The sequence below is a fragment of the Pituophis catenifer genome, unplaced genomic scaffold, assembly GCF_029215685.1.
Source record: "Pituophis catenifer annectens isolate HBS135680 unplaced genomic scaffold, rPitCat1.0.hap2 SCAF_16, whole genome shotgun sequence".
NCBI lineage: Eukaryota > Metazoa > Chordata > Lepidosauria > Squamata > Colubridae > Pituophis > Pituophis catenifer.
The window spans coordinates 9,488,618-9,732,879 of NW_027256896.1; the positions used below are offsets into that span (position 1 = coordinate 9,488,618).

General features: G+C 46.2%; 7 protein-coding genes across 8 annotated transcripts; 2 read left to right on the top strand and 5 right to left on the bottom strand.

Annotated features, from left to right (window-relative positions):
* Positions 1 to 21,717: 21,717 nt before the first annotated feature.
* RHBDL1 (rhomboid like 1) lies at positions 21,718 to 39,911 on the top strand (the record flags this gene model as incomplete). Its single annotated transcript, XM_070955326.1, has 8 exons — positions 21,718 to 21,759; positions 22,123 to 22,281; positions 24,645 to 24,869; positions 26,362 to 26,510; positions 32,855 to 32,967; positions 37,372 to 37,472; positions 37,899 to 37,959; positions 39,640 to 39,911. Coding segments are annotated over 8 exons (1,122 nt in total), but the record flags the coding sequence as incomplete, so codon positions are not given.
* A 23,850-nt stretch (positions 39,912 to 63,761) lies between these two features.
* On the bottom strand, positions 63,762 to 71,944 carry LOC139325309 (uncharacterized). Of its 2 annotated transcripts, none has more exons than XM_070955119.1 (6): positions 71,825 to 71,944; positions 68,857 to 68,997; positions 67,721 to 67,814; positions 66,324 to 66,483; positions 65,671 to 65,823; positions 63,762 to 64,812 (listed from the first exon to the last, which is right to left on the bottom strand). In XM_070955119.1, the coding sequence occupies exons 2-6, from the start codon at positions 68,982 to 68,984 to the stop codon at positions 64,643 to 64,645; spliced, it is 705 nt and encodes a 234-aa protein (XP_070811220.1). In that variant the 5' UTR covers positions 68,985 to 68,997; positions 71,825 to 71,944; the 3' UTR covers positions 63,762 to 64,642. The 2 variants fall into 2 exon arrangements, with proteins under 2 accessions (XP_070811220.1, XP_070811221.1); XM_070955120.1 differs by having other exon boundaries at positions 71,817 to 71,944.
* Positions 71,945 to 72,174: 230 nt separating this feature from the next.
* On the top strand, positions 72,175 to 99,728 carry STUB1 (STIP1 homology and U-box containing protein 1). Its single transcript, XM_070955199.1, has 7 exons — positions 72,175 to 72,487; positions 86,436 to 86,634; positions 91,223 to 91,388; positions 92,853 to 92,943; positions 95,914 to 95,970; positions 97,260 to 97,376; positions 98,562 to 99,728. Exons 1-7 carry the CDS (start codon positions 72,260 to 72,262, stop codon positions 98,685 to 98,687), a joined length of 984 nt encoding a protein of 327 aa, XP_070811300.1. The 5' UTR covers positions 72,175 to 72,259; the 3' UTR covers positions 98,688 to 99,728.
* Positions 99,729 to 114,101: 14,373 nt separating this feature from the next.
* JMJD8 (jumonji domain containing 8) lies at positions 114,102 to 130,961 on the bottom strand. The gene is made up of 10 exons (XM_070955083.1): positions 130,910 to 130,961; positions 127,577 to 127,788; positions 126,631 to 126,723; positions 124,313 to 124,361; positions 123,361 to 123,457; positions 121,428 to 121,496; positions 119,794 to 119,913; positions 117,294 to 117,361; positions 116,600 to 116,734; positions 114,102 to 114,608 (listed from the first exon to the last, which is right to left on the bottom strand). Exons 2-10 carry the CDS (start codon positions 127,669 to 127,671, stop codon positions 114,528 to 114,530), a joined length of 807 nt encoding a protein of 268 aa, XP_070811184.1. The 5' UTR covers positions 127,672 to 127,788; positions 130,910 to 130,961; the 3' UTR covers positions 114,102 to 114,527.
* Positions 130,962 to 133,066: 2,105 nt separating this feature from the next.
* On the bottom strand, positions 133,067 to 141,282 carry KLHL10 (kelch like family member 10). The gene is made up of 4 exons (XM_070955135.1): positions 140,848 to 141,282; positions 138,588 to 139,205; positions 135,005 to 135,154; positions 133,067 to 133,448 (listed from the first exon to the last, which is right to left on the bottom strand). The coding sequence occupies exons 1-4, from the start codon at positions 141,265 to 141,267 to the stop codon at positions 133,074 to 133,076; spliced, it is 1,563 nt and encodes a 520-aa protein (XP_070811236.1). The 5' UTR covers positions 141,268 to 141,282; the 3' UTR covers positions 133,067 to 133,073.
* An 8,406-nt stretch (positions 141,283 to 149,688) lies between these two features.
* Positions 149,689 to 167,686, bottom strand: WDR24 (WD repeat domain 24). Its single transcript, XM_070955143.1, has 10 exons — positions 167,554 to 167,686; positions 165,643 to 166,165; positions 163,058 to 163,235; positions 160,135 to 160,816; positions 156,677 to 156,792; positions 156,025 to 156,146; positions 153,996 to 154,100; positions 152,952 to 153,289; positions 152,379 to 152,563; positions 149,689 to 150,270 (listed from the first exon to the last, which is right to left on the bottom strand). The coding sequence occupies exons 2-10, from the start codon at positions 166,121 to 166,123 to the stop codon at positions 150,102 to 150,104; spliced, it is 2,376 nt and encodes a 791-aa protein (XP_070811244.1). The 5' UTR covers positions 166,124 to 166,165; positions 167,554 to 167,686; the 3' UTR covers positions 149,689 to 150,101.
* An 18,739-nt stretch (positions 167,687 to 186,425) lies between these two features.
* On the bottom strand, positions 186,426 to 224,573 carry FBXL16 (F-box and leucine rich repeat protein 16). Its single transcript, XM_070955227.1, has 6 exons — positions 224,507 to 224,573; positions 197,270 to 197,982; positions 190,969 to 191,477; positions 190,201 to 190,285; positions 187,785 to 187,848; positions 186,426 to 186,574 (listed from the first exon to the last, which is right to left on the bottom strand). The coding sequence occupies exons 2-6, from the start codon at positions 197,966 to 197,968 to the stop codon at positions 186,426 to 186,428; spliced, it is 1,506 nt and encodes a 501-aa protein (XP_070811328.1). The 5' UTR covers positions 197,969 to 197,982; positions 224,507 to 224,573.
* Between the last annotated feature and the right edge of the window lie 19,689 nt (positions 224,574 to 244,262).

The following is a 244,262-nucleotide window of genomic DNA, read 5'->3' on the forward strand; positions in this document are numbered from 1 at the left end:
ATTCATTTAATAATTTTAAACTATTTTAATTGATGTTGTCTTGTGTTTTTAATAGGCTGTACACTGCCCTGAGTCCTTCGGGAGAAGGGTGGTATAGAAATTTATTTATTATTTATTTATTTATTTATTTATTTATTTATTTATTTATTTATTTATTTATTTATTTAACTGCTTCCTGTTGGGGCCCTCAGGAGCCCGGGTGGGGAGGCGAGGAGTGGCTGGGAGGGGAGGGGTGAGTAGATGCTGGCGAGTCATCCCTCGACATAAGTGACATTGAGTTGGCCACGCCCACCCAGTCACATGACCACCTAGCCACACCCACCCAGCCGATCATTAGGCAGATCATATTAGTGGTTCACGGGATTTAAAATTATGGATTTAGTGGTCCCTGAGGTCCAAAAGGTTGGTGGCCCCTGGACTGAACTACAAGGTCCCTTCCAACTCTGTTAATCAAGGAGAGAAGCAACCTAGAACTAAGGACAAATTTCCTGACAGTGAGAACAATTAACCAGTGGAAGAACTTGCCTCCAGAAGTTGTGAATTCTCCAACACTGGAAGTTTTTAAGACGATGTTGGATAACCATTTGTGCCTGACATGGTATAGAGCCGTGATGTCGAACCTCTGGTGTGCGTGTCACAGGCAACATTGAGAGCCCTCTCTACGGGCATGTGAGCTGTCACCCCTGCTCAGCTCTGCCGTGCATACGTACACGCCTCCCACCAGCCAGCTAATTTTCAGGTCTCTGCTGTACCTGCGCTGGGGGCAGGGCATATGCAGAAGATATGTGCGCATGCATGGGGTCACACGTGTGGGGGTCACATGCATATGTGTGGGGGCCATATACACACGCACGGGGGTGGGGGACATGCAGGGGTTGTGTGTGCATGTGCGAGGGGTGGGGCGCATGTGTGGGGGTTGCACACGCATGCCTGGGGGTGGGTCATGCACATGTGCATGTATGCATGGGGGGATGCACGCATTGCATTATGGGTGGGTGCATGCACTTTCGCGTACATTCGCACGCGCTTTCGGCACTCGGTGCCAAGAAGGTTAGCCATCACCGGTATAAGGTTTCCTGCCTAAGCAGGGGGTTGGACTAGAAGACCTCCAAGGTCCCTTCCAACTGTGTTATTCTATCCTATCCTATCCTAGGCTAAATGGAGTCAGGATAATAATACGACCTAGAAGAGAAAGAACTGGAGAAAACAGACAAAATGGAAACGCCTGCAAACAAAAGTAGAATGACTGCGGCAAAAAGAAAGCAAAGATAGTCCCAGTAGTAACAGGCGCCTTGGGAGCGATCCTAAAACATCTGGAGCAGCCCTTGAGCGCCATCGGAAATTGGCAAAAATCCCCATCAGTCACTTGCAAAAGGCGGCTTTACTTGCAACAGTTTACATCTTTACAACGATGCATTTAATACCTTCCGGCAACAACATCTGTCTAGCCCAGATCCTTGGGAAGAACTTGATAGGTGGACTGAAATGCCAGCTCCAGCCTAAACATCTGGCATGACTATGCAACAAACAACAACAGCAACAACAATAATAATAATAAAATTGGAACGGCGATAACATTCCAACCTGGGGGTTATATCTCAATGTACCCTTGTCAGCTGTGTAATAAAATAGTAAACCATAATTAATAAGCATAATTTAAAATCGAGCGAGCGATTGCATCTTTTGTAATGCCACCTGTTGTAAAGAAAGCAGCATCTCCATTTGTGTCGTTTCTAATATTGTGAGCTGCCTGGAGTCATGTATTTGAGGTGAATGGCCAGATAAATACCGTTTCCCCGAAAATAAGACCTCCCCAGATAATAAGGCCAATCGGGCTTTTGAGTGCATGCGCTAAAATAAGACACCCCCCCCAGTGGTGGGTTGCCTCCGGTTCGGACCGGTTTATTTATTTATTTATTTATTTATTTGTTCCTATTTCTATACCGCCCTTCTCCAATAGGACTCAGGGCAGTGAACAGCCAGAGTAAAAAACAGAACATACAAAATTTAAAAGCAATATAAAATAATTAAATATTTTGGCCATAAATTAAAACAACCCAATTTAAAATCAATTTAAAATTTAACTCAAGCCAGCCCTATAGTTCTATAGTTCTATATAGTTCTATAGCCAGTTCTATAGTAACCGGTAGTAAAACCGGTGGGAGGCTCCACCCACCAACCCCGATGTCATCAAGCACACACGGCCCCATTGCAAACTGGTAGTAAAGGTAAGTAGAACCCATCCCTACCCCCCCCCCCCGAGAATAAGCCCTCGGTGAAAATATTTAAACGCATGTGCAGCTGGTCCCTGCCATTCCCTCTGGTTAGGGTTAGGGTGACAGAGCTGGAAATCAGGTAAGATGGCAAGAGGAGCCCCGTCTTGCTCCATGCGCCCCAAAATAATAAGACCTCCCCGAAAATAAGGCCAAGCGTTTATTTCAGGGTTCAAAAAATATATATAAGACAGGGTCTTATTTTCGGGAAAACACGGGTATGATGTATAGAAGATTTAGCCAGTTAGATGACCCAAGCTATCATGTTCAGCCGTTCCATGGTTTCTTTCCTTAGGTTATCAGACATAATATCTGATTCCATAAATTGTGCTCACTAAAGTAGCCTTAAGATTGAGTGTGCTGTGTTTGATGCCAGAGATTGTATCATGCCTTCATCCTTTGGTCCCCCTGTGTAGTGGCTGCTTTTCTCATAGCTCGAGACCAAGAATATACTAATGGTATCAACCTCTGTGGCCAGACAGGTTCCTTCACCTGGGCCAGGGGTCTCCAACCTTAACCCACTTGAAGAGCCATTTGGACCCGTTTCCCACAGAAAAGAAAACACCGGGAGCCACAAAACTCTTCCTGTGCCTGACTATTTCTTGAGCGGCCACAAAACTAGCATATGTAGTTGAATTAAACGTTCTGTTTTCTTCTGAAACTTTTCTTTTCTTGGATTTATCCATGATTGGCCTACCGGGGGTTGAAAAACTCAATAAATTGTGTGCCGGTGGGTATCACACATTGGTGGTTGTGACACATATTTTGAGTGACAGGGAGCCGCAGCAGAGGGGTGAAAGAGCCACATGCGGCTCCAGAGCCGCAGGTTGCTGACCCCTGACCTGGGCCTTCACAGCCCCATCCCACCAAGTCCTAGGAAAGTGTGGTGAGATGCATCCAGTGATCCAGAAACTTTTGAAGGCTGTTTCCACCAGCATCTCTAAAGTTAGAGGCAAGACCAGAGGGAGAAGTACTCTTAAAAGAAATCTAACCCAACCCTGAACAGAAGAACCCTTTCTGAGCAAATTATGACAGCTTCCCAGCAGCTCCAGCTCAAGAAATGAAGTTGCTTCCCTTGGACCTAAATGCCTGCAGAAGTCTTGTGGTCTCTCTCCAAGGTCCTGAATCTGCCCTCAGTCGGTTCTTATCTCAGCCCTTACAGATTAACAGAGTTGGAAGGGACCTTGTAGGTCATCTAGTCCAACCCCCTATCCAAGCAGGAGACCCTACACCAGTGATGGCTAACCTTTTTGCCATCGCGTGCCAAAAGCGGAGGGAGCGTGGGTGGGTTGCGCACTCGTGTGCCCACAGCCATAATTCAATGCGCCCCACCCTCTCCGCATATGCATGCGCGACCTCCCCCCTGCGTTCCCCCCACTTTTGGCATGCGATGGCACGGTGGGACCGGAAGGCCCGTTTTTCACTCACTCCAGGCTCCAGAGCCTTTCTAGGAGCCTGGGGAGGGTGAAAATGCCCTCCCCCCCCGGAGGTCCTCTGGAGGCTGGAAACGGCCCATTTGCTGACTTCCGGTGGGACCGGAAGGGCCGTTTTTCGCTCTCCTCTGGCTCCAGAGCCTTTCTAGGAGCCTGGGGAGGGCTAAAACTGCCTTCCCCACCCAACCGGAGGCCCTCCGGAGACCAGAAATGACCCGTTTGCCGACTTCTGGAAGGCCCAAAAATCATCTGGCCGGCGCACACATGCTTACTGATATGGCTCCGTGTGCCACCTGTGGCACGCATGCCATAGATTTGCCATCATAGTCCTACACCACTATCCTTCCCCTGGAGTGGGGAGGGAATGGAGATTTTACAGTATCCTTCCCCTGGAGTGGGGTGGAAATGGAGATTTTACAGTATCCTTCCCTTCCCGTGGAGTGGGGTGGGAATGGAGATTTTGCAGTATCCTTCCCCTGGAGTGGGGTGGAAATGGAGATTTTACAGTATCCTTCCCTTCCCCTGGAGTGGGGTAGGAATGGCGATTTTGCAGTATCCTTCCCCTGCCACACCCACCAAGCCACACCACGCCCACCACTCCCACCAAGCCACTCCCACAGAACCGGTAGTAAAAAAAAATGAATCCCACTACTGCCCTGCACACAATGGTATGCAAAGGGACAGGGTCATTTGGGGGAGACAATGGAGTTTGGCTGCATCCCCAGCCAGCCATCAACCCACTACTGGCAATAATGAATTTTTTTCCCCCAAGAGTCAAGCAAAAGTCATTTTGTCCTGGACAGTTGGCAACCTTTTTTCAGCTAACTGCCAGTCTGAAATCCATTAAGTAGTTACAGAATAGAGTTGGAAGGGACCTTGGAGGTCTTCTAGTCCAACCTCCTTCAAGCAGGAAACTCCAGCCTATACCAAGCCAGACTAGTGGCTGTCCAGTCTCTTCTTGAAAACCTCCAGTGATGGAGCACCCACAACTTCTGGAGGCAAGCTGTTCCACTGGTTAATTATTCTGTTAGGAAGTTTCTCCTTAGTTCTAGGAAGATGACTCTCGCCTAGGAATTTATTATGCATATGCGTGCAGACTCCAAGCCCCTTTTATTGCCTCCTCCGTGTGTTCGCATTCTTCCAGAAGAAAAATGACAACGGGATTTCTCTTCTCCGTCAACACCCTACTTTCCAAATTGCTAATTTCCTGGAGCATGTCAACATGCACGGAGCAATATGAATATTCAGAGTCAGCTTTCCGAGCCTTTGAATCGGCTGCTGGAAGCCACCGTCTCTCCTATCTTCGTTTCACAGATGAGCGTTAACCAGCTAGGACCATCACTCACCCTCTGCTAAAAAAAATGAGCTGCTCGGCATCCCAGCAAACTCCTGCAAATTCTGCCTTTCACAGATATAAGCAGGTTAGACAGCGGTGATCCCACACCGCTGAAGGGACCAAATTGAGCTAAGTTTGAATTTGCTAAAGAAGTAGCAATAGAGTTAGCGCTACGTACTAAACCAGGGACTTTCAACCTGTGGTCTGTGGACCTTTGGGGTGCAGCAATGTCACTGGGGATATGAAGGCTTGAAGAAATGTTATGATCTAAATGTTGTGGCCCACCAGCCTCCAGCGGAGCTGGTGGCAGATTCGGATGATGAGGAGGTTGGGGAGGAACTTGGGACAGTTCTGGAGTCTGAGGAAGGCTCTGATGGATGCTCTGAGTCAGATGCAGAGATGGAGCCAGGGCCGTCCGACATTTCCCAGCCATCAGGGAGGCAGCTGCCTTTGGAGGCTGATATGAGTGAGGAGGAAGAACAGCTGGGGCCTGTTCCAGATGTATGTATGCGCAGAGCAGTTAGGAGAGGTGAGCAACGGAGGACAAGGAGTCAACTCAGGAAGCAAAGCACAGGTGGACGCTGAATGGTCCCTCTCCGGCTGGGGAATAAATAGAAGCAAAGGGGAGTGGTGGTTGTAGGAGACAACTGTTCGGATTTCTAAAGATTTTGCTCATTTGCCACAGAGACTGCTTGCCAGAACTTAATTGATAAGGTCTGTACTGTCGTTAACTCCTTGAAGGACTATTGCCTGGACTTTTCGGTGGACGAATGCAATTAATTCACAAGAAGTAAATAAAGAGGGATTTGTCGTTGACAAGAAATCTGTTTCTTGCTTCTGCTAAGGCTGGGTCAGAACACTAAATCTTGAGTGATGTCTTGGTAATCCGTGGCCATGGTCCATAGCCACAAAAGATATTTAAAGGGGGTCCATGGTGAAGAACTGGTTGACAACCAACAGCAGAAAAACCGTCATCGGTCAAAAAGCCAACACCGCATTGTGCGTAATGAAGAATGCAAGCTAGCCATGGTGGTTAGCAAGCCATTGTTTCTGGTTGGATGAGTGGCGTCAACTTCTTTAATGGTGGTTTATTTAGCAGTCCCTGGTTAAATCCACTGCAAGCTGTGATTAAGCATATGAGGTAGCCTGGGGAAGTGAGGAAGCACCAAGGGACTAGCAACTCCCAAAGAATTTTCTGAGCTTCTGGAGCAGTGTTTCTCAAGGTTGGCAATGTTGTGGCCCAGTGGATCTGGCAGCAGATTCAGACAGTGAGGAGGTTGGGGAGGAACGTGGGCCAGTCCTGGAGTCTGGGGAAGGCTCGGATGAAGGCTCTGCGTCGGAGGCAGAGAGGGAGCCAGGGCCGGATGCCAGTTGTCAGCTGCCTTCGGAGTCAGACATCAGTGAGGCAGATGAACAGCTGGAGCCTGTTCCCAGTATGTGCATGCACAGAGTTGCCAGACAAAAGGAACAGCTAAGGAACAAGGGTCGACTTGGGAGTAAGGCCACAGGTGGACGATGGGGGGCCCCTCCCAGAGGGAATAAAAGAGGAGCGAAAGGGGAGTGGAATTTGCAGGAGACAATTAGTTCATTCTTGCATTCTTGCCAAGTATTGCGGGAATCTGAAAGATATCGGCCTGGCCAATCTCCAAGCCTGATAAAGGTCGGTAATGGTGAACTATCTTGAAAGACAGTGGGAAAGGAATTTGCGGGAGAGGAATTCACTGTAAATTCAATAAAAGGGGTTTATCGGGACGAGGACTCAGCTTGGTACTGCTGGGGAAGCCTAGGTCAGAACAGGCAATTTGAAAAAGGGTGGACATTCGACTCCCAGAATTCCCCAGCCAGCATCCATCCTTCATCTTTGACTCCTGCCATCAGGAGCATGCTGGCTGGGGAATTCTGGGAGTTGAAGTCTACCCATCTTCAAGCTGCCAAGGTTCTGTTTGGGATGTTGCTGAAGATTGGCCATTAAAGGTCTCCTTTGGAAGATCTGGCTGGCAATGGAAGAAGATATTTCAGAGATAAATTATTTGGATTCCAACCTTGAAAAGCCCTTCCAAATTTAAGAGAGAGTCTTATTTTTTTTCTTCCTTCCAGATCTCAGCAGGCTTTATCCCAGGAAGTGAATAAAATGCCTCTTGCATGGAGACGAGAATTACAGCGCCCTAATAATCCCCTTGGGTTTATATACCCCGAGCAGAAGCATTGTACACTCCAGCTATGCCTGGAGATCCTGGGCTCTACCAGGCAGATTCCTGCCTGGGAAGCTTAGCAGAAAAGCTCTTTGGGTCTTGCAGGGGGTCTCAGGTGAGGGAGGCAGACCACTCCTCCGATCAGCCTGGGTGGAACAACCTGAACTTCTAGGGAGAAAGTCCATCTTAAGGAATAGCAGGTAAAGAATCTGGCTGACCGCAGCTCAGCTTGCAGGAAAAGCAGGGTAGGGCCCGGTTTATACTTGGATGGGAGACCATGAGGAAATCCCATCACACCGGAAAGCTGAACATCCTCAAGGACTGGCAGGTCATTTCAGACTCATAGTGCATGGAATCTTGCTCCATCCCAGAGCCGCCGCCTCCTCCTCCTCCTCTTCTCCTCCTCCCCCTCTTCTCTTCCTCCTCCTCATCTCCTCCTCCTCCCCCTCTTCTTCCTCTTCTTCTCCTCCTCTTCCTCCTCCTCTCCTCCTCCTCCTCTTCTCCTCCTCCTCCTCATCTCCTCCTCCTCTCCTCTTCTTCTCATCCTTCTCTTCTCCTCCTCCTCCTTTCCTCCTCCTCTTCTCCTCTTCTTCTCCTCCTCCTCTTCTTCTTCTCCTCCTCCTCTTCTTCTTCTCCTCCGTCTCTTCTCCTCCTCCTCTCCTCCTCCTCTTCTCCTCCTCCTCTTCTTCTCCTCCTCCTCATCTCCTCCTCCTCCTCCTCTCCTGTTCTTCTCATCCTTCTCTTCTCCTCCTCCTCCTTTCCTCCTCCTCTTCTCCTCTTCTCCTCTTCTTCTTCTCCTCCTCCTCTTCTTCTTCTCCTCCTCCTCTTCTTCTTCTCCTCCTTCTCTTCTCCTCCTCCTCTCCTCCTCCTCTTCTCCTCCTCCTCTTCTTCTCCTCCTCCTCATCTCCTCCTCCTCCTCCTCTCCTGTTCTTCTCATCCTTCTCTTCTCCTCCTCCTCCTTTCCTCCTCCTCTTCTCCTCTTCTCCTCCTCCTCTCCTCTTCTTCTTCTCCTCCCCCTCCTCTCCTCCTCCTCTTCTTCTTCTCCTCTTCCTCCTCCTCCTCCTCCTCCCGGCCCAGCGGATCCAGCAAAGCCGCAGCCTTGATCAAAGAAACCGGGCAAGCGATTTGTCTGCAATGGTGTAGGCTCTCCTGCTTGACCAGCGGGTTGGACTAGAAGACCTCCAAGGTCCCTTCCAGCTCTTTGTTTATTTTAATTATTCTCTTGAGATCTCCCTCCCCCCCCCCCCGCTCGCCGGCCCGCCCGGCTCGGGGGAGGAGCCAAGGGCTTCCCCCCCGCCCCCCACCCCTGCGCAACGCCCTCCCCGGCCCCGCCCGCTGGCTGCCGTAGCCTCCCCTCCCCTCCCCTTTTCCCTCCCTCCTTTCCCCTCCCGCTCGGCTGTCACTCACGTTGGAGCCCCGGCCGCCGCTGCTGCTGCTGATGCTGCCAGCTCTGGCTCTGGATCACCTGCCCGGCGGCAGCGGCGGCGGGGCAGGGGCAGGGGCTTCCTGGGCTCCCCGCCGGTGGTGCCAGCCCGGGCGCCTTCCTCTTCTTCCTCTTCCTCGGCCGCCAGCGCCGCCAGCCGCGAGTATATGGAGAGGAGCTCGCTGCGGCAGCTCATCCAGGAGCAGGTGAGCCCCGCGCAGCGGACGGGACCCGGGGGGGCAAGGAGGGAGGGCGGCCCGGCTTGCGTTGCAATCGGGGTGGGCTGAATGGGGCTGAGTCGGGGGCGCCCCCCCCCCCACTCTCCCACCCACCCCGCCGACGGGGGCTGCCAGCTGCGGGTCTCCATCACCCCATGGGAAAATGCGTGCCAACCTTCATCCGGAGGGGATGTATGTGTGTGTGTGGGGAGGGGGGGGGGGTTCTCCGACTTCTCTACCCTGCTGCGCGGATCCAGGAGGGATGCGCGCAGCCGGGCAGGGAAGACGGACTAACACCCCCCCCCAACACCACCACCACTACGCACCCCAATCCGGGTGAGAGGGTTGGCCACGGTACGGATTTTAACCCTCGGGTGGAGCGTCGCGCAAGTCGGGCGCGAGTAGGGCTGGAGGCGGCTGGATAGGGCGCAGGGGGTTCATCAAGAGTGGGGTGGGGGGCATGCATGCATATAGGCTTATCGTTGATCCCAGTGGTGGGGATGGAGGGTTTTATTTTGAGGGAGGGGTTGCCCTCCGAGCCTGGGGAGCCGGGTGCCAAAGGGTAGAAGCGCGGGGTTGCAACTCGCTGCCTTCCAGGATCGGGGCTTGCGCGGCAACGTGCGGCACGGCAGTAGCACGCCGTGCCCATCCACCCCGCATCCTTGGCATGCTCGGCCTGAATCCAAAATAACAGACGCAGGAGGTTGAGGTGGGGGGGGGACAGGGTCTGGGGGAAAGCTCCGGCTGGAGGTGAATGCTACAGGCTTCCAAGAATGAGCTTGGGGGGTCCCCAGTCATGCATTAACCAAGTGCCCCCCCCCCCAATCCCTGGCAGAATCTAGACCGCCAGGTTGGGCTGCCTTCACCATCACGCTCGGAGCATCTCTCTGCCGGTTGAGAAGCCGTTTCCTCTGGATTTGGCCCTGACCAAGAGGGAGGATTTGCCCCATCCTCGGATTGCCAGCCGGGGGGAAAGAAGGTTCTGGTGAACCTTGGCACCCTTTCCCCCTTGAAACTGGCATCTGATGGAAGAAACCTGGGCACAACTTGCTTTTTTCAGAATTTCAGGTGAGGAAGAGAATGCCATGCTCCGTGGTCCAATTTTATTGCCCTCTGGGCTCCTTTGAGGCAATCTTGGACCAACCTGTTCTTAACCGGGAATAATAATACCAGCCTGCTCTGCAGGGCTGTGGCACAGATTTCAGTTATTTATCTATTTATCATCTATTTTTAAATTGATCTAGCCTCCCGTCTCACGAATGTGACTCTGGGCGGCATACAATACAGGGTAAGTCCTCGATTGACAAAGATTCATTTAGTGATGGTTCAAAGTTACGACGGCATGGAAACAAGACTTAATGACCGTTTTTTCACACTTATGACCCGTGATCAAAATTCAGACGCTTGGCAACCGACTCATATTTATGACGATTGCAGTGGTCGTGTCATCCCCTTTTGCGACCTTCTGATCAGCCAAGTCAATGGGGGGAAACCAAATTCATTTAACCACCGTGTTACTGACTTAACCGTTGCAGTGATTCACTCAACAACAACTGTGTGGCAAGAAAGGTCGTAAAAGGGGGCAAAAACTCGCTGAACAAATGTTCTGCTTACCAACATAAATTTTGGGCTCGGTTGCGGTCGTAACTCGAGGATTACCTGTAACACAAAACGAGCAAAAACACGTCTTAAACAGCCGTTAGAAACAATGAAATTCTGAACAAAATCACGAGAGAGGGTTTTGAAGGGCTCACCCATCGTGAAACCATCTTGTGGGCTCCCCTTTTTTGAGGGCTGCTGGAAAAAAAACAGATTTTGAGAGATTTCCAAAAGGTCGGTAGGATTCCTGCCGAGCTATAAGGAATCCTTGAAGCTCTTACTTAGTTAGCAACCAAATTCTTGGACCGAAGCTCAGGTAAAGGAGCAGCTTTGAGTGAGGTGGTTGAATCAGGGGTGAAATCCAGCAGGTTCTGACAGGTTCTGGAGAACCAGCAGCAGAAATTTTGAGCAGTTCGGAGAACCAGCAACGGAAATTTGAGTAGTTCAGAGAACTGGAAAATACCACCTCTGGCTGGCCCCAGAGTGAGGTGGGAATGGAGATTTTGCAATATCCTTTCCCCAGGAGTGGGGAGGGAATGGGGATTTTGCAGTATCCTTCCCCTGGAGTGGAGTGGGAATGGAGATTTTGCAGTATCCTTCCCCTGCCATACCCACCAAGCCACACCATGCCCACCAAGCCATGCCCACAGAACCGGTAGTAAAAAAAAAGTGGATTTCACCACTGGGCTGAATCCTCACAACACAAAATTAATCCAATGTTTCTCAACTATGGGAACTTTTAAGATGTGCCTGGGAGCTGGTCCACTCATCTTAAAAAAACCCAAAGGTGCTTTTTTGGAAAGCAACTGGACTTTTTATTTTTCCTTAAAGACGTCTCACTTCTCATCCAAGAAGCTTCTTCAGATCTTCTTCAGAAGCACCTTGGAGACAACCCTGTTCCGACTTGAGAATCTCAATAGAGCAGAGGTGTCAAATTCAAGGCCTGCGGGCTAGGATCTGGCCCCTTAGGGTGCTTAAATGCAGCCCGTGGGGCTAGCCTGGAAATATCAAAGGACCGGCGTGCAGTGCCTCTGCTGGCCAAAACGGGCCACATGCGGGCCCTCCGCGGCCTGTTTTTGGCTGGCAGAGTGCTGCTGGAGGCCGGGGAGGCCGAAAACGGGCCATGTGGGGGGCTCGGGAGGCCTCTGCGCAGCCTGTTTTCGGCCGGCAGAGTGCCGGAAAGGCCAAAAATGGGGCAGAGGGGGCCGCGCGTGGCTCCTCGTGCTCCGTGCTGCAGGAGGCATCCGTCCCGTCTCCACCCCCCCTGCCCTGTGCCGGAGAACTACAATGCTGATCCGGACCTCGAAGAAATCCAGTTTGACATCCCTGCCATAGACACACATTTTAAAACTTGCCACGGTTAAGAAACACCGCATTAATCTAACCAACATTGGAGAGGGATGGGTGGTAGCTCAGCCCGTTCCTTTATCGTGGTAAATTGTATGAATCGGGATGTCTCGGATAATTTCTAACTTTGAACTGTGTGAATTTAGCACTTGTTTATTCTGTTTATCGGGATTTAGAGATTGTGTGAACCCAGCCATGAGGTGCTGATAGCCAGAGAGCATTCTTGATGGCTTCAGAGCATGGGATCTGTGAAAAGTAGACAAGTGCAACAGGCTTAGGTCCAAAACTTGGAAGAAGTTTGAATGGAGAGAAATCGCAATTCTTCGTTGGGTTTTTGCTGCGATCCTGTTTATATTTACTCAGCGGCGAACGTCTCCGCTGGATAGTTTCATAAAGAGAGTGAATCTGTTTGCCTTTACTCAGAAATTAATCCCTCCAGATTTAGTTGAGTTTACTTTCTTGTAAGCATAACTCAACTTCACAGACTAGACATGTGGCTTTTTAGGAAGTCCATAGGGGGTCGGTCTTTACATTCCCTTCTGTGAAATGGGTAGAGGAGTAACATTTTCTTGAGTCCAGACAGCCTCGTTGAGTTCAAAATTCAGCCTGCCTCTGGAAATACACATTTGCTTGTAAATTAGCTCAGCTAATCAGAACCCTCTCAATTGCTGGCAAATAGATGGGGAAGAAATGGAGGAAGTGACAGATTTTATTTTCCTGGGCTCCAAGAATGGAATGGAATGGAATGGAATGGAATGGAATGGAATAAGATAGAATAGAATAGAATAGAATAGAATAGAATAGAATAGAATAGAATAGAATAGAATAGAATAGAATAGAATAGAATAGAATAGAATAGAATTCTTTATTGGCCAAATGTGATTGGACACACAAGAAATTTGTCTTGGTGCATATGCTCTCAGTGTACATAAAAGAAAAGATACGTTCATCAAGATCACCACACATGGGGACTACAGCCAAGACATTAAAAGACGCTTGCTCCTGGGGAGGAAAGCTATGGCAAATCTGGATAGCATTCTAAAAAGCAGAGACATCACCCTGCCAACAAAAGTGTGTATAGTCAAGGCTGTGGTTTTCCCAGTTGCAATGTATGGCTGTGAAAGTTGGACCATAAGGAAGGCTGAGGGCCAAAGAATGGAGGCTGAAGAAGACTCTTGTGAGTCCCTTGGACTGCAAGGCGATCAAACTGGTCAGTCCTAGAGGAGATCAACCCTGACTGCTCCTTAGAAGGCCAGATCCTGAAGATGAAACTCAAATACTTTGGCCACCTAATGAGAAGGAAGGACTCCCTGGAGAAGAGCCGAATGCTGGGAACGATGGAGGGCAAAAGAAGAAGGGGACAGCAGAGAACGAGGTGGCTGGATGGAGTCACTGAAGCAGTCGGCGTGAGCTTAAATGGACTCCAGAGGATGGCAGAGGATAGGAAGGCCTGGAGGAACATTGTCCGTGGGGTCACGATGGGTCGGACACGACTTTGCAACTAACAGCAACAACAAATTAGAACCATAATGTACCTGGTGAGCCCATAATGCAGCTTGGCTCTCTTGCTAGAGACACCAGTGATGAATGGGATTCTTTGGTGTCGCCTCCTGCGTGCTACTTTGGTGACGAGAGACTTTGATTTCAACTGAAGGGAAAAAAAACGGCATGGGCATTCTTCTCCTTAAAATAACGCAACTCTATCTTGGCCGTTTTATTGCACGTATCAGAACAGAAGTGTGTACACGGCATCAGGTTTTTGCACATGTAAAGAGCAGAGTGTTCAACAAATGCCTGCTTCGTGTTGTTGCTAGGGCAGCAACAGATACTATATTTTCCTATCCTTATGTGTAGACGTAAACGTAAGAAAGGAGTTGGCAAGGAGGAGTTGGTGGTTCCTGGCGAGGAAGACCTGACAGTGTAGATGCTGCGCTCCCTGCAAAAATAGCCAAGGATCTGTTGGCACTGAGTTGTAGAACGAAACAGCCTCACATTTAAACTCTGGAGCGCAAACCTGAATGGACCACCAGATAAATATGAGCCAGCAGTGTGCGGTGGCAGCCAAAAAAGCCAATGCAATCCTAAAATGCATTAACAGAGGGATACAATCAGGGGTGGGCTTCAAAAACTTTAGCAAGGGGTTCTCTGCCTGGTTGTTTGGTGGGCATGGCCATGGTGGGCATCGCCTGGTCTGCCTCCTGCAGCACGGCGGGCAGGGGGGGTGTTTTTGTCCTCCCCGGGCTCTGGAGGCTTTCCTCAAGCTTCCAGGAGGGTGAAAACGGCCTCCCCAGGCTTCAGAGGCCCTCTGGAGGCCGGAAACTGGCCTGTTTCCGGCCTTCTCGAACTTTCGGTAGGCTGTTTTTCGCCCTCCCTGAGCCTCCACGCGTGCCCTGCACTTACCTGCATCCGAAACAGGCTGTGTGGGGACTCCTGGGAGGGGTGGGCCAGATTGGGCGGGGCCAGCCAGGAGTGGGATTTGGGGTTCCCCGAACTGCACAGAATCTTAGCTAGAGGTTCTCCCGAACCCCTGCGAACCCCCAGCAGCACACCCCTGGATACAATCAGGATCAAGTGAGGTACTAATACCACTCTATAATGCCTTAATAAGGCCACACCTAGAATACTGCATCCAGTTTTGGTCACCACACTATAAAAAAGATGTTGAGATTCTAGAAAGAGTGCAGAGAAGAGCAACCAGGATGATTAGGGAAGTGGAGACTAAAACATGAAGAACAGTTGCAGGAACTGGGCAGGGCTAGTCTAGTGAAGAGAAGGACCAGGAGAGACAGGATAGCAGCTTTCCAATATTTGAGGGGCTGCCACAGAGAGGAGGGGGCCAAGCTATTCTCCAAAGCCCCCGAAGGCCAGACAAGGAAACTAATAGATGGAAACTGATCAAGGAGAGATTCAACCTAGAAATAAGGAGAAATTTCCTGACAAGTGAGAACAATTAACCAGTGGAACAGAAGTTGCCTTCGGAAGTCGTGGGAGCTTCATCACTGGAGGCTTTCAAGAAGAGACTAGACTGCCATCTGTCAGAAATGGTGTAGGGTCTCCTGCTTGGGTTGGGAGTTGGACTAGATGACCTACAAGGTCCCTTCCAACTCTGTTAACGTGTGTTAGTAGATGAAGAGAAGTCAGGCTTCTGAAGCCAAGCCGTACCTCTGATGAATTGTTCTCACTGTCAGGAAATTTCTCTTTAGTTCTCGGTTGCATCTCTCGCAAGCAATGCAGCCCAAGGTAGGAAACCCAATTCTCTGTCGTTATTTCCTGTGTCATGTGCCGAGCATCTGTGCTGGTAAGTGGGTTGCCTTTTCCTATCGTTCCCCTGCCTGGTCCTTGACGCACATTTGAGGCTGCGCTGGTGTTGGGCAAGAACTCACAAAAGAATCTACTTCTGTAAATGTGCGACCTACATAATCCACGGGAAAAGCTTTGCTTCTCTCCCACCGACTTGCTAAGGGAGAGATAAAGAGCAGCTGCGCGGAGAAGTGAAGCTTTAATTGTAATCCTTCTGGTATTTACAAAGGGAGGGATGCACCCACGTCTGCCAACATCCAAGTTTTGGGGTTTTCACTTCTTTGCTAAATCAGGATCTATGAAGTCTGGAGCTCCCAAATGTTGCACGTTTTATACTTGTGATACAGGTGTAGTATATATGTAGTGTGATATAGGTGTAGTGGGACGCGGTGGCTCAGTGGCTAAGACACTGAGCTTGTCGATCGAAAAGGTTGGCAGTTCAGCGGTTCGAGTGCCTAGCGCCGCGTAACGGGGTGAGCTCCCGTGACTTGTCCCAGCTTCTGCCAACCTAGCAGTTTGAAAGCATGTAAAAGATGCAAGTAGAAAAATAGGGACCACCTTTGGTGGGAAGGGAACAGCGTTCCGTGCGCCTTTGGTGTTGAGTCATGCCGGCCACATGACCACGGAGACGTCTTCGGACAGCGCTGCCTCTTCGGCTTTGAAACGGAGATGAGCACCGCTCTCTAGAGTTGGGAACGACTAGCACATACATACGAGGGGAACCTTTACCTTTACCTTACGGGTGTAATCCTCAAAGTACGACCACAATTGAGCTCAGAATTTAAGCTCAGTTGCTAAGCAAGACAGTCATTGAGTTTTGCCCCATTTTGCATTCTTTCTTTCTCGCCACAGTTGTTCAGTGAATCCCATGCGGTTGTTAAATTAGTAGCTTAGTTGTTAAATGAATCTGGCCTCCCCATTGCTTTGTCAGAAGGTCGCAAAAGGGAATCGCAGGACCCCGGGATGTCACAACTGTCATAAATATGAGTCAGTTGCCAACTGTCTGAATTTTGACCGCATGACTCTGAGGAGGCTGCAATGGTCGCCAGTGTAAAAAAATGGTCAAAAGTCATTTTTTTCAGTGAAGTTGTAACTTGGAACGGTCACTAAATGAAGTTTTGTAAGTCAAGGAATACCTGTATATTCCCTCTGTTCCTGCCAACCCAGGGCGGAGCAACTGGCAACTTTACAACCTGTGGACTTCAATTCCCAGGATTCTGCTGGTTCAAGAATTCTGGGAGTTGAAGTCCCCAGCATGTAAAGTTGCCATAGTTCCCAACTCCTGCTCTAGCCTACTTATTCCCCTTAAGAACATGTTCCTCAACATTGGCCACTGGAAGATGGGTGAACTTCAACTCTCACAATTTTCCAGTGGCTAGGTGGCTCAGTGGCTAAGATGCTGAGCTTGCTGATGAGAAAGCTCGGCAATTCGGCGGTTCGAATCCATAGTCTCCTGCGTGAGCAGGGGGTTGGACTAAATGATCTCTAAGGTTCCTTCCCAACTCTGTTGCCGTTATTATTATAATTATAACTCAGAGTCCACAAGGATTGAGGAGACAGATAAACTGCATGTATAAATTAATACCAACCTTTCAACCTTGGCAACTTTGAAATACCTAAGACTTCAACTCCCAGAGTTTATGGTGGCTGGGGAATTCTGGCAGTTGAAATCTAGACACCGTAACGTGGCTTGGGTTGAGAAACAAGCTGGAAAACATGCATTTTGTTCCAGCCAATACCTTGTTTTATTGCCTTTCTCTTTATTATGTTTAGTTATTTTTACAAGACCCTCCACCAGCAAAACAATTACGACTCGTTGAAGGCTCCAGTGAGGCGTAACACTTTTTAGCAATAAAGTATTTTTTACTTAAGACAGGTCTGGTTTTTTTTTTTTTAAAAAAAAAAAAGCACAATGCTATTGCACGCTTTAATAGACGACAGTATAGCATACCCATCATTTTTATATGCACTTCGAAATCAAAACATTTGTCTGCCTCACTTTATTGCAATATTTGCTTTTATTGCATTGGTCCAGAACAAAACCAGCAAGATCTTTGACACAGGCCTGGAATTTTGTCCTTGTTGCAGTTGGAGGATTAATGCTAGCCTAAGATGAGCTGATCCCTCGGTCCAGCTCTTATGTTCTTAAATACGAGGGTAATACGGTTGAAGAAGGAATGCTGCCGATAAGATAATAAGAACACATGTGGAAGGGGGTGGGGTTTTTTTTTATTATTTGTAATTAAAAAATAATAGAGGGTTTGCAATGCTGCCTTTAGTCAGCTTGGCATAAAAAAAAAACGGAGTGGAGACTCTGGAACAGTGATGGCGAACATTTTTGTCGTTGCGTCTCCAATGTGATTCATTCATCCCCATTGGAACCCCGGGCCAAGTAGCAGACTCAGATCTTCAGGCCCTTATATGGAAAGTCAGAAATTTTGTTTTGTTTTGTTTTTTTAAATTTGATTTATATGCCGCCCTTCTCCGGAGACTCAGGGTGGCTTACAATGCGCTAAGCAATAGCCTTCATCCTTTTGTATATTTATACAAAGTCAGCTTATTGCCCCCACAAACTGGGTCCTCAATTTACCTACCTTAGAAAGGATGGAAGGCTGAGTCAACCTTGAGCCTGGCGAGATTCGAACCTGCAGTAATTGCAGGCAGCTGGTCTTAATAACAGGGTGCTTTCGACCACTGTACTACCAAGGTGCCAATCTCACCTTGGTTGGGGGGGTGGGGTTGTAAAATGTTCCAAAAGGGGGAAAGGCCCTTCTCCTGGATTCCACATCAGCTCAAATTTCTTTGACTGACGTGGTCCGCAGCATGTGTCCCTTCTGTTGGCACAGATGAGTTGGGCCAATTCCATTGGGGTGGGACGGTCCCTCAAATAATAACCTAGCCCCATGCCACGCAGGGCTTTAAAAGTGACAATCAACATCTTGAATTGGACCCAGAAGCAAAGCAGCATCCGAAGGGTTGTTTTCTATCAGGGCAACCAGGTATACCCAAATATGGGACAGAGCATACTGCTTCCGCTAGCTGATGAGAACTAAATAGCTTGAAATAGAACTATACTAGTCTCCCTTTTGGTGGGACACGGTGGCTCAGTGGCTAAGATGCTGAGCTTGTCAATTGAAAGGTTGGCAGTTCAGCGGTTCGAATCCCTAGTGCCGCATAATGGGGTGAGCTCCCGTGACTTGTCCCAGGTTCTGCCAACCTAGCAGTTCGAAAGTAGGTCAAAAATGCAAGTAAAAAAATAGGGACCACCTTTGGTGGGAAGGGAACACTGTTCCGTGCACCTTTGGTGTTGAGTCATGCCCGCCACATGACCACAGAGACGTCTTCGGACAGGGCTGGCTCTTTGGCTTTGAAACGGAGATGAGCACCGACCCCTAGAATCAGGAACGACTAGCACATATGTGCCAGGGGAACCTTTACCTTTAGTCTCCCTTTATTTCTTTGTCAGAACATATAAATTCAACGTAACAATTAGTTTGTCACAAAAGTGCCTGCCTGCGAAGGCTCCTGGATCGGGGCTGAAAGGCGAAAGCGGATGTACTGATGTTTCCCTGAAAATAAGACCCTGTCTTATATTTTTTTGAACCTCGAAATAAGCGCTTGGCCTTATTTTCGGGGAGGTCTTATTATTTTGGGGCATGTGGAGCAAGATGGGGCTCCTCTTGCTGTCTTACCTGATTTCCAGCTCTGCATTTAAATATTTTCGGGGAGGGCTTATTTTAGGGGGGAAGGCTTATTTTAGTGCATGTGCTCAAAAGCTCGATTGGGCTTATTATCAGGGGATGTCTTATTTTCGGGGAAACAGGGTAGTATGCTCTGTCCCATACTTGGGTAGACCAGGTTGCCTTGATGGAAAAAAAAACACTTAATCTCTCCCCTGGTATAGCCAACAAAGCGAGGAAAGCCCGTGGCTTAGAGGTTAATACATCTACCCTAATATGCAAGCAGCCCAGGTTCGAATCCCAGAAGGGTATGGCTAGCTGACGAGAGCTAAATAGCTTGAAATAGATCTATACTAAGTCTTCCTTTATTTCTTTGTCAGTAAATATAAATTCAACATAAAACCAGCAGCCAGTGCAGCTTGGTGTAACCTGGGCCACTCTATGGGGCCCCACCCAAAGCTGGACATCTCCTCAAGGTTTCCAACTTGCAGAAAGATTTCAGCATCCCCTAGCCCCTCCGATCTGCAGATTCAAACCCCTAGAAAAAAATATATATTATCCTCTGCATGAATGGATGGTTGTGGCCGTGCAGGCCCATCGCTGAACTCTTCCAACGCCCCTTAACCACTATCTGTGCGTCAAGATTTACTCAGGAGGAGCTGGTGGGTGAGACGAAGCGATAAGTTGCCTGCAGCTGGAGATGACTTTCGTGGTGCGTGGTTCTTTTTCTCAGCAGCCTTCCGAAGCCTCCTTTGGCCCTCCCTGTTCTAAACAGGATGATGTTTTCTTCCGTGGAGATAATAAGTATGTGTGTGTATGTACTAGTTCTGCTGCATCTACTGTATTTCCCTGAAAATAAGACCCTGTCTTATATTTTTTGAACCCCGAAATAAGCGCTTGGTCTTATTTTTGGGGAGGTCTTATTATTTTGGGGCGCATGGAGCAAGATGGGGCTCCTCTTGCCGTCTTACCTGATTTCCAGCTCTGTCTCCCTAACCCTAACCAGAGGAAATGGCGAGGATCGGCTGAGCATGTGTTTAAATATTTTCGGGGAGGGCTTATTTTTGGGGAAGGGCTTATTTTCGGAGGATGGCTTATTATCCGGGAAGGGCTTATTTTTGGGAAAACATGGTAGAAATCTTTGGTTATCAGGTGCCATCAGTTAGGTGTTGGCATTCCTTTTAGGGCATTGCAGCCTTGGCAACACACACACACACACAGAGGCTGCATGTTTATTAAGGCAAAAGTGCTGGTCTTCATCAAACATTCATCTAAGCCCCTCGCTTCCTATTTCACAGCCTCTGCGTGGCCCAGCTGCTCTCTGTCTTACCAAGAAGAGTGTGAAAAAATAAAAATAAAAACTGATGTCCTCAACCTTCAGCATGGCTTGCTTATCTCTGTTTAGAGGAGAGAGATTTGAGGGGGGGAGGGCTACTGTGTGTGCCCCATCGATGTGGGGAAACTCAAAGGGCTGAGACTGTTCAGCAAAAACGGAGGTTCCTGTAAGAGGTTAAGGAAAACATCTGTTTTGGGTTCCTACAGAGGAAAAAGGAAGCCTGATTGGGAACAAATATCAATATAAGGTCTTCTGGCTTGGGCAGGGGGTTGGACTAGAAGACCTCCAAGGTCCCTTCCAGCCCTGTGATTCTATTCTATTCTATTCTATTCTATTCTATTCTATTCTATTCTATTCTATTCTATTCTATTCCTTATTCTATGTTCTCTTCTCTTCTATATTCTCTTCTATGTTCTCTTCTCTTCTATATTCTCTTCTCTTCTATATTTTCTTCTCTTCTATATTCTCTTCTCTTCTCTTCTATATTCTCTTTTCTATATTCTCTTCTATGTTCTCTTCTCTTCTATATTCTCTTCTCTTCTATGTTCTCTTCTCTTCTATCTTCTCTTCTATATTCTCTCCTCTTCTATCTTCTCTTCTCTTCTCTTCTCTTCTCTTCTATATTCTCTTCTCTTCTATATTTTCTTCTCTTCTATATTCTCTTCTCTTCTCTTCTATATTCTCTTTTCTATATTCTCTTCTATGTTCTCTTCTCTTCTATATTCTCTTCTATATTCTCTTCTCTTCTATCTTCTCTTCTCTTCTCTTCTCTTCTATATTTTCTTCTCTTCTATATTCTCTTCTATATTTTCTTCTCTTCTATATTCTCTTCTCTTCTATATTCTCTTTTCTCTTTTCTATATTCTATGTTCTCTTCTCTTCTATATTCTCTTCTATGTTCTCTTCTCTTCTCTCTTCTCTTCTCTTCTATATTCTCTCCTCTTCTCTTCTATATTCTCTTCTCTTCTCCTCTCTCTTCTCTTCTCTTCTATATTCTCTCCTCTTCTCTTCTATATTCTCTTCTCTTCTATCTTCTCTTCTCTTCTCTGTGAGGTGGCGCAGTGGTTAGAGTGCAGTACTGCAGCTACTTCAACTGACTGCTAGTTCAGCAGATCGGCGGATCAAATCTCACCGGCTCAAGGTTGACTCAGCCTTCCATCCTTCCGAGGTGGGTAAAATGAGGACCCAGTTTGTTGGGGGCAATATGCTATTTAGTATACTGTCTTTGGTGTAAGCCGCCCAAAGTCCTCGGAGAGTGGGCGGCATAGAAATGTGAATAAAATAAAATAAATAAAAAATAAATAAAAAATAAAATCTTCTAATTATCTTGAGTTATACTCAATTCATAATAACTTCATGAACTCATCCATGTGGCTCCCTTACAGGTAGTCTTCAATTTGTAAACACAACTGGGGGCCAGAACTTCCATTGCTAAGCAAGGTTTGATTAATTACATGAACTGCATCCAATTTTACAACATTTTTTTGGTTACGGTTGTTAAGCAAATTGCTGCAGGTTGTTAAGCGAATCCTGTGGTTGTCAGAAGCCAGCTGGGAATGTCAGAAACAGGGATCACGTGACCCCGGGATGCTGCAACCATCCTAAAGATGTGCCAGTTGCAAGTCATCCAAATTTTCATCACATGATCATGGAAATGCTTGGATGGCCATAAGTGCGAGGATTGGTTGTAAGTCCCCCCCCCCTTTTCTCTTTTGCTGTTGTAACTTCAAATGGTCCCTAAATGAATGATTGTAAATCGAGGACTACCTGCGGTTGAAAATGTATCCTACCCCGATTTATAAAAACCCTGATCTGTCCTCAACTTTGCTTGAGATGCTGACTTTTCTGTTCGGTCCCAAACATCGCATTGGCGCAGAAGAAAACGCTTCCGAGATGGATCATAACTCGTGATTCAAATGAATTTTTGGTGGCAAACGGCCTGGTGGCTCCATTGCTGATTTTTTTTTCGCCCTCTCCTTTGACAGCTTGATCCCAAAAACACCGGTTTCGTTGGGGTGGAGACCTTTGCCAGCCTGGTCCACAGCCATGAACTCCCTCTGGATCCTGCGAAACTGGAGATGTTGGTGGCCTTGGCACAAAGCAACGATGAGGGTCAGATCTGCTATCAGGAGCTGGTAGATCTGGTCAGTGGCGTGAGTACCAGCAGCTGTACGGTGGCTGGATCAGAGTCTCTTGAGCATGGATGGCCTACGTTTTCCACTTCTGTAGACCGACATTTCTCAACCTCAGCAGCTGTACGATGTGTGGGCTTCAATTCTCAGAGTTGCCCACTGATCTTAAAGCTGCTAAGGTTGAGAAATGCTGTTTTAGGGGGTTTGCTTGCTTGCGGACGTGCCAGAACACTGCTAAACCCCTTTTCTAGCGCTGATGATGTTGCCTAGTTGGGTCATGAAATGTCTGAGATATCAATCAAGATTGGATAGGAGCTGCTACTTGTGAAGGCAATTCTGGAGAAGTCGTATCCACAATGGGTCAAGAACAGGTGTTTCAGGACCTGGGAGAGCTCCCACAAGCCATGAGACTGGTTCATACGCTCCACTCTAGAAAACAGGTCAGCTAGAAAGAAAACTGGGACAGGTTGACATCTGAAGAAGCAGACTTTTCCTTTCTTCTCTTCCTGACCATTTAAACAAAGATTGACCTTATTTATGGACAGTTGTAGAGGCAGCTTGTGTAGTGGTTAAGGTATTCATTTAAACTATGGATACCAGGCTTAATAGCAACTACCTGTGAGAGGGATCTTGGAGTCTTAGTGGACAACCAGTTAAATATGGTTGTATTTAGTAGTACAGTGGTCTAAAGCACCCTGTTATTAAGACCAGCTGCCTGCAATTACTGCAGGTTTGAATCTCGCCAAGCCTCAAGGTTGACTCAGCCTTCCATCCTTTCTAAGGTAGGTAAATTGAGGACCCAGTTGTGGGGGCAATAAGCTGACTTTGTATAAGTATACAAAAGAATGAAGGCTCTTGCTTAGCACATTGTAAGCCACCCTGAGTCTCCGGAGAAGGGCCGCATATAAATCAAATTTTTATATATATATATAAATATATTATTTTATATATATATATCCAAAAAAAGCCAATGCAATCCTAAATTGCATTAACGGAAGGATACAATCAAGATCAAGTGAGGTACTAATACCACTCTATAAAGCCCTAGTAAGACCACACCTAGAGTACTGCATCCAGTTTTGGTCACCACACTATAAAAAAAGATGTGGAGACTCTAGAAAAAGTGCAGAGAAGAGCAACCAGGGTGATGAGGGGACTGGAGGCTAAAACATACGATGAACGGTTGCAGGAACTGGGCCTGGCTAGTCTAGTGAAGAGAAGGACCAGGGGAGACACGATAGCAGTCTTCCAATATTTGAGGGGCTGCCACAGAGGGGAGGAAGGGGGTCAAGCTGTTTTCCAAAGCCCCTGAAGGCCAGACAAGGAATAATGGATGGAAACTGATCAAGGAGAGATTCAATCTAGAAATAAGGAGAAATTTTCTGACACTGAGAGCAATCAACCAATGGAATAGAAGTTGCCTTCAGAAGTTGTGGGAGCTTTATCCCTGGAAGCTTTCAAGAAGAGACTGGACTGCCATCTGTCAGAAATGGTGCAGGGTCTCCTGTTTGGGCAGTGGGTTGGACTAGATAACCTACAAGGCCCCTCCCAACTCTGTTAATCTGTCAGGTTTAGTTCACCTCTCAACTATAGAAATTCACAAAGGTTGACCCGTTGTTCTGTCAACCACCCATCCACATCACAGGGTGGCGATTTGTCAAAGAGACAATCTCCCCACTCCCCCCACCCCCCATGAGTGAGAAAAAGTGGCGTATAAATCTAACAAATAAGTTGAACCGTCATTTGCCGTTGCCCATTTGGCTTCTATATTTCAAAGTGCAAGTTCATCCTTCACTCATATGCAGAGGTGGGATTCAGCCAGTTTGGACAAATCGGATGCTAATTTCATATCTGGTTTGCTGAACCTGTAGTTGCAAGGACTGGCTGGCCCCACCCACCCCGCCCCTCCCCTCCCAGGAGTCTCCACACGGCCCGTTTTGGATGCAAGGTAAGTGCAGGGCCTGCGAGGAGGCTCTGGGAAGACGAAAAACGGGCCTACCAGAAGTCCAGAAACAGGCCTGCTTCCGGACTCTGGAGGGCCTTCGGAGCCCAGGGGAGGCTATTTTCACCCTCCCGGAGGTTCGAGGTTTAAACTAACAGTCAAAGCTAAAGTGGCGTTAGATAAAAATGGAATTCACGGGAGGCAGGGCTTGGTTTTTCTTGTGGCAATGCAATGACTCCAAACGGATGACATGTTTAACCCCACCTTCCAGTTCAGCCTGATGTTCTCCTATACATATCCTGCCAGGGAGATATTTTTGGCTCAAAGACAGGGTTGGGAAGGGGGGGGGGGAAGGGGGTCTCTAGGAGGCAGTTTATGATGAAAGACACAGTGGTGATTTTCCTGCTGTTGGGGTCACTGTTTCTCCTTGCAGATCAGCAGCAAACGTTCCAGCAGCTTCAAGCGGGCCATTGCCAACGGACAGAGGGCCCTGCCTCAGGATGGCCTCCTGGACGAGACCGGGCTGGGCTTCTACAAACGTTTTGTGCGCTATGTGGCGTACGAGATCCTCCCGTGTGAGATGCACCGACGGTGGTACTTCTACCAGCACCGTGCCTGTCCTCCGCCTGTCTTCATGGCTGTGGTCACACTCACCCAGGTGTGCAAAGGAGCCGCTTGCCAAGGGTCGGAGTGCACAGCACACTCGGGGGTGGGTGGTGGGGGGAAGGGAAAGGAGTTCCTTAAAAGCAGACGTGTCGGTTCTCCAGCTCTTTGACTCGTACATCTTGATTTCTAGGTCAGAAACATCTGCACAATCTGATGCTTTGGTCAAGGTGATGAAAATGTGTGTGTGTGTGTTAGAATTTTTAAATATAGATAGTCTTCAACGTACGATCACAATTGGGGCCAGAAATTGCATTGCTAAGCAAGGCAGGAGAAGGGCATGATGGTTCAGCTATTAAGACCTTGAGCTTGTCAACTGGAAAAGTGATAGCCCGGGGTTCGAGACCTGAACACCATGCGATGGGGTGAGCTCCCGTCCTTGCCCCAGCTCCTGCCCACTTAGCAGTTTGAAAGCATGCAAATGCGAGTAGACAAATAGGTACCACTTTGCTCAGAAGATAACAACGTTCCGTGCACCTCAACATGCCGGCCACATGAGCACAGATGCATCTTCGGACAACACTGGCTCCCTTAGCTAAGAAAGAGAGATGACCATCATCTTCTAGAGTCGGATACAACCGGACAGGGGATACAGGGCAAGGCAACTGTTAAATGAGCTGCACCTGATTCTGCAACCTTTTTTTGCCACCGTTAAGTGCAGTTGTTAAGTGAATCACATGGTCATTAGGCGGATCTGGCTTCTCCCACTGACTTTTGCTTGCTGGTCTCCTTCTAGAACTGCCTCTTGGCCATAATCCAGAGATTCTGCAGCAAACCAAGATCTTAGAGTACAGCAATGCTAACGAGGCCTTCGGTCCAATGTGTGTTATGCCCCAGCTATGGACCCCAAAGAACGCAGCACACACAAAGTCTGTACAAACCTTAGTTTTACTAAATTAAATAAGATTTTTTTTCCCCAAACAAAGGCTGTTAATTAACTTTCTTAACAGCCTACAAGAATCCAAAGAATAAATAATCTTAATCTTACTATGGTTGGCAGAAAGCCCAGAAGCAATTTGCAAAGAACTAAGATCGAGGCACGAAAGAGAGAGAACGAAGTTGTTCCTTGCAAATTGCTTCAGTCGGCGTTCCTCCTTAAATAGGCTAAGGGAGTGACCAATTAGCCCCAAGCCTTACTCTCGAGGAGACCTCCTCCTGAGGAGTCACTCCTGCCTTTTAACAGCTCTGTGCGCCCGTGCATCGAGAAAAGGCTCCTCCTCTTCGTCCTCTTCATTTAAAGGAGCTTCTGGAGGTTCTGAAGGCCCTGGCTGAATCCCTGCCTCTGGCACCACATCTTCTCCAGCCTCCTCACTGTCCGACTCGAGTGCCAGCTACACAGGCTGCTGGCGCAGCACCACACCAGCCTCCTTGCTGTCCGAATCAGCCACCAGCTGCACAGGCCGCGTATGGGCCACAACACTGTGCTTGAAGGACATCAACTTACAGAAGATCATCGCGGTAATTTTTTCCCCCCTCCTTTCTACTAGATCATCGTTTTCCTTTGCTATGGAGCACGGCTGAACAAGTGGGTGTTACAGACCTACCATCCAGAGTACATGAAAAGCCCTTTGGTCTACCATCCTGGACATCGCGCCCGGGCCTGGAGGTTTCTCACATACATGTTCATGCATGTAGGGTAAGTGTCTACAATATCTTCTTCCGGCTCCTTTCCCGTTTATTAGTAAAGCGGGATTGGAGAGGAAGCTGGTTTGCCGGCCACACCAGGTTCCATCGCGCTGGTCTCTCGGGGGCCTCGAGAAACATCCACCTTGCGTTTCACCTTGTGTTACGGTTTGTGTTACAACTTTTTTTTTTTTTTAAATTTGATTTATATGCCGCCCTTCTCCAAAGACTCAGGGCGGCTTACAATGTGCTCAGCAATAGCCTTCATCCTTTTGTATATTTATACAAAGTCAGCTTATTGCCCCCACAACTGGGTCCTCAATTTACCTACCTTAGAAAGGATGGAAGGCTGAGTCAACCTTGAGCCTGGCGAGATTCGAACCCTGCAGTAATTGCAGGCAGCTGGTCTTAATAACCAGCTTAATAACAGGGTGCCTTAAACCCCTGTACTACCAAGGCTCTTGTGTGACTGCATCCGTTTCTGGGTGGAATTGGGTCAAAGCATCTGCAATCTAAATAGCGACCTGCTTTAGTTTTGAAGCTCCACAGGTCTGCAAGTTCAGGTCACTGATGATGTTATCTAATCTGGGTCATGAAACGTCTGCAAGAAAACAAGCAAGCTCAGAGAGCACCAAGGATCCCATCATCCTCCTCCTCCCTCCCCTCCTCCTAGCTCCCTTCTAGCATTAATGATGTTACCTAGTTGAGTAATGAAATGTCTACAAGAAAACAAGCAAGCTCAGAAAGCACTGAGGACCCCACAGTCGTTGTCCTCCTCCTCTTCCTCCTTCTCCTCCTCCTCCTCTCTCTCTCTTCCGTTCCACAAAGCCCACTCCCTTCTAGCATTGATGATATTACCTAGTTAGGTAATGAAACGTCTACAAGAAAACAAGCAAGCTCAGAGAGCACCAAGGACCTCATATTCCTTCTCCTTCTCCTTCTCCTTCTCCTTCTCCTTCTCCTTCTCCTTCTCCTTCTCCTTCTCCTTCTCCTTCTCCTTCTCCTTCTCCTTCTCCTTCTCCTTCTCCTTCTCTTTCTCCTTCTCCTTCCCCTCCTCCTCCTCTTCCTCCTTCTCCTTCCCCTCCTCCTCCTCTTCCTCCTTCTCCTCCTCCTCCTCTCTCTCTCTTCCGCTCCACAAAGCCCACTCCCTTCTAGCATTGATGATATTACCTAGTTAGGTAATGAAACATCTACAAGAAAACAAGCAAGCTCAGAGAGCACCAAGGACCTCATATTCCTTCTCCTTCTCCTTCTCCTTCTCCTTCTCCTTCTCCTTCTCCTTCTCCTTCTCCTTCTCCTTCTCCTTCTCCTTCCCCTCCTCCTCCTCTTCCTCCTTCTCCTCCTCCTTCTCCTTCCCCTCCTCCTCTTCCTCCTTCTCCTTCTCCTTCTCCTTCCCCTCCTCCTCCTCTTCCTCCTTCTCCTCCTCCTCCTCTCTCTCTCTTCCGCTCCACAAAGCCCACTCCCTTCTAGCATTGATGATATTACCTAGTTAGGTAATGAAACGTCTACAAGAAAACAAGCAAGCTCAGAGAGCACCAAGGACCTCATATTCCTTCTCCTTCTCATCTTCCTCCTCCTCCTCCTCCTCCTCCTCCTCCTCCTCCTCCTCCTCCTCCTCCTCCTCCTCCTCCTCCTCCTCCTCCTCCTTTCTCTTCCACTCCACAAAGCCCACTGCCTTCTAGCACTGATGATGTTACCTAGCTTGGGTAACAAAACGTCTCCAAGAAGGTTAAGAGCCTTGGTGGCGCAGTGGACTAAAGTGCTGTTAATTAGCACTTAGCTGCCAGCTGCCTGCAATTACTGCGAGTTCAAATCTCACCAGGCTCAAGGTTGACTCAGCCTTCCATCTTTTCGAGGTAGGTAAAATGAGGAGCCGGATTGTGGGGGCAATAAGCTGACTTTGTATAAAAAAAGAACACCGCTTGGGGGGGGGGGCAAAAGCCCTACTAAGCAGGTATATACAAAAGTATGAAGGCTATTGCTTAACATATTGTAAGCCGCCCTGAGTCTCCGGAGAAGGGCAGCATATAAATCGAACCAAGAAAGAAAGAAAGAAAGAAAGAAAGAAAGAAAGAAAGAAAGAAAGAAAGAAAGAAAGAAAGAAAGAAAGAAAGAAAGAAAGAAAGAAAGAAAGAAAGAGAAAGAGAGAGAGAGAAAAGAAGAAAGAAAGAAAGAGAGAGAGAGAGAGAGAGAAAAGAAAGAAAGAAAGAAAGAAAGAGAGAAAGAAAGAAAGAGAGAGAAAAGAAGAAAGAAAGAAAGAAAGAGAGAGAGAGAGAGAGAGAGAGAAAAGAAGAAAGAAAGAAAGAAAGAAAGAAAGAAAGAAAGAAAGAAAGAAAGAAAGAAAGAAAGAAAGAAAGCCACCAAGCTCAGAGAGCACCAAGAACCCTTCATTTAACCCTGAGTTACTAATATCCTCCTTTATTAGTCCAGATCTTGCCATTCACCACCACGAGTGCAAAGCAAGTGTGTTTGGAACGGGTGCGTGTACAAACACTCAGATTATTTGCCCACCACTGATGTGGCTCCGTGTCCTGGAAACGGAGCTTTTGCTGGTAGTTGTATAGACTCACGTATAGTAACAGGAGGACGTGAATCTTCTCCGAGACCTGGTGGGCCAAATCCAGCACGATGGTGAAGTTTTAGCTGGCAGTTAACGATAGGATTGGCAGGAGGAAGGTTTTTTTTTGTGTTATGTTTCACAACTCTATTTTCTCTTGCTAGGGAATTAGAGGCAATCTTTTTATATGTCATAATGTTGGAGAAGCGGATGTGGATTTTTATGACTTGCTGACGAGTGACATCTGGCCATGTTGCAACCAGCTGTTGAGTTTGTTTCTTGTGTATCTGTGATACCCTGCAATGTTTCTCTCTCTCTCTCTCTCTTCACTGTACAAAGCTCTTTATGTACATTTTTTCCCCATCCCAAAATAAAACAGATCTGTGGCTGGAGCTCTTGAAAGCAGCTCACTGGAACAGAATTGAATCCCCAGATTTTATTGCATCCTAATTTCTGTGCATGCTAGACAGAATGCTAGTCCTCGATTTACGGCTATAATTGAGCCCAACATTTCCGTTGCTAAGTGAAAGACTTGCTAAATGAACCTGGTATTTGGGTTAGGGTTTGTGTAACTAAACACTGGGGTCATAATATCACATGTGGTGGAGGTGCTCCAAAGCAAAAAAAAAAATATTGCAAGAAAATTCACATATGGCTAGAAGCTATGATAAAACAACACATAGACTTTGAAACCTGAGATATTCCTGCTGGGCATGCTATCAGAAAAGTATAATAAGGGTAATATACATATTTAATTTTACATATTTTAACAGCAGCCAGGATTGTATATGCACAATAATGGAAAAATGAACAAACCCCCACAGATGAGAATATAATCAAAAAAATAATGGAACGTGCAGAAAATGGATAGGTTAATGCTAAAAATTAAAGAAAAAGAAGATTCGGAATATTTTATGACATGGGAACTTTTTTATAGATGGTTACTCGATAGATACAGAGATAAATGGATGGATTTCTATGAAATATGGATTATTTGAGAAGAAAAATTGACTAGTAAACATTTTGATGCATATAATTGATGTTAATATGGAAAATAGTATACCTGTACCTGTAATTCTCAATTGACAAACATTCATTTAGCAACCATTTGGAATTACGATGGAGCTGGGGGGAAAAAAACGTTACTTACAACTGGTCCTCGCACTTACGACCGTTGCAGCATCCCCAGGATCATGTGATCAAAATTTGAACCCTTGTCCACTGGTATGTAGTTATGACGGTGGCAGTATCCCGGGGGCAAGTGTTTCACCATTTGTGACCTTCCCAGCTGGCTTCGGACAAGCAAAGTAAAGGGGGGAAGCCAGATTCACTTAACAACCTCATGATTCGCTTAACAACCACAGCGATTCGCTTAACGACCGTAGCAAAAAAGGTCATAAAACCGGGGGCAACTCGCTTAAGAAATTCCTTGCTTTGCAAGCGCAATTCTCAATTCCCAATGGCAGCTCGTAAATGGAGAACTTGTCTAGAAAAAAACAATTTTGTAATTCTGGGAACAACTTTCTTCATTTAACTTGATTAGGCTGAGAATCCCACACTTATTTATTTATTTGTTTGTTTGTTTGTTTCCATTTCTATACCATCCTTCTCCAATAGGACTCAGGGAGGTGAACAGCCAAAGTAAAAAAACAGAACATACAAAATTTAAAAACAGTTTAAAATAATTAAATATTTTGGCCGTAAATTAAAACAACCCAATTTAAAATCAATTTAAAATTTAACTCAAGCCAGCCCAGCTAGTTGAAATAAAAAAGTTTTCAGGGCCCGATGAAAAATCCGGAGGTCTGTTATTGTACGTATCTCTGGGGGGAGGTTGTTCCAGAGGGTGGGGGCCGCCACAGAGAAGGCTCTCCCCCTGGGGGTCGCCAGCCAACATGGTCTGGCGGACGGCACCCTGAGGAGGCCCACTCTGTGCGAGCGTACTGGCCGGTGGGAGGCTATCGGTGGCAGTTCTATCTTCCTTTTAATAAGAATATTTTTTTAAAAAAAAAACCCGACTAGTTTTAAATGTTTTTCTTTCTTTCTTTCATTTTTTTTAAAGGCAGCTAGTAGGGAATGTTGAAAAGAACAGATGTAAAGTTTACAAATTAGGTGGGTGGCAGACCAGAAATATCGTGGGAAGAGGAAGTTTGGCAGACAACAAATCTAACAGCTGGGCAAATGGCCAAAGTTGATTATTTCATATAATTTAAAAAAAAGAATTGTGCCTTTCCACCCCCTTATTTTTCTGTAGCTATTTTTGCCCAGGATATGTAGTGTATGAGTGAGTGGTGGGGTGGCCTAGAGACAGAGCTCTCGCCTCGCAATCAGGACGCTGTGAGTTCGATCCTAGGTAGAGGCAGATATTTCTCTCTCTGGGCACAATGAGAATATAACTGCTGGAAAAATAACCTCCTCATTGGCGACAGGAAGGGCATCTGGCCAGTAAACACTCAGCTCCATTCAGTTGCCCACACTCCACCCTGCAAAGGATTATGGAGCCTTGGTAGTACAGGGGTTTAAGGCACCCTGTTATTAAGCTTATTAAGACCAGCTGCCTGCAATTACGGCAGGGTTCGAATCTCTCCAAGGCTCAAGGTTGACTCAGCCTTCCATCCTTTCTAAGGTAGGTAAATTGAGGACCCAGTTGTGGGGGCAATAAGCTGACTTTGTATAAATATACAAAAGGATGAAGGCTATTGCTGAGCACATTGTAAGCCGCCCTGAGTCTTCGGAGAAGGGCGGCATATAAATCAAATTAAAAAAAAAAATGGGGTTGCTAAAAGAGGAGTAGGATGATATGTAGTGTATGAGTATGTGGGGGGAAAGGATTGATAGATACCAAAAACAGCAGCATTTGATCCGAAGAGGCTGTTGGCAAAGGGATTCAAAGACAGATTTGGGCAGGTTCTTTGGCAGTGATGAGGACTAGGAACTTGGGTTTTTTAAAAAATGTTTAAAGATGTGGCCGATTTGGAATCTGCTTTTTATTTCTATGGAAGCAGGACAGGGGCTCTAGGGAAGCATGCACCAAACTACAATCAAATAATTGCAAATGTGAGATTTTCTTTTCCTGAAAGCTAGCAAGCAGTTTAACAGTCACAGAGTTGGAAGGGATCTCAGGGGTCATCTAGTCCAACCCTCTGCTCACACAGGAGACCTATACTAGGGATTCGAACCGCCAAACTGCTGACTTTTCTGATCGACAAGCTCAGTGTCATAGCCACTGAGCCACCTAGCCAGCCACAGACCTGGGGGCAATTATTTCATGGGATAGGCAGTTGGCATTTAAAGTAGAATTCAATAATTCAAGGGACTGGATGGAAGGTTTACCGGCAGTCAAATCAGAAGGACATCATGATATGATCCAAAGATGATATACAAAGAGGTTAATATTTTGAGTTTCACCCTGTGTTTAAATTTAAGGCGTCATTGACTTCCGTGGGGGTGGGATGGCTCAGCAATTTAAAGACCCTGAGCTTGTCAGCTGGGAAAGCTGAGACCCCGGGTTCGAGTCCCGAGCGCTGCACGATGGGGTGAGCTCCCATTCTCACCCCAACTCCTGCCCACCTAGCAGTTAGAAAGCATGCAAACGTGAGTAGATTAATAGGTACCACTCTAGGCAGCTGCAACTGACAAAGTTCAAAGCGTGTAGGAAAACCGAGATGAAGTTTGCGGCTCTGAGAATTTCAGATGCATCATCTCAAGGTTCTAGTCCTTATGACAGGTAGCCCTTTTTTCTCTAAAGCACAGACGAAGTAGACCTTATGGAGGGTTGAACCTGTTTCCTCCCTTTCCAGGTTAGAACAGCTGGGGTTCAACGCGCTCCTGCAGCTGATGATCGGGGTACCCCTGGAGATGGTCCATGGCGTTCTTCGCATCAGCTTTCTCTACCTCGCAGGAGTCCTGGCAGGTGAGTCGAGAACCCCAGGTATTTAGGCACGACACCCGTCTCTTTGTCTTCCAGCTCAGCTACCGAATTTGTTTCATCTAAATATATAAAAGCAAAAACCACTCACGCATTAATCATGAAATCTCCAGAACCATAAAGCCTACAAACTTGAAATCTGCCACGTATGTCCCTTTTGGCTTCTAAGAAAAGATTTTTCGAAATGACCATCAGGGCATTAATATTTCCTGTATTATTATTAACACGCTCTGATGCTAAGGAGTTCTACTCCCCCCTTCCCACCTCAAAAGAAATTGGTTCCAAATGCAAAACACAAGCAGAGGAGAGGAGTTTCACTTTCAGTTTTACTTTCACAGCAGGAAGCAGCTTTACTACAGAACAGTTGAGCTAAGCCACGCCCAGCCTCCTTCCTGTCTCCTTCTTGCTCACACAGCAAATACTGTTTGAGTTTCCAAACACCCCTCAACTCTCTCACACACTGATAGGATGCTAGCCAGATGAATACCGATGGATGCTGCAGGCTGGGACATTCTACTCCCTCTTCCCCTCTGTTCCAACTGCCAGTTGCCTTATATTAACACGCTCTTATGCTACTGAGTTATGCATTCTACATTAAGTTTCAGGCTGCAAGTGTCAATTTTTCAAGCTCGAGCATGTAGTTTCGTAGCAAAGCACGGGCATCCAGATAGTCTGTTATAAGAGGGGGTCAGCCACAGATGGCCAGCCTTTTGGGGTTCAGCCGTACATGCCGGGTTTGTTTTGAAAAACATGGATGCTTTTTAAAAAACATGTAGCACTCAGGAATCTGAGTGCTTTAAAGGATCACTAACTGATCCTTAAAAAAAAAAAAAACCTCTAAAAAAACTGCTAATGCAACTTTCCTAAACCTGATACCTACAAAGCAGGGGTGAAATCCAGCAGGTTCTGACAGGTTCTGGAGAACCGGTAGCGGAAATTTTGAGTAGTTCGGAGAACCGGCAAATACCACCTCTGGCTGGCCCCAGAGAGGGGTGGAAATGGGGATTTTGCAGTATCCTTCCTCTGGAGTGGGGAGGGAATGGAGATTTTGCAATATCCTTCCCCCAGGACTGGGGTGGAAATGGAGATTTTGCAATATCCTTCCCTCAGGTGTGGGGAGGGAATGGGGATTTTGCAGTATCCTTCCCCCAGGAGTGGGGAGGGAATGGGGATTTTGTAGTATCCTTCCCCCAGGAGTGGGGAGGGAATGGGGATTTGGCAGTATCCTTCCCCTGCCACGCCCACCAAACCACACTATGCCCACAGAACCATAGTAAAAAAAATTGAATTTCACCACTACTACAAAGGTGTTGGGATTACAGCACCCATAAACCACGACTAATCGAATCATTGAGAACTGGAAGGAGCCCAATCTCTGGAAAACTGAAACGGAGAGTGGGTGCATGATGGCCCTTTTTTTCCACTACAGTTTTTCCCCAATTTTTTGTTTCTCCAAGAATTCCAGGGAGCCTGGACGGAAAAAAAAAATCTGATTTTATTGCTGTTAATTCAAGAAAAAAAAGGGGGGGAATGGGATTTTCACCAGGTGATGGACAAGCAGAAGCCTTTCAAGTAGGAAAGGAAGGTTTGTAGCTCAGCAACAGAGGGTTATTTTTAATGCAGGAAGCTTTAGTTTAATCCTTGGCACCGATGGACTACAAGGCCATCTCCTCTGTTTCTAAGAAATGGAGGGCTTCATAAGGTAGACAAGGACGCGTGTAGAACGTCTGCAGATGGGGAGTAGAAGAACAACAGAGTTCGAAGGGACCTTGGAGGTCTTCTAGTCCAACCCTCTTCCCAAGCAGGAGACCCTGAAGCATTTTGGACAAGTGGCTGTCCAATCTCTTCCTAAAAATCTCCAGTGATGGAGCGCCCACAATAATGGCATTAAAAGGGTTGGAAGGGAGCAGGGGTGGGCTTCAAAAATTTTAGCAAGGGGTTCTCTGCCTGCTTGCTGGGTGGGTGTGGCCATGGTGGGCGTGGCCTAGTCGGCCTCCTGCAACACATTGGGAGGTGCATTTTTGCCCTCCCCGGGCTCTAGAGGCTTTTCTTGAGCCTCCGGGAGGGTGAAAACGACTTCCCTAGGCTCCAGAGGCCCTCTGGAGGCCGGAAACGGGCCTGTTTCTGGCCTCCCCGAACTTCCGGTAGGCCTGTTTTTCACCCTCCCTGAGCGTCCACACATGCCCTGCAGTTACCTGCATCCAAAATGGGCCGTGTGGGGACTCCTGGAAGGGGCGGGATGGGGCGGGCGGGGCCAGCCAGGAGTGTGATTTGTGGGTTCTCCGAACTGCACAGAATCTTAGCTAGAGGTTCTCCCGAACCCCTGCGAACCCCCAGCAGCCCACCCCTGTAAGAGAGGTCTTCTAATCTAACCCACTGACCAAGCAGGGGACCCTACAGCCGTGATGGCAAACCTATGGCACGGGCGCCACAGGTGGCACACGGAGCCATCTCTGTAGCAGTGGTGGGTTCCTCCCGGTTTGGCCCGGTTCGGCCGAGCCAATAGCGGTGACGATATGACGTCACTGAACCGGTTCTGCCCCCCCCCACACCACCCCCGCATTATTTTTACCTTTTATTTGGCCCCACCCCCAATCTATTGCTGCCTCCTGAGTCCCAGCTGATCAGCTAGAAGGAAAAAAACTATTTAAACTCTTGCCACGCTGATCAGTGATAAAAGGCAGTTTGGTGGTAGACCGATGCCTCCAAAAACAAATTTTGCAGACCGGTGCCTGCAAAAATAAATGAGTAGACCAGCACAGCTCTGCAAGCAGTTAAAAGCCTGGTAGACCAGTACCTCTGCTAAATCCTAAAGAATTGTCACATGACCATCAAGCCACGCCCACAAAATAAGCGACGCCCACAGAACTGGTAGTAAAAAAATTTAGAACCCACCACTGCTCTGCAGGCACGCAAGTTGTCATCCTAGGTCAGTTCCACCACGCATGTGCACGCGCCTCCCGCCGGCCAGCTGCTTTTTGGGTCTCTGCCACGTATGCAGGAGATGCGTGCACATGCGTGAGGGGGTGTGGGAGTCGTGCATGCATGCAGCACACACCCCACCCCACCCGTGCCCCATTTTTGGTCCCAGGAGGCTTCAGGGAAGCCTGCTAGACCCAAAACGGGGTGCGGGGGGTCATACCCACATGCACAGGGGAGCACGGGGTGGGTCGCATGTGCAGGGGCGCACGAGGGGATTGCATTATGGGTGTGGGCATGCGGTCATGCATGCGCACACGCTTTTGGCACCCGAGGAAAAAAAGGTTAGCCATCACTGCCCTACACCATTCTGGACAAATCCAGAATCTTCCTAAAATGGATCCAGTTTCTTCCTAAAATCTTCCAGTGACGGAGCACCCACAATAAAGGAATAACAGTGTGGGAAGGGACTTCAGAGGTCCTCTAATCCAACCCCCTGCTGAAGCAGAAACCCTGACCATTTCGGATAAAAAGTTGTCCAATCTCTTCTTAAAAACCTCCAATGATGGACCAGCGCCACAACATCTGGAGGCAAGTTGTTCCACTGTCAGGAAATTTCTCCTTAGTTCTAGGTTGGATCTCTCTCTAATGATCATCTACCCATGACTTCTTGTCCTGCCCTCAGATGGTTTTGTTGTGGCTCCGTTACCTGAGCCTGTGTCATCGGCAGGAGAGGACTCCGAGAGTGAAGGGGAGGAGTTGGCAAGGCCTCCCTCTCCAGGACCCTCCTCTCTGGCAATGCCTTCGGTGTCTGCTGAAGGGCAAGAGATAGGGCCGGGGCCAAGCACTTCCACGCAGCCACAGGTGGACAGTGATGAGAGTAATGAGTCTTGGCTGGCTCCACGCCAGCGTCGCAGAGATAAGCGCGTGCAACAGAAGAAAGGGCGTGCCCGAGATTAGGCTGAGTCACTGGACCACACCCCACAGGGTATAAAAGGGAGCGTGGTGGCCAGTCAAACCTTGTGACGAACAAAGCTGAAAGCTTCCATGCCATTCTGCATTGCCGGACTTTTGCTATAGACTTTGCTGGATTATCTCTGGACTTGATTGACTCTGTAATTATTGAGCTGTTTCTTTTGATGTACCAGAAGTGGGGAGAAGTTATCTCTCCTCTTCGTAAGTAATAAACTCTTGGCAGGCAGCCACAAGGTTGTTGCCAAGTTCTGTTATCATAAGGAAAAGGATTTTGCCGGCTGGTTTAGTCTTTAACTCTTGAACGTCTGTTGGTGTGTGTGCGTGTGGGACGGGGACAGAACAGGTTTGGAGAATAGAGCAGCCCTCTCAAATGGGGGGGGGGTTGTCTAGATTTGGCAGTGTCCAGCCAAAATTAAGAGAAGATAGTTTGGCTTAAATAGAAGGTACTTTTGTTCCTCTTTTTCTCTCATCTCCCCGTCTTCCATTTCTTTGCAGGTTCGCTGACCGTCTCCATCACCGACATGAGAGCCCCCCTGGTTGGAGGTTCGGGGGGCGTCTACGCCCTCTGCTCAGCTCACCTGGCCAACGTCGTCATGGTGAGAATTGGGCAAATCTCAACCGTTCTTTGGAAATAAGACGCTGCTGAATTTGCGTCGTCTGTTATTTCCTCGCCGATATTTTGAGGGCAAGTCGAAAGAGCGGAGGCAAAAATATTGCAGCGAGAAGGACTGTCCCATGGCCAAATCTGAAGCGGAGAATCTGAGGTGCCTTCCAAGCCAACGGCGGTTATTTTGGCACCAGCATTCCAGGGCAGCAGCCAAGTTAAATCGGGAAAATAATATATAATCCCGCAGCTGTGACAGTTGAGAGTGTGGCAGAGTTATTTTCACAATTCATCGGGCCTGAGTTGGGGACTTGGGTGTGAGGCGCCTGAAATAGGCCAGTTTGCAGCTGCAGAGGGGAGAGGGCGGAAGGGGAAACTGAGTCACTGAGGCATCCTTTTCTTCTCTCTCCCTCCACAGAATTGGGCTGGGATGCGTTGTCCCTATAAACTCCTCCGTATGGTGCTGGCATTGGTGTGCAGTAAGTGTGTTTGCCTCCTTCGTTGTTGTTTTTTTCCTCATGCGCTTCTCCTCCATCTGACAGATTTATCAGCTTCACGGAACACGACAAACCATTGTTTATTATATAAACTATGATCGGCTGGGTTTCTACAATCACATATCCTAATTTGCGAACTGCAAGTGTTCATGTGGAGACCGGTGGTTCTCCAGATACAGCTAGTTCTTGCTTAAAGACCAGTTAAAGACACAGATACGAGAGCCTCCCCACCCCCAACAGGGGCATTTATAACGTGATTTTGAAGTTCTGACAGCTGCACTTCCCCTCTGAAGTCAGAGGACTGCATTTGGGGCACTTGGCAACCGTCTCCCATTTACGGCCGTTTGTAGTGTCCTGCAGTCAGGCAGTCACAATTTTTGATACGTATTGCAGGTTTCTACATTTACTTCTGGTTTCCAGCAAAAAAAAATGCCATTGGATAAATATATTCAGTCAGTCAGTCAGTCAGTCAGTCAGTCAGTCAGTCAATCAGTTAGTCAGTCATTTATCAGTCAGTCATTCAATCAGTAAGTAAATCAATCAGTCAGTCATTCTTTCAGTCAGTCAGTCATTTATCTGTCAGTCATTCAATCAGTAAGTCAATCAGTCAGTCAATCACTCACTCACTCATTCATTAATTCAGTTAGTCAGTCAGTCACTCACTCACTCACTCAGTCAATTAGTCAGTCAGTCAGTCAGTCATTAATCAGTCAGTCAGTCAGTCATTCACTCACTCATTCAGTCAGTCAGTCAGTCAGTCAGTCATTAGTCATTCAGTCACTCACTCACTTACTCATTTATTCACTCAGTCAGTCAGTCAGGCAGGCAGGCAGGCAGTCACTCACTCACTCACTCACTCACTCACTCAGTCAATCACTCAGTCAGTCATTAATCAGTCAGTCATTCACTCACTCATTCACTCAGTCAATCAATCACTCAGTCAGTCAGTCAGTCAGTCAGTCATTCAATCAGTCACTCACTCACTCACTCAGTCAGTCAATCAGCCAGACAGTCACAGTCAATTTATTTGCCACTCATCTCACTGAGGGGCTTAACAACTGCCGCATTTGCCTAATGACTGACATAAAAGAAATTGTAAAATCATCCGTGGTCACCTGGTAACCTGCTTAACAATTGCAATGACTTAACGACCGTAATTCCAGGCTTAATGATGGTCATAAGTCGAGGACCACCTGCGCTGTTAAAGGACCTCTCTTAGCATCAAGGCCCTTTGTACCGTTTATACCGTTTAGCTCTGCTGAGGCAGCAGAGATGTACCCTTCCTTGTGTAAATTCAACAACAACAACAATAGCAACAACGACAGCAACGTGGGGTTAGCAAGATGGGGGAACCAGAGATTCCGTTTCCATCAGTGCTTCTCCTTTCGCGGTGCTTGAACATGGCGCTGAATGATCCAAGCCCCGCCTCCTTTTTACATACCTATCATCCACGACTGTTTTTGACCCCCGTGGATACCCCTGCCTCCCTTGTTTCCTGCTTGTTTATTCCTTCCTTTCTTTTTTTTTCCTTCCTTCCTTCCTTGGCTCCCTGACACGAAAGGCGACTGAGGCGGAGGTTTTGTGGCGAGAGATGCCCTGAGGACTAGAAACTTCCACCCACGTTCTCTCTTTCTTTTTCTCTCTCTCTCCGCTTCCCTGCAGTGAGTTCCGAAGTGGGCCGGGCCGTCTGGCTGCGTTTCTCCCCGCCGTTGCCCTCCGCCGGTCCCCAGCCCAGTTTCATGGCCCACTTGGCGGGGGCCATTGTGGGCATCAGCATGGGGCTGACCATCCTTCGCAGCTACGAGGAAAACCTGCAGGATCAGTGCGGGTGGTGGGTGGTGCTCCTCTCCTACGCCACCTTCTTGGTTTTTGCCGTCTTCTGGAACATCTTCGCCTACGACCTTCTGGGGACGCAGATCCCGCTGCCCCCGTAGCCCTCGGCCCGGCCCTGGTTCTCTTGGCATCTGGCTGACCCTGGAAGGGCTCTAAACCTTGCAGGGTTTCAAAATCGGGTGGGGGGGGGAAAAGGGGCTGGGCTGACTGGCACCCTCGAGAGGGGTGATCCGGAGCGTGCCACGCCTCGCCTGGCATGGCAGAGCGCCGATCCCGTCGGATGCGGAAAAAGCAAAGCCAGGCTAGAAGCCGGCGGAGGCAGCAGGAAGGCTGGGAGGTGGGTTGGTGAGCTCAGGGTGAGTGGGCTCGGCATCCTCGGTGCCCCTGACCGCATCTGCAGAACGGGTGCTTGTCTCCCCGAGAAGAAACAAACAAACAAATCTTTTGGAGTGTGCACTGGGTTACTCTTTTCAAGGCATGAGGATCTATAGGGTTTGGAGGGGGAGTAGGGAGGTTACTGCCCCTACTATCATCTTGGCCATTTGAGGGAAGGAGGCTTTCCCAGCCAAGCCCAGGCTGTGTCCAGCCTTGGTGACCCGCTTCTCCTCCTCATCTTCCTCCTTCTTCCTTTTCTGATTCTACAGTCCTTCTTGTCTCCCTTCTCTTCTTCCTCCTCCTTTTTCGTCTCCTTGTCTCTCTTCTCCTGTCCTCTTCCTCATCTCTCTCTTTCTCCTTGTCTTCTTTCTTCTCCTTTTTCTTTTCCTTGTCTCCCTTCTCCTGTCCTCTTCCTCCTCATCTCTCTCTTTCTCCTTGTCTTCTTTCTTCTTCTCCTTTTTCTTTTCCTTGTCTCTCTTCTCCTGTCCTCTTCCTCATCTCTCTCTCTTTCTCCTTGTCTTCTTTCTTCTCCTGCTTTTTCTTCTCCTTGGCTCTCTTCTCCTGTCCTCTTCCTCCTCATCTCTCTCTTTCTCCTTGTCTTCTTTCTTCTCCTTTTTCTTCTCCTTGTCTCTCTTCTCCTGTCCTCTTCCTCCTCATCTCTCTCTTTCTCCTTGCCTTCTTTCTTCTCCTCCTTTTTCTTCTCCTTGTCTCCCTTCTCCTGTCCTCTTCCTCCTCATCTCTCTCTTTCTCCTTGCCTTTTTTCTCCTTTTTCTTCTCCTTGTCTCTCTTCTTCTGTTCTCTTCCTCCTCACCTCTCTCCTCCTTGTCTCCCTTCTCCTGTCCTCTTCCTCCTCATCTCTCTCTTTCTCCTTGTCTTCTTTCTTCTCCTGCTTTTTCTTCTCCTTGTCTCTCTTCTCCTGTCCTCTTCCTCCTCATCTCTCTCCTCCTTGTCTCCCTTCTCTTCCTGTCCTCTTACTCCTTCTCCTTCTCCCTTCCCTTCCCTTCTTGATTAAAGTCTCAGCTTGGGCTCTCCAGATCTCTAAGGAGAGCTGAAGGAAACCCCTGTCTGCAACCCTAACTCAGAAATCACGGGTCAACACATGGTATCCAATATTTCCAAGCTTGTTCCATAGCTTGATTTAGCATGAGGACACTTCTGGGATTAGCTCATGGTCTCCACAGTTCTGGCTCTAAAGTGGCTTCTCCAATGGGCGTCTCATCTGTCGAAAGGCCTCCGGTTCCGGTCCTTACCCCACTCAACCTCATCATGCCCTTGTCCACCCCCCACCCCTGCAAATCTCACCATGGAGGCCATCAGCAAACCATCTGTACAATCCTGACGGAATCGCAACCGAGCAATTGTTCCCATGCAGGCTAAGAGTTTGGCTGGCGTCACCTGCTTTCACAATCAGGGTTTAGTCACATCAGGGATAGCCAATTTCTAGATTTTTTTTCCCCACCAGGGGGGATGATGGATGTTGTGTGTGTGTATAGATGGGGCGGGCGATAATTCTCCGAGCAGTTGGAAAGGAGCGTGTCTAAAGTGTTATTTGTATTTATTTATTTATTTTCCCCTATGAATTCTCCCCTTATTGACAATCTGGCTTTTAAAAAAAAAAATGAAAGAAAGCACAAGCACTTTGTTGGCGGTGGATGGAGAGGCTCAAGTGGCTAAGACGCTGAGCTTGTCGCGGCAGTTCGGCGGTTCGAATCCCTAGTACAGGTCTCCTGCCTGAGCAGGGGGTTGGACTAGATGACCTCCAAAGTCCCTTCCAACTCTGTTACTGTTATAGAGCTAAGGAGTTTGGCTTGAACCTAAAGACCGGCCTCCTTCCAAGCCCTCCCAAATGATTCCAATCTCCTGATTTTCGGAGCATAACAGGGTTAAGGCCGCACTCTCTCTCCCCCGTGGCCACTTTCTCCTTGACGTTCAGGATTCTAGCAATGCTGCAGGCAGGGTCGGTCCTGCAGTGATATTGGCAGCACTTGTAACTTTCTCCCTGGATGGAAACGCCGTTTTTTTTTTCAGCCGTGATATGCAGGGTTTGTCCGTGGAGGGAGGCGCAGTGGCTGGAAACTGCTAAAAAAAACATCTCCAAGCCAGCAAGTTAAAACTCCGTGGCCCAACTAACCTTTGCAATGATCCACGGACTGTTTTAATTCACACTCTGGTTTTCAAACCCAATTTGGGTACTTCTGCCCCCCTCCCACCTTGGGGCAGTGCAAAAACCAGGAATAAGACAGAGGCCGGTGGCTGGCAGATGTTTCTCTGCGTCCTCCACCCTCTTTGCTCTTTCTTCTCACAGCTGGCTCGGTCTGATGGAGAAGTAGACACGGGTGAACGGTTGGTGGAAGAAATGGAGGGGAAGGGAAGGGCCCTGGGGGGGGGGGGAAGGGGAGTGGAGGGGGTTGGAAAGGGAGACGTTGTTAAAAAAGCAATGCACTAATCCAGATTTTAAAAAAAATGTGACTGGGGGGTGGTGGAGAGGAAGATGTATGTACGAATAAATATTTTGCACACCATCTGCCTGTTTGTTTTCTTGTCACTCCTAAATTTCCAAAGCTGGCTAAACGGATGGGTTACTCACAGTTAAAAGGCAGCAGATGGTTCCGAAACACGTTTCTTCTTCCAAAAAAAAAGTGATGGGGAAAATAGATAAACATCTCTTCCGAAGCATCCAGAACCAATGGTGGTTGGTTTTTCAATACCTGTTGTGACCCAGGCCCGAGTAGTGAGTATTAAATACAAACAGTTCGAAAACAAACAGACTTTATTAGAACAGCTGTGAATGAACTCATTCTCAGCGTAGTCCAAACGAAATGAAAGCAAATTCTTCAAAACACCGTTCCTCAGTTTATCACCGACCTTGGGCTAATTAGGCAAACTGCCAAAGGCTTTTCTTGGCAAAAGTTCAAGAAGCAGAAGAAATGAATACAGTGAAACAAGAAGCAATTCTCTCAACATTGTTTTCCGGCAAAGAGGCCAAGAGCCGTTGCTGGTCTTTTAAGCCTTATGGGAGGGGCCAATCATCTCTTGGCCTTACTCCCGAGTCGTCCTCTCTGCTTTATCTGCTCCTGCCTTCTGGCAGCTCTTCTCATGCATGCACTAGGAACAGGCTCCTCCTGTTCCTCTGCCTCTCTACTATCAGCCTCTGGAGGCTCCTAAGTCCGCACATCACTCCCTGATGGCCCTGGTCCCATCTCTGCCTCGGACGCAGAGCCCTCATCCGGGCCTTCCCCAGCCTCCAGGACTGGCCCATGTTCTTCCTCAGCCTCATCGCTGTCCGACTCTGCTGCCAGCTCCGCAGGCTGCTGGCGGACCATAACAATACCACTGAACTTGATTTTTGCTTAATTTGTCCCTTTTCTGCCTTTGCAGAATATCCTAGATCTGTGTCTCTCAATCTTAGCAAAGTTAAGACATCTCCCCGAATTCCCCAGCCAACTTTAAGAGGGGTGGATTTCAACTCCCATAATTCCCAAATTAGCTTTAAGATGGGTGGACTTCAACTCCCATAATTCCCCAGCCAGTTTTAAGATGGGTGGACTTCAACTCCCATAATTCCTCAATCGGCTTTAAGAGGGGTGGACTTCAACTCCCAGAATTCCCCAATCGGCTTTAAGATGGGTGGACTTCAATTCCCAGAATTCTCCAGCCAACTTTAAGATGGTCGGACTTCAGCTCCCATAATGCTGGGGAATTCTGGGTCCACACATGTCAAGTTGGAGAAACATCCTCTCGACCATAACTTTGACAAGCTGGCATCAATCACCATGGTGCAGCAAGAGGAGGTGCCAACCTAGTTAAAACTCTGCAAACCCGCTTCCAAACTGGGATTGAAAAGTAGGGATTGAAGACGATGGGTATTGGAATACCCCAACAGGAGCCTGCATGCTGCAAATGACAAAGGCATCTGAAAAACAAGCAAAAACATTGCGTTGTGCCAGTGTGGTTGCGTTGATTGTGTGGGAGGACAGCCATGCATGCTTGTGCATATTCACACACCCTGCCTGCCTTCCTCTCAAGATGTGCAGTCTCAAATTAGAGCTTATTTTTGTGTTGTTGTAGGCGGTTGTAGTAAGATAAGGGGGCAATAAGACAATGCACGTTTCAAGAGATTCTTAGTGACTGATAGAAATTGCACAAGGCTGGACTTCCCTCAACGCCCACAAAATATCTATCTATCTGTAGAGGTCAAAGGTGTTTGGATCCAGCAGTTTGTGCCACATTAATGGTGACGAGACCTTTAACAGGGGAAACAATGGGAAAAGGAACAGCCCATTCCTTAACCACCCTGTTAAGAAGGTTGAAGCCAAATTATCATTATTTCATAGTACAGAACAATGGAAAGACACTACCGAGACTACAAGACTCTCATCATATAATGTTTTTAATCACCTGGGCAAGCCAAGAAAGAAAAGAAAAGAAAAAAAAGGAGAGAAGAGAAGAAAGAAAGAGAAGAGGAAAGGAAAGGAGAAGGGAAGGGAGTGGGGAGGAGGGGAAGGAAGAAGAGAAGAGAAGAGAAGAGAAGAGAAGAGAAGAGAAGAGAAGAGAAGAGAAGAGAAGAGAAGAGAAGAGAAGAGAAGAAGGCATACAAGGGAGGAGGGAGGGAAGAAAGAAGGAATCGGGTGAAATTCAGCAGGTTCTGACAGGTTCTGGAGAACTGGTAGCAGAAATTTTAAGTAGTTTGGAGAACTGGCATATACCACCTCTGGCTGGCCCCAGAGTGGGGTGGGAATGAGATTTTGCAATATCCTTCCCCCCAGGAGTGGGGTGGGAATGGAGATTTTGCAGTGTCCTTCCCCCAGGAGTGGGGAGGGAATGGGGATTTTGCAGTATCCTTCCCCCAGGAGTGGGGGAGGGAATAGGGATTTTACAGTTTCCTTCCCCCAGGAGTGGGGAGGGAATGGGGATTTTGCAATATCCTTCCCCCTAGAGTGGGGAGGGAATGGGGATTTTGCAATATCCTTCCCCCTGGAGTGGGGAGGGAATGGGGATTTTGCAGTATCCTTCCCCCTGGAGTGGGGAGGGAATGGGGATTTTGCAGTATCCTTTCCCTGGAGTGGGGTGGGAATGGGGATTTTGCAGTATCCTTCCCCTGCCACACCCACCAAACCACGCCCACCAAGCCACACCATGCCCACCAAGCCACGCCCACAGAACCAGTAGTAAAAAAAATTGAATTACACCACTGGAAGGAATAATACAAAGAAGTGGGGAAAGGGAGAGAGGGGTGGGGGGAGGAAGGAAGGAAGGAAGGAATCTCCTGTTCGATCAGTGGGTTGGACTAGAAGACCTCAAAAACCCCTTCCAACTCTGTTATACTGTTACTATTACTGAAAGCTAGTTTCTCAAAATCTCCCAGCCCATATTTCAATCACCTCTCTTCCCACCAAAACCAACATTTCCCCCAGATGCTCCGAGAACTCGAAAACCTGATCTTCAATAGATAGAAATGTTTCGTTCCTTTCCGTCTTTTGCTGGCTTCCCGCTGCTTCCTCATCACTCAAACGTGGCCAGTATCAGCCCTGTTTATTTTCAGCTGCTATTCCTCCTTTCCCTCCCTCTCCTTTAGAAAATTAGTCAACGATTCTGTTTTTGAAGGGCTTAAAATATAGCCGAATGGTTTGCAAGTCCTTTTTTTTTTCTTTCTTTCATTTTTTTCCCCTTCAAATTGCAGCTGGGCAGAAATACAACTGACATATTTTTAACTTCTGAAACTGGTTTTTTTTTTTTTTTATTACATAAAAAATAAGAAAAGACAGAAGCTGGCCTTGAAAAGGCAGGTGATGATGACCTTCCCTTCCTGAACACCCTTATTTCTGCTTCTTAGTACTTTTCTCCGCCACCGTCATCCAAGAGAGGATTTCATGAGCCTCTCCTGAGATGTTCTGCAGGGGTGGGGGGTGGGGGCAATCTTGCAGAAACGGAAAATGGATAAGTTTGGAAGCTGGAGAGCACTTCATGTTTGATGTATTCCGTTTCCAGGTACTTTTAAGAGGCGTCAATCAGGCAAATCTGACGTGGCTTGAAACTTAAACCAAATATGTATAAAGGTAAAGGTTCTCCTCGCATATATGTGCTAGTCGTTCCCGGCTCTAGGGGGCAGTGCTCATCTCCGTTTCAAAGCCAAAGAGCCAGTGCTGTCCGAAGACGTCTCCGTGGTCATGTGGCCGGCATGACTCAACGCCAAAGGCACAAGGAACGCTGTTATCTTCCCACCAAAGGTGGTCCCTATTTTTTCTACTTGCATTTTTGACGTGCTTTCGAACTGCTAGGTTGGGAGAAGCTGGGACAAATAACAGGAGCTCACCCCGTTACGCGGCGCTAGGGATTCGAACCGCTGAACTGCCGACCTTGGAATGCATGTAGCCATCATCAAAGCTCTTCTGGTGTCAATGAAGCCTAATTCAATCAGAACTTCATCTTGGCTAGAACCGCAATAAACTCTGCTCTGCATGTTCAAGGTAACTACTCAAGGTAGCTCAGGATGACACCTTAGTTTGTCTTTCATCCCCATGAAATACATCTTGATTTAAGAGCTGCGATGGCATAGTTCGATCCTCACCAGCTGAAGAGTGACTCAGCCTTCCATCCTTCTGAGGTCGGTGGCTCGGTGGCTAAGACGCTGAGCTTGTTGATTGCAAGGTCGTCAGTTCAGCGGTTCGAATCCCTAGTGCCACTTAATGGGGTGAGCTCCCATTACTTGTCCCAGCTTCTGCCAACCTAGCCGTTCGAAAGCAGGTAAAAAATGCAAGTAGAAAAACAGGGACCACCTTTGGTGGGAAGGTCACAGCGTTCCGTGCGCCTTTGGCATTGAGTCATGCTGGCCACATGACCACGGAGACGTCTTTGGACAGTGCTGGCTCTTCGGCTTTGAAACAGAGATGAGCACCGCCCCCTAGAGTCCGGAACGACTAGCACATATGTGCGAGGAGAACCTTTACCTTTTTAATTGTACTGTATTATGAATAACAACAACCAAAGTAACGATAATGGATAGTCTCATCAACCCTTGGGTGGTCAATATTGACCACTTGCGTCATCCTGTGAGGTGACTTAGCTGCTTTAAAGAGGTGCAGGAAGGACAATGTTCAGGCCCCTGTGTCTGCTGAGAACTGATAGCATCGGTCTTGTTGATGCAATTAATGTATCCATGAAATGGTCACTTTATTCAGCTTATTAAAGTGATTATTCTATGGGAAGGAGGGCAATTGGTTCCACTTGATGGAAATAGACAGCTCCATGGTAGGCGATCTCACAAAGTGGTGCGGTGGCCTAGAGGTGGAGCTCTCGCCTCACAATCAGGAGGCTGTGAGTTCGATCCTAGGTAGAGGCAGATATTTCTCTCTCTGGGCACACTGAGAATATATATATCTGCTGAACAAAACTCCACACTGGCGACAGGAAGGGCATCCGGCCTATTAAAACAGTCTGCTAGCTCCATTCAGTTCCCCAGACTCCACCCCGCAAGAGATTATGGGGTCGTTAAGTGAAGATGATGGTGGTAGGTGATCTCGTGGTTTGCACTGAAGATATGTTACCCCTAACTGGGTAGCGAAATGTCTACAAGGAAACCAGCAAGCTCAGAGAGCACCGAGGACCCTACATTTGCACAAAAGCTCTTCAGAAGTTATGTTTAGACCTTGATTGACAGATATGCCCCATCAATGCTCATTAGGAACCTTCTCAGTCCCCCCAGGATTATTAAGCAGCATCTCCAAGCTGGATTGAGCGACGTTCTCCTCCACGCACACCTGCCACATCTGGAAATGAATTGGTGATATCTCTCCCAGCGGCGTTAATGCTGAGGAATTGCAAACTGTGGCCTCCTTGGGGGGGAAAAGGCAAAGGCAGTGCAATCGAAACCTATCAATATCCAATCCATGTTTACCTCCTTAACAAGGAGTAGATGAAGATGGGCAGGAGATAACGTGTTAGCATCGCCCTGCAAAGTAGCAAGCAAACGGATCGATGCAAACACTAACAAAATCGTACAACTGTCTTGCTTTCTCCTCCCTCCACTCCCTTCCCCATAATCTCCTGTAGGAGGTTAGCACCCACCCCTCTCCAAGGAAAATTGAGATATTTTGGGAAATATTAAAAGGGCAGAATATTTCTCCTAAAAGGGAGGCAGAAACTCAGCCCCCCCTCCCATCTTTGTCAATGGGCCATTAAGGCCTGGGCCAGTCTATTCTACATAACAAAGATCTACTGTATTTTTCGGAGTATAAGATGCACCGGAGTATAAGATGCACCTTAGTTTTTGGGGAGGAAAATAAGAAAAAAGCTGACTGGTAGGTGGATCAGCCTCCCGGAAGACCCCAATTAGCTGTTCCCAGAGGTGAATTTTAGCAACAGGTTCCTTGGTTGTGAGCTCTGTGTCTTGCTTTTTTTTTTTTTCTGCCTCTGAAACTTCTGAAACTCTGTTTCAGAAAAAAAAAATCTTGCCTCTGAAAGCCTCTGAAACAGCTTCAGAAAAAAAGCCTCTGAAGCTCTGTTTGGAGGCTTTTTTTCTGAAGCTTAATTTCTGAGGCTTTTTTCAGCCTCTGTGTTGCAATATTTTCAGGATCAGACTCAATATTAGTGAGAGTTAAAGGTTTAAATATACTTTCTTTTATTTACAATAGGCATTCTATATTCACTGAATATTCACAGATAGAAGCGAGGAAAAGGGTGTAGGTGGCTCCTTATATATACAATGGGTGGAGCTATAAGTGGGAGTGGTGAATTATGAATACATTAAGAAGTGAAGAATAAGTTAACCCCTGATACCCCATTCATATACTATTTACACATTAGAGAATAAGGCATTTACATCTGACAAATCCCCCTCTAAATGCCGATTCGTTATACAACACCAATTACATTCAGATTCAGGACAATACAAGACATACAATTTAGATGTTAAATATTTGTGTTGCTTAGAAGGTAAAGGCTTTGTCAATATGTCAGCTAATTGTTCTGAAGTATCACAATGCACTGCTTTAATAAATCCATCCTGAGATAATTGCCTCACATGTTTAAATTTTATATCTATATGCCTGGACCTTTGTCCAATGGCATCAGATCTAGATATTTCAATGGCCGCTTTATTGTCTTCATGCATGACAAAAGGCAAAGCAGGTTTTTTCCAAACATCTGAAATTAAATCATTAAACCATACAAGGTTATTTGCAGCTTTGGATAAACAAACATATTCCGCTTCTGTTGTTGAAGTGGCTACTAGTTCTTGTTTTCCAGTATACCAGTAAACTGGACAGTCATTTAAGAGAAAAATATAACCAGATGTACTTTTTCTGCATGATGTGTCTCCAGCCCAGTCCGCATCTGCATAACATGCAAGCTTTGGTTCTTTATTATCACTAGGTTCTAATACTAAGCAAAAATCTAGTGTACTTTTCAGATATCTTAAAATTCTTTTAACAGCTTCCCAGTGATACATTGTTGGTTTGCTGACGTGTCTGGATAATAAATTGAGTGGTAAGGCGATATCTGGTCTAGTCCAATTAGATATATAAAGAAGTGAACCTATGATTGATCTATAAAACGTGTTATCCTTGAATTCAGGGGAAGATTCATCAGTATTTCTAAGAAAATCAGTTTGCATAGGAGTATCACAGGGTTTGGCATTGTTTAAATTACATTTATTTAAAAGTTCTATAATCTTATCTCTCTGAGTAAGTTTGAATCCCCTTCTAGTCTTATTAATTTGAACACCAAGATATTTGTTCACTTTACCTAGAGATTTCAACGAGAAATGTTCATTTAACTTATTTACAAAAGTTTCTCTTCTCTCTTTGTGTTTTCCTATATACAAAATGTCATCTACATAAATCAACACAAATTCAATGTAATCATCACCCTTTTTGACAAAGAAACAGTTATCAGCAGTGGTAGCGTTGAAATCCATGGTCTTAAGTACTTTTACTAAACAATCATACCATCTTTTACCAGATTGTTTTAATCCGTATAAACTCTTGTTCAACAGCCAAATTTCATTTTTGTTGGTGTATTGACTGTGAGGTGCTCTTACGTATATTTCCTTATCTAGTTTTGCGTGTAGATACGCAGTCTGTATGTCATATTGAAATACATCAAGATTGAGTGCTGATGCTACCACTAGAGCTGTTTTGACACTCTCTGTTCTTACAGTGGGGGAATACGTGTCAGTATAGTCCTCCGGATATTTCTGTGCATAACCTTGTGCAACTAATCTAGCTTTATATAGAGTATTGCCTCCTTCTAAGTTCTTAATTTTATATATCCACCTGGTACCAATAATTGTTTTATCTTTAGGTGCAATTGCAGGTGTAAATACATTTAATCCTTGTAAACTTTCCATCTCTTTTTTCATAGCTAATTCCCATTTTTCTTTTTCTTCACGAGGGAGTTTTAACACTTCCTCATAAGTATTAGGTGTTATTGGCTCACCATCCATATGCATTATGTAATCTCTGTATTTATTTGGCATTTGATTTCTGTTGTTTCTAATGACTCTTTCAGGTTTGCTATTGTTATCATGCAAATATCTTGCTTCTTTTTTTGTTAGTGTGTCTGTCTTTATTTTGTGTTGGCTATTTGTCCAAGTTTTGGTTTTGCTTTTATGTTTGTTGATATTCTGTTTTTCTATGGTCCCTTTCTCATGAGATTTTGTATCTTTACATTTATTTGGAAATATTTCATTAAGATGTAATTTAGACCAGTTGGCCTGTTCATGGAACACAGCTGTTCTGGAAACTATAAATTTGTTATTATTATCAATGAATCTGTACCCTTTGGTGCCAGTTTCATATCCCATAAATCTGAGTCTTCTGGATACGTTTTCTCCCTTTCTTCTCAACTGCTTAGGTATGTGTACGTCTGCAGTGACTCCAAATATGTGCATGTGTGCTAATTTTGGTTTCCTATTATACATTACTTCATATGGTGTCTTATTTACAATACTGGACCAGGTTCTATTTTGTGTGTAATTTGAATAATGTAAGGCTTCTGACCAAAATTGTTTGCTTAAGCCAGCATCCTCCAATGTGCATCTAATCATGGTTTGTAATGTGGAATTCTTTCTCTCTGCAATCCCGTTCTGAAATGCAGAAAATGGACTAGACGTGTAATGTAGCATTCCTCTATCCTTTAACCATTGGGAGAATTCTTTAGACATGAATTCACATCCCCTATCTGTCATAATTTGTTTTATTTTGATATTGTGTTGTGTTTCTATGCGTTTGTAAAATTCCTTAAATTTTTGAAAGGTTTCATCTTTGTGTTTTAATGTATAAACAAACCCATAACGGCTATAATCGTCTACTATTGTCAGGAAGTAACGTTTTCTATAGGTGATTGATGGAGTTAATGGGCCAACTAAGTCCATGTGTACTAAGTCAAAAATTTTGTTAGTTGATCTAGTAGATTTTCTTGGCCTGGGACTAGTTTTTAGTTTTGTAGATTTACATACTGAGCATTCCAAATAGTTTTCACAATTTTTTATTTTGACACCTTCTGCGTGTTCAGTCATTTTTTGTACTACAGGAAAACTGGCATGTCCTAACTTCCTATGTAAGATGTGAGCACACTCATCATGAATTGGTTTACCTATTTTTGGTTTTTTTTCATTGTGTGCATCTGCGTGATCATGAGATATTTTACATTCATCATTGTCACTGTTGCTAATATTTTCATCATCTGCTTCAATACAATCTTCCATATTTGAATCAATGTTATGCAACCATTTTTCCTTTGTTATCAGATAAGGTAGGCCTCCTTTAATCATCACAGTGCCTATATTTATTTTATTCTTCTCCAAAGTCGCTTTTCCCTTTGAGAAAACTATATTAATGTCAGAATCTCTACTTAGTTTTATGGCACTTAGTATGTTATGAGGTATTTCAGGTATTAACAATACCCCCTCTATTTTTCCTAGACCAGGCAAGGTTACATTTCCTCTGCCTAATACTTGAACCTTTTCTTGGTTAGCTACCTTTATTACAAATTTATCTTCTGTAAATGAAGACAATATATTTTTGTTATTAGTGGTGTGATTAGTTGCTCCAGAATCAATAAGCCAATTATTGTTCTCATTTTGCTGTATTTTAGTGTTGTCTTGTTTATTTAATCCATTCAGTGAACCAGATTTTCTATCCTTTGAATTATCTCTGCCCCCTCTATTCTCTTTGTAATTTGGTGGGCTTCTATATCTATGTCTATCTATGGAAGACTGTCTATAATTGTATTTGTTCCTATATTCTGACCTATGTCTTTCCTTTGAAATTTTGGGACAATCTCTTCTATTGTGTTCCCTGGATCCACAATTGTGACATTTGAATGTTTCATTATATTTTTCTTGGAAAGCTACTTTCCTATAAGGTTTGTGTTCTGTGTGATTGCTAGAACGATTTCTTCTTGAATTGTCTTCTGCTATCAATTTATTGGATAGACTTTCTATGGATAAATATCCTAGATTGATAGTGTCTAAATGTGACATAAAACTGTCCCATGATGAATCAAGTGAGTTGATAATAACACTTTTCATTGTTTGGTCTGAAATCACCTCCCCCCTCAAATGCAGCTCAGCTCTTATTTTGTTTAAAGATATTAAATGCTCACTTATGGAAACCCCTGGTTTCACTCTAGATGAAAAGAAATCCTTAGACATTCTTGTGGTAGTAGCCACACTATCGCTGTGAAACAAATTAAACATGCATTGAATAATTTCTGAAACAGTCAGATTAGGTTTGATGCTATGATACATTGCAGGAGACACACTAGATATTATTAAGAAAAATGCTCTATGGTGTAAACAATCTATTTTTAAAGTCCAAGGTCTTTTTGGGGGACTAGTGATAAAAAATAGTAAATTTTCCTTCATAAAGACAACCTGGAGCTGTTGATACCATTCTTGCAAATTAATGCCATCAACCCTTAGTTTTGGGAAGTCACTGGGTAAATTTCCGACATTATTTTGTCCATTACTTACGACCTGAGGCAGTCCGTGGTCTCGCAAGTGTAGAAAATTGCAAAACGGCATGGGGATGCTCGCAACGAGTCTGCGTGGTTCTCTCGCCAGTTCATGTCTTCCCGGACCGTCTGCGTAGTTTCGCGCATGCGCGTTGTCCATTTCTTCTTTGGAGTCGTCGTGGAAGGTTCTCTCCATTGCGGCTCGCTCGCTCTGCTCTGCTTCAGACGAGTCGGTCTCTGGTTCGACCTTGGGAGTTCTGACGACGGCGGCTGCTCTTCTTTTTCTTTTGGGGGCGTTGGCACTTGCTTCGGTCTGTGGTGTAGGGCGGAATCGACAAGGCTCTCTAGGTTCGGGCGTCGTCGCTTTCGAAGTCAGGATGGGAGCGGGCAGGTCTTGAGGTATCGGCTTGCTCGCTCGCTTCTTCGGTGGCTCTTTGGTAATTTTTAGTTTTGGCCCAAATGCAGCAAAAAGTGTTTTCATTGCTGATTTTATTTGGGATTTTGTTGAGTCATCTTCACTTTCTGATTCTGATTCTTCTGAGGAGTTCGAATCTTCTTTTTCATTTTCGTTGTCTGGTAACGTTTTTCGCGCCAGAAATTTTGAATTGAGCATTTTGATTGGCTCTGCTTCGCTCACCTTGGAGGCCTGTTGAAACCAAGATGGCTGCCATTCAAAATTTCGCGCGGGATCACTGTTTTTCTTCTTCGTAATGACTTTCTCTGCAGTCATATCACTCACTATTTTTGGGTCTTTAGACTTCTCATTAGTGATGTTTTTCTCTCTCGCTGCTCCGCTGTTCTTCAGCATTTCTTGGAGGTTCGCGATGAGGCTTTCATCATTCTTCTGGCTTTTTAATAGTTTTAATATCTCTGACCTGAGTTCGTTATTCTCTATTTCGATTTCCTCCTGGTCATCATTTTCGTCTATTATTTCTTCGTCTTCAGTGGTGTATTCTTCGGATTCTCTCGAAATTGCGTTTGTGGATTCGTTGATTATTTCTTGTTCTGTTTCCATTTCTTTGCTGTAGGCCCTGGTGTTGGGCCTATCTTTCTTAGACATTTTTAAGTTTTTATTGAGTCAATTAACCATCCTCTGCTACCAGCTTGTTGCAATATTTTCAGGATCAGACTCAATAATATTAGTGAGAGTTAAAGGTTTAAATATACTTTCTTTTATTTACAATAGGCATTCTATATTCACTGAATATTCACAGATAGAAGCGAGGAAAAGGGTGTAGGTGGCTCCTTATATATACAATGGGTGGAGCTATAAGTGGGAGTGGTGAATTATGAATACATTAAGAAGTGAAGAATAAGTTAACCCCTGATACCCCATTCATATACTATTTACACATTAGAGAATAAGGCATTTACATCTGACACTCTGAAACCTCCGTTTGAGAAGCTGGGTGGGGCTACATTCAGAGTATAAGATGCACCCAGATTTTCACCCTCTTTTTTGGGGGGGAGGGGGGGGAAGGTGCGTCTCATACTCCAAAAAATACGGTACCTCCTTCAGGCAGAGCTATAGTAGGAATTACCCAAATCCCTTTCATTACATCTGTCAGGGTTCCAAGTTACACCCCCAAGGAAAGAATACTCCAAGGCTTCAGTTTCCTCAAAGTTCCTTTTTATTGAAGATATCAATAAAGGAAATAATGTTTTAAAAGACCAGAAAGCAGTGGTATAGGTAGTTCTCAATTTACAACCAGGATTTCCGTTGCTAAGTGAGGAGACATTAAATGAGACGGGCCTGATTTTATGACTTTATTCATAGCCACTGTTAAGCCAATCACTGCAGTGAAGTAAATCACACAATTGTTAAATGAATCCAGCTTCTTCCATTTATCATCTTCATGTAACAACCCCATAATCTGGAGTCTGGGCAACTGAATGGAGCTAGCAGAGTGTTTATTGGCCGGATGTCCTTCCTGTCACCAATGCGGAGTTTGTTTCAGCAGATATATTCTCATGGTGAGAGAGAAATATCTGCCTCTACCTAGGATCGAACTCACAGCCTCCTGATTGTGATTCCTTCCGTCGGAACTTGAAGACTTGGCTTCTCAAACAAATAGGCTAACTCTGATTCCGGGTTTTATTATTTACTATGAATTAAGTATTTGGATTAAATTATGATTTTATTGTACTTGTTTCTTAACTTGTGTTCGCCGCCCTGAGTCCTTCGGGAGAATGGCGGCATATAAATACATGTAATAAATAAATAAATAATCTCTAGGCCACCACGCCACTCCAATCCAGCTTCTTCTATTGATTTTACTTACCAGAAGCTGGATGGGAAGGTCACCAATGGCGATTCCATGCTCCTGGGATGTTGCAATCGTCATAAATACGTGCCAGTTGCCAGTCCCAAGTCATCTTTTTCAGTGCCATTTTAATTTTGTGGGGTCAGTAAACAAACACATCCTCGTAAATTCAGGATGCTGGCTGGGGAATTCTGGGAATTGAAGTCCACCTATCTTCAAGTTGCCAAGATGGCTATGTACACCTGATGAGTCCCAAAAAAAGGATGAATCTAGCTACCTGGTGCCCTCTGGTGGTCAATGTTTTTGTTGTTGTCGTTTTTAACTTTTCCGCTGCAGCAGCTTTCCAACAGGACTTCACTTTATCCGATTTTCCAAATTTCTTGCTTCTACCTTTTTGGCTGCACCAACAAAACAAATCTAGCAATTCTTTCAACTCTAAAGTATCACTGGTGAGAGTAAAACCAATTTAGAAGGGCCAAGTTAAAATCGGATATAAATATATTACGACAATGCAGAGGATTATGGCTACAAATATGGTTGCAAATTCTAAATTACCTGAATCCAGAATATGATGTTTGTTTACTACCTAGTTGGGGGTGCCTTAATAATTTACTGAAATATAAACATCCTACTTTTGTGAAGTCCTTCACGGTACTGTAAATAACATTAAGATTTTATTTTCCCTGAAGGATTCCTAGGTAAACATTTAACAGAATGCCTACAGTTTTGGGAACATAGGGAGCAGACTTAGAAAAGAGGTGGGAGGAAGTTGGGAAAACAGGACAAAGCATTCACAATACTCGAGAATAAATGTGCCATAATTGTAGCAAGACAAAAAGTAGGCCAACAAAGGGGGGGGGGAATTCACGGTATGGATGAATTTCACTCAGCCGATTTTCCCTGTACCAAGGTATGCTCCCTCTGCATCTTTTTATAAAATTTTGCTGTTTATAAGATAAGGTATTGCGGTGATAATGTGGGAATGACCTGGTAAACAGAAGGAAGAACCACAGCCAGGGGTACGGTTGGATAAGAGGCAGCTGAGCCGACAGAAAGAACTTCAAATATCTCAGAAGGCACCCTCCCCACTAGTTTCTTAGGCTGCAAAGATGAGTGGGGAAAGAGGGACTGTCAGATTTGCAAGAATCTATTTATAGCAATAGCCCTTAGACTTATATACCGCTTCATGGTGCTTTTACAGCCCTCTCGAAGCGGTTTACAGAGTTAGCCTCTTGCCCCACAATCATCTGGGTCCTCATTTTATCCACCTCGGAAGGATGGAAGGCTGAGTCAACCTTGAGCCTGGTGAGATTCGAACTGCCAAATTGCAGGCAGCCAGCAATCAGCAGAAGTAGCCTGCAAGTACTGCACTCTAACCACTGTGCCACCACAGCTGCTTCCTTCCTTCCTTCCTTCCTTCCTTCCTTCCTTCCTTCCTTCCTTCCTTCCTTCCTTCCTTCCTTCCTTCCTAATAGCACTTAGACTTATATACCACAGTGCTTTTACAGCCCTCTCTAAGCAGTTTACAGAGTCAGCCTCTTGCCCCCAACTTATATGCCGCTTCACAGTGCTTTACCCCCAACCATCTGGGTCCTCATTTTACCAACCTCGGAAGGATGGAAGGCTGAGTCAACCTTGAGCCGGTCAGGATCGAACTTCAGGCTGTGGGCAGAGTTTGCCTGCAATACTTCATTCTAACCACTGCGCCACCTTACAATAAAGTTAGGGCTAGTACTTCTGGATGTGCTTCTTGCCCTGGACAACTTCACCAGACTGACATAAATCTTGCAAGTCTGAAAGTACATTTCTCCCCTTACGCTGTCTTTTATTTGTTTATTCCCCTGGCTGCAGCTCTTCAAGTCCTTTCTCACAATACTCTTTCAACAGTGGTGGGATTCAAAATTATTTTACTACCGGTTCTGTGGGTGTGGCTTGGCGGGCGTAGCATGGCTTGGCGGGCGTGGCAGGGGAAGGATAATACTGTAAAATCTCCATTCCCTCCCCACTCCAGGGGAAGGTTACTGCAAAATCCTCATTTCCTCCCGATCAGCTGGGACTCGGGAGGCAGAGAATAGATGGGGGCAGGGCCAGTCAGGGGTGGTATTTGCTGGTTCTCCGAACTACTCAAAATTTCCGCTACCGGTTCTCCAGAACCGGTCAGAACCTGCTGAAACCCACCTCTGTCTTAACAAGCACGCAGGAGATGATCTTAGATGATGAGGCTGCAAACTCATTAGGAGCCAAGGAAGAAGTACCCACCCTCCCTTTGAATTGAAACAACCATGGAGTAAAGTGGAGATTGGAACTGTTTGAAAGAGGGCCTCGTTTTCCAGGGGTCTCCAACCAAATGGCTGCACCCCTCTCTCACATTTCTCAGCTTCTACCCATGGGCCGTCAGACTCCTAAGCCCAGTATAGCACCGCAAATTTCACTGGTGCCAGCGTAGCGTGTAATATGTACCTACCATATAAGATCATACACCCGAGTAATATACATGTTGCAGTGGTGAAATCCAAATTTTTTTACTACCAGTTCTGTAGGCGTGGCTTGGTGGGCGTGGCAGGGGAAGGATACTGCAAAATCTCCATTCCTACCCCACTCCAGGGGAAGGATACTGCAAAATCCCCATTCCCTCCCCATTCCAGGGGAAGGATACTGCAAACTCCCCATTCCCACCCCACTCTTGGGGGGAAGGATACTGCAAAATCCCCATTCCCTCCCCACTCCAGGGGAAAGGATACTCCAAAATCCCCATTCCCACCCCACTCTGGGGCCAGCCAGAGGTGGTATTTGCTGGTTCTCCAAACTACTCAAAATTTCCGCTACCGGTTCTCCAGAACCTGTCAGAACCTGCTGGATTTCACCCCTGACATGTTGTATAGAATATGTTGTACATATGGAAACATAGGATTAATTTTTCCCCTAACTACTTGTATAAGGATTATTCTTTATATTATTCACGTTGTCTTGTATGAACTGCATCAGTAGAGGCTAAACCAATTTCGTTGTATAGATGATGTACAATGTCAATAAAGGCTTTCAAATTTCAAATCTTTATTGTCAGTGCACAACGTATATACAATGAGATTGATTGAGCTCCCTCAGTGCACCCCCCCCACAACACAATACAACTCACAGTGAATACAGAAAATCCCTAACCCAATAAATCATATTAACAAAACACCCAGTCCTATTGTACCAGTGTGAACAAGTTACATGTTGCGCCGGCCCTGCAAGTCCTTCGTACTATATAGTTATGATGTTAAAATGATGTTATTTCTCATTCAGGAATCAGCCCACGGATAAAAACTGTTCTTCCGCCTGTTTGTGCAGCTTGCTATGCTTCTATATCTCCTTCTGGATGGTAGGAGGGGAAAGAAGTGGTGACCAGGGTGACAGTTGGTAGGAGGGGATGGTAGGAGGGGAAAGAAGTGGTGACCAGGGTGATGACTTATGGAATGTTCCAGATTCCAGGTAGCCAGGCATATACACTTCCCCACAGGGCCCCGTCCCATTCTGGAAGGTTTAAATTCCTTTAAAGGGCTGTGAGAATAACTTTGAAGGACAAAGGTTAACCTTGAAGGTTATTGCTTAACACATTGTAAGCCGCCCTGAGTCTCCGGAGAAGGGCGGCATATAAATCAAATTTAAAAATAAATAAATAAATAAATAAATAAATAAATAAATAAATAAATAAATAAGTCAGAGAAGAGAAATCTGAGCCCAGAGCAGAAATGTAATTAGAGGAAGCATCTCAGACTGGTCCTTCTATAGCTCTGTCAAAGGCGAAGATAGGGAGGGCAAGGCACATTCAGACTTACTAGATTCTGTTTCTATAATGCTATAAACCAAGGAGGATTTACTATTCACACCTGTGGGATTCAAATTTGGTCTGCCTGAAAGGACCAACACTTCCTTATTGGATGCTCCATGTTTAGTTGTCTATCGGAATGGACAGGCCACCTTACTCACAGCAATAGGGATGCCATGTCTGTTTGTACAAGACTTGACGCAACTCCCACAGTCCCAAGAAAAGGGAAATTTCTGCTTTTAGTGTACATCCTGTGTTTTTACTTATAAGGGCCGCTAGAAGGCAGCACACAATCAGTTTCGTTCTCTATTATAGGTTTCTCAACCTCAGCAACTTGAAGATCTGTGGACTTCAACTCCCAGAATGCCCCAGCTAGCATGAAGAAACTTTTAGTTGTACAAATTTAGTTTTACAAATATTATTATTAAAGCAGCATAGTATAGGATAGTATAGGATTAATAATATAATATAATATAATATAATATAATATAATATAATATAATATAATATAATATAATATAATATAATATAATATAATATAATATAATATAATATAATATAATAAATATAATAATTATAATATTTACTGTATTGTACTATACTATACTATACTATAATATAATATACATGGTACAATACTATACTATATTGTGATTTATTTATTTATTTTATTTTACTTCAAATTTATATACCACCCTTCTCCCTAGGGACTCAGGGCGGTGTACAGCCAAGTAAAAACACATAAATACATAATACATAAATTAAGAACAGATTAAAAGGAAATATCTCACTTTGGCCCAAAATTTAAAAAGACAAACAAATTTAAAATCATTGAAAAGGATTTGTTAGGCCAGCCCGGCTTGTTGAAAAAGGAAAGTTTTAAGGGCATGGCGGAAGGCACGGAGGTGATATATGATATGATAAAATATGATATGATGATCTGATCAAATCAGATATAATCAGTAGAAGCTTTCAAGAAGAGACTGGACTGCCATCTTTCAGAAATGGGTTTCCTGCTTGGGTGGGGGTTGGATTAGATGACCTCCAAGGTCCCTTCCAACTCTTGTTATTCTATTCTATTCTATTCTATTCTATTCTATTCTATTCTATTCTATTCTATTCTATTCTATTCTATTCTATTTCTTATTCTTCTATTCTATTCTGTTCTATTCTATTCTTATTCTTCTATTTTATTTGATTCTATTCTATTCAACTCTATTCTATTCTACCTTATTCTTCTATTCAACTCTATTCTATTTATTCTATTCTATTCTTTATTCTATTCTATTCTATTCAACTCTATTCTATTCTATCTTATTCTATTCTATTCTATTCTATTCTATTCTATTCTATTCTATTCTATTCTATTCTATTCTATTCTATTCCATTCCATTCCATTCCATTCCATTCCATTCCATTCCATTCCATTCCATTCTATTCTATTCTATTCTATTCTATTCTATTCCATTCCATTCCATTCTATTCTTCTATTCCTATTCTTCTCTTCTATTCCTATTCTATTCTGTTCTACTCTATTCTCTATTTTCTCTCCTCTTCCCTTCCCTTCTATTCTATAATAAAAACAGAACTTAGATAAAGTCCAACTTTCGCTTCCATAGAATGTCACAGGGAACACCATGGCCTGCACGATCCTGATCTTTGTAAGTGTAAGACACATCACGGCATCTGAACAACTTGAGCAAAGCTTTCCTAGATTAAATCAGCCAAATAGGAAAGTAGCCAGGATGGATTGAAGAAGTGTTGAAATTAGATATCTTTAGACAGGGGCTCCCTCTAGCGAGAACAAAACATCATGTCATTCAGAGCAGTGTTTCTCAATCTTTCGCTACCTGAAGATGCGTGGACTTCCAACTCCCAGAATTCCTCAGGCTGGCTAGAGAATCCTGGGAGTTGAAGCCCACCCATCTTCAAGCAACCAAAATTGAGAAACAGGGTTCCAGATGATTCATGTTGGGGTGTGTGTGTGTGGGATGGATTGAATCACATAGGTCCTTCTTTGTTGCCATACCTTTGGAACTGAATTTGATTACAAGTATTCTATGCTGCTGGAGAAGATTCCTGCGAGTCCTTGGACTGCAAGGCGATCCAACCGGTCAGTCCTAGAGGAGATCAACCCTGACTGCTCTTTAGGAGGTCAGATCCTGAAGAGGAAACTCAAATCCTTTGGCCACCTAATGAGAAGGAAGGACTCCCTGGAGAAGAGCCTAATGCTGGGAACGATTGAGGGCAAAAGAAGAAGGGGACGGCTGAGAACGAGGTGGCTGGATGGAGTCCCTGAAGCCATCGGTGTGAGCTTAAATGGACTCCAGAGGATGGTAGAGGACAGGAAGGCCTGGAGGAACATTGTCCATGGGGTCACGATGGGTTGGACATGACTTCGCAACTAACAACAATTCCTCAACTTAGAACCCTACATTTAGTGACTTTTGGAAGTTACAACAGCATTGAAAAAAAGTGACTTAAGTTATAACCGTTTTTCCACACTTTGGACCACTGCAGCATCCCTGTGGTCACGTGATCAAAATTAGGACACTTGACAACCGACTTGTACTTATGACGGTTGCAATGTCCCATCGTGGGACATCGGCTTGAGACCAGGTTATCTGAGGGACCGTCTCTTGCCGGTCACATCTACCCGACCCATCAGAGCGGGGAAGCAGGGAATGTTGCGGGTCCCATTCCCGAGGGAGATACACCTGGTGGGACTCAGAAGAAGGGCCTTCTCCGTGGTGGCTCCCTTTCTCTGGAACATCTTTCCCCCCAAGATTAGAATGGATCCCACTCTAATATGCTTCCGGAAGGTGCTGAAGATCTGGTTCTACCAGCGGGCCTCGGGATGGAGCGGGATGGAGCCCATTCAATGGCTCGTGTGATTGATCGGCTGTCGCCGAGATGGGAGGTGAGGGGTGATTTTGTTTTATTTATTTATTTATTTATTTATTTATTTATTTATTTATTTATTTATTTTTAATTTGATTTATATGCCGCCCTTCTCCGGAGACTCAGGGCGGCTTACAGTGCGTTAAGCAATAGCCTTCATCCTTTTGTATATTTATACAAAGTCAGCTTATTGCCCCCACAAACTGGGTCCTCAATTTACCTACCTTAGAAAGGATGGAAGGCTGAGTCAACCTTGAGCCTGGCAAGATTCGATCTTGCTTTAATTGCAGACAGCTGGTGTTAAATTACAGTGCTTCTGTCTGTTGAGCTAAACCAGGCTCCTGGTTATGTTGTACGATATGAGTTTGATTCTTTTTGTTAGTTTTTATTGTTTTAAATAAGGTTTTATATTCTGTAAGCCGCCTTGAGTCACCATGGGAGAAGGGACAGCAATATTAATTCAATAAATAAATAAATAAATAAATAAATAAATAAATAAATAAATAAATAGTCAAGCGATCACTTTTTGCAACCTTCTGACAAGCAAAGTCAATGGGGAAAGTCAGATTCGCTTACTAACCTAACTTCACAGCTGCAAGGATTCAAAGTCATAAAATGGGACAAAATTCACTTAACAACAGTCTTGCTTGGCAATTTTGGACTCAGTTGTGGTTGTTAAATCAAGGATTACCTACTACCGACAGCAGTGGTCAAAATTGTGGAAACCTTTTGGGAAAAGTGTATTTTCTAAAATTAGCTAGTGTAATACTACCTTTTTTTTTTGGGTAGTACCATAAAATTATATATCAATGGAAAGATAATTGAATCAAGGATGTAATACAGTAATTTTCAGGAAGGAATTGCTATTAAAATAGCAGTTACAGTATAAAGAAGAAAAGTGAAACGTAGAAAAAACGAGATATACAAAAATGATCCCCATATCAGTTAATCCTTAGTTGGGGAAACTTTAGCATGAATTACGGCCCTATAACGCCTTCCCATGGAGTGAACCAAGTCTTTTAGTTCTGCAGCTGTTATCATATGAAACCAAGATTGAAGGATGGCTTCTATTAACTGGGTTTTATTGCTGGGTCGCTTCTGACAAACAAGTTTCTTTAGTCGGCTCCGTAGATTTTCAATGGAGTTAAGGTCTGGGCTATTCCCAGGCCATTCCAGCAGTGGAATAGGATTATCTTGAAACTTCAAAAAAATAAATAACCTCAAAAGGACACTTTTCCCAAAAGATTTCCACAATTTTGGCCACTACTATATATTTGAAAGAGAGGAACGGGGGATTTGGTAAAGGCAAAGGACGGATTCAGCTTGGGTGTAACAGATACAATTCGTAATCCTTAAAGTTGTCATTTCTGATAATCCCTACTGGACTTTTGCAGTTTAATGGAAACCGGAGGAAAACATGGATTAAAGAGATTCTGAGTTTTCTTTTAAGAAACTGTGGTGAGTTCTTAATGTTGATTCTACTGGCAGAGGATGGAAGCAGATATTTCTTTTGTTCTATTTTTAATCTTTGTTCTTTCTTTTTCGTCTTTCCTGCACCTTTTGATGCAGCTTTTTAATTTTGTCATTGTGTCAAGTTTTACTAGTCTCATTTAATCTCTTTTATTGAAAAAATAAGAGAGGGAAAACTAAGCAACTCCTGAATTGTGTATAAAAACTATTTCCACATATGCAGTATATATATATCAGCCCGTCAGTTCCATTAAATCTTTTAGCTCCTAATATCAATCAATTGAACTCTAGATCTCTAGTTCCCCTCCCATATCCCACCAAGTAAGGGAGGGTGGGATGGAATCCATTACTACGGAGGTAAGAGGGGGTAAGGAAGGGAAGGGAAGGCTGCTTGTAACAGAATGATCCATTTCAATATTATTAAAACAGGAACATTTGGACAGATCCAGTGGTGGGATTCAGCCGGTTCGGGAAAACTAGTTGTTAAATTACTGGCTGGCCCCGCCCCTTCCCGGAGTCCCCACACACTCGTTTTTTTTCCCAGGCAGGTGCAGGGAAGCCTACTAGGCTCAAAATGGGGCACGGGGATGGGTGGGTGCGGTGCGGTCCCCCTGCACCCCGTTTTTGCTCCCAGGAGGCTGCAGGGAGGCATACTAGGCCCAAATCAGAGCGCGGGGGGAGCGGTGCTCCCCCACAGCCTGTTTTTGCTCCAAGGAGGGTACAGGAGGCTGAGTGATGCCTGTCACACCCCCTGGCCATGCCCGGCCAGCCGGTCATTAGGGCAGAGAACTGGTTGTTAAATCATTTGAATCCCACCACTGGCACAGATCCCTGCCGATCCTTTGAAAGACGACCAAACAGGGTTTCTAACACTCTTGGTGTCACACAAGAACCGCATTCTGTTTGTGAGAAAACTGTGCTGGGCGGGTTGCTGTGGGCTGGTGTGGTTGGTCCCAAAGTGAGCTAAACGTCCCTTGGGTGTGTTTGTTCAGCTCTGCCATTCACGTGCTGAGGAGCAGGTGTTGTTCATCCCACAATTGCAGGAGCTGGGAAGCCTTCATCTGGTTCGCTGCTTCTTCCTGGCTTGGTTTCCTTGCTCACCAACATCTCCCTGGTCTTCGTCTGGACTCACAATCGGTAAGGAGGGCAAACGCAGCTTTTCAGCCAAAGCCCAGGTCCAGAGGCATTTTTCCACCAGGTGAGCCGTCCAGGTTTCCGTGGTGTTACCTAACAAAACACAGAATAACAGAGTTGCAAAGGATCTTGGAGAACGGTTCCCCTCACACATATGTGCTAGTTGTTCCCAACTCTAGGGGGCAGTGCTCATCTCCATTTCAAAGCCGAAGAGCCAGTGCTGTCCGAAGACATCTCCATGGTCATGTGGCTGGCATGACTCTACGCTAAAGGTGCACAGGACGCTGTTACCTTCCCACCAAAGGTGGTCCCTATTTTTCTACTTGCATTTTTTAATGTGCTTTCGAACTGCTAGGTTGGTAGAAGCTGGGACAAGTAACGGGAGCTCACCCTGTTAAGTGACGCTAGGGATTCGAACCGCTGAACTGCCGACCTTTCGATCGACAAGCTCAGTGCCTTAGCTGCTGAGCCACCAATATTCTCCAACTGCCCTATTTCTGCATCGGAAAAGTCCGTAAAATGGGCAAAAAATGTCCGTTAACAAGTGTCTCGCTTAACAACAGAAATTTTGGGCTCGACTGTGGTCGTAACTCCAGGATGACCTGTTACAATCTAAGCAATAAACTCCACAGATAAATATATTTTCTCTGCTTCTCGTCTCTTTCAATAGGTTCTCTTTATTTTTCAGCCTTTATTATAGATATCAGAGGAGTCAAAAATGATGTGAGTTTGTCAGATCAAGAGTGGTCCTTCAAGAAAAGATTTTCAAGAGAAGATTGGACAGCTGTTTGTCCTGAATTTATTTATATGGCTGCCCAACTCGCTCTTAGTGACTTCATGGATGCTATGAGGACTTGGGTTGGGGGTTGGACTAGAAGACCTCCGAGGTCCCTTCCAGACTTACGATTCTATGATTCTGGAGTGGAGGACTTTGCAAAAGCTTTGTCTTACCTTTGTTCAGTTTCTTCACACAGCTCTGAATCTTATCCATATAAAGCAGATAATGTTTCAGGGTGTACTGGAGGGGACCGAGGCCTGGGAGGGTCTCCATCACTTCATCGGCCATGAATGCAGCAATTTCGGGTGCTCCGGCAGCGAGAATGGCTAAAACAGAAGCCAAAACAGGAGGCTAAGGAAGAAATAACTGGGAGGAGTGAACAGGGTGCGAAGTCTCCCTGCCCAGAAGTAGGCAGGCTCATCCCTGCCCGATATTTCGATTCTTTTTACTGATTAGATTTAGAATCCATTTATTGTTTGGATTGCTTCGATCCTACCTTTCTGCCTTGCATCGGGATGGAAATAAATGGGACTCAGAGGATAATGACCATGAAGAATTCACCATCGATCAATAGGTATTAAAAAATGGTCATCATAGAACATGAAAAACATGGGAGTTACAGAATAAGAGAGTTGGAAGGGACCTTGGGAGGTCTTCTAGTCTAACCCCCTGCCTAGGCAGGAAACCCTACACCACTTCAGACAAATGGTTGTCCAACATCTACTTAAAAACTTCCAGTGTTGGAGCTTCCACAACTTCTGGAGGCAAGTTGTTCCACTGATTAATTGTAACCCATCATTAATTTGTAACCTGCCATTTTTTGTACCTGAAGCCGTGGCTGGCCCCACACCCTTCAGTTCATTCAAGTCCTTTACCGCCACTTCTACATCTGGGAGTTGATGGAAAGCTTTTCTGGTATGTTCCTCCACCATCTTGCTCGGATTAGCAGCCACCAGCTGCTGCAAACGAGGCCGAAATTTTCCTCTCTGCAAAGGCCAGAAAAGCAGAAATGATCCACTTTTGAGCGCGAGCTGCAAATGTTTAGCGCGATTTCATTCTGCCAACTGTGCCATTTCGCCACCGTTTGTCTCTCCTCAGTGCTGGGCTTAAACCAGGGGTGAATCCAGCAGGTTCTGGAGAACCGGTAGCGGAAATTTTGAGTAGTTCGGAGAACCGGCAAATACCACCTCTGGCTGACCCCAGGGTGGGGTGGGAATGGAGATTTTGCAATATCCTTCCCCCAGGAGTGGGGAGGGAATGGAGATTTTGCAGTATCCTTCCCCAGGAGTGGGGGGGAATGGAGATTTTGTAGTATCCTTCCCCTGGAGTAGGGTGGAAATGGAGATTTTGCAATATCCTTCCCCTGCCATGCCCACCAAGCCACACCCACAGAACCAGTAGTAAAAAAATTTGAACTTCACCACTGGCTTAAACCTTCTATCTCTTCTTCAGCCTTCATGTTTCTAGTCCCAATCCTGGCTGTGTGTGCCCTTTGCCCTTTTTGGAACTCAAATAATTTTGGCTCTTTCCTCCTTCAAACATGGTGCCCAGAATAGGTCCAAAACCTATCCAGCTCGAAAAAGTTGGTATTTATATGGCATGTTTGGCCATGGGATGAATAATGATTCCAAATAGCCAAATTTTAGACGTGCTGAACTGTAAGCCATCTTTGTGGGTGCTAACACGCTATAAACTAACATGCCTCAAGCTGGTTTGGGTTCAGAATTATTAAGGAAAACAGCAAAGGAATGGGATGTTTAACCTCACAGAGTTATTCCAGAAAGTTCCTGGGTGACACTGGACCTGCTAGTCTCTTTCAGCCCAACCTACCTCAAAGGGTTGTTGTAAGAAAAACAGGAGAACAGAACACCGTGGATGCTTGCTAAGCGAAAGCTTAACCAACCTATTAAGAAGATTGCACTAATATGCCAATCACATCTTCACTATATCCATTAAAGGAGAATATTTGTAGCTCAGGGTTGAAATGAGGAGTCCTTGGTGCTCTCTGAGCTGGGTTGTTTTCTTGCAGACATTTCATTACCCAACTAGCTAATGTCATCAGTGCACCTTGGGTAATGAAATATCCGCCAGAAAACAAGCAAGCTCAGAGAGCACCAAGGATCCCTCATAAACCCATTTTACAGACGGGTTTTAAGGCTGAGCTTTCACCTGTTGTTGAACTGCTGAAATCTGTTTAGCGCTTCAAGAGAGGAAAATACCTACGGTCAGCTTCCATTCCATGAGTTTCAACAATTCGTCTTTCGTCAAGTATTTTTCCTTGCGCCCTGCAAGAATTTCAGGCAACTCTTCTTGATACCTTGAAAAGAGACAAGTAAAAGAAACAGTAAAAGCATACACAGCCACCCTCCGAGGGACATTTTTAAGAAGCTTATGGAAATAATAAATCAGGCTCGTCAGATGTTACATCTTTTCTATCCTGCTCTACGGAGTAGAGAGTCGGTCTCTGACGGAAAGCCACTTGAAGAAACTAGAAGCATTTGAAATGTGGATTTAGAGATGGCTGTTACGTATAAGCTGGGTTAACAAAATCAGAAATGAGGAGGTGATAAGCCACCTGGGAAAGCCAAGGGAAATCATCAAAGCCATTAAAAAGCGAAGGTTAGAATATTTTGGACATGTGATGCGACACCCAGAAAAATACGGCATCCTTCACTTAATCCTCCAAGGGAAAGATTGAAAGCAAACGAGGTCCAGGCAGAAGAAGAAGATCATGGCTTCAAAACCTAAGGGACCGGTTTGGACAAAACTCAGCAGCCCTTTTTCATGCGGCTGTTGACAAAAATAGGATTGCCAACATGATCGCCAACGTCCGATGACGGATATGGCACAAGAAGCAGCAGAATGGAAATAAGAAAGAAGGTGGTAATGCGCAAACAGTCTTAAAATGCAATTCAATTCTGTCCTGCACATGGAAAATTGTCAAGCTAGGCCAGGGGTCAGCAACCTGCGGCTCTGGAGCCGCATGTGGCTCTTTCACCCCTCTGCTGCGGCTCCCCGTCACTCAAAATATGAGTCATAACCGCCAATGTGCAAAACCCACCGGCACGAGATTTACTGAGCTTTTCAACCCCCGGTAGGCCAACCATGGATAAATCCAAGAAAAGAAAAATTTCAGAAGAAAACAAAACATTTAATTCAACTACGTATGCTAGTTTTGTGGCTGCTCGAGAAATAGTCAGGCACTGGAAGGGTTTTGTGGCTCCCGGTGTTTTCTTTTCTGTGGGAAATGGGTCCAAATGGCTCTTTTGGAGTGTTTAAGGTTGCAGGCCTCTGGGATAGGCCAACAAGGGCTGATAAAACCTTCATTAAACTGTCCAAATTACACATCAGTAATTTACCACCGATCCAAGGCAATTAGTCTCTTCTTCTTGCTTCCCATAGCTTCAATCACATCCTGGTAAATATTCAAAACGGCTTTCCAGGATGCTGGATCTCCACATGCATAAAGTCCTCCTTTCCCTGACATGCTTCAAGACCTCCTGGAACAGAGAAAAATCAAAATATTAGGTAGCCAAGGGCACAGATGTCATCTTTTTTATGTTTGGTTGTTTAAAACAGTATTTCTCAAGCTCGGCAATTTTAAGATGGGTGGACTTTAACTCCCAGAATTCCTCAGCCAGCTGGCTGACGAATTCTGGGAGTTGAAGTCTGGGGAATTCTGGGAGTTGAAGTCCACCCATCTTAAAGTTTGCCAAGCTGGAGAAAGACTATCTTAGGGTATTATATAAAGTCTGACCCAAAGTGGAAAGCCAAATCAATCATATCTGGGATATTCTAAGCCAGAGGTCTGCAACCTTAAAACACTCAAAGAGCATTTGGACCCGTTTCCCACAGAAAAGAAAACACCGGGAGCCACAAAATCCTTCCCATGCCTGGCTATTTCTTGAGCGGCCACAAAACTAGCATATGTAGTTGAATTAAACGTTCTGTTTTCTTCTGAAATTTTTCTTTTCTTGGATTTATCCATGGTTGGCCTACCGGGGGTTGAAGTAAATCGTGTGCTGGCAGGTTTCGCACATTGGTGGTTGTGACGCATGTTTTGAGTGACAGGGAGCCGCAGCAGAGGGGTGAAAGAGCCACATGCGGCTCCAGAGCCACAGGTTGCTGACCCCTGTTCTAAGCAAACCCCTTGTTTCTACACCTTGGTTCATGTTTAGGATTTCAGCCCTAAACCTTTCAAGAAATAAGCCAGATTTACCTCAATATGGGATCCCTTCCATTGTGGGTGGCCACCTGTCACTCAAGGCTAAACCTCCCAGCTATAATTGTTCGATGTAATTGTGGTCAGATATACCCAAATGTGCTGTGATGTGCAGACACGCCAACATGTAGCTTTGCCAATTTTGTGGGTTTTGTTGTTGTTGGGTTTTTTGCTACTTTTGAGTCAATGTTGATTCTTTTTGATAGTACAAATTCCTGCAGTTTCCTTGGCAATGTTTCTTGGAAGTGGTTGCCCTTGGCTGCTTCCTAGGCTGAGAGAGAGAGAGAGATTGGCCCAAAGTCTCTGGCTTGCATGCCCAAGGCAGGACTGGAACTCACAGCCTCCCAGTTTTTAGCCTGATGCCTTAGCCATTGCAACAAACTAGCCCTCATTAAGAATAATAAAGCCTCTGCAGTTTTCTTGGCAAGGTTTTTGGGAAGCGGGTTCCCACTGTCTCTTTCCTAGGGCCGAGAGAGGTCACCTAACTGGCTTTGTGCCCAAGACAGCACTAGAACTCACTATCTCCCAGTGTCTAACCCATAGGCACCGAAGTTTTTAATTTTGGTTTAACTCACAGTTTCATCAAAGGTTGACTCAGCCTTCCATCCTTTCTAAGGTAGGTGAAATGAGGACCCAGTTTGTGGGGGCAATAAGATGACTTTGTATAAATATACAAAAGTATGAAGGCTATTGCTTAACGCATTGTAAGCCGCCCTGAGTCTCCGGAGAAGGGCGGCATATAAATCAAATTAAAAAAAAAATAATAATAATAATAATAAAAAAAATCGACTGAAGTCCAATGTATCTTGTCAGAATGTGCAACCTCCCCCTTTGGTGAATCGATCAAAACTTAACAGAATAAAAGAGTTGGAGGGGACCTTTGAGGTCTTCTAGTCCAACCCCCTGCCTCAAGCAGGAGACCCTAGACAAGTGGCTGTCCAGTCTCTTTTTTAAAAGCCTCCAGTGATGGAGCATTAGGATCCAGCCTGCACTTTAACCAACCAACCGAGGCTTTACTTTGGAAACAGCCCCCCCACCCCAAGCCAAAGCCCACCAACCACGGTTTGACTCAACAAGCCAGAGGTTGCTCCTTCGATCAGCTCCACCCAAGATCCCCTTCATCCTTTTTGAGTCGGTCCGCTTCGCTGCCCGGGCACGACCGAGCCAAACCCCGCGGGACTCCCGCTCCTGCCCGGCAGCGCCCCCCACTCCCCGCGCCCGACCGTTAAGCCAACCGACCGTGCGCAACCGGAGCCGTCTGGGTGCAAAGCGGGGTTGAGAACGCATCTCCGATCCTCCGGCTGGGCGCAGCTACTCACGCGAGGTCGCCCACCCGCCTGCTTGCCCAGCGCTCGCTCGGCGACCCCCTACCCACCTACTCAGCCAGTCCCCCTTCCGATCCCCCGGCTGGGCGCAGCCACTCCCCGTCGTGCGCAAAGCGGGATCGCCCTCCTGCCGGCTCGCTCAGGGACCCAAGTCTCCCCCCACCGCCCGCCTGCTTGCCCAGACCTCGCTCAGCGACCCCCTACCCACCCAGCTGTTTCTCATTCCCACCGATCCCTCGCCCCCCGACTCCTGAGCTCAGCCACTCACCGTCGGCCGCAAAGCCAGGTCTCCCCCCCCCCATTCTCACCCGCCTGCTTGCCCATAGCTCGCTCAACGACCCCCCTTCCCCACCCCACCCACCCACCCAGCCATCCCTCCTACTCCGACCCCCCCCCCCCGGGCTGGACTCATCTACTCACCGTCGGTCGGAAAACTAAGTCCTCCCCCCTGCTTGTCCAACACTCACTCAGCGACCCCCCCTACCTACCCACCCATCCGTCCATTCATCCATCCCACTCCGAGCACCCCTCACCCCCGGGCTGAGCTGCTCCTCGGCGGCCGGAAAGCAAGATCGCCCACCTGCTAGCTTGCTCAGCGACCCCCCTTCCCCCCCAACCCACTCCGCCCCTCCTCCCCACCCACCCCCCGGCTGGACTCATCTATTCACCGTGGGTCGGAAAACCAAATCGCCTCCCCTGCTTGCCCAACGCCCGCTCAGCGACCCCTTTCCTCATCCCTCCCTCTCCCTCCCCTCGGGGGAGCTGAGCTCACCTACTCACCGACGTCCGCAAAACCAGGTCTCTCCCCAACGCCCGCTCAGCGACCGCCGTTCGCCCCCACCAGCCGGTTCCTCCTCCTGCCCGTTGTCGTTGTCGCCGTCGTGGGCGTTTTCGCGGCCGGGCGCAGCAGCAGCAGCAGCAGCAGAAGCCGTAGCGCGCCGATCCCTCCCCTTCCTCCTTTGCCACGGCAGCGCTCCGCCCGTTCCTCCCGGCTCCTCCTGCGGCTGGCTGGCTGCTCCGGGGCCGCCGCCGCCGCCGCCGCTGCTTCTGCTACTTCTTCTGCCGCTGCCGGGGCTGCTCTCGCGGGGAGGGAGGCGGGCGGGCGAGCGGGGCCCGGGCCGGGCTGTGGCGGTGCGTCGGGGCCGGGGCGAGCGGTGCCCGCCGGGCTCCTCCGGGGGCGGCGGCGGCTGCTTCTGCCTGGGCGGCGGCGGCGGGATGAAGGGGAAGGAGGAGAAGAAGGAGAAGAAGGAGGGCGGCGCGGGGCTGCCCGGCGGAGGCGAGGCGGGCGTCGGAGGCGGCATCGGCGGGGGAGGAGGCGTCGGGGGCGTCGGCGGAGGCAGCCCGGAGAAGACCCGCAGCGCCCAGGAGTACAAGGAGCAGGGCAACCGGCTCTTCGTCGGCCGCAAGTACCCCGAGGCCGCCGCCTGCTACGGACGGGCCATCGTGAGTCGGAGGAGGAGGGCCCGGGTGGGGAAGGGGCGAGGGGGTCTCTGGGCGTGGGCAGTGTGTGTGTGTGTGTGTGTGTGTGTGTAAGGAAGGAAGGAAGGAAGGAGTGCCTCTGAGCATGAGCAGAGTGTGTGTGTGTGTGTGTGTGTGGAAGGAAGGAAGGAGTGCCTCTGAGCATGAGCAGAGTGTGTGTGTGTGGAAGGAAGGAAGGAAGGAAGGAGTGCCTCTGAGCATGGGCAGAGTGTGTGTGTGGGGGGGGAGAAGGAAGGAAAGAGTGTCTCTGAGTATGGGCAGAGTGTGTGTGTGTATGTGTGGAAGGAAGGAGAGAGTGCCTTTGAGCATGGGCAGAGTTGGGTGGATAGGTCGGCCCGGGTGGGGTGGTTGCAGAGGAGGAAAGAAGCTGCAGACAGGCCGGGTTTTGTAATGTTAGGGCAGGAAGGAAGGTGGGTGGATGGATGGGTGGGGGGCTGCGGAGGGGAAGGGGGCCTCTGAGCATGGGCAGAGTTGGGTAGGTCAGCCGGCCCCTGGTGGGGTGGTTGCAGAGGAGGTAGGAAGGAAGACGCAGGGTTTTGTAACCTTAGGGTAGGAAGAAAGGTGGTGGTGGTGGGTTGTGGTGGGGGAAGAGGACCTCTGAGCATGGGCAGAGTTGGGTGGGTAGATTGGTCCGGGGGGGGGGGGGGTTGCAGAGGAGGAAGGAAGGAAGACGCAAACAGGTCGGGTTTTGTAACGTTAGGGTAGGAGGGAAGGGGGGCTGCGGAGGGGAAGGGGACCCCTGAGCATGGGCAGAGTTGGGTGGGTAGATCGGCCTTGGGGGGAGGTTGCAGGGGAGGAAGGAAGACGCAGACAGGTCGGGTTTTGTAACATTAGGGTAGGAAGGAAGTGGGGGCTGCGGAGGGGAAGGGGACCCCTGAGCATGGGCAGAGTTGGGTAGGTCGGTCGGCCCCTGGTGGGGTGGTTGCAGAGGAGGAGGGAGGAAGACGCAGACAGGCAGGGTTCTATAATGTTAGGGTAGGAAGGGGGGGGTTGCAGAGGGGAAGGGGGCCTCTGAGCATAGGCAGAGAGCACTGGAGATGGAGAGTTCGGGTAGTGATACCTGGAGGGAAGTAAAGGTTTCCCCCCCCCCCATAAAGTGCACTCCCCCACACCCAGAAAAAGGATGCCTTATGAGCAGGGCCAAAGTGCATCGGATGCAAGGCTTTGCGTGTTTGTGTGTGGGAAGGAGAGAGTGCCTCTGAGCACAGGCAGAGTTGGGTAGGTCGGTCGGCCCCGGGTGGGGTGGTTGCAGGGGAGGAGGAGGAAGGAACCTGCAGACAGGCTGGGTTTTGTAATGTTAGGGTTGCAGAGGAGAAGGGGGCCTCTGAGCATAGGCAGAGAGTGCTGGAGAGGGAGAGTTTGGGTAGTGATACTTGGAGGGTAGCAAGAGGGCCTCTGAGCAGGGGCCACAGTGCATTGGGTGCCAGGCATGTTGGGTTTCGGGTTTATGTGTGGGAAGGAGAGGGTACCTCTGAGGACAAACAGAATGCCACTCCTCCTCCTTTTGGAGGTCAGCCACATGTCTGCATTGCCGCTTTCTGTACAGGTAGTCCTAGAGGCTTACAAGAGTCCATTTAGTGGCCTCTCGAAGTGACAATGTCCCTGAAAAAAAAGTGACTTGTGACCGTTTTTCACACTTAACGACCGTTGCGGCATCAAGTGATCAAAATTCAGATGCTCGGCAACTGACTCATACTTATGACGGCTGCCGTGTCCCCGGGGATCACCTTCTGACAAGCAAAGTCCATAGGGAAGCCAGATTCCATTTAACAACCAGGTTACTTACTTAATTAACTGCAACGATTCGCTTAACGACTTTGGCAAGGAATGTCATAAAACGGGGCAAAACTCACTCAACCAATGTCTCGCTTGGAAACGGAAAAATTTGGCCTCGATCATGGTCGTAAGTCGAGGACTACCCGTGCGGACAGAATGGCAACGTTGTAAGGAGGTTGGTTTTCCTCTCCCGAGCAAAGGAAGAGGGGTCCTCTGAGCGCAAGCAGAGTGCAGGCCTTCCTAAGGTGGAAAGGCAAAGGAAAGGGGGTCCAGTTTCCTCCTCCCCCCAGGACCGTGAGCCGAGAGTGTTTATAAACATGTACAGAGTGCAGGACAACTTTGGCCCCAGGGCGGAAAAATGAGGTGGCAAACAGGGAGAGGATGCTGCTAATTAATTTTGCTGCAGTCACCTGACAGGGTCCTTGCAATTAAGGGAAGGCAACTGAGCATGTACAGAGAGCTGGCAGGTGTGGATAGGGGAAGGCAAGGGAAGGCTCACCTGGGCAAGACCTCTCTTGAACCTCTATTTTTCTGGACGGGGACAGATGGGCTGGGACTGGTTGACGCTGATCAAGGTGAGTTTGGGGTGGTCTTATGGGGCTAGAAGCAGGGGTCCCCAAACTTGGCAGCTTGTAAGACTTGTGGACTTCAACTCCCAGAATTCTCCAGCCAGCATAGCAACCAGCATAGCTGGCTGGAGAATTCTGGGAGTTGAAGTCCACAAGTCTTACAAGCTGCCAAGTTTGAAAACCTCTGTGCTGGAGCGGTGTTTTCTCAACCGTGGGAACTTAAAGAGGTGTGGACTTCAACTCCCAGAGTTCCCCAGCCAGCTATGCTGGTTGCTAGGCTGGCTGGGGGAACTCTGGGGGTTGAAGTCCACAAGTCTTACAAGCTGCCAAGTTTGAAAACCTCTGTGCTGGAGCGGTGTTTTCTCAACCGTGGGAACTTGGAAGAGGTGTGGACTTCAACTCCCAGAGTTCCTCAGCCAGGTATGCTGGTTGCTAGGCTGGCTGGGGGAACTCTGGGAGTTGAAGTCCACACCTCTTCCAAGTTCCCAGGGTTTGAGAAAAACATTGCGTTAGAGTGACAGAAAAGGGTGGGTGAATGGGTGGTCCTGAGCTCCGGGGACAGAAAGAATTGGGGTCTGAGCTGAGCAAAGAGCCAGAAGGAAGGAACTTGCTCTGATCCGCTGTTTATATCCTATTCCCCCCCTTTTTTAAAAAAAAAAAAAATGTGCAGCTGGAGAGGTGTGCACGCACAATTTTATGACCGAGCTGGATGACGTGCAGAACCTGATCGCTGTCGGTGAACAAACAGCTGATGCTCACCTTGGTGACTTCACCTGTGATATGTATGAACGGAGGTCTGGGGATTAAAGGTTCCCAAAATGAGTTAAATGTAGTGTAGAATAATACAGGTAGTCCTTGACTTACGGCCACAAAGCTAAGCAGGGGGGTTGTTAAGTGAGCCGGACCTCATTTTGCAAGCTTTTTTTCCCCACGGTTGTGAAGCCAGTCTGGCTTACCCCCATTGACTTCGCTTGTCAGAAGCCCAGCTGGGAAGCTTGCAAATGTAATAAATTAATGTAAACGCAATCAAACAAACAAACAAAGCAAGACAAACCTAGTAATTATAAAATGATGATTATGTGACTCGGGGATATTGCAACCCTCGTAAACACCTCTCTGTTTTAAGTACCCAAATTTTGATCATGTGACTGTCGGGATGCTGCGATGGGATCGATCCTAAGTCTCTTTTGTTCAGTGTTGTAATTTTGAACAGTTGCTAAACAAATAGTAAATCAAGGATAACCTCCACAAAAACTAGATTAAGTGTCTTGTATGAATACGAAATACTGCTGGGAGTTTATTTATGTCTTAAACCCAAGAAATTCTGGTTGATGGCCATAAGACCAGAGGACTGGAGGCTAAATCATACGTTGAATAGGTAAGGGAACTAGGTACGTTTAGCCCAGGGGTCGGCAACCTTAAACCTTAAACCTTAAAGGAGCCTTGGTAGTACAGTGGTTTAATGCACCCTGTTATTAACACAGCTGCCTGCAATTTCTGCAGGTTCGAATCTTACCAGGCTCAAGGTTGACTCAGCCTTCCATCCTTTCTAAGGTAGGTTAAATGAGGACCCAGTTTGTGGGGGCAATAAGCTGACTTTGTATAAATATACAAAAGTATGAAGGCTATTGCTTAACGCATTGCAAGCCGCCCTGAGTCTCCGGAGAAGAGCGGCATATAAATCAAATTAAAAAAAAAAAAAAAAAACACTCAAAGAGCCATTTGGACCCGTTTCCCACAGAAAAGAAAACACCGGGAGTCACAAAAACCCTTCCCGTGCCTATTTCTTGAGCGGCCACAAAACTAGCCTATGTAGTTGAATTCAATGTTCTGTTTTCTTCTGAAATTTTTCGTTTCTAAGATTTATCCACGGTTGGCCTACCGGGAGTTGAAAAGCTCAATAAATCGCATGAGTGGCGGATGTTGCACGTTGGCGGTTGTGACGCATATTTTGAGTGACGGGGAGCTGCAGCAGAGGGGTGAAAGAGCCACATGTGGCTCCAGAGCTGCAGGTTGCTGATCCCTGATTTAGCCTAATGAGGGGAAGGCTTAAGGAAGACATAATAACTGTCTTCCAGTACTTGAGGGTCTGCCTCAAAAAAGAGGGGGTCGATTTATTCTCCAAAGCACCTGAAGGCAGGACAAGAAGCAATGAATGAAAACTAATCTAGGAGAGAAGCAAAGAGAAATCAGTGGAACAACTTGCCTGCAGAAGTTGTGAATGCTCCAACACTGGAAGTTTTTAAGAAGAGATTGGATAACTATTTGTCTGAAATGGTATTGGGGTCTCCTGTCTGAGCAGGGGGTTGGACTAGAAGACCTCCAAGGTACCTTCCAACTCTGCTATTCTGTTCCGTTATTCTGTTAGATTAAATAACTTGTACAGCCACCTTGTATCTTGTTGGGAACGATGGAGGGCAAAAGAAGAAGGGGACGGCAGAGAAGGAAGTGGCTGGATGGAGTCACTGAAGCAGTCGGTGTGAGCTTAAATGGATTCCGGGGGATGGTAGAGGTCAGGAAGGCCTGGAAGAATGTTGTCCATAAGGTCGCGATGGGTCGGACACGACTTTGCAACTAACACCACCATGCTGTGGGAGGTTTTTTTGTGTCTTGACCCCAAGAAGTTCTGGTTGAAGGCCACAAGACCAGGAGTCTGGAGGCTAAATCGTAAATTTCCTGACGGTTAGAACAATTAATCGGTGTAATGGCTTCAGAAGTTGTGGATGCCCCATCACTGGATGTTTTTAAGGAGAGTCTAGACCCGTGATGGCGAACCTATGGTACGCGTGCCACCTGTGGCACATGGAACCATATTGGTGGGCACGCGAGCTGAGCTCCGGTGCGCATGTGTGCACCGGCCAGCTGATTTACAGGCCTTCTGGGCCCACCAGAAGTCAGGAAACATGCTGTTTCCAGCCTCCGGGGGGGTGAGGAAGGCCCATTTTTCACTCTCCCCAGGCTCCAGAGCCTTTCTAGGAGCCTGGGGAGGGCAAACACGGCCTTCCCCACCCCCCCCGGAGGCCCTCCAGAGGCCGGAAATGGCCCGTTTCCCGACTTCCGGTTCCACCGGAAGTCCGGTGCCCCACTGTGCCATCGTGTGCCAAAAGCGTGGGTCGCGTGGGGGGGCATGACCGCATGTGCGGGGGTGGGGGTGCAAATAGAATTATGGGTGTGGGCTGGCGTGCGCACGACCCCTCCCGCTCCCCCCACTTTTGGCACTCAATGGCAAAATGGTTAGCCATCACTGGTCTAGACAGTCACTTATCTGAAATAGTATAGGTCCGTGATGGCAAACCTATGGCACGCGTGCCACAGGTGGCACACAGAGCCCTCTCTATGGGCACACCAGCTGTTGCCCCAGCCCAGCTCTCCCCCGCATGCGCACACGCCTCCACCAGCCAGCTGGTCTTCGGGTCTCTGCCGTGCATGAGCAGGGGGTGGGGTGCATGCATGGGGGGCAGGGCGCATGTGCAGGGGGCGCTCGCATTGCATTTGGGGGGATTCGTGTGCACGCCCCCCCCATGCCCCATTTTGGGCCTGGAAAGCCGCCTGCACCAACCTGAAAGCCAAAACAGGGCATGGGGGATGCAGGGCGCATGTGCGCGGGTGGGGAGGCGGTGCATGCACGGGGGACACGCATGCATGTGGGGGACAGGGCGCATGCACGGGGGTGCTCGTATCGCATTTTAGGGGTTCAGGCACCCGTACGTGCATTTATGTGAGTCACACGTGAGTTTTGGGCCCTTGGCACCAAAAAGGTTAACCATCACTGGTATAGGTTCTCTTGCTTGAGCAGGAGGTTGGACTAGAAGACCTCCAAGGTCCCTTCCAACTCTGTTATTTGTTCTGTTATTCTGTTAGATTAAGTATCCTGTACAGCCGCCATGCTGGGGGAAGTGTCAACTTGCAAAGCTTTCAAGTTGCCATGAGCAGGAGGGAGGGAGAACTGATAGAGCTGATTGATTTCCCTAACTGAAGTGCATTCCATACATTCTTCCTGACCGCAATCAGAAGGAGGGTGTTAGGTTTCACAGCCTGCCAAAGTGGTTAATTGGAGAATGTGATTTATGACATGGCCAGAGCGGAGGGGAGAGACAGGGTCATAGGGGAACGTAAATCTATGTGGGATTAGTTCTAACTGCATCCGAATATTGCCGAAATGGTGCTCCTAATAAATGACTGTATTTCTTTTGAAGTTTGGCTCAAGGCTCATGAATTAATTAGGGCATCTTTCGGAAACTTCACAGGAAGTTTATTTATGTCTTAACCCCAAGAAATTCTGGTTGATGGCCACAAGATCAGGTGTCTGGAGGCTAAAACATACGATGAATAGATAAGGGGAATAGGTATGTTTAGCCTAATGAAGGGAAGGCTCAGGGGAGACACGATAGCTGTCTTTTTTATTTATTTATTTATTTATATGCCGCCCTTCTCCGGAGACTCAGGGCGGCTTACAGTGTGTTAAGCAATAGCCTTCATCCTTTTGTATATTTATACAAAGTCAGCTTATTGCCCCCACAAACTGGGTCCTCATTTTACCTACCTTAGAAAGGATGGAAGGCTGAGTCAACCTTGAGCCTGGCGAGATTCGAACTTACTTTAATTGCAGGCAGCTGGTGTTAAATTGCAGTGCCTTGTCTGCAGAGCTATCCAGGCTCATGTCTTGCAGTACTTGAGGGGTATCACAAGGAAGAAGGGGGTTAATTTATTCTCTATAACCGTGATGGCGAACCTATGGCACGTGTGACACAGGTGGCATACGGAGCCATATCTGTGGGCAGGCCAAGCGTTGCCCTAGCTCAGCTCCAGCGCATATCCGCGTACCAGGCACCTGATTTTCTTTCCAGCCTTCCGGGCCCACCGGACATTGGGAAACGGGCTGTTTCCGGCCTCCAGAGGGCCTCAGGGGGAGGGGGAAGGCTGTTTTCGCCCTCCCCAGGCCCCTAGAAAGCCTCTGGAGCCTGGGTAGGGCAAAAAATGGGCCTAGCAGGCCCACCATGCCATCACGTGCCAAAAGTGGGGGGAGCGTGGGGGGGTCCCACGTGCATACACGGGATGGGGTGCATTGAATTCTGGGTGTGGGCACGTACGCACGCAACCCCCCCGCGCTGCCCCCACATGACAGCCAAAAGGTTACCCATCCCTGCTCTATAACATCTAAAAGCAGGACAAGAAGCAACGGGGTAGAAGTTCTTCAGAAGATCCAACCTGGAAATAAAGAGGGATTTCCTGACAGTTGGGACAATTAATCAACTTGTTTCTTTGTGAATGCTTCATTGCTTGGGAATGAAGGGAAGGCTTGGACTCCGACTGGGTGAGTGAGGGGGAGGAGACGAGGGTAGGTCTTGAGAACATTATCTGGGAGGAGTTTGATCCTGTGGCTCCCGAGGATGTGGACAGGGTTCTGGGTAGGATTAGTGCCGCCACGTGTTTATTGGACCCGCGTCCCTCCTGGTTGGTACTGGCCTCCCAGGAGGTTACACGAGGCTGGCTCCAGGGGATTATAAGTGCTTCTCTGAGTGAGGGTGCCTTTCCCGCTGCCTTGAAAGAGGCGGTGGTGAGGCCCCTCCTCAAGAAGCCTTCCCTGGACCCAGCTGAATTAGCCAACTACCGTCCGGTCTCCAACCTTCGTTTTGTGGTGAAAGTTGCTGAGAGTGTGGTGGCACGACAACTGCCCGGGCACCTAGATGAAGCTATCTATCTGGACCCGTACCAGTCGGGCTTCAGGCAGGGGTACAGCACAGAAACGGCATCGGTCGCGTCGGTGGATGATCTCTGGAGGGCTCGGGACAGGGGTTGTTCCTCTGTCCTGGTTCTGTTAGATCTCTCAGCGGCTTTTGATACCATCGACCATGGTATCATGCTGCAGCGGTTGAGGGGGTTAGGAATAGGGGGCACCGTTTTGCGGTGGTTCTCCTCCTTCCTCTCCGACCGCTCGCAATTTGTGTTGACGGGAGCAGAGGTCGACTTCGAGGCGCCTCGCATGGGGAGTGCCGCAGGGGTCGGTCCTCTCGCCCCTTCTGTTCAACGTTTATGTGAAGCCGCTGGGTGAGATCATCCGTGGTTTTGGGGTGAGAGTCCACCCGTACGCTGATGATACTCAGCTGTACATCTCTACCCCAGACCACCCCAACGATGCCCTTGGTGTGATGTCTCGCTGCCTGGAGGCCGTGCGGGTCTGGATGGGGAGAAATAGGCTCAGACTCAACCCCTCCAAGACTGAGTGGCTGTGGTGAAAGGTTGGGGACCCCTGGTCTAGAAGACCTCTGAGTTCCCTTCCAGCCTAGGATTGCATAGATTCTGTGAGATTTCACCCTGGCACAGGTTCGTGCAGTAGACTTAAACATGATTTGTTTCAACAAGCTTTCTCAGGCAAACAAATCAAGTCCACAAGATGGCTTAAAATCAGTGACCAGGTTCACCGCATTCATTGCAAAGGACTGACTTGCGCTTTGCTTTACCCCGGGGGTGTGTGTGTCTCCAACCTGGACTTCAACTCCCAGAATTCCTCAGCCCAGCCGGCTGAGGAATTCTGGGAGTTGAAGGCCGCAAGTCTTAAAACTTGCTAGCTTTGGAGACCCCTTGCTTTCTTTTAGCCTGTCGTGGGAGCCTGCCCGTAACCTTCACAACAGCCCTGTGAGGTCCGTGTGTCCATGGGAATGGGGGAAGTGACTCAGCCAAAGTCAAATTAAAACGGGGATCCAGACGCCCCTCCAGGCTCCTGGCTGAGGAGGCTTCGTTGCGTCAGCCCTGTGACAAATGAGAAATTATGAGATATCCGGGCGCTGGATGGGATGTGATTCATCTTCCGCGGGTGCAAATTATGCGGCTCCCGATGTGCCTTCCAAAAGCCGCACACTCAGGTTCCTCAAGGCAGACTGTACGGAGGCATCCCGCCCACCTCCCCGGCACATCTGGGATGGATGGAAAACTTTGCAGCTGGAAATTAATGGGATCGGGCGAAGTTTAGATCTGGGAAGCGACCCTCAGAGCCTCCAGATTCAGGAGCACTGTACCTTATTTCTCGTCTTATCGGATTCCAAGCCTCCTCACCAACCCCCAAAGCGACGTCCCCAAACTACTTGACAAGTTAAAGGAAACGACAATCCAGGTAGTCCTCCACTTAACAAGAGTTCGTTTAGTGACCGTATAAAGTTTGCAATGGCACTGAGCGGAGATGGACAAATTGACGAAAGGAATAAAAGGAAAAGATGAAATGGAATATTGCTTAATATGGGAGAAATGGTACAAACGGCCAGAGGACAGGAATAACAAACAAAAAATAGAATAGAATAGAATAGAAGAATAGAATAGAATAGAATAGAATAGAATAGAATAGAATAGAATAGAATAGAATAGAATAGAATAGAATAGAATAGAATAGAAATGCAGAATGGAATGGAATGGAATAGGAATGGAATGGAATAGAATAGAATGCAGAATAGGAATGGGATGGGATGGGAATGGGAATAGGAATGGAATAGAACAGAACAGAATAGAATAGAATGCAGAATAGGAATGGAATGGAATGGAGTGGAGTGGAGTAGAGTGGAGTAGAGTGGAGTAGAGTGGAGTAGAGTGGAGTAGAGTAGAATAGAATAGAATAGAATAGAATAGAATAGAATAGAATAGAATAGAATAGAATAGAATAGAATAGAATAGAATAGAATTTTTTATTGGCCAAGTGTGATTGGACACACAAGGAATTTGTCTTGGCGCATATGCTCTCAGTGTACATAAAAGAAAAGATATGTTCATAATAGAGATGATCTAGAAATTAGGAAGTATTAATAAAATAATATTAAATATATATCACGTGTAAAGTAATATATGGATACAATAGTTTGTATAATAAGTAAGGAATAGTATTTATAAATATATAAGAAATAAGGGAACCACAAAAATAAATATGTGAATAGGTAGTTGGGAGGGGTGGGGGGAACACAAAATGTGGATATATACCGATACGGAACTGTTGCAAAATGGAAAGTTTTCGTTTGTTTTTGTTTTGAAAGAAAAAAATAAAAATAATAAAAATAATAAAGTTGCAACAGCACTGAAAAAAGTGACTTACTACCGTTCTTCCCACTTAACGAACGTTGCAGCATTCCCTCACGGTCAAAAATTCAGACGCTTGGCCACCGACTCGTATTTATGACAAGTTGCAGAGTCCTGGGGGGGGGGGGGGGGGCGTGTCACGCAATCCCTCTTGCGACCTCCTCACCAGCCAAGTCGATGGGGAAGCCGGATTCACTTAACAATTAGGTGACTTCCTTAACTAATGCAGTAATTTCACTCAATCCTGGGGCAAGAAAGGTGGTAAGACAGGGGTGAAATGTAAAATTTGTTACCACCAGTTCTGTGGGCATGGCTTGAGGGGGGGAGGGTTGTAATGTGACGGTGGGTGTGGCCAACTTTTTTTTTTTTTTTTTTTACTTTTCAAAGCATTTTTTCTAATGCTTTGAAAAGCCTCTGCCGATCAGGCAACTCAGCTGGGATCGTCAGAGACTTTTCAAAGCATTTTTTTTACCACTTCTTCGGCCAAGAGGTTGCAGAAAAAAATGCTTTGAAAAGCCTCTGACGATCCCAGCTGAGCCGCGCGATCATCAGAGGCTTTTCTTTTTTTTTTTACTTTTAAAAGCATTTTTTCGTCGGAAGAGGTGGTAGAAAAAATGTTTTTAAAAGTAAAAAAAAAAAGCCTCTGATGATCGTGTAGCTCAGCTGGGCATGGTGGGGGGTGGGGGGGCAGGGATTTTTGCTACCGGTTCTCCGCCGCCATTGCTACCGGATCAGGCGATCCGGTCTGAACCGGGAGCATTCCTCCCTGTGGTAAGGTGAGGCAAAACTCACTTAAACAGAGGTCTCGCTTACAAAACTAAGCAGAAATTTTGGCCTCCGTTGTGGGGTTGGTAAAGTCGAGGATCACCTGAACGTTAAAAAAACGAGATAATATCCCACCCCACATCGCATCCCCTTCAGGGGTTGTAAAAAGTGTAATGGGGATTTGTGCCTTTTATTTAAACTGTTTCCCCGAGGGCGACTGTATTCCACAACTTGCCTAATGTTGGGTTAACGTCTTGCTTTTAAACTCTGGAGGGCTGCCCAGAACTCCTTTTGCAGCTGGAGAGGCAGGCTCGAAAGTTCAGACTTTAGCAACAGCGTGGAAAAAGCTGGCCTTGTTGCAAGGATTAACTGTGAAATATAATATATTTGTGTCTCTCTCTGTGTGTGTATATGATAAACTTTTTGGAACATTTGGAAAATAATTATGCCTGCTGCTTAAGGATATTTTTGCTGCTTTTATTTTGCAATTTTTTTTAAAAAAAATTCCTTCGGCTAAAGAACTGGGATCATGGCCGGCTCAGATATGTTGGGGGGGTTTCAAAAACATCCAAAAACAGGTAGTTTTTTTCATCCAAAAACTACCTGTTTTTGGATGAATTCGTGACCATTTTATGATTGGGCCCTTTTTAAAACGGGGGGAGGGGGGGCTTGAATTTGGAATACCTGGGAAGGATGCTGCAGAATGCAAATGGAAATGAAGAGACTATTTATTATTTATTTATTTATTTATTTATTTATTTATTTATTTATTTATTTATTTATTCGATTTATATATGCCGCCCTTCTCCGGAGACTCAGGGGGGCTTACAATGCGTTAAGCAATTGCCTTCATGCTTTTGTATATTTATACAAAGTCAGCTTATTGCCCCCACAAACCGGGTCCTCATTTTACCTACCTCGAAAGGATGGAAGGCTGAGTCAACCTTGAGCCTGGTGAGATTTGAACTCGCAGTAATTGCAGGCAGTTGGCAGCTAAGTGCTATTTAACAGCAGCAGTTTAGTCCACTGTGCCACCAAGGCTCTTGACATCAAAATGTGGATGGTTTGATTTATTTTGCGAAATGATGTGGCAATCAAGGTGGATTTGATTTAAATCGAGTTGATTTAAATCACGATTTAAATCACTAGTAAAAACGCTTGATTTAAATCAACTCGATTTAAATCATAATTTTTAAAGAGCAACTGTCATCTCTGCTACTCCTTTGACCCACTGTTGACTCACCGATAGTCCCAGTGTTGCAGAATATATTATTTATTTATTTATTTATTTATTACATGTATTTATATGCCGCCATTCTCCCGAAGGACTCAGGACAGCGAACACAAGTTAATATACATTAATATACAATTAATATACAAGTTAATATAATATACAACCTCACGCTACATAGCTAAGCTCCATTTCATGCTGAATAAACTAAATTATTTATGTATCTTACGTAGAAAACTATCTTACGATAGATTTTTACCCCAAAAGTTTTTTATTAAAATTAATTCGATAAAAATAAAAAAAATCCAATTTAAATAAAAAAAATCCGATTTAAATTAAAAAAATCTGATTTTTTTGATTTTTTTTAAAAAATCATTGATTTTTATCCACCTTGGTGGCAATTAATACACCCCTCAGTGTATTCAGGATTTCTCCTGTTACGGTTCTAGGGCAGATCAATTCCAGCGTTGACATTTGGGGGGAGGCATTAAGGTTTTGGGGGTCCCAGGGCTTTACATGCCCCCCCAGACCCCTAACAGGTTAAGTCAAAATCATCCTCTGTCATCCTACTGACCCCCAGTGCAGATCGTTGGGACTGGGAGGATTTTTGTAAACTAAGCATAGCGTTTTCAGACAGCTATCTTGAATCTGTGGGGTCCTTGGTGGCCTCTGAGCTTGGTGGTTTTCTTGGTTGTTTCATTACCCAACTACATGATGACATCAGTGCTAGGAGGGAGTGTGGTTTGCAGAGTAGAGGAGGAAGAGGAAAAGAGGGAGGAGGAGAGGAAGAGGTGAACTGTGAGGTCCTTGGTGCTCTCTGAACTCGGTTGTTTTGCTGCAGACATTTAATTACCCAACTAGGCACTAAGATCAGTGCTAGAAGGGAGTGGGGTTTGTGGAGTGGAGGAGGAGGAAGAGAAGGGGAGGAGGAGGAGGAAGAGAAGAGGAGGAGGAAGAAGAGAAGTGGGGGACCTTGATGCTCTCTGAACTCTGTTGTTTTCTCGCAGACATTTCATTATCCAACTAGGTAACAGCATCAGTGTTAGAAGGGAGTGGAGTTTGTGGAGTGCAGGAGGAGGAGGAAGAAAAGATGGGGAAGGAGAGGAAGAGTGGGGACTGTGGGGACTTTGGTGCTCTCTGAACTCTGTTGTTTTCTCAGACGTTTCATTACCCAACTAGGTAACAACATCAGTGTTAGAAGGGAGTGGGGTTTGTGGAATGGAGGAGTAAGGAGAGAAGAGGAAGGAGAGGAAGAGGAGGTTTGTGGGGTCTTTGGTACTCTCTGAGCTTGGTTGTTTTCTCGCAGACCTTTCATTACCCAACTAGGTAATGGCATTATTGGTAGAAGGGAGTGGGGGCCTTACTCTCATTTTGTATGCAAGCGTCTTGCAAGAAAACCACCGAGCTCAGCGGAGCCCCCCGAGGACTCCACCGTTCAACCCTGCCTGGTCCAGGTTCTCCTTCGATCGGTATCCTGAACCTCCTGCTACCGCTTTCTCCCCCCTCCCTGCAGAACCGCAATCCCTTGGTCGCCGTCTACTACACCAACCGCGCCTTATGTTACCTAAAAATGCAACAGCACGACAAGGCCCTGGCCGACTGCAAGCACGCCCTGGAGTTGGATGGCCAGTCAGTGAAGGCCCATTTCTTCCTGGGACAGTGTCAGCTGGAGATGGAGAATTACGACGAGGCCATTGCTAACCTTCAAAGAGGTGAGCGGGGTGGGTGGGTGGGGGGAGATCTCTGGGTATCCTATGTCTCAACTCTGGCAACTTTTAAGAGGTGTGGACTTCAATATATATATATATATATATATATTAAAAGAATTTTCTTAGAAAAGAAAAAAGCCCAGAACCGAGTAGATGTGATTCTACTGAGCTGGAGCTACAAAAAACCTTGGTTACGTAGGGAAAACCTGGCTAGAAGAAAAACACACATAAACCCTACGAAGAAGTAAGAAAATTGATACTGTACCTTTACAGGGAGGATACATAAGATATGGGTGTGGCCTACTGATGAAAGCAAACGAGCTAGAAATGGATCTATTTAGGTCTCCCACCTAGCAGTTAGAGCTTGCTAGGTGTTAGAAAGGAAAAAAGCCCAGAACCGACTACAAAAAACTTGGTTACGTAGGGGAAACCTGGCTAGAAGAAAAACATATATATATATATATATATATTGTCTTCTTAAATTTTCGCGGGTATGTATATGCAAAAAATTAAAATCTTGGGTGTTTTCCCGTGTCATGTTAAATAAATTAGTTAAAATGTTTAAAATTCTGGTTAAAATCCTAGCTTAAAATCTTCCAAAAATCCTTCCAGAGCACTCTGCAAGGTCCTTTAAAACCTTAGCTAAAATCCTACCAGTACCTTAAAAGTTTTTCTTTCTAGCAACGTTTCGACAGGCTCACAACCTAGAAAGAAAAACTTTTAAGGTACTGGTAGGATTTTAGCTAAGCTTTTAAAGGACCTTGCAAAGTGCTCTGTAAGGATTTTTGGAAGATTTTAAGCTAGGATTTTAACCAGAATTTTAAACATTTTAACTAACTTATTTAACATGACGCGGGAAAACACCCGAGATTTTAATTTTTTGCAGATATATATATATATATACATACATACATACATACATACATACATACATACATACATACATGCATACACTGTTTTTCTTTCCAATGTTTCATAGATAACTTTTCAATTGATTGATTTGTACATCTTGTCCAGAGACAATTCATCATCGGCGCTATCAGTGACTGGCGTTTGCTTTCATTTTATACATTTTATGGCTGATAGGAAAGAAAAAATAATGAATACAAAAGACAATTTCGTACTGGGGGGGAAAGTGTATTCATTTATTATCTCTTACTATTAAAAGGTTAAAGGAATTGAAAAAGAGCGGCATCAAAACGCGAGACACCCCGCCCCCCAAGACAAAAAGATGCCCTCATCTTTATACATTTCAGAAAGGACAAAAAAGTGGTGCCTGCATACATATTTATCAGTCGTAATAGACCTCACTTCCTGGCCTTCTATGATCCACAGAGAACAATGGTCTTAGCTAAAAGAAATATTGACATCTTGAGATTCAGAGGTTGGCATGAGAACGTTCCGATAAAACTTACCACAGGCTGCTGTGAGCTCCAAGGTCACATTCCTTATGTCTCCGTTTGTGAAACAGTCCCATTCATTTGCAAGCTGATTTTCCCTCCGAAAGTAACATAAAAATGAAAGAAACATTCAAGCTGATGTAGCCGGAGATAGTAAAACGGCAATAACAAAGGGATACAAGAGCCAATGAAAATATTGCAGTCAATTAAAGGGAGCTCCGTCCCCTCTAATTACAAGTATATTTTATATTTATGTTTCATATTCTTTCGCCCTTTAATTATGTACAGTAAAATCAAGAGAGGCCAGTCGATCAAAATTAAGATTGGAAACCGCTTTCCTAAATAATGACGAGAAAGCGTTTTGGAGGGTGGGGGTGAGAAAAATCAGAAAAAGTGAGTTGAAATTGAAATTGGAGAAGGCTGCCCGGGGTATTCTGGATTTTGAAGTCCCCCCCCCATCTTAAAATGGTTAAGGTTGGGGAACACTGTCTTAAGGGCAGGGGTGAAATCCAGCAGGTTCTCACAGGTTCTGGAGAACCGGTAGCGAAAATTTTGAGTAGTTCGGTGAACCGGCAAATACCACCTCTGGCTGGCCCCAGAGTGGGGTGGGAGTGGAGATTTGGCAATACCCTTCCCCCAGGAGTGGGGAGAGAATGGGGATTTTGCAGTATCCTTCCCCCAGGAGTGGGGTGGGAATGGAGATTTTGTAGTATCCTTTCCCTGGAGTGGGTTGGGAATGGAGATTTTGCAGCATCTTACTTCCAGGAGTGGGGAGGGAATGGGGATTTTGCAGTATCCTTCCCCCAGGAGTGGGGAGGGAATGGGGATTTTGCAGTATCCTTCCCCCAGGAGTGGGGAGGGAATGGGGATTTTGCAATATCCTTCCCCTGGAGTGGGGAGGGAATGGAGATTTTGCAGTATCCTTCCCCTGCCACGCCCACCAATCTACACCTTGCCCACAGAACTGGTAGTAAAAAAAATTTGGATTTCACCACTGCCTTAGGGTCGGTCTCCTGAGTCTAGTTTTGGGTTCAGAAAAAAAAAAAATGCTTATTTGGGTTACGCCAATTACTCCTGCAGGAGCCAAGTTCTGGATCGAAGCCGGGCACAGTTGGCCAACATCAAAGCCCTTGTTGGCCTTTGTCCTGCCCCTCCATGGCATTGCATGAGGGTCAGAAACAAGCCAAGCTGTGGAGCATCTTCTCTGGTCCCCTGGTGGGATGCACTGAGCATGTTCCCTGTCCTTGAATGGGCATCATTTGTGTTTTGTTGGCCAAAGGTGGGCCTTAAGAGATGGCGTCAACGTTAGCAGGATGGCTGTCTCTTCTTCCAACAAAGCTAGAAGCAAGTCGCAAAAGCAGCTGCCTTTTAAAAAAAAAAAAAAAAAAAACATGTTAACTGGAAAATGTGTTCTGGGGACTTGCTTTGATTAGAGAGGTGTGTTAGAGCCAAGCACGGTTACAGACTCCAGCTGATTTGCAAATACGCTTTAAAAACGAGTCAGCAACCCACAGCCGAAAAGAATGGGCGAGGGATTAGCTTGCATTGTTCATAACACCCCTGGACCCTCGGGGACGGTCCGCCTTTCTCTGTTTTGTGCAGCTGCTCAAAAGTTACCATTCTCATTAAAAACATTAAGTGGAAAATTGTTGAGGTGCAAAATACAATAACTTGATTGTCACTTTGAAAGTATGATCGACATACGTTAAAATGAAATTTCGTTGCACAAAGCTCTCAAAGGGTCACTCATCACCTGCAATATACACCACATAAACAAGACAAAATAAATCTGCGTGTACCCACATATATTATTTGACACGGAGGAACAACACAGTCTAGTTCGGATATATACATGTACATGGCGTAGAAAAACGAATCTTGCGAGTTTATCAGACGGAGGGCATATAGGGAACAAAGGTGTTACAGAATCTGGTAGTCCTGCTGGAAATACTTCGAAACCTCCTCCCAGAAGTGGGGTGGGGGGGAGAGAGAGAGAGAGGCAGAGAGAGAGGCCAAGAGGGAGAGAGAGAGAGAGACCAAGACTGACCGAGAGAGAGAAAGACAGAGACCGAGAGACCGAGAGAGAGAGATTGAGACAGAGATAGAGAGACAGAGAGAGAGGCCAAGAGGGAGAGAGAGAGAGACTGAGACACAGACAGAGAGACCAGGAGAGAGAGACAGAGACCGAGAGAGAGACAGAGACAGAGAGACCGAGAGAGAGAGACTGAGACAGAGATAGAGAGACAGAGAGAGAGGCCAAGAGGGAGAGAGAGAGAGACTGAGACACAGACAGAGAGACCAGGAGAGAGAGACAGAGACCGAGAGAGAGACAGAGACAGAGAGACCGAGAGAGAGAGACTGAGACAGAGATAGAGAGACAGAGACAGAGAGACCAAGAGAGAGAGACTGAGACAGAGAGACAGAGACAGAGAGAGAGACCGAGAGAGAGAGACAGAGACAGACACAGGGAGAGTCAGACAGAGACAGAGAGAGACAGAGAGAGATACTGAGAGAGAGAGAGAAAGACCTTTGGACAATACTTACAAACATTTTCTTTTAAATTGTAATTTAGGGTAAATATTAAACCTTTCATCCATATGTTCTTCCATTATATCCAAAGTTCTTTGCCCATTGAATCATACAATGCGTTACATATTGACTTTCCAAATTCAAATTCAATAATGTTTCATGGACTCTAAATTCTCAACTCTGCTTTTCATTCAAAAAACAAAACAAAACAAAACCCCTCTCTCGAACCCTGATTCTTGGTTGCTGAAAACTCTTTTCTGAAACTGTTCAGAAGACCCCGGAGAAGAGGAGGCAGGCCCTTGAAGGGCGAAATTCGGAACTTTGTGGATTTTCTACACGTGTCTGACTCACATAGCTGCTGCTTATGGGTTTCCTTCTTCCTGACCCTGCTGCCCCAAGATGGGTTGGGTAGTCATAAGCTGGCTGGGGCACATGGCAGTTCCCCTCTGGGACATGTCAGACCGGGGAGAGCAGCCTAAACTGAAAAGGAGCTGCATCTGTCAAGCGGGGATTGAAAACTTGAGCTGAACATGAGACGGTGAGGCAGAGTGGGCGGTGAGATGCCATAAGATTTAGATTTCAGAGAACTTGTTTTACCGCTCCTGTTCTTGACGTTGCAATTCAATCCATGCTTTTTGTTGTTGTTGTTGTTGCATTTTCAGCCCACAACTTAGCCAAAGAGCAGCGGCTGAACTTTGGGGACGACATTCCGAGCGCCCTGCGCATCGCCAAGAAGAAACGTTGGAATAACATTGAGGAGAAGCGGATCAACCAGGAGAACGAGTTGCACGCTTATCTCACCAAGCTCATCATGGCGGAGAAGGAGAGGTAGGCGGGAGATGGGGGGGGGAAAGAGGATCGGTGTGTGGGGGGGGGCGTGGATGGAAAGACTCTGGGAGAAGGCGTGGATCTAGTTCTAGGTGGGAGAAGACCAGAGGGGGAGCTTCAAAAATTTTAGCAAGGGATTCTCTGCCCGGTTGCTGGGTGGGCGTGGCCAGGGTGGGCGTGGCCTAGTTGGCCTCCTGCACTACAGTGGACAGGGGGCGGTTTTGCCCTCCCCAGACTCCGGAGGCTTTCCTCGAGCCCTCTGGAGGCCAGAAACGGGCCCGTTTCAGGCCTTCCCGAACTTCTGGTAGGCCCGTTTTTCATCCTCCCCCAGCCTCCGGGCGCGCCCTGCACTTACCTGCATCCAAAACGGGACATGTGGGGACTCCTGGGAGGGGAGGGGTGGGCGGGGCCAGCCAGGAGTGGGATTTGGGGGTTCTCCGAACTGCACAGAATCTTAGCTAGAGGTTCTCCCGAACCCCTGCGAACCCCCAGCACCCCACCCTTGGAGAAGACCTGATGACCAGTGATTCTTAAAGGAGACTTGCGCCCATCCTTTCCTTAAGCCCGCCCATCTCGCAAGCTTTGTAGAAGAGCAAGCAGAATTGGGAGGCGGAGTTAAGCGAGTCATCAGCCTGGAATCCTTAAGTTGCCACAAACGATCCAAGTTCAACTGCTTTTGAATTCCACTGACCCTTACCTCCTGGCCCTTAAGATGGTCATAAGTGTGAAAAACAACCATGTGTTCTGCCCCAGCTATGGACCCCAAAGAATGCAGCACACACAAAGTCTGTACAAACCTTAGTTTTACTAAATTAAATAATTTTTTTTTCCAAAGAAAGGCTGTTAATTAACTTTCTTAACAGCCTACAAGAATCCAAAGAATAAATAATCTTAATCTTACTATGGTTGGCAGAAAGCCCAGAAGCAATTTGCAGAGAACTAAGATCGAGGCACGAAGGAGAGTGAACGAAGTTGTTCCTTGCAAATTGCTTCAGTCGGCGTTCCTCCTTAAATAGGCTAAGGGAGTGACTCATTAGCCCCAAGCCTTACTCTCGAGGAGACCTCCTCCTGAGGAGCCACTCCTGCCTTTTGGCAGCTCTGCGCGCCCGTGCATCGAGAAGAGGCTCCTCCTCTTCGTCCTCTTCACTTATGGGAGCTTATGAAGGCCCTGCCTGAATCCCTGCCTCTGGCACCACATCTTCTCCAGCCTCCTCACTGTCTGACTCGAGCGCCAGCTGCACAGGCTGCTAGAGCAGCACCACACCAGCCTCCTCGCTGTTGGAATCAGCTACTAGCTGCACAGGCCACTGATGGGCCACAACATAAGGTTGGAACAAATCTGATCTCCAGAGGAAGTGATGTTCCAAAGGGCAGAAAGCGCCATGACAGAAGAAGCTCTCTTCTGAGTGAGCCAGATGTCCTCTCCTCCCCTCACACCCTCTCCACACTTTGCTTCTCTTTCAGGGAACTCGACGAATGCCAACGGGCCCAGGAGCAGGAGAACATGGATGAAAACCGGAGCCGGACACAGTTGGCCAACATCAAAGCCAAACACGTAAGGACCCCTTATTGGCCTTTGTCCTGCTCCTCCACGGCATTGAATGAGGGTCAGAAGCAAGCCAAGCTGTGGGGCATCTTCTCTGGTCCCCTGGTGGGATGCACAGACCATGTTCCCTGTCCTTGACGGCACCATTTGTGTTGTGTTGGCCAAAGGTGGACCTTATGAGAAGGCGTCAACGTTAGTAAGTTGGCTGTCTCTTCTTCCAACAAAGCTAGAAGCAAGTCGCAAAAGCTGATGCCTTTTCAAAAAAAATAGAATAGAATTGAATTCTTTATTGGCCAAGTGTGATTGGACAACACACAAGGAATTTGTCTTTGGTGGAGATGCTCTCAGTGTACATAAAAGAAAAGATATATTAGTCAAGAATCATAAGGTACAACACTTAATGATAGTCATAGGGTACAAATAAGCAATCAAATCATACTAGGAAACAGTCAGTATAAATCATAAGGATCCAAGCAACAAGGTTACAGTCATACAATCATAAGTGGGAGGAGATGGGTGATGGGAACGATGAGAAGATTAATAGTAGTGCAGACTTAGTGAATAGTTTGATAGTGTTGAGGGAATTATTTGTTTAGCAGAGTGATGGCGTTTGGGAAAAATGGAATGGAATGGAATGGAATGGAATGGAATGGAATGGAATGGAATGGAATAGAATAGAATAGAATAGAATAGAATAGAATAGAATAGAATAGAATAGAATAGAATAGAATAGAATAGAATAGAATTCTTTATTGGCCAAGTGTGATTGGACACACAAGGAATTTGTCTTGGTGCATATGCTCTCGGTCTACATCAAAAGACAAGATACATTCGTCAAGAATCATAAAGTACAACACTTACAACACTTAATGATAGTCATAGGGTACAAATAAGCAATCAAAGAGACTTGATTGAATTGAATTGAACTATCAAGGGATGCAGTGGATCAGTGGCTGAGACACTGATCTTGTCAATCGAAAGGTCGGCAGTTCAGCAGTTCAAATCCCTAGTGCCGCATAACGGGATGAGCTCCCATTACTTGTCCCAGCTTCTGCCAACCTAGCAGTTCAAAAGCACGTAAAAAAAATGCAAGTAGAAAAATAGGGACCACCTTTGGTGGGAAGGGAACAGTGTTCCTTGTGCCTTTGGCGTTGAGTCATGCCGGCCACATGACCACTGAGACGTCTTCGGACAGCGCTGGCTCTTCGGCTTTGAAACAGAGAAGAGCACCGCCCCCTAGAGTCAGGAACGACTAGCACATATGTGCGAGGGGAACCTTTAGCTTTTACCTTAAAGGCAAGACATCATGCTGGCTGGAGAATCCTGGGAGTTGAAGTCCACGCATCTTCAGGCTGCCAAGATTGTTCTGTTCTTGGAGGTGCAGTTTGGGATGTGTTTGGTTCAGAGATGTCCTTGGAGAGAAAAGTGAGAGAGGCCTTGAGGCAAATATCCACCAACCGTTAAGAAAACAGAGGGGAAAAAACATTCCTTAAGTCTTAAAGAAGGAGAAAGAGATTTTGGTTGCCTCTTCTCTGACTCCCTGGAGTATCGGAGGGAGAAGAAGAAAACCACAAATATGTTGGCAAGACTTGTGATAGCTTATCTCGGGTGTCAGCAACCTGCGGCTCCGGAGCTGCATGCGGCTCTTTGGGCCCTCTGCTGTGGTTCTTTGTCGGATGATCCCACCACTGGCTGGCCTCGCCCTCCCCTCCCAGTCACTCCTTGCCTGACCTGAGAAGGTAAGGGCAACGGCAGGGGATGGAGAAGTAGCCAGGGTAGAGACAGAGAGAGACAGAGAGAAGGGGAGGGAGGGAGGGAAGGAGGGGGAAGAGAGAGATGTCAAAAGGGTTTTGTGGTTCCCAGTGTTTTTTGACAACCAGTTCTCTGCCCTAATGACCGGATAGGTAGGCGTGGCTAGGGAATCATGTGACTGGTGGAAGTGAGTTGGCCACGCCCACCCAGGTTTTGTGGCTCCCGGTGTTTTCTTTTCTGTGGAAAATGGGTCCAAATGGCTCTTTGAGTGTTTAAGGTTGCAGACCCCTGGCTTATCTCAACAGAGTCAAGATCTAGTCTTCTTGAAGTGTTGTTGTTTTTTTCTAATCTGGGTTGACAGTTCCAAAGCCATGCACATTCTTCCTGACCTCGATCTCCAAAGATATCTGATCTTTTAGAAACCCATTCAACCGTACTTGTTATGTAGCCAGAGGACTCCGCTGCTTCTCAAGGTAGCCCTCCATTTGGCTCCCAAAGGTGCTTTTTTTCAGGAGGCAACTGGATTTCCTTGTTGTTTTTTTTCTCTTTCAAAGACGTTTCGCTTCTCATCCAAGAAACTTCTTCAGCTCTGACAGGATATCAGAGCTGAAAAAGCTTCTTGGATGAGAAGCGAAACGTCTTCAAAAGAAAAAAGAGAGTCCAGTCACCTCCTAAAAAAAGCACCTTTGGGACAACCATGACCTGGATGGCTGAGAATCTCTACAAACGTTTAGCTATACAATTTGGGATTAACACCCTTGGAATGGTGTGGGAGTAGGAAGGGATTTCCAGAGAGGGAAAATTGCAGACTATAGGAACCAGGAGCATCACTCAGGTGACCCTGAGGACACAGAGGGACATTGACTCTAAAAGGATGCAAATGACCAGCTGCCTGCAAGGAATATCAATCCTTCCACTCCCCACTATCCTGTCAGACCTGAAGAAGCTTCTTGGATGAGAAGAGAAACGTCTTCAAAAGAAAAAACAGAAAGTCCAGTTGCCTTGTGAAAAAGCATCTTTGGGACAAGCATGACCTGGATGACTGAGAATCTCTACAGAGGTTCTTTCCCTACAATGGATATTTGGCCCTCAGCCCAGAGGTAACATGGCTTCTTCTAGGCAGATAGACCTCCAGGAATCTGTTCACTCCTCTTTGAAAGCCATCCAAGACTTCTTCTGTGTTTTTTTGGTGGCCATGGTAACGAAAGGATCCAATTTCTCTTTCAGGAAAAATATCTAGCAGACATGGACGAACTCTTCTCCCAGGTGGATGAGAAGAGGAAGGTCAGTTTTGTTTATGTATTGAATTTATTTGGATTTGTTTTGCCATCCATCGTGGATGGATGGATGGATGGATGGATGGATGGATGGATGGATGGATGGATGCAGGTGTGGGATTCAGCCGGTTCGGGCAAGCCAGATACTAATTTTACATCCGGTTCGCCGAACTGGTAGTTGCAAGGACTGGCTGGCCCCACCCACCCTGCCTCAACCCTCCCAGGAGTCTCCACACGGCCCGTTTTGGATGCGAGGTAAGTGCAGGGCCCACGCGGAGGCTCTGGGAGGGTGAAAAATGGGCCATGTGGAAGTCTGGAAACAGGCCTGTGTTTGCCCTCCCAGAGACTTGAGGAAAGCCTCCAGAGCCTGGGGAGAACAAAAAGCCACCCCACCCCCACCCCGTGGTGCAGGAGGCCGAGTACCCCCATGGCCACGCCCACCCAGCAATTGGGCAGAGAACCGGTTGCTAAAATTTTTCAATTCCACCCCTGGATGGATGGATGGATGGATGGATGGATGGATGGATGGATGGATGGAAGGAAGGAAATCTAATAATACTCTTGAGCCATCCTTAGAAAAGGAAAACGATGGGTTTTTTTTTTTTTGTTTTTTTTAATCAACTCTTCTTCTGTTGGTACATTTTCTTTTTTCCAATTTTGAGCGTATACTATACGGGCAGCTGTTATAATACGTAAGATCAAATATTTTATTTCCTTGGTGTATTTTTCAGTAAATATCCCTAATAAGAATGTCTGTGGTTTTCCTCTCATAGTTGTTTCTGTTATTTTCTCTAGCCATTCTTTAATTTTAAAACTTTAGAGTATGCCGAGATGGATAAATTAACAAAACATCTTAAAGAAAAAGAGGATTCGGAATATTGTATCATCTGGCACAAATGGTATAAGTGACTGGAGAATAGGAATAACGGAGAAGAAAAATAGGGGTGAAATGTAAAAAAAGGAAAGAATGAATATGTTAAGGTATAAAAAATATAAAGTTAATATGAGTCTTAATAAATACACTGTAATTAAAAGAGAAGGGGACAAGAAGAAACTGGAATAATATAAAGGGATAAGGGGGGAAATGTAAATATTAGAAGAAGATCATCACGAAATAGCTGTTAAGAGAGTATATATATAAACGTCGTATGTCTTGTAATGTCATTTTATGTTATAATAATAAAAAATAAAAAAAAATAAAAAAATAAAGAATAGGAAAATGATGAAGAACCTGCAATTTAGAAGCTCGATGCTGAGTTAGAAATACCGAGTAATATTCTCTCCTTTGGGGGCCAGAAACGGGACATCCCGGATTATCTGTGCGGGAAGATCAGCTTCGAACTGATGCGGGAGCCTTGCATTACGCCGAGTGGGATCACCTATGACCGGAAGGACATTGAAGAGCACCTGCAGGTAAATGAGGCAGGTTGGCTGCCCTAGGAGGAGGAACAGGAATCCCAAGTCATAGAATAAATGTCAGGATGAACTACAAATCCCAAATCTGGAGCTGAGAATCCCAAATCTGGAGCTGGTTCATAGGGCCGAAGCCTGGTTCAGAATACATATGGATCTCTGGCCACAATATCTTGTGTGTTCTGACCTAGGCTTCCCAAGAGCAGGAAGCAGACTCCTTGTCCCAGCAAAAAACCCTTTTTATTAAGTTACTGTGAATTTCTCTCATTCACAGCCAGCAAAGTCTTCCAAGGGAGAATTCACAGTCACAGACCTTATCTGGCTTGGAGAGCTGCCAGGCCGATATCTTCAAAACTTGGCCAGGAGTCTCGGAGAGTCACGAACCAATTAAGCGAACTAATTGTCTCCTGCAAACTCCCCTCCTTTTTCTCTTCTCTTTTATTCCCTCTGGGAGGGGCCATTCATCGTCCACCTGTGGCCTTACTCCCAAGTCGCCCCTTGTTCTTTAGCTGTTCCCTTCATCTGGCAACTCTGTGCATGCGCACACTGGGAACAGGCTCCAGCTGTTTGTCTGCCTCACTGATGTCTGACTCCGAAGGCAGCTGACAACTGTCAGACGGCCCTGGCTCCCTCTCTGCCTCCGATGCAGAGCCCTCATCAGAGCCTTCCCCAGACTCCAGGATTGGCCCATTTTCCTCCCCAACCTCCTCACTGTCCAAATCGGCTGCCAGCTCTGCTGGCCACAACATTGTGGCCAGAGATCTTTCCTTGGCCTCTGGTAGGTCCTTAAAGATCGGCAACCTTTTTTGAGGAAGAGGCTGGAGGCTGCAGTGGAGGGGGGGAGTGGACTGAGTGATGCGAATGATGAAGGATTTGAGGCTTTCTGTGCCCGAGTGGTTTTCCCACCGTTCAAACTGGTTTTCCTAAGCAGCTTATTGGTCTCAGCCAGGTTTAGAACAGGGCTTCTCAACCCCAGCAATTCTAAGATGTATGGACTTCAGCTCCCAGAATTCCCCAGCCAGCATGATGTATTGTCTTTAACCGCCTTTAAAGTTCCAGTGGAATATGGTTTGGGTGGCCTTGCTGTGGTTATTGAGGCCATCCCTGGCCTGAAAATAATCCGCTCCTCTGGCTTCTCTACCCCACCCCCACCCCACACAATCTCCTCTTCTGTATCCTCCCTAGCGGGTCGGCCATTTTGACCCCGTGACTCGAAGTCCGCTGACCCAGGACCAGCTGATCCCAAATCTGGCCATGAAAGAGGTGATCGACGCCTTCATATCCGAAAACGGCTGGGTGGAAGATTACTGACCTGCGAAGGAGGGGAATGCTCCTGGGCACCTCCAGCTGCTACGGCGACCAAGAAGGCCTCCCCCTCTCTGGACCGCGCCAGACTGCCCACTGGGCCACTCCCATGCCTTAGCATCTTCCCCCTTTTCCCCTTTCTTCGCCCGCCTGGCTCGGCCGAGTTGGGGATTGGCTCCCCTTCCCTCCTCCAGTAGGCAGGAGGGCGGGGTAGCTCCATGGCTTCCGTGGTCTTCTGAGCCGGATCTCCTTCCGGGCAACGAGGAGACCTCGGCCTTTGATCTTGATACAGGTGGAGTAGCTTCTTGGTTGCTGTGGTCTTCTTCTGAGCCGGATATCTCCTTCCGGGCAACAAGGAGACCTCAGCTTTGATCCAGACAGGAATGGAAGATGTTCCCATCGCAGAAGCTCAAGGCTCGACGAGTTAACCTTTTCCCGGGCTTCGTAAGGGCCACTTTATCCCAAGCCCACCTGACTTTGGTAGCACACCGTTAGCACACCCTTCCCACTTCCACCCAGATCCCTTCGCCCTCCCTTGCTCGGCACGCCTTCCTCCCCATGCCACCGGCCCTCGCAAAGGACCTGGCCTCTCCGTGGAGTAAAGACTGGATCCGGCCCCCCCACTCACCCACCTTACCTTCCAGGAAACCCCTCCAGCCGTTGCTTCTTTTCCTGACCTCTTTACCTGTACAAAGTTTTCCTTCTCGACCGCCATTTTCCTGCCTGTTCAAGAAGAGCCCGAAGTTCCGCATCTGCTTCTCTGTAAATAAACGGCCACCGATTTGGGGGCGCATCAGGGAGGGGGCGAAGAGAGATGGTTCATTATTTCGTCTTTTCTCCAAGTGGACTGGAATTCGGGGAGAAACGGTCTGCCCAGCTGGCAGAAAAATTGTATTGAGGGAAGAAGGGGGGAGAAGAGAGCTGGAGCCCCACGGTTCCTTTCTGGGTAGTTTGTTTTGATTTATTATAGTACTCAAAAAAAAAAGTTTTATGTTTTCGGGTTGGTTTTGAATTAAACTTCTCCCCTCCCCTTCCCTACTTCAATCATCACAGCATAGTTTGCAGTTTTTTTTGAGGCTATCGATTGAGAGTTTTCCCTCTGAGGGAAGACAAATGGGAAAATCAGCCGATGTCAGTGATGGCGAATCTTTTCGGCACCCAAGTGCCCAAACCGGAATGCGTGTGCATGCACATATGCCGGAAACCTGAAGATCAGCTGGACAGAATGTTTGCACACGTTGGCCCGAAAAACGGCCAAAAATGGCCTGAAAATGGCAACAAAAATGGCCTGAAAATGGCCTGGTTTTTTGGCTGTTTTCAGGGTGTTTTCTGGCGCTCTGCCCATGGAGACCAGCTGGCTGGCGTGCCGGAAAGCAAAACAGCAGTTGGCAATGGCGCACTTGCCCACAGAGAGGACTCTGACTGCCACCTCTGGCACGCATACCATACGTTCGCCAACATGGGCCTATGTCCTTTCTGGATTTATTTTTTTTTTTTAGTTCTTTGGAACAGGAGTAAAATACTTTTGAGTGGGAAGGGCCAGGAATCCTACCCAGGCAAAGATACAGGGATCAGCTGAAGAAAATCCCTCCTGTTTTTTTGTTTTGTTTTTTTTACATCCATCTACAGGTAGTCCTCGACTTTCCGGCCACAGTTTACCTTGCTAAGTGAGAAATCTGTTAAGTGAGTTTTGTCCCCCTTTTACAATTTTCCTTGCCACGTTAGTAACACGGTTATTCAGTGGAATCGGCTTCCCCGTCCGACTTTGCTTGTCGGAAGGTCGCAAAAAGGAGGATCACGTAACCCTGGGACACTGCAAGCGTCATAAATGTGAGCCAGTTGCCAAGCGTCTGAATGTGTAAATCCTGTGACCCTGGGTATGCTGCGACGGTCATAAAGTGTGAAGAACAGTCATAAATCCCTAGCCTGACTAGATGGCTCAGTGGCTAAGACACTGAGCTTGCCGATCAGAAAGGTTGGCGGTTCAAATCCCTAGTGTAGGTCTGCGTGAGCAGGGGGTTGGACTAGATGACCTCCAAGGTCCCTTCCAACTCTGTTACTGTTACTGTCCCTTTTTTTCAGTGCCGCTGTAACTTCGAACGGTCACTAAATGAACTGTCGTAAGACAAGGACTACCTGTATTGCCGCATCTATTGCTCCTTTCAGCGTTGGGCCCGCTAGAGATAGTCCTCGATTTACGACCGTTTGTTCAGCGACTGTTCAAAGTTATAATGGTACTGGGAAAAACAATGACCTGTGACCGGTGGTTCACACAACTTGTCACAGCAATCCCCATAATCGCATGATCGCGATTCAGGGGCTCACCAGCGGGCCTGTGTTTACAACCGGTTGCAGCATCCTGAGGCCACGTGGTCGCCATTTGCAAGGACCCAAATTATTGGGGGAAATAGGCCGACTCTTTTAAACTGCTTGCAGAGGGCTTTAAAGCCCTGTGAAGCGGTATATAAGTCTTAAATCAGGGGTGTCAAACAGGTCGTCATAGTGATGTCACATGACGTAGCGGGACGTTTCCCCCCCTTCACTAAATTGGGTGTAAGCGTGGCCAGCAGATGATGCATCTGGCCTGCTGACCGGGAGTTTGATAACCCTAGTCGAAGTGCTCTTGTTGATTAGCTGTAGTGGCGCAGTGGTTAGAACGAAGCATTGCAGGCAAACTGCCCACTGCCAGCAGTTCGATCCTGACTGGCTCAAGGTTGACTCGGCCTCCCATCCTTCTGAGGTCGGTAAAATGAGGACCCAGATTGTTGGGGGGGGCAATGTGCTGACTCTGTAAACCGCTTAGAGAGGGCTGGAAAGCACTGTGAAGCGGTATATAAGTCTAAGCGCTATTGCTGTGGTTGATTGGATGTTGCATTAGGAGCCTTGGTGGCGCAGTGGTTTTAGTGTGGTTTTGGAGGCTGACTTTGCCCACAGTCTGGAGTTCAATCCTGACTGGCTAAAGGTTGATTCAGCCTCCCATCTTTCCGAGATGGGTAAAATGAGGACCCAGATTGTTGGGGGGCAAGAGGCTGACTCTGTAAACCGCTTAAAGAGGCTGTAAAAGCATTATGAAGCGATTGCTGTCCTTTCCTTCCTTCCTTCCTTCCTTCCTTCCTTCCTTCCTTCCTTCCTTCCTTCCTTCCTTCCTTCCTTCCTTCCTTCCTTCCTTCCTTCCTTCCACAGTGCACAGTGGTTAGAATGCAGCATTTCAGGCTAACTGCCCACTGCCAGCAGTTCGATCCTGACCGGCTCAAGGTTGACTCAGCCTCTCATCCTTCCGAGGTGGGTAAAATGAGGACCCAGATAGTTGGGGCCAATAGGCTGACTGTAAACCGCTTACAGAGGGCTGTAAAGCACTGTGAAGACGTATATAAGTAAGTGCTCTTGCTGATTAGCTGTGGTGGCGCAGTGGTTAAATGAAGCACTGCAGGCAAACTCTGCCCACTGCCAGCAGTTCGATCCTGACTGGCTCAAGGTTGACTCAGCCTTCCATCCTTCCGAGGTCGGTAAAACGAGGACCCAGGTTGTTGGGGGACAAGATGCCGACTCTGTAAACTCCTTCGAGAAGGCTCTAAAACACTCTTTATAGAAGAGTGAAGCGGTGTAGAAGTGCTATTGCTATCGCTAGTCAAAAATTCTTTTGCACGTCTTATCGCTTCCATTTAACACATACAGCCAAACGTTGCAGGGCGAAAAGCTCACCTGCAACGTGGCAGCAGCACCTTATCTGGGACACTCTGTTCCATTTTTCCCTCCGCCTTGGGATCGCGCAGGCATTAAACCAAATTAACTTTTTGCAGAGTTGGGGCTTTTCCTCCCCCGCAGCTCCGCTCATATCCTGCTCTTTTTATTTTGGGATGGCATTGTTGGGCTCTCCAATTAAGATTCTCGGAGCCGATGAGCGTAAGAGAAAAAAAGAATCCGGAAATTACTCTCCTGCGAGGAAATGATGATAAAATATTTTTTAAATCGAATATTCAAATTGCAGCTAAAGTGAGGAAGGAGGGAAGGTGCCAGGGTGCCTGTTTGAAGACAAAAAAAACCCCCAACAACTTTCTACTGGCACCTGGACATCCTCCTGTCTCCTTTGAAGATCTTGTCTTCCTTTTGCTGGTTAATTTATCTCTCAGCATGTCCAAAATGCCATTGCCTCACCAGTAAGGAATTGCAGCCTAGTTAAAGAAAATACGGAAAACAGAATAACAAGAGCCTTGGTAGTACAGGGGTTTAAGTGTCATGATAAATGCCTAACTATTACTTCTCCCTGACCACCCGGTCCTTCAAGGGTTAACTAACCACATATCCCATAATCCCTGTAACCACTCCTTACCTCTTGACCCCTCCTCCTGGGTACAAAAGGACCAACCACATGTTCCACAGTTGATTCCAGATGTATACCTGAAAGAGAAAGGTACAAGGTCAGTGACCTCCAGTACCAACAGACCAACAATAAAACTACTGAAAAGAATTGGGCTATGTCTTTGAGTTATTGGGCTAGATCCAGTTTATAACAAAATGGTAGCAGAGGTCGGTTGCCCATAACTCCAGACAATGACTGAACCCAACACCTATCCTGAAGAAGCAAACAGAGCACAGACCAGAGCTCTTACCAAGAAGATGGCTGAGAAGCTTGCAACCGAAGCCACAGCCATGGAGGAGACAGAAGCTGGAAGCGAACAGGACTCCAGCCTGGACTCACAATCAGATGAAGAGGGGCCATCCAAGGAAATCATCGCCCCGGAAGAAGAAACAGCACAGAAAATGAATAAATTCAAACTCTCCATCCTGAAACTGATGGAGGGAAACAGCAACAAAGAAAACCTCATCGCGGACCTTCAAAGCCTCTTCGAGCAACAAGAAGCAGCGATCGAGGCCCCAAAGACCACAGAGAAAGAAAAGCCAGCAAAAAAGGGTAAGCCACCCCAACCCGATGACCCTGAGCCGGCAGAATCCATCTCCGCGCCCCCTTCCCGGCGGCCATCTTGGGACGAGCACCAGCCAATGGGAAGCCAGGATTTGAATCCCTTGGCGCGAAAATGCCCGAACCCCGAAACAGACGAGGGAGACTCAGAAAGTGACTACGAAGAGCCCAACTCTGAAAGCGACCACGAAGAGATCGCAATAACAAAAAGAAAAACGCCCACCGATCTCGAGTTGCAAAAGGCAATCGAGACCATCACCGCTGCCCTAGGCTCTGCTTTCGAGCCTCCCGCGGCACTCAATAAATCGAAGAAAAATCCCGGGGGGCACAAGAAGGCCAGGACAACCAACAGAGACCAGGCAACCGAGGCACAGCCCACAAAAAACTCCGCGCGCACCAGCAACCGGCACAAAAGACCGCCCGCCTGCAGGAAAAGTCAACCGCAGGACTCGAACTCACCACCCGCTACACCGACAACGCGAGGCCCGAGGCAGAAGAGAAGGACCGGCTACTCACCAACGCCACGACACCCATCAGGCCAGTCCACGCGACCAGGGACCAGCGACCACGAGGGAGGATCAGCCGCCGCCGCCGCCATTGCCGCCGAGCCGCCGGGAGCAGGAAGTCCTCAACCTACGACCTCCGCTGCTGCCGCGCCGCCGACCCGCGAAAGTCCTCGACTTACGACCGCGTCGCCCCCTCACCTTCTGCCCTTCTTCGCCGGGGATCCGGCCATCCAGCAGTGGTGTCCACCTCAGGGAGGGATCTTCGGACCCACCGGAGGCGGGTCCAGCCTCCCACCGACGGGCCTAGGCCTAGGCCTGGGAGCTCCAGCAACAGGAACCTCACCCGATGGACTCCAGCGCGGAATGAGCTTCGCGCATGCCCAGTACCTGCCTGTAATAAGAGAAGCAAGTTACATAGATCCAAGCAAGTACAGAATGGCCACAGACATCCCAAAGCCTTATTGTGAATTTAATCACAACTTGGACCATGGACAGCTCCCCCCAGTAAGTAACCTTACTAACATTTCTGGGGCAAATTATGCCAATTTGCCAAAACTGCAGTTAGATGGGGGTAATATTATAGAGTGGAGCCAACAATTAAGAGTTGCTCTCATGAGAAAGAATGCACTGTTCCTAGCTAACAAACCTCCCCAAAAGCCCTGGTCACTGGAAATTGACTGCATTCATCACAGGGCATTTTGCATCATGTTAACCTCCATTCCATCCGCTATGTATCCATCTATTGAGGACAATCTAACTGTTTATGATATTATGCAAAAATTATGTAACCTGTTTTATAGCCAAAGCAGAGCCACCACCACTAGACTATCCAGGGAGTTCCACTCCACCAAGCATAAGGCAGGGGTCCCCATGAGTGAGCACATCTTAAAGATGAATGCTGCAAGGACAGAACTCATGCAGAGGGGGGAAATCATCACTGAAGAGAGCATGATAAGCATAATCATAAACTCTCTTGATAGCAGCTGGGACATATTCATGACCCAACTAAATAGCCTCAACATGCAATACCTCACACTAGGCTCACTGACCAGTCAGCTTGTTGCAGAGGACACCCTGAGGAGGGAACGCCAACTAGCCAAAGGGGACCCCAGACCCACAAAGAGGGTGGATTTCCAGGATAGGGCCAGGGATACCTCAGAATGTTATGCTTGTGGATCGAGGAACCACTTAAAAAAGGATTGCCCCAGGAACCATAGGGATAGGGGGCAGCACGACAGTAGAGGGGGAAGGTCACCTGAACGCAGGTACCCAAAGGAAAGGGGGCGAGGATGGTCACCCAACCCCAAGAAACACCACGAGCGCAGAGACCACTCCAGGGAGAGTAGCTCTGGCTCCATGTACGGGATCAGGCACGATGACCCAGATGACAAACACAAGATAGAGAGAAACTCATGGCTTCTAGATTCAGGGGCCACAAGTCACACTACCTGTAACCCAGAGCTGCTAGACTCACTCACAAAAATAGACTCAGAGATAAAGGTGGCAAACCAAAGCAAGGTCAGAGTAGTGGGGAAAGGAAACGTACACATCACACAGCTAGGGGACTTAAAGGAGGTACTGTACATACCAGAGATTCCCCACAATGTGCTAGCCATCACGAGGCTAACACGAGACACAAATATAGAAATAAAGTTTAAAGATGGAAAGGCACACTTGATCAAGCAGGGGAAAGAGATAGGAAAGGTAACCATACACGAGGGACTCCCCTACTTCACACCCAATGCAAGAGAGGAAGAAGGCATTGATACCAGCACAAACCACAGGATAGATAAGTATCCAGAAACAGAGGGGGTGCAGCAGGAGGCAGGAAGTAGCCATGAGAAGACAAGCAAGTCCGTATCTATCGGCAAGCCACTGCATGATAACTGCGCCCATCTCCTCCACAGGAGACTGGGACACATAAGCTTCCCCATTGTAAAGAAAATGACGGAATGTACCGAGGGTCTCAAAGTAAAGAACTGCGAAAACTACTTGGAGTGTTCAGTTTGTAAGCGTTCTAAGATCAAGGTTAAGGCCATCCCCAGGGGATCCAAACGAACCACGGAATACCCCTTCCAATTGGTGCATATGGACTTGGTAGGGCCAATGAAACCCTCTGTAGGACATAGGAAGCGGTTCTTCCTCACGATTGTAGATGACTACACCAGGTACGGGTATGTCTACTCCCTGAGACACAAAAATGAAGTGTTCCAAAGGTTTAAAGAATTCCACAGGAGAGTAGACATGCAACACAACATGAGAATAAGGCAGATAATGACCGATAGGGGCTCAGAGTTCATGGCCAAAGAGTTCACAAGGTGGCTGAGGGAGCAGGGCATAGCGCATTACACCTCTTCACCTTTCTCCCCCTTCCAAAATGGAGTCTCAGAGAGAAAAAACGGGGTGTTGCAAACCATGATGAGATGCGCCCTGGAGGATGCTGAGATGGGGCAGCATTTCTGGTCAGAGGCATTACACTACGCCAATTACACCCTGAATAGACTGTGGTCGAGCTCTATCAATAAGACACCATACGAGATGCTATACAACAGAAAGCCCAACATTGCTCACTTACACATATTCGGCGCCCCAGCTGATGTCCACATTCCCAGGCAGCTAAGAAGAAAGGGGGAAAAATTATCAAAAAGATTAAGGTTCGTGGGTTACGAACCGGGCACAAAGGGCTACAGATTTGTCGACAACAATAACCGTTTTGTGGTTTCCAGATCAGCCAGTTTCCACGAAAACGCAAACTGGTCGAGGGTACACTCCAATGACATCCCAACCAATAGGGTCACGTTCGAGCATGACCAAGGGGAAAGGGAGGTCAGAGAGGTCACAGGGCACAAAGCCAACCATCGCAAGGCAAGCGTCAAAGGTTGGAAAGAAGGGCACCCCTCACTGAAGATAGATGACCTAACGGATAATGAGGCAGACAACATGCAGGAAACCGAACCAACCCCCAGCAGGCCAATCAGAGGAACCAGAAACAAGCTACCAAAGAAGTTAGAGGACTACGTTATGACCATCCACAACACCCATTTCACGCCCAGCTCATATGAGGACACCCTCGGGCTCCCCCAGGAAGAAAGAGAAAAATGGATGTCTGCCATGGAGAAGGAGATGGAAAGCCTAAGGAACCTCCAGGTATACTCACCTGCCCAAGTTCCAGGGGACAAAAAACCAATAGGAACCAAATGGGTGTTCAGGGTCAAGACATTAGAGGACAACAAGGTCCTATACAAGGCAAGATTAGTCGCGCAGGGTTTCGCCCAAAGATACCCCGAAGACTATACAGACACCTACTCGCCAACCGTCAGGGCGGAGAGCGTCAAAAGCGCCCTGGTGATAGCCACCATCCTAGGCTTGGAGGTCTTCCAGTTCGACGTGCAAACAGCGTACCTGCACGCCGAGTTGGACAAAGAAATATACGTCAAGGCGCCGCCTGGATACAACAAAGGCGAGGACCAAACCTGGCTGCTGAACAAAAGCCTGTACGGACTCAAGCAGTCAGGCAAAAGGTGGTATGACTGCCTGGCCAAGGCCCTCAGATCCATGGGCTTCGAGGCCACCTCAGCCGACAAATGTTTCTTTACGAGGAGAGAAAACAACACATTCGAGGGTGTGCTCGTTTACGTGGACGACATCTTGTACATCAGCAAACACAAGGACAGATGTGACAAGTTCGCCACCGACCTGGGTAGCCACTTCTCCCTAAAGTCACTCGGGAAGATTGACAGGTACCTAGGGGTCCAAGTGATAAAAACCAACAAGGGCTTCCGCCTCTCCCAGAGAGAAAAGATCATCGAGCTGCTGTCCAAATGCAACATGTCCGAAGCAAAACCCAGCGAGACCCCCATGCAGCCTGAGTTCCTGAAGACCATGTATGAGGAATCTGAACCCTTCACAGACAACAAACTGTATAGATCAACGATAGGGTCACTGCTATACATATCCAACTGGACCAGGCCCGACATCGCCTTAGCCGTCAATCTACTGTCCAGGCATGTAAGTAAGCCCACGTTAATACACTGGAACGCCATCAAAAGACTACTCAGATACTTAAAATTCAGCGCGGATGCCCTACTCTGCCTAGAACCAGAAACATCCGAGAAACCAAAGCTAACCTGCTATGCTGACGCTGACTGGGCTGGGGACATAGGATGCAGAAAAAGCACCTCTGGCTACGTGCTACTACTCAACAATTGCCCCATCCATTGGTACACTGGAAAGCAAAAACTGGTGGCCACATCAACCACGGAAGCAGAATTTGTTTGCCTATCAAAGGCCGCAAACAATTTAGTATGGTTCGATGACCTGCTCTGCGACATCTGGGCTGAACCCTCATATCCAATAGTTATCCACGAAGACAACAAAGCAGCAATAGAGATCTCTAGGGCCGATGCCATAGGTCAGCGTTCTAGACACATTGACATTAAATACAAACACGTCAGGCAGTTTTCAGAGATAGGATTCATTAGAGCAGTACACTGTGACACAGAGGAGCAAACAGCAGATATTCTCACTAAACCCCTACCACATAAACAACATGCTTACCTAATGTCAAAAATGCGTGTTTGCTTGTAATTCATGTCTGTACTTGTGTATTTCCTGTATGTGCGCATACATTACCCCTGGTATCCAGTTAGGCATTTAGAGGGGGTTTTGTCATGATAAATGCCTAACTATTACTTCTCCCTGACCACCCGGTCCTTCAAGGGTTAACTAACCACATATCCCATAATCCCTGTAACCACTCCTTACCTCTTGACCCCTCCTCCTGGGTACAAAAGGACCAACCACATGTTCCACAGTTGATTCCAGATGTATACCTGAAAGAGAAAGGTACAAGGTCAGTGACCTCCAGTACCAACAGACCAACAATAAAACTACTGAAAAGAATTGGGCTATGTCTTTGAGTTATTGGGCTAGATCCAGTTTATAACATTAAGTCACCCTGTTATTAAGCTGGTTATTAAGACCAGCTGCCTGCAATTACTGCAGGGTTCGAATCTCGCCAAGGCTCAAGGTTGACTCAGCCTTCCATCCTTTCTAAGGTAGGTAAATTGAGGACCCAGTTTGTGGGGGCAATAAGCTGACTTTGTATAAATATATACAAAAGTATGAAGGCTATTGCTGAGCACATTGTAAGCCACCCTGAGTCTCCGGAGAAGGGTGGCATATAAATCAAATTAAAAAAAAAGAGTTGGAAGGGACTTTGGAGGTCTTCTAGTCCAAACTCCAGCTCAAGCAGAAGAACCCTATAACCATGATGGCGAACCTATGGCACGTGAGCCAGAGCTGGCACGCAAAGCCCTCACTGTGGGCATGCGTGCTGTTGCCAGCTGGTCTTTGGGTTTCTGGCACATGCATGAGCGCCGGCCAGCTGGTGTTCGTGGGCACTGGAGCGCCAGAAGATGGCCTGAAAAGGGCCCCAAAAACAGCCCAAACCAGGACATTTTTCAGGCTGTTTTCAGGACATTTTCGGGTTGTTTTTTGCCCCCAAAATGGCCCGAAAAACGGCCTCAAAAACAGCCTGAAAAATAGCCAAAAATGGCCTGAAAAACAGCCTGAAAACGGCCTGAAAAATAGCCACAGGTGGCACACGGAGCCATATCGGTGAGCACGCGAGCGCATGTGCGTGCCGGCCAGCTGATTTTTGGCCCTTCCGGGGCCACCAGAAGTCGGGAAACTGGCTATTTCCAACCTCCGGAGGGTGGGGGTGGGGAAGGCTATTTTTGCCCTTCCCAGGCTCCTAGAAAGGCTCTGGAGCCTGGGGAGGGAGAAAAATGGGCTTACTGGGCCCACCGTGCCATCGTGTGCCAAAAGCAGTAGTAGTGCAGGGGTGGGGGGCAGGGCACACTGAATTATGGGTGTGGGCATGTGTGGCCGCGACCCCCCCACGCTCCCCATGCTTTTGGTACACGACGGCAAAAAGATTAGCCATCGCTGTCCTATGCCTTCACTGTTATCTAGGGGTATCAATTCTGGATGAAGGATTCACCTATTTGACATGTACCAGTCCTCGACTTACGGCCGCAGTTGAGCCCTTAAATCTCTTAAGTGAGACATTTGCTAAATGAGTTTTGCCCCATTTTACCACCTTCCCATGCCGCCGTTGTTAAGCGAATCGCTGCCGTCGATTAGCTAGTCACCTGGTTGCTAAGTGAATCTGGCTTTCCCCCCATTGGACTTTGCTTGCCAGAAGGCCGCAAAAGGGGAATCACATGAACCTGGGACGCTGTGACCATCCTAAATATGAAAGCATCTGGATTTTGATCACACGGTCATGGCGATGTCGGAAAGGTCGTAACTAGGAAAAATAGCCGCAAGTTACATTTTTGTCAGTGCCGTCGTAACTTTGAACGGTCACTAAACGAACTGTTGTAAGTCGAGGACTGCCTGTACCCATTCCACAAACAGAAAAGACTTAACATTAAAGCCAAATACTACGAATACAGATGAAAAACTAAGCGTGACGTGGGCCAGCCTCTTGTGTTGAACTCCGCTTTTAGAAACGGATCCCTTATGACAAAAGAGTTCCCCAACCTATCCACCTTTGCCAATTGGCGGGGGTGGGTGGGTGGGGTAGAGGGGATGGGTCCGTGTGCGTGGCAGGCAGGCATGTATGCAGCTCCATTTACACGAGTGGTGGGCATTCACATCCACCATGCAGTGGTGGGATTCAAATTTTTTTTACTACCGGTTCTGTGGGCGTGGCATGGCTTGGTGGGCGTGGCAGGGGAAGGATACTGTAAAACCCCCATTCCCTCCCCACTCCAGGGGGAAGATTACTGCAAAATCCCCATTTCCTCCCGATCAGCTGGGACTCGGAAGGCAGAGAATAGATGGGGGCGGGGCCAGCCAGAGGTGGTATTTACCGGTTCTACTCAAAATTTCCACTACCGGTTCTCCAGAACTGGTCAGAACCTGCCGAATACCACCTCTGCCACCCTGCATGCAAATGGAGCACATGCGCTCGCCCACTAATGCCAGTGGGGATGTATGCCTGCGCCCGCCTGCCACTTCTGCAGCCTGGTTTCCAAGCGACTCGAGGCCCAGCAATGGGCTGCAGCCCAGGTGGTTGTGGGCCCCTGTTATATGGTCTCTGACGGAAAGCCACTTGAAGAGACGAGAAGCATTTGAAATGTGGATTGACAGGCGGCTGTTACATATAAACTGGGTTGACAAAATCAGAAATGAGGTGGTGATAAGCCACCTGGGAAAGCCAAGGGAAATCATCAAAACCATAAAAAAGCGAAAGTTAGAATATTTTGGACATGTGATGCGATACCCGGAAAAATACGGCATCCTTCACTTAATGCTCCAAGGGAAAGATGGAAGGCAAACAAGATCCAGGCAGAAGAAGAAGATCATGGCTTCAAAATCTAAGGGACCGGTTTGGACAAAACTCAACAGCCCTTTTTTCGTGCGGCTGTTGATAAAAATAGGATCGCCAACGTCCGATGATGGACATGGCAAAAGAAGAAGAGGAGAAATATAGGGAAAACATGCTAACGGGGACTATGTAGCTGGTTTTCGCCAGCTACACCGTTGGCCATCAGTTCCATTCTAGATAATGCTCAGATGCTTTGAGTAAAGCTGCTTGGGGAACAGGGGCACAGGAAGATGGTAGTCCACCACCCCGTCCAGAAACCCAAAACGAGGTCAAGAGCAGATGTGCATCTGGAGGGCCATCAATCAGAAGCTTGGTTCTTTCGTAGATGGCCCTCAAGGTCGATACCGGGGGGGGGGAGGAAAAAGACAAGTTGACTCATTGGCTTGGCGCATTCCAACTTGGAAGGAAATCTGACGAAGCTTGGAAGCCTTCAAGACCAATATTTTCATCACAACTGTGACAGCTTTTCTAATCTTGGGTCTTGTGTATCTGCGGTGAATCTTTGGAATGTCTAGCTGAACCTGAATCATCATCTGTGAATAGTTGCCCTTGCAAATAGTAGTTGGGAAATGCATGTCAAGTTGCCTAGACCAAAGCAAGGAAACTAAAGCGCTAATTTGATCTAATGGTTAAGGCCATTAGAAACTGGGAGACAGTGATTTCTAGTCCTGCATTAGGCATGAAAAGCCAGCTAGGTGACTGAGCCAATCACCAGGAGACTAGGAGTTCTAATCTCGCCGTAGGCATGAAAGCCGGTTGGATGCCTCTGAGCCAATCACCAGGAGATGGTGAGTTCTAGTCCTGCCTTAGACATGAAAACTGGGTGATTTGGCGCCAATCACCAGGAGACAGTTCTAGTCCCGCCTTAGACACAAAAACTAACTGGGTGACTTGGCGCCAATCACCAGGAGACAGTTCTAGTCCCGCCTTAGACACGAAAACTAACTGGGTGACTTGGCGCTAATCACCAGGAGACGGTGAGTTCTAGTCCTGCCTTAGACACGAAAACTACCTGGGTGACTTGGCACTAATCACCAGGAGACGGTGAGTTCTAGTCCTGCCTTAGACACGAAAACTAACTGGGTGACTTGGCACTAATCACCAGGAGACGGTGAGTTCTAGTCCTGCCTTAGTCACAAAAACTACCTGGGTGACGTGGTGCCAATCACCACGAGTTCTAGTCCCGCTTTAGACACGAAAACTAACTGGGTGACTTGGCGCCAATCACCAGGAGACAGTGAGTTCTAGTCCCGCCTTAGATACAAAAACAACTGGGTGACTTGGCGCCATTCACCAGGAGACGGTGAATTCTAGTCCCATCTTAGGCATGAAAGCCAGTTGGAGGATCTTGGGCCAGTCAATGACTCTCAGCCCAATTCATCTCCTATGGTTTTCGTTTCTGGAGAAAATGGGAAGGAAGGAAGAGTATTAGGTATGCTTGCCACCTTGAGTTACTTCTAAAAAGAAATGCAGGTGAGATATAAATAAATCAGCAAACTCTCCAGAGGAAAAGCCAGAACGAAATTAACCCTTGACTGAAACACACGTTGCGTTTTTGTAAAAAATAAAATGTTTATGCTAAGATCTGCTCTGGTATTCCACATCAGCCAGGGAGATATAAATCTGACCGAAACGAGACCAGGATCTGCCGGTCGCGTTTCTGTACGTACATCCAGTTGGCAGGAGAACCATTTTGCAAGAGAAAAGGAAAGGAATGTAGGCATGCCCTGCCAGAAAAACAGGGGGAGCAGGAAGAACAAACAGGTTGCTTCCAGGTGAAATCAGGTCTGTTCGCCCTCAGGTTGCTGACCAACCCTTGCATACAAGTCACGAGATTTCCTACCTGCCCTGCAAGGCTGTAATTTTGAGCAGTTTAAATTATTTTTAGTCACCTGGTGGTGTAAATATCCCCTGGGGAGTTGGAAGAGCTGGCTGACACACACGAGAAACAGTAGCGGTTACCTCTGCATGCGGGCAGAGAGAGAGAGGGAGAGAGAGAGAGAAACACAGAGAAGGAGGGAGAGAAAGAAAGAAACAGAGAGAGAAATACGGAGAAACAGAAAGAGAGAGAGAAAAAACGGAGAGAAATAGAAATGGAGAGAGAGAAACCGACAGAAATGGAGAGAGAGTAAGAGAGAGTTATGAAAAGAAACAGAAACCAAAAGAGAGAGAGAGCAACAGAGAGAAAAACAGAGAAACAAACAGTAACAGAGAGAATAACACAGAGAGCAACAGAATGGAGAGAAACACAGAAACAGAAAGAGAGAGAGAGAGCAACAGAGAGAGAAACAGAGTAACAGAGAATAACAGAGAGAAACAGAAACAGAGCAACAGAGAAAAAACAGAAACAAAGAGTAACAGAAAGAATAACAGAGAGAAACAGAAAATGGAGAGAAACACAGAAACAGAAAGAGAGAGAGCAAAAGAGATAAAAACAGAGAAACAGAGTAACAGAGAGAATAACAGAAACAGAGAATGGAGAGAAACACAGAAACAGAGAGAGCAACAGAGAGAGAAAAACAGAGCAACAGAAAGAGTAACACAGAGAGAAAGAGACAGAGAGAAAGAGACAGAGGAGAGAGAGAGAAATTGGGGAGTGGGGGAGGAGTTGGTCCTGAGATACTGGCTGAAAAGGTTTAGGAGATCCCTGAGAAAGATGAGTGTAGGTATGGTCAGTTGGGACCACATCACCTCTGCTGGTCTAAATGGCCATAGAGATGGTTTTACTATGGTCAACCATTGCTGATGGCCACCACCTTCATGAGGTCTTCAGGCTGTTGAATTTCGTCAACTCCATTGGACAAGCCAACCGAGATATTTCCGGGTGATGGAAGTTATAGTCTCTGGCCCCGAAGCATTGTGCCCAAATGAACGATTGTGCCGTTCATCTTACAGGGAGACAGGAACAATTTTCAATCGGTAGACCAGCATGGAGGTTTGAAAGGGCCAAGAAATCCAATTTCTTTGCATGAGGAATGGTGGCAAGAGTTCCGACATAGAGAAGGTGTCACTTGGAGCTGCTAACCCAGGAATGTGGAGATGAAAACACTGGTGTCCAGGTTGAGGGTTGCGTGCCACCAGCGATCCGGAAAATACAGAATCTGGAAGGAAAGAGACAATGACTTCAGATGCAATGGCTTTGTAGGCGATCTTTCCTTCCTTTCCTTCCCTCCCTTCTTTCCTTCCTCCTTCCTTCATTCCCTCACTCCCTCCCCCTTCCTTCCTTTCCTTCCCTCCCCCTTCCTTCTCCTCCCTCCCTTCCTCCTTCCTTCTTTCCCTCCCTCCCCTTCCTTTCCTTCCCCTCTTCCTTCCTTTCCTTCCTTCCCTCCCTCTTCCTTCCTTCTTCCTCCCCCCTTCCTTCTTTTCCTCCCTCCCCCTTCCTTCTCCTTTCCTTCCTTCCTTTCCTTCCCTCCCCCTCCCTTCCTTCTCCTTCCTTTCTTCCTCCCTCCCCCTTTCCTTCCATCCTTTCCTTCCCTCCCCCTTCCTTCCTTTCTTCCTCCCTCCTTCCTTCTTTCCTTCCCTCCCCCTTTCCTTCCTTCTGTCCTTCCCTCCCCCTTCCTTCCTTCCTTCCTTTCTTCCTCCCTCCTTCCTTCTTTCCTTCCCTCCCCCTTTCCTTCCTTCTGTCCTTCCCTCCCCCTTCCTTCCTTCTTCCTTTCTTCCTCCCTCCTTCCTTCTTTCCCTCCCTCCACCTTTCCTTCCCTCCCCTCCCCCGCTCCTTTCTTCCTTTCTTTTCTGCCTCAGGCTAATCCTCCTACTTGATGGGAACAAAACTACTTATCTGCAGAGTTCATGTCTTGTTCTAAGCCATTGTTTCTCAAAATTGCCAATTTTTAAGACGTGTGGACTTCAACTCCCAGAAATCCCCAGCAAGGGCAAGTTTAAGAAACTTTATTCTAAGCCAGTGATGCACAGCAGAGAGCCTGGGGTTCCAGCCAGCCCTGGAAAGCTTGGAATACAGGTATTCCTTGTCTTAATGACCCTAATTGAGCCCATAATTTTGGTTTTAAGTTGTGATGGTTGTAATGACACATGACTGCACCTGATTTTTATAACCTTTTCTTGCAGAGGTTGTAAAACAAATCCATTGTTTGCCACGGGGCAATGATGGCGGGAAACCAGAAATAAATCCCAGTTTTTAACCAAAATGTCATAAATTGCGTTCGCATGAGTTTGGGGTGAATGGCCATATATGTGAGCCACTTTCCAGGTGCTCAGAAGGTGGTTATGTAACAGTAAAAGGGGCAGACATCAACACTTTGAATCCCTCTTTGTAAGTTCCATTTTCAGAGTCCAAAACAGGGATGAAATCCAGCAGGTTCTGGAGAACCGATAGTGGAAATTTTGAGTAGTTTGGAGAACCGGCAAATGCCACCTCTGGCTGGCCCCAGAGTGGGGTGGGAATGGGTATTTTGCAGTATCCTTCCCCCAGGAGTGGGTATTTTGCAGTATCCTTCCCCTGGAGTAGGGAGGGAATGGAGATTTTGCAGTATCCTTCCCCTGGAGTGGGGAAGGAATGGAGATTTTGTAATATCATTCTCCCAGGAGTGGGGAGGGAATGGAGATTTTGCAGTATCCTTCCCCTGGAGTGGGGAAGGAATGGAGATTTTGCAATATCCTTCCCCCAGGAGTGGGGAGGGAATGGGGATTTTGCAGTATCCTTCCCCTGCCACGCCCACCAAGCCACACCCACAGAACCAGTAGTAAAAAAATTTGAAACCCACCACTGGGATCCATTTCTAACTTCAAAGGGTCCCTAAGCAACCATTCCTAATTCGAGGACTTACTTATAAAAGCCCCAAATTATGATTGCTGAATCATAATTTTTCAAATGGTACAAAAAGGGAAAGCTTTTCCTACGCAATTGAAGAATCCTCTTCAATGCACCAAAATCTGAACTGCAGGCTGATGTTTGGGAACCTTCGTTTGTGTGCCTAAGGCGCTTGTGCGAATCCAGGCGACTGTGCCATGTTGGCTAAAACCACTGTTGAACCAATAGAGCTTGGCGGTGCTTTGTGCGCTCTGCCTGGAAGCCCCATCTGTACACGGGGCGAAAGGGAAGCGTGCGCATACACACAGCCCTACAGCAACCTGCCTCTCCTGGATGGATGGTGCACTCCACCGGCTTCTCCCAGGGCGGCAAGGAAGGGTACGTATCCAGGAACCAGGACAGGGTCGTCCTGTTGGGGTGGAACGCTGGCGTTTTCTCCGGAGGATACAGGAACCAGTGCTGGGCAGAGAGAGAGAGAGTTCAAGTCGTAAGGAACAAGCTTTATACCACTGCATGCAGGGGTGGGCTGCTGGGGGTTCGCGAGAACCTGTAGCTAAGATTCTATGCAGTTCAGAGAACCTCCAAATTCCACTCCTGGCTGGTGCCGCCCTCCCACCCCGCCCCTCCCAGGAGTCCCATTTTGGATGCAGGTACGTGCAGGGCGCACATGGAGGCTTGGAGAGGGCGAAAAAACAGGCACCACGGTGGGGCGGGGGGGTGTTTTTGCCCTTCCCAGGCTCCAGAGGTTTTTCTTGAGCCTCCAGGAGGGCGAAAATGGCCTCTCCAGGCTTCCGGTAGGCCTGTTTATTGCCCTCCCCCGAGCCTCCGCGCACGCCCTACACTTATCTGCATCCAAAACGGGCTGCGTGGGGACTCCTGTTAGGGGAGGGGTGGGCAGGGCCAGCCAGGAGTGGAATTCAGAGGTTCTCCGAACTGCACAGAATCTTAGCTACAGGTTCTCCCAAACCCCTGCGAATCCCCAGCAGCCCATCACTGAACGCCTTGTTGGTCCACTCACCTTCCTCCCAAATATGACCTCCGAAAAGCCAGGCCCGTGCCAATGAAATGGCACTCCGGAACCAGACCCTGAAAGAGATTGGAAAAAAAGAGAAAAAGGAGAAATTAAATCCAGGTCGAGAATCGCATTGTTTCTTTATCTCAATGACCTGGAGCACGGTCCAGAATTCTCAACTGGGACAGAAGGATGCTTGAGAAAGGCAAAGCTCTCGGCAAAAAAAATTTGGACAAATATAAAAAAATGGATAGAAAAAATAATAGATCAACCAATTGAAAACATCCTTGTTAGGAATATTAACGAGAACATACACCAAAGAAATAAAATATCTGATTCCACATATCATAACTGCTGCACGAATAACATATGCACAAAATTGGAAATAGGAAAAAACTCCAACAGACGAAGAAGTGATAGAAAAAGTTTTAGAATGTGCCGAGATGGACAGATTAACAAAAGAAATTAAAGAAAAAGAAGAGACAGATTATTATATAATTTGGAACAAATGGTATGAATGGCTTGAGTCTAGAAATAAAGAATAATAAACACAGGGAAGAAGTCAAAAGTATAAAATATGTATATAACAAATGTATAGAAATGTATAAAATTAAGTTTATCAGTGTTAGAAAATACAATGTAACCAAAGAAAAAGGGACAATGGAAAAAATGAAATAGTAAGAGAGATATAGGGAAGAAAGATACAAAACAGAAAGTAGACCACGAAGAAACATTGTTTAAAAAAGAGGAGATATTTATATGTTGTATGCTATGTGATTGACATATTGTGTCATAATAAAATATTATTTAAAAAAAAGAGAGAGAGAGAGAGAAAGGCAAAGCTCTTTGACCACACGATGGATATTCTGTACGAATGATCTTGGTGGATCCTGGGCTCAGCCCAAAGGTCATTGGCATATGACTCGACCTTTGGAATCTGGTTCTTCATAGGAACCTACCCGAATCCAGAGCTGGTATTCAGCCGGTTCGGGCCTGAACTGGTAGCGGAAATCACGGGTGGGCCTGCCCATCAGCCCCGGCTCTATGCTACCTTATTTAGACACGTTTTTGAGGCCGAGTGCATGTGCGGAAGGCAGGCGTGCACACAAACCAGGCGCACAGCGAACCGGTAGTAACATAATGTGAAACCCACCGCTGCCCGAATCTAATATATTAGAACTGCTGGACAGAACTATCCCATCAGCATCACGGACCTCTGTGACACTATAAAATTGTCACGTGACATATACTAACATGGGTGACTGAAGGCTGACCCTCCTGAGGACCCTTAGCCTTGAAGACACTGTGACTATGTTGGAGATATTGTACCTCTCAAGACCGGTTGCTAGGGAGGTGTAGTGTAGGAGACGACCTGGCTGAGACCGATGGAGGAGTCAAGTGCGTCATCAGTCTGAAGTCCTTCAGTGCCCACAAGTGATCTCAGTCCAGCCCATCTTGAGTTCTGTTCTTATCTACCGTATCACCAACTCGCTTTGGCTGTTAGTAGTTCAGATTCTTCTATAGAGCTTTGGCGGACCATAAACCTACAGTGTAGTCTTTTCAACTGTCTGGACCTCTGATTTCGTGCACTGGATAGCAATGGCAGAAGGGGAAGAGACGTCTTTTTTTTTTTTTTTTAATTTGATTTATATGCCGCCCTTCTCCGAAGACTCAGGGCGGCTTACAATGTGCTCAGCAATAGCCTTCATCCTTTTGTATATATTTATACAAAGTCAGCTTATTTCCCCCACAACTGGCTCCTCAATTTACCTACCTTAGAAAGGATGGAAGGCTGAGTCAACCTTGAGCCTTGGCGAGATTCGAACCCTGCAGTAATTGCAGGCAGCTGGTCTTAATAACCAGCTTAATAACAGGGTGCCTTAAACCCCTGTACTACCATGTCTCTGCTTCTAGCTAGCATCTGATTGGCCCTGGATGAAGATGGGCTTCGTGTGACCCAATGAACACCCAATGACCCTGTTTTTAGTTTTTTGGCAGGAAATCCACAGACGATCCTTTTTTGGTGATAGTCTTGTATCTTTGGAACGAAGGAGACATACAGATTTGGCACTAAGAAGGACGCAAATTGTTGGGGGCAAGAGACTAAACTGCTTAGAGAGGCTGTAAAGCACTGTGAAGCGGTATATAACTCTAAGGGCTATTTCTATTGCCCTTCCTTCCTTCCATCCATCCATCCATGGTGCACAGTGGTTAGAATGCAGTATTGCAGGCTGACTCTGCCAACTGCCAGGAGTTCGATCCTGACTGGCTCAAGGTTGACTCAGCCTTCCATCCTTCCGAAGTCGGTAAAATGAGGACTCAGATTGTTGGGGGGCAAGAGGCTGACTCTGTAAACTGCTCAAACAGGGCTGTAAAGCACTGTGAAGCGGTATATAAGTCTAAGGGCTATTGCTACCTGGTCCTAACAAAGCAGATGAAGCTACGAAGCCAACACTGTTGCCCCGTGAAGGTGTTAAAACATCTCCTAAAGATACCAGCTACTGACCCCCAATCCCAAAACTGTATGCTCCTGTGGTGCCTGGAATCCTGAAAGGTGGTGGGTTGTATTTCTTGAAGAGGGATCCCCATTCAGTGAAATTATTGTTTCCGAAGAAGTAGAGGGTTTCTGCAGGGAAGAAGGAAAGACAGAGAAGTTAGTCGTTTTTCCCAACAGATCCTTTGCTTTTCTTGGGTGCTGGAGGCCAAAACCAGGGACTAAATTGGGTTTTGGTCCCTTTGTACCTGAAACCTTCTTGTCTCAGTATCTTCAAGGAAAAAAAACATCTGGGAGAGAAGATCATTTGCAAGGGAGATAACTTTATCCGTAATGAGCAGTGAAAATAACTGCAATCGAAACAAAGATAAAGGAAATCTGAGTCCGGAGCAGAAATGTACTTTGTGAAAGCGTCTCAGACTTAGTTTATTTATTAGATTTCGATCCTATCTTTTAGGGACGCGGTGGCTCAGTTGGCTAAGACGCTGAGCTTGTTGATTGAAAGGTCGGCAGTTCAGCGGTTTGAATCCCTAGTGCCGTGTAATGGGGTGAGCTCCCATTCCTTGTCCCAGCTTCTGCCAACCTAGCATTTCGAAAGCAGGTAAAAAATGCAAGTAGGAAAATAGGGACCACCTTTGTTGGGAAGGTGACAGCATTCCGTGCACCTTTGGCGTTGAGTCATGCCGGCCACATGATCACGGAGACGTCTTCGGACAGTGCTGGCTCTTCGGCTTTGAAACGGAGATGAACATTGCCCCCTAGAGTCGGGAACGACTAGCACATATGTGCGAGGGGAACCTTTACCTTTATCCCATCTTTATTACTTTATAAGTAATTCAAACCTACTATTGTTTCCTCCGCCTATTTTCCGCCACGACAACAACCCTGTGAGGTCGGTTGGACTATGAGAGAATGATCGACCCAAAGTCACCGAGCAGGCTTTCATGCCTAAGGCAGGACTAGAACTCATGGTCTCCTAGTTTCTAGGCCAGCACCTTAACCACTATACAAAAATTGACTCTTGTTCTTCCAAAATTAAAGGGAAGAGAGGGGAAAGTGCATTCAGAGTTGCAAGATTTGTTACTGTAATCCTATCATAAAAAAGTAGTTTTCATATTCATAATTTTGGTATTCAGGTCTAGACTACAGGTAGTCCTCGACATACGACCACAATTGAGCCCAGAAGTCGCTAAGTGAGACCTTTGTTAAGTGAATTGTACCCCATTTTATGACTTTTCTTGCCATTGTTGTTAAGTGAATCACTGCAGTTCTTAACTTAGTAACCCGGTTGTTAAGTGAACCTGGCTTCCACATTCCGCTTGTCGCAAAAGGGGATCGCATGATCCCAGGAGCCTGTGCCCATCATAAATATGAGTCAGTTGTCAAGCATCTGAATTTTAATCATGGGATCACGGGGATGCTACAATGGTCGTAAGTATGAAAAACGGTCGTAAGTCCCTTTTTTCCAGTGCCGTTGTAACTTTGAATGGTCACTAAATGAACTGTTGTAAGTCGAGGACTATCTGTACTCTACCTGGAAGATCAGCTGATTCTGGTCTGTGGAATCCAGACTGAGTTTGGGTTGCCATGGATCAAGGAAGCACGAAGATCTGATTTATGCCGAGCAATAGTTACGTCCTACTCACCACTTCCTAGGGAAGCCGGATCCTGGGGTTCCAGCAAATGATCCACATAATCTTGGAAGGGTAGATCAACTGCATCAAAGGAACATCCAGTAAGAACTCAAATGCTGTGCAATCTTTTAAGACGACTTTTTGTACCACGCTCAGCAGAATAAGGAGTGGTTTTTTTTTTTTTTAATGAGGGTGTTGTAGGAGATGACCAGGCTGAGCCTGAGGGTGGAGTCAAATGCACCATTAGTTTGGAATCGTTACGTTCCCACCAGAGACCTAAGTCCCGCTGCCAGTAAGAACTCAATGCATCTCCTGTCAAAGCTTTGCTGGTCTGACAAGTGGTGGGATTCAACATTTTTTACTACTGGTTCTGTGGGCGTGACTTGGTGGGCGTGGCAGGGGAAGGATACTGTAAAATCCCCATTCCCACCCCACTCCAGGGGAAGGATACTGCAAAATCCCCATTTCCTCCCGATCAGCTGGGACTCGGGAGGCAGAGAATAGATGGGGGCAGGGCCAGTCAGAGGTGGTATTTACCGGTTCTCCGAACTATTCGAATTTTCCACTACCGGTTCTCCAAAACTGGTCAGAACCTGCTGAATACCACCTCTGGTTCTGACCCAGTTCCCCAAACACGACAAACCCTCCGTAGTTGAAACAATTAGCGCCAGCAGCCCCGGCAAAAAGTTTCTCTCTCAACGCAGGCTAACATGTCTGTCCAGCCGGAAGTTGAATTCTTGTCTGCCACATCTATTCATCTCCGCCCCGTCTTTTATCCCCAGAGTTAGGGTGGGGCTTCATTAGCAGCGGTGGCTCTTCCATCCCAAGGACCAGTCTATAGATTTCCACTGCTCTCCTCTCCTCTGCCTTCTGCACATCCGCACATCAGGCACTGGACCCAGCTGTTCCTCCTCTTCCTCATCAGCCACCTCCAGACCTGGCGGCTGTTGACTCTCCATCTGAGGATTGATGGACGGCCCAGGCTCCACCTCTCTCTCTCCCTCCCTCTCTCTCTCTCTCTCTCTCTCTCTCTCTCTCTCTCTCTCTCTCTCTCTCTGACAGCTCCATTCCCTCTTCCCCCTCAGAGCTCTTAGGTTGCCTTGATGCTGGCCCTGACTCCCACACCTCCTCTTCCTCTTCTGATTCAACTGCTGGAGGGGCCGGCGGTCGACGGGCCACAACATGTGCAATCTTTTCACCCAACTTTTTGTACCACGCTCAGCAACAACACGGGCTATTTTTAGTGAGGGTGTTGTAGGAGATGACCAGGGGGAGGCTGAGGGTGGAGTCAAATACATCATTAGTTTGGAATCCTTACATTCCCACACGAGTGCTAAGTCCAGTCCCTCCTTGAAGTCCATTGACTCTTATCTGGCGTAAATTCACTTTGACCGTTAGCGGTTCAGATTGTTGCTTGTACATATCATGAAATAAACTTGCAGTAGCGGTAGAACTCGGCTTACGACCCCAATTGAGCCCAAAGTTTCTGTTGCTAAGCGAGACCGCTGTTAAATGAATTCGCCCCATTTTACGGCCTTCCTTGCTACAGTTGTAAAGTGAATCACTACAGTTATTAAGTTAATAATAACTTGCGCATTCCTGCGGTGAACCGGTAGTAAAGTGGAACCCACCCCTGACATGACCCCAGGACACCGTAACCGTCATAAATATGAATCATTTGTCAAACGGCTGAATTTTGATCACGTGACCCTGGGGGTGCTGCAACGGTCATAAGTGTTAAAAACGGTCATAAGTCACTTTTTCCAGTGCCGTGGTAACATCTAACCGGTCACTAAATGAAAGTCGAGGGCTACTTTTGAACTCCATCCTAGTCTTTGATTTCTTGCATCTGACAGGTGTGTAAAATTGCACCTCTGTGTGTCAGCTCACTCTCACCTCGGCTTGGGGCACAATTGGGGAAGAAGTGTTTTTTCTCCATCCTCACCTTTGTGGTAAGAGTAGGTGTTGGCGGTACTGAGACGAACCACATGTTCTCCAAACTGGGCCAAGAGCTGATCTTTGGTGCACTGAGCCTGGAATTCCTGTGGGCACAGAAGGGAATCAGCATGGAGAGGCACCTCCAATTTTTACACCCCACCCCACCCCAAAAATATATTTTTTTTTCCTGACTGCAAAACAAGATTGCATTGGCCAGAGTCCATGTGAAATACAAGTATGGGGTAGTTAATCTCTGGGAATTACGGGCAGCGGTGAAATTACGGGCGAGCTGGTAGGGCCGGCAGTGGGAGGCTCCGCCCACCCGCCGGGACGTCATTACGTCCCGGTTTTGACCCTCTGCGCATGCACAGAAGGCTCTGCGCCAGAGGTGGGTTTCAGCAGTTCTGGAGAACCGGTAGTGGAAATTTTGAATAGTTTGTAGAGCCGGTAGTAAAAATTCTGATTGGCCCCATCCCCATCTATTCTCTGCCTCCCATGTCCCAGCTGATTGGGAGGAAATGGGGATTTTGCAGTAACCTTCCCCTGCCAAGCCCACCAAGCCACACCCACAGAACTGGTAGTAAAATTTTGAAACCCATCACTGGCACACGCGCTCACATTTCTGAACTGGTAGCGAAGGTAAGTGCATTTCACCGCCGATTACGGGTAATCCCTTACGATTCCCATATCCGACAGAGATTAGGATAGCACTGCTTCTAATCTGGAACCAAGGACAATTTCCTGACAGTGGGAACAATTAAACAATCGGTCGAATGGCTTGCCGTTGTGGGTGCTCCATTGCTGGAGGTTTTTAAGAAGAGATTGGATAGCCACTTTGTCTGGATTGGTCTAGGGGTCTCCTGCTCGAGCAGGGGGTTGGACTGGAAGACCTCCAAGGTCCTTTTCAGCCCTTCGATTCTGTGATACCTTATCCGAATTTATAATGCAGGGGCACTCACGGTATTGTCAGTTAATCCCCGAAGAATGACTGGCCGAGAGAAGGCATACCTAGGAGGAGGTGGAGGAAGAGAGGTTGAGGAAGAGATGGAGGAGTTGGAGAAGGAGGAGAAGAAGGGGGAGGAGGAGGAAGAGAAGTGGAAGAGGAGGAGGAGGAGGAGAAGAAGGAGGGGAGAGGAGGAGGAAGAAGAGAAAGGGGGAGGAAGAGATGGAGGAGTTGAAGGAGGAGGAAGAGGTGGTGGAGGAGGAGGAGTTGGAGGAGGTGAAGAAGGAGATGGAGAGGAGGAAGGGAGGGGGAGTTGGAGGAGGAGAAGGAGGGGGAGAGGAGGAGGAAGGGAGGGGGAGTTGGAGGAGGAGAAGAAGGAGGGGGAGGAGGAGGAGGAGGAGGAAGGGAGGGAGGGGGAGTTGGAGGAGGAGAAGGAGGGGGAGAGGAGGAAGGGAGGGGGAGTTGGAGGAGGAGGAGAAGGAGGGAGAGGAGGAGGAGGAGGAAGGGAGGGAGGGGGAGTTGGAGGAGGAGAAGAAGGAGGGGGAGGAGGAGGAGGAAGGGAGGGAGGGGGAGTTGGAGGAGGAGGAGAAGGAGGGGGAGGAGGAGGAAGGGAGGGAGGGGGAGTTGGAGGAGGAGAAGAAGGAGGGGGAGAGGAGGAGGAAGAAGAGGAAGAGAGGGGGAGGAAGAGATGGAGGAGTTGGAGGAGGAGGAGAAGGAGGAGGAGGAAGAGAGGTGGAAGAGGAGGAGGAGTTGGAGGAGGTGGAGAGGAGGAAGGGAGGGGGACTTGGAGGAAGAGAAGAAGGAGGGGGAGAGGAGGAGGAAGAAGAGGAAGAGAGGGGGAGGAAGAGATGGAGGAGTTGGAGGAGAAGGAGGAAGAGGAAGGGAGGTGGAAGAGGAGGAGAAGGGAGGGGGAGGAAGATGGGGGGAGTAGTTGGAGGAGGAGGAGGAGGAGGAAGGGAGGAGGAAAAAAGAGACAAGGAGAAAGAGAAGATCATTGTAATAGCATTATGGATTACAACATAAAACGATAGGACAAAGGCTGTGAATTGTGAAAGCTTTTTCAGGGTGAGGAAAGCAAAGCCCCAGGAAAAACGGTGCTTTCCCCACCGATCTGCTGTGCTCTTTGCGATGAAGCTGCCTCCTGTGGATAATCGCTTAGCACCTTCCAAGAAGCAGACCTGTTATTTGTGGCACCGACTTTTCTACAATATGCTCCTCCTTTAATTTCTTCTCTCTCTTTTTTTTTAATCGTTTGCATTGTATTTGCATTTGAAATCATTGGGCCGTACTGTTCCAACAACGCTTGCTTTCAAGGCGTCTGGTCTACCACGAAGGGCTGATGGAAAAGGCAGGGGAGAATTTCAAATGACTATTTATGCCTGACTCTTATTTTAACCCTAACCTGTGATGGAGAGAAATAGTTTAAATAACTCAAGAGTTAAATAAGTAGGAGATGGTGCATGGGACTCTAGCCAAAGATGGAGCTCTCTTGGTTTTTTTAAAAATTCCTTCTGGAATTAAAAATTAAAATTAAAAAAAATCTGGAACCTGTGCCTGCTGCCCCCTTGTGATGGAAACTGTGTGCAAGCTGGATCGTTTGCCATCCCTTAACTGTTGAATTTTTTATTTTTATTTTATTTTTTGTCTTTTAATGACCCCTGTAATCCCTTGCATCAGGGTGGAGTCTGAGCAACTGAATGGAGCTGAGCGTTTGCTGGCCGGATGCCCTTCCTGTCGCCAATGCGGAGTTCACAGCAGATATATTCTCATTGTGCCCAAAGACAGAAATATCTGCCTCTACCTAGGACAGGGGTCTGCAACCTTAAACACTCAAAAGATCCATTTGGACCCATTTTCCGCAGAAAAGAAAACACCAGGAGCCACAAAACCTGGGTGGGCTTGGCCAACTCGATGTCACTCACTTCCACCAGTCACATGATCCCCTAGCCACGCCTACCCATCCGGTCATTAGGGCAGAGAACCGGTTGTTAAAAAACACTGGGAACCACAAAACCCTTTTGACATCTCTCTCTTACCCCTCCCTCCCTCCTTCCCTCCCCTTCTCTCTGTATCTCTCTGTCTCTACCCTGGCCACTTCTCCATCCCCTGCCATTGCCCTTACCAGGCGAGGTAAGGCGAGGAGTAACTGGGAGGCGAGGGCTAGGCCAGCCAGTGGTGGATCACCTGACAGAGCCACAGCAGAGGGCCCAAAGAGCCACATGTGGCTCCAGAGCCGCAGGTTGCTGACACCCAACCTAGGATTGAACTCGCAGCCTCCTGATTGTGAGGCGAGAGCTCTGCCTCTAGGCCACCCCACCACTCCCATCACTTAACTGTTGAATAAACTGTGCATAAGTGAGGGAGGAGTCCCTTCTCTCCACCGTACAGCTCCCGTCTTCTGACAACGCAGCGTGCCTCTTTGTCAGCCTGCAGGGACAAAAAAACAGGCTGGTGTTTCATCAGCAGGATACAAGATTTTTTTTTTTTTAAAAGGTTTCATAAGTAGGAAACAGCTTACAGTCCAAGCTTTGTTCACAGCACAATTAACTCTACAGCTTCCGATTCTGGGAAGAAGCGCCCAGAATAGAATATAAAAATAAGGAAAAATAAACAACAATCCTCCAATATTGGAAGTGCCTTGCATGTAGAAATCTAGCATCCTACTGAGAAATGCAAAACCCCACCAGAAAAAGATATTGGAAAAATGTGATGTACCCCATCAGAGGAGGCTGTAATTCAAAAATTTTTTTGACTGTGCCGAAATGGTTAGATTAACCTTTAAAATTAAAGATCAAGAAGATACAAACAACATATGGAGTTAAAACCCGAACTGTTCCTATTGGATCTCTTACCAGAGAAATTTAGTAAAGAAAATATATATTTGATTATATATGTTATAACTGCAGCGAGGATAGTAAAGGATATTAAACAGAACCTACAGTAAAGAAACCCGATATTTAATTTTGCATATAATTACAGCTGCACAGTCCTGGAAAAACAAAAATGTACCAACAGAGGAAGAAATAAATAAGAAAATTCTGGATGATCCCAGCTGAGTTGCCTGATCATCAGAGGCTTTTAAAAGCATTTTTTTTTCTGCAACCTCTTAAGGTTGTAGAAAAAAATGCTTTTAAAAGTAAAAAAAATAAATAAATAAAGTTGGCCACGCCCACCCAGTCACATTACCCCCCCACCCAGCCACGCCCACAGAACTGGTAGTAACAAATTTTACATTTCACCACTGCTCTTTCTGTTTTTTCCTTGCTAGATGCCTACTTACCAGCCTCCATCTGTTTCTAACAGCGTGAAACTCCCCGGGAACCAGAAGAACATGGAGAAGGATAGAAAAAGCAGGACTTGGGCCTTGGTCTCCATTGGTTGCAAGATTCTACAAAGCAAAATCCTTCCTTTGGGTGATTCTCAGCAAAATACCTGGTTATCTTGAGAGAGGTAGAACGTTAGAAGATGATCCGGCATGGAAGACCAAATCTTCTGAAAAGAAGGAAAGAAAGAAAGAATATTAAAAGAAGCAGAAGACTAGAGACGCTGAACACTTGGAAATCTTCTAGAGCAGCGTTTGTCATTAAGATGTGTGGACATCAAAAGCTTCTGGCTGGAGAATTCTTGGAACTGAAGCAGAGGTGGGTTTCAGCAGGTACTGACCAGTTCTGGAGAACCGGCAGCGGAAATTTTGAGTAGTTCGGAGAACCGGTAGTAAAAATTCTGACTGGCACCGCCCCCATCTATTCTCTGCCTCCCAAGTGCCAGCTGATTGGGAAGAAATGGGGATTTTGTAGTATCCTTCCCCTGGAGTTGGGTGGGAATGGAGATTTTGCAGTATCCTTCCACGAGTGGGGAGGGAATGGGGATTTTGCAGTATCATTCCCCTGGAGTGGGGAGGGAATGGGGATTTTGAAGTATCCTTCCCCTGGAGTGGAGAGGGAATGGGGATTTTGCAGTATCCTTCCCCTGGAGTGGGGTGGGAATGGGGATTTTGCAGTATCCTTCCCCTGGAGTGGAGAGGAAATGGAGATTTTGCAGTATCTTTCCCCTGGAGTGGGGTGGGAATGGGGATTTTGCAGTATCCTTCCCCTGGAGTGGGGTGGGAATGAAGGTTTTGCAGTAGCCTTCCCCTGGAGTGGGGTGGGAATGGAGATTTTACAGTATCCTTCCCCTGGAGTGGGGTGGGAATGAAGGTTTTGCAGTAGCCTTCCCCTGGAGTGGGGTGGGAATGGAGATTTTACAGTATCCTTCCCCTGGAATGGGGTGGGAATGGAGATTTTACAGTATCCTTTCCCTGGAGTGAGGTGGGAATGGAGATTTTACAGTATCCTTCCCCTGCCACGCCCACCAAGCCATGCCCACCAAGCCACACCCACAGAACCGGTAGTAAAAAAATTTTGAAACCCACCACTGAACTGAAGTTCTTAAGAAACACCGTTTGACTGAGGATGTAACCTAGTTTGGTCATGAAACATCTGCAAAAAAAGCCACCCAGCTCGGAAAGCACCAAGGGTCCCCAATCTCCATTTTGACCCTACAGTCACAGTGAGAGATGAAAGGAACGGGTGTCTAAAAAAAAAAGCCTCAATCTCTGTTGATTGAGGATCACCTCAAATGGACACCCCCTACAATGCCACAGAATTCCTTGTAGGATCAACTGAAATTGTACAGTAGAAGAAATGAGGGTAATGAAGTTGGGTAGTGAAACCTTTGCAAGAAAACAACCGAGCTCAGAGACCCCCAAGGACCCCCACCGTCCTCCTTCTACACCACTCTGCAATCCCACCCCACCCCAGCACTGATGCTGTACCATAGTTAAGCATTGAAACATCTGCAAGAAAACCACCAAGCCCAGCCAGGCATGAAAAGCAGAATTTCGGATGAATCGAATCAATGAGTTTTTCTTTCATATTTCCTCAATCTGGTCTCCATTATGAGCTCTTGCTAGCTAACTAAGGAGAGCTCACGCAAAACTTTAAGACAGGCATCAGATTCCCTATGAAGAACGGTTGCAGGAACTGGGTATGTCTAATTTGATGAAAAGAAGGACTAGGGGAGACATGATAGCAGTCTTCCGATATCTCAGGGGCTGCCCCAAAGAAGAGGGAGTCAAGCTATTCTCCAAAGCACCTGAGGGCAGGACAAGAAGCAACGAATGGAAACTCATCAAGGAGAGAAGCAACTTAGAACTAAGGAGAAATTTCCTGACAGTGAGAACAATTAATCAGTGGAACGACTTGCCACCAGAAGTTGTGAATACTCCAACACTGGAAGTTTTTAAGAAGATGTTGGATAACCATTTGTCTGAAGTGGTGTAGGGTTTCCTGCCTAAGCAGGGGATTGGACTAGAAGACCTCCAAGGTCCCTTCCAACTCTGAAGACGTTTCGTTTCAAAGAAGAGGGCTGTCTGGTAATGTTGTACTACTAACTAGAGCATACAAAACAGTTGCTAGACCAATTCTTGAATACAGCTCATCTGTCTGGAACCCGCACTGCATATCGGACATAAATACAATCAAGAGACTCCAGAGATATTTTACGAGAAGAGTCCTCCGTTCCTCTAACCGCAATAAAATCCCTTATGCCACCAGACTCCAAATTCTGGGCTTAGATAACTTAGAACTACGCCGACTTCAGTCTGACCTAAGCGTAGTACATAAAATTATCTGCCACAATGTCCTTCCTGTCAGTGACTACTTCAGCTTCAACCGCAATAATACACGAGCACACAATAGATACAAACTCAAGGTAAACCGCTCCAAACGCGATTACAGAAAATACAACTTCAGTATCAGAGTGGTCAATGCCTGGAATGCACTACCTGACTCTGTGGTTTCTTCCCCAAACCCCCAAAACTTTAACCTTATACTGTCTACTGTTGACCTCACCCCATTCCTAAGAGGTCTCTAAGGGGGCGTGCATAAGGGCACCAGCGTGCCTTCCGTCCCTGTCCTAATATTCCTTTTTACTTACTCTTCATGTATTCAAATTGTTTATACTTTTACCCATTATCTTATCTATGCCTGACAAATAAACTTATGATTATGATTATGAATCAAGCTATTCTCCAAAGCCCCTGAGGGCAGGACAAGAAGCAACGGGTGGAAACTCATCAAGGAGAGAAGCAACTGAGAACTAAGGAGAAATTTCTTGACAGTGAGAACAATTAATCAGTGGAACGACTTGCCACCAGAAGTTGTGAATTCTCCAACACTGGAAGTTTTTAAGAAGATGTTGGATGACCATTTGTCTGAAGTGGTGTAGGGTTTCTTACCTAAGCAGGGGGTTGGACTAGAAGACCTCCAAGGTCCCTTCCAACTCTGTTATTCTAATTCCATCCAAGAAGCTTCTTCAGCTCTGATGATAGGGTACTACCGGTATTACTATCCAGCGCCCCTTCAATACGAAAGGTGCGCTCCGCTTAAGATCTCTGGCTCTTAAATTCGGATCGGATCCCGGGATGGAAAGCGATCCGCAGCCCCGCCCGATCCCTGGCTGCTTTCCGCGCCTGAGATGCATGCAGCCCTCCCATCCTCCAAAGCCCCCCCTCCTCCTCCCTTTTTAAATTTAAAAAAAATTTTTTTTTTTTTTTGCATCCCTTCTTTTTTACCTCTCCGGTGTCAATGCAAGGATCGTTGGATCTCCGAGACATCGAAAAGTCCCTAGGGGAGAGCCAGCGCCCCCAAACCCCCCACCCCCTCTTCTCTGCCCCTTTGCATTCTGGGTGTTGCAGTCCAGGCGTTGCCAAGGGACTCCATGGGAAGCCCAAGATAACTTTACTTTTCCAATTTTTTTTTTAAGGGTCTCTAAGACTCGGCTGCTTTGCCATTTTTTAATCCCTTTATTTTTTTTAAATGCATTTTTTTTTGGGGGGGGGAGAAGAGGCGCCCATGCCGGTAGCCCAGGGATGATGGATGGACTACAACCCCCAGCAGGCATCGCATGGAGCAGGGTGGGGGGGAGAAGGACGAGTCCTCTTGCGATTGGATAAGAGGTGTGGAAACTACGTTACCCAAAAGGCATCGCGAATGAAAAGGACTCCTTGGCTGCTGGATTGGGGGTGGGGGGGTTCCTTTCTTCGGTGTCTTGGCAACCAAAAATGTGGGGTGGGGGGAATTCCTGCATTCCGACGTGCGCCTCTAAGATCGGGCAATTCTGGCATTTACACATGCATCAAGTTTAGTGATTGCATTTTTTTTTAATTAGAATTTGTCAAACGAAAACGAGAACAAGAAATAAAAGAAAAATACAATGAGAGGGACGATGGGCACGTGAGTGCATTTATGCACGACCCATATTCCGACGTTCATTGGAGATTTAGCCATTCCCGCATTGGGACTCGCCCCGGGGATCCAAGAAGCAAATGCATTCCCGCCTTTCCAATTGCTGCCTTATTTGGATCTGCATCGGTAGATCCAGCAGTTCCATATTCAGACGTTTTAGCATTCTCGTGTTTAGATGCGTGCCCCTGCTTAGCCACTCAGAAGGCGGGACACAGCCATCGCTGCAGCTGGAATACCAAAACCCCAGGACGCCCTTACCTGGATCTGTGTTGCCCAATGTGTGAATGAATTTAATCCAATCCAAGGTTCTGCCTCCTATGATTTAGATGCATGCAAAGCAAAACTGACTTGCAATCGGTTTTTTCCTCCTTTAACAGCTCTAACATTCTGAACTTTATACCGAGATATTTGCCCGGCATCAGTCTTTATTTGTCCATCTCTTTTATTTGCTTCAGAAGATTTTCTTGCTTGCTTTATGCTTATAAAGAACTCAAGGTGATGAACACACCTTCCTCCTCCTGTTTTCCCCATAGCAACAACTTTGTGAGGTGGGTTGAAGAGAGAGAGAGAGAGAGAGTGACTGGTCCAAAGCCATTCATCCAGCTTTCACGACTAAGCAGCACTAGAACTCACAGTCTCCTGTCACCCAGCCGGCTTTCATGCCTAAGGCAGAACTAGAACTCACAGTCTCCTGGCAATTGGGCTAAAGTCACCCAGCCAGCTTTCATGCCTAAGGCAGAACTAGAACTCACCATCTCCTGGCGATTGGGCTAAAGTCACCCAGCCAGCTTTCATGCCTAAGGCAGAACTAGAACTCACCATCTCCTGGCGATTGGGCTAAAGTCACCCAGCCAGCTTTCATGCCTAAGGCAGAACTAGAACTCACCATCTCCTGGCGATTGGGCTAAAGTCACCCAGCCAGCTTTCATGCCTAAGGCAGAACTAGAACTCACCATCTCCTGGCGATTGGGCTAAAGTCACCCAGCCAGCTTTCATGCCTAAGGCAGAACTAGAACTCACCATCTCCTGGCGATTGGGCTAAAGTCACCCAGCCAGCTTTCATGCCTAAGGCAGAACTAGAACTCACCATCTCCTGGCAATTGGGCTAAAGTCACCTAGCCAGCTTTCATGCCTAAGGCAGTACTAGAATTCACCATCTCCTGGCGATTGGCCGAAAGTCACCCAGCCAGCTTTCATGCCTAAGGCAGAACTAGAACTCACCATCTCCTGGCAATTGGTCCAAAGTCACCTAGCTGGCTTTCATGGCTAAGGTGGGACTAGAACTCACAGTCTCCTGGTTTCTAACCTGGTACCTTAACCACTAGACCAAACTGTCTCTCTAAATTAGCCAACAATGAAAAACACTGCTTTCCCACCTCCAATAAGGACTAGCCTCTTCGTTTATTTAGAAAGGAAGAAAAGAGGCCAATTTACTTGTGCATCTAGTTCTTGCTTAGAGGGCTTTATTAGTCAAGGAGTGATTTTTTTTTTTCACACTGGGAGTGTGCTAGTGGAGGACGAATATTTGACCTCGTCTCTCTGGGATGACCCCACATAGTTGTCCCGCCTGGCAGCGTACTCCCCGACATTAGGCAGTCCCGGGACCACGCAGCAGCTCAGCGCACTGCGGTAGATGCTCATGTCATGGGCATCATACCACTCGTCCGTCTTCTCGTCGTAACACTCGACGTTGAAGGTGGTGGTGAAGCCGTTGAAACCGCCCACCACAAAGAGCAGGTCGTCCACCACTTCGATGCCGAAGTTGCTCCGAGGGTTGAACATGGTCGGGATCGTGCGCCAGGTGTTGGCAATCGGGTTGTACGCCTCGGCGCTCCGCAGGCGGTTGGCGCCGTCAAAACCGCCTACCTGCAGACGGCAAGAATCAAACCAAGGAACGATTTAAGAGAAAGGGCGGCTTGGCCCTGTGGCAGATGATGGGTGGATGGAGAAAATCCAAAATTTAGAATTAGAATCAGAATAGACCTGGATGGGACTTTGTCTTCTAGTCCAACCCCCTGCTCAAGCAGGAGAACCTATACCATTTTAGACAAGTGACTGTCTAGTCTCTCCTTAAAAACCTCCAGTGATGGAGTGCCCACGATTTCTGGTGGCAAGCTGTTCCACTGGTCAATTGTCCTCCCTGTTAGGAAGTTTCTCCTTATTTCTAGGGTGCTTCTCTTCTTGATTAGTTTCTACCCATTATTTATTGTCCCGCAGGGCCCCCCTAGAAACAGCAAAGGACCGGCCTGCGGCGCCTCTGCCAGCAAAAACGCAGCTTCACGTGGCCCTCCCAGGCTCCGTTTTCAGCCGTGACGGCCTCCTGCTGCCCTCTACCAGCGAAAATGGCAGAGGGCGGCAGGAGGCCGTCGTGGCTGAAAATGGAGCTTGGGAACCTGTTTCCACTGGCAAAGCGCTCAGGCCACCACGGACGCCCCCGACACGAGTGACGTCAAAGTGGCCACGCCCACCCCGGCCCCCGAGATCAAACACAACCCTGATGCGGCCCTCAATGAAATCGAGTTTGATACCCTGACTAGATGGCTCAGTGGCTAAGACACTGAGCTTGTCGATCAGAAAGGTTGGCAGTTCGAATCCCTAGTATAGGACTCCTGCGTGAGCAGGGGCAGTGGTGGGTTCTGCCCGGTTCCGCCGAGCCGGTAGCGGTGACGATATGATGTCACCGAACCGGTTCTGCCCCCCACCCACCCCGCTCCTCCCCCCATGTTATTCTTACCTTTTATTTGGCCCCACCCCCAATCTATTGCTGCCTCCTGAGTCCCAGCTGATTGGCTAAAAGGAAAAAAATTGTTTAAACTCTTGCCTCGGGGCTTCAAAGGGCCGCCCTACAGCTGATCAGTGTTAAAAGGCAGTGATAGACCAATGCCTCCAAAAACAAATGAGTAGACCGGTGCCTGCAAAAATAAATGGGTAGACCAGTGCCTGCCAAAATACATGAGTAGACCAGTGCCTGCAAAAACAAATGAGTAGACCGGTGCCTGCAAAAACAAATGAGTAGACCGGTGCCTGCAAAAACAAATGAGTAGACCTGTACAGCTCTGCAAGCAGTTAAAAGCCTGGTAGACCAGTACCTCTGCTAAATCCTAAAGAATTGTCACATGACCATCAAACTCCGCCCACAAAATAAGCCACACCCACAAAATAAGCCACACCCACAGAACCAGTAGTAAAAAAATTTAGAACCCACCCCTGAGCAGGGGGTTGGACGAGATGACTTCCAAGAGTCTCTTCCAACTCTGTTACTGTTATCCCTGATCTAGGAGTTGTTTCTCAACTGTTCTAGAGGGCCAGGGATTGGAGAAAGCTGCCATAAACTGAGCGAAGGGACATGGTTCTAGCAAACATGACTGAAGGATGCTGGGGGCTCGCCTGCCATTTCCAGCCCAAGAGGACCCCAGCCTTACCGCGTAGACGTGTTCTCCGTACGCAATCACGCCGATCCCGCTGCGCCTGCTTCGCATGGGAGCAATCAAGCTCCACTGATCCACTTTGGCATCGTAGACCTCTGCCGTGAAGAGACACTCGTTGCCATTGAAACCACCGCAAATGTAAACCTTGTAGTTGCAAAAAAAAAAAGGGGGGGGGAACGAAGAAGCGGAGAGTGAATTAGACGCATGCTAGCATGGAGAATGTTGGAAAGGTATTAATCGTATGCATCGTGACACTGAAAAGGTCGGAAGAGTGAATGTAAAGTGTAGAACCTGGAAAGAACTGGTGTTCTACCCCAGCTACGGACCCCAAAGAACACGGCACACACAAACTCTATACAAAACTTATTTACTCAAAATAACTTAGTCTTTATCATTCAAAGGATGTTAATGAACTGTCTTAACAGCCTGCCGGAATTCTAAGATAAGGTAATCACAGTCTTACTAGAGTTGGCAGAAAGCCCAGAAGCAGTTTTGCAGACATGAAAGAGAGTGAACTAAAGTTGTTCTCTACAGCTTGTTGCAAGCAGTGTTCTTTCTTAAATAGGCTAAGGGAGTGGCCAATTAGCCCCAAGCTTTACTCTCGAGGAGACCTCCTCCTGAGGAATCACTCCTGCCTTTTGGCAGCTCTGCACGCCCGTGCATTGAGAAGAGGCTCCTCCTCTTCGTCCTCTTCACTTAAAGGAGCTTCTGGAGATTCTGAAGGCCCTGACTGAATCCCCGCCTCTGGCACCACATCTTCTCCAGCCTCCTCACTGTCCAACTCGAGAGCCAGCTGCACAGGCTGCTGGCGCAGCACCACACCAGCCTCCTCGTCGTCGGAATAAGCTACAATCCGCGCAGGCCGCTGGCGGGCCACAACAACTGGTGTTTATAATGCAGTGTAGAAAGTTAGCACCCACCCCTCTCCTAGAAGAATGAAATATTTTGAGAAATATTAAAAAGAATATTATATTTTCTTTGATGAATAGTTTTTTATTTTTAGAGGGAGAAAGCAGCCCCCACCTTTCCTTAATAGCCCACAGCAGATGTCAAGAGATAGATAGCTCTATTCCTAGGCAAAGCAAATAAATACTGCAGGCAGAAATCCATTCAAGACAGGAGATTTTTTTGAAATTCCCTGCAGCCAAAGTCTGAACGAAGGCAGAGTGATAGGATTAGCCCTCACTCAAGATCCAAACCAGGACAAAAGCCATTAAGCCATAATAGGAATTGCCCAACACCTTTTCAGAACATCGAGCCTTTTCGTTGTATCATCTCAGCAATCCAAACATCAACCAAATCTGGGAGCTCAGGCAACCTATAGAGCCAGCTATAACTCTTACATAACCCTTACAGCAGCCAATAGAATACATGTTCTTGCACAGGAACAGGAAGCTCAAGTGCAAAGCCCAAGAGAAGGTATAAAATCCCCCCACTCTCAACTCCAGTTACACCAGCGAACTGTGTGCTTGGGGCTCTGTTCATCCTTAAACCCTCTTTCCAATCAGCCTCCATGTTTCCGGCGTCTTTCTCCCAGCTTGGAACTGAACCGTAGCAGCTTATCTCTGTGCTGTCGGCTTGTTCTACAGCATGAACTTGAGCCCGATTAACACTGGGTACTCTCTAACCCTTACTCTATAGGAGCATCTATGCTTGTTTTAGTGCATAACTCAAGTCATGGCTTTCTTCTTTGTCCCGAGTGGAGCAAAGCTCTCATAAGGCAATGGAAAGTCCACGATGCCTGGAATTCAGTACCAAAAAGATACTTCAGACATCCCAGGAGTGTGAACTGAGCCTTGTCTGCAGCTCTTTAAAGCAACTGCATCTTTCCTGGGATAGCATAGCTGCTGTCAACCCTGAAGCTGGCCTGACTGAGGCCATTTTGAGACTTCAGAGCTGACACACCAGGGAGGAGGGATAGGGAGGGAGGGAAATAGAGATAGTTGGGGTGTTGTAGCAGTGGTGAGTTGCCCCCGATTCGGACCAGTTCGCAAGAACCGGTAGTAAAACCGGTGGGAGGCTCCACCCATTGACCCGGACATCATCAGAAGTGATCTGCGCATGTGCAGAAGAATGCACGCGGGGGCAAGCACAATCACAAACCACGATGGTAGCAGATCCATCCAACGATGATAGCTCAATGAATAGCAACTCCACACACTATGGTAGCTTATCATCAACCGAATACGTTACAGTACCTTTCTTAAATATGTTCACAACTAATTACAGCATGACTCAGCATTACAATGAATCAGCAGGAAAACGTCAAAGTCACACAATACATATTCATATTAAAGTCACAGAACACATATATTGCCTGGACAACTTGTTAGGCTCAAACCATATCCTAACACAAGCGAAGCAAGCACGCGCGCGGGGGCACAATGCGAACCGGTAGTAAAGGTAAGTAGAACCCACCCCTGTGTTGTAGCCAAAACAAAATGCTTTCTCGTGGGAACCAAGGACATTCCTGCAGGTGCTCGGAAGGAGGGGCCTGGAGTCACCTAGCAACTGGACAGCATCCTGATTGGACTACCATGTGGCTGGTTGTTTTGAGAAAGTGAAAAACTTTCACTTTTAATCAGGGGAAAACCGCGGGAATATTCAGAGTCGGTTTTCACCAGCCTGTGCCAAAATGACATATCCGATAAACCTATTCTTTGATGAATTTGCCCACCTCAGGGTTTTGTTTGCTGTGGGTATGTTACTTGGAACCCTAACAGCCGCTTTAAGGATCTGCAAGCTGGAGTTCGATCTATTACCCTGACTCAACAAACATCATCAGATGGTTCAGGTAAGCCATTTGTATTTTACTTAGACTTGAGTTTCGTTCAATGCATTACTCGGTGGTGAGAATCACATTCCACCTTGTGTTCAGGCCTTCACCTGAGTTTGATGTAAAAGAGAAATCGAATTAGGTATCGTCAGTTTCTTGAGCATAAAGGTAAAGGTTTTGACAGGTTCTGGAGAACCGGTAACAGAAATTTTGAGTAGTTCAGAGAACCAGCAAATGCCACCTCTGGCTGGTCCCAGAGTGGGGTGAGAATGGGGATTTTGCAATATCCTTCCCCTGGAGTGGGGTGGGGATGGGAGATTTTGCAGTATCCTTCCCCTGCCATGCCCACCAAGCCATGCCCACAGAACTGGTAGTAAAAAAATGTGGATTTCACCCCTGAAAGAAACCAAGGGTGGGGATTGGTCTTGGGCAAAGGGACTCTTACGTTTTTATTTTCAGAGAGGGAAAGATCCAAGGCATGGAGTTGTGCGGTGGCCTAAAGATGGAGCTCTCACCTCACAATCAGGAGGCTATGAGTTTGATCCTAGGTAGAGGCAGATATTTCACGCTCTGGGCACTGTGAGAATATATCTGCTGGAAAAAACTTCACACTGGTGACAAGAAGGGCATCTGGCCAGGAAACACTCGGCTCCATTTAGTTGCCCAGACTCTACCCCACAAGGGATTATGGGGTCATTTAAAGAAGAAGAAGATGATGATGATGATGAAAAATCCAAGGCATGAGCGTGCGAAGGACCTGGCGATTGTATTCACTGCCGGAAAATTCTGCACAATAATTACCTTTCCGTAGAGTGTTGTGGCACTCGCGTCGCTCCTCTGCTCATGCATGGGAGCAATTAATGTCCACTGGTTGGTCTCGGGCTCGTACCTCTCTGCCGTGTTGAGGCGCACGTAGCCGTCAAAGCCACCCATGGCATAGATGAAGTTATCAAGGACAGTGACGCTAACGTAGCAGCGCCTGGAGTGCATCGGGGCCACCTGGTGCCAGGTCTTTTTGATGGGCTCAAACCGCTTGACGCTGTTGAAATAGTCCACGCTGTCAAAGCCGCCAATGATGTAGACGTAGCCCTTCAGATAGGCAGCGCCGTGATACGCCCGGGGACTCTCCTGCTGGCAAGTCACGTTCACCCAACGATCCGCCCGGGCGTCGTATGTCTCAATCGCATTGGTTGGGCTCCCTCCGCTCCAGCCGCCGATGGCGAATAGGATGGCATAAGGGAGCCGGGGTCTCGTCAGCGGATTGGTGAAGTCGGAACTCGAAGGGCCGTTCATGTTCAGGTCGTACATGGCTTTGAGGGCATCGATCACGATGGGCTTGCACTCCTCGCTGTCCTTCACGTAATCATGCATTTTGACGTTGTTCATGAAATACTCCGCGTGCATCAAGGCCAGGCGGACCTTCAAAGACAAGGAAGAGGGTTGAGAGGATGGTGGATGTTTTCAAGAAGACAGTTGGGTTGATGAAAATTCTCCATCATCCAGAGAAAGCTGTCTGAAGGTCAGCCATGGGCAACTGGAACTAACAAAAATAAGTCCTGCTGCCATGGCTCAACTTTCAGACAACTGGATGATTGAGCATCTTTACGATTAAGAGCCCTGATGGCGCAGTGGTTAGGATGCAATATTGTAGGCTGACTCTGCCCACTGCTAGCAGTTTGATCCTGACCGGCTCAAGATTGACTCAGCCTTCCATCCTTCCGAGGTGGGTAAAATGAGGACCCAGATTGTTGGGGGCAAGAGGCTGACTCTGTAAACCGCTTAGAGAGGGCTGGAAAGCATTGTGAAGTGGTATATAAGTCTAAGTGCTATTGGTATCTTTCTCAACCTATTGCAACAGACTTTGGGAAGGAAACCCCTGAGGTTGGCGCAAGAGGATTAGTAAATTCCAACGACTCTCTGCCTTATTAACTTCCTCAGATTAATGAAGCGGCTTTCATGAGCAGGGAAATGTCTCAAGCTAAATAAAATAAGTCCAGTTGCCTTACTCACCTTCAGTCAAGAAGCAGGGCATCTGCAGGGAGACTCAAATATGTCAAGAAGGTACCCACAATTCTATGATCTTATTATTCATAAGAGCTGAATGCAACAAAATTTCATTTGAATGTATGCTGATTAGTGTACATTTAAAGTGGCAATAAAGATTTCTACTCTACTCTACTCTACTCTACTCTACTCTACTCTACTCTACTCTACTCTACTCTACTCTACTCTACTCCACTCCACTCCACTCCACTCCACTCCACTCCACTCCACTCCACTCCACTCCACTCCACTCTTCATTCCAATATCTATTCTATTCTATTCTATTCTATTCTATTCTATTCTATTCTATTCTATTCTATTCTATTCTATTCTATTTTCTATTTATTGAACTATGAACTATAATATCAACTATTGAACTCTGGTGCTGGAGAAGACTCCTGCGAGGCCCTTGGACTGCAAGGTGATCCAAGCGGTCAGTCCTAGAGGAGATCAACCCTGACTGCTCTTTAGAAGGCCAGATCCTGAAGATGAAACTCAAACACTTTGGCCACCTAATGAGAAGGAAGGACTCCCTGGAGAAGAGCCTAATGCTGGGAACGATGGAGGGCAAAAGAAGAAGGGGACGGCAGAGAACAAGGTGGCTGGATGGAGTCACTGAAGCAGTTGGCGTGAGCTTAAATGGACTCCAGAGGATAGTAGAGGACAGGAAGGCCTGGAGGAATGTTGTCCATGGAGTCATGATGGGTCGGACACAACTTTGCAACTAACAACAACAACAAGTTCTGTTCTGTTCTGTTCTATTCTTATTATTCCCTCTCTGTTTACCTCTCACTGCCCACCAATCAACTTCCTGCAAGATATTTCCATAATGGTCAGTCTGTGCCTAAGTCGGTATGCAGCTCCCTATTTCTGCCCAGCTGGATGACTTTGAAGCAGTGCCTCGATGCGGCTTCTACTTTTGCTTTCCCCCCAAGCATCCCGCTCCTTTCATTCCCTCTCCCCACAGACAATTGCCACATAATAGCAACACATCAGATAGCAGCTGACAAAGACTCACTTTCGGTAGCAGGACCGCCATGTGCTGTTTCCGGTTGGGGGGTTCGTGGGCGATCCACTTGAGAATGGCTTCAAAGACAGCGTCTTCCTGCTTCACGTTGAGTTCGTCCTTTTCAATGATGTCCTTAAACTCATTGACCGAGAGCTCCAGGAATTCAGTAGACGCTTTTACCATTTCCTCAAAGTTGTGCAGGATGAACATGTAGGCGGCCTGACGTAGCTCCGGGCAGTAGTAATACTCGGTGAATTTGCAGATGCCGATGCAATTCTCCAAACAGAGCTGAGACTTCATAAAGTCGGAGCAGGCCCGGACGATACCCATCACGTTAAACTGATCGGCGGCCACCAGGAGCCTCTCTACATTGTCCACCGTAATGGGCACTGTCCTTGTGTAGGCATATTCAATAATGAGCTTCATCATATCTGGGGTAATACCAGGAATATTATATATCTTTTTTTCGGAGTTGTTCCAACTACTGGTAAACAGAGCTCTGAAAAAGAAGCATAACAGTCACGGTGCTGGGCCTCCAAGGGACAGCGTTGGCTTAATACTGGAGTCTCCAAAGTTGGTAACTTTTAAGACTCGTGGACTTCAACTCCCAGAATTCCTGGCTGGGGAATTCTGGGAGTTGAAGTCCAGAAGTCTTAAAGTTGCTAGGTTTGGAGGTACACCTGGCTTAATGAAATAGCTCCAGCTTGCTCACTTGGAGTGACTGGGTCTACTCCATGGGAAGACGTTGTAAAGCCATAATTCATGCTAAATGTTACCAACTAAGTATTAACTGACATGGTGATCATTTTTGTATATCTCGTTTTTTCTACGTGTTACACTTTTATTCTTTATAGTGTAACTGCTATTCTAATAGCAAATCCTTCCTAAAAGTTATTGCATTACATTCTTGATTAAATTATCTTTCCATTGATATATAATTTTTTGATACTATTCCCGAAAAAAAAAGGTGGTGTTATTAGCTAGTTTTAGAAAATACACGTTTCCCAAAAGGTTTCCACAATTTTGGCCACTACCGTAGATGTAGAAATCATTCATTCATACATACCGTACATACATACATACATACCTACATACATACTACATATGTTCCTTAATAAATCAACAAAGAAGTAGAATGTTTGTGATGCATCAGTTTAACTGGGTTTTTAATCTTGTTTTAGGACTTACCTGGAAAGCAGGTCACATTTTAGATTGGATTTATAAGGAAGTGTTGGACATTCAAAAGGGTTTGCAAACTTTTAAGTACCATAGATGATTTCTCAGTTGGAAGTAGATGGACTCCTTCTGCTGTAATGCCTTAATCACTGTACCCCATTTAAGTTATTTTTGGGTTGCCAGCATATTCTCTTCTAGAAGAGAGGGTCAACCTATTCAAAGCACCTGAAGGCAGGACAAGAAGCAATGGGTGGAAACTAATCAAGGAGAGAAGCAACCTAGAACTAAGGAGAAATTTCCTGACAGTTAGAAAAATTCATCAGTGGAACGACTTGCCTCCAGAAGTTGTGGGTACTGCAACACTGAAGGTTTTTGAGAAGAGATTAGACAACCATTTTGTCTGAAATGGTATAGGATCTCCTGCTTGAGCAGGGGTTGGATTAGAAGACCTCCAAGGTCCCTTCCAACTCTTTTATTCTGTAGAGGGTGGAAGCAAACAAATTTCTGACTAGATCTCACAATATCCTAAAATCATTTCAAAGGGATCCATTTTTCCCCCTAAAAAAAAAACAAGACACTTAAGCAAATTTCCAATTCCATCTGCCTTTTGTATAGCAGCTTTCCCAAATTTGATGTTCTCCAAATGTTTTCTAATTGTAATGCAGGATCGTATCTGGAAGTTGCCAGATGTGGAGAAAACTGCTCTAAATTCTCACTCTTGCTGTGATACTATCTTTTGCATTATGGGTTGTTGGTTTTTTTTTTTTGTTTTGTTTTTTTTGCACAGTAGTATTGAACACCTCCTGGGCCACAAGCTGTACAAATGTTGAAGGGTTAAAAACTCCCTTCTTTTATTTTAGAATGTCATTTAATCTGAGAAGGCAAATAATATCCTTTTTTTAAAAAAAAAATGCTTTGCTATCTGTGGTTTTTATTTAAAAAGAGGAGTTATTTCAAAGGAAGCTAAAGACTTTTCCTCGGAAAGATGCTTACGGAGATTCTAAATCATCCAGGTCACAGTTGTCCCAAAAAGTGCTTTTTCCAATTGGACGTAAGTTTTGTTTTTCCTTTGAATGTGTTTGGCTTCTCTTCCAAGAAGCTTAGAACTCAAGAAGCTTTTTGGATAAGAAGCGAAACAAAATCAAAGGGGGGAACAAAAACCAAACAAAACAAAACAACCAAGAAAGTCCAGTTGTTTTTTTTGGAAAACACACCTCCACAAAGACCCTTACGATTAGAATTTCTCATTACTACAACCGGGGGGGCAAAAGGTGTATTTATTTATGGTTAAATTTATATGCTGCTTGTCTGGCCAGAGGCCACTCAAGATGGCTACAATAATCCTTAATGCTGTCCAGATGAGAGAATCCACCATCCAACTAGATTGGGAGAGCTTGCCTGGTTGCTTACATCCCTTTCAAGAGACGGGGAGCACTGACCGAAAATAAGAGCTGCAGCTACAGAGAATGTTCTTATGAGCATTGAATTCACACCCATTGACTTTGATGATGACGTCACACAGCTTCCCTTCCAGCCGAAGTTCGTTGAAGACCGTACAGGCCATCGCACTCATCTTCCGCTCCATGTGGCGATAGGAGTACCCTGCCGAAGCAGAGGCATCATCCATTCTTTCAAAGTGGGGGAGGCAGCGGGAAGAGCTGCCAGGCCTTCCACTTAACCCTCCTCTTGGAAAAAAGGGTGTGATTGGTCCAGGGGTTCCAGAACCCCCTCCCATAATGAGACCCTTGACATGACCAGGTTCTAGAACTCCAGCTGCCCTCCGAAGCTAGCGGGCTCATTGCCTTCACCAGAGGGAGATGGTGGCGTTGGGCATCTTGAGGGCTCCTCGATGTCTATGGAGATTCTCCATCATCCAGGTCACGCCTGGAGGGGATTGGAGGCTAAAACCTCTAAGGAACGGTTGCTGGAACTGGGTATGTCTAAATCGAATGAAAGGGATTAACGTGGCGGCTCAGTGGCTAAGATGCTGAACTTGTCGATCAAAAAGATCGGCAGTTCAGTGGTTCGAATCCCTAGTGCCGTGTAACGGGGTGAGCTCCTGTGACTTGTCCCAACTTCTGCCAACCTAGCAGTTCAAAAGCAGGTAAAAAATGCAAGTAGAAAAATAGGGACCACCTTTGGTGGGAAGGGAACAGTGTTCCATGTGCCTTTGGCATTGAGTCATGCTGGCCACATGACCACAGAGACGTCTTCGGACAGCGCTGGCTCTTTGGCTTTGAAATGGAGATGAGCACCGCCCCCTAGAGTCAGGAACGACTAGCACATGTGTGTGAGAGGAACCTTTACCTTTAGTTGAATGAAAAGAAGGACTAGGGGTGACAGGGGCTGCCGCAAAGAAGAAGGAGTCAAGCTATTCTCCAAAGCACCTGAGGGCAGGACAAGAAGCAATGGGTGGAAGCTAATGAAGGAGAGAAGCAACCTAGAACTAAGGAGAAATTTCCTGACAGTGAGGACAATTAATCAGTGGAACAACTTGCCTTCAGAAGTTGTGGATGCTCATCACTGGAGGTTTTTAAGAAGAGATTGGTCAACCATTTGTCTGAAATGGTATAGGGTTTTCTGCTTGAGCAGGGCGTTGGACTAGAAGACCTCCAAGGTCCCTTCCAATCCTATTATTTTGTTCTGTTATTCTGTTAGATTAAGTATCCTGTATAGTTGCCATGCTGGGGGAAGTTTATTTACATCTTAACCCCAAGAAATTCTGGTTGATGGCCACAAGATCAGGTGTCTGGAGGCTAAAACATACGATGAATAGGAAAGAGGACTAAGTATGTTTAGCCTAATGAAGGGAAGGCTCAGGGGAGACATGATAGCTGTCTTGCAGTACTTGAGGGTCTGCCTCAAAGAAGAGGGGGTCGATTTATTCTCCATACCGTTTAAAAGCAGGACAAGAAGCAATGGGTGGAAACTAATCAAGGAGAGAAGCAACCTAGAACTAAGGAGAAATTTCCTGACAGAACAATTAATCAGTGCAACAACTTGCCTCCAGAAGTTGTGAGTGCTCCAATACTGGAAGTTTTTAAGGAGATGTTGGATAACCATTTGTTGGAAATGATATAGGGCAGTGATGGCTAACCTTTTTGCTGTCGTGTGCCAAAAGTGGGGGGAGCATGGGGGGGGGTTGCACATGCACATGCCCACACCCATAATTCAATGCATCTCAACCCCCCGCGCATGCGCGCGCGATTCCCCCCCACTCCCAACGGGTAGGCCTGTTTTTTTACCCTCCCCAGGCTCCAGAGGCTTTCTTGGAGCCTGGGGAGGGTGAAAACGGCCTCCCACTCCCCCCCGGAGACTCTCCGGAGACCAGAAACGGCTTGTTTCCCGACTTCCAGTGGGACCAGAAGGCCAGTTTTTTGCCCTCCCCAGGCTTCAGAGCCTTTCTAGGAGCTTGCGGAGGGCAAAAACAGTCTTCCCCACCCCATCTGGAGGCCCTCTGGAGGCCGGAAACAGCCCGTTTCCCGATTTCCAGTGGGCCCGGAAGGCCCGAAAATCAGCTGGCGGAGCTGATTTAGGGCAACGCTTGCATGCCCACAGATATGACTCTGCGTGCCACCTGTGGCACACGTGCCATAGGTTCACCATCATGGGTATGGGGTTTCCTGCCTGAGCAGGGGGTTGGACCAGAAGACCTCCAAGGTCCCTTCCAACTCTGTTATGGTTGTCCCAAAGGTGCTTAACTTTGGGGTTTTTTTCCTTGAAAACATTTCACTTCTCTTCCAAGAAGCTTCCTCAGTTCTAGAGGGTTCCTCCTTCCTACGCCATTCAAAATGAATCATGCTTGGACATGGTCCACCTCTCCCTGGAGGAGGGACAGCTTGAGGGCACAGTGCACTTTTCCCAGTGCTGAAATGTTTTAAAAGGACTGGTGCTGGAAAACCAGTAGGGTTCAGTCTTGACACCCAGATTGTATGTTTTACAGATAGAAGAGAATGTTTGAACTTCAGAGTTGAACTGTGGGGTCCTTGATGCTCTCTGAGCATGGCAGTTTTCTTGCAGACATTTCATTACCCAACTAGGCAACATCATCGGCGCCAGATGGGAGTGGGGTGTGTGGAATGGAGGAGGACGGCGACTGTGGGGTCCTCGGTGTTTTTCTGAGCTTGGTGGTTTGCTTGCAGACATTTCATTACCTAATTAAGTAATATCATCAGCGCTAGAAGGGAGTGGAGTGGGATTTGCTCTTTTTAATATATACTAATTATATACGGATGGTTCCTTGATCAGGCTGTTGTTTATTGTTGGGATTGTTTGCAGTGGTGGGTTTCTACCTGTTCGGACAAACTGGTAGCGACTGCGGTGGGAGGCTCCGCCCACCCACCTGGACATCATTACAGAATGCAGAATGACATTGCAGAATGACGCAGAGTGAAGCAAGCACATGTGCACACTCACAATTCCGAATCAGTAGCGAAGGTAAGTGAAACCCACTAATTATTGTTTGTCTATGTTGGTAAGTTCCGTGATTGGGGTATGAAGTGTATCACTTGTTTACAATCAAGTAAACAACAAGGAATTACCAACACAAACAACCTAACAGTAAACAGCAGTCTAACCAACATTTTTTTTGGGGGGGGGCTTGTATTTTAAGGATTTTGAATAATAATAATAATCAGACACAGGATTTTCCAGTTCTTAATTGTTCCGTCGGGAAATTTCTCCTTAATTCTAGGTGGCTTCTCTCCTTGATTAATTTCCATCCATTGCTTCTTGTCCTGCCTTCAGGTGCTTTGATAGGAGTAGCTTTTCCTACATCTTTTTAACGGTTTTTTTTCCCTCCCTTCTCAACACATGCACACACTTCACTGCCCTCGTGGTTATATTAAGTTTGGTAATTGAAAGGATGCATGTAGCGCCCAATGATGTTGAAACTGGGCACCGCACAGAAATATCCACACACTTTTAATGCCCAGCTGTCTCTTACATTTCATCTACTGATGATTTCTACTGTCAGGAAGGTACCAGGTTTTATGACCCCAAAAGCAGAAAATTTTTTTTTAAAAAGACGAGACGCGGGCATGAAACCGAAGGAGGAAACTAGGCGAAAGCAATTAAAAGAAAGGTTCCTGGTTTTAAAAGGCTGGAAAGCAGATGGGAGAGCAAAATCCGTTTTCCGCCTGATTTACCGAGCGGCGAGGTTTTTGATAGAGCAATCCAAGCGTTTCAAAGATTAAAAGAGCAGTTTGAAAAGGAGCAATTCTTATCGATGCCCTTTTGTGGCTTGGTAAATCCATTCGGGCAGAAGCGTTGGAGAAAAGGGGAGATCCAGCAGACCAAGCCATGACATTCTTTATTGGACTTTAATACCCTTAACGCAGCGTTTCACAACTGTCGCAGCTTTTAAGATCTGTGGATTTCAACTTCCCTCAAGATACGAAGCTGGCAGGAATAGCCGACACCCCAGATGATAGGTTCAAGGTCAGTGGTGGCAGTCAAATTTTTTTACTACTGGTCCTGTGGGCGTGGCTTGGTGGGCATGGTGTGGCTTGGTGGGCGTGGTAGGGGAAGGATACTGCAAAATCCTCATTCCCACCCAGCTCCAGGGGAAGGATACTGCAAAATCCCCATTCCCTCCCCACTCCAGGGGAAGGATACTGCAAAATCCCCATTCCCTCCCCACTCCAGGGGAAGGATACTGCAAAATCCCCATTCCCATCCAGCTCCAGGGAAGGATACTGCAAAATCTCCATTCCCACCCAGCTCCAGGGGAAGGATACTGCAAAATCCTCATTCACACCCCACTCCGGGAGAAGGATATTGCAAAATCTCCATTCTCACCCGCTCCAAGGGAAGGATACTGCAAAATCTCCATTCCCTCACCACTCCAGCGGAAGGATACTGCAAAATCTCCATTACTTCCCCACTCCAGGGGAAGGATACTGCAAAATCTCCATTCCCTCACCACTCCGGGGGAAGGATACTGCAAAATCTCCATTCCCACCGAAACATAAATTCAAATTATGTTGAATTTCAAAATGAAATTCAACATAAAGAAAAGCAATGTCTCACAGTTAGGCAAGAAAAACCAAAAGTACAGGTAGGGATTGGGTGAAACCTGACTCAATAGCAGTAACTGTAAGGGGGTTTTGGAGTCCTAGTGGACAATCATTTAAATATGAGCCAGCAGTGTGTGGCAGCTGCCAAAAAAGCCAATGCAATCCTAGATTGCATTAAAAGAGGGATAGAATCAAGATTACATGAAGCACTAGTACCGCTTTACAAAGCTTTCATAAGACCACATTTGGAATGTTGCATCCAGTTTTGGGCACCCCATTACAAAAAAAAAATTTTTTTTTTGAGACTTTGGAAAGAGTGCAGAGAAGAGCTGCAAAGATGATTAGGGGCCTGGAAGCTAAAACAAATGACGAATGGCTGAATGAATTAAGTATGGCTAGTCTAGTGAAAAGGACCAGGGATGACAGGATAGCAGTGTTCCAATATTTGGGGGGGGGGGGAGGCTGCCACAAAGAAGAGGGAGGGGTGTCTATTTTCCAAAACACCTGAAGGCAAGACAAGAAGCCATGGATGGAAACTAATCAAGGAGAGAAGCAACCTAGAACTCAGGAGAAATTTTCTGTCAGTGAGAACAATTAACCAGTGGTACAACTTGCCTCCAGAAGTTGTGGGTACCCCATCACAGGAGGCTTTTAAGAAGAGATCGGAAAACCACTCGTCAGAAATGGTGTAGGGTGTCCTGCTTGAGCAGTGGGTTGGACTAGAACAGGGGTCAGCAACCTGAGGCTCTGGAGCCACACGTGGCTCTTTAACCCCTGTGCTGCAGCTCCGTCACTCAAAATATGCGTCACAACCGCCAATGTGCGACACCCGCCGGCCCGCGATTTATTGAGCTCTTCAACCCCCGGCAGGCCAACCATGGATAAATCCAAGAAAAGAAAAGTTTCAGAAGACAACAGAACGTTTAATTCAACTACGTATGCTAGTTTTGTGGCCTCTCAAGAAATAGTCAGACAGGGGAAGGGTTTTGTGGCTCCTGGTGTTTTCTTTTCTGTGGGAAACAGGTCCAAATGGCTCTTTGAGTGTTTAAGGTTGCAGACCCCTGGACTAGAAGATCTAGTGTCCCTTCCAACTCTGCTATTCTATTATTCCCAGAATTCCCCAGTTAGCGATGCCGGCTGGGGAGTTCAGGGTGTTGCAATCCATGTATATTAAAATTGCTGGAGCCGTGGAATACTGGTCTAACAAGAGTAAGGCTGTAATTCTATGCACCCAAGATTAAATTCTGTTAGATCGGATGGACTTATTTTTTTTTTATGACTGGTTAAGAACACAGTACACAACCCAATATTTTTTTCCCCTCTTTAAAAACTGTAGAAGCTTGCTGAGAACGGAGGATCTCTAAAGTTCATCTCACCAGATCAAATGTTCTCGTTTCGGTTACTCTGCACGAAATCCTGAAACTATTTCAATAAAATATTAAAACCTTCTCTCGTTCAGCCCAATCCATACCTTCTTGCAGCTGCGGGCTGGAAATTTTAACTTTTGGCCCAAAATCAGCAAAATACAGATTCTGATGACTCCTTTTTTTTTTTTTTTTTTTTTTTTGAGGAGAAGAGCCTCAATCCTGTTCCGTAGCTGGCCAGTTATTTAGAAGCCTTTATACAGAAACTTTTGCAAATGCATATGAGAAAGCGGTAAATTTCACCTTGTTTAATTCGGTATAAAAAAAGAACTGCCTGAAACACCCTGGGGCTAGTAAAGCAGATTTTTGTATAGAATCATCCTGGCTAATAAAGCAGGTTTCGTATAGAACAAACTTTCTCCACAGCAGGAAATTAGAAGAAAATGCTTAAGTGGGTTTTTTTTTCCTAGCAGAATCTCCTGAACATGTAGCTGTGCTGCTGTTCTTTTTTTCCCCCCAGGAAAAACCACGGCCCATTTTGCAAGTTCCAACCTGGTGAGGTTTCACGGCAGCTATCTGGATCAGCAACCATGCTGATTATCTCTTCCTTTCTCTCCTCCACCCCACCCCCCCACCTAAGTAAGATTCTCGGTTCTAGGCAGCCCCCCAGGATTTTGTGGCTGACATTCTCGACGTTCTCTTAAATTCAAGTGTATTCACAAAGGTGACCGCATCCTGTAGGACAATGGGAGCTGGTTTCCAGCCATTTCATGATATGTTGCAGGTGGCCCCCGTGGCTGCAGCCCTGGCACCACACAAAGAGGCCCTTGACCACGTGGTGGCACACGGCGCACATGCTGGCACACTGCCGGCACCTGAAAGAGACCACAAAAAAGAGAAAAGCAGCTGAAAGACACAGGTGGGGTTGCAGGGGAAGAGCAGAGTCTCCAGCAACCGAGAGAGTTCAATCTTTCTTCAGCTACGAAGCTCAGCCTGTTACTTGATCTATTCTCTCTCTCTCTCCCTCCCTCCCTCCCTGTCGTGGGTGGAATCCTGATTCAGTTAATTTTCTCTCCCTCTCTCCCTCTCTGTCTCTGTCTCTCTCTCTCTCTCCGTTACTCACTCTCTCTCTGTTTCTCTGTGTTACTCTCTCTGTTACTCTTTCTCTCTGTTTCTGTGTTTCTCTCTCTCTTTCTCTTTCTCTCCATCTCTCTCTCTCTCTCTCTGTTTTTCTCTCTGGTTCTCTCTGTTACTCTTTCTCTCTCTCTTTGTTTCTCTCTGCTTCTCTCTTTGCTTCTCTCTCTCTTTCTCTGTGTTACTCTCTCTCTGTTACTCTTTCTCTGTGTTTCTCTCTCTTTTTCTCTGTGTTTCTCTTTCTCTCCATCTCTGTTTTTCTGTTTCTCTGTTTCTCTCTCTCTCTCTGTTTCTCTGTCTGTTTCTTTCTCTCTCTACCTGTTACTCTCTCTCTTTCTCTCTGCTTCTCTCTTTGCTTCTCTCTCTCTCTGTTTCTGTGTTTCTCTCCATACTCTCTCTCTTTCTGTTTCTGTTTCTCTCTCTCTCTCTGTTTCTGTTTCTCTCCATACTCTCTTTTTCTGTTTCTTTCTCTCTCTGTTTCTGTGTTTCTCTCCATACTCTCTTTCTGTTTCTGTTTCTCTCTCTGTTTCTCTCCATTACTCTCTCTCTTTCTCTCACTCTTTCTGTTTGTTTCTCTCTCTCTCTCTTTCTCTGTTTCTGTTTCTTTCTCTCTCTTTCTTTCTCCCCATTTCTCTCTCTCTCTCTCTCCCTCCCTCCCTCTCTGTCGTGGGTGGAATCCTGATTCAGTTAATTTTCTCTCTCTCTCTCTCTGTTTGTCTCTGTCTCTCTGTCTCCCTCCCAGTAGACCCTACTGTAGGAGAAGAGCAGGTAGAGATGGCGTTAAGAGAGTTAAGAGAGTCATAAGCCTGGAGACATTACATTCCCACAAACAATCTAAATCAAGGGTGTCAAACTCAATTTCATTGATGGCTGCAGCAGGGTTGTGTTTGATCTTGGGGCCAGCTTGATGTCACTCGTATGGGGGCACCTGTGGTGGCCTGAGCGTTTTGCCAGAGAAAACGGGCTCCCGAGCTCCGTTTTTGGTTGCGACAGCCTCCAGCAATCCTCTGCCAGCGAAAATCAATGTCGGGAGGGCTGCATGTGGCCCTCCCAAGTTCCATTTTCGCTGATAGAGGCACCTCAAGCCGGTCCTTCACTGTTTCAAGGATGGCCCTGCAGGCCAGATCTAAGTACCCCGTGGGCCGAATCCAGCCTGCGGGCTTCAAGTTTGAGATCCCTGATCTAAATCCTACCCCTTTTGAATTCCGCTGACCCTTATTTAATGCCAATTTAATACTGAACTTTAGTTGACTAGATTCTTGTATAGGTAAAAGTAAAGGTTCCCCTCGCACATATGTGCTTGTCGTTCCCGACTCTAGGGGGCAGTGCTCATCTCCGTTTCAAAGCCGAAGAGCCAGTGCTGTCCGAAGACGTCTCCGTGGTCATGTGGCCGGCATGACTCAATGCCAAAGGCACACGGAACGCTGTTACCTTCCCACCAAAGGTGGTCCCTATTTTTCTATTTGCATTTTTTTACGTGCTTTCGAACTGCTAGGTTGGTAGAAGCTGGGACAAGTCACGGGAGCTCACCCTGTTACGCGGCGCTAGGGATTCGAACCGCTGAACTGCCGACCTTTCGATCGACTAGCTCAGTGTCTTAGCCACTGAGCCACCACGTCCCAGATGCTTGTATACAGAGCAATAAATCTTCTGCACTGCAACTTAACGGACGGTCCTGAATCTATACACCGGACACCTTCGCTGAAAGTTGCCTCCAGGTTATGAGGAGGGCTACGTTTGGTACATCACAAAGAAGTGAGATCACCACGGGTTGCCTAATAGTAACTAATCTTGCTCTTCTGCTTTCAACAGGAAAGATGCTGCGCGTCAGCAGCCTGGAGCTACTCACCGGTCACAGATCCAACCCTTGTTGCTCATTGGCCGCTTGCAGTTGCTGCAGTTGATGTGCAGGGTGGTAGAAGCCTGGTTGAGGCAGTGGACGGCCCTGCAGGTGCTCAGTTTGATCACTTCGTTGGAGATGTTCCACAACTGGAACCGCTGCAGGAGGTCAATGTACGACATGTACCAATGTTCCTGGGGGGGAAACGAAAGACAACGGTATCCCTGGCATCCCGAACTTTGGAAGACGTCGCCCCGTCTCTGTTCTGCCCCAGCTACGGACCCCAAAGAACGCAGCACACACAAAGTCTGTACAAACCTTAGTTTACTAAATTAAATCAGTCTTTTTCAAATAAAGGCTGTTAATGAACTGTCTTAACAGCCTACAAGAATCCAAAGAATAAATAATCGTAATCTTACTAGGGTTGGCAGAAAGCCCAGAAGCAATTTGCAGAGAACTAAGATCAAGACGTGAAGGAGAGGTCAGGAAAAGCAGCAGCGGTGGGCAAGATTTTTCTCTAGCGCCCCCTACTGGGGCAAGAGACTCAGCTGGTGCTTGACGGCTACCTGTGGCTATAGGTACCTGTGTTTGGTCATCGATCCCCTTCTTGATGCGATCCCCCAGCACAATCAGGATCGACACGGCCATCTGGACGTCTCCTTGCTCAGCGTAGAAGAGCAGCATGTCATGGACAATGGGGTTGAAGAAATCGGCCGGCAGGCGATTCTCGTAGAGGGAATGCGAAATGGAAATGAGGGAGAACGATTCCACGGGGGTGAGAGACACCGTCTCCGCCTCGTTGCCACTGACGTGGGGCGAGTCGGCTTTATCCTGCAGGTGGTCCAGTGCAGAGGGGTTGTCCACGATCTCGTGGCGTAAAGGAAAGGCTTCCTGAGGTAGGATATACTCTTGTTCTTCGGCTGCAGGAAGACACGGAACCATGAAGGAGAAAGAAAGCAGACCCAAACCACTCTGTTCTCTTCTCTTATATAATGTTATATATAATATAGATTATAAGACTTAAGTGGTTTCATACTGTCATCTTTTGTTTGCCTCCTAAACGGTCTGTCTTTTGGAGTGCTCACCGAGCACTGGATAATGGAAAAAAAAAGGAAAAGAAATAAATTGTTTTTATTTACGTTCAATGGAGAGAAAGGGATTAGAAGAGAGTAAACAGGCACACAACAGAGGAGACACATTGGAAGCAATGCACTGGCACCCGGAAGCCATGAGCATGCTTGATATGAGAGCCGCGGTGATGCAGGAGTTAGAGTGCAGTACTGCAGGCTACTTCTGCTTATCACCGGCTGCCAGCAGTTTGGCAGATCGAATCTCACCAGGCTCAAGGTTGACTCAGCCTTCCATCCTTTCGAGGTGGGTAAAATGAGGACCCAGGTTGTTGGGGGCAAGAGGCTGACTTTGTAAACCACTTAGAGAGGGCTGTAAAGCACTGTGAAGCGGTATATAAGTCTAAGTGCTAATGCTATTGCTATATACTGCCTTGTATCCCCCGTTGCGTGCCTCCTTACTCTCTTGCAATCACTTCTTCTCCAATCTCTTCACTCTGCAAAGGGAGAAAAAGAACAGAAAAACAGATTAGGCATTAAGAGTAGGACAGGCACTCACTGTGAGGATTCTCATGGTCCATCATGTACAGATCATCTTCATCGGCTTCCACATCGCCCAGGAGATAATCGGCAGGAACGTCACTTCCTTCTGTCTCCTCGTTCTCTAGACATCCAGGGGGAAAAAATGCTTACAGGTAGAGTCATAGAGTTGGACGGGGCTGTTTTGGCCATGGAGTTCAGCTTCCTGCTCAGTGAAGGAGTTCAGATTAAAGCACCTCTGATCAATGGCAGTTTAGGGTCAGTCTAGGCGCCACTTGAACAAAAGCAACAAACTTAACATTCAGCTGCCTGCAATTACTGCAAGTTCGAATCTCCCTAGGCTCAAGGTTGACTCAGCCTTCCATCCTTTCTAAGGTAGGTAAATTGAGGACCCAGTTTGTTGGGGCAATAAGCTGACTTTGTATAAATATACAAAAGTATGAAGGCTATTGCTTAACGCATTGTAAGCCGCCCTGAGTCTCTGGAGAAGGGCGGCATATAAATCAAATAATAAAAAAAAAAAGTTCACTCCTTTCTCCAAGGTTTGCTGTTGATCCGATTGGCTGCTTAAGAGACTCAATCAGAATCTGCCTTTATCTAACATGGATCTATTTATTGTTCCATGTCCTAAACACGAAAAGGAGATTGTACCTTCTTTTAGGAAATTTCTCTTCGGGTATTGAAGGAATTATCATACAGATAGTTGGGCGTTTGTTTAGTGACTGTTTGACGTTACAGTGGCCCTGAAAAAGTGACTTACACCCGGGTTCTTGCACATGCAACCATCTCAGCACCCCCATGTCATATGATCAGAATTCAGGTGCTTGGATGTATTTACGATGGTTACAGCATCCTGGAGGTCGTTTGACTGCCACTGGCGGCCTTCCCAGAGAGCTTCCAACATGCAAAGTCAATGGGGAAAGCTGGATTCACTTAACGTGTCAGCTCTGGAAGCCATATTAACACCAGAAGCTTCCACGCTGCCACCTTCTTGGTGTGGGAAAGTAGGAGGGGGGATTTAGTAGAGGGAATGTAGTTAGACAAAATACTGTGCTTTCCAGAGTATAAGATGCACCTTTCTCCCCCAAAAAAGAGGGTGAAAATCTGGATGCGTCTTAAACTCCGAATGTAGCCCCGCCCAGCTTCTCAAACGGAGGTTTCAGAGGCTGGAAAAAACATCAGGAAGGAAGCTTCAGAAAAAAAGCCTCCAAACAGAGCTTCAGAAAAAAAAGCCTCTGAAACACAGTTTCAGAAAGAAAGCCTCCAAAACAGAGCTTCAGAAAAAAAGGCTTTTTTTTTCTGAAGCTCTGTTTCGGAGGCTTTCAGAGGCAGAAGAAAAAGTTTTTTCTGAAACAGAGTTTCAGAAGTTTCAGAGGCAGGAAAAAAAAGCAAGGCACAGAGCTCACAACCAAGGAACCTGTTGCTAAAATTCACCTCTGGGAACAGCTGATTGGGGGTATTCTGGGAGGCCGATCCACCCGCCAATCAGCTTTTATTCTTATTTTCCTCCCCAAAAACTAAGGTGTATCTTATATTCCAGTGCGTCTTATACTCCGAAAAATATGGCAGCATTCTTCATTTCAGTCAAGGTCATGACAATTCTGCATTTGGAGGAGTGGTTGGAGTGATGTCTCGAGATGGGACGGATGGTGACTGGGCCATGTGATGGACTGATGGGTGCAGGGGATGGATTTGGGGGTTTTGATTTACTGAGGGAAAACCCGGAACTCTCAGATTCGGATTTTCCCAGATGTGCCAGTATACCTACTCTAATAAATGGGAACTTTGAGAAGACGCTTGCTTCGGAGTTTTTAATTGGAGTTGGGTTCTTCTGGAACGCTGACATAATGTTCATACAAGTCACTTAATAAATGCAGCGGTTCACTCAACAACCAGCTCACTTAGCAACCGCCTTGCTTGGCAACAGAAATTCTGGTCCCAATTGTGGACTTACGCCAAGGGCTACCAGTATTCTGCTTTCTTTTTGCCTGGACTGAATATACCCACTTCCTTTGTACAGCTGTCCATCCCCTTCCAGGTCTGCTCACCGTCGTTATTGATCAGAGTTGAGGAGGAATCCATGAGAATGGCTTCAGTACGGTTTTCCCCCTTGGTTCTCTCCAGCCGTGACTCAGTGCCTATTCCAGAGGGAATATCTTTCAAGTTAAAGCTGGGAGAGAAGCAGAAAATGCTGAATAGTCCACAGTAATGTTTTCTTTCCTCTATTCCCCTTCTTATTTATGTCTGTTGCGGCCCGCTGGTGGCCAGTGAGGAGGTTGGGGAGGAATATGGGCCAGTCCTGGGGGCTGGGGAAAGCTCGGACGAGGGCTCTGCATCAGAGGCAGAGAGGGAGGTAGGCAGCAGCGAGGAAGAGGAACAGCTGGAGCCTGTTCCCAGAGCTGCCAGAAGACAAGAACAACTCAGATAGCAGGGTTGACTTGGGGGTAAAGCCACACCTTGAAGGTGATTGGCTCCTCCCATAGGAAACAAGAGAGGAGCGAATGAGGAGGGGGCTTTTGCAGGAAACAATTTGATCGTTCGATCGTTTCAAGAGTGGAAAGCCAGCCAGGGGTAGCATTTGGGGGTTCACCGAACCCCGGCACCCCTGGCTACAAAGCTCCAGTGTCTCACCTGGATTTGCCCCAAGTCACCCTTGACTGCACATGTCCCCACAATGCAGGCCCCTCCCCTTCTCTTTACCTATTCATGAGCGGAAGGCTAGAGCTACTTTTTCCCAGGCTGTGGTTGAGATTCGTGGCAGGGACGGTGTTAGGGCTTGAATAAATAATCCGGAGCATTGTCCATGTCTGTGCAACCTGGAGGAAAAGAACAGGAAAAGCTAAGAAATCCACAGGCCAGGTCTGTCAAATGAAGGACTGTAAACCAACCCTGTAGCAGAGGCCGCTTTTAAGATGTGTGGATTTTAATTCCTGTGCTGGCTAGGGAATTCTGGGAGTTGAAGTGCATCTATGTGGAGTGGAGTGGAATGGAATGGAATAGAATACAGAGTAGAGTAGACTATGGAATGGGAATGGGAATGGGAATGGAATACCATAGCATACCATACCATAGCATACCATACGAATTAGAAATAGAAATAGAAATAAGTGGAATGGAATAGAAATGAATAGAGTAGAGTAGAGTAGAGTAGGGTAGAATATGGAAAGAGAAAGGGAATGGGAATGGGATGGGATGGAATACAATACAATATGAATTAGAAATAGAAATAGTGGAATGGAATAGAATAGAAATGAATAGAGTAGAGTAGAGTAGAGTAGAGTAGAGAATAGAATAGAGAATAGAATAGAATAGAATAGAATAGAATAGAATAGAATAGAATAGAATAGAATAGAATAGAATAGAATAGAATAGAATAGAATAGAATAGAGAGTAGAGTAGAGTAGAATTGAATAGAATAGGGCCTGGTGGCTCAGCAGACTAAAAGCATTGTGATTAACACCAGCTGTCTGCAATTACTGTAAGTTCGAATCTCACCAGGCTCAAGGTCGACTCAGCCTTCCATCCTTTCTAAGGTAGGTAAAATGAGGACCCAGTTTGTGCGGGCAATAAGCTGACTTTGTATAAACATACAAAAGTATGAAGGCTATTGCTTAACGCATTGTAAACCGCCCTGAGTCTCCGGAGAAGGGCGGCATATAAATCAAATTTTTAAAAAAATAGAATAGAATAGAATAGAATAGAATAGAATAGAATAGAATAGAATATGGGAAAGGAATGGGAATGGGAATGGAATAATTTATTGGCCAACTGTGACTGGACACACAAGGAATTTGTCTCCGGTGCAGAAGCTCTCAGTGTACATACACACACACAAAATAACAAAGTGTTAGGTCATAGATCATAAAGCAGAGTTACAATCATTAAGGATAAGAAACAAATAAGAAGTGATAAATCCTAAAATACCAATAAGGAGAAGACAGCAGGAAAGATGAGAAGGTGAGAAAAGATGAGCAGGATAACAGCAATACAGCCCTACGACATGGGAAAATATCTTTAGGCCTGAGACAGTGCTGTGGGAATTGGGTGTTCAGCAGAGCGGTGGCACAGGGGAAAAACTATTTTGTCTCTAGTTGTTTTGGCATGCAATGCCCTATAGAGACGCCCGGAGGGGAGGAGTTGGAACAGTTGATGTCCAGGATGTGAGGGGCCTGTAGATAGTTTTATCAGCCCTCTTTCTGGTATGTGCAGTATATCCTCAGTGGAAAGCTGGCTGAGATTAGTTTTTTCCTGCAATCCTAACTATCCGTTGAAGTCTGTACCAAGGTCGGAAAACACCGCCCTAAAGGATGAAGTCCTGAAGTGCAACGTATTTCAAGAAGAGATTGGACTGCCATTTGTCAGAAATGGCATAGGGCAGTGATGGCAAACTTTTTTGGAGCACTTCGCGCACGGGCGTGCTTGGCAGGGCCACAACCAGGAAGAGGAGCTGCCCAGGGGGCATCCCGCACGCCGAATAAGGTACTTCCGGTTTCCGGTGCACACATGCGTGCCGGCCAGCAAGTCTTCTGGTTACTGCCGTGCATGCGTGTGCACTGATCAGATGGCTGGCGAGCATGTTCCCGCTGGAAAATGGAAGACCAACTCTTCCGGTTTCTAGCACTGCTGCATGCACAAAGGCTGCCTGATTGAATGCTCTCTACATGGGGCTCCCCTTGAGGAGCACCCGGAGGCTCCAGCTGATCCAGAATGCGGCCGCGCGGGTGGTTATGGGAGCAACGGGGCACTCCCATGTGACCCCCCTCCTGTGCAAGCTGCACTGGCTCCCGATGGTCTTCCGGGTGCGCTTCAAGGTTTTGGTTACCACCTTTAGAGCGCTCCATGGCTTAGGACCGGGGTATCTACGAGACCGCCTTCTGCCACCAGTAGCCTCTCACCGACCAGTACGCTCTGATAGAGAGGGGTTCCTCAGGGTGCCGTCGGCCAAACAGTGTCAACTGGCGGCCCCCAGGGGGAGAGCCTTCTCTGTGGGGGCACTTGCCATCTGGAACGAGCTCCCCCCAGAGGTACGGAGGATCCCGGACCTGCGCACTTTCCGCCATGCCATCAAAACATTTCTTTTCCAGCAGGCCGGCCTGGCCTAACCTCTCTTTTAAACTGCTTTTAAAAAATTTTAAATTTTAAATTTGTCTTATGAATTTGGGGTGTTTTAAATTTCGTTTTCCGGGCCAATTATTTAATTGTATTTTAATGGTTTTTTAACATTTGTATTATATGTATTTTATTTGGCTGTTCACTGCCCTGAGTCCTTCGGGAGTAGGGCGGTATACAAATTCAATTAATAATAATAATAATAATAATAATAATAATAATAATAATAATAATAATAATAATAATAATAATAATTGTTGCATGCGCTTGCGCGCCAGAAATCCAGAAGAGGAATGGACGACGACACACGTGTCAGGTGACATGGCTCCGTGTGCCACTTTGGGCACGCGTGCCATAGGTTCACCATCATGGGTATAGGGTCTCCTGCTTGTGGGGGGTTGGACTAGATGACCTACAAGGTCCCTTCCCACTCTTTTAATCTGTTATATGAAGAGATGCAACTTTTGATGCTGAGACTCTAGAAAGAGTGCAGAGAAGAGTAACCAGGATGATTAGGGGACTGTAGGCTAAAACATATGAAGAACAGTTGCAGGAACTGGGTATGTTTAGTTTGATGAGAAGAAGGACCAGGGGAGACATGATAGCTGTCTTCCAATATCTCAGGGGCTGCCCCAAAGAAGAGGGAGTCAAGCTATTCTCCAAAGCACCTGAGGGCAGGACAAGAAGCAATGGGTGGAAACTCATCAAGGAGAGAAGCAACCTAGAACTAAGGAGAAATTTCCTGACAGTGAGAATTAACCAGTGCAACAATTTGTCTCCAGAAGTTGTGAATGCTCCAACACTGGGAAGTTTTTAAGATGATGTTGGATAACCATTTGTCTGAAGTGGTGTAGAGTTTCCTGCTTGGGCTGGGGGTTGGACTAGAAGACCTCCAAGGTCCCTTCCAACTCTGTTATTCTATTCTATTCTATTCTATTCTATTCTATTCTATTCTATTCTATTCTATTCTATTCTATTCTATTCTATTCTATTCTATTCTATTCTATTCTATTCTATTCTATTCTATTCTATTCTATTATTAATTTTACCTGGTTGCGCTTAAGCTCTTTGGCTACTTTGGCGTTGTGGTCACACAGTTCGGCCAACGGTCGCCCCGTCAGCAGGTACTGCTTGGCCGTTCGCACAAACCAATCCATGCTGCTGGCGTCGCACCCCGCATCGGCCTCGAAGACGCTGAGGGCGCTGGAGGAGGAGATGAACTCGAACTGCTCGGCGGGGTCCAGCTTCCGCTTGAAGAAGATGGGATGGCGGCGGTCGCCGAGGTAGGGCTTCCGGTTCGAGTCGGAGGAAATGAGGCTCTCTTTGGCCGCGAAAGCCAGGTCTCCGAAGAGGCTGTAGCAGAGACCTTCCGGGTTAGCCCGTTCGATAGGCTGGCTGGCGTCCTTGAAGATGTGCTGGTAAAGGGTGCTGTCCTTGGATCCCGAGAGGAGGAAGTAAGGGTCGTGCAGGTGACGCCAGACGATGCCAGTGGTGACGTCTTTGTGCTCCTCGAACATGGCGGAGGGGATGAAGGGGCGCCGGATGTCCCAGACGTAGATGTTGTGGTCCACCATCATCGAGCAGGTGGCGATGTGGTGCTTGCATTCGGGCCTCCACTTGACCCGGGCTACGGAGGCTATCGTTTGCACGCAGTAGATCTCTTTGGCCCTGTTGGTGCTCATGTCCCAGACTTTCACCATCTTATCTCGGCCGCCTGTGGCCAACCAGCCTCTTAAACGAAAAGGAAATGCAAAGAATTTAGGAGGCTGATAAAACAAGTCCGCCACAATCTCTTAAATTGGTGCAATAGGACTGGAGAAGTAGCAGTGCTATGCAGGTAGACTTACAATAATTCATTGAGTGACTGTGTCAGGTCCCATAGGTTTATAGAGGGACGCTGTCATTCTCGTGGTGGGGGGGAGACTTGAGGGGGGGGATCTCTGTATGGAGTTTCTGTTTCTATTTCCTGCTTTGCTTTGCTGTAACTTTCAGGGCCTTGGGAGGAGGAAGGGTATGTGCCTCAAGACAGCTGCCCTATCTCGTCTCCAAAGAAGTTTATCACCTCTTCAGTCTGAGTTTCTCATAATATCTTTACGCTTCGGGATCGGCTTGACGATGTGTTGGACTTTGGGAGGGGTTCTGTCTGCACTGGTTTAATTTACTGTTTTTTTAGCGGGAAAACGTACCGTATTTTTCGGAGTATAAGACGTACCTTTCCCCTCCCAAAAAAAGAGGGTGAAAATCTGGATGCGTCTTATACTCTAAAGGTAGCCCCGTCCAGCTTCTCAAACGGAGGTTTCAGAGGCTGAAAAAAGCCTCAGAAACGAAGCTTCAGAAAAAAAGCCTCTAAAAGGCTTTTATCTAAAATAATATGGCAAGCAACAAAAGAAGAATCATAAAGGTTCTAACCAAACTACGCTAACAAATCTGGAAAATGACACAATAACCAATCTATTGGTTAATCTATATTCCAATACCAAAGAAAGGAGATTGAACAGAGTACAGATAGTCCTTCAGAATAAGAGCCTCTGAAAGAAGCTTCAGGAAAGTAAAGCCTCTGAAAGAAGCTTCAGAAAAAAAGCCTCCAAGCAGAGCTTCAGAAAAAAAGCCTTTTTTTTCTGAAGCTCTGTTTCGGAGGCTTTCAGAGGCAGATTTTTTTTTTTTTCCTGAAACAGAGTTTCAAAAGTTTCAGAGGCAGAAAAAAAAGCAAGGCACAAAGCTCACAACTAAGGAATCTGTTGCTGAAATCCACCTCTGGGAACAGCTGATTGGGGGCATTCCGGGAGGTGGATCTACCCGCCAATCAGCTTTTTTCTTATTTTCCTCCCCAAAAACTAAGGTGCGTCTTATACTCTGAAAAATACGTTAATTCCTGCCTAGTTTCTCTTGCTATCACAATCTTCCCATATAAAAGTTTCCTTTTGAAATGGCTTTTGTTTCAAGAGTACTGCTTTCTTGAGAGGACTGGAGAGGCAGGATCTTACAGACTGTTCAAAAAAGTGAGTTATGAACATTTTTCACAGTGACAACTCCATGATTATGTGATCAAATTTCAGATGCTTGGCATCTGGTTCATACTTATGACCGTTGCAGCTTCTCAGGGTCACAGGCTCCCCTTTTGCAACCTTCTGACAAGCCAATAGGGAAGCCAGATTCACTTCACAACCAGGTTACTAATTTATTCACTTAACAACTCTGGCAAGAAAGGTCATAAAATGGGGCAAAAGTCACTTAACCAATTCTCACTTCACAACATAAAATGTTGGGCTCAATTGTGGTTGTACGTCAAAGACTACCTGTAATTTAGTCCTTGACTTATGACCATAATTGATCCTGGAATTACGATCATAAATCATTATGGTCATAAGTCAAAGCATTACATGAGCAGACCCAATTTTTTTTTCTCCTTTTTTTACAGGGTTTATTATGGTAATCAATTTTGGTCATTGAGTGGGTTTTGTTTCGTTTTTTTTGCTGGAAATCAGAAGTAAACTCTGGAAACATAGCAAAAAGCATTGCAAACTGTGATTATGTGACCACAGGACGCTGCAAATGGTTGTTAAGGGTCAGCCGGTTGCTGAACACCCAAAATGCAATCCCAAAACAGGATTTGCTTAATATCTGTGCGATTTACTTAACAAATATGTCGATCTACTTAACAGCCAGCCTAAAAATTGTGAAATCTAAGCCAACCAGCAACAACCTGCGGCGGAAATTCCAATCCCAATAAAGGTTGTAAGTCGAGGACGACCTGCAAACTGTCACAAAGGGCAAAACGATGCTTAAAATATGAAGGGCAACATGACTTTCCAAACAAAATGCTTTGCAGAGAAGTTGCACGAGGTGGAGGGGAACCGAAAAAGCTTCTGAAAGTAGAATCCAAGATGGCTGTCAGAAGGTGCTAGAAAACAAGGCGGGCACAGAAAAAGCATCCGAGACAGAAAAGATATCCGCATACACACGTGTTCGTACCTGTCCTCTGGATGCCAATCACAACAGAACACAGGTCCGTTGTGGGCTGTGAACATCCTCTCGTAGCGGTCGGGCCGGCGAATATCCCACAGTTGAACGTTGCCGTTTTCAAAGGTGGCAGCAAAAGTGAAGTAGTCGCGGATACTAAACTGGACGTCCCGCACGCTTTCTGACTGACCTGAAGGAGGCAGAAATCACATCGGGTTGATCGTCTACCTCAGGGTTCTCCAAACTTGGCAACTTTTAAGATTTGTGGGCGTCAACTCCCAGAATTCCCCAGCCAGCCATGCCAAGTCTTAAAGTTGCCAAGTTTGGAGGGCCCCGTTCTACCTGGTAAACCATCCAGGTGATGTTTCCCCTCTGAAAACTGTCAGCACTTCAAACTACATTCGTTCCAGTGCTGACATAAGGAGGAGAAGAGGGGGCAGCTGGCAAGAGGACGCTTGACTCTTCACCTACTTATTTTCCCCGAAGATATTATCCCCTAGGAGATGGGTTGGGAGGGGGGACATTCCTGGGAGCTGAAGTAATAGATATGGGGAGAGTGATTTGGAAGATGGCCAATGAGACGCAGAGAATTGGGGAACGGAAAGGGAAGGTTTGGGGTCAGGAAGTCAGTGTTGGCTTCGATATGATCGGGGACAGGTTGTCGTGCTTAAATAAATGAAAGATTTCGTCAAAGACTATCTGTTTGGAAAATGTAATTTATTTGAGACGATATCGAAACCTGACAAAAACAGATTCTGTCCCCCCAATCTGGTACTGCTCCAAATGTGTTAAGACTCCAACGCCTTATAAACTCCTAGCAGCCTGGGCACTGGGGATTATGGGAAGTGAAGCCTCCTCATGACAAGGTCAGATTCTCTCATGTCCCAAAGGGCTTTTTGCACAAAATAGAAAATGGTGAAATTATGATATATGGATTGGATAATCAGTAATACTGATAAACTATTTTAAAAATGAATGTTACGATTTAACATTCTACAGAGGAATTATTGAGTCTGTCATCTGCACCTCTATAACTGTCTAATTTGGTTCTGCAACCCAACAAGACAGACACAGATGTCAGAGGATAATTAGAACTGCAGAAAGAAACCATGGCTACCAAACTGCCTTCCATTGAGGACCCGTATGCTGCACGAGTCAAAAAGAGGGCTGTGAAAATATCTACAGACCCCTCGCATCCTGGACATAAATTGTTTCAACCCCTACCCTCAAAACGATGCTATAGAGCACTTGCACACCAGAACAACTAGACACAAGGACAGTTTTTTCTCAAATGCCATCACTCTGCTCAACAAATAATTCCCTCAACCCTGTCAAAACTATTCACTAAGGCTGCATTACTATTAATCTTGTCATCGTTCCTATCACCCATCTCCTCCCACTTATAACTGCATGACTGTAACATTATTGCTTGTATCCTTTCGATTTATATTGATATTGTTTCCTGATTGCTAATTTGTACCCTATGACTATCATTAAGTGTTGTACCTTATGATTCTTGACGAATGTATCTTTTCTTTTATGTACACCGAGAGCGTATGCACCAAGACAAATTCCTTGTGTGTCCAATCACACTTGGCCAATAAAAAATTGAATTCTATTCTATTCTATTCTATTCTATTCTATTCTATTCTATTCTATTCTATTCTATTCTATTCTATTCTATTCTATTCTATTCTATTCTATTCTAACCTTAGAGAAAGAGTTTAATGTATGTTTCATTTACATCTGCTATAAAAACATCGGAAGAACGCATAGAACACAGAATCATAGGGCTAGAAGAGACCTCAGAGGTCTTCTAGTCCAACCCTCTGCTCAAGGTAGGAGACCTTATACCAGGGGAGTCAACCTGGTGACCCATGGGCCGGATGTGTCACACCCAGGCCCCGCCCACTCCTGCTCCACGAAGGGAAAATACGTTGTGAAACATCAAATGATGGTAACATGACACCCATGCCTTACAGTATACCATACCAGTCAAATGGTGGTCCAGTCTATTTTTGAAAACTTATAGTAATGGAACACCCATAACATCTGGAGGTAAGCCTTTCCATTGATCAATTGTTCTCTCAGAAAATTTCTCCTTACTTCTAGGTTGGATCTCTCTTTAACAAGCTTCTACCCATTACTTCTTTACCTGCCCTCTATTTGGAGAATAAGCTGATCCCCTCTTCTCTGTGACAACCCCTTGAATATTCAAATGAAGACTTTGCAGTGTTTATACCACCTGAACGTCTACGATTTTGCTTTCAAGAGCGTTTTAAAGCATTTCTGTCCTTTTCAGGTTTTTTTCCTTCTTTTAAAGACCCTGTAATACCTTGGTGGAGTCGGTGCGACTGATCAGAGCTCAAGCGTTTACTGGCCGGATGCCCTTCCTGATGCCTATGTCGGGTTCACAGCAGACAATTACTCATTGCACCCAGAGAGATAAACATCTGCTGCTGCCAAAGATCAAACTCACAGCCTCCTGATTGCAAGGCGAGAGGTCCATCTCTAGGCCACCACCCTGCTCTATTTCTGTCCACCCCATCCTATTCTACTCCTGAGGAAGTGGGCAATTTCCAAACATGGATCCTTACCTGAGAAAGTACTGACCGAATCCTTTTTCCGTAGGTCGAAGCACTTCATGTAGCCATCCTGAGACCCACTAAGGAGCATATAGACTTCAGTAGGATGAAAGCACACCTTGTTCACGGTCCGCTTGTGCTCCATGAAAAGCTGGTCCTGTTTGTTCCGGGAGGGTTTGCCAAGGTTCCACGTCACCACCACCCCATTTGTGGCTGCTGTGGCCAGCAAATTCTCATCCATCTGGTGCCACACCACGTCGGCACAGCTGAAGTTCAGAGACGGTTTGCGGCCGACGCGCAAATTGAGTTTTTCCACAAACTGGTCCTCTTCGATGGAGTAGATCTTGAAAATGTTGCGCCCGGCCACTACCACCTGAGCAGCATCCCGGCACACGCTGATGGCATTAGAAGGGGCATCCAGGTGGCAGCACATGGTCCGTCCCGTGATCGTGTTGCCCCCAAGAGCAGTAGTCACCCTGGCCATTTTCTCCATGGCGCCCTACAAATCCAAAGGTTTGTCCAAAATCAGGAACAGCTGAAACACGAAGCAACATTGCAATATTAAAAGCAATCTGTGGCAAACTGCAACTCAACACTTTGTACAGGTAGTCCTCAATACACGACCACAATTAAGCCCCACATTTCCGTTGCTAAGCAAGGTAGTTGTTTTAAGTGAGTTTTGCCCAATTTTATGACCTTTTTGCCAGTTGTTAAGCGAATCACTGGAGTTGTTAAGAGAATCATGTAGTCCTTAAGCAAATCTGGCTTCTGTCATTGACTATATTGTCGGAAGCTGACTGGGAGGGTTACTAATGGTGATCACATGACCCTGGGACAATGCAACCATCATAAGTACATGCCAGTTGCCAAGTGTTTGAATTTTGAACTGGTGATGACCAGGAGGATGCTGCAACGGTCAACAGTCATAAGAGTGAAATCCGATCAGGAGTTACTTTTTTCAGTGCTGTTGCAACTTCAAATGGGCATTAAACAAATGTTTTTAAGTCAAGGATCACCTGTATGCCACTCAACTATTTCCAAGAAATCTATGCAATGCAAAGGAATTGGGGAGGGGGGGGGAATCCCTCAAACCACTGGTTGTCTTTTTAAAAAAAAGTGTATAAAAGCAAGAATTAAGGGCAGAAAATTGCTATTAGTTGCTGGGATTACCACCTACCTGAACTGAATCATATATATGGGTTGGGTTTTTTGGGGTTGGGGTTTTTTTTTTCTGCAATGAAGGACACTAAACATTTGGGATACCAATGATCTTCCCCATCTAGTATTTTATAAATTTATTCATTAGATTTTCATCCCACCTTTTTCACTTTATTAGTATATATACATGCCAACCTAATCCTCCTGCCTTTTCCTATTTTCCCCACAACCTTCCTGTGAGGTAGGCTGGGCTGATGAGAGAGAACGGCATGCAAAACTCGTTTGTCTGCCTAAATTAAAAGGAAAATAAAATTAAAAAATTAAATAAAAACAATAAACTGGTTAAAATGCACGTGTGTAAATGTGTGTGTTTTATCTTACAAACTCGTGTGCCTGCCTAAGAAAGAAAATAATAACCTCCCAAGATTGCTGCTGGCTAAAAAGGCAAGGGAGGAAATAGGGGCAATTTTGACGTGAAAATCCGTCCAAAACGAAAATAAATATATTTTAATTTTAAATAAATTGTAAATAAATTTTAAGGCTGGGTGCTATGACTCCACGCTTATGCGCATGCGCGAGTGTCCTTTTTCAATACAAAGGCACGTGCCGGGCCGGTCTAGCAAATAAGACCTCGACGGGGTTTCCGAGGGCGGGACGGAGGGGTTGGGAGGGAGAGAGTACTTCCGGCTCCGGCTTTCTAGGCAGCAACCTCCGCAACTCAGTCCCAGCCACGCTTCCCTCGAGGAGACCTTCTCTCCTCCTCACCTCACGCGATGGCCTCCACTGGTCTTCCGCACCGAGCAGGCCCGAAGCCGCCGGGCCGCTTCTCCGCGGGGCGGCAGCCGCTCTCTTTCCCGGCCGGCCCAACTCGGGCCAAAGGCTAGCACGCCATCTTGGATTACCCGTCAGGCCTTTCGGGGTTTAAGAAGCCGGAGGCAGTCATTTCCCGGCCGCTCTCCCTTCCTCCTCCTCCTCCTCTTCTCCCTCCCCTCTGGAAACGTGACGTAGGGAGGTTATAGAACAGGGTGGATCATACCATCGCAGAACCCGAGGCGGCGGAGGGGGGGGGGGGCGCGCGCACGCTGCTTTTCTCTAGTTTGCGTTGGTTTGATCCGTAGAAAGCTGGTTGGAATTGTCAAAGCGCTGCCTTTCTTCTTGCAAGTCTCCAGTAGAAAGGTAGCAGTGCAGCAGCAGTTGTCAGAAACATTGTTTATTTTTATTATCATTATTTTATATATATATTTATATTTTATTTTAATATTTATTTTATTTTTTATTTTATTTTTGTATTATTTTTTATTTTATTTTTATTTCATTATTTTTATCTGTTACATTTATATAGCTGCCCATCTCAGGCTTGTGACTCTGGGCAGTACCTATAACACAGTTGCCCAGCAATAATTATGCAATTATAAGAATATAGAATAGAATCGAAACAGAAACAAGAATAGGAGTAGAATAGAATAGAATAGAATAGAATAGAATAGAATAGAATAATAGAATAGAATAGAATAGAATAGAATAGAATAGAATAGAATAGAATAGAATAGAATAGAATAGAATAGAATAGAATAGAATAGAAACAGAAACAAGAATAGAATAGGAGTAGAATAGAATAGAAACAGAAACAAGAATAGAATAGGAGTAGGGTAGAATAGAATAGAAACAGAAACAAGAATAAAATAGTAGGGTAGAATAGAATAGAATAGAAACAGAAACAAGGATAGAATAGGAGTAGGGTAGAATAGAATAGAAACAGAAACAGAAACAATAATAGAATAGGAACAGAAACAAACAAGAATAGAATAGGAGTAGGGTAGAATAGAATAGAAACAAACAGAAACAAGAATAGAATAGGAGTAGAATAGAATAGAATAGAATAGAATCAAACAGAAACAAGAATAGAATAGGAGTAGAGTAGAATAGAATAGAATAGAAACAGAAACAATAGAATAGAATAGGAGTAGAGTAGAATAGAATAGAATAGAAACAGAAACAAACAAGAATAGAATAGGAGTAGGGTAGAGTAGAGTAGAATAGAAACAGAAACAAGAATAGAATAGAAGTAGAATAGAATAGAAACAGAAACAAGGATAGAATAGAATAGAAGTAGAGTAGAATAGAATAGAATAGAATAGAAACAAGAATAGAATAGAAATAGAGTACAGTAGTATAGAATAGAATAGAATAGAATAGAATAGAATAGAATTGTTTATTGGTCAAGTGTGATTGGACACATAAGGAATTTGTCTTTAGTGCATACGCTCTCGGAGTACATGAAAGAAAAGATACATTCATCAAGAATCATAAGGTACAACACTTAATGATAGTCATAGGGTACAAAATATATTTGTATATGTGTGTGTATACGCTTAATTACATATAATTGCTAATTATGCTTGGGGCATGCTTATCCAACACAGCTCAAATTGGTTTTATTGAATCAATTATGGGTGATCAACCATAAATTATGGTGGCCACTGCTCGTCTATAGCCAGTTTTATGCATTGGGCTGAACTAAAGTCAAACAAGACACACTATGGTTTACAGTAAACCCATGTTTTGCTACCTTGACAACATTTTTGAGATGTGTGGAATTAGAATCAGAATTAAAAGCTTGTAAACGGGGGGGGGGGATTTCTGGGAATGGTTTTATTAAATTTATTGGCTGCTCATCTTAACACAGGGTAATTGGCACATATTAAGAGTTATCAGAGTTGAGAAATTCTGATGTAGCTTGTCTTGACCCATTGAGGATGCACAGGAACTGCATTCACACAACAAACAGAACTGAACCATCCCAGTTTATGGATTCAGACAAATCAATTTCCTACAGGTATTTGCCACTCTTACAATTTCTTGAATCTTAAACCCATATAAACACAAAATTCGCTGACCATTTGAAGCAGCAGAGAAGCCCACTAAAATAAATAAACGAGAAGCTCAAAGAACCAGGTTTGCAGATCAGGTTAAATAATTACAGAGAAAGATTAAATTTGTCACGCAGTGAAAAACAAACAAACAAACAATAACGAATAAATGCCTGCTAATCTTTTTCTGTTAATAATCTTGTGGCACAAAACCAGTCAGAAAGTGGGTTTTTTTGGCTTGCCCAGAATCCCTGCTTTTCTGGAGCTCCTGACGAATTATATGATATATACAATGAAGAATTATAAATGTATAATCGTATGGATTGCAGAAGAAATTAAGTAGTCTGAATATTAACGAATATTTTACCCTGGGGCTCCTGAACATAGCAAGATTTTTTTTTCCCTAAGAGTAGCCGCCATTAATTAGCAAGCTTCCAGCTTAGCTTTCCCTCTGCATTAGTGGTTAGGTTTGTGGTCATTAGTGGTCAGTCAGGCAATTAGAACTAACAGAAAGTTGTGGTTTGATATTTAACAAGTGTGATGCAACACAGAGAATCTATTTTAAACATTAACCAATAACATCACACCGTTGTAATAAAAATGTGGTTTAAAAAAACCCTGAATCCAATATGGTGATATAATTTTTAATACCTATATATCAGGTGGGTTCTACTTACCTTTACTACTGGTTCACATCACGCCCGCGTGCTCTTCTGCGCATGCGCAGATCACTTATGATGACATCCGGATCAATGGATGGAGCCTCCTGTTGTGATCCGCCAGCAGCCTGCGGAGCTGGCAGCAGAGTCGGACAGTGAGGAGGCTGAGGAAGAACATGGGCCAGTCCTGGAGGCTGGGGAAGGCCCGGATGAGGGTTCTGCGTCGGAGGCAGCGATGGGGCCAGGGCCATCGGAGAGTGATGTGCGGACTTTGGAGCCTCCAGAGGCTGACAGTAGAGAGGCAGAGGAACAGGAGGAGCCTGTTCCTAGTGCATGTATGAGAAGAGCTGCCAGAAGGCAGGAGCAGATAAAGCAGAGAGGACGACTTGGGAGTAAGGCCAAGAGATGATTGGCCCCTCCCATAAGGCTTAAAAGACCAGCAATGGCTCTTGGCCTTTTTGCCGGAACATTGAGAGAATTGCTTCTTGTTTCACTGTATTCATTTCTTGGCATCTTCTGCTTCTGAACTTTTGCCAAGAAAAGCCTTTGACAGTTTGCCTAATTATCCTAAGGTTGGTGATAAACTGAGGAATGGTGTTTTGAAGAATTTGCTTTAATTTAGTTGGGCTACGCTGAGAATGACTTAATTCTCAGCTGCTCTAATAAAGTCTTGTTTGTTTTTGAACTGTTTGTCACAAATGGTCCAAGTCCAACCTTTTTGAATCCCATTCACTCTTTTCTAGTGCCAATTTAGTGTTGATAGCAATAGCCCTTAGCCCAGTGCTTTACAGCCCTCTCTAAGCGGTTTGCAGAGTCAGCCTCTTGCCCCCAACAATCTGGGTCCTCATTTTACCCACCTCGGAAGGATGGAAGGCTGAATCCATCTTGAGCTGGTGAGCAATAGCAATAGCACTTAGACTTATATGCCGCTTCACAGTGCTTTACAGCCCTCGCTAAGCAGTTTGCAGAGTCAGCCTATTGCCCCCAACAATCTGGGACCTCATTTTACCCACCTCGGAAGGATGGAAGGCTGAATCCATCTTGGATCGAACTGCCGAATTGCTGGCAGTCAGCAGGCAGCAGAAGTAGCCTGCAGTACTGCATTCTAACCACTGCGCCACCTTGGCTCTTATGATGTTTAGTTGACTAGATTCTTCTGTATAAGCACGAGCAATAAATCAGATTAACTGGAACGTAACCTTTGGTTTTGATTCTTCACACCTGACAAATACTGAGATGAAAATGACGTAATTGTGCAAACGGTAGTCTATAGCCAGGATGTACAACACCCAATTTTGTGTACCATGGTAAGAAGGTACTCTAAATGGCTGAATGGAAAGTTCAGCATTTTGGGAGCGGGGAAAAAAAATAGGAATCGTTCTGAAACTATACATCCAGTTTGTCCTTAAACACCCCAAACTATAACTCCACTACCCCAGTAGATAAAAAGCTACAAACACTTCTGCAGATCGATATTTTGTGTGGGCGGTGGGGTTTTTTTGCAGAAATGCACTCCTGGTATGTAAAAGATGCTTTAAATATTAGGGATTTCTTCTTTGGTGGTCTTCATTTCTGTATTGTGTTAGAGCAGTGGTGAAATGCTATCGGTTCGGGGCGGTTCGCCTGAACCGGTAGTAAAAAAATGCTTTAAAAAGTAAAAAAAAAAGTTCCAACGATAGCGCGGCACAGCTGAACCTGAACCTGAACCTGAAAAAAATTTTTTTTTTTACTTTTTTTTTTTTTAGCATTTTTTTACTACTGGTTTGGGCAATAGGTAGTAAAAAAATGCTTTTAAAAAAGTTTTTAAAAAAGATTCCGACAATCAGCTGTGCCGCGATCCTCGGAACTTTTTTTTTTTTTACTTTTTAAAGCATTTTTTTTACTACCTATTGCCCGAACCGGTATTTTTGTATAAAGTGTGATAGTTTGTTTTTGAGCTCTGTGAGGTTCCTGCTTGTTGCAGGGGCCGTTTTGTGTGAAGTCCAGCTGCTTTTGCATTGTGTGTGAGTCAGTTGTGTAGCTTTTGTGTTGTTGTTGTTTTTTTGTGTAAAGCGTGATAGTTGGTTTTCCCGGTCACATGACCACCAAGCCACGCCCACCCAGTCACATGACCACCAAAGCTACACCCACCCAGTCACATGACCAGCAAGCCATGCCCACAGAACCGGTAGGGAAAATTTTTGAATTTCACCACTCTTGTTAGAGTAGTATTTCTCAACTCTGCAGCTTTAAGACCTGTGAACATCAACACCCAGAATTTCCCAGCTAGCCATGCTGGTTGGGGAATTCTGGGAGTTGACGTTCACAGGTCCTACAGCTGTTGACGTTGTGAAACAGGAAACCCATTAAGACATAACCCATTAAGAGATATTTTGCTAGAAGAGTACTCAAATCTTCTGCTCGAAATAAAGTTCCCTATCCCACCAGGCTTGAAAGTTTAGGTCTGGATAGCTTCGAACTACGCCGTCTACATTCCGACCTATGCTTAGTTCATAAGATTATTTACCATAAAGTCCTACCTGTAAATGAGTACTTTAATTTCAACCGTAATTACACAAGGGCTAACAATAGATTCAAACTCAATGTAATTTGCTCTAATCTTGATTGTAGGAAATATGACTTCTGCAATAGAGTAGTAAATGTCAGGAACAATCTACCCGATCCTGTTGTTAGTCTTGCTAATCCCCAGACCTTTTACTTTAAATTGTCTACCGTGGACCTTTCACATTCCTTAAGAGGTCCCTAAGGGAGTGTGCATAAGCGCACCAGCGTGCCTTCCGTCCCTGTCCTACTGTCCTCATTTATATATACTCATTCTATGCATGGGTGGGTTCTAAATTTTTTTACTACCGGTTCTGTGGACGTGACTTATTATGTGGGTGTGGCTTGGAGGTCATGTGACTAGGTGGGCGTGGCTAGCTGGTCAGTCATTTCTGGAAGGTCCTCGCACTTACGACCCGACTCATTTGTTTGCTTTTAACACTGATCAGCTGTAGGACGGCCCTTTGAAGCCCCGCAGCAAGAGTTTAAACAGTTTTTTCCCCTCTAGTCATCAGCTGGGACTCAGGAGGCAGCAATAGATCGGGGGTGGGACCAAATAAAAGGTAAGAATAACGTGGGGGGGTGGGGGGGTGGGAGGTCGGGGGGAGAACCGGTTCGGTGATGTCATATCGTCACCGCTACTGGCTCGGCCGAACCGGACCGAACTGGGAGGAACCCACCACTGATTCTATGTGTTTATGGCTATGTTTTGCCTATTTATATCCTTTTATTTGTGCCAGTTTTTTTCATGTGTCCATGTCTATGTCTATACTGTTGCTTGTTTCCTTGTTGATAAACAAACAAACAAATATTCCTTCTAAGGCAAATGAGAAATTTCTGTTGGAAAAAAAAATTGTCATATACACTGTGCGATTAAATACACATATACCACAGAGGTATAAAAAGAACCCCAGCAGCGGATGGTTTTGTGTTTTTAAATTTTTTTTAATATATATTTTTATAAACAGATCACATGATAAAATAGCACAAGAAACACTTACCAAATATAAGAGTATATCTTCAGAATATACAGGAGAAGGAGGCTCGTATGTACAATAAGAAAATGGTTTTCAGAATTCCCCCCTCCTTTTATTTTCTTTTTTTTTTTTATTTCTAAATAGCAATCTGAAATATCACAGCTTCTTTCAGTAGCTTTAAATAATACTTTGGACCAGTGGACACTTTAAACAGGGGTGCCGAAGAGACGTCTGGAGCACAATTCTCGACAAAAGTCTCTTGTGTAAAACTGGTGGAAATCGAAAGGCAGTTCCTGTTCGGGCCACGATAAATTGCCCAGAGAAAGATAAAATGAAAATGAAAATAACTCCGAGGGATTGCGTGCCCTGTCTTTGGACCAAGAACTTGGTGGAACTCTTGCAGAAAATGGAGTCCACTCCCTAGAACTGTGTGCATTCTTCCTTTTAGAAAATCAGTGACTTTTAAGTCAACTTCTCTTCCTTTAATACAGTTGGAAAAAAGCTTGGAGGTCTTCTGGTTAAACCTCCTTATATCATTCTGGACATATGGCTGTCCAGTCTCTTCTTGAAAACCTCCAGTGATGGAGCATCCATAACTTCTGGAGGCAAGTCGTTCTACTGGTTAATTGTTTTCACTGTCAATAAATTTCTCCTTAACTGGATCTCTTGTTTGATTTAAAAATTTCCATCCTCCCAACAGCTTCCCCCCCGGTGACTTTTCTATGAAAACCGTTTCCTGATCCCATTTCTTATAGGCACAAGTTTTATCTCAGCAGGATATCCTAATTTCTTTTTGCTAGAGTTTTGCTCTAGAGGTTTGGGAAATAATATTTTTTTTTTTTAAACAGCTGCTGTGCCTGGAATAAAGTTTGAAACTTTTGCATAAGTGGACCAGCCATTTTAATATCCTTGCTTGCTGCAGTTGCTATTTGTGCAGCTGGCTGACCAGGTCGGCTGCAAATAGGTAACACCCTAAGGTGGGCAAGCGGCAACACTGGTATATTACCAGTATTCCCCCAGGTGTAAGACCACATGCTTTACCTGGGACGTCCAGTCCATCAAGTAAAATAAGTGTAAATTGCTGGCTAGCATGCCATACGATACAAGAATCAACCTTGTAAGGGAGATGGCGATATCAAAATGTAATAAATATTAATAAATAAAAGCAGGTAAAACCTTTTGCCCTGGATTGCTTACTGGAAACCCCAACCTTAATACAGGTAGTCCTCGACTTACAACAGTTCATTTAGCGACCGTTTATAAAGTTACAACGGCACTGAAAAAAAGTGACTTATGACTGTTTTTCACACTTATGACCATTGTAGCATCCCTGCGGTCACGTGATTAAAATTCAGATGCTTGGCAACTGGTTCGTATTTATGACGGCTGCAGTGTCCCAAGGTCATGTGACACCCCCCCTTTTGGGATCTTCTGATAGGCAAAGTCCAGGGGGGAAGCCAAATTCCGTTAACGACCGTGTTACTAACTGAACAACTGCAATGATTCACTTTACAACCGGGGCAAGAAAAGTTGTAAAATGGGGTGAAACTCCCTTAACAAATGTTTCCCTTAGCAGCGGAATTCGTGGCCATAAGTCGAGGACTACGTGCATCTGGCTTTATACGACACATTAAGACATACACCCCTCGGATCCGTTCTGCGACTGGCTTCCAGACAGGAGAACTCTGACCGTCCAAATTCGAAGGCTGTTTCAATCGTTTGGAAAGCACGGCCGCCTTTGAAATGAAGTTGAAACCATGCCGGAATACGGGAAGAAGCTGTGGGATGCTCAAAATGGGATATCTGGAAATTGAAATCTTTGGCATGCCCTTTCTCGCCACGACTTGTGTGATCTTTTTCTACAGAGGGTTGAACCTAAGAAATTCGGAACACCTGCACAACCTCTGCCGAGAACCGCAATCCGTTCGCCTTGTAATACCTTGAAAATTCACAAAAGGGCACCTTTAATATCATCACGGGAAGAGGGCAGAGGTTGAGTGCCATTTTTTTAAAAGTTTGCTAATTTCGCAACCTTGCCTATCTCTCGATATCTCTTGTTTTTGAAACTCGGCTACTTTAAGAGGCGTGGACTTCAACTCCCAGGATTCCCCCAGCCAGCATGTCAAGCTGGGGAATTCTGGGAACCGAAGTCTACGCCTTTTAAAGTGGCTGAGTGACCAAAACACTGCGTGGTTTCTAAGGGGAGACATCAACTTGAAGATATATTTTTAATTATATATATTGGGAATTTTTTTAAAGGACCAGATGATCCTCTCTCATACGAGGTCAGGATTGTGCAGTCTAATCAATCTGAAAGTCAATTAGATTCTTACATAAATATGTACATGATGTCATCATTAACATGCTATTAATATTCACGGAAGGTCTATCCGTTTGGCCAGCTGAGTAAAAACAAAACCGGTCCCAAGAACACTTGAAATCCCATCTCAATGCTCATAACCATCCCACTCCTGTGCTCTCATTCGCCCATTGTAACCCCAAACTAAAATATCCCATTATTGTCGATCCAGGAAAAAAAAGGTGCCACTGAAAATAATATATTCTGTAAGCCGCCGAGAGTCACCCATGTGCAAAGAGGCAGCAATATAATTTCCCTAAATTAAATAAAATAAACAAACAGCAAAACCACAGGCTTTCTCATTTTACTGCTAGAAGTGATCCTGCCTGGGTGTGACAGACTCTATAATACAATTTGGACTCAGGCAAGAGAGAGAAAGCAATTCCCACAAAATTCTGGTCCAAAACAAGTCAGTAAATGAGTCAGTAAACAAATAACTATAAATAAATAAATATTTTAGGTTTGTTCGTTTGTTTTTTTGCTTTCCTTTAGAAGAAAATAAAAAATATGCACCCTTTCAAAAAAGGCACTCTGCTCAAATGGCTTTTTCTTCTGTATTCTTTCATACATCTTACCCAGAGGGACCCATGTGGCAAGGGACATTTTTTTGGGGGGATGCTACTGCAGATGTTTCTTATTCATGTAACCTGCTGCCTTACATCGTATATAGGTAGTCCTAGACTTAAAACAGCCATTTGTTTAGTGACCAAAGTTACAACAGCAGGTTCTGACCAGTTCTGGAGAACCGGTAGCGGAAATTTTGAGCAGTTTGGAGAACCAGTAGTAAAAATTCTGACTGGCCCCGCCCCCATCTATTCTCTGCCTCCCGAGTCTCAACTGATCGGGAGGAAATGGGGATTTTGCAGTAACCTTCCCCTGGAGTGGGGAGGGAATGGAGATTTTACAGTATCCTTCCCCTGCCACGCCCACCAAGCCACATCCACAGAACCGGTAGTAAAAAAATTTGAAACCCACCACTGAAACTGGCTACATCATCATCATCATCTTCTTCTTCTTCTTAAAGCTTTACAGAGATGCCATGACAACAAAACCTTCATCACATTTCTACGAATTGTGATGGTATAAATATATATATATATATTTTAAAAAACGCAGTTGTTAACTGAAATTTGTCATGGCCGCGGAGGAGAGGCCATGTCCAAGCGCATCGGTTAAAATGACATGAGATTGGCCATCCAACATAGGAGGCCCATCAGGGTTGGACTGGATGCAGGGGTGAAATCCAGCAGGTTCTGACAGGTTCTGGAGAACCAGTAACGGAAATTTTGAGCAGTTCGGAGAACTGGCAAATACCACCTCTGGCTGGCCCCAGAGTGGGGTGGGAATGGAGACTTGGCAATATCCTTCCCCCAGGAGTGGGGAGGGAATGGGGATTTTGCAGTATCCCTCCCCTGCCACGCCCATCAAGCCACGCCCATAGAACCAGTAGTAAAAAAAATTGGATTTCACCGACACGGTGGCGGTGGAGACTTATATGGAGAGACCCATCCTCAAAAGTATTGTGTGAATCAACTAGCCCAAGTGAAGATATGATTGGAAGACAGATCGGTGGCCTCTTTGTAGAAGATTCACAAATAAATTTTCTCCTCCCACCCCACGCCCTCCCTTCACCCCATCGCTCTTCATGCATGATAATCTTTGAAACCTCACCCCTGCCTCCCACAAACCCCTTTCTATGATTCTGAACATTTATTTATTTCTGAACGGTCCATGCAGGATATTTAGTTTGTGGTCCCATCACTTCCCTGTAAAGACGATGAGCATGAGAGATTCCAGTTTGGGGTACTTAGGAAAAGGATGAAGCAACTGGAAAACCAGAATTTCCTGGAAGGAAATTCTAAAGGCAGCTGATCTGGAGGAACATGCAAGAAGGAAAGCCACTTAGGAACACAATGGTGGGCTCAAAGATCTTGGAGCTGACCATGAACTTAGGAAAGCTACGTAGGAAAGCCATCCCTACAGAGGTGTCTGCAAGATTTGATCAAAAAGAGTCAAGAATGACTCCTGAAATGCTACAATGGAGACTTTGCCCTGGTTTGTGATTGTGCGATGGACAACGAAACAGGCAGAACAGTGTTTCTCAACCTTGGAAGCTTGAAGATGGGTGGACTTCAAGCTACCAAGGTTGAGAAACACTGAAATAGAACCTCAATTACCCTGTTTTCCCCAAAATAAGACATTCCCTGATAATAAGCCCAATCGGGCTTTTGAGCGCATGGCAATAAGGCCAAACGCTTATTTCAAGGTTTAAAAAAAATATAAGACAGGGTCTTATTTTCGGGGAAACACGGTACCACATTGTGACTGCCATCAACATTGCATTACATTAAGTGCAAACCACCTATCTCATCGCCAACTTTAGATTAATTTCACTCCCTTTTAGGTCTTAGGAATCTTGGTAAGAGCAATTTGGTAATAACAGTTTATCAACTACTACCAATTTAGAAGTAGTGGATCTTTATCTATCCATCTATTTCTTTAGAACATAAAACAATAAGAGTTGGAAAGGAGCTTGGAGGTCTTCTAGTCCAACCTCCTGTTCAAGCAGGAGACCCTATACCATTATGGACAAATGGTTGTCCAACCCCTTCTTGAAAACCTCCAGTGATGGAGCACCCACAACTCTTGGAAGCAAGTTGTCCCATTGATCAATTGTTCAGGAAAGTTCTCCTTAGTTATAGATTGGATCTCCTCTTTGTAAGTTTCCATCCATTCCTTCTTGTCTTGGCCTCAGGTGCTTTGGAGAATAGGTTGGCCCCATTCCTCTCTGTGACAACCCCTCCGGTACTGGAAGACAGCTATAGTATCACCCCTAATCCTTCTCTTTGTTGGATGTACCTAATTCTCTCAAACGTTCATTGTATGGCTTAGCTACCAGGCCCCAATTCATCTTTGTGGCTCTTCTCTGCACTCTTTCTAGCATCTTCTTTGTGTCTTTTTTTTACACTATGGCTAACATCCAATGCTAGATCTATCGTTCACATACAATATTTATCTCATTTTTTTTTTTCTTCAAAAGCCAGTGATGCTTCATCCCTCGGCCATTGCTCTCTAGTGAGGAACATTTCACAAACGGACAGTAGAATAGAAATAGAGCTGGAAGGGACCTTGGAGGCCTTCTAGTCCAGCTCCCTGCTCAAGCAGGAGACCCTATACCAGGGTCCATGGCAATGGCATGGTGGGCCCGTTTTTCACCCTCCCCAGGCTCCAGAGCCTTTCTAGGAGCCTGGGGAGGGCAAAAACGGCCTTCCCCACCCTCCCCTGGAGGCCCTGCAGAGGCCAGAAATGGCCCGTTTGCTGACTTCCGGTGGGACCGGAAGGCCTGTTTTTTGCTCTCCCCAGCCTCCAGAGCCTTTCTAGGAGCCTGGGGAGAGTGAAAAATGGGCCTTCCCCACCCCCCCAGGCCCTCTGGAGGCTGGAAACAGCCTGTTTCCCTACTTCCAGTGGGTCCAGAAGGCCCAAAAATCAGCTGGCTGGCGCGTGCATACACTCCAGAGCTGAGCTCACATGCCCACCGATATGGCTCCGCGTGCCACCTGTGGCACACATGCCATAGGTTCACCATCACGGCCCTATGCCATTTCAGACAAGTGGCTGTCCAGTCTCTTCTTAAAAGCCTCCAGTGATGAAGTACCCACAACTTCTGAAGGTAACTCCTGTTCCGATGGTTTCAGGGCACCTTCTTTCACTAAGACCTCAGTATCCATCGGATTCCTGACATATTGGGTGGGAATTATTGGCCTTGCAGTCCCACACATCTGGAGCTTTGCAGGTTGGAGAAGACATTTAATGGTGACATAGAAAAAGCCAAGGTTGTGATGGTAGGGATTTTAGAAACTGTTGGGAAAACGGACAGGGGGGGTCCTTAGGATGGTAGCCACGACAAACCAATTGATGAGCATCAAAATTTGATGAGCATCAAAAGCAGCTTAGCCTCAATTGTGACATTTTTTTGACCCCGTCCTATAAGAGATGCCAAGCTTCTTTCCTAGAAATCAACTAGTTCAATTGGACTACTTCTGGATTCGAGAGATAGGGGATTGCTCTGAGAGCAAATTGTTTAATTTATTTTAATAACGTGCCATTAATACTGATTAAAGTATGGGTTTATGAAATATTAAACTAAATAATTTAATTGACTGCTGCGAAATTAAGTTCTAATTTGACTTGGGTAAGTCTTTATTGATTCTTCTGGTTAGATAACTGGCTCAGAAGATTACGGGACGCGATCAAAACATCGGCTGAATATATCGTATTATGGACGAATGAATAATAGAATAGAATAACAGAGTTGGAAGGGACCTTGGAGGTCTTCTAGTCCAACCCCCTGCTTAGGCAGGAAACCCTACACCACTTCAGACAAATGGTTATCCAACATCTTCTTAAAAAAGTCCAGTGTTGGAGCATTCACAACTTCTGGAGGCAAGTTGTTCCATTGATTCATTGTTCTAACTGTCAGAAAATTTCTCCTTAGTTCTAAATTGCTTCTCTCCTTGATTAGTTTCCATCCGTTGCTTCTTGTCCTGCCCTCAGGTGCTTTGGAGAATAGCTTGACTCCCTCTTCTTTGGGGCAGCCCCTGAGATATTGGAAGACTGCTATCGCGTCTCCCCTAGTCCTTCTTTTCATCAAACTAGACATACCCAGTTCCTGCAACCGTTCTTCATATGTTTTAGCCTCCAGTCCCCTAATAAATGAATAGATAATCCATCTAGATCAAAGTCAATCTGCTCTTGGAATTATACCATATCAATGGTGCTAGCCTCCTTTGGCTCTTTGTTATGAACTACGCTCTAATTATAGTTTCTACTTGTGAGCCAGCATATTTTTTAAAAATACTTTTTCTAATAGGAAATCTGAAACCCATGGGAATTCATTCCCGTTAAGCCAAATTCCCAGTAGGCCAAAGAGTCCTTTTCAGTGAGATGGGTGGCATGCATGCATGCATGCATGCATGTGTGCATGTATGCATAAATAAATAAATAAATAAATAAATAAATAAATAAGTAAGTAAGTAAGTAAGTAAGTAAGTAAGTAAGTAAGTAAGTAAATTCTGATTTTGTACAGCTGAGGATCCCATTTTGATTCACCTAGAACAGGAATCGTCAACCTTAAACACTCAAAGAGCCATTTGGACCCGTTTCCCACAGAAAAGAAAACACCGGGAGCCACAAAACCCTTCCCGTGCCTGACTATTTCTTGAGCGGCCACAAAACTAGCATATGTAGTTGAATTAAATGTTCTGTTTTCTTCTGAAACTTTCCTTTTCTTGGATTTATCCATGGTTGGCCTACCGGGGGTTGAAAAGCTCAATAAATAGCATGCCAGCGGGTGTCGCACATTGGCAGTTGTGAAACATATTTTGCGTGAGAGGGAGCCGCAGCAGAGGGGTGAAAGAGCCACATGCGGCTCCAGAGCCGCAGGTTGCTGACCCCTGACCTAGAGTTTCATTTGAATCACAAATTGGCAGGACACCGGCCCGCTTTTGCTTTGAATTACTGTACTGTAATGTAGCAGCCTAAATCATACATAAAATAACAAAACCCATAACCTTTACTATTTTGATAAGAAAAAGTACAGCCTTGAAAAAAATATCGATCGGAATTCTAACTGAGTGTTCTCCAAACTATGATAATTTCTGGATGGGAATTTAGCAAAGGGTTTTGGGTTGTTGTTTTTTTCCAGATATGCAAAAAAGCCATTTTTCTTTTGAATTTTGAAAGCCTCCTGCAAAACCTCCTGAATTTTGAAAGCCTCCTGCAAGAGGCAGCTCGCTGACCTGAGTTGAAGAAATCAACAGCGGGTCCAAAGGTATCTATTATCCGGCTGTATTACAGGTAGTCCTCGACTTATAACAGTTCGTTTAGTGACCACTCGAAGTTACAAGGGCCCTGAAAAAAGTTACTTATGGCTGGGCTTTCACACTTATGACCGTTGCTACATCCCCATGGTCACGTCATCAAAATCCAGCTGCTTAGCAATTGACTCATATTTAGACGATTGCACTGTCCCGGCGTCATTTTGTGACCGCCTGACAAGCCGTTGGGGAAGCCAGATTCACTTAACAACCATGCTCCTAACTTAAATGCGGCAATTCACTTAACAACGGTTGCAAGAAAGCTCGTAAAGTGGGGCAAAACCTCCCTCAACACATTTTTCACTGAACCGCGTACATTTTGGGCTTGATTGTGGACGTAACTGGAGGATAACCTGTATCTCGTTCATCTACCCGATCTGATCAGTGCGGGTTTTTTTTGCTTCCCAGAAAACGAGATTGGCTGCTGGGGGAAAAAAATTAAAATGGTGTGAGTGGTAACCAGCCCACAGATTTTGGCAAAACTGCATGGCCCTGGCACCAAAATTCTAGGCACAGAGGAAGCCCCGGGTAAGATGTGCGTGCTGGGAAGGCTCCGAAGCAGGGGTGAAATCCAGCAGGTTCTGACAGGTTCTGGAGAACCGATAGCGGGAATTTTGAGCAGTTCGGAGAACCGGTAGCGGAAATTTTGAGGAATTTGGAGAACCAGCAAATACCACCTCTGCAGGGCTGGATTCTACTTATCTACTTAACTTATCTTTACTACTGGTTCGCAACGGGGCCGCGCGCGTGCTCTTCTGCGCATGCGCAGAAGCATTCTGATGACGTCGAGGTCAGTGGGCGGAGCCTCCAGCCGGTTTTACTAACGGTTCTATAGAACCGGTGCGAACCAGGGGCAACCCACCACTACACCTCTGGCTGGCTCCAGAGTGGGGTGGGAATGGAGATTTTTGCAGTATCCTTCCCCTGCCATGCCCACCAAGCCACACCACGCCCAAGCCACACCCACAGAACCAGTAGTAAAAAAAAAAATTGGATTTCACCACTGCTCCGAAGCCATAGTATGGTTACACAGTTGTTGTAGTCCGCTGGCATTACATAGAGGACATCACTCAGCTGCTGGAAGAGCTCAAGAGATGGTAGAATTCAGGCCAGGCTTTATGGTATGGCATCTCTCTTTTCCTCCAAGATCAGAACTGAAGGACAATGGTAGTTTGGTGAGTGTATTATTATTATTATTATTATTACTTTTGGCTTTATTTAAATCTATAAGAAAAACGAGGCGGCCACCAAAGGCACTCATGAACTCAAAGCTGTCACATCGATTAGGCCGGTCTTTGGCTGCTCAGAGCCAGAAGCCTGACAAAATGGCTGTTTCACGACCACAATCTAAGGCAGACAATCTGGTAGGGAAAAACCACAAAGGCAATTATTTTCCTAACTGGGCTTCTCCAAACCTGTTGAACTACCCGTTCCGTCATCTCCAGCCTGCCTGCCTGGATGGCCACCTCCTCCCCCTCCTCTTCCTCCAGATAGAAGATAGAATGACATGCAATAGCCGACGGCAAGGACCCCTCGGCTGCCCTTTTTGTGGGTCCTGAAAAGAAATGAGCTCGGACCACATGCGATTCTGATGCCCAAGGCTAGTTCCGACTTGTCGGACGCAATATTGTTCGAAGTCCACCTTCAAGACAATCTTCCGTGCTTTCCCCACTTTCTCCGAGACTACGTTCCACCAAATCATGGCTTCCATAGGTTCAGTCACCACGCCGGGAGCGCGATGGCTCCTGAGGTTAGAATGCCGAGCTGATGATCGGCAGCCTCGTGTTCGAGACCTGTTGCTGCCTCAGGGTGGGTTGAGCGCCTGTCACATACTCCAGCTCCCACCAAACCAGCGGCTCCAAAAGCAAGCAAGTAGATTAATGGGTATCACAAAGTTGCAACTTTGTGGGGACGTGAAAGGAGCCTCCTGGGAATCCCCTCCCCCGGGCAACGGGGATGTCACCGCCAAATCCTTTCGTCACAGAAGTGCTTTGGTGCTTCTCACATGAAAGTATTAGTATTAACTGCCATGCCTGCTTCTTTCTAGGTATATTAGCATGCAGAGAATTGGATCTTGGGGGGGAAGGGAATGCATTGCTTCCATGGCTTGCCCCATGCAGTAGGGGGGAGGGAGGAAACAACAAAAATAGAGATATGGTTTTTATCCTACCAACTTTGGAGAGCAGAAAGTACCCAGTGCCCATCCCAATAGCTTCTTGGAGATAGGACCAGTGAGAACAGTTTCTCTGCTGTGGATATACCCACCCTTGGAAATGGGTTCTCGCTACAAAGAAATGAACCAAAACAAACCAAAACCACTCAGGCACTCTACTGGGGTTTGCATGAAGATGCCTGGCAGCTCTTCAAAAGCACAGAAGAGGATGGTTTTACCTGCCATCCTAGAGAGATTCCCAAGGCTGGAAATTCAACTTGAACCCACAGCTTAAAAAGCCTGGAGCTCTCACAATTTCCCCTCTCCCCCCCAGTGCATGGTTCTGCCCCAAAACAGATCTCTGGGTCTGAAGGATTAATGCCTGAAGGCTGGAGATGCCCTAGGCCCCCTTTACTGTTCCACGGGGAGGGGGCTTTGGAAATGGCTTCTTTAAAAAAAGGATGGGGCAAAAGCCACGAGTCACCAAACATCTGGTCAGCAGCAAATTTTGGCTTGGAAGAGCCAACAGGTACAGCTTCCCCTTGGTTTGGTGGGGTGAAGTCAGGAAGGAAAGAAGGGGATCTGGTGATTGATGGGAGGGGGGGTGTCTCCCAGGATGGAAGGTGGAACTGGGGTTGGTAGGAATGGAAAGGAGGTGTTTTCATCCCTCTTGAAGAAGACCAGGATGGACAGCTAGTGTGCGGATCTGTGTGGTTTGGAGAAATGGAACAAGGAAGGTAGAACAAGCCACATCAGCTTCTTCTTCTTCTATTTTTTTTTTTTTAAACACCAGAACAGACGAGCCAAGCTAGGATCAAAAAACTGCCACCCACAGCCCAAAAGCAGAATTCAGACTCTACCTTATCACAAGACGCAAAGCAAGCCAAACATGCAAAGGCTGTGGTTTTGCTCCAAAGAGAGGGTGAGAGAGAGACAGAGAGAGAGAGAAAAAAGGGGAGAAACCCCTCCTTATTCATTCGCAAAAATCAAGAGAGTCGAAACCAAATTGAAAAAGAGAAAGAGAGAGAGGGAGGGAGAGGGAGAGAAGAAAACAAAGGAAAGGAGGCAGATGGGATCCACCAAGGATCGTGCGTTGCATGAGCTTCGAGTCAGCTGGGACAGTTTAGGTCAGTTTCTCCAATGGATCTCCTTACTTTCTAGCTTTGATCCACTTTCTGGAACGTCCAAGAACCGGGAGCTCCCTAAAATCCAGAGCTCCATGAATTTCCGGGATCATTTCATTCACAGCATTGGTCAGTTTTCTTCTTCTTCTTCCTCCTCCTTTCTCCCCTCCCCCCCAACTTTTCCTTTTTTAATATAAGGGTCCTTTCGCTTCCCGTGGCATCCCATGCGTGGAATTCGGAAGCGTCTCCATTTCAACCACTGTTCGATGCCCCCATCCGGCTCCGAGGAATTCTCCGGAGGGCTCTACGACTTGTTCAACTTCCCCGACCTTCAATGTAAACAACTCGCCCGCCTTTCGCGGGCAGGGTTCAACCGTCCAACATCCATACCTTGAAGGCCTTCGCAAGGGCTGACCTCACCTTGATCCTACCTTACACACACCACACCCAGATCAGGGTAGGCTCATAGGCAAACCTTTCTCTGCCCCGTAACATGAAATGCCCGGACGGGCACAAATCCATTTTCATTCAGCACTGATGTCGGCTTGCTCGCCAACTTGGCTAATCGGCCTCTGGGATTTTTCTGGCTGGTTTAACCTCCATCATCCCTTTTCATTTGGTTTTGCTGTCGGGGGATTTTTTTCGGTGCACGTGGTGTGTTTCCGTTATTCTTGGTTTGTTTGTTTGTTTGTTTACCCCCAAAAGGTAAGATTTCCAAACAGCTCCCTACGAAGATGAAAGATGATGGCGACGTCAGGATTTACAAACTTGAGGGTCAATTCTTCCGCTTGTGTTTAGAGCCACGGCCGATCCGCCGAATGACCAACTGTTTGTTCATCGCACTGTTGTTGTTTTTTCCCCCCCGTTTGAGTGTACATGTTCGAGCGCGTGATTTTTCAAGTCACGCCACCCTCTTCTGGAAAGAAATCATCCATATATATCTATATACCTCCATATACAGTTATATATCAATGACGAAGAAATAAAGAAAAACTTGACTTCTGGATGGTTGGTCAGTGCTGAGTTTGGATTGGAGAAACAGGACTCCAGGATTTGGCCAGATGTTTCTAGCGAGCGGCTTACTCAATCACCATGCAGCTAGGCAGGTGCTGGGAAAAGTATTTAAAGAGCTCAGGAGTCGCACCGGGGCAATTGGTCAGCTCCAGTTCTTCCAAGTCGTGAAGCTGAGCCAGGCCTGAAAGTCCCGTGGTGGTCAGCAGAGGGCAGCCTGGTAAAGGGAAATCAGAGAAGATCCCCGTGAATAAGGAAGAACTAACAAAAGGAGAACATTTGTAGCTCAGGATTGAAAGGAGGGGGTCTTTGGTGCCCCTCTGAGTTTGGTGGGTTTTCTTGCAGACGTCTTGTGACTCAACTGCGTAACATCATCAGTGCTAGAAGGGAGTCAGCTTTGTGGAGTGGAAGGAGGGTGAAGGAGGAAGGAGGGGAGGAGGAGCAGGAGGAGAACTATGGGGTCCGTGGTGCTCCCTGAGTTCGGTGGGTTTACAGACATCTCGTGACCCAACTACTTAACATCATCAGTGCTAGAAGGGAGTCAGCTTTGTGGAGTGGAAGGAAGGTGAAGGAGGAAGGAGGAGCAGGAGGGGAGGAGGAGGAGCAGGAGGAGAACTATGGGGTCCGTGGTGCTCCCTGAGTTCGGTGGGTTTTCTTACAGACATCTCGTGACCCAACTACGTAACATCATCAATGCTAGAAGGGAGTCAGCTTTGTGGAGTGGAAGGGGAGGAGGAGGAGGGAGGAGGAGGAATGTGGGGTCCTTGGTGCTCTCTGAGCTTGTATGCTTGTTTTCTTGTAGATGTTTCATTACCTAACTAGGTAATATCAATGCTAGAAGGGAGCAGGCTTTATGGAGTGGAAGAGGGAGGCGGAAGGGGAGGAGAAGGGGAAGGAGGAGGAGAACTGTGGGATTCTTGGTGCTCTCAGAGCTTGCTTGTTTTCTTGCAGACATTTCATTACCCAACTAGGTAGCAGCATCAGTGCAAATGTCTGCAAGAAAACAAACAAACTCCGAGAGCACGGAGAATAAGAAAGAATATCTCGGCTGGAAAGACTAAAACCAGAGCTTGCTTGGCAAGGAAAAAGGGAGACCTTCTTCCATTCTGAGAATGTTTAACTATTCTATTTCTTATTGGCCCTTTTTGATGGGTGTATCTGTGCACACAGGTACGTCTCTCTGTGTGGGTGCATACTTCTTCGCATCTGCATATACGCACGTATGTATGAGTGCCTGCATCTATCCGAGTTTGTGCATCTGAGCCCGGCGTGCACCACTATGGGTGAGTGGTTGCACACCACAAGCTAGTCTTAAGATTAGAGGAAGTTGGGTGATTTGGGATTCAGGCCCTCAGAGGGTCCCAAAACTCTCTTGCAGACCTGTGTCTCACCGGATCTGAAAGGATCCACCCCAATCCAACACTCACCGGCAAGCGACAAGAGGCGTAAGCTTCTCATTCCCAGCAGATGTTTCAAGCCAAAATCTTGGACCTACAAAGGGAGGAGAAGACGGGATTGTGAGACACCAAGAAAATTTATTTACTTACTTCTGGAGGAAAAAAAAATCTATATATAGAGGTAGTCCTCGACTCAACGACCACCGCTAAGCCCAAAATTTCAGTTTGCTGACTGAGGAAGTCGTTAGGTGAGTTTTGCCCTATTTTACAACCTTTCTAGCCACAGCTGTTAAGTGAATCACTGCAGCTGTTAAGTTAGTAACAGCTTAAATTAGTAACAGCTTAAGCTAACAGCTTAAATTAGTAACAGTCCTTAAATGAATTTGGCTTGCCCATTGATTTTTGCCTCTCGGTCGCAAAAGGGGATCGTGTGACCCCGAGACACTGCAACCATCATAAATATCAGTCAAGTGTCAGAATTTTGATCATGTGACCACGGGGATGCTGCAAGGATTGTAACCACAGGTAGGATTCAGCCGGTTTGTACCAGTTTGGGCGAACTGGTAGTTGTGACCTGTGGGTGCCACCTAGGGGTGAAATTCAGCAGGTTCTGGAGAACCGGTAGAAATTTTGAGTAGTTCAGAGAACTGGGAAATAGCACCTCTGGCTGGCCCCAGAGTGGAGTGGGAATGGAGATTTTGCAATATCCTTCCCCCCAGGAGTGGGGAGGGAATGGAGATTTTGCAGTATCCTTCCCCTGGCATGGGGAGGGAATGGGGATTTTGCAGTATCCCTTCCCTGCCACACCCACCAAGCCACACCACACCCACCAAGCCACACACACAGAACCGGTAGTAAAAAAAAAAATGAATTTCACCACTGGACCCGTCCACTCGCTCTGGCACTATGCCATCCTATTTAGCTGCATTTGTAAAGCTGCACTCATGCATGCAAGCTCAGTTTCGGTGCTGGGAGGAACCAGTTGTTAAATTACTGTGTTTCCCCAAAAATAAGACCCTGTCTTATATTTTTTTTGAATCCTGAAATAAGCGCTTGGCCTTATTGCCATGCGCTCAAAAGCCCGATTGGGCTTATTATCAGGGGATGTCTTATTTTGGGGGAAACAGGGTATATAAAGCCCACCTCTGGTTGTAACTGAACAACGGACATAACTCACTTTTTTCAGTGCCATTGTACTTTCGAATGGTCACTAAACAAACTGTTGTAAGTCAAAGACTACCTCTATATGGCCTTCCAACTCACTCGTAGTGACTCCGGGTAGCTTATAATTATTTTTTTTTTAAAAAACCAAACAAAACCCAATTTCCCCCCAGGCCCGTGGTCACTACAATCAAACCGACCACTTGATGGGCTCCATATCATCTGTGGTCCCCGTGTCTCAGGGATGGGCTGCTGGGGGTTCGCAGGGGTTCGGGAGAACCTCTAGCTAAGGTTCTGTGCAGTTTGGAGAACCCCCAAATCCCACTCCTGGCTGGCTCCACCCACCCCTCCCCTCCCAGGAGTCACCACATGGCCCATTTTGGATGCAGGTAACTGCAGGGCACACGCGGAGGCTCAGAGAGGATGAAAAATAGGCCTACTGGAAGTTCGGAAGCTGTTTCCAGCCTCCAGAGGGCCTCCAGAGCCTGGGGAGGCCATTTTCGCCCTCCTGGAGGCTTGAAAAAGCCTCCGGAGCCCAGGGAGGGCAAAAACACCCCCACACACACACACACCCCATGGTGCAGGAGGCTGACTAGACCACGCCCACCACAGCCACACCCACCCAGCAACCAGACAGAGAACCCCTTGCTAAAATTTTTGAAGTTCACCCCGATCATGTCTCCAGGACCCTTCGGAAGACTATCAAGAGGAGGGCCAATTTTATCTCCACGGCGATGATGTTCCACAAGAGGGGGCTAGCATGGAAAAGACCCTTCTTCTTGGTCCCTCTAGAGGGACCTCCTTAAGAAAGGGAATCTAGAACATCTTCTCCCTTCTCACCTGCTCTGGTAGATATGACTGGGAAAAGACAGTCCTTCAAACAATTTACTCCCAGGTTTTGTTGGCCTTTCAAGGTGACAACCATCACCTTGAATTGGACCAGGGAGCAAATTGGCAACCAATGCAGCTCCTTCAAGTGAGGTGACACATGTGCAAATCTAGACTTGCACAACACCCTGCGGGCTGCCACATTTTGAACCAGCCAACAGCTTCCAGATACTTCCAGACACAAAATCAAACTTTGTCCCCCAATCATCATCATCTTTTAAGAACCCCATCATCCCTTGCAGGGTGGAGTCTGGGCAACTGAATGGAGCTGAGTGATTACTGGCCAGATGCCCTTCCTGTCACCAATGCGGAGTTTTGTAATGCTCCCTTACAAATTGCAAGCCCCGTCCTGGATGAGGCTCACAAGGAGAAGAACCCCAGTTCCCCTTTGACCTACCTGGCAGCACCAGCGGAGATATAAGTTCCTAAGCGAGGACATGGTGGACAAGTAACTGAGCCCAGTGTCTGTTATCCGTACACACCTGCCAGAGAAATGAAGATGGACCACCGTAAAGTTAAAAGCGGGAGAACAATGGGGTGGTCTCCATAGAGGAGCAAGCAAATTGTGACCAATCACTGTGATAGAATATTGGAAGCTATCTTGGACCAAATTAGATCTCTGTTTCTTTAACGTGGGACCATCTGATGGGTTCTTCCATTGCCTTACCTCATCCTTGTCTGTCCCACTCTCTACCCTGTATAGCACTAGCAATAACACTTAGACTTATATACCGCTTCACAGTGCTTTGCAGCCCTCTCTAAGCGGTTTACAGAGTCCGCTTCTTGCCCCCAACTATCTGGGTCCTCATTTTACCCACCTCGGAAGGATGAAAGGCTGAGTCTAACCTTGAGCCTGGTGAGATTCGAACTGCCAAATTGCAGGCAGCCGGTGATCAGCAGAAATAGCCTGCAGTACTGCACTCTAACCACTGTGCCACCATGGTGCAGTGTCCCTTTGCCTCTTTGGATGATGTCCTTTGTAGGTTCTGCTCTGTGGCTTTTTTTTTTTTTTTTGGCTCTGTCAGTTGAAGACCGTCAAAAGGATGGCCCCGAGCTGTCCAAAGATTTCTATTCCCTGGTGTACCTAATTCCCTGGGATGTCTTATCTCAGACCCCAATCTTGTCACCTGCAAAAGGAATCGGAAAAGTTCAGGGCCCACCTTACCTATCCAGCACCAGCTCTTCCAACTTGTGGAGGTCGCAAGCGATGTACTCAAGGGCCATATCTGTGATTCGAGGGCACCATGACAGGTCCAAGCTCCGAAGCTTGCGGAGGTTCTCTGCTACCAACTCCACGCCGTCGTCCGTCACCTTCGAGCAGCCGGAGAGGCTGAGCACGCTCAGGTTGGGGAGGCTGTGCACCATGTTCACCACGCCGTGGTTGGTGATTTCCCAGCAGGAGTTCAGGCGGAGAGTGTGGGTGGTGTAACCTTGCTTGGCAGTGAAGTAAGCCAGGGCTGTATCCGTCACGTGATAGGCCTGAAGATTGAGCTCAGTCAAGTTGGGCAGCAGCTGTGAGATGGCCGCAATGGCATCGTCGGCCACGTTAATGCAGTCGCTGACACTCAGGGAGCAGATGCGGGCATTCAGACTCGACCAGAGACCGGCCTCGGTGAAATCGTTGCATCCAGACAGCTCCAGGTGCATAAGCCCCTGCATCTGTTCCAGCATGACCTGAAAGTTGCATTAACAGAGGGATACGATCAAGATCAAGGGAGGTACTAATACCACTCTATAAAAACCTTAGTAAGACCACACCTAGAGTACTGCATCCAGTTTTGGTCACCAGACTATAAAAAAGATGTTGAGACTGTAGAAAGAGTGAAGAGATGAGCAACGATGAGGGGACTGGAGGCTAAAACATATGAAGAACGGTTACAGGAACTGGGCCTGGCTAGTCTAGTGAAGAGAAAGACCAGGGAGGACATGATAGCAGTCTTCCACTACTTGAGGGGCTGCCACAGAGAGGAGGGGGTCAAGCTATTTTCCAAAGCACCTGAAGGCCAGACAAGGAATAATGGATGGAAACTGACCAAGGAGAGATTCAACATAGAGTAGAGTAGAGTAGAGTAGAGTAGAGTAGAGTAGAGTAGAGTAGAGTAGAGTAGAGTAGAGTAGAGTAGAGTGAAGAGAAGAGAAGAGAAGAGAAGAGAAGAGAAGAGAAGAGAAGAGAAGAGAAGAGAAGAGAAGAGAAGAGAAGAGAAGGGTTGGAAGGGACCTTGGAGGTCTTCTAGTCCAACCCCCTGCTTAGGCAGGAAACTCAGACAAATGGTTATCCAACATCTTCTTTAAAATGTCCAGTGCTGGAGCATTCACAACTTCTGGAGGCAAGTTGTTCCACTGATTAATTGTTCTAACTGTCAGGAAATTTCTCCTTAGTTCTCAGTTGCTTCTCTCCTTGATTAGTTTCCACCCGTTGCTTCTTGTCCTACCCTCAGAAATAAGGAGGAATTTTCTGACAGTGAGAGCAACCAACCCGTGGAACAGAAGTTGCCTTCAGAAGTTGCGGGAGCTTCATCACTGGAAGCTTTCAAGAAAAGACCGGACTGCCATTTTACTGTAGAGGTATTCCTCAACGTACGGCCACAATTGGGACTGGGATTTCAGTTCTAAGTGATGCAGTCATTAAGCAATGTGGCCTTCATGTGCCTGGACCTGATGTTATGATCATGTTTTTATTATGATTGTTAAGAGAATCACTGCAGTCAACCACTGCAGGAATTCACCCAGGGGCTGAATTCACGCAACAGGCTCAACTTGGCTACTGAATTAACCCAGCTTTTCGGTTTCCACAATATATGGTATCTAAGAGTACGGATCTGTACAATAGCCTGCAAGTTAAGCCTCCGCCAAATTAACCTAGGTTAATATTAATCAAGTTTAGCCTGTTGTGTAAAAAACGCTTGCTGATCTTCATATAGAGTCCCATAAGGTGGAGTGAAACATATTGTGGATATCCCAAGCAGAAACATGGCATTTTTACAACTTCTGCAAGTTTTCTTTCACAAGATTTGTGCCGCAGAATTCTCAACCGATTTCCACTGGGATCAGAGGTAGGTTTCAGCAGGTTCTGACCAGTTCTGGAGAACCGGTAGCGGAAATTTTGAGTAGTTCAGAGAACCGGTAGTAAAAATTCTGACCGGCCCCGCCCCCATCTATTCTCTGCCTCCCAAGTCCCAGCTGATCGGGAGGAAATGGGGATTTTGCAGTAACCTTCCCCTGGATTGGGGAGGGAATGGAGATTTTACAGTATCTTCCCCTGGAGTGGGGTGGGAATGGAGATTTTACAGAATCCTTCTCCTGGATTGGGAAAGGAATGGAAATTTTACAGTATCCTTCCCCTGCCATGCCCACCAAGCCACACCCATCAAGTCACACCCACAGAACCAGTAGTAAAATATTTTGAAACCCACCACTGACTGGGATGCTCTCAATATTGGCTAAATCAAAGAGTGGGCGAGGGTCAGTGGTGGGATCCTACTGGTTTAACAACTGGTTTGCTGCACGTGCGTGCGCAGTTTGGTGAAAACTCACCTCCCGCATTGTTGCCAGCAAGAAAAACAGCTGAGAAGTGGCAATCCACTCTACCACGCTGATCAGCTGGGCTTCGGAAATGGAAATATAGGTGAGTATAACGCAGGGGCGGGCGAAGAGAACCGGTTTGCTCACGGCTGAAAGTTGGAGCTAACGGTTCGCCTGAACTGGTAGAATCCCACCACTGGTGAGGGTCCAGATGCCTCTCCGGATATTGCTAAACTTCAACTCCCAGTAGCCCCACTCAACATGGCCAATAGCGAATGATGCTGGGGGGAGGTATCTCAGCAACATCTGGAGGACCACAATTTTCCCGGTCCTAGATTAAATAACATATGCTTCAATTTGAGGCAGCTTCCTATCTTCCTGATGTTCCTTCGTAGTCGGGGAAGGTTCATATCCGTGGTTTAAATTACTATAGCCCCAGGGAAATCCGGAAATCCAGGGAGTTCAAATGGATATAAAGATTTATTGCAAGCGCTAAGCTCTCTACAAGAATCTGAACTACTAATAGCCAAAGGAAATTGGTGGTCGATAAGAGTCAAAGGAATTCAAGGTGGGCTGGACTTAGATCTCTTGTGGGATAGAAGAGACTCGAGACTGATGACGTATTTGACCCCTTCCTCATGCTCAGCCTGGTCATCTCTTGCATCTAGTTTTGTTTCAGAGGAATGACACAAGAAGCCGTAATGGTGTTTTGTGGTTCATCATGCCAATGATACAAATTATGCAATGGTGAAATCCAACTTTTTTTACTACCAGTTCTGTGGCCGTGGCTTGGTGGTCGTGGCTTGGTGGGTGTGGCAGGGGAAGGATACTGCAAAATCTCCATTCCCACCCCACTCCAGGGGAAGGATATTGCAAACTCACCATTCCCTCCCCACTTTGGGGCCAGCCAGAGATGGTATTTGCCGGTTCTCCAAACTACTCAAAATTTCCACTACCAGTTCTCCGATCTGCTCAAAATTTCTGCTACCGGTTCTCCGAACTGCTCAAAATTTCCACTACTGGTTCTCCAAACTGCTCAAAATTTCCGCTACCGGTTCTCCGAACTACTCAAAATTTCTGCTACCGGTTCTCCGAACTGCTCAAAATTTCCGCTACCGGTTCTCCGAACTGCTCAAAATTTCCGCTACCGGTTCTCCGAACTGCTCAAAATTTCCGCTACCGGTTCTCCAGAACCTATCAGAACCTGCTGGATTTCACCCCTGAAATTATGTCTCTCGGATCCTGCTAATACCAAATCCGTCATTTTCGTCTTGCGCAAGTGATATTGCAAATGCTTGGTAGATCAAATGCCTCTGGTTTAATCTTCTGTGCTTTCCTCTCAGATATAGCCAAAATCATATGTTTCACTCAAGCAGACAGTACTACTTTAGTCTCAACCAGTATAAAAATCAGCACTTTTAATTGCTAAAGTCATCGAGAGCCATTTGCTTGATTAATCAGTTGGGAACGAAATAATCTGCAATATGATGATTTAAGATTAAGGTTCTTTTTTTTAAAAAAAACCTCCCTGTTACTCTATTTTAGTTCCGTTACTATATCAGGACACGGGAAACGATCAAAGACAAGTTTTCCAATTACTGTAATCATAATTGCTCGCTAATAGCAACTTGGCTCATCTGCTAAAATATCTCAGAAAGACATCTGTTCCAATGGGCTTTAGGCAGCATGTGGAGACACCCCTGGCTTGCGCTGATGGGAAATGGTGGCTTCTTGGGAACAAGGCCACCTATCCACCAGGGCTGGATAACCCTCAGAAAAAGAACCAGAGTCGGATCTAATTCATCTGGTGTATTGTACAACAAATCAGGGCTTCCTGCTCCACAAAGCATGTGGAGTCAAGTTGCAAAATCTTGCATGGGTGAGATGCCATTGGAAGCGAGACTTATTGGCGGAGTTCCCACATTGTGCTAAGCCATGGTTGACCTTAATTGTGGTTGGCTGAATAATCTATAGTACTGTGATGGCGAACCTATGGCATGCGTGCCACAGGTGGCACATGTAGCCATATTGGTGGGCACGTGAACTCAGCTCTGGTGTGTATGCGTGTGCCAGCCAGCTGATTTTCGGGCCTTCTGAACCCACCAGAAGTAGGGAACAGGCTGTTTCCTGCCTCCCAAGGGCCTCAGGGGGTGATGGGGAAGGCTCGTTTTACTCTCTCCAGAGCCTCTCTAGGAGTCTGGGGAGGGCAAAAACAGCCTCCCTCCCCGGAGGCCCTCCGGAGGCCGGAAACGGACCATTTGCCAATTTCTGGTGGGACCAGAAGTTGGCAAATGGGCCATTTTCAGCCTCTGGAGGGCCTCCAGGGCATGGGGAAGGCTGTTTTTGCCCTCCCCAGACTCCCAGAAAGCTCTGGAGGCTGGGGAGAGCAAAAAACGGCTCTTCCAGCCCCACCGGAAGTTGGCCAATGGGCTGTTTTTGGCCTCTGGAGGGCCTCCGGGGGGGAAATTTGTTTTCACCCTCCCCAGACTCCCAGAAAGGCTCTAGAGGCTGGGGAGAGCTAAAAATGGTCCTACCGTGCCATTATGTGCCAGGAGAGGGGGAGCGGGGGGAGGGTCAGGGGCAGGACACATAGAATTATGGGTATCCGCACGTGCAAACCCCACCCCACTCCTGGCACGTGATGGCAAAAAGGTTAGCCATCACTGCTATAGTGGCTAGGTTCCCACTTGAGACTAAGCCATGGTTGACAAAGCAGAGGGGATGGTCCATGCAACACATAGAGCCGATTTCTAGTAACAATACGGCAGAGACTTCATATAATCCCAAAGGTGCTTTTTCAAGAGGCAACTGGACTTTCTGCTTTTTCTTTGAAGATGATGTTTTGCTTCTCATCCGAGAAGCTACTTCAGTGTCAAGCTTCGATGCTATCTCAAAATAAATGATTTTTTAAACTGAAGAAGCTGTTTGGATGAGAAGTGCAATGTCTTCGAAGAAAAAACCAGAAAGTCCAGTTGCCTCTTGAAAAAAGCACCTTTGGGACAACTGTGACCTGGATGACTGAGAATCTCCATAGATTTCATCTAATGTGCATATTCCATCTGGAATCTCTGAATTAAAGGCTGTTAAATGTCCCCTATTTCGGGAGCTATTCACAGGAGCATTTGTGGTAGCGAGAAGACACCTCTAGTGGAAGCTCACAGGTGAATCTGATTTATGCAAAGACACCCAGAGACATAAAAGCTTTCCTTACACACCTATTGCAGTGACATTGGTCACCAAGAGACCCTTTCTCCAAAGTGGAGAGGGCTATAAACCTATCTGATTCTCTTTAAAATGGGCTGGGCTGGGTGGGATTGGTGCAGAAAGACCTCCAGCAGTCCCAACACATGTTGCAGGTAGGTAATGGTGAAATCCTCGGCGGTTTGCCACCAGTTCACTGCCTGCGCATACGCCGTGCACGCCAAACGCACGCTGCACACATGCATGCACACTGCATCCCAAACGCACGCTATGCATGCATGCACAGTGTGTCCCAAACGCACGCTGCGCACGGAAAAAGGCTTAAGAAGGTAAGTAGAACAGCTGTGCCGCGTGATTTAGATTCGCTAGAGAGCAGGATTTCCTGCTTTCTAGGGAATATAAATCACGCGGCACAGCTGATCATTGGAAATACCGGTTCAGACGAACCGGTAGCTTTTTTTAACTACCGGTTTTCCCGAACCGGTGTGAACCAGTAGCATTTCACCCCTGCATGTAAGCCACATAAAAACGAGTCAGAACTTTCATCAGATTCTCCTGGATGCCAACTTGCTTTTTTTGATCATGGTCATCTATTCCATAACTTTCTCCATTAGTTCCATATTTTTTTTTTAAAAAAAAGGACAAAATGGCAACAACTGTTGAGGAGCTACCTCCAGTCTAGAGAGCCCAGGCTGAACTCTGCAACAGAGGCAGAGCCATCACCCTGGAAGCCGAAGACCTACCTCAAGCCCTGCATCCGTGATGGTCGATCTCTTAAGGCTCATAGATTTCACCCCTTTTTTGGAGAGGGCGTAATTATCGATGAACTCACAGATGTCCAAGTCGGAAACCCCCACGAGGCAGAAACCGTCAAACCCCCGGATGGCGAAACCTTGAAGGTTGACAAACTCCTTATCTCCATTGGGCAGGACATTGTAGAGCTCTTTGGTGTCCAGCACCGGCGTGAGACCCACCCAAAATTTGGGTTGATACAAGACCCTCCTCCACGCTTTGCACACCTGGGCCAGGACACATTTCTCACAGGCCGAAAAGTACATAAATAAACGGTTCAGGATCTTTTCATCCACGGCCAGATGTCTTTTGGTGGGGGAGCCAGAGAGGTCTTCCAGGGATGGGATGTCCCCATTGGCTGGAGAAAACCCGTCGGCGGGAAGTCCCACCACGGTGGCTCCTGAAGGTCCTCCTGCCAGAGCCGCCAAAGACAATGGTGAAGTGAGACCGGGCATGGACAGGTCACTGTGATTCATTAAGGCTGGGCTGAGGATTGCAGGCACGGAAGACTGGCACAAGCGGTTTTTCATTGCTGGGGTCCCTTTGGTGATGCTCGCGGAGCCGAGTCCATTGGCCTGGGTGGGGAGTTTAACAAGTCCATTCCGGGGTAGACAAGGGGGCTTGGTATCGCTGTTGCCAAGGTTCGACATTTTCCAAGATCACTCTGGAACACAACACAGAGAAACATTAGATGTCAGACACCGTAGAATCCAATCAAGTCCAATATTTTTATTGGTTTACACCCAACAGACAGAATCTTGCCAAACTAAAGCTATCACCTCCTAACCTAATAGATATACCCTGCCTGGGAGATCATAAGATGAGGCTACCTTAAACCTCTTCTGCCATCCTAGCAGTTGGAAAGCGCGCAAATGCGAGTAGATAAACAGGTACAGCTTTGGTGGGAAGGAACAGACTTCTGTGTACCTTGGTGTATAATCATGCTGGTCACGTAACCACGGAAGTGTTTTCAGACAATGCTGGCTCCTTCGGCTAGGAAATGGAGATGAGCACTGCCCCCTAGAGTTGGACTAGACACGAGAAACCTTTACCTTTAAACCTTTAATAGACAGAATCTTGCCAGACTAAAGCTATAACTTTCTAATCTAATAACAGATGTACCCTGGGAAGTTCTAGGGCAGTGTTGGTGAACCTTTTCAGCACCGGATGCCGAAACAGGAGCGTGCATGCGTGCACGCCAGAAACCAGAAGAGCAGTCGCCCAGTGCAAATGCGCATGCCGGGAAGATGATCTTCCAGTTTCTGGCACGCGCATGTGCACTGTCCAGCTGGTCTTCGCACGCACAGGTGCACCAGAAACTGTAAGACCAAGTGGACGGTGTGCATGTGCATGCCGGAAACTGGAAGAGCCGCCACCTGGCGCGCACCTGCACGCTGGGTGGCTTCTTTTCCAGTTTCTGGTGCTCCTGCTCACGTGAAGGCCAGCTGGCCAGCACGCCAGAACCCAGAAGAGCAATGGGCAATGCGTGACCGGAGAGATGGCTCTGTGTGTCACTTCTGGCACGCATGCCATAGGTTCGCCATCGCGGGTATAGGGTGTGGCTGCCCTGAACCTTTTTCTCCCTTCTCCATGCAGTTCAGGACTGTCCAGTGTCTTCTTTTGGGCCCCTCTCTGGAATGGTAAAACCTCAGTTGTCTTGCCGAGACTCCCCTCCCCTCTTTCTCCTTTAATTGCGTGATCCATTACACTACTAGTATCAGAGGTGGGTTTCAGCAGGTTCTGACCAGTTCTGGAGAACCGGTAGTGGAAATTTTGTGTAGTTCGGAGAACCAGTAGTAAAAATTCTGACTGGCATCTATTCTCTGCCTCCCAAGTCCCAGCTGATCGGGAGGAAATGGGGATTTTGCAGAATCCTTCCCTTGAAGTGGGGTGGGAATGGAGATTTTATGGTATCCTTCCCCTGCCATGCCCACCAAGCCACACCCACAGAACCCACCACTGACCAGTATCCTGAACTCAGCCCTTCTCAGAAGAATCCTTCCCTGGGAAATTGCCAAAAACAACAGCAACAACAAATGCCATTCCATATTAATGCTAAGAGCATGACATGAAGGGGCCATAGCCAAGTCTCCAACTCATGAAATTGCTACCTTTTAAAAAAAATCTGTAATGAACCAAAAGTGGCACCGGTTGAATGAACGAGAAAGCAGCCATCCCTGGGACCAGCAGAGCAAAATTGCAGAGCAAGAAGAGCAGGATTTGGCTACAAGTCTTGTCATCGTGGGGTGATAAGGACTGTTCTTGAATTATTGATCCCTGCTTAGTTAATTCATGAACTCTTCGCGGATGGGAGTTCAGCTGGAGTCCCTCACTGTGCTCAGCCCTAAAGCCCTGATGGCGAACCTCTGGCACGCGTGCCAGAGGTGGCATGCAGAGCCCTCTCTGTGAGCACGTGCGCCGTCGCCAGCTGCTGTTCTGATTTCAAAATGTGCACATGTGCGCCGGCCAGCTGGTCTTTGCAGGTGCTGGAGTGCCGGAAAACAGCCAAAAAACAGGCCATTTTTTGCGCCATTTTCAGGCTGTTTTTCAGGGCATTTTTGGGGGGCCAAAAACAGCCCCAAAAGTGGCCTGAAAATGGCCAAAAAAAAAGGCATGCGCACACCGGCCATCTAGTCTTCGGATTTCCGGCGCTCTGGTGCATGCCCATGAACACACATACACACGCATTCCAGTTTGGGCACTCAGTGCCGAAAAGCTTCGCCATCACTGCCCTAAAGAGTTTGTTTTGCATTTTAAGCCAAGTAAGGTGTGGAAAAAAAAAAAAAACACCGGAGTTTCTTCAATAAATAGGAAAACAAACCATTAGATTACTTTGATTTACACAGAGAGTTCACCCGAGGGCTGCTGAGGGGCCACAACACGCGTCTCCCAATACAGCCTTACTTTATGCGCTAGCAAAATAAATCACGGATAATTTCTGCTCCGTAAAATAGGTGCATTTTATGGGCAATTTTATCTCAGACCCAGAGGTGGGTTTCAGCAGGTTCTGACCAGTTCTGGAAAACCGGTAGCAGAAATTTTGAGTAGTTCGGAGAACCGGTAGTAAAAATTCTGACTTGCTCCGCCCCCATCTATTCTCTGCCTCCTGAGTCCCAGCTGATCGGGAGGAAATGGGGATTTTGCAGTAACCTTCCCCTGGAGTGGGGAGGAAATGGAGATTTTACAGTATCCTTCCCCTCCCATGCCCACCAAGCCATGCCCACCAAGCCATGCCACGCCCACCAAGCCACACCCACAGAACCGGTAGTAAAAATTTTTGAAACCCACCACTGCTCAGACCTCTTCCACAAACAGCCTCTACACAAGGGGTTTTGTGTTTTGTGTGTCAGCAGTGACATCTTTTTAAAAGGGTCATGACCAAACTTTTGATTTTTTGGGTCCCTCTGGACCCACCTGTCTATTTTACCATAGGCTCTCTTGACTTTACAAGGCACTTGTCTTCCGATCCCAGTGCTTTTTCTTTTTCTTTGTGCCCTAAACATGTTCCCTCTCACCTTTCACACCTGTCCTGTAACCCAGAGGTTCTCAATCTCAGCACCTTTAAGATGTGCGGACTTCAGCTCCCAGAATTCCCCAGTCAGCGTGCTTCAGTCAGCCGTGGGGTGCAGTGTAACTGCAGGCTACTTCTGCTGACTGCCGGCTGACTGCAATCTGGCAGTTTGGATCTCACCAGCTCAAGGTTGACTCAGCCTTCCATCCTTCCGAGGTGGGTAAAATGAGGACCCAGATTGTTGGGGGGCAAGAGGCTGACTCTGTAAACCACTTAAGAGAGGGCTGTAAAAGCACTGTGAAGTGGTATATAAGTCTGCTATTCCTTCCTTTCCTTTCTCTCTCTCCCTTTTCTACTTCCTTCCTTCCTTCCTTCCTTCCTTCCTTCCTTCCTTCCTTCCTTCCTTCCTTCCTTCCTTCCTTCCTTCCTTCCTTCCTTGGTGCACGGTGGTTAGAATGCAGTATTGCAGGCTAATTCTGCTGACTGCCAGCAGTTCAATCCTGACTGGCTCAAGACTGACTCAGCCTTCCATCCTTCCGAGGTGGGTAAAATGAGGACCCAGATTGTTGGGGGGCAAGAGGCTGACTCTGTAAACCACCTACAGCGGGCTGTAAAAACACTGTGAAGTGGTATATAAGTCTGCTGTTCCTTCCTTTCCTTTCTCTCTCTCCCTTTTCTCCTTCCTTCCTTGGTGCCCAGTGGTTAGAATGTAATATTGCAGGCTAACTCTGCTGACTGCCAGCAGTTCGATACTGACTAGCTCAAGGCTGACTCAGCCTTCCCTCCTTCCGAGGTGGGTCAAATGTGGACGCAGATTATTGGGGGTAAGAGGCTGACTCTGTAACCGCTTAGAGAGGGCTGTAAAGCACTATAAAGTAATATATAAGTCTAAGTGCTATTGCTATTTTAAAATTGCAGAGGTTGAGAAACGTAATCCTCAGTGGATTACTGTATGTTCAAATGATGGCATAAGGTTGTTTTGATTCCTCCTACCCTGCCCTCCATTCTGTTCCTCCTCCCCCAGTGCCTAGTTAAAGACTAAAGATGGTGATGTTAGCTGGATTGGAAAATAATGGCTGACGTGCCAGATTTTTGCTTTTTGCTTTTAATGTTTTTTTGGGAGTTGTGTTGCTGTTGTGAGCTGCCCCAAGTTTTCTTCCCCCCCAGCTGGCTGGGGGAATTCTGAGTGTTGAAGTCCACATGTCTTTAGAGTTGCCAACATTGAGAAACACGGGTCTAAATTGTGCTTAGCTTGAGGTCCACGTGATTTTCTTGGTAACAAATTGGAAATGTTCTGCCCCAGCTACGGACCCCAAAGAACGCAGCACACACAAAGTCTGTACAAAGCTTAATTTACTAAAAATAACTCCGTCTTTTTCAAACAAAGGCTGTTAATAAACTGTCTTAACAGCCTACAAGAATCCTAAGATAAGGTAATCACAGTCTTACTAGGGTTGGCAGAAAGCCCAGAAGCAATTTTGCAGAGAATCCAGACGCGAAGGAGAGTGAACTAAAGTTGTTCCCTACAGCTTGCTTCAATCGGTGTTCCTCCTTAAATAGGCTAAGGGAGTGGCCAATTAGCCCTAAGCCTTACTCTCGAGGAGACCTCCTCCTGAGGAGCCACTCCTGCCTTTTGGCAGCTCTGCGCGCCCGTGCATTGAGAAGAGGCTCCTCCTCTTCGTCCTCTTCACTTATGGGAGCTTCTGGAGGTTCTGAAGGCCCTGGCTGAATCCCTGCCTCTGGCACCACATCTTCTCCAGCCTCCTCACTGTCCGACTCGAGCGCCAGCTGCACAGGCTGCTGACGCAGCACCACACCAGCCTCCTCGCTGTCGGAATCAGCTACAATCTGCACAGGCCACTGATGGGCCACAATAGGAAATGGTTTGCGATGTTCTTCTTCTGGGACTTTGTTTAACTTTCCAGTTTAGCTATCCCTGGAAATTCTGGACAGTTCCTATCTAAGTCATAACTCTAACCCTACTAAGCTATTTGAAGGTCAGCTAAGAGCCACCTACTATAACCTATGAAACCCACATGCTGCATTGAAGCGAGTGTGTATACGTTGCTGACTTTCTGATGAGCTCGTCTGTGTGCTCTTATTTCCAAACCCTGTCACATTTCACCAAGATTAGCTTGCTCTCTGGGGAATCTATTGTTGAGCTAAAAGGTGTATTGGATTTTTCAAGAACCATCGATCAATACCGCTGGAAAACCAGGTAATTTAAGCCATTCTCCGTTACTCAACTATTGTGTTGAGTAGAATGTCATATTTTTTAAAAAGAACAGGTAATCTGCAATTGAAGAGGAGCCCTCCCCGTCCCTGCAGGAAGTTAACAATTTTTAAATATTTAGGAATAAATAGTTAGGGATTTACAGATTGACAGATTGTCAGAGTTGGAAGGAACCTTGGAGGTCATCTAGTCCAACCCCCGCCCAAGCAGGAGACCCTACACCATTTTTGACAGATGGCAGTCCAGTCCCTTCTTGAAAGTTTCCAGGGATGAAGCTCCCACAACTTCCGAAGGCAACTTCTCTTCCATCAGCAGATTGTTCCCACTGTCAGAAAGTTCCTCCTTATTTCTAGGTTGAATCTCTCCTTGTTCTGTTTCCATCCATTATTCCTTGTCTGGCCTTCAGGTGCCTTGGAAAAGAGCTTGACCCTCTCTCCTCTCTGTGGCAGCCCCTCAAATATTGAAAGACTGCTATCCTGTCTCCCCTGGTCCTTCTCTTCACTAGACTAGCCATGCCCAGTTCCTGCAACCGTTCATCATATGTTTTAGCCTCCAGTCCCCTCATCATCTTGGTTGCTCTTTTCTGCACTTTTTCTAGAGTCTCAACATCTTTTTTATAGTGTGGTGACCAAAACTGGATGCAGTATTCTAGGTGTGTTCTTTCTAAGGCATTACAGAGTGGTATTAGTACCTCACTTGATCTTGATTGTATCCCTCTGTTAATGCAATTTAGGATTGCATTGGCTTTTTGGGCTGCTGCTGCAGACCTCAAAAGTCTTCTACTCCCCTGATCATGGCAGGAGATTTTATACCATATCCCAATCAAAGGGTTATCATCTATTTTTGAAAACCTCCAGTGATGAAGCACCTAGAACTCTGAAAATCAAGCTATTCCACTGATTAATTGTTCTCCCTGTCATAAACATTCTCCTTATATAGCCTATGACTATCATTAAGTGTTGTACCTTATGATTCTTGATGAATGTATCTTTTCTTTTATGTACACTGAGAGCATCTGCACCAAAGACAAATTCCTTGTGTGTCCAATCACACTTGGCCAATAAAGAACTCCTATCCTATCCTATCCTATCCTGTCCTGTCCTATCCTATCCTATCCTATCCTATCGTATCCTATCCTATCCTATCCTATCCTATCCTATCCTATCCTATCCTATCCTATCCTATCCTATCCTATCCTATCCTATCCTATCCTATCCCATTCCATTCCATTCCATTCCATTCCATTCCATTCCATTCTTTCCTAATTCTCTTCTCTTCTCTTCTCTTCTCTTCTCTTCTCTTCTCTTCTCTTCTCTTCTCTTCTCTTCTCTTCTCTTCTCTTCTCTTCTCTTCTCTTCTCTCCTCTTCCCTTCCCTTCCCTTCCCTTCCCTTCCATTCCATTCCATTCCATTCCATTCCATTCCATTCTTACTTCTAGATTGGGTCTCTTTTTAACAAGCTTCCACCCAACACGAGAAATTTAAAAATATTTCCTTCCCTCCTAAGAAACTTTCATCAAACCTGATTTTTTTTAAACCTCCAGAAACGTTTCCAAAGCAAGGGCTGCTTCACCAGACCGAATGTGACCTCGTAGGAGAAGGGAAACGGGCAGAATTTCTAGCCTCGGCTCAATGCCCGGATAAAATTTGCTATTTAAAGATCAGCTCAAACAGCTGGTTGAACAGCTGGCCACCACGTCGCCTTCTTAACCTCCTGGGGACCTCCTGGCCAGTATTTGGATATTCTCCTTCCTTTTAATTTGCCAGTTAAGGATTGATGGCCCCTTCAAGGTCCTTCCATGTGTCAGGTCAAGCTTTCCACCCAGTCTGGAAATGTTCTACATGCACAATCTGTGTGTCACATCCAATTTGTCTCAGGCACACCAGCCCAAACTTGAGAGCAAGCAGAGAGCTGGTCTCCCCTCTCCAGGGACTTTCTGGCTGAGACACGGCGAAGCCAGGCTGTCTGCAAGCTTCCTGCGATCACGTGCCAATGCAGATGGCTGGCTTGGAGAAATTCCTCTCAGACACATGCATTTGACAAGCGTGCTGTTTTCATGCTGCCAACGAACAGGCCTGGGCCTTCCTTTAATTCAGAGGACGAGCCAGCAGCTGATCGGGAAGGGAAAGCCATTCAGAAGCAAGCTATTTCTTTCCCGAGGGGGAAGACGAGGGAGACAATGATCCACACTTAAGCTTTGTTATCCCAGATTTCAAACCACGGGCCACAGCGTTATAGAGGAAAGATCTGGATTCTGCAGCCATTTTAAATGAAAGCCAACAGGAGCAGGCCTCGTTTTGTCATGAAACAACATGAAGAACGGTTACAGAAATCCAGTACGTCAAGTCTAGTGATAAGGGGGACGTGATAGAAGTGTCCCAATGTTTGAGGGGTTGCCACAAAGAAGAGGGGGTCCACCTATTCTTCAAAGCACCTGAGGGCAGAACAAGAAGCAATGCATGGAAACTAATCAAGGAGAGAAGCAACCTAGAATGAAGGAGAAATTGCCTAACAGTGAGAACAATCAACAACTTGCCTCCAGAAGTTGTAAATGCTCCAATGCTGGAAGTTTGTAAGAAGAGATTGGCCAACCATTTGTCTGACATGATATAAGGTTTCCTGACTGAGCAGGGGGTTGGACTAGCACAGGGATCAGCAACCTGTGGCTCTGGAGCTGCATGTGGCTCTTTCACCCCTCTCCTGCAGCTCCCTGTTGCTCAAAATATGCGCCACAACTGCCAATGTGCGACATCCTCCGGCACACAATTTATTGAGCTTTTCGACCCCCGGTAGGCCAACCATGGATAAATCCAAGAAAAGAAAAGTTTCAGAAGAAAACAGAACGTTTAATTCAACTACATATGCTAGTTTTGTGGCTGCTCAAGAAATAGTCAGGCACGGGAAGGGTTTTGTGGCTCCCGGTGTTTTCTTTACTGTGGGAAACAGGTCCAAATGTTTCTTTGAGTGTTTAAGATTGCCGACCCCTGGACTAGAAGACCTCCAAGGTCCCTTCCAACTCTGTTATGTCTAATGAAGATTAGACAGATTACAGTTGATTTGATAGCTGTTTCCCGGTATGAGACAGGACTGGCTGGGACTTTAGTAGGGGAGAACTAGGTAATCCCAAATTATATACAGGTACTTCTCGATGTAGGATCACAACTGAGCCCAAAAATTTATGTTGCTGAGTGAGAGATGCATTAAGTGAGGTTTGCCCCATTTTATGACTTTTCTTGTCCCATTTGTTAAGTGAACCCCTGCTGTCATTAAATTAGGAATCCGGTTGCTAAGTAAATCTGGCTCCCCCATTGACTTTGCTTCTCAGAGGGTCACGTGACCCCGGGACACTGCAACCATCTTAAATGTGAATCAGTGGTCCAGCATCCGAATGTACATCACGTGATCATGGGGATGCTGCAATGGTCGTCAGTGTGAAAAATGGTCATAAGTTGCTTTTTAAAGGGCAGTCGTAATTTCGAATGGCCACTACGTGAACTGTTGTAAGTCGAGGACTACCTGTACTAGACTGGGAAACTCGGGGGGGGGGAATTCCTTCTAGGACCATTACCAAGAAAACTGAATTGGTGGGTCATCAGAAATGGTGCATCAGACCTGGTGAAAAAATATGCTTTTCTTTTTTAATCCTGTAGACTGCAAGTTTATTCTTGGCATCTGAGAAGCAGTGAGGTCAAACCTTTCACATCAATCCCTGAAGGAAGATCCCAGCCTTAAGCTCTTAAGGAAGAGGAATGATGGATAAGCTATTTCTACTCAGCAATCTGTTCGCCCAGGTAGTCACTCATAAATCTGTTGTACCATGAATTGCCAGTTTACATTGTCAAATGCTTTCTGTGCATCTAAAAACATCAACGCCATTTGTTTATCAGAGTGTATTTCATAATATTCCAGCGTATCTAAAATAATTCTCACATTGTTCTTAATTTGCCTTTTAGGTAAAAATCCATTCTGGTCAGGATGGATAAATTCATTCAGAAATCTCTGCTATTATTGATGTAAATATTTTATAGTCTGCATTTAATAGAGATAGGGGTCTCTAATTCTTTATCTGTGTTAAATCTGAGTCTTCTTTCAGGATTAAAGTAATAATTTCTTCTACCCATGAGTTTGGCATCTTGGCATCCAAGAAGCAGTGAGGTTAAACCTTCCCCATCAATCCATGAAGGAAATTCCCAGCCTTAAGCTCTTAAGGAAGAGGAATGATAAATCAGTTGCCTCTATTCAGCAATCTGTTTGCCCAGGTAGTTGCTCATAAGTCTGTTTCCTTCCCTCAGGAACTGAAAAAAAAACAGCATAGAGAAAAATGTGTCCTAATTTCAGCACTAATCACTTTTCTATTTTTTGCCGGCGCCGTTCTCAAAATAGGCATTTCCAGATGGACTCGCCTTCCCCCCCTACCCCCATGGATTTTTATGCTATGCTTGGGAAATAGAAGAGAACCACCTGCTGGATAGATGCTTTCACGCCACAGGTGCGTCCTGAAGGTGTTGTTGTGGTCCGCCAGCAGCCTGCAGAGCTGGCAGAGGAGTCGGACAGTGAGGAGGCTGGGGAGGACAATGGGCCAGTCCTGGAGTCAGGGGAAGGTCCAGACGAGGGCTCCAAGTCAGAGGCAGAGATGGGGCCAGGGCCATCTGGGAGCGATGCGCGGACTCCGGAGCCTCCAGAGGCAGACAGCAGAGAGACAGAGGAACAGGAGGAGCCTGTTCCTAGTGCACGCATGCGAAGAGCTGCCAGAAGGCAAGAGCAGCTAAAGCAAAAAGGACGACTCAGGAGTAAGGCCAGGAGATGATTGTCCCCTCCCAGAAGGCTTAAAAGAGCAGCAATGGCTCTTGGGCTCTTTGTAGGAAAGCAACATTGCTACATTTGTTTCTTGTTGGTGTCTCTTGTTTCTGAACTTTAATTCAGGGTTAAATGAGGAGCCAGATTGTTGGGAATAAGAGGCTGACTCTGTAAACTGCTTAGAGAGGGCTGGAAAGCACTGTGAAGCAGTATATAAGTCTAAGTGCTATTGCTATAGCTATCTGACTGTAAATCACGTAGTGATGGGACTGCTATAAGGGTCCTAAGTGTGAAACACGGTCATCAGTCGCATTTTTCAGTGCCATTGTAACTTCGAACGGACACTAAACAAACTGCCGTAAGTCAAGGACTTACCAGTATCGACATTTGCTATGTTCCACTGCTTGGAACAGAAGCCTTCTTGCTGTCCTAGCTTTCTATAAGTAAAGGGGAAAACTTTTACAAATATATCCCTCCCACCCATTTCCCCCCGCAGTTTGGAATGGAACAGCCCATAGTTTTATCTAACCTGCCCATCGCTTCTCCAGGATGGCTGCCTCCATTTTTAATCCGGGTGGGTGGCTGGGCAACAGCAACTTGTGGTATGTACGGTGTGGTAGGGCAACCGAAGAGGCTGTGTGCCATGCGATTGCTGCCCACGATGACTTCCTGCTGATTAGAACAGAGCCTTGCCCTCCCCGAGAGGGCGGGGGGGAAAGCTTTGGGCTCCGCAATTCAAAGGAAAGGTGCCAATTAGGGGCTCACGTCCTCCTACGCCACTTGTCGCCCGTTGGCAAAGGATGCATAATGCGCTCCCAGCATGGGGGCTCGTAGGCTGGGAGACGGGACTGTTTCCATTTCCTGCAGTGACAGATAGCGGCGTTTGGAGACTCAGATTTTATAGATGGGGTGAAGCGGGGAGAGGAGAGGAGAGGGTGATCAGTTTGGCACATTAGCAGAATAACAGAGCTGGAAGGGATTTGGGAGGTCTTCTAGTCCAACCCCCTGCTCAGGCAGGAAACCCTATACCATTTCAGACAAATGGTGGTCTAATCTCTTCTTAAAAAACTTCCAGTGTTCGAGCATTCACAACTTCTGGAGGCAATTAATCCACTGACTCATTGTTCTAACTGTCAGGAAATTTCTCCTTAGTTCTAAGTTGCTTCTCTCCTTGATTAGTTTCCACCCATTGCTTCTTGTCCTGCCCTCAGGTGTTTTGAAGAATAGAATAACAGAGTTGGAAGGGACCTTGGAGATCTTCTAGTCCAACCCCTTGCTTAGGCAGGAAACCCTCCACCACTTCAGACAAATGGTTGTCCAACCTTTTCTTAAAAACTTCCAGTGTTGGAGCATTCACAACTTCTGGAGGCAAGTTGTTCCATAGATTAATTGTTCTAACTGTCAGGAAATTCCTCCTTAGTTCTGAGTTGCTTCTCTCCTTGATTAATTTCCACCCGTTGCTTCTTGTCCTGCCCTCAGGGGCTTTGGCGAATAGGTTGATTCCCTTTTCTTTGTGGCAGCCCCTGAAATGGTTTCAGAGCTGCCCAAAACCCAGCATGATTTGGCTCAAATGATCATATTTTGATACCTTAACCTCTACACCAAACTGACCCTTTAGAAAAATGGTATGTCATGTGTCCCCCCGCCCCCACCCGTCACATCTTCTTTCCTAAAACCTATGTAATACTTCTCAGTTGGAGCATGGCCTGTGGAAACTCTCTGGATTGCTTCCGAAATGAAATTAACAGCAATTTAGATGCAAACCGTTTTGGATCTGCAATTTCAGGAACATTCACACTAAAAATGCAAAACAGCCAGCTTGGCTTAGCAGTTGAAGCACTGGGCTGAAAACCAGAGACCCTGTGATTGAAAGGGGAAATTATTCAATCCATGCCTAAGCCTGTCCCTGAATCATTTTTTTTAATGATCATGGCTGCCATAAAGAAGAGGAGGTCAACCTATTTTCCAGACCACCAAGAAGGCAAGACAAGAAGCAGTGGATGGAAACCAATCAAGGAGAGAAGCAACCTGGAACTAAGGAGCAATTCTCTAACAATGCAAACAATAAACTTTTGGAATGGCTTGACTTCAGAAGTTGTAGGTGCTCCATCACTGGAGGCTTTTAAGAAGAGACTGGACAGCCATTTCTCTGAATTGGCATAGGGTCTCCTGCTTGAGCAGTGGGTTGGACTAAAAAACCTCCAAGGTCTCTTCCAACACTCTTGTTCTGTTAACATTATTCTGAATGGAACTTACTTTTCATTATTATGTCTTGGTGGGTTTCAAAATGTCTTTTCTTTCCTAGAGGCTTCATTTACTGCATTGATGTTTTCTTCAAGTAGAAAGGCAGGGATGGAAATAAATCGTGGGGATTGCAGTGGGGTCTTATACTTCATGAGATGTTCCTCGGAGAACAGACTGAGAATACATCAGGAGAATGAATAAAGAACGTCCAAATTAAAAGACCCTTGCCTCTGGGGAGGAAAGCTATGGCAAATCTAGACAGCATACTAAAAAGCAGAGATATCACCCTGCCAACAAAAGTGCGTATAGCCAAGGCGAAGGTTTTCCCAGTTGCAATGTACGGCTGTGAAAGTTGGACCATAAGGAAGGCTGAGCACCAAAGAATGGAGGCCTTTGAACTCTGATGCTGGAGAAGACTCCTGTGAGTCCCTTGGACTGCAAGGCAATCAAACCGGTCAGTCCTAGAGGAGATCAACCCTGACTGCTCTTTAGAAGGCCAGATCCTGAAGAGGAAGCTCAAATGCTTTGGCCGCCTAATGAGAAGGATGGATTCCCTGGAGAAGAGCCTAATGCTGGGAAAGATGGAGGGCCAAAGAAGAAGGGGACAACAGAGAACGAGATGGCCGGATGGAGTCACTGAAGCAGTCGGCATGAGCTTAAATGGACTCCAGAGGATGGTAGAGGACAGGAAGGCCTGGAGGAATGTGGTCCATGGGGTCGCAATGGGTTGGACACGACTTCGCAACTAACAACAACAAGATGAAGAATAGAAAGTCTGCAGCATTACTCAGACGAAGAGTGATGCTCTACGTTTTCCAGCTCTCCTTTGTAACCAGACTCGTGGTGAGACATCTGGCATTACATCACCAGTGCTTCATTCATCCCGTGTTGTGGCAGCCAATGAAGTGAGACGAGGTCACACGGTTTGTGCCCACCGTATGCTTAACTGAGTCATGAGGGCGGGGGGGTTAGTAGATTACAGTAATACAACAAAGGGGTTAATTTTAACCCCTTACAGACCCAGTCATACATTTTGCTAAGCTAGCTCTCTCCAGCCAATCAACATCCATAGCAAAACCCAATCAACGGATTCTTTTTTTTGTGTTGAGACCTCCCAAAAAAATATTACAGGCGGTCCTCGACTTACGACATCAATTGGGACCAGAATTTCCATTCCAAGGTGGTTATTAAGTGAGTTGTGCCCATTTTTTTTGGCCACAGTTAATTAGCAATAGCAATAGCACTTAGACTTATATACTGCTTCACAGTGCTTATACAGCCCTCTCTAAGCGGTTTACGGAGTCAGCCTCTTGCCCCCAACAATCTGAGTCCTTATTTTACCCATCTCGGAAGGATGGAAGGCTGAGTCAACCTTGAGCCTGGTGAGATTTGAACTGCTGGCAATCGGCAGAATTAGCCTGCAATACTGCATTCTAACCACTGCGCACCATGGATGGAAGGAAGGAAGGAAGGAAGGAAGGAAGGAAGGAAGGAAGGAAGGAAGGAAGGAAGGAAAGAAAATAGCAATAGCTCTTAGACATATACCGCTTTACAGTGCTTTCCAGCTCTCTCTAAGCGGTTTACAGAATCAGCCTCTTGCCCCCCATCAATCTGGGTCCTCATTTTACCCATCTCGGAAGGATGGAAGGCTGAGTCAACCCGAATCTTGAAACATTGCAGTTGTTAAGTGAACCATGCAGTTATTAAGTGGATCTGGCTTCCTCCATGAACCACAGAAAATTTGGACTCAGTTATGGTCATATGTCGAGGACTACCTGCACAGCAGAATGGACATGAATGTATGGAGCATTTCTGCTGTGGCTGAAATTAAGAACCATAGAATAACAAAGTTGGAAGGGACCTTGGAGGTCTTCTAGTCCAACCGCCTGTTCAGGCAGGAAACCCTCCACCACTTCAGACAAATGGTTGTCCAATCTCTTCTTAAAAACTTCCAGTGTTGCAACATTCACAACTTCTGGAGGCAAGTTGTTCCACTGGTTAATTGTCCTTAGTTCTAAGTTGCTTCTCTCCTTGATTAGTTTCCACCCATTGCTTTTTGTCCTGCCCTCAGGTGCTTTGGAGAATAGTTTGACACCCCCCCCTCTTCTTTGTGGCAGCCCCTGAGATATCAGAACATTATAACTTCTTCTTATAATATTATTATAAATTACATTAAATCCTAAGGCAAAATCTGGACCATCTAGAACGCGGAGGGAGGGGCTTCCCATTTTTGCAAGCTGCAGCCCCCTCACTTCTCAACACCTGGCAGCAAATTGCTGACTTTCGCCAGCTCCATTTTTCATCCTTGCATGGTTAAAAATATAATCGCGAGGCTGATGAACATATCTACACCCCCGTGTGTAGAAAATGTCAGTGCATTTTCCCCGTGCCCTCTTGAAGATCTCAATAAAAAAAATAAATAAAAGTGATATGCACTGCCAACACCACCTGGCATCACCACCTGTTGGCAGCCCTTCTTTTAAGAGGATGGCAGAACAGCACTCTCGATATCAATAACTTTTAAAACCTTCACCTTCGTGTAAAAAGACTTCACTGCGAGGATTTATCCAGGGTTTCCTAACCATGGAAAAATTAAGACGTGTGGACTTCAACTCCCAGAATTCCGCAGTCAGCTGTGCTGTGACATGTGACCGTTTTTCACACTTACAAGTGTTGCAGGTATTCCCATGGTCACATGATCAAAATTTGGATGCTTGGCAACTAGTGTTTATTTGTGATCATTGCACTAGTGGTGGGTTTCAAATTTTTTTACTACCGGTTCTGTGGGCGTGGCTTGGTGGGCATGGCATGGTTTGGTGGGCGTGGCAGGGAAGGATACTGTAAAATCTCCATTCCCACCCACTCCAGGGGAAGGATACTGCAAAATCCCCATTTCCTCCCAATCAGCTGGGATTCGGGAGGCAGAGAATAGATGGGGGTGGTCAGAATTTTTACTACCGGTTCTCCAAACTACTCAAAATTTCTGCTACCGGTTCTCCAGAACTGGTCAGAACCTGCTGAAACCCACCTCTGGTATGCACCAAAAGGAGGTTTGGGAAGGTAAGTAGAACAGCAGATGGTAGTGGGGAAAATCAGCTGTGGTGTGCAATCTTGGGAACCTTTTTAAAAACTTTTTTAAAGCATTTTTTACTACTGGTTCGGGCAAATAGGAAGTAAAAAAATGCTTTAAAAAAGTAAAAAAAAAATGCTTGGACGATCACAGCTGTGCCACGCCATCATCCGAGCCTTTTTCCAGAGAACCGGTAGTAAAAAAAAAATGCCTAAAAAGATTTTTTAAAAAAGTTCTGACGATCGCGCGTCGCTCAGCTGATCGTCAGAACTTTATTTTTACATATTTTTTTTTACTACCAGTTCGGCGAACCAGTAGCATTTTTTACTACCGGTTTAGGTCAGAGGTGGGCAATTATGGCCTTTTTATGACTTGTGGACTTCAATTCCCAGAATTCCTGAGCTAACATGGCTGGCTCAGGAATTCTGGGAGTTGAAGTCCACAAGTCATAAAAGGGCCATAGTTGCCCACCCCTGGTTTAGGTGAACCGGCCCGAACCAGTAGCATTTCACCCCTGGGATCATGTGATCCCCTTTTGCGACCTTCTGACAAGCAAAATCAACAGGGGAAGCCAGATTCACTTAATAACCATGCTAACTAATTTAACTGCAGCCATTTACTTAACAACTATGGCAAGGAAGGTTATAAAACGGGCAAAACTCAATAAATATTTTGCTTAGCCAAAAAAACAAACAAACAAAAAAACCCATAATTGGGCTCAATTGTGGTTGTGTGTAGGAAATCACATCAGCGTTTCTCGTTAGGTTTCCCATGGAATTGAATGAGGACTTCCTTGCTTTTTCACAGATTTTGCATTGCACAGCAAATGCCAACTCTTATATAGAGTTCTCTATATAAGAACTGAAATTTACCTACCTTCCCTACTGGTTCGCCAATCACTCCACTCATTTGTGCATGCACAAAGCCTTCTGCACATGCACAGAGGCTTAAAATGTCTCAACAAAGTGACATCATGACATCTGCGTGGTTGGGCTGGATTTCACCCCTGAACTCTACCAGAACTTTGTTTATCTGATCTTGAGAAGAAATCTCCAGGCAGGAAGTGGGATTTCTACTTTCTGTTATTTTTTTCAGACAAGGACTTAAAAATATCCTCCCGAGCTGCCTAGTTTCGTGCTACTATCTGTACAATGCATCAGCCCATTAACTGAGTTTGGATGTTTATGTATTCATTCTGGCTTCTTGTGACTGATTTTGGACACATCGTGCATTGTGTCTCACTGGCTGCTGTTTTGAGAATGGTTTTGAGAGCTTCTTGCTTTCTGAAGAATGGGCATAACTCTAGGGAGTAGCTGAAGCAGTCAATTCAATAATTTACAGTCTCTTCACCCACTCATTTAAGAGCTAGCTGACTTTCAACGTGGCATAGCTGGGTAATTTATTGCTAGGGTTGAAAGAGATCAAAATGAATAGACATAGATGCATAATTAGAATCAACTGGGGGGGTGGAGGCCAAAACTCCTTCAGATCAAAATAAAGCTTGCAGGTGGCTAAAATGGATACTTCCAAGTAAATTGTTTGACAGAAATAGGAAAATGATTGGGCTTCCGACTGCTTTGGAAATATCTTTAGCTTCCCAAGACCATGGCAAAGATATTTGGCAGAAGCAAAAGAATAGTTTGTCATTAAAACAAAGTCTTCGGGAAAGAAAGCTGGCAGGTCAAGTTGAGACACCTTAAAAATCTGCCAGGACTGGTGCAAAATATCCACATGAATTAGGGATACAAACTGATTTTTTAAAAAAATAAATAAATAAACAGATGATAGAAATTACTAACTTCTTCCAAATGGCAACTTCCCTATCTAAGAGGGGAAGTTAGGGAAGGTTTAAAGGATGCAGATAGAGTCCTCTCAGAGTCTTTAAAAAAATCCCCTTAAAAACCAGCCCATGTAATTAAGGGAAGGAAAAAAACATTCTTTAATTTCCCACAAGATTTGGTACATAAAGCATTCCAAGGAGGATGTTTCAGCACTGTGGACAGCGAGAAAATGTCCTTAGGTGGTCCAGTACATTGGAGAGCAGCCAAAATTTTCACTTTTTTGCTGCGGCCTCTTATTTATCACCTGTCACAATTTTGAAAGGTATGGCTAGTCCTCGACTTGCAACCATAATTGAGCCCAGAATTACGGTCTTAAAGCAATACAATCATTTAGCGGGTCACAACCTGATTTTACCACCTTTTTCACAGAGGTTGTTAAGCAAAACTGTAGCTGTTAAGCAAATACCACAGTCGTTAAGCAAATCCATTTTGCAGTGGTTTTTTTTTTGTTTTTGCCAAAAACCCAGAAATAAAGGCTGGAAAGCAGCAAAAATCTGCCAAAAATCATGGTTGCGTGACAGAAGGATGCTCCAAATAACCATGAAAGCTGGTTACTAAGCTCGCCAAAGGAAGGATAGCCATTGGAATTCTGGAACTGGGTTATAAGTAGCTCTGGAGAGGTCTGTCAGAACTCTGAATGATCGCTAAGCAACAGGTCATTAAGTGAGCCTATCTACGATCATTAAGCAAGGGCTACTTATAAAGCTTTCACTTAAGCTCAATAGAAACTCTAAACCATGGTTTATGCTACTATACTGTTCTCTATATAAGAACTCTACCAGACCTTCATTTATCTGATCTTGAAGAAATCTCCAGGCAGGAAATGGTGTTTCTACTTCCTGTTATTTCTTTCAGACAAGGACTTAAAAATATCTTCCCGAGCTGCCTAGTTTCATGCTACCATCTGTACAATACATTGGCCCATTAACTGAGTTTGGACATTTATGTATTGATCACTTTTTCTTATACTATTGTTTATATATGTAGCAGTTGTATTACTGCATATTTTATGGCATCTGGCCTTATGGCTATAGCAAACTGATTTGAACTGGTGAAAGAAGACCATCATTTCTGCTCTGAATAGTGCAGAATATAAGAGTAAGGAAGGCCACACCAGCATAAATACAGCCTGAATTAGAACAAAGTGCTAATTAACTGAATCAGGATTCCACCCACGACAGGGAGGGAGGGAGGCAGAGACAGAGAAAGAGACAGACAGAGACAGAGAGAAAGAGATAGAGACAGAGACAGAGATAGAGACACAGAGAGAGATACAGAGACACAGAGAGAGAGAGAGATGGAGGGAGGGAGAGAGAGAGAGAAACAAACACACACAGAGAGAGAAATGGATGCAGGTAAGTGCAGGGCACACATGGAGGCTCAGGGAAGATGAAAAACGGGCCTACCAGAAGTTTGGGAAGGCCAGAAACGGGCCTGTTTTCAGCCTCCAGAGGGCTTCCGGAGCCTGGGGAGGCCATTTTCGCCCTCCTGGAGGCTCGAGGAAAGCCCCGGGAATGCAAAAATGCCCGCTCCCGCCATGGTGCAGGAGGCCGACTAGGCCACGCCCACCACACCCATGCCCACCCAGCAACTGGGCAGAGAACCCCTTGCTAAAATTTTTGAAGCCGAGCCTTGGTTGAAAGCTTGGGGGGGGGAACCAAGTCTTTAAAGCCCACATAAGTGGGTCTCCTGAGGCAAGAATCTCCCCCTTCAAAGATGGCTTAAAGAACAGATGGGTTATTGAAAATAACCTCTCTCCTGAGACTCAGAGCAGCAGTAAGCAGCTTGGGGGCTCTGATACAGGCAAAAGTATCTATTTTTTTTATTTGTTTGTTTGTTTATCACATTTCCTAACTGCCCATCCCTCCCCCTCAGAAAGAGACTCTGTTCGGTGTTTAATGAATGGACCCAAGGCAAACAGTAAAGTTGATTTTGTTTACTTTATATGTAGCTTGTATATCAACAACCTCAGATATGCAGATGACACCACTCTGATGGCAGAAAGTAAAGAGGAACTAAAGAGCCTCTTGATGCGGGTGAAGAAGGGAGAGTGCAAAAGTTGGCTTTAAACTCAACATTAAGAAAACTAAGATCATGGCATCCGGCCCTCTCAGTTCCTGGCAAATAGATGGGGAAGAAATGGAGGTAGTGACAGGTTTTATTTTATTTTCCTGGGTTCCAAGATCACCGCAGATGGACACAGCAGCCAAGAAATTAAAAGACGCTTGCTCCTGGGGAGGAAAGCTAGGGCAAATCTAGACAGCATTCTAAAAAGCAGAGACAGCACCCTGCCAAGAAAAGGCTCTGGTTTTCCCAGTTGCAATGTATGGTTGTGAAAGTTGGATCATAAGGAAGGCTGAGCGCCAAAGAATGGAGGCCTTTGAACTCTGGTGCTGGAGAAGACTCCTGCGAGTCCCTTGGAGAAAGAAAGAAGGAGATGAAGGGAGGAAGGAAGGAAGAAGGAAAGAAAGAAAGAGGAAGAAAGATGAAGGAAGGAAAAGAGAAAGGAAGGAAGATAAAAGAAAGGAAGGAAGGAAGAGGAAGGAAGAAAAAAAGAAAGAAAAAGAAAGAAAGAGTCAGTTCAGTGGCTGAGCTCTGGTCTTAGCTTATCAATCAACACCATAGAGAGGACACTTCCAGAGTGGAAACATAGGAAGGGTTAACTCCCAGCTGACTTTGTGCTTTCAACTCAGTTCCCTCCCTAACCCTCCAAGCATTACAAATCGCCACCCAGAAAGAAAGACAGGGGGGGGGAGGGAAATAGTGGGATGTAGATTCTCAGCCCAGCCCTGAGAAATAAAGGAGGGCTTCTCTTCATCTGTTGGCCAGCAGCCTAGAGGCTTCATTGGCCGTGCCACGAAGTACCCACCGAGCTTAGGGCGTTGAACTAATGAGGCGCCCTCTGATAAATAATGCACTTCTCTCGGATCCTTTTCGCAGATGGCACTTAGCACTCTGGCAAGTTGATGTCATCCAGTTGACCCTGCCGGTTGAGTTGTTTGCTTTGGCCCGATCGATAAGATATTATCTATTTCCACTGTACAATCCCTCGGAGGCGCAACGGGGCTGCTGCAAAGGAAAGACTGAGCGTTCCTGCCACAGTGTTTCTCTCCCTCTATGATCTCATTTTCTCCCCCTCCCCTTCCTGGGAGGCCGATGACCCACACTTCTATATTTATGCCTCCAAATCAAACCTTCTTCCCCCTCCTTCTGAGAATCGGCGCCCGTTTCGTTTCTCATTTCTCAATGACCATCCTGATCAAAGCGTGAAAGGCCGCCGAACCGTGGCTTGTCTTCAGGGGTGGGCTTCAAAAATTTTAGCAAGGGGTTCTCTGCCTGGTTGCTGGGTAGGCGTGGCCATGGTGGCCATGGCCTAGTCAGCCTCCTGCACCACGTCGGGAGGGGGGGTGTTTTTCCCTCCCCAGGCTCCGGAGGCTTTTCTTGAGCCTCCGGGAGGGCAAAAACAGCCTCCCCAGGCTCCAGAGGACCTCTGGAGGTTGGAAACAGGCCCATTTCTGGCTTTCCCGAACTTCCAGTAGGCCCATTTTTCACCCTCCCCAAACCTCCATGCACACCCTGCACTTACCTACATCCAAAACGGGCTGCGTGGGGACTCCTGGGAGGGGCGGGGCCAGCCAAGAGTGGGATTTGGGGATTCTCTGAACTGTACAGAATCTTAGCTAGAGGTTCTCCCGAATCTCCCTGCGAATCCCCAGCAGCCCACCCCTGCTTGTCTTCCAACCTGACCCGACCCACGAAGACGGAAGCCCTGAAATCTAAGCTTGAGATCTAAGCAACAGAACAATAGCACCAAATCGAAATTCCCACTGGGCTGCTTTTTAAGAGCGATGTATTTTTAGTGACAGGCCGGGGCTGAAACAATTTCATGGCTCATAGATGCAGACAGAATCTGCTGGATGCACCGGCCCAAAGGTTGCCTTTTGCTGTCTCAGCACACGATAAGCGAGCGACGCCAAGGGTAAATGTGCCGTGTTTTCAAGGAGAAGCCGAGAACATGCCGGGATGATGTGCGAAACATGCTGAGGGTGGAATGTGGGTTTTTGCAAGCTTTGTTCAACAAGTATCTTCGCTGGGTGGCGTATTAAAGAAGCCAGTTCGATCCAGACCTGCAAAATGACATTTAGTGTAAGGTTTTCCCTTGGGCAAGAAAAACCAAATGCACAGGTACAGATTAGGTGAAACGTGGCTCGATAGCAGTAACTGCGAGAGGGATCTTGGAGTCCTAGTGGGCAATCACTTAAATAGGGGCCAGCCGTGTGCTGCAGACACCACAAAAAGCCAACACAGTCCTAGGCTGCATAAACAGAGGGATAGAATCTAAATCACGTGAAGTGTTAATACCATTTTATAAAATCACACTTGGAATCCTGCATCCAGTTTTGGTCACCATGATGTAAAAAAGATGTGGAGACTCTAGAAAGAGTGCAGAGAAGAGCAACAAAGAGGATTAGGGGGACTGGAGGCTAAAACATATGAAGAACGGTTGCTGGAACTGAATATGTCTAGTCTTATGAAAAGAAAGGCTAAAGAAGATATAATAGCACTGTTCCAATATTTGAGGGGCTGCCACAAAGAAGAGGGGGTCAACCCAGGGGTGAAATCCAGCAGGTTCTGACAGGTTCTGGAGAACTGGTAGAGGAAATTTTGAGTAGTTCAGAGAACCTGCAGATATCACCTCTGGCTGGCCCCAGAGTGGGGTGGGAATGAGGATTTTGCAGTCTCCTTCCCCCAGGCGTGGGGAGGGAATGGAGATTTTGCAGTATCCTTCCCCTGCCACGCCCATCAAGCCACACCCACAGAACTGGTAGTAAAAAAATTTGGATTTCATCACTGGGTCAACCTATGTTCTAAAGCACAGCAAGGCAAGGCAAGAAGCAATGGGTGGAAACTAATCAAGGAGAGAAGCAACCTAGAACTAAGGAGAAATTTCCCGACAGCGAGAACAATTCATCAGTGGAATGATTTGGCCTCCAGAAATTGTAGGTGCTCCACCACTGGAGGCTTTTAAGAAGAGACTGGACAACCACTTAACTGAAATGGTACTATAGACTCTCCTGCTCGAGGAGGGGGTTGGACTAGATGGCCTCCAAAGTCCCTTCCATGTTATGTTAAGATGTGCAACCATGCTCAGGGTTTTGCAAGCTCCATTCAACCAAGTATCTTCTCTGGGTGATATTGACGAAGCTAGTTTGATCCACACAGGCTTCTGGTCCAGAGGTGGGTTTCAGCAGGTTCTGACCAGTTCTGGAGAACCGGTAGCGGAAATTTTGAGTAGTTCGGAGAACCAATAAATACCACCTCTGACTGGCCCCACCTCCATCTGTTCTCTGCCTCCCGACTCCCAGCTGATCGGGAGGAAATGGAGATTTTACAGTATCCTTCTCCTGGAGTGGGGTGGGAATGGGGATTTTACAGTATCCTTCTGGAGTGGGGTGGGAATGGAGATTTTACAGTATCCTTCCCCTGGAGTGGGATGGTAAAAATTTTTGAAACCCACCACTGTTCTGGTCTATCAAGAGTCAATTTTAAATTCTAAATCTTCCAGGCAAACCCCAGGAAGTTGCAAACGGAGGAGTCCATTATGAAAGGTCAAAGAGGACTCCAGATGTTTGTGTAGGGCATCTTCTAAGGGTTTACCTCTCTGCTTTTTTTCTCCCTTTGGAACAGGTGAGCCATGTTTGCATGTTCCTCTGAAGTGCAAGCTAGCTCCCTCACACTTGAGCTTAAGGATTCGGGCTGGGCTGCTGGGGGTTCACACGGGTTCGGGAGAACCTCTAGCTAAGATTCTGTGCAGTTCAGAGAACCCCCAAATCCCACTCCTGGCTGACCCCACCCACCCCTCCCCTCCCCTCCCATGAATCCCCACATGGCCCGTTTTGGATGCAGATAAGTGCAGGGCACACACAGAGGCTTGGGGAGGGCGAAAAATGGGCCTACCGGAAGATTGGAAAGGCCATAAACTCCAGAGGGCCTCTGGAGCCTGGGGAGGCCATTTTTGCCCTCCTGGAGGCTCAAGAAAAGCCTCTGGAGCCCGGGGAGGGCAAAAACCTACTATCTGGAACGAGCTCCCCCCAGAGATACGGAGGATCCTGGATCTGCGCACCTTCCGCCGCGCCTTAAAGACCTTACTATTTCACCAGGCCTTCCTGGCCTAATTTTCCCCCTCTTTTATAGAAGATTTTTAAAATTTTAAATATCTTTTAGTATTTTATATATTCAATTTTAAATTGGTTTTAAAAGTTTGGGGTTTTAAATTTGTCGGGGCCAAAATTATTTAATTTGATTTTATTCTATTTTTTAAATTTTGTATTGTATGTGTTTTTATTGTTTGGCTGTGCACCGCCCTGAGTCCTTCGGGAGTAGGGCGGTATAGAAATCTAATAAAATGAAAAATGAAAAAACACCCCCCACCCCCGCTGTGGTGCAGGAGGCCGACTAGGCCGCACCCACCCTTGCTAAAATTTTTGAAGCCCATCCCTGTTAAGGATGCTGTACAAAGCATGCCCCAACCTTTCTCTTTTGGATCAGCGTGCCATGAAAAAAAAAATCCAGAATACTGGCTCAGTTGAATAAGCCATGGTTCTGTTAACCACGAGCCAAAGTGGTTTTTGAAGCCAACATAGCTTGGCTTCTCCCGAACCATTAATGGCTTCCTGCTGTTCCATTAGATTGACGCTTGTTTCAAATCGTACAGAGCCTCAAAATATGGTGGGCGGCCATCCTGCAGCGAAAGAAAGAACCCATTGGGCTTTTCATCAAATCAAGAGCTGAAATTAGAGGGAAGATAAAAGAAAAAAGAAGTGTTTCCAGGCAAGAAAACTCCATCATTCGCTTCACCACCCGTCTCTTCCTGAAAAGGCTTTTGACCCTCTTGAAGTGAGCTGAGCTGTGAAAATCAGATCAACTGTCTCTTCCTTGAATTCGGATCTTGAGCGATGATAAAAACAGGAGGAATTTCTGCGGTGAAACAAAACTGGTGCTAAGCAAGTTTTGCCCCATTTTGTGACCTTTCTTGCCACAGTCGGATAACCATTTGTCTGAAGTGGTGTAGGGTTGCCTGCCTAAGCAGCGGGTTGGACTAGAACAGGGATCAGCAACCTGCGGCTCTGGAGCCGCGTGTGGCTCTTTCACCCCTCTGCTGTGGCTCCCTGTCACTCAAAATATGCGTCACAACCGCCAATGTGCGACACCCACCGGCACACGATTTATTGAGCTTTTCGACTCGCGGTAGGCCAACCATGGATAAATCCAAGAAAAGAAAAGTTTCAGAAGAAAACAGAATGTTTACTTCAACTACATAGGCTAGTTTTGTGGCCGCTCAAGAAACAGTCCGGCACGGGAAGGTTTTTGTGGCTCCCGGTGTTTTCTTTTCTGTGGGAAACAGGTCCAAATGGCTCTTTCAGTGTTTAAAGTTGCAGACCCCTAGATAGAAGACCTCCAAGGTCCCTTCCAACTCTGTTATTCTAAATTCTAAAGTTGTTCCAGTGAATCACTGCAGTTGTTAAGTGAGTAACACGGTTGTTAAGGGAATCTTGAATGCTTGAGCAGGGGGTTGGACTAGATGACCTATAAGGTCCCTTCCAACTCTGTTAATCTGTTATCTGAATCTGACTTCCCCATTGACTTTGCTGGTCAGAAGGTCGCAAAAGGGGAATCACATGACACGGGGGGGGGACACTGCAAACGGTCGTAAATATGAATCAGTGGCCGTGTTTCTGAATTTTGAACACGTGACCATGGGGGAATGCTGCAATGGTCGTAAGCGTGAAAAACAGTCGTAAGTCACTTTTTTCCAGTTGCTATTGTAACTTTGAACGGTCCCTAAACAATTGGCTGTAAGTCAAGGACTACCTTGACTTTCAGCCTGGCCTGTTCTGGCTTTTCCAGAAAGGAAAGTTAGAAAGGAGAAAACCTGACATCTTATCCCTTCTTCCAAATTTAAGAGTGCAACCAATTTCAAAACCATTAATTTTCATGGTCTCTTAACGTCCCTGAACTTAAGGACTCCCTCAAGCCCTGCCTTAAATTTCTTCCAACCATTTATGAACAAATGTTGGATTTGGGATAAATTCTTATCCCACTTTATTTTTCAAGGCCTTTCGCTTACCCAGCCTACATTGGTCTTGGCAGCTAATGCATCTTAGGTCAGGGGTCTCCAACCTTGGCAACTTTAAGACTTGTGGACTTCAACTCCCAGAGTTCCTTGCTGGCTGAGGAATTCTGGGAGTTGAAGTCCACAAGTCTTAAAGTTGCCAAGGTTGGAGACCCCTGTCTCAGGTGACTGGGGGGCGAGGGAAATGATGCTTTGAACCCAGTTTTCCCAATGTGGGGCGTTTGAGTTATACGATGATGACAACTCCCACAATTTTCAGCTATGGTGCCCATAGACCTGAAGATGAAAATCCATCTCTACTGGCTAGGAGAGCGTTTGTCAAAAGTTTGGCAACTTTACGATTGTGTGGACTCGGCTGGGGAATTTCGGGAGCTGAGCTCCACACATGTTTTAAAGTTGCCAGACCTGACAAACACCTGTCCTAGGAGCATCGGAAAGAGACAGGGGGGGATCGTGTTAATATCCTATTTGTAGACTTCTTGGAACAAATCTGGTGGAGCTGTGGGTGAGATGCAAAACTGGCTAAATTAACCTTAGATGGGTCCAGCAGGGATCAAGAGCACCGGAATATCCCTGGTAAAGAAAAGAGAAAAGAGAACCAAAGAAAAGAAAAGAAAAGAAAGGAAAAGAAAAGAAAAGAGAACCAAAGAAAAGAGAGGAGAGGAGAGGAGAGGAGAGGAGAGGAGAAGAGAAGAGAAGAGAAGAGAAGAGAAGAGAAGAGAAGAGAAGAGAAGAGAAGAGAAGAGAAGAGAAGAGAAGAGAAGAGAAGAGCTCTTACAGTACTTAGTCCTAGTTTTTCGAAAACACATATACTTTTCTTTGTTTGCCTGTATAAACCAGCATTATCTTACTTTGTCTCGCTAAGCCAGCATTATGACATACATCCAGGGGCTTCCATGACCAGGAACATAATAATAAAATTCTCTCATAATAAAATTCTAGGACCAAAAAAGCATTTCTCCAGTGTTGTTCTTACAACATCCTCCTCACCCAGGTCATATAAGAAAGCACATGGCTGAGTCTGCTAGGCAAATTAGGCACGGCTAGCAATTCCGACACACTAAACCCCAAACCACGATTTGCAAACCACGACGGGGAGATTTACACAACTCGCAAAAGCCACGATTTGCCAGGCTCGCTCGCTTTCTTTCAGCCATAACCCAATAACAGGCGTTTCCTCTGTATGAATCCCCACCCTTAGGCATGTCCCATCCATCCGGGCATCAGTTCAACTCATGCTACGTCTCTGGAACTCGATCTATAAAGAAACATTTTTTTTCTCTCTCTCTCTCTCCCTTCCCCGCCCCAAACCATTACCACGACACCCCCCTGGTTAAATAATGCATGCAACTATTTACCTTTGTGTCACCTGTGCCATTTTCCAGACCAATCCTTTTTTTTTTCCCCTGAACCGCTTGGCTTCTTTAAAAGGCTACCTGTCCCACCTTTGTGGATAGCACATGGCCATCAGCACTGCAGCTTCCCAGAGGTGTTGCAGGGGAGAGTGGCCATTGGCTTCGCTCTACCTGCGATTTTTTTCTCTCGCCTCTTGGAACAGCGGCGTGGCAATAACAAAGCGAAGGAAGGGCTGGGAAGAGCTGTGATCAACAGCTCTAGGTTTGTGGGAAGGCTGGCACTTGGCCCAGCCCCTCTCCCCGGGAAGGAACAAGCCGCTTGGTGGAGCAGGACGATTCCCATTAAGGCTTGCGATGGCCTGATTTCTCTTTTCAGATGTGAATGAAGACGTAATTTTCATTACCAGTGTTGTATACATGAGGCGCATGATGCTGTTCAGCTCATCATCCCACACAATAGCCAGCTTGATTGGCTTGCAAGTATCTGCCTAAGGAAGCGCGTTCGGAGGACGTTGGGAGAACAAAGCAGGATGTCTGTTCTCTGCGGGGGGGGGGGAGAGGGTTGACCCTGGGGTGCATGGATGGATGGATGAGAATTCAAAAGATGGCTTGGCTCTTGGGTTCCTGACAGCGAGAACGATTAATCAGTGGAACGGCTCGCCTCCAGAAGTTTTATTTTTATTTTTATTTTATTTTGAATTTGTATACCGCCCTTCTCCCTGAGGACTCAGGGCGGTGAACAGCCAAGTAAAAACATCAAGTACAAATATTCAAATACAGTTAAATATATATATATATATATATAAATTTGGCCCGATTAATTAAAAACAATAAACAAAACACTTAAAAACACTTAAAAAAAATTAGGCCAGCCCGGCTTGCTGGAAAAGGAAGGTTTTAAGGGCACGGCGGAAGGCACCGAGGTCTTGGATTCTCCTTATCTCTGGAGGCAATTGATTCCAGAGGGTAGGTGCCCCCACAGAGAAGGCCCTCCCCCTGGGGGTCACCAGCCTGCACTGTTTGGCTGATGGCACCCCGAGGAGGCCCTCTCTGTGGGAGCGCATGGGTCGATGGGAGGTCGTCGGTGGCAGCAGGCGGTCTCGAAGATAGCTAGGCCCTATGCCATGGAGCGCTTTAAAGGTGATAACCAACATCTTATGTTATGGGTGCTCCATCACTGGAGGTTTTCAAGAAAGAGAATGGACAGCCATTTGTCTGAAATGGGATAGGACAACGATGGCTAACCTTTTCCAGACCAAGTGCCAAAAAGAGGCATGTGTTTGCACGAATGTGCGTGTGCGTGGCGGGACTCCCCAAAATGCAATGTGTGTGTGCCCCCTGCATGTGCCCTGCCCCCCGTGCATGCGCGTACCCCCACACAACACCCTGTGCCCCTGCACAGGCGCATATGGCTCCCCCACATACCCACACCCCTGGACATGCACGCATGCCCCCCGCACACATCCCACCTCCCACGCATGCGCAGCAGAGACCCGAAGACCAGCTGGCCAGTGGGAGGCGCTTGTGCATGCCCAGCAGAGCTGAACTGGGGCGACAGCTCGCGTGCCCACAAAGAGGGCACTGCATGCCACTTCTGGCACGCGTACCATAGGTTCGTCATCACGGGGATAGGGTCTCCTGCCATAGGCACGGGGTTGATCTAGAAGACCTCCGAGGTCCCTTCCAACTCTGTTTTCTCTATTCGGCATCGTTTTGTATCGAGAAGCTTCACCTGTGGGTCCCCAAAGGTGCTTTTTCAAGAGGCAACTGGACTTTCTGGTTATTTATTTATTTATTTATTTATTTATTTATTTATTTATTTATTTTATTTCTATACCGCCCTACTCCCGAAGGACTCAGGGCGGTGCACAGTCAAACAATAAAACACATCCATACAAAATTTAAAAGTAGAATAAAATCAAATTAAATAATTTTGGCCCCGACAAATTTAAAACCCCAAACTATTTAAAACCAATTTAAAATTGAATGTATAAAATACTAAAAGATATTTAAAAATTAAAAATCTTTTATAAAAGAGGGAGAAAATTAGGCCAGGCCCGCCTGGTGAAATAGTAAGGTCTTTAAAGCGCGGCGGAAGGTACGCAGATCCGGGATCCTCCGTATCTCTGGGGGGAGCTCGTTCCAGATAGTAGGTGCCCCCACAGAGAAGGCTCTCCCCCTGGGGGCCGCCAGTAAATATTTATATTTATTTATTTATTTATTTATTTATTTATTTATTTATTTATTTATTTATTTATTTATTTAATTTCTATACCGCCCTTCTCCCGAAGGACTCAGGGCGGTGTACAGCCTGATAAAAAGCACAAAGACAAGCAGAATTTAAAAATAATTAAAATTATTAAATGATAGGCTCAATTATAAAACCCCCAAATTTAAAAACCCATATTTAAAAACCAATTAAACCAATTTTCTTTGAAGACGTTTCGCTTCTCATCCAAGAAGCTTCTTCCGCTCTTTATGTCTCTGTGTGTCTTCAAAGAAAAACCAGAAAGTCCAGTTGCCTCTTGAAAAAGCCCCTTTGGGACAACCCTGACCTGGAGGTCTGAGAATCTCCATAGATATCTCATTTCTACTATTTCCCAGAGATTCCCTGGTTCACCTGATACGTTCAGCCTTTATTTCTTACTCCAGGACGCAGACCCCAATATAAGAGCCTTGGTAGTACAAGGGTTTAAGGCACCCTGTTATTAAGCTGCTTAAGACCAGCTGCCTGCAATTACTGCAGGGTTCGAATCTCGCCAGGCTCAAGGTTGACTCAGCCTTCCATCCTTTCTAAGGTAGGTGAAATGAGGACCCAGTTTGTGGGGGCAATAAGCTGACTTTGTATAAATATACAAAAGGATGAAGGCTATTGCTGAGCACATTGTAAGCCGCCCTGAGTCTTCGGAGAAGGGCGGCATATAAATCAAATTAAAAATATATATATATATAACTCTAAAGGTGGCAAAAAAATTTGCTGCAGTCGTGGCTGGAAAAAAACGGGAAAAGAGACGGGTAAGCCCGACGGCAGAGGATCACTAGTATTGACAGTACAGATTGTATTTGAGGCAGTAGATGGTGTACTGTCCCACGATCTATCCATATTTGTAAAATATGCTCCCTTTCTTTGTCTATTTTAATTTGGTCTCTGACCGCAATAAAAGCTTACTTACTACTTACTTAGATATCCACTTGTGGGTGTTGACAGGTCTTACAGAAAGTTCAAGAACAGACACGGACACTTTTCCTGCTCACTTGGTGACTTTTTTTTTTTCCAGATAGAAGACATCTAACTGACAGATAGATGGGCTAACCTCTTAGTGTTGTGTGTTCCCTGGCTGGATTTATAGGAAGTGGGGTAACCCTGTGAAGAGTCATGTGTAAATCGATTGTTGACACTAATCTAGCACAGGGGAAAATTCAGAAGTATTTGGTAATACGGATAATACAATGAAACTCTTCTGATTCCTAGCAATAAGACATGAAATTACAGTATAGTGTTAAGACACAGTCTTTAGTGTTTCCATTCTAAATTTGAGGACACCCTCGAACTCCATGCCCAATCTTCCTGTAAGGCTGCATCCTGGCTTGTGGAAGAAAGCTGTGCTTACAACTTGGCTTACAGCCGTGCTTACAGCCGTGGCTACAAGAGTTTTGAGATGCTTGGAGGAACTCTTGTCGTATTCTCTTATTCTGTGATCTGAGCATCCTGGTTTTCTATGGGAAGTTCACAGACCAAATGGTTCTCTTTGTGCTTATACCATCCTGGAAAGTCACTCTGTTGTCGTTTTGTGACAGCCTGGCTGGTGCTTTTAACTTCTCCATCAAATTGCCTTTCTCATCTGCATCGTTGTCCTATAGTTAGAATTATACACCTACTTAGAATTGTACCATCCTTGGGTTGGGCTGAAATGCCTTTCATAGAGTCTCTATTCTTAGATCATCTTTGTGAGATCAGACCCACAGCCCACTTTCTCCCAACAAAGCTAATGGGCCTGGCTACAATGCAAAAACAAACACAGCATCCCATCAGTCCCCCGAGGGCCCTATTTACACAACCAAGCTTGGATTTCAATTCTTTGGCATCCTTTTTATGATGACAACGGCCCTGCCCTCCCCCCCCTTCCAACTTTCCTTGCCTGGGTCTACAAATTGCTGCGGTTTTTTTTTTAAAAAAAGGCAACATATGGCCGCTCATTCACCATTCTGTGAAACCTTAAAGAGGAGACATACTTGGTTAATGGAGGAGGCAGATTGCAACAGCTGATGGATGCCCCATCAGCTGTTCCCCTTCGGGAAAATTCTAGGGAGAAACAGGTAACAGTAACAGAGTTGGAAGGGACTTTGGAGTCATCTAGTCCAGGGGTCAGCAACCTGTGGCTCTGGAGCCGCATGTGGCTCTTTCACCCCTCTGCTGCTGCTCCCTGTGACTCAAAATATGTGTCACCTGCTGACACACAATTTATTGAGCCGGTAGGCCAACTATGGATAAATGCAAGAAAAGAAAAGTTTCAGAAGAAAACAGAACGTTTAATTCAACTACATATGCTAGTTTTGTGGCCGCTCAAGATATAGTCAGGCACGGGAAGGGTTTTGTGTCTCCCGGTGTTTTGTTTTCTGTGAGAAACGGGTCCAAATGGCTCTTTGAGTGTTTAAGGTTGCAGACCCCTGATCTAGTCCAACCGCATTATGGTTGTCTCTTACCCTGGGCCATTTGAGACAGGGTGCCATTTACCTGCGGTACTGAAAAGCTGTCAGGTGCATAAACCAAATGCTTCGTTTTCTGATAAACTTCTCTAAAAACTCATGGCCCTTTTGGGTATCTCCTGTGGGGATGCCTCGTGATCAGTGATGGGTTTGTTTGTTTTTTAAAACACAACTTTTGCAAGGTCTCTTCATTCAGGATCAGCCCGTTTCACTGGCTTAGAAACTCCGAGAAGTGAAAATATTCCCACCTGGAAACCACTTCTGGACTTTGTGCTCGAGACGGGGGTGGGGATGAAATTTTGATTTTAGGATTTGCGGATTAGAGAAGTGTGTTTTATAGAAAGGGCTAGTAGGTCAAAAGTAAAAAAGGGAGGTTGCCTTTCATTATTTTTATTTTACTTCGCTGAAAAACGTTGGCGGTTAATGCTTTTTTTCCCCTTGATTTTTCCCCTTACTCCGCACTTTTCTTTCCCTCTCTTCTCCTTCTCCCATTTCCCTATTATCTTTGCTTACATTTGAAATTTACATTATGATGATTTTGGAGAGAGGGAGGGTGGGGGGAGTGAAAACACTGTTACTGGCATCACTGAACCTTGTGAAAATTCACACACCCTGCAGTCAAACAACCTGATATTTCACTCTTGACAGCTAATGAGAAACTTATTTTAGAATAATGTGTTTCTCTTTTCCCCTATTATCTCTGGAATATTATTAGAGCAAGATTTGGGGGGGGGGAGTTTGTAAGGCAATAGAAAAAGGATTCCTAGGAAAATTACCCAAGGGGTATCCCATTTTTCTCAATACATTTGAGATGACAGCTTCCACAATTCCTGACCATACACTGATGCTTGTAGTATACCAGATTGCTGATTTCTAAAATAGTCTGTAAAGCACTGTAGAACGTTCATCGTTGTGAAAGCAATGGGATTTGAGCAATTGCTTGAGTTGGCCATGGTTGGGTTTGTGTAACAGGCTAGGCCAGGGGTCAGCAACCCGGGCTCTGGAGCCGCATGTGGCTCTTTCACCCCTCTGCTGTGGCTCCCTGTCACTCAAAATATGTGTCACAACCACCAATGTGTGACACCTACTGACACATGATTTATTGAGCTTTTCAACTCCTGAAGGCCAACCATGGATAAATCCAAGAAAAGAAAAGTTTCAGAAGAAAACAGAACATTTAATTCAACAACATATGCTAGTTTTGTGGCCGCTCGAGAAATAGTCAGGCACGGGAAGGGTTTTGTGGCTCCCGGTGTTTTCTTTTCTGTGGGAAACGGGTCCAAATGGCTCTTTGAGTGTTTAAGGTGGCAGACCCCTTGGCTAGGCAAAAAACAACAGAGTTTTTCAAACTTGGCCACTTTTAGATGTGTGGACTTCGACTCCCAAAATCCCCCAGCCAGCTATGCTATGCTGGCTGGGGAATTCTGGGAGTTGAAGTCCACACATCTTAAAAATGGTCAGGTTTGAAAGACATTGCTGTACAGCAACATGGGAACAAGATTACAAACTTTTTGTGTACTAATTGGATTGTGAAAAAGCTTTACTTTACAATTCTTTGAAAGACAACTGCATCTGTTTTCCTGTCTGGGGGGTGCCAGCTTGGGTATTTGTAAATATTGATGAGTTATTATACCAAGGGTATAAAGCAGTGTTTCTCATACCCAGCTGTTTTAAAAATGTGTGGACTTCAACTCCCAGAATTCGTCAGCCAGCATGGCTGACTGGGGAATTCTGGGAACTGAAATGCATATATCAAAAAGCTGTTGAGAAACACTGATGTGAAGACTCCTTAAACCAGGGGTCTCCAACCTTGGCAACTTTAAGCCTGGCGGACTTCAACTTCCAGAATTCCCCAGCCAGCAAAGCTGGCTGGAGAATTCTAGGAGTTGAAGTCCTCCAGGCTTAAAGTTGCCAAGGTTGGAGACCCCTGCCTTAAACTGTTCTACAATGGATGTATTCCATTTCAATCCATTCATTCCCTCCAGGTTTACCGATGTGTCTATTCGTTTTGGAATGAGCTCAACTAATCTCTAGCCCTTTGTCTGTTAGTTTATTGTTGATGGGGCAGTGTGGTTGATGCTATTTGTTTTATTTTCTGCTGCTGTCTTTTATGCCATACTTAAGTTTTATGGGTTATTTTTTAACACATTGGTTTTCTTTTATTGTTGACTCTCCCAAGAACTTTTATTAGGCCTAGGGAGGAAGCATAATTAGTTGAGTAAAACAAATTAAATAAATGGTCAAACTTAAATTGTTAAGCCAACAGTGTCAAACTATTTACTCAGTCTGCACTACTATTAATCTTTTCATCGTTCCCATCACCCATCTCCTCCCACTTATGACTGTATGACTGTAACCTTGTTGCTGGCATCCTTACGATTTATATTGATATTGTTTCCTGATTGCTTATTTGTACCCTATGGCTATCATTATGTGTTGTATCTTATGATTTTTGATGAACATATCTTTTATTTTATGTACACTAAGAGCATATGCACCAAGACAAATTCCTTGTGTGTCCAATCACACTTGGCCAATAAATATTCTATTCTATTCTATTCTATTCTATTCTATTCTATTCTATTCTATTCTATTCTATTCTATTCTATTCTATTCTATTCTATTCTATTCTATTCCATTCCATTCCATTCCATTCCATTCCATTCCATTCCATTCCATTCCATTCCATTCCATTCCATTCCATTCCATTCTATTCTATTCTATTCTATTCTATTCTATTCTATTCTATTCCATTCCATTCCATTCCATTCCATTCCATTCCATTCCATTCCATTCCATTCCATTCTATTCTATTCTATGTATGAACAACAGAGATATTAATGGCAACAGTTGTATTCAACTTAGTGGTAGCATCTGTAGATATTTTCAAGAAGGAGAGACCTACAATTCTCAAGTCACAAGGTGAATAGGGCTATAATTCAGCAAAAAATGACAGGTAGGTTTTGACTTACAACCACCATTGAGCCCAAAATTTTGATTGCTAACTGAAACAGTCATTAAGTGTATTTTGCCCTATTTTACAACCTTTCTTGCCACAGTTGTTAAGTGAAGCACTGTTAAACTAGTAACATGGTTGTTAAGTGATTATCATTGCCTTTGCTTGTCGGAAGGTCACGTAAAGTGATCACATGACTCCCAGACACTGCAACCATCATAAATACGAGTCAGTTTCCAAGTGTGTGAATTTTGAACATGTGGCCATGGAGATGCTGCAAAGCTCGTAAATGTCAAAAACGGTCATGACACTTTTTCCAGCGATGTTATAACTTGGAATGGTCACTAAATGAACTGTTGTAACTCAAGGACTTCCTGTCTAAGGCCAATGGTTCCCCACTCCATCTTTCCTCTGAGTAGAGGACAATTGGAGATGTTATTCATCTGAAAAGAGCAGGGAGGGGAAAATTACATCTTTTTAAACAGTACTTCAAATTCGGAATGTTTTGAAGCTTAAAAAAAAAAATTCCATGGAATTCCTTGCAATAGGCTGGGGAATTCTGGGAGTTGAAGTCTTGAGGTTGCCAACTTTGGATATCCCTGAGTTAGATTGTAGTGAATCCACCCTGCAAATACAGTACAGTCAGGCACTCTCCAAGGTGCTGAAATAATCTGTTTGTTTGTTTTTTTAATGGCATTTTTCCTTGAGTCAAACTCCATTTCTGATGCCCTCGCCGACCCTCCCATGGGCTTTCCTTGACAGTAATCAGAAAACCTTTCAATATTGCCAACTTTCAATAAAGTACACAATTTCTTAAAAAGCACCTGCAAAGCCAGGTTTCGCCAAATGCATTGTAATGAATTCAAATCAATGACCAGCCAGCTATTAAATATATTTCTATACTGTTTCTATAAAGCGCCATCTCAAAATAACCATCTCCAATCGATAGCATTAAAACGCTCAGTTAAAAATAGGGAGAAAGTGTCTATGTACATACACGTTTATGCACCGATGCCTTCTAAAAAGTAACTCCAGAGGATGCCAGATGTTAAAATGCAGAGGTCTAGCTTCTTTGCTTCATTTGTGTATTCCATGAATAAAGGAAATAGGCCCAAAACAGCCCATATACTCCCAAATCTGAGTCTCTGATGTGAGACTTCCACATTATAGAGTAATTGAGATCATGCTAAAAATATACTAATGTGGCTGTTTGAGGGCCTAATCCCCTCTCATCTTTTTTTATTTCCACATGGCTCCTCATGATCTCTGGAAGAATCAGGGCTCTGCATTGCCTCTTACTGGTTCTTTTTCAAGGGAAGCTGCAGGATTCAAGTGGGGAAGGGAAGGAAAGAAAAAAGAGATGAAGGGAAGGGAAGGAAAGGAAAGGAAAAAGAGGTGAAGGGGAGGGGAGGGGAGGAAAGGAAAGGAAAGGAAAGGAAAGGAAAGGAAAGGAAAGGAAAGGAAAGGAAAGGAAAAAGAGATGAAGGGGAGAGGAGGAAAGGAAAGGAAAGGAAAAAGATGAAGGGAAGGGATGGAAGAGAGAAGGGAAGGGAAGGAAAGGAGAGAAAGAAAGGAAAAAGAGATGAAGGGGAGGGAAGGGAAGGGAAGGAAAGGAAAAAGAGATTAAGGGGAGGGGAGGAAAGGAAAGGAAAGGAAAGGAAAGGAAAGGAAAGGAAAAAGATGAAGGGGAGGGGAAGGGAAGGGAGGAAAGGAAAAGAAAAAGATGAAGGGGAGGAAAGGAAAGGAAAAAGATGAAGGGGAGGGAAGGAAGAAAGAAGGAAAGGAAAAGAAAAAGAGATGAAGGGGAGGGAAGGGAAGGAAAGGAAAAGAGATTAAGGGGAGGGAAGGAAAGGAAAGGAAAAAGATGAAGGGGAGGGGAGGAAAGGAAAGGAAAAGAAAAAGATGAAGGGGAGGAAAGGAAAGGAAAGGAAAAAGATGAAGGGAAGGGAAGGAAGAGAGAAGGAAAGGAAAGGAAGAGAGAAGAGAAGGAAAGGAAAGGAAAAAGAGATGAAGGGGAGGGGAGGAAAGGAAAGGAAAAGAAAAAGATGAAGGGGAGGAAAGGAAAGGAAAAAGATGAAGGGAAGGGAAGGAAGAGAGAAGGAAAGGAAGAGAGAAGGAAAGGAAAGGAAAAAGAGATGAAGGGGAGGGGAGGGGAGGAAAGGAAAAAGATGAAGGGAAAGGAAGGAAGAGAGAAGGAAAGGGAAGGGAAAGGAAAGGAAAGGAAAAAGAGATGAAGGAAAGGAAAGGAAATCATCTCCCCACACAGACATGTCCCCTCCCAGATTACTAACTTCAGAGCTGAAAGTATTAGGAGAAACAAGCCAAATATGTATTAATTCAAGTTATATACCCACTTCCTTGCCATGTGTCTCTGTGTGCCTAACAAACATAGCAATTAAAAGATAGCATGCCAGAGGTGTAATAGCTGAATTATTCAGAAACTGGGCTTTTATTAGCCCTTCCAGGTAGTCCAAAGAAGAAGCACAATTATCTTTTCTATAAGATTCTGTAAATTGCCCATTACATTAACAGAATAGCAATAGCACTTGGACTTATAAACTGCTTCACAGTGCTTTACAGCCCTCTCCAAGTGATTTACAGAGTCGGCATCATGCCCTCAACCATGCGGGTGCTCATTTTACCGACCTCGGAAGCATGGAAGGCTGAGTCAATCTTGAGCAAGTCAGGATCGAACTGCTGGCAGTGGGCAGAGCCAAACTGCAATTCTGCAATCTAACCACTGTCCCACCATGGCTCTTGCACAAGTCTTGCAATTCTGAAAGTATTTCTCCTTTCCTTTTACTCTTTGGAAAACTAGGGAGTGTCCCTTCTAAAATATTTTTCATTCCATCCACCCTTTGGTGGGCTGAAATATTTTTTACACACCAGTTTTCCTGTGTGGCAATCCCTCCTCTCTTCCAAGATCATTCCCAAATACCATTTCAACTTTGATGCAGGAAACAACTGATGAGAAGCAGCTCATACTTTGCTTAATCATGGTTTACTGAATACACCATCACGCTCAAACTCACACAATCCAACAAGCTATAAACCATGGTTTGCAAGCATGCTACCTATAAAGGGAAAGGTACTCCTCGCACATATGTGCTAGTTATTCCTGACTCTAGGGGGCGGTGCTCATCTCCGTTTCAAAGTCGAAGAGCCAGCACTGTCTGAAGATGTCTCCGTCGTCATGTGGCCAGCATGACTCAATGCCAAAGGCGCATGGAAAACACTGTTACCTTCCCACCAAAGGTGGTCCCTATTTTTCTACTTGCATTTTTTATGTGCTTTCGAACTGCTAGGTTAGCAGAAGTTGGGACAAGTAATGGGAGCTCACCCTGTTACGCGGCACTCGGGATTCGAACCGCTGAACTGCCGACCTTTCGATCGACAAGCTCAGCATCTTAGCGACTGAGCCACTATGTTCCTCTATGCTACCTATACACTGGGATTATTGAATCACAAGCACACATTAAAAAAAAAAAACCCTACCATCTTGATTTCTTTGACACCCTCCCCTCATGGACCCTCCTCCCACTCTCAAGTCTTTCAGAATCTCTCTAACATGACAATAACACAACAGTCACAAAAGGAACCCCTTTTGCGACCATTGATGCTGGTTCATTGCATCATGAAACATCTACAAACAAATAACCATGCTCAGAGACTCCACAAAAGGAGCCCATCTCAGTTAATAGTAGCAATCCTTGGTTTTGCAAAGCTCTCTTGAGAGACTCCACCTTCGTAGGTTTATGGAAGGACTGGAGATCTGATGTCAAGTGGAGCTCCAATGGAGATGTGTGAAGGACCAACGACTCCAGGTGGAAGGGGCCTAAAAAAATTTGCTTCTGTGAAACTCTGAGTGTTTTATTTTATTAATTAATTAATTAATTTGTTTGTTTGTTTGTCAAGAACGTATTAGGTAATTTATATATTTATAAGCATGAATTGAATATATAAAATAGGTACAAGTAGAGGAAACATTAGGACAGGGACGGAAGGCACGCTGGTGCACTTATGCACGCCCCTTACAGACCTCTTAGGAATGGGGTGAGGTCAACAGTAGACAGTCTAAAGTTAAAGTTTTGGGAGTTTGGGGAAGAAACCACAGAGTCAGGTAGTGCATTCCAAGCATTGACCACTCTGTTGCTGAAGTCGTATTTTCTGCAATCGAGTTTGGAGCGGTTTATCTTGAGTTTGTATCCATTGTGTGCTCGTGTATTGTTGTGGTTGAAGCTGAAGTAGTCATTGACAGGTAGGACGTTGTAGTAGATAATTTTATGAGCTACACTTAGGTCATACCGAAGACGGCGTAGTTCTAAGTTCACCTGGACAAATGCGTAGTGTCTTCACCTACAAAAAAATGTAGTCCTGAAATCCTTGGAGCTAAACCATGCTCCAAGCTCTCTAAAATTCTCCAAGAAGGTCCATCTTCGTAGTTTTATGACACTTTCTGTACACACTACAGAAAAAGTAGGTCCATCTTCATGGTTTTATGGAAGGACTGGAGATCCGATGCTGAGTGGAGCTCCCACGAAACATTATAGGTCTCTGACTCTCTTCCCATCACAGCAAACGTTTTGCTCTACACTTGTTTCTCTCTGCCTCTCTCTGAGGTTTTAAGGTAGTTATTAGGTGTTTCTTCATCTTTCCTACATCTTCCACTTTCTCAGGACTGATCTGCCATTTCTTCTCCCTTAGCAATCCTCTCTCCTTTTTCTAAGCTCCTTTCTACATTCCTTTACAAGATAGCCTAGACATTAATCAATGAAAACTTGTCTGAAAAGCCAAGAGTTAGCCACTGTCCAAAAAATGACCACGCTGTTATCTGCAGGGGAGGCTAAACATGATTTAGCCTCTTTGTAAAGAAAGGAGAAAAAGAACAGATATTAATTCTGCAACTACAAGCACTATTAGCGCCACTCCTGATAACGGGGAAGAGAAGAAGAGGTCCCGTAGATGGAGGTTGAGAAAAACACTAGTAATTTTTGTCCAGGAATTAAAAGAACAATGGAGCTAAAATATCTAGTAGGAGTATAGCACGTGCCTTGAATTTTTTTTTTTACAAACCGTTCCATTCTTAATGGGTTTCTATCAATGGCGTCCATATGTCATTTTTTAAAAAAAATAAATAAGTTTTGTATTTAAAAAACTAAAATTTTTATTTATTTTATTTTATTTTATTTTATTTTGAATTTATATACCGCACCTTCTCCCGAGGGACTCAGGGCGGTGTACAGCCAGCTAAAAACATACAATACAAACATTAAAAACAATTAAAAGGATATATATTAATTTGGACCCAATTTAAAATGACAAACCAGTTAAAAATGTTTTTAAAAAATGTTACGTTAAGCCAGCCCAGCTTGCTGGAAAAAGAAAGTTTTAAGGGCACGGCGGAAGGCACCGAGGTCTTGAATTCTCCTTATCTCAGGGGGCAGCTGGTTCCATAGGGTAGGTGCCCCCACAGAGAAGGCCCTCCCCCTGGGGGTCACCAGCCTACATTGTTTGGCTGATGGCACCCCGAGGAGGCCCTCTCTGTGGGAGCGCACCAGTCGATGGGAGGTCATCGGTAGCAGCAGGCAGTCTCGAAGATAACTAGGTCCTATGCCATGGAGCGCTTTAAAGGTGGTGACCAACACCTTGAAGCGCACCCGGAAGACCACTGGAAGCCAGTGCAGCTCACGCAGGAGCGGTGTTACATGGGAGCACCAGGCAGCTCCCGTAATTACCCGCACGGCCGCATTCTGGACCAGTTGGAGCCTCCGGGTGCTCCTCAAGGGGAGCCCCATGTAGAGAGCGTTGCAGTAGTCCAGGTGCGAGGTGACAAGGGCATGAGTGACTGTGCACAGGGAATCCCGATCAAGAAAGGGCTGCAACTGGCGGATCAGGCGAACCTGACAAAAGGTCCCCCTGGCTACCGCCGTCAGATGTTCCTCTAAAGACAGCTGAATACAAAACTCCCCCAAAAGTTTTTTACAGAAACAAACAAGACGTTAAAATGTGCGTTAAAAAAGACACAAGCGTATAAACTTATGCTGTAACCCTAAAGTATATTAGATAATATATGTACATATATCAGAAAGCTCAAACTGCCCAAGGAGATGCTGATCCAGTTCTACAGAGGAATTATTGAGTCTGTCATCTGCATTTCTATAACTCTCTGGTTTGGCTCTGCAGCCCAACAAGACAGATACAGACTTCAAAGGATAGTTAGAACTGCAGAAAAAACAATGGCTACCAACCTGCCTTCCATTGAGGACCTGTATACTGCAGGAGTCAAAAAGAGGGCTATGAAAATCTCTACAGACCCCTCACATCCTGGACATAAACTGTTTCAACTCCTACCCTCAAAACGACGCTATAGAGCACTGCACACCAGAACAACTAGACACAAGGACAGTTTTTTCCTGAACGCCATCCCTCTGCTAAGCAAATAATTCCCTCAACACTGTCAAACTATTTACTAAGGCTGCATTACTATTAATCTTCTCATCGTTCCCATCACCCATCTCCTCCCACTTATGACTGTATGACTGTAACCTTGTTGCTTGTATCCTTACGATTTATATTGATATTGACTATTTCCTGATTGCTTATTTGTACCCTATGACTATCATTAAGTGTTGTACCGTACGATTCTTGATGAACATATCTTTTCTTTTATGTACACTGAAAACATTTGCACCAAGACAAATTCCTTGTGTGTCCAATCACACTTGGCCAATAAAAAATTCTATTCTATTCTATTCTATTCTATTCTATTCTATTCTATTCTATTCTATTCTATTCTATTCTATTCTATTCTATTCTATTCTGTCATCTTTTATATATTCCTGTATTTATTGAACTACACACACACACAAAAAAAAAAAAAAAAAACACACACACGGATGCAAATAGGGCAGTATCACACTGGAGGTAACTGATTGACTACTAACAGCTACATCCATTCTGCTCCTTTCCTCCTCATCTTTTAGCCTTAGTTATCATCTGTATTTTCATTGTGATTTCATTGTGATTTTATACATTGGTGTGTGTGTGTGTGTACACACACACGCACACACACACATGCACACATACATACACCAATGTATAAAATCATAACACATACACACATTCTCCTAGTCACCTTGCAATGAGATGGGAGGGGGGCAAAGAGATGTAATAAATAATAAAATACATTTGTGGTGCAAATGGGTTTGAGGGTGGGAAGGTGTGCATTTACGCACAGAGAGACAACGCAAAACAAAATAGCAATGCAAAATAAATGTGAAACCAAGGCCTAGCTAAAACAGCTCCAGAACGAAAGCATCAACAGGAAGAGCAAAAAGAACTCTTTGAAAGGCCCCCGAACTTAAGATACCTGCAAATCTGCAAAACCAATATTTCCTTTGGATCTGAAGGCACCAGTTCAATCTCCCTAGGCATATAAGGAGAGATCCCAGAATGAGGGTCCCCTCACCGAAACGGCCCTTCTCTTAGTTGTCCCCCAACTGTAGCATATTTTGGAAGACAACAGAGAGAACTTCTGAAGATGTTCTTAGAATCTGAGCACTCTAGAATGACATTCCACTGGTCGTTTGCCCCATAAAACAGAACGAAATCTAGTGCAAATTAAGGAGTAAATCTACATCTTCATAGATAGATAGATAGATAGATAGATAGATAGATAGATAGATAGATAGATACATACATACATACATACATAGATACATAGATACATAGATAGATAGATACATAGACAGATAGATAGGCAGGCAGGCAGGCAGGCAGATAGATTAGAGAGAGAGATGAGAGATACACACACAGATATAGAGCTAGACAGACAGACAGACAGATAGAGATGATAGATAGAGATATATATATACACACACAGATAGATAGATAGATAGATAGATAGATAGATAGATAGATAGATAGATGAGAGAGATACACACAGATATAAAGATAGATAGATAGATAGATAGATAGATAGATACGTACATACAGTATATACATACATACAGTATATACATACATACATACTATACATGTATATACTACAGTATATACATAGATACATACATACAGGCTCTCCCACCGTCCTGTGCGCTCTCACAGAGTGGGCCTCCTCAGGGTGCCTTCAGCCAAACAATGTTGGCTGACGGCCCCCAGGAGGAGAGCGTTCTCTGTGGGAGCCCCGACCCTTTGGAATGATTTGCCCACTGAGCTCAGGACAGCCCCCGACCTCCTTTCCTTCCGTCGTGAGTTGAAGACGTGGCTCTTTCCTCAACTTAACTGATCCGTTATGGGTGTACGTTGTTATAATTTTAAATTGTTTTAATTGGGTTGTTGATTTTAATTTTATTGTGATTTGTATTGGATATTGTTTTTTGTAAGCCGCCCTGAGTTCCTTGGGAGAATGGCGGCATATAAATCGCAATAATACATACATACATACATACATACATACATACATACATACATAACATACATACATACATACGATGTTTTTATCTAAAATGGAGATGGATTTTTCCCCCCTGCAATATGGCCATGGCTGTATTCACCCAACACAATAAACACATTTCCTGGGACTGAAGACCAAAGTCTGAGGGCCACCAATAGATCGATGCCTTTTAATGAAATGTTTAAGCGTCTTAAGAGATGGAGGATGGCTTTTGTTATCTCCAACTTGCCACCAAGCAAAACCCGAGACTCAAGCTTCTGAACACAGGCACCAAAATATGAATCTGTCAGACAAGGGTTCCTCTGAATCGAAGCATCTCAAAACTCTGGGAGCCACCATCAAGAGTAACGGTGGTTTCGTTCCCCAGTCCTGGATACAGGTTTACAAGAAGATTGGACATGGATTTAGGGGCTGTCCAAATTTAGAATGGAAATATCAAAGACTGTATCTTAAGGTTGCCCTGTAATTTCATGTCTTATTCCTAGGAATCGATACAGTTTCATTGTATTATCCATATTACCGAATACTTCTGAATTGTCCCCTGTGTTAGATTAGTGCCAAGTATCAGTTGATACATGACTCTTCATAGGGTTACCCCACTTGTTATAAATCCAACCGGGGAACACAGCACTAAGAGTTTAGCCCATCTATCTGTCAGTTAGATGTCGTCCAACTAGAAGAAAAAGTCACCAAGTGACCAGGAAAAGTGTCCGTGTCTGTTCTTGAACCTTCCTTAAGACCTGTCAACGCCAACAGATGAAGCTTCTCAATACAATATAATGCAGAATACAGAAAACCGAGTTGGAAGGGAGGGACCTTGGAGGTCTTCTAAATCAACCCCGTGCCCATGGCTGGAGATCCTATACCCGTGATGGCGAACCTATGGCACGCATGCCACAGATGGCACACGTAGCCATATTGGTGAGCACGCGAGCGTTGCCCTAGCTCGGCTCCAGCACGCATGTTCACGCTGGCCAGCTGATTTTTGGGCCTTCTGGGCCCAACGGAAGTTGGCAAACGGGCTGTTTCCAGCCTCCGGAAGGCCTCCGGGGAGGTGGGGAAGGCTGTTTTTGCCCTCCCCAGGCTCCTAGGAAGCCTCTGGAGCCTGGGGAGGGCAAAAAAAACGGGCCTACCGTGCCCACCATGCCATCACATGCCAAAAGGAGGGGGAGCATGGGTGGGGTCGCGCACGCGTGACCACCCCACACTCCCCCAGATTTTGGCACGCGATAGCAAAAAGGTTAGCCATCATTGTCCTATACCATTCTGGACAAATGGCTGTCCATTCTCTTCTTGAAAGCCTCCAGTGATGGAGCAGCCACAACTTCTGGAGGCGAGCTTTTCCACTGGTTGATTGTTCTCACTGTCAGGAAATTTCTCCGTAATTTTAGATTGGATCTCTCTTCAATCAGCTTTCCTCCCATTACTTCTTGTCCTGCCTTCAGGTGCTTTGGAGAATAGTCGATCCCCTCTTCTCTATGAGAGCCCCTCAAGTATGGAAGGCTCTTATCGTGTCACAGCTAGTCCTTCTCTTCATTCAGCGAGACATGCCTACTCTCTACAACCCGTTCATTGTATGCTTTTAGCCTAGCTAAAGGAAAGCATTTCTATGCTGATGCAGTTGGGCAGTAAAATGCAGGAGGCGTTGGGGGGGGGGTGTCCAATCCAGCAACCTTATTGCTCTTTGTAAATGGGGAGGGTATTTCTTTGGGTCCCACGTGTTTGCCTGCTAAAGACAAACCAGGATGCAGTAGATTCTGGAAAGACGGAACCCTTTACATGTGGAGTAGAGGAACCAAGAATTTCTTCTATCCAGAAAGGGAGCTAGAATTACAGAGAACCCACATTCGGAATAATCTCTTTCTTTTCCTCTTTCATTCACCCGAGAAGAGGAAAATGTCAGTGGCATTTCTAAAAAAATAATATCCAGCCAAACATCTATTTATTGACATCTGCTGGGGTGCTCTCTCTCTCTCTCTCTCTCTCCCTCTCTCTCTCTCTCTCTCTCTCTCTTTCTATGTCTCTCCTTCTCCCTCTCCCTCCCTCTCTCTCTGTCTCTCCCTCTGTGTGTGTGTCTGTCTCCCTCTCCCTCTCTTCCTCTCTCTCTCTGTATCTTTCTTTCTCTCTGTCTCTCTTTCTCTCTGTCTCTCTCTCTTTGTCTGTCTGTCTCTCTCCCTCTACCCCTCTCTGTCTCTCTGTCTCTCTCCCTCTCCCTCCCTCCCTCTCTCTCTCTCTTTTCTCAGTCTCTCTCTTTCCCTCTCCCTCTCTCTGTGTCTCTTTCTCCCTCTCTCTGTGTGTGTCTCCCTCTCTCCCTCCCTCTCCCTGCCTCTCTTTCTCTCTGTCTCTGTCTCTCCCTCTCCCCTTCTCTCTCCCTCTCTCCCCTCTCTCCCTCTCCCTCTTTCCTCTGTGCACCAAATTATTCCTGATCTCAATCCTTGGTTGTCTAAAACCCCTTAAGAAATGTGGTTTGTAATAATGTTGTAACAGTCCTAATATGGTTACCGAAGAGATATCTTCAAGAATCTAACAGGTGAAGTTTTTCTAGAGCGCTTCTCTGGATGTTATGAAAAGCATCACTGGTCATCTTTTGGTGATCCAGGTTGGCCTTCAAAGAAGAAGAAGAAGAAAGGACAGAACCAGGTGTCTGTCCATTAAAAAAAATGGGTTACCTTAGATGAAGACCAGGGGCCCTGAACTCTATCCAAGCAGGCCAATTTTGTGGACAGAAGTCATTCTCAGGTTCAGTGGTGGTTCTTCAAGATTAAATATAGAGAGCTACAACCCAAACTAGATCTTCAATTAGAGACAGAGAGAGAGGGAGGGAGGTCCATCTAGCAGGAAAGGGTCAAAATTAAAAGAGACGATTCTACCAACTGTGGTTGAGGGCCAAATCCCAAACAGCTTGGCCAAGATTCATTTCTTGGCTCTCTACCTCTCTTTCCAAAGCCACATGGGTATGCAATTAACCATTGCTTCTCCATAGCTTCTCCATCAATCCAGGTTATCGGGGAGAAGCTCTGTCCACCAAAAGGTGCCTCCAATTCCTCCCTCTCGGCATCCCTTCCTCAAAATAACAGGGTAACACAACATCACTGCCCCACCCTGCCTGCCCCATCCTTCCACGAGCTGGCTTCCAGAGCCGGCCACTCAAAATTTTCCATCCAATGCACCAAAAGCCCAAGACAGAGGGAGAGGAAATCCTTTGAGGGGGATCTGGACTGCAAAGGCAAAAGACCCTCCTTTTCCACCCCCCCTTCCACCTGCTTCCTTCCCCCCCCCACCACCTCAGGAGCACAAGACGGCTAGTCCTTATGTAACACCAACCTGACATCCGAATCTGGAAGGTCTTCTTGAAAAAGGGAGATGAAAGCAAGCCAAGGGGGGGGGGGTTTCTTTCCCACAGGGCAGATATGTGAGAAAGACCCTGCATCCTGCAGATCTCAAGATCCGATCTTGAGATCTGGAAGGGAGGTTTAAGTGATGGGAGAAGGGAGCTTGGTAGCCCAACCGCTTCAATTCCCCCCACCCCAAAATTAGCATGCTTACCTCCAAGACCGTTGTCTTAGCTCATCCCTTCCTCACCCACTGCAAACGGCAGCCAGAGCAGGGGGGGAAAAATAATATATCACAATCCTTCTGTT

Excerpts from the sequence above, each read along its gene's own strand:
- FBXL16 (XM_070955227.1), bottom strand. The coding sequence starts at position 197,968 with ATGTCGAACCTTGGCAACAGCGATACCAAGCCCCCTTGTCTACCCCGG. Across the intron at positions 190,286-190,968 it reads GAAGAGCTGGTGCTGGATAG|GTGTGTACGGATAACAGACA; the intron begins GTAAGGTGGGCC and ends TTTCTCTGGCAG. Across the intron at positions 187,849-190,200 it reads ATCTCCGCTGGTGCTGCCAG|GTCCAAGATTTTGGCTTGAA; the intron begins GTAGGTCAAAGG and ends CTCCCTTTGTAG.
- STUB1 (XM_070955199.1), top strand. The coding sequence starts at position 72,260 with ATGAAGGGGAAGGAGGAGAAGAAGGAGAAGAAGGAGGGCGGCGCGGGG. Across the intron at positions 91,389-92,852 it reads ATCATGGCGGAGAAGGAGAG|GGAACTCGACGAATGCCAAC; the intron begins GTAGGCGGGAGA and ends CTTCTCTTTCAG. Across the intron at positions 92,944-95,913 it reads CCAACATCAAAGCCAAACAC|GAAAAATATCTAGCAGACAT; the intron begins GTAAGGACCCCT and ends TTTCTCTTTCAG.
- LOC139325309 (XM_070955119.1), bottom strand. The coding sequence starts at position 68,984 with ATGTCAGGGAAAGGAGGACTTTATGCATGTGGAGATCCAGCATCCTGG. Across the intron at positions 67,815-68,856 it reads CTAATTGCCTTGGATCGGTG|GTATCAAGAAGAGTTGCCTG; the intron begins GTAAATTACTGA and ends TCTCTTTTCAAG. Across the intron at positions 65,824-66,323 it reads GGGGCCAGCCACGGCTTCAG|CCATTCTCGCTGCCGGAGCA; the intron begins GTACAAAAAATG and ends CTTCTGTTTTAG.
- JMJD8 (XM_070955083.1), bottom strand. The coding sequence starts at position 127,671 with ATGGAGACCAAGGCCCAAGTCCTGCTTTTTCTATCCTTCTCCATGTTC. Across the intron at positions 121,497-123,360 it reads CACCTACTCTTACCACAAAG|TTGATCTACCCTTCCAAGAT; the intron begins GTGAGGATGGAG and ends CCTTTGATGCAG. Across the intron at positions 114,609-116,599 it reads GCACCATCCATCCAGGAGAG|ATTCTGTATTTTCCGGATCG; the intron begins GCAGGTTGCTGT and ends CTTTCCTTCCAG.
- KLHL10 (XM_070955135.1), bottom strand. The coding sequence starts at position 141,267 with ATGATGAAGCTCATTATTGAATATGCCTACACAAGGACAGTGCCCATT. Across the intron at positions 135,155-138,587 it reads CCACAACACTCTACGGAAAG|GTTTACATTTGCGGTGGTTT; the intron begins GTAATTATTGTG and ends TGCAACTACAAG. Across the intron at positions 133,449-135,004 it reads ACGGAGAACACGTCTACGCG|GTAGGCGGTTTTGACGGCGC; the intron begins GTAAGGCTGGGG and ends TGCCGTCTGCAG.
- WDR24 (XM_070955143.1), bottom strand. The coding sequence starts at position 166,123 with ATGGAGAAAATGGCCAGGGTGACTACTGCTCTTGGGGGCAACACGATC. Across the intron at positions 156,147-156,676 it reads AGCCTTCCGCTCATGAATAG|CTTTAACTTGAAAGATATTC; the intron begins GTAAAGAGAAGG and ends CTTCTCTCCCAG. Across the intron at positions 154,101-156,024 it reads AACTCTGATCAATAACGACG|AGAACGAGGAGACAGAAGGA; the intron begins GTGAGCAGACCT and ends CTGGATGTCTAG.